Here is a 284,921-nt window from a genome sequence, read left to right as displayed (position 1 = left end):
GGGGATTGCTGAGGCCTCTATAGAGAAGAACCCTGGAGGCGGGGCACTGTTGGGAATGCCTGTTGCATTGCAATTCACACAGATTCTAGAACCTTTTGTTGTGAGGCCCCCACCTGAAGTGGGCGATTTACAAGTAACAGCACAAGTGAGCTTAAAAAACTTTTGTAAATGCAGAATTCACTGCTTCCAGAACCCAAAGAAGTCCTAGAAGATGTTAGGCTTGTTTTAATGCTGTGGATACTGAGAGAGAAGGTAACTATTTTTTGGCAGTGTCCATGATGGAGTGGCCTTAAGTTTACCAAAAGATCTTTAGGAATTTAGCGGAGATTTCAGGGTCAGTGGTGGGGAAGGAGGTACAATGATCTGCTAGAATTGAATCAAGACACGGATTCAGGGCCCCTGGGTGGCTCAGTCGGTTAAGTGCCTGCCTTCCACTCAGGTCATGATCCCAGGGTCCTGGGATCCAGCCCCATGTCAGGCTCCCTGCTCAGCAGGGGTCCTGCTTCTTCCACTCCCTCTGACACTCCCCCTGCTTGTGCTCTGTCTGTCAAATGAATTTAAAAAAATTTTTTAAAAGACACAGGATTCAATCTGGCACACGTGGATAAGTCTGGGCCAAGACCTAAGGAGAGTCCCAATCCCACATTCCTGTCCAAAATGCCAATTATCTAAATTTCCAACTCAGATCAGTTATATCTATAACAGACTCCCAAGCTGGGCTTCAGTTGACTTGAAGGCAGGAAAAGGACACTAACGGATTTTTATGATGGGTTGAAGGTGGGACTGGGGTGAGGTTTCTGTATATAGTTTGAACTTCCCGCCTGCACCGAGGAAGAGAGCACCTGGGCTTTCTCATCAGAAGGAGGGAGAGGTAAATGTCAAAAATGGACTCAGAGGACTTCTTACAATGACAGTACTCCCCAAATGGATCTGCAGATGAAACACCATCCCTATTAAAAACCCACCTGACTTTTTCAGAAAATGACAGGCCAATCCCAAAATTGGTATGAAAATACAAGGGCTCCAGAAGAGCCAAAATAATCTTGAAAAGGAAGAACAAAGTTGAAGTTTCTTGATTTCAAAACAGACTCCAAAGCTAGACTAACAAGACTGTGTGGTCTTGGCCTAGGGATAGATGCATGGATTAATGGAATAGTTTCAGAGTCCCGAAATAAATCTATGCATTTACGGTCAATTGATTTTTTTAAAAAATGACCAGTCAGTGGGAGGAAAAGAGTGTTTTCAACGAATCCTGCTGGAACAGCTAGATATCCACATGCAAAACAAATGAAGCTGGATTCCTACCTCACACCATATGTAGAAATTAACTCAATAGATCAAAGACCTAAATTTAAGTACTAAAACTATAAACTCACAGAAGAAAACATAGCTATAAATATTTGTGACCTTGGATTACGTACTGATTTCTTAGATATGACACCCAAAACACAACCAACCAAAAGAAAAATTGATAAATTGAACTTCACCAAAAGTAAACCTTTTCTGCTTCAGAGAAGCCTGTTAAGGTGAAAAGTCTACCAGAGAAGAGGAGAAAATATTTGCAATTGTATATCTGATAAGAAACTTGTATCCACGGGGCACCTGGGTGGCTCAGCGGGTTAAAGCCTCTGCCTTCGGCTCAGGTCATGATCTCGGGGTCCTGGGATGGAGTCCCACATCAGGCTCTCTGCTCAGCGGGGAGCCTGATTCCCTCTCTCTCTCTCTCTGCCTGCCTCTCTGCCTACTTGTGATCTCTCTCTCTGTCAAATAAATAAATAAAATCTTAAAAAAAAATAAAAAGAAACTTGTATCTGGAATATGTAAAGAACTCTTAACCACCCCATAATAAAAGTGGACAAATAACTCAATTTAAAAGTGAGCAAAAGATGTGAATAGATCTTGCTCCAAAGAACATAGACAAATGACCACTAGCACATCGTGAAAATATGCAATATCATCAGTCATCAGGGAAATGCAAATTTAAGTCACAATGAGAGATACCATTTCACATCCACTGTTATTAAGTAAATAAATTAAGTAAGTAAATAAATAACATGAAAATTGGAAAAATGGAGAAATTAGAACCCTTGTACCTTATTGGTGGGAATGTAAAATGGTGCAGCCACCTTCAGAAAGCATTTTGTCAGTTCCTCAAAAAATTGTAAACAGAGTTACCATATGACCCAGCAATTTTACTCCTAAGTATAAACCTAAGAGAATTGATAGCACATACCCACGCGAAACTGACACACGAATGTTCACAGCAGTGTTATTCACAATAGCCCAAAAGTAGAAACAACCCAAACGCCTATGAGCTGATGAATGGATTAAAAAAACTGTGACATATCCCTACAGTGGAATATTATTCTGCAATAAAAAGGAATGAAGTACTGTTAGATACTATAACATGAATAGACTTTGGAAACATTATGCTAAGTGGAAGAAGCCAGCTACAAAGGATCACATATTGTATGTTTCATTTATATAAAATGTCCAGAATGGGCAAATCTATAGAGACAGAAAGCAGATGAGTGGTTGACTCAGGCTGAGGGTAGGTGTGGGATTAGAGGGAAGCAGGGAGTGACTGCTCATGGGTATGGAGTTTCTTTCTAGGGTAATAAAAATGTTCTCCGATGAGTTGTGATGGTTGCAAAAAGGCTGAATATTTTTTTTAAGATTTTATTTGTTTATTTGACAGACAGATCACAAGTAGGCAGAGAGGCAGGCAGAGAGAGAGGAGGAAGCAGGCTCCCTGCCGAGCAGAGAGCCCGACTCGGGGCTCGATCCCAGAACCCTGGGATCAAGACCTGAGCTGAAGGCAGAGGCTTTAACCCACTGAACCACCCAGGCACCCCAAAAGTCTGAATATTTTAAAAACTACTGAATTGTATACTTTAAAAGTAAGAGTGAATTTTATGGCATGCAAATTATACCTCAAATTTAAAAAGAAAAAAACGAGATTTTGAACCTGAGCAGGTGGTAGATGCCATTTCCTGAGATGAGGGAGGGCAAAACGCAGGTTTGAGAGGGAGAAGAATCAAGAGTTCTGTTTTGAGCATAGATCTGACACATCTACAACGCACTTTTATGGAGCTGTCTAGTGGGCAGTTGGGTTTTGCACGAGGTCAGGTGTGGAGATTAAAATTGGGGTTAAAAACAAGGTCCCATTGGGGAGGGAATGGGCTATGATGAGTGCTGTGCAAGGTGTAAACCTGGTGATTCACAGACCTGTACCCCTGGGGATAAAAATACATGATATGTTTATTAAAATAAATTAATTAATTTAAAAAAAAAAAAAAAACGTGGTCCGCACCCTCTAGGCACTCCCGGTGTGATTACCCAGCCTCTGCTCTTTTTGAGAGTAAATGTAAAGAAACAGAGGTGTGCCCTTTCTTACATGGCTGACAGGCTCCTCACTGTTGGGAACCATCCTCATCCACAAGCCAGTTTACCATATGACCCAACAATTCTACTCCTAAGTATAAACCTAAGAGAATTGATAGCACATACCCACACGAAACTGACACACGAATGTTCACAGCAGTGTTATTCACAATAGCCCAAAAGTAGAAACAACCCAAACGCCTATGAGCTGATGAATGGATTAAAAAACTGTGACATATCCCTACAGTGGAATATTATCCTGCAATAAAAAGGAATGAAGTACTGTTAGATACTATAACATGAATAGACTTTGGAAACATTATGCTAAGTGCACTTATGGATCCTGTTGCGAGTCATATTTAAAAGGATGGAACATGCACAGCCTGTTACAAGACAGACAATTAAACCAATTAAGTCAAATAAGCAAATCGTTGTCTCCAAAAACCCATGGCTGGCCAGTGCGGGGGGAGGGGCATTTCCACATTCAACTGCAAACTGAACCAACCCAACCATTGCCCTTAACCTCAGTGGCTCCTAGAGCAGCAGGTTGACTCTGCCTGGGGTTGGCGTTGGCCAATCCTACAGAAGGGACTTGAGTGTTACAAGGGATTTTAATAGGATAGGGAAGCTGGTCAAGGACAAGGATTATGCAGGTTTGGTTATAGAATTTTGTCCTTAACGGGCTGCTGGCTTCCCATTGTCTTCTCAAGGAAGCACAGGGCAAATTTACCAGGTGGTTTTACCCCTCTCTACAAAGCAGTCCTGCTTTCTGTAGTTGTCAGTGCAAATATTCACAAGTGCATTTTAAAACCCTGTTCAAGCAGAAATAAAACACAGAAGACTGCAGCTTGTGGGTAAATTGACATTTCCTTGTCACTCATCATCATGTACAAGAGAGCACATCCTGAGGGAATAACGCAGTCCTATCCTGGCTTTCTGTGTTTAAGGGAATGGCATTGATCACACTCAAGATTCAGGTCTTGCAAGATATACCACGTCCAGTTTCCTCCAAGGCTATCATGAGACATCCTATTTATAATTTATAACAGACTAGGTGTAATGCATGTGCACAGTTTAAAAATAATCATAAATGAACATTAGTTCAGTTATTAGTTCAGTATTTCTTAAACTCAGTTTAAGAAATACCTGGGGGCACCTGGGTGGCTCAGTCAGTTAACTGATTCTTGATTTCGGCTCGGGTCATGATCTCAGGGTTGTGAGATCGAGCCTTGCATCAGGCTCCATGCTGGGCGTGGAGCCTGCTTAAGATTGTCTCTCTCTCCCCCTGCCCATCCCTTGCTCTCTTAAAAAATTTATTTCTGTTCAGGGTCTACTTTGTGCTGGGTACGATTCTAGACACTTTGTGGACATCAGTGAAGGAAAGACCAAAAAATTCTCCTCTTGTGGATCTAATGTTCCGGAGGGAGGAGTTCGACAATAACTACTATAGGCATGCATAAGCAAATTATATAATTTGTGAGGAGTTGATAAATGCTCTTGGAAAAGGACAGGTAGAGAAAAGTACAATGAATAGAGGCATGTTTGTGGAGCATGGGCTTTGGTTTGTGGAACATGGGGTGGGCTTTATCGATGAGATGATATGGAGCAAAGACTTGGAAGGAGGCAGAAGAACTCAGATCTTTACAGCATGATCGGACCATGGGCCTTTCTGCGATTTGCTTTTTCTTTTTTTTTTTAAGTTAATATGATGCTTTTGCTCTTTCTCCAGGATGGTGTGTGTAGCTGTAATTCTCTAATTTTCACCACTGTGTAGCTTTCTTTAATGTACATACTGCTTCCATCTCTCCGTTCTGCTGATGAACTTTTGGGTAGCGGTTATCTACTAGTGCAACCTGCAGGAATTTTCTCTGGGGCTAGCGCCCAGGAGCACGAAGGCTGGGCTGAAAGATAGGAACAGCTTCACATTGGACCAAGTGTTACGGTTTGAATTGTGTCCTCCTCCCACCAAAAGATGTTGTATGCCCTCACTTGCAGGATCTGGGTGTGTGACCTTATCTGGAAATAGGGTCTTTGCAGATGATCGAGTCGAAATGCGGTCATTAGGATGAGCCCTAATCAAATATGACCTTTTAAAGATTTTATTTATGTATTTGTCAGAGAGAACACAAGAGAGCACAAGCAGGGGGAGTGGCAGACAGAGGGAGAAGCAGGCTCCCCACGGAGCAAGGACCCTGATACAAGACTCGATCCCAGGACCCCAGGATCATGACCTGAGCTGAAGGCAGACACTTAACTGACTGAGCCCTCCAGGCGTCCCATGACTGGTATCCTTATTAAAAGAGGTAATTTGAATGTGGAGACAGACAAGTGTAGAGGGAAGACAATGTGAAGATCCAGAGAATCCCATCAGTAAGCCAGGGAACACCTGAAGCTTCCAGAATCGAGGAGAAAGGCCTGGAACACAACAGCAATCACAAGTCCTACATTGTCAACTGTACTTCTGGCCGATGGGCTGCAATTTGGGGTCCCCATGACATGCTCCCTAGGTTTGGTTATTTGGCAGAATGGCTCCCAGAACTCAAGGAAACATTTACTTACATTTACTGGTTTATTATAAAGGATAGAGTAGAGGATACAGATGAAGAGACACGGGGAAAGACTCTTGAGCTCAGGAGTTTCTGTCCCGTGGGGTTGGGGGTGCACCACCCTCCCACACATCAATGTCTTCACGACCCAGAAGCTCTCCAAACCTCACACTTTGGGGATTTTAATGGAAGCTTCATTACGCAGGCATGGCTAATTATTAATTCCATTTCCAGTCCCTTTCCCCTCTCCGGGGTAGAGGGGATGACATTTCCATGCATCTAATCAGGACTTGGTCTTTCTGTGACCAGCCCCATCCAGGGGCCTCATTAAAACAAAGAATTGCCTCATTAAAACAGAAGATGCTCTATCACCCAGGAAATTGCCAGGGATTTAGGAGCTCAGTGTCAGGAAGTAGGGTCAGAAACATATATACATATATATTTTTAAAAATTATTTCATAATGCCTCACTTAGATTTTTGGACATACAGAACAGAACTTTGGAGACATAGTGAACAGTTATAATAATTGTTTTAATGTCCTTGTCTCTTTATTTTACCATCTATATCACTTCTGAGCTTCCAGGAGCTCTGCCCCTCTGTCCAGGGACAATGGAAGGACTGAGCTGTCTGCCCAAGGAGGCTGGTGGGACTGACTAGGTGGAGCCCTCTGATGTCCTTCCTCAGGGCACATGCTCCATGTGGCCCTACAGCCGCTGCCTTTCCGGAGCTGGCCCCGTGTGGCTGGGATGCCCCTGCAGATGCGTTCTTGCCCATGACCTTCCCCGCAGGGACCCGTCCCCCAGGGCCACTGGGCTGCTGCAGACATAGCCTTTATTGTCCCCAGAGCAACGGGTGTCCCAAGCCAGGGCCTCTGGCAGAGCAGAGAGGAGCGGGGGTCGCTTTGTCCTAAAGCCATGCCAGTCTGCACTGTACTGGAGTGGAGGGATGAGCTCAGGTCTCCCCATGCTGTGGGTGGCAGAGCCCCAGCCGCCTCTCAGTCCTCAGAAAGGAGCTTCCGCCTGGGACCTCTCCTCACAGCCCCACCTCCTGTCCTATTTTAGGAGTCTCCAGTGCAAGAAATAGGGAAATGGAATAAATACATATATTTGCATTCCAGCAGAGAGAGGAGGCAGAGTGTAGATGGCTGCAAGGAGACTCTGCGAACAGCGTCTCCTGAAAACAGACTCCCTGTTTACATGGGGGGTGGGGGGGTACCGAGGCCCCAGCCTCCTAAAAGAGCCAAGACTCGATCCTGGACCTCTTAGTGGTGTATCCCACATGGTTGGTCAGCGCATCTTATTCTCTTAACAATAAGATGGAAACTTTTTTACTCCCTAGAATGTAACTTAAAAATAAATGCAGCTTTTGGCTTACTTGTCAGGTGTGTACATGGACCGGTTAACCTGCGACTGTAGGCGATGGGGACGGCCCCCAGGGAGAGCCCGGGCCCCTTCCCCAGGTTTCTGCAGGAACATTCAGCCCCTCCCTGGCAGGGCAGGGCTCTAGACTCTGCTTTCCTGGCTCTCTCTGCTGAGACATACTTGGCAGCTACTGTCCACGCGCCTGGCACACCCGAGCCCTGACCCAGATTGTGGCTAAGCCCTGAGCATGTCCACGGGGTAGCACGCTGCCACCATCATTCACGGCCGCTCAGCTGGCAACAGCTGGTCAGGGAGGGTCTGGTGCAGAGATGACAGCAGGGCTCGGTGGCTGGGTTCTGGGCTCAGCTGCATTTACCCGTGGCCTTGAATGAGCAACTTCCCTCTCGGGGCTATCTGGAAGGTGGCCCAGAGATCTCGACAATCCTGGAACCCAGCTGGGGTGGGGATGGGGGGTTCTTCACAATATCATGGGGATGTTCCAGGATGTTGGAATTCACTTAAGCCACGTGGCATTCCTGAAAAGGCAGCCAGGTCTGTTACTCCCCTTTCACAGATGAGGAAACAGACTCAAGCAAAAGAAGGGGCTTGCTGATGCAAAAGAGCTCCCCCCAGGATCTGGCCTTGAACCTGTTGTCCCAAGGGCATATTTCACGCAGAGACTCAGGAAATGGGGACAGGAGGTGGGACACGTACCCTTGGGTATTACTGGAGACATCTTAGTGCCCCCACCCCCAGATGTGGGGACAGCCCCCAGCCATCCGCAGGCCCCCAGAACAAAGCCCCACTCCCATATCCTCAGGTCCCTTTTCCTTTCTACCTGGCTCAGGCTCTCTCCTTCTGCAAATATTTGCTATTGCTCCGTGAGGAGCTGCCATGGTTACAGGCATTCCAGGAGCTCAGGGTCCAAGTTGGACTATAAACCTCTTTAAAATTCAAGACCTAGAGCAAACAGCTGCTTCTTGAAAACTCAGTCCCACAGGTGACTGTGTTCCCATCACTCCAGGATGGGAGCCCTTTGCCGGCTGAGGGGTCGAGAACAGTGGAGGAGGGACTCCCAGGTTCCACCAGGCCCCACAGGCCTGGGAGGGGAGGGGAAGAAGAGCTTGAGGCCACACAGTCCTCCCTTAGGGGGACACCCAGGCTTGATTTCTTCTCTGATGAGATGCCTCCTCTGGGCAAGAGGGAACCATCTTCCAGTGACCCCCAGGACTGGGGCCTGGGGTCTGAGTTCCGATCGTACACCCTCCTTCCCAGCTGTGTGAGCCTGGACAAGTCATGGTTCTCTGAGTCTCTGTTTGCTCATCTATAAAATGAAGGCAGTTATCTCCCCGAGGCTTATCTTGAGGAGTACAGCCCTCGGATGAGGACATGCTTTCTGAGTAGGAGTGTGATCGGCAGCGGACAGAAAGCCCGGTGGTCTGCTTGTATCAGAGGTAAACAGCCGAGCTGCCCTGCACCAGCCTCCCCTCTGGGTGACTTGGGCCCGTGACTCCACGTCTCTGAGCGGCCATGTCCTGCCATGGAATGGAAGAACACCGCACAGCCCAGAGTTGTTCCAAGGATTTGGAACTAAGATGGGTGTATCAGTTATCTGTTGCTGTGTAACAAATTCCTCCAAAACTTAATGTCCGAAGCAGGCAATTATTTCTTGTCTCGAAATTTCTGTGGGCTGGGAACCCGAGAATGGCTTAGTTTCGTGGTTCTGGCTCAGGATCTTTCATGAAGTCGTGATTAAGATGCTGGCCAGGGCTGCAGTCTCTGAAGGCTTGACTGGGCTGGAGGGGCCACTGCCAGGATGGCTGTTGGCAGGCCTCAGGTCCTCACCACTTAGGCCTCTCCAAAGGGCTGCTCATGACAGGGTATTTGGCATTGCATAGTGAGTGATCTGATGGCACGTGGTCTCTGATCTCGGGGAGGTGACATGTCATCACCTCTGCTGTGTTCTACGGGGCACACACACCAACTCTGGTGCCATAGGCGGCCAGGTGGGGGTCTACTCAAGGCTGTGCATTCAAGAGGCAGAGATCATGGAGGCCGGAGCATCTTGGATGTAGGCTACCACCGCAGGAAAGGACTCACTCAGTGCCAACACATAGGGCATGGGAGGCAGTACAGTTGTTATGCGGGATGAATTCTCTCTCTCTCTCAAAACAAAACAAAACAGAACAAAAGAAGCCAGGGGGGAAATATATAGCACATAACCTATGTAACATAACAGGGCATGTGAAGCAGAGACATGGTAGATAAAAGCAAAGACCTAGACTTTCCTTCTACAGAGAAGAATCACAGGGTCTGAGATAAACCATGAATTCTATATCTGGTAACTTCGGGAATGAAGGGGGAAACAAAGACATTCTCAGATGCAGGAAAACGAAGAGGTTTTGACATTAGCAGACCTACTGAGAAAGATCGGCAGAAAGAAGTTCTGCAAGCAGGAAGGAAATGATGTGAGGAAGAATATTGGAGCCTCTGGGGGAAGGAGCACTAGGAAGGATGTATGGGTAATACATGGTAGACTGGCCGTGCCTCTCCTCATGAGTTTTCAAATCATGTTTGGTGATTGAGACAAAATTATAACACCATCTGATACACTAGGTAGTGACATCTAAAAGCAGGGAAGGTAAAGGGACCAAAATAGAAGTAAGGTCTTCACACCTCACTCCAAGTGGCAAGCTGTTGGTACCAGAGGACAGTTGTAAATTACACATGTATATTGTTTTGTTTTGTTTTTTAATATTTATTTATTTATTTTAGAGAGAGAAGGAGAGAGTGAGAGAGAGCAGGGGAAGGGCAGAGGGAGACACAGAGAGAGAATCCCAAGCAGATTTCCAACTGAGAACGGAGCCCGACGTGGGGCTCGATCTCACAACGCTGCAGTCATGACCTGGGGTGAAACCAAGAGTCAGGCACTCAACGACTGAGCCACCCAGGCTCCCCAAATTGCGCATGTATATTATAACACCAGAACAACCACTGCAAAAGTTATCCACAGACACTCAGAAGCACTGTGAATAAATCAAGATGGACTGTCATGCAGGTCTTCGAAACAATCTGATGTATCGATATGCAGGCGGGCATGGAAAAGACATGTGATAGTAAAATGAAACAAATTCCACAGTGACATATATCAATGCTTTTGTGTAAAAGTCGCATCTGTGTGTACGTGTTATCTTGGGTCCTCTGAGAAACAACCCCAGCATGGGATTAGACAGGATCCAGGTGCAAGAAATGTATTGGGGACATGACCGTGAGGGAGGACTGGGGTGCTGGCCAACCCCAAGGAAGGGGGCGGGGAGGAAGAGAGGTTAGGTAGGATAGGGGGTTGCATAGTGTCCCCTCAAAAGATACAGCCAAGTCCTAACCGTTGGTACCTGTGAATATGACCTTATTTGGGGGTCATATTCTGGGTCTTTGCAGATGTCAAGAAGTTAAGGACCTGGAATGGAGATCATCCTGGGTTAAGGGTTGGCTGTAAATCTCATGACAGTGTCCTGCAAAGAGAAAGGAGAGAGATTTGACACCCAGGGGGAAGGCCACGAGAACACAAAGGAAGAGGTCAGCGTTACGCCGCCATTGGAAGCTAGGACATAACCATGGAACAGACTCCCGCTGGAGGTCTCCAGAGGGGACCCCACCCACCTGCCCACATCTTGATTCCAGGCTCCTGTCCTCCAGACTAGGAGAAAGCAAATCTCTGTGGTCTTGAGACATGCAATTGGTGACATTTTGTCACTGCAGTCCTAGGAAACTACTACAGGTGGAAGAAATCTTAGAAAAGCAAAATTCCCCCAAAGCGGATGGGGTGTCCGGAAGCCACACAGTAGGCAAGTGGGAGTCCAGCTCCGACTTGCAGAAGATTACTATTGATGTCAGAGAAGCTTTCCAGTATGATGACAATCTGTATGACCCAACTGCATCCTCCCTGCCCCTGCCATTCATGTGTTGAAGCCCTAACCCAAAATGTGGCCATATTTGCAGATATGGAGACTTTAGGAGGTAATTAAGGTTCAATGAGGTCATAAGGAAGGGGCCCTCCTCTGTTAAGATTGGTGTCTTATAAGAGGAGGAAGAGACACCAGAGCTCTCTCTCTGCAATGTGAGAGAGAAGAAAACAGATTCCTGCAAACCAGCAAAAGATGCTTCAGAAAAAAACCTACCTGGCTGCCACCTGGATCTTGGACTTCTTGCCTCCAGAACCATGAGAAATAAATTTCTGCGTGCAAGCCACCCAGTCAGTGGTATTTCATTGTGGCAGCCTGAGCTGAATGAGCTGAATGAGATGGTGATGACTTCAGCTAACATTCTGGGACACTCATTAGGTGACAGGCACTGTTTAGATGCTGAGGATGCAAAAGGAAATAAAATGAGAAATTCCTCCTTTCATGGAATTTATATTCTAGTAAATAGATATTACATGTAGTAAATAGATAGTATATGTACAGAATCTACATGGTGTCTTTCAACTATCTATCGTTTTTCTATCAATAATATATACAGCAAAATATATATAATGATTGTACTTGGCAGGGTTCTCTAGAGAAGCAGAACCAACAAGATACAGAGGCAGAGGGAAGGCAGGTGCATTGACCCTGACGGGAGATGTTCTCAGAGTAACACATGGTAGGTAGGACCCATGTGGCAGAAGAGGAGTGTGGTGAGATACAGTCTCCCCGCCCACAGCCTCTGGGACTTCACCACCCCGGTAAGGACTTTGGCTTTCATTCTGGTATCATGGGAAGCCACTGGAGTATCCAGACCACAACACGGTCCAACTTTGGTTTTAACGGGAGCACCCCAGCTGCTGCAGGAGCAGGTTGTAGGGCCCTGGGGAGAGGGCAAGGAGGATGGAGAGCCTGTCTGGCAATTCAGAACAGAAATGGTGGTAGCTGAGCCCAGCGGGGGGGGGGGGTGCAGTAGAGTGGGTGATAAAGACTTAGCTTCCTGGTTGACTCAGAAGGTCAAGCTGCCAGGGTTTCCCAAAAGGTTGGCAGTGGCTGCGTGAGGAGGGGTGGTGAGGATGACTCGGGTTTGGGCCAAAGCTGGGGCGTGGTGATGCTATGTGCTGATATGGAGAACAGGGGCAGTGGGTTTAGGGACATGGCATGGCTGGTGTGGGCACTGGAGCTGGAGATGTTTGCAGGCATCCGGTGGGAATGTGGGTCTGTGTCTAGAGACCAAGAGTCAGGTTGGGGATAGATAGCAATGTGGTAGCCAAGGCACAGAGATACAACACATCATACCCTTAGGGTTGACTGTCAAATACAGGAAGCCCAGCAAAATCAGATTTCAGATAAGCAACAAGTAATTTTGTAGCATAAGCATATCCCATGCAATAGTTGGGATATACTTATGCTACAAATTCTTTGTTGTTTATCTGAAATTCAGCTTTCATGGGACATTTTGTGTTTTTAATTGCTGAATCTGGCCATCTTTTACTTGCTAAAGCTTGCTTCCCACATCTAGGATTTATGGCCAGGTCTTAGGAAAGAGGCCATCCAACCACCTCTCAGCTAGGCAAACACTGTGTCATCCCCTCACCCACCTCACCTCTCTCCACTCCCACAATTTGGATCCTTGTCTGCCATGTGCAGAACGCTCTTTCCTATTACACCTATGTCCCCAAATATGAGGAATCAATAACAATTTTAGGGAGAAAATACAGTTGTTGTGGGAAAAAAATGGAGTGAATTCAGAGTTCATTAGGCAAGTTAATCAAATTGTCCAGCCATGCCTTGCTGCTTCTTGGAGCCATATGGCCCTCCTGGATCAATGCTGGGCCCAGTGGGAGGTGTTTTGCAATAGAGGAGGGGCCCAGAGATGCCAGCAGGTGACAGGACAGGGGGCCCTGGCAGAGCCCAGGGGCCCGAGGAATGCATCATCCCACGCAGGGCAGGAAAGTTCTAGTCAGAACCTCCCATCAACTCCTATACTCCTTTTTTCTTGAGCTCCATACGCAGAAGAGGATCAAAAGACTGCTCTTGGCCAAACAGCGTCTGCTCTCCCCACCATGTTTCTTGGGCTGATCTAGGACAGCCACCCTCCCAGGCAGTGAGCCAGCCAGACCAGGTTCCTGGCCTCACAGGGCTGATATTCCAGGCCAGCAGAGGTGGTCAGTATTGGAGCAAGGACTTGCAGAATGACCACCTTCTTGAGCTTCAGGGCAGCGATGTCCCCCTCTGAGTCCCCTGGAGGACCCAACCACCCTCATTCAGAGGGGTGAGCCATCTGATGTCTTGGTGGGTGCCAGCACCAGGCAAGTCCATAATCTGCTTCGCTCACATGTCAGACCCCAGGTTCAGAAAGCAGGCTCGCTTGTCCGCCAGAGCTCCCCTGCTCTAGATTCTCAGGAATCCACTCTCCCCCCCTCTTTTCCCTGCAGAGGATACTGTCTGGACTCAGATCCCAAATGGTCACCCAGAAGTGAAGGCTCCTCTGTCACCATCCTATGTTCTCTTCTCTGTCTGTGTCTTAGTTTGCATTCCCCAGAAGCAGCCTCAGAACAAGGACTCAGGTGCAGAGGGTTACTGGGGAGACGCTCCAAGAAGCAGGGATTAAGGAGCAAGGAAACAAGGCAGAAAAGACCAGGAATCCGAGAAGGACGTGTTAATGAGCAGGTTCCCATGGGAACTGGGACTCACGACTGTCCCACTGAGACATGATTTCGCCAGGCTGTTTATCTACCCTGTCCCATTCCCCCACAGCTGATGCTGAGCCCAGGAGTCTTAAGGCCCCAGATGTCTGGGCTTCCCCACCCACAGCCAGCTGCCCACAGGTTCAGATGAAGCCAGGATCAACTTCCCAAAGTGAAATTCTGCCCCCATTAAACACTAACTCCCCTCCCCCAGCCCCTGGCAATTACCATTCTACTTTCTGTCTGAATTTAATGACTCTAGGGCCTTCATAGAAGTGGAGCCATAAAGTACTGAATTTAATGACTGGCTTATTTCACGGAACTGTCATGTCTTCAAGGTTCATCCATGTTGTAGCAGGTGTCAGAATTTTCTTCCTTCATAAGGCTGCATAATATTCCACTGTATAGACAAACCATAAAAGACTCAATCTCAAAAAACAGACTGAGGGTTGCTGGGGGGAGGGGGTACGGGAGAAGGTGGTGGGGAAATGGACATTGGGGAGGGTATGTGCTATGACGAGTGCTGTGAAATGTGTAAACCTGGGATTCACAGACCTGTACCCCTGGGGATAAAAATACATTATATGTTTATTAAAATTTAAAAAAAAATATTCCACTGTATGTATATACCACATTTTGTTTATCCATCGATCTGTCTACACCTGGGTTGCATTTACATTTTAGCTACTATGAATAATGCTGCAATGAACATGGGTGTACTCACCTGGAAATTTTTTGAAGAGACTTTTGAATGAAGGCTGTGTGTACAGACTTAAGGGCAAGGCTGAAGAAGCAATGAAAAGTGGTGATACACCCAGAGACTCCTAAGAGTGGAAAGTCATTACCACCTGCCGGGCTGATGGACAAGTTCAGGGAAAGGTATTACCAGAGTCCAGGGCATGTTTGGGGCTACGCAGCAGGAACCATAGCTTCTAGAACCACAACAAGGCAGAGAGGGAGCAGGACCATTGGTGAAGGGGCAGTGATATCCTGACATCCTTCCCCCAGCTATTGGATGTGGTGGGTCCTTCTGATGGACCCTGGGTGTACTGGTCAGTTCCAGTCATTATCATGCTGGTAACAAACAACCCCAGCCACTCATTATTCAGTGGCCTCAGACAACAATCATTTGTTCTCATGTTCAAGGATATTCAGATCCACTGGGCAGCTCTGCTCCAACTGTCTCACATCTTCTGTGGCCCGGTTGGAAGGGCCACAGCTGCCCAGGGTGGGTCCTTTTCATGGCTGCACAAGCACATTCCAGCCTGTGTTCCTCATGTCCATTAGCCTCCCATTGGCCAAGTCATTGGTTAGGGAAAATCACTCTGCCTGCCACCAAGCCATGGCAAGGGTAGGGAGGTATATTTCTGCTACTGGGGAGTGAGGAATCATGACCAATAACCCATCCACTAGCGAGGCGGGGGTGGTCTTCGGAATCAGGCTCCAGATGCCCAGGAAGAGGAGGAGGTTGAATAAGTAGAGAGTAGCAGGCCCCATCCCTTGGCACGTCATCCCACCTCCTCTCCTGCACCATCCCCCTCCCTGCCACCAGCACACACGTTCCCAGAGGAACTTGGCCCACGATACTCTCAGTTGCCCCTGTCAGAGGCCAGGAAGGGTTAACTGGAGAAGTGCACCAAATCATAGAGAGAGACTTTTTCAAAGACTTGATAAATAAATCACCACTCATGTTTAATTCAAAGGCCCCGCTGCCTACAGAGAACACAGGGAAGAACCGATCTTTCAATTAAAACAACTCTGAGGGGCTTCTCCTGCTCTCCTGGGGCTTCCTGGCCTCCCCCTCTGGCTGGAGGCCCCAGCAGGGAAGGCCAGCATGATCCTGCAGTACTCCCAGGACAGCTTTGAATAGAATGCAGACCCCTCATCCAGGCCGGCCTCACCGGCCACCCTCCTCCCTGATTGAGATCTCACCATTCTGGATTCCCCTTCTCTTCTCCATAGCTTTTGTCCTTACGTGAAGTTTGTGCAGGCTTTGCTGGTTTCTTTATCATCCGTCCCCCAGCTAGAATGTCATCTCTGTGAGAGCAGAATCTGGGTTCATCTCACTCCCTGCTGAATCCCTAGCATCCAGAACAGTGCTTGGCACACAGTAGGTGCTCAATAGTTCTTTGTCTATGTTTGTGCCTTTCCTCTTTGAGGCTCAACACTCTCAGCTCTTCTGGCTTTGAGCACGGGGCGGGAGGCAGAACATCTGCTTGGCCCCTTTTGTTTCTCAGAGCTCAGGTTTCTGAGGAACAGCGAGAAGGCTGGAGGAACGGGCGGGGGGGGGACCCATATTTACAAGGGCCTGCAACAGGCCAGCGTTTTGCTGAGCACTTTGCATGGATGGACCAGCTCATCTTCACCAGAGCCCATTTTACAGATGAGTAAACCTAGGCACATTGAAATAAAGTCACTTTTGTCAGGTGACACCATTAGTGACTGTGGTGGAGATGGGACTTGAACCCAGGCCCAGCTTTTAGAATGGGCCCCCTGAGTCACTCTTCTAGAAGATGAGAGCTTTTTATAACCACCGGGTACTGTGAAGGATGAGTTACCGTACACCTCAGGAGATCCCAGGTGGCAAAAAGTCAGGCTCAGTGACGACAGAAAGACCAGCTATTCTTGTAGGCTGAGCTTAAAATAAACTCTCAATCAATATTTTGGGCTTAAAACCTATTCTTTCATATTTGTCAAAAATATATCCTGTTCCCAGTATAGCACTCTTTTTTAGGAGTAGGTCTAGGTGCCAGCACTCAGCACACCTTGGGTGATTTATCTCAGCGATATCATTCAATTGGTATTTTTTAATCTCCACTTATAAGAAAACCGAGTCCCCAAAAGGCTGAGTAACCCAGTGAACCTGCTAGGGAGTGTTGGGAGTTCTGACCTCAGAATCATGTTCTCTCTACAGTGATCCCACAGCGACCGTGCTGTTCGTTATCAACGTCATCGCCAACATTGAACGGACACTTCCTATGTGTTGGGCCGTGTGTTCAACAACTGAGCCTTGGTAATGCAATGTAATAATAGTAATAAATGAATTATGAACTCATTTGATCCTCATTGCAACCCTAGGAGGCAAATACTAATTTTATCCCCATTTTAAGGATGAGGACATTAAGGTCCAGGTGGTTAAGGAACTGTTTGAAAATGTAGGTTGTATTATCATTCCGGTGTGGTGAGGCCAGGCGATCAGGACATAATTGCCATTGAAGAGATGGTTTGTCATTCGAAGTTCTCAAGAGGCCACGCCACGCCCCCACGCCACACCCCCACGCCACGCCCCAGGCCAAGCCCGACACGCCCGTCACGCCACGTCACGCAGCCGTGCCACGCCCCCCACGCCACACCACGTCCCTCGGGTTACACAGGGAAGTACCCGCATCAGTCAGGACGCAGACAGAGGGGCAGACCACTTGACTGTGGTCTGCGCAGGAAGGCAGGCTTAGGACTGGCTAGTCTGAATAATTGCGGAGGGCCCTGGAATGTAGGGGCTGTCGCTAGCCGTCTGGCAACTAGGGCAGGGGGTAGTGGCCCAGAGGGTGAGAGCCTGATAGAGAAAGGGGTCGAAGTTGGGAACTCCGGATTGGGTGGTCTGCGGGTTAACGACACACTTGCAAGGTGAGCGTTTTATTTACTGGGTCTAGGAATTGGCTAGCCCTGGGGGGAGCCGTCTCTCTGGGGGTCAGGAGGTCCAGATGTCAAAAGGTCAGCAACACGTGGTTCCCCCAGGTCACCTAGAACAAGCCTGGAAACTTAGGGCACCTTGTTCCAGAGCCCTTGCTCCTAGCCACTCTATAAGGAGATTTCCTCTCTGTGTTAAATACTTGCGAATACAGCATGGGAAGAACTCAGGGTAGTTGGGACAAACACCGGTGTTGAATGAGGTGAGCCCAGGCGGAGGCAGCAGGTGGGACCAGGCAGGAGCCAGGAAGGCTGTTGGGGGCTTTCTTCAGCTAGATCTAGGGTCCCTGAGAGGGTGTTATGAGCTGGTATCCCTGTTGATTCTATTGCCATTTCCATTTGGGAGAAAACCAGCGCCACCCGACAGAAACTTGACTCTTACCCCCATTGCAAAGAGCCCAGATTGGATCCAGAGGTCCCCACTGCATGGCTGGGCCACGTCCTGATTGTGTTCTGACACAGGAGTGCCACCACCCTGCATCCAGATTATTGGGATAATACGCCTTATTTGGGTTAGGCAGCTGGAAGGGGAGGCACAGCCTGGACGGAAATAGCAACATCTGTTGGAAACTCCCAGGAGAAAAATTCTCCTTTTGTTGTATATTAAGTCATTAAAACACACAAAGAAGAAAAAGGGACATTAATTTCCCCACCATATGCAGACAGTATTTTAATGCAAAGGTACCAAGGGAAGTACCGCCTGCTTCAGGCTGACAGTCTGTGGGAGGAGAGTCAGTCCTGGAGTTTGGGGGGATGGAGGGGTGACCCTTCACAGGAGCCAATCTGGCCCCTGCAGGGAGGCTCCAAGAAGCCTGGACTGGCTCTGCCCAATCCCATATTCCTGGTTTCTTTCTACTTCCCAGGCCTGAGCTTGGCTTCGAGCCCCAGGGACTACACTGGGGTCTTGGGCTCATGTTTACATCCTCGTCCCAGATCCTTTCAGAGGCCATAGTGGGCACTCATTTCTGCCAAGCTGGACATCTGCCCATTGGGTTCGGATGCCCAGAACAGCTTCGCCAGGCCTTTCCAGGCCAAGGCAGACCTTGGCAAAGTCTATTTGCATCTTGTGCATAGGCCCCCACACAGCCACTGCCTTTCACATGCCTGGGATGGCCCTCATGAGTGGATCAGAACCAACAGGGTTGGCGAGATTGTGGCAACTTCCAGCTTCCCCAGAGTGGGAGAGGGGCAGTGGTGGCAGCAGCCCACCAGGTCACAAACTGAGGTCAGCACAAGACTCCCAGCTCTCCTGCAGAGAGCAGCTTCTCTGCAGAGACTTCAAAATCTTTGACCTCAGTAATGACATGGTTGACCCACCAAGGAAATGGAAATTTCCACCGCTAAAATTATCTGGACGCTCTGGTGGTGTTTTGTGGGTCAGAGTCCTTGGTTTTTGACAAATTGAAGTTCATTCTAATGTTGTTTTCCTGGGCCCAGTCCAAAGCCTCCTTGATGGGCAGCCTCAAAATTTTATAATACCATGGGGTTTGCCGGGGCCAGGTGTCAATTATTCTTGTTTGCTAGTAAGAAATTACAAAACCCAATAAACGGTATATGAAGTAACTAAGAAATGTTTTTGCTTCATGAAGCAAGGATCTGGGAAAGGCAATCCACTAATGTAAACAGAAACCCAGATTATTTCTACCCTCCTACTCTGCCATCCTTGGCATGGGGATTTGACCACGTGGCTACAGGATGGCTGCTCTGCCTCCAGGTATCATACCTGAGCTCCAGACAGAAAAAAGGACAAAAGTTGAATGGCTGAATTTGCCCTAAGAGCTTCTGTCTGGTCCTTTTCGCTTACATGTTGATGGCCAAAACTGGTCGCTTGGCCATTCTAGCTGCAAGGAAGTCTGACAAAATTAGTATTTTATCTTTCTATTTTCTTTAGAAGAGGGAACGCAAGTTAGGAATGGCTTTGGGTTCCGATCCTGTCTGGCTGCGGGAGGCAGGCAGATCTGGTAATATCACTTAGAACGACCTTGCGCAAAGTATTTATGTGAACTTCTGTTTATTCATTTGGAAAATGAGAACACCAACAGCAACCTTCTTCCCAGGGTTGCCATGCTTGGAATACAGTAAGTGTTTAATACATGGCAAATATTGTTATAATTATTATAACGGGAAAGCAATATTTACGTAAAAGGCAGGCGACAGGCCCAGTTAATGTATTTCTGGAAAATTACTGAACTATCCCAAATTACACAGACATATAGTCCAGAAATCCCTGTAGAAGTAGCTTAGAGTTCTGTTTGAAGAGGCCTGAGGGGTGAGGGTGGAAACAGCTAACCTGCTTTCTTTCCTTCCCAGCCTGTAGGGAAACAGAGCCGGGAGGAAGCAGAGGGAGAGTGTGCCCAGCGAGCTCCCCCAGGCACAGCTACCAGCCTGCCTGGCCCATTTGGGACTCAGAACCAGACCACGAGACAGGCAGAGTGACGGAGGTGGGGTAACCCAGCGGTGTGCCCGGCCCGCCCTTCTCCCTGGTAGAGCTGGGATCCTCCCCACCCCCGCTCCCACTTCCCGTGATACATTTTTTGCTCTGAACAAACAGATGAAAGATGAAAACAAGCTGGGGGTGGCTGGTCCTGCCAGTGGGAAGATCTCTGAGCAGGAAGTAGCAGTTGAACTGACTGCCCTTTGGAGCTGTGGGCTGTTGTGCGGGCTGCCCCGGCTTCTGAGGTCCCGTGGGGTGAGAACTAGGGAATGAGAAGGGCAGGTCAGCAGAACTCCGGCCCAGGAGAGCTCTGGCCTTTGCTTATCTGGCCCAGAGAGCCCCCAAGGGGTCAAGAGTGGGAGAGTGGACAGGATCAACTTTTGGGACACCCAAGACCATTCTGGTTGGGGCTGCTCTCCTAGGAGCCCAGGCAGCCCTTGGTCCTGAGAAAGTGATGTGGACATGTCTTCGGGTTGAGTAGAGGCAACAGCCACAGTCCATGTGGGCCGCGGGGTAAGCGCCGTATCTGGGACATAGTAGGCGCTCCAGAAATGGGGGGGGGGGGGAGATGCCAGGAGAGGCCAGCAGCCACACTTGGTTTAGCTGGTCACCTGGCCTGACTCACTGTGAAGAGTGGCTCTGTCTTGCAACCTCCTAGCTGGCCCACCTCCTCCAATGCTCCTTTGCAGCAGCAAGGCCTGGGAGGGACTAAATAGAGCATCCTGACTGGTGAGGTCATTCAGGCATATTGAGCATACATTAAGCACCATCTGTGTGCATGACCCTGGACCAGACAAGGTCACCGCCCAGCACTGGAGGCTGCCAAGTGTCTGTAGGCAGCTCTCGGTTTTCATGTAAAATCTGCTGGTTTTTACCTCCAGCACATTCTGCTTAGAGATGACTCGTGGAGTTAGTCACTCAGAGAGACACAAAAGAAAAATTAAATTAGGAGTATTCGTGTTCTAATGGCAAATCCAAACAGACACCAAGCAGGTGGCTCTCAGGGGAATTAACCTCCCCATGTGGCGTTGGATTTGGGAAAGAAGTCAGAGGCTGTTGCCTGACATACATGTCCTCCTTCTGGGGCCTGTGGGCTAAACTGGGATGGGGAATACCTCATCCCCCAAGCAGCCCCTGCCCACCCCCAGATCCTGACCTATAAGGAGATTTGACTCATTTCTTTGAGCTCCTCATTAACCCCAAAGGTCATTTCTGCCTCAGGGCCTTTGCACTTGCTTTGCTCTCAGCCAGAGAATGGATTCTTCCCCAGATCTTCACCAGGCCCTTTCTCGCTTGAGCAGTCAGTGTAGATTTCACAGTGTCCTAATGAAAGTGGTCACTCAGTCTCTCTCTGGTTTTCTTCTTTACCAGCACTTGCCTTGAAATGTCTCCTTCTTAGCTGCTTACTTGTTTACTATCCTTCTCCCTTCACTAGGGGGCAGGTGCTAGACCTCAGTATGTAGGAAGGAATGCTGCACACAGTAGTGCTCAGTAAACTTTTTATTTTTTTAGATTTTGCTTATTTACTTGAGAGAGAGAACAAGCACAGAGGGAGAGGGAGAAGCAGACCCCTGCCAAGCAGGGATCCCAATGCAGGACTCCATCCCAGGACCCTGGGATCATGACCCGAGATGAAGACAACCACTTAACCAACTGAGCCACCCAGGCACCCTGTGCTCAGTAAACATCAGGCAAATGAAAGGACCCCATTTGGCAGATGACATAATGTTGGCCCAGAGGCTAACAGTTGCCAACATCCACAAAATGGGTCAGCGCCAGGATTCAAATCTAGGTCTTGGATCTCCGTATCTTGTGCTCCTTCCATCTAGACCCACTCTCTCACAGAAGCTTTATGTTTCTTCTTGCTTCTGTCATGACTTACAAAGTCTCCTGCATCCTGCTCCCTTGAGAACAGCAGTGACCTTAAGGCTAAGCATCCCACCTCCCTGAGAGGCATTTGGTGCTCTGACTGGGCCCAGGAGTTGGGCGGACTGGCTGCCGAACACAGCTCTACCACTTACAGCTGCTTGACTTTTACAAATGTCACTCACCGTCTTGTGCCTCAGTTTCTCCTTTTCTACACTGGGGTTGATGGTCATAAATGAAATCACACAGAGAGCCTCGAGTAGCAACAAACAAATGATCTGTCCTCCCAGCCACCTTGCCTGGAAGGCCACGCGGCATCTCCCACCAACTCCCCAGCCCTCGCGTGCCAGTGTTCACCTCGCTGCAGCACCCGGCACAGTCCCTGAAGTCAACCAACAAATGAATCACATCTTCCACACTTCCACACTGCCTCCTCTGAGAAGACTTCCTGCATTCCTACGGAAAGACACCTGTTCCCTTTGAGTCCCAGCACTGAGATAACACTGGCTCGACCACAAGGAGGCCAGATGGCAGGGAACCAACTCACAAGCCCCTTGGAGCCATTGTAGAAGCCGATCATCTGGCCCTGGGCGAGACTTGCCACTGGGAGCTCCCTTGTAACCTCCCAAGATCCTAAGCCTGAACCACCCAGCAGCATCGCTCCCAAGGTCCCGAACCACAGAAAGCAAGATCATTACTGCTCTCGTTTTTAAGATGAGTGTTGAGATGACTTTTTAATGCAGCAATAGATAACTGACAGTGCATCTGAAAACCCCAGCAGGTAGTATTGTGCTCTGATGGCCTAACTGTGAGGTGGTACTCCACACTGGGTTCTGGGGTCTGTCCATGGGATTAATTCCCATATCTCACTTTGCCACCCCATCCTTTTCCCTCCCAAGTAGACCACTTGTCCTACTTGTCCTCAAATTTTTGTCTCTGGGTCGCCTTCTAGAAGCCCCAACCCAAGAGACAGGGAATGTCAGATGCTTTACCACGTAGTCTGGCCTCCCCTCGGGACATTACTGCTCTGGTGAGGGCCTGGTTGTGGCCTCCACATAGGGGAAGTCTGGGCACAGTGCATCTAGCCCCAGGGACCTGCTTCTCCTATGGGTCTCACCCCCCCCCCCCCCCCAGAAAACTCACCTCCTCTGTCCTGGTGGAAAAACTGCCTCCTGAATCCAAGCTGGTGTTGACACTCAAGGCTTGGGGATCTCAAGGGCATTCCAGACCCTTCCCTCTCCCCTCCTGCTCCCAGCATCCTGCCAGGAGTTCCCACCAGGGCTTCTCAAATCTGCCCTCCATCCCCACTCTGCAGCTGGCCCAAATACAATCTCTCCACAGTGGTTTAGGTTTCAAATGTATGGAGGGGCTGTGATAAATCACTTTCAAATCGTTTTTTAAATGCACCTGAATGAATTCAAGTTGCTGTTTGTCCTGTACTGGTGTCTCCCTCTGCAGGCACTCAGAGCACCATGACCATCCTTGGCTATATGGATTTTTCTGATGTGACAAAGGGGTTCTCCCAATGAATAAGGTTGGGACCCCCTAGTGCCACACAGGCCATGAACCCAGGGTAGCAATATGGTGACAGCTTGGGCAGTGCCAGGTCAGGAGGGGAATTGGGAGGTGGGAGAGTCTACCTCACAGGCAATGTCCAGGTTTTCCTGAGACTCCAGATGGGGCTGAGTTTTGTTCTGAAGTTGAGGTCACTGAGGACTTGGTGATAACTGCTTTGGCTGTCCCTGTGTCAGGACCCCCCCACCCCGGTCCTAGTTGCTGGCTTTTCTGCTCATGCTTTGGGGAGCTGCTGCATCTGGAACCCAGTAGGCCGGCCATCTACAGTGGAGTCTGTTATAGACAGTTGGTCCTAGAAGGCTCCATGCACAAGGATGGTTTTGTCCTGTCTTTTGCTATTTTGATGCTTGTTCACTTGCTTGTCTGTGACCCCATCCTGCCAACCCTGAGCCCCATGAGAGCTGAGACCTCATCATCCCGGTACTGAGTGCCTACCTGAGCCCAGGCCATCAACATTGCCACCAGAACCATTGCACACATGCGTGATCCAAATTCTCCAGTAGCCACATTAAAACAGCAAATGCAACAGAGAAGATAAATTTTAACACTATATTTTATTTAATACAAAATACCCAAAATGTTTGTCATTCTGGCATAGGATCAATATAAGATTTGTTAATGAAATGTTTTACATTTACCGCAGAGCCCAACTTTGACCCCTAAATTTTCACCTGAAATACCTGATCTGTATTTAAACTTCATCAAACTTGCCATTGAAAAAGCTGATTCAAATGTCCAAGTTGGTCCAAACGTCCTTGAGAGTTTTCCAAAAATTGTGTCAAGCATCTAACTTTAAAAGGTAAATGAATGGAAAACAAAATGTTTAAATGAAATGTTCAGCCTCCTTGGTCACACTGGCACATTTCAAGTGCTCGGTAACCACAGGGAACCCCTGGCCGTTGTGCTGGACAGCTCAGGTAGAGAACATTCCACTGGGCGGAGACTTGTGTTGCATGGAACAGATCCCAGTCTACGTGTGCTTTTGTGCTGATTAACAATGAATTAGGACCCGTCTAGACACTGCCTCGGACCCTTCCCTCACCCCTGAAGGGCTTGGGGTGGAGGCACACACCCACGTGACCCCGAATGCACCCCCACTCCCGAAACCCATAATACCTTTGCAAAAACCCCAAACATGATTCTGCAAACAACATGGGCCAAAAAGCCCAGAATGAGAAGGCAGATTGATTCACTATTCCCCCTAGACCTTTGTTTTCCAGATGGGGACTTGAAACCAAAAAATTTCAATAAGCTTTTCAGAGACAGATGCTTCCAAGAACATGTGGAAAAGCAAAGTCTGAGACAAGCAAATCTTTAAATATTTCCCCGGGCGGGGCCCATCGAGTTCATTTTTGGTGACACTTAAGGGCGGTGAGGGGCTGTCAGCGCATTAAGCCGGCCACAGGCTGCCGCTTTAATTTATTTTCCGCTATTCCAGGGCCTTCGTCTGCTTGTGCGGATCTCTTCTTAGCCTCAGACAAATAAATAATTCATCCCCAAAGTGGCACATTTGCTGGTATTGCTTAGATTAAAATCCCTAAAATATGTATTTAATTTGGATTTGGTGGGGCCATTATCAGCCTCAGATAGCACCGAAACGAAAATAAAATCTGGAGCTCTTAGAAGATAACCCGCAAGTCAACTCCGGACGTTCTCGGCAACTGGACCCTTCTCACTGTGGTCTCTCCTAATGACCGGTCTGGAGACGGCGAGTGGCAGGATTTTTGTAATTGAGTCTGGTCTTTGGCTGAGTCCGCCTAATTACCGTGTTGGAATGCGTGTAGCACCTGCTTCCTGGGCCCGCAGAACTGAGGAAATGTACTATGTAATATTTATGGTTCCTGTAAAATTCGCGGAATAATTTGTGGTGCTTGGCATTTGGTGTTGCTTTCAAAAGAGGCTCCCCATCTCGGCAGAGACACACCTTCCCTGCCACCTTCCCTGGGGTCAGGCACGCATGCCCTGGGATGGGGCTTTCCTGGCTGTCACGGGCCTGAAAATTGGGGTCGGTGGTGGGAGTCAAACCCCATTTAAGGATGCTCAGAGACATATTAGGGTTCCTGAAGTTCATTTGGAGTCCTCGGAACTGTCCTGTGTTGACCTTTGTCGTGAGTCTGGTAGAAGCCAGATGAAACCAGGGAGGAGGGGAGAGTCTTGAAAATGGTAAAGGTGGAGGGGAGAGGGGTACCCCAGGAGACCCAAGGTTCGGCCCACCTTCCTCCCTCTCTCCTGCCCTCACTCCCTTCCTTCCTGTAATATTTAATGAGAACCTACTATGAGCCAGGCACCAATAAAGACACCAAATACCATGGACAATGGAGCCATGACCTTGCCCTCAGGAAGCGGACAGCCTGGAGGAGGACAGGAACTACCCTCAGGGGTCACACGTGTATGTTCTCAATGGTGCCAAGCTCTACAGGGCCACAACCAAATCACCCTGTTTCTCAAACTTCTCAAAGTTGGGGGAGGCACCGGCTTTGGTCCTCCCTGGCCTGATACCCACGTGAGTGCAGAGTGAGGACTCTGGACTTGGGGCATCTGGCATGGTGACACCAAGCCTACAGACATCTGTGTCATTGGTGGATTCATTCATTCCCTCCACCCACAAGCATTCGTGGGGGCGGGCCCTGTGCTGGGTGCTGGGCGGGCAGATGTGCTCACAGGCGACTCGAACTTGGCAAGAAGACGCCAGTGACAGAGCTGAGCTGTGGAGGGGTGCGACCTTGCACTCACGGAGGAGGGAGGGGGTCAGTGTGGATGTAAGTGAAGGCCACCCAAATGAGGACAAGCCAATGCTATTTATTCAGAGCCTCTGATAACAAGTAAGCCCCTGTCATTTGTACTTGGCAGAGACCCAGAAGCCGGCAGCCGGGGGTCAAAGCTTTATAGTGGGCTGATGGGGGGCTCAGACATGCCCTGTCCGGGGGTTTTGAGGAAGCAGGAGGTGGGCTTCTTAAAAGTGGGACATCCTGTGTGGTTGGTTAAGGGAGCATATTTGGCTTTCTCTGATTTGTCCTAAATTGGAAGCAGGAAGAAAGACTACAGAAGCTGCTGGTCGATAAAGTCCTGGCCGTCTGGGGCTGGTTGCTGCGGGTTGTGGATTCAGGTTCTGTCTCTGTATACAGTCTGGCTTGTGGTTGCCATTTCAGTCTCTCATCCTGAGTGCTCCTGCTCTGTGCCAGCCTTAGGATGAGCTCGTCTTTCCACGTCCTCAGTCTTGTCAGGAAAGCATCACAGATGTGGATACATGAGCTGAGCCTGGAGGGAGAGGAGAGATGAGTCATCCTGGGGAAGGGCACGCAGGGCAGAGGGAGCAGCGTCAGGAAGGGACACAGGATCCAGGGCCTAGGGAGCACCTAGGAGCAGGGGCATTGAAGGGCTTCATGCCCCCCTGACAGAGGTAGGGAGATGGGATGAGGACAGACAGAGCAAGCACCGGGTCATCTGGAGTCTGGAAGTTAGGGAACAATAGGGAGCCACCCAAGGGCTTTGAGCAAGGGCCGGCCACAATCTGAAGTAGGTGCTAGAAAGCCAAATGTGACAGCATGGGGACAATGCACCATTGCGGGGTTAAGGAGGGAGGTGCTCAAGAGGAGATGGGAAGATTTGCTTTCTCACCTGTCTGGCCAAGAGCCTGAGCGAAAACAGGGACAGTCAAAGGAAACAGGGACAGGGAGCCATTCCCGTGGGGGATCCTGGGTGCAGAGGTAACTTGGAACAGCTTCGGGGTCCACATAACAAAGTGAGTGTCCCTAGGATCAATTCTCAAGATGTGTGGTACTATAATCTCCAGCTTCTCCCCATCCACGTTTATGACAACATTTCCCAGATTTAGTTGACAGTAAACTCCCAAAACTCATTTGGCTGAATGCCAAATGCAGGTGAAACCAGCAGACAGGCTGGGATGTTTCTTAATGGAAATGTTACAGTCTGGCACCTCGTTGGCTTGCACCAACGATTAAGGAGACCATGGCCAGTCCCTGTGCATCTCCAATTTGCTATTATAAATGAACGAATGAATGAGGGAGGGAGGGAATGAATGAATGACATAACAAAGCTCCTTCATCCAACCAGTGTGCCTCCTTGCAAAGCAAGAAGCCAGCTTCCTCAATGACTAGGATGTAATTTAGTTGCTAATGAGCCCTTGAGAGTGTATCATAATTAGGAAGCGCTCTGGCAGACCAGGCCTGTCGGCAGAACGAACCACTTCTTTGTTGAGTTGAGCTAGGATGGTGATTTACCAAAGTGAAAACTAATGAGATTCCACAGTCACCAGCTTTTATGTGCAGCCATATAATACCGGTATAATCATATGTGCGTGTCCATAAATTGGACACAAACCTGCAGAGCAGACTTTTGGTATCGGTAGCAAATGCAAAAGAGTAACAGAGCCGTAAAAGACACACAATACCCACGGTGTGCATGTGAAACGCAAGCTGCCATGGTGGGGTGTTTGTTTCCACAGACTTGGTGACCTGGGGTCTCTTTTGTGACCCTGCAATCTTGCTCTTTCTTCCCGAAGTCAGGCCGGATCTCGGTGGCCTCCCCGCATCTCAACAGCAAATGTCGCCGAGGGCTTTGCGCTGGCTCGGAACGTTTCTCGGGCTTTGTGTGGCTTCCAGACGTGCTGTTGGTTAATCACGGAGCTTAAAATGCGATCAGACAGGATCTGACTTTAGCCTTTCTAAGCGGCCAATTTTGCAGAAGGCCCACGGAATGACATTCATTACATTAATTGTAAAACCCTTTAACAACTGGAGGTACCTGTAAGCGGCGAGAGGCTGACCGGGAGGATAGAACAAAAGAACTGCTCTCTCCTCCCAGGCATTCCTTCACCTGTAAGTGAGGGGTTTGGGCCAGGTACCGCCTTGGTAAGACCCCCTAAAATTCAAAAACCCTAATTACTCCCTAGGACATGACGTCCGTAGTTGTCTTAGGCCCACATTATATGAACCAGTCTGGAATTTGGAGGAAAGGTTGAGAAACAGACACCTAGGACTTTTTGGCTGCTTCGTGCTCAGATGACTCTGGGGAGACACTCTTGTAATATGCATTTGCTGAGGGGGGCGCCTCGGTGGCTCCGTTGGTTAAACGTCTGCCTTCGGCTCAGGTCATGATCCCAGGGTCCTGGGATCGAGTCCCGCGTGGGGCTCCCTGCTCAGTGGGGAGCCTGCTCCTCCTGCCCTAATAAATAAATAAAAGCTTTAAAAAAAATATTCATTTGCCAAGTCAGGTTGATTCAGCCTGGCCCTTGAGTAGGCACTTTAAAGCCCTAGAAGGAGAGTCCATTGGTGAGGGTGGTGGCGGGTGGGGGGGGGGGAGATGAGCTGGGATTTGGGAGGCGGTAGCCTTCTGTGCAAAATTCCCAGTGCTTTTGTAGCTGGTCCTACTGTGTCGGCTGCCCTCTTGGGAGGATTTGGGGGAATCGGTGTTGGGGGGGGATCCAGGCTGTGGAAGTTCCCTGAGGCCTTCCAGGAGGAGACCAGCTGGCGGTAACCTCACCAGCTGGGGCAAAATCTGTTGGACAGATAGAGAGAGACAAAGCAGTCTGTGTTTTCATCTGGGTGGTGACCACCTGTATATTTGTGCAAAAATCCATTGAGTCCTTGGAATGTCCTGCCTGGTAAGAGTGTCTTTGTTTACTGGGGCCCTGGGCCATGGCAAACGTTCTAACTATAGGATTTAGGGTGGGGGTCTTGGGTGACACAGGGTCAGCTTGTCTTCCAGACGGGCTGGAGACTGACCTCAGCCACTTGGAGAGTCAACCATGGATCCCCCATAAAGACTCTTGACACCAAGGCTGGGTGGTCTGCCTGCTTGGCAGTGCTCCATGCATATTATCACATGTGGCTGGGAGACATTAGCACAGCCCTTAACTCCACCATTGGGCAACAACTGGAAATTTCCATGGAACTCCATGTTTGGATCTTGTCTAAGCCCTGCCCCATGAGCCTCTTCCCTACACTGGTTTTAACCTGTATCCTTTCACTGTCATAAACCCTGACTTTGTGTGTAACAGCTCTTGGCAAATTCTATGAGTCCCTTCAGTGAATTATCGAACCAGGGGTCTTGCGGACCACTGGTGTCAGAAGGGACGGTGGTCTTGTGGACTGTTCCCCTAACTTTGAAAATTAGATTTTCCACCATGTGCAAAATATACCCTCAAAACACACCCTCAGGGCAGCTTACTCTGGCCACCCACACCTCGAGCACATGAGGAAGAACCAGGAAGGAGTCTCTCCAGGCCGTTTCTAGAAGCTACTCCTCTTCAGAAGAACAGGTCACTGCCATCTGGGTCTTCTCACAAAAAGCCCCACTTCCCTGTTTTGATGCCAACAAACCAACAGACACACTTTTGATCCACAGAGTTACGGACGCTCCTTGGGATGTGACTGGCATCTCCTCCCCAGTCACGTGTCCCGGGAGGGAAGCGAGCATTTCCAAGAACTGCCAACCATGTGACATCGTTTCTTTAGATCCCATTGGATATTCATCGTCTGGTACCCACAGAATCTGAAAAAGCAAATGAGTTCTGGAGATAATTTATTAGAACAGGAGATAGCAAACAATTACGTGTATCTGTTGGTTTGTTTTCCACATCTGGTCACCAGGCCAAAGAAACATAATTAATTTTTTGGTTCCAAAGAGACAATTCCACCAATGATACACATCTTTAATTAGCCCAGCTCAACAATTGTGCTCCGGCACTTTATTTCAGGGAGCTCCACGCTGACACGTTAATGGAAGACGGTGCCAGACTCCGGGGTAGGAATAAAAGTGATTGCGTGGCCTGAGATGAAGGTGGTTGCTTCCATAAGATAAGCCCTGGATTTCATTCTAGAAGTAATCTAATCGGCTGCACATCTAAGAGCGAAATGCAAATGGGTGGAGAGCTGTGTAGAATCCATTAGGAAAAGAGAGGGGGAAGGTAAAGCAGTTTGGGGCCTGCCTGGTAAATCTCTTGAAGGTATATTTTGCAAATGGTGGAAAATCCAATACAAATGAACTTAAGCATAGAGAACTTTTTGTCATCTTACAAAACTAAAGAGGCCACAGGGCATCTGGCTGACTCAGGCAGGTAGGCTTCCGGCTCTTGGTTTTGGTTCAGGTCACAATCTCAGGGTCATGGGATTGAACCCAGCATCTGGCTCTGTGCTCAGCCAGGAGTCTGCTTCTCCCCACAGGAGCCTCTCCCCGCCACCCCCAACCTGGCTCACGCGAAAGAAAGGCAGAAAGAAAGAAAAGAGAAAATAAAGGAAGAAAGGAAGAAAGGGATAGAAAATCTTTAAAAATAGAATAAATAATCCTGTAGGAGGGCTCTGACCCAGTTTCCCTACTGTTCTCTCATCTCCCTCCCTCTCCTTGTTGGCTTCTTCCTCACGTTGGTTTCCCTCATGGTCACAAGAGGGCTGCCAGGGGACATGTGGCTGCAAGCCTCCTCCTTCTTATGGTAGGGGGGCATGAGGAGGAGAGAGGAGGGTGAGCAGGAGAATAGTTTCCCACAAACATCAAAGAATCCCAGAGGAGCTCCGCTCTGAATGGACCAACCTGGCTGGGACCTGATTTGCTTTCGTGGATGACCCACATAGGTACCAAATTACCTAAACTTGAGGAACCACACAAGGAGAAACTGAGTGTGGTTAGAAAGGGGGGATGTGTTGATACCAACGGCATGTAGGAACACCACATGATAGGATGTTTGAAGGGAGCATACTAGAGACTTGTCAGAGGTGTGAGCAGGGGAGAGGAAAACCACCAGGCTGAGGCAGTGCCCTGGGCTCCATGACTGCCCCTAGACCTGTGTGGTGGGGGGACAGGGGGCAAGGGACAGGGATGGCCACTGAGACTGGCATGAGGGGCTCAAGAGGAGAGGAGAGAGCCACCTGATAGGACCTGTGGCGCTTGTCAGCAGAAGCAGCCCAGCTAGTGGTGTCTCTGAGGATAGGCAGCTGAGAAACAAATACCCAGACTCCACTCTCTTCCCTCATTCTTAACCCCTACTGGGCTCCCCATTGCCAAACCTAAAGAGAAGCCAGGGGGCAGAGAGCCTCAGGGTATGGCTGGCACAGGGCAGCCCTGTGAGGAGGCAGCTTGGAAGAGCCTAGAGGAAGGTCTGAAGGCACAGAGGGAATCCTGCATGGGAGAAGCATCCCCCTGGGTGTGGGGTGGCGACACAGTTCCTGGCTGCCTCTCCCTACAGGACTGGGCAGCGACATCAACCAGGGGGCAGACCAGGGTCCCTAGCCAGCCTGTTGGTCCTGATGGGTGGGCCCTCTCAGACCAATAGAGAAGTCTGCTTTCATAATCAAAAAGTTGCACTGTGAGGGGCACCTGGGTGGCTCAGTCGTTAAGTGACTGCCTTCAGGTCAGGTCATGATCCCAGGGTCCTGGGATCCAGCCCCGCATTGAGCTTTCTGCTCAGCGGGAAGCCTGATTCTTCCTCTCCCACTCCCCCTGCTTGTGTTCTCTCTCGCTGTCTCTCTCTCTCTCTGTGTATCAAATAAATAAATAAAATCTTAAAAAAAAAAAAAGTTGCACTGTGAGATGTAAAGGGTCGGATCAGGTTTTAAATTGTGGCTTTGCCATTCACCAGCCTTGTGAATGGAAGTTAACCTCTTTATACTCTAGCGTCTTCATTCATAAGAAGGGGAGGATAACACAACTAGTTGTTAGGGGCATGAAGTTAAATAATGTGTGCCAGCTGCCTGGCATGGAATATGAGCTCAAGAAATGCTGTTGCTTGTTTTTGACTATGATACATTGTGATGTGTTTACATTGTGATAGAATGTGATACATTGCCCATAAACCCTTAAGATGATACTCTACGGGTGGCCCTACACTATGATTTTTTTTTTTTTGACGCATTTCTGAGAGGTGACATCTAAGCTAGCCCAGAACGGACAAGGAATTTTCCAGATGAATGCCACTGTAATGAAGCTCTTTATCTGCTCCTTGATCATATCATTGTGGTGCTGAATCACCTGCTGTGACTCCCTATTTCCGGCCATAACAATTCTGAGCCTATGTGATCTGAGTTCCTCCATCTGTCCATACCATCCCCATCCATGGGAAAGCTGTGCCCAGGCCTATCTGGGTATTTCTAGACAACTGGAAAGCCCCCCCACCACATTCCCTTCTTCTCAAGTCTATAAATCCCTCACTCATACTTCAAGACTCAAGGAACCCTCCCTGACTGGCGCAGCCCTGCTCCCACACCCCTACACCCCACCCCTGTTGGATCGCTGTTCTCTGTGATGGCCCTTACTCTCCAGCTCTGAGTTTCCGGAGATGGGAGCTCAGAGCCCTGGCACATAGCCTTGTACACAGTAGGCACTCCATAAATGCTGGTGGAGCAAATAAATCACTTTTTTATAAATTAACTAATAATTTAACCTTTTATTAGTTGTGGTAAGTGACAATTTTTCTAGAGTCTAATTTTCTCATTTGTAAGAGGGTCAAAGTATCTCTAAGAGATTATAATGAATAATTAAATGATGGGAAATCACACATTTAATACTGAAGACTCCTCACAGGGGCTCAGTAAGCCGTGTTCCCCCTGACTCCCCTAGGAAATGTACATTATCTGAAAGCAGCCCCTCCCCCGCCGTGTTCTCCTCATGCTTCTTAAAAATCCATTTTATTGAGGTATAATTTACATACAATAAAATGCACATATTTTTGTTGAATGAATTTTGACCATATACACACAAAATTACCACCCCAATCGAGATGCAGGACAATTCCTTTAGCACAAAAGGGTCCTTGTCGAGCCTCTTGCCACTAAACACACCCTCACCCCAGGCTACAGCTAATCATTGATCTGCTTTCTATCCCAATGGAATAGATTTCTCCTGCCTAAAGTGTGTGAAAATGGAATTCTACTGGAGGTGGATGGGCTACTTTCACTCACCTCGATGTTTTTAGATTCATCCATGCTGTTGCAATCATTTTTAAGACTCAGATTCCATTCCATGGGTACAGCACAATTTATAATTTGTCAATCTGTTCACTCGTTGATGGACATTTGAACTATCTCTGGTTTGCATTGTTATGAATAAGCTTTCATGGACATTTGTGTACAAGTCTTCGTATGGACATACATTTTCCTTTCTTTTGGCTAAATACCTAGGAGTGGAATCATGAGTTGTATGATAAGTGTATACTTAACTTCATAAGAGACCCCCAAACTGTTTTTTCCAAAGTGGTTGTAGCATTTTACATGAGGACTGACAGCATAGGAGAGGTCCAGTTGCTCCAGACCCTTGTCAACATTTGGTGTTGTCGGTCTTAAATTTTAGCCCTTCGAGTGGATGTAGAGTAGCATCTCCCTGTGGTTTTCATTTGCAATTCCCCGGCAAGTAACAATGTTGACCATCTTTTCATGTGCTTGTTGGCTGTTCCTGCATTTGTTTTTGTGAAGGTTCTGTTCAAATCTCTTGTCCACGCCTATGGTTTTGAAGTGTGCCTTCTACGTAAACAAACAAAAAAACAAAAGCCTGAATGTCATTTCCCAGCTTCTCTCACAACTGGCCTGTGGTCATGAAATCCAGGCTTGACCAGTCCAATGCACAGAGCCCCATCTGTATACTGTGAGTTGCTGACTGGAATGAGTAGGGCCAGTAGAGTCCAGTAGAGGACAAGTTGACATTAGTGGTAACGCTGGCTGCCATGGTACCTGTGACCACACACGTTGGCTGGTGACCTGCATTAAGTGTCGAAATGAAGTCCAACCCACTACATTTTTTAGGGCCCAGCATCAGGGTCCTCACGACTGACTCTGAACCAGCCTCCCCCAGATCCTGCCTGTGATCCTGGAGACACCCAACCTCCTTTTAGTGGCATCCTTTCCTGCTTGCGTCAGCCACATCTGCCGAGTGTGTTTCTAACAGGGCACGGCTTTGAGCATGGTTAGGTTGGTGTGTTGATTTCTGGTGTGCAGGGAATGTCCAAGATTGTGACTTTCTCGGTCAGAATGAGAACCCGTGAATTAGCATGCCTCTCATCACTGCAGCCATTATAGGCTTGGCTTTCTTTCAACTTCTTTGCCAAAGGGCTTGACAATAAAAGACACTGTTGAAAATGAAATCTTGGAAAAAAAAAAAAAAAAGAAAGAAAGAAAATGAAATCTTATAATTGCCTTTTTAAAGGAGGGCTATATTCCAAGGCCTGGATCTCCGCCTGCATTCGCATTTGGATTTGGGAAAGCAACACAGTATGATAAGTATTTATTTTTAATAATCTGAGAGCATGCAAATATATTTCCCATTTCCTGACTTCTTTCCCGTCACTAACCTTTGTGTCCCTGACAAAAATGAGAACAAGCAAAGACTCGACAACTTAGAGAGGCTGCTGTGGTTTCCTCCATCACTGTCCTTTGGGAATTGCAAAAAGTTTCAAAGTTAGGGACTCGGCACCCTGCCGTAAGTATGTTTCGGGACAGCGCTTCCCAGGGGTGGGTCCAGGTTTCGCAGGACCTGAGGCTTATATGACATGGGGTGTGCTCTTCAAGAAGAGAATTCGCAGCTACCACGAAAGCATTAGAAGTAGATGTTGTCACGGCCTTGCAAGGGAGGAGCTTGAAGCCTAAATTTCATTAGCTTCACAGTAGGTCTCTTTCTTGCCACCGTTGCCATCCTTCAAACGGCAACAAATTCTAGAGCTCTTTGCTTCCTGCCGTGTCACTGGTCTACTAGTAGGTTAAACTGCCACCAGAGCTCTGGGCTTCCTCCACTTTCGTCTAATCCCCCAATAACCATATGTTGTCGAGGCCTGGTGAACCCGGGGACACAGATTTCCATGCTCTGTGATCAGGGACAAGAACGAGATGCACACTTGGGCATGTGCACGGGAGTCGCTCCTGCTCGTTCTCAGCCAAGACACCGCCCTCCCACCCTGCCCAATCATGGTTCCCTTTACGGGGACAGGGCTCAGGCAAGTCCTCTCTTAGACTCCTATGTGGTCACCTCTCTGTTTCAGAACACGTTTTGCCTGTGCAGATACCCCAGGGCTGGGAAGATCTAATTCTCCTGTCCCTGAACCTGGGCTGGCCTTATGACTCACTCTTAGCCGACAGAATAGAGAGGAAAGGGATGCCCGTGACTTTGAAACTCTTGAAACTCTTCCTCTCCAGACGGTTCCTCTTGGGACCCTCCTTGTGTGAATTAGCAGCCACGTGGTGAGGAAGCCCAAGCCACACACAAAGTCATGTTTAGGTGTTTCAGGCAACAGTTCCACTTGGACCCAGCCTTCAAGACATCCCAGTCCAGACAGCAGATGTGTGAGTGGAAACCTCTAGATGATTCCAGTCACCTGTCGCTGTTTGCATCTTCCCCTCTGAGACCCCACACACGTGGAACAAAAAATGTGCCCTGCCTGGGGCATCTGAGTGGGTCAGTCAGTTGAGCATCTGACTCTTGGTTTCAGCTCAGGTCATGATCTCAAGGTCATGGGATCGAACCCCACGTCAGATTCTGTGCTCAGGACCTGCTCATGGTCTGTCTTTCCCCCCACCAAATAAATAAACAAGCAAAATCCTGAAAGAAAGAAAGAAAGAAAGAAAGAAAGAAAGAAAGAAAGAAAGAAGAAAAGAAAGAAAGAAGAAAAGAAAGAAAGAAAGAAAGAAAGAAGAAAAGAAAGAAAGAAAGAAAGAAAGAAGAAAAGAAAGAAAGAAAGAAAGAAAGAAAGAAAGAAAGAAAGAAAGAAAAGCAATGCCTGAATTCCAGACCCACAGACACCATAAGTTTACTAAAATAATTGTGTTTCATGTCATTTAGCTTAGGATGGTTTGTTAGGTAGCAACAGATAATAAGATACATAGCTATATATTTGTTCAAGATCATATGAGTAGAGAAGGGATGGGTTGAGACATTTACCAGGCTGTTAACACTGATCAGAGATGAGGGAAGACAGAAGAGGGAAGGAATCGGGGAGAGAGAGAGAGAAGATAAGCAAAACTTTCCATGATTTAACCTGCTTGTACATGACTCCATTTATGAACCTCTGTGTGTTGATGTGTAAATGTGTAGAGATTCATGAAAAGATGGCCTCCAAAATGTCACAAAATGATAGAACTTAGGTGGTTTTTCTTCCATATAATTGTCTGTGTTGTTGCAATTTCCTTGACAATTAATTATCAGGCATTTCAATATAATCAGAAAACAGAACAAACTTTCTTTACTAAAAGAAAAAAAATTTTTAAGCAATCCTGGCTGAGGAAAGCACCATACTGCCATGAGTCAGTCATCCCAAAGCCCGTGGCTAGGTGAAACCTCTCAGTTATGGACCCTTTCCTGGACCACGGCCCCCTGCCTGGTCTTCTGGAGCTCTGTGGTGGCCTCCAGGGATGTGGCCTTCGGGGGTACCCTCCAACCCCTACCCTGCACAGCCCCACCCCTCCCGGGATCCTCTGTGAGTCCCAACGTTTGCCTGACCAGCCAGCATCCTGTGAAGTGTGGCGACCACCGATGTGACACTCACCCTCCAACAGGACCTGCTTTTCCTTTTGTAAACCGTAGACTCGGCCAGAAGAGGTAGGAGTTGAAGGGTTGTCTCTGCATCCACACCGGCTCCCAGATTTTTTATTTTTTTTTTTAAGATTTTATTTATTTAGTTGACAGACAGATTACAAGTAGGCAAGAGAGCCAGGCAGGGAGAGAGAGGAGGAAGCAGGCTCTGCACGGAGCAGAGAGCCCGACGTGGGGCTCAATCCCAGGACCCTGGGATCACGACCTGAGCCGAAAGCAGAGGCTTTAACCCACTGAGCCACCCAGGCGCCCCCGGCTCCCAGATTTTTTAAACAGCTTTATTGAGATATAACTCATACACTTTATAGTACACACACTTAAGGTGGACAAGTCGATGATTTCTAGTATGTTAAAATTCTTAAAATTGCGATAAAATACAGATCACATAAAGTTTGCCATTTTAACCATTTGTGGGTATATCATTCAGGGGCATCGTGTACATTCATAATGTCATACGACCATCGTCACTATTTATGTCCAGAACTTTTTCCTCACTCCAGATAGAAACTTGGTACCCCTTAGCTAACAACTCCCTGCTTGCCTCCTTCCCCCTGTCCCCAGTAACCTTGAAGCTCCTTCCCGTCTCGATGAACTTGCTCGTTCCAGGCATTTCACGTGAGCAGAATCATAGGGTATGTGGTCTCATGTGTCTGGCTCCTTTTACTTGGGGTAACGTCTTCAAGGTCCGTTTATGTTGTAGCTCTGGTCAGCACTCCATTCATTTCTGTGGCCAAATCTCATTTGGTTGTCTGGGTGTACTCCATTGTGTTTGTCCATCCATCCACTGGGGGACACTTGAGTTGTGCCATCTTTTCTGCCCCTGGCCTTGTCGAGGCCAAGGGCGTGTGTTGCTCCTTTCAGACAAAACCCATGTTTACCTTGGTCAGGACTCAAACTCTCTATCCCGGGGACATTTCAGGTCTGGAGTTGGGGGGAGGGTGAGGACAAACAGCTATGGTTAGAGGGGGTGGGTCACGGGCGGCTGGCCCACACCTGTCAGTACGGCCCCTGGTAGCAGCCTGTGGCTAACACAGCTTCTGGATCATTCCCTACACTTCAACCTGGGCTAATTCCTCTCCCTGTCTGGGACTCAATTGCCTCCTAAGTATGTCCGTGTGGGCTGCAGGAACGGGATGCGCAGATACAGCCCTAAACCCAGTGCCTGGTCCAGCATGAGCCCACAGTGCATGATAGCCATGGCCACTAGGCCCTCCCACAGCTGGTCCCTTCCACCTGCATCCTTCCAGCATCCGCGTCCCTCTGCCTGCGGCTTTCCTGGCAGCCAGAGCCTGCTCTGATGGTACCTGTGGCACAGTGGACGAGCAGGGAAATAAAGCCCGCCCCTTCTCCAACACAGTAATAGGGGTAGTAATAAATAGGGCCCTGTTGCAATCCCCACCTCCTCCAGGAAGCCTCCCCTGGCTGCACCCACCACAGGGATCACCCTCTCCTACAAAGTTCCAGCACTTGTGGCTCTAGCCTTCATTTCCCCCTTCCGCACGTCCGCTTTATTTTATCCCCCATCTCATCAGCTGCATGTAGAAAATGCTAATTTCATGGGCTGGCCCAGGGGGCCGACAGCCGCATGCTCTGAATCTACGATGAAGCCATCCTGCCTTTGATGGAGACAGAAGATGAAACGGAGCCGGGGCGCATCCCGGGGAGATGGGGGCCCAGCATGCAATATTTAAACGGCTCTTTCATGAAAGGGAGCTACCCAAGCTCTTAACATCGGTGTTCAAGGAAGTCAGACTCGATTTTTAGCCCCAGACTGATGTTTGGGTGCACTCCATGTTTTAAATACTCATTTCTATGGCCTTGATAGTCCGATTCATTTCCTTTCAAGTTTTACAAGCCCAGAGTGCTATCGTTGGCGCTTTGTGGAGAGGCGGGCTCGAGAGGTGGGGACTCGTCACCGGCGAACAGGGACCGACACGGTCCCTTGGAGTTCAGGAAAGCGGACCCCTTGACATGGAGATAGAATTGTGTGAGCAAAGCCCCAGCTACTTGTTGAAAAGTGTAAAGCTGACTTGGAGCATCATGTCTGCTCTTCCTCTGGCTCATCCCTCTTTGTTCCCGCTTTTTTACTGAGATGGGATTTAAGATAAAAGTGGACAGACCTAAGTGCACAGCTCAATGAATTTGTCTGCATGTGCCCTGGGTAACCACGATCAGATGAGGATCTAGAACATTCCAGCACCCCAGAGGGCCCCGATGTCCCTTCCCATCCAGGACCCCTTATGTAATATCTGTATTCTGCATCCTTATCTGATGGAGGTTATGTGGATACATAATATAATATATATTACATATAATATGTATTACATATTATATATGTGTATAATATGTATATAATTTATTAACTTTACCATTGTCATGAATTCTCCAGGTTGTCAGAAGGCCAGGTGTGTTCTCCTGTGGGGAAAAAAAAAATACCCCCGACTTATTACATGCAATAACTAAATTTTCTCATATACTTATAAATGTTAATATTTTAAATGGCACCAATGATTGATATGTCAGCTGTTTAACTAAAATACCTGAATTAGACATGCATCTTAAAATGAGCTCAAGCCATACATTTAAGATTTTATTTATTTATTTGAGGGAGACAGAGAGAGCGCAAGTTGGGCAAAAGGGCTAGAAGGAGAAGCAAACTCCCCATTGAGCGGGGACCCCGATATGGGGCTCGATCCCAGGACCCCGGGGTCACGACCCAAGCTGAAGGCAGACGCTTAACCAACTGAGCCACCCAGGTGTCCCCCATACATTTACTTTGATGATTAGAATGTTTGGAATTTTTTTTTTCGGGATCATGAAACTTCTCCTGCTTCTCCTTATCATGAGCAGAGAACGAATCCTCTCTGTATATATTGAACAAACTCCCTTTGAATCATTCCCTGTGCCTTTTTTTCTCCTAACCCCCAGAAGCAGAGGAAAAAAATCAAACAAAATTATCAAATGCATGTATGGGTGAAGTTCACACTTGTATTTTTTTAATTAGTTTCAGAGGTAGAATTTAGTGATTCGTCAGTTGCGTGGAACACCCAGTGCCCATGCCATCACGTGCCCTCCTTCATGCCCATCACCCAGTTACCTCATCCTCTCCCCCCGCCTCCCCTCCAAATCCCTGTTTCTTTCCTAGACTTCAGCATCTCAGGTTTTTAAAAATTGTGGTAAAATACACATAATATAAAATGTACCATCTTCGCCACTTTTAAGCGTACAGTTCAATTGTGTTAAGTACGTGCACATTGTTATGCAACCATCTCCCAAACTTTTTTATCTTGCAACACTGAAACTCTATACCCATTTAGAATAACTTTATTAAAGTATAAATCAGATACTCTGTCTCTCAGAGCCCTCTGAAGATTTCCCATTTCTCTTGCAATTAAATCTAGGCTCCTAACGATATAAAGGCCTTGCCACATCATCTGGGGCTCTGGTGTTCTTGTTTCTTGGCCTCTCGTAGCTTCTTGGCCTTGGTCTCTGAATCCTCACGTGGCTAGACCCTTCCTTTTCCATTCTGCTCACCACCGCCATCTGAAGTGATCATGCTCAGCGATTGATGGTGGGGAATGCAGATGACAGGCTGCCTTCTCCATTACTAAGTCCTCGGAGTCTAGCACGGGGCCTGACATTAGTAGGTGCTCAACAAGGGTGGGTGGAGTGAACTTTCAAAGGAACACGGTGAGAGAGGAGAAGACAGACGAGATGCCCTAGAGGAGTGTACAACGCCCCGAGGCCAATGTGTCTCCCCGCCCCCACCCCCGAAACACACACAAAAACACCGAATGGGTGAAAACGGGAAGACACAAAAAAATGGGGCAGTGGCGTATTAGTCAGGCTTAGGTCAGAGCAGCAGAACTTGTAAGAGCTGTACATAAAAGAGAATTCCGGTAGGTGTCATGGGCTGCATTGTGCCCTCCCCCCCCCCCGCTCCCCCCCAACCCATTCACATGTTAAAATCTTGACTCCCAGTACCTCAGAATGTGACTGTATTTGGAAATAGAGTCTTTATTTTTTTTTTTTTAAATTTTATTTATTTATTTGACAGACAGAGATCACAAGTAGGCAGAGAGGCAGGCAGAGAGAGAGGAGGAAGCAGGCTCCCCGCTGAGCAGAAAGTCGGATGTGGGGCTCGATCCCAGGACCCTGAGATCATGACCTGAGCTGAAGGCAGAGGCTTTAACCCACTGAGCCACCCAGGCGCCCCGAAATAGAGTCTTTAAAGAGGTCATTGAAGTTAAATGAGGTCTTGGAGCAGGCTCTGCTCCAGTCTGATTGGTGTCTCTATAAGAAGAGGAGATTGGGACTGTAGGCGTGCAGAGGGAGAGCATGCGAAGACACAGGGAAAGGGAGGCTGTCTACAAGCCAAGGAGAGGTGTCTCAGAAGAAACCAGTACTGCCAGCTTCTAGAACCGTGAGAAAACTAGTTCTGTGATATAGTAGATTTTATCCTTCCACCACTGAGGGTCCAAGAGGGTCGTGGCTCCAGGCTTGGCGGGCAGTAGGTAAGAGCAGGAGGTGAGGTGAGGCAGGCCAGATGAACCACGCCTGCCAGGAGACTGGGACCCAAGGGGACAGGAGGAGCTAGCTGGCGCCTTGTGTTGCAGAACCCAGCATATGGGGGTTTGTGGCTCCAAGGTGGAGATGATGAGGGGCTGTGGCCAGAGCACAAGGGTCGCCCCACCTTCATCAAGCACCCCCAAGGCCTGTGAGCCAGAGTCAGCTGCCTGGGGACACGGAGCCCAATGACCTAAGGGGGAGTGAGACAGCCTCCCGATGGGAGGATTGGCTGCCTGGCCATAGGGTGTGTCCTGTTTCCTGGACTCCTGCAAGTCAGATACAAAGAGAATCCCACAGGTGGTGCTTCTAGTGGCTCGACGGGTGCCCCGGGACCCAGGCGTGCAGATGGCCGAGATGGCGACTGCAGGGCACACAGCCCAGTCCTCAGATCCTCATTCCTCGTGGCATTTGTTTCTTCCACGGGTCATGGCGGGTTGAATCAGTTGCTCACTTGTTAGAGAATTGATCCATGGATTCTGTTTCCATCGTGTGTGCTGGCTACACCCAATGGGAGAGGCCCCATCTGATAGCACCTTACCAACAGGGGTGACCGCATCTTGAAAGAGAAGTCATACATGTAATTTGCCACAGATTGCATGACAGGGAACTACACATGATACAGGAATGTTTAGAAAGATGCTACCATGAGAGTATCACAGCTTTTCCCCGAGTAGGCTTAGCATACGACGAGACATCCACAAGCCAACCTAATTTCAAAGACCAGCCAGGACGCATCTTCTGTTTGGCTGAAGTGTTATGACGGTTACCAAAAAAAAAGATCCACAAACCTTAAGATTTGAGCTTTTCTTTCAAATGTATTTTTTTTAAATCTCAAAACCAAATGATATTTTAAGCAGACAGAGACTAATTTTCACATAATCCAGTAACCATCCATCTCGGTGGCTTACAGACAAGAATTCATTAACTGTTCCATAATATACTGGAGTCAAAACTTATCACTTACATTAAGCATTGCAAATTAAAGGAAAGGCCTGATTTCCTTTTAACGGAATACTCCATATGCCACATCAAAATTACAGAAATAATTGGGTGTCAGAAACACTGTTTAACTTCAGATGTTCTGCCAATGAAACAAATTACTCTTACTGAATTGTATTTTGGGGAATCCAGCCGACCCTTTGACACCTGAAGAAAGGATTTCCCATAAATAAAAGCTTCAAGGCAATTTCACTTTGTGATTAGTGATTTTTCCCCCATGCCACTGGATTATTAATAGTTGGGATTTGTGTTTCATATCAAGGCAGGAAATTAATCACACCATGTACAGGACTTCATGTAAAGAAATACTTCATGAGGTCCCATTTATTTCAAAAAGGAAAATGTAGTTAAGCATTGAAATTAAATAAATGGATCGATGTTATAGCAATTACTAGGGAATGATTTGTCACATGGCAAGGAGAATGCATTAAAGATATGAACAGCTGTTTCTCAGTTTAAGTTTACAGCATTTTGAAATTCAGGAAATGACTTTTGTGTTCTGGTTGGATTCAAATTGCAGCATTCACAGAACCCGCCCATAATACGACATTCCGAATTATAAAGACATTTAGATACTTTTTTTTTGCCAAAGTACAATGTTTTGGCAAAATGATCTAGTTCTAATGCAATTAAAGCAGGTTTCATGTTAGAGTTATATATTATGTTAGTGATGATTTTCACTACAAAGCTATCACTTATACACCAAATCCAAGCACATAGCTTTGTGTGGCAGTTTAAAGAACCAGACATTACTGAATTTAACGCAACAGGGTAATTATAGTATAAAAGGTGAGTTGCTTTATTCTGAGGTTGTTCCAAAACTAAGATCAAGCATCTGAGGCGTAAGAATCTTTGAGCGTTCTCCCTTGAGAGTGCTTAATATGTTGATGACAAGTTAGATCGAACAGATTTTTCTAATATAAAATCCTCATGTGAAGAACAGAACTCTTTTTTTTTAAGATTTTATTTATTTATTTGACAGAGATCACAATTAGGTAGAGAGGCAGGCTCCCTGCTGAGCAGAGAGCCCGACGCGGGGCTCGATCCCAGGACCCCGGGATCATGACCCGAGTCGAAGGCAGAGGCTTTAACCCACTGAGCCACCCAGGTGCCCCAAGAACAGAACTCTTAATCGGGAATTTCTCCACCAAACTCATCCCAGCTGATCTTTTTGGTTTGTGCTTTTTTCCCAAGGTCCCCACTAAATACCTGCTTCCTTAAGATAGGGAATTTTGGGCATCCATAAGAAAAATAATTGCATTGATTAAAATAAGCAATGATTTTGAAAATCGGTTAACAAAAGCAGGGAAAAATATCAAGCATTCATACTGCTCTTTCTGAATAAATGTTCCCTGAGAATAACCAGATGGCTATGGGGCATTTTTTTCTTTGTAGAAGTCTTCCAGCTAGTATGCACAGAAGAACACATAGCTATAGCAAACGAAGCAATGATGTGATCTTAAAAAGATGCCAACTGACATAAAACATGCCCCCGATGGGAGGACACGCTGTCACTCATGAAGTGAACTTGCCAAAAACTCAGCCTGGATCGCCAGGTCTTGGATTTACTTTATTAACTTACATACAGCAGACAGGGGAACAGGTTCCCGGACACCAAGCGGCTGCCATCAGCAAAATCCAGATGGGGGAATCCAATAGAACCAGCAACCGCATTTCTCCAAAAAGTAAATCACAAAGGAGGGGGAGAAATAAAGAGGAAGATCCAGGGAGGGGAAATCCTCCAGAATAAAAGAGGTGTGGGGTGATCTTGTTGCAATATGCAGACCTCATCTGCATCCCGATCCAAACAGCCTGTCGAAGATATATACATTTTTAAAAGAATTGGAGACGTGAAAAATCTGAATGCTTCAATATATTTGATGATATTGGGGACTTAGAGTTAGTTTTTTAGATATGAGAATGCTATTGTGGCTCTGTTTTTTAAAAAGCAAATCCTTATCTGTTAGAAACACATTACTGAAACATTTACTAACAAAAGATGATGGACTAGAGTTCATTTCAAAATAGCCCAGGACGGGGACAGTGGAGCAGAGATGGAACAGGAGCATAAACAAGCCCAAGCTCATTCTGCTCCCAGCACAACAGGCCAATAAGTCAAGAGGCAAGATGTTAGGGTGAGGAAAGCATCTTTATTTGGAAAACCAGCACACTGAGGAGAGGGTGGGCTCTTGTCCCAAAGAACCAACCCCTCTTGCCGTGAAATCCAAGCTTCCTCCATGTCAGGAAACAGGGGCATGAACTGGGGGGTGGGAGTCAAAAGCTGATTGACCTCTGTAGACATCAGAGGAGGGTTCGGTAACTTCCGTGTCCTCGGCCAGTTGATCTTTGGTTTACGGGAATCCAGCTAAGCTGTTTTATCTCCTCTGGTGAGGTAGGTTTTGGGTTAAAAAAAAAAAAAAAAAAAAAAAGTAGTTTTTGTCAATGTGAGCTACAAGCAAAATTCCTTCATGGATAAACATGCCTCTGTGCTGGGCTAATGAGAAGTTCCTAAGCGAGGAGTCATGGCAGAAAGGGAAAGAGGAGGCACAGGAAGTCAGAGGTGCTAAGTTTCTCCACGTTACAGGAGTGACCAGGAGTTGACCACTTACTGAAGCTAAAAGGGGGGTACTTGACCTTCACTTTCTCTGTTATTTGTATTTGAAATTCTCCTTAATAGAAAGTTGTTTTTTGTTTTTTGGTTTTTTTAAATTTAAGATGCAGTGAAGTTCCCCAGCTAGCAATGACTTTTTAACCAAGTTCAGAAGTTAGTTTTTTTAATTGGCTGAAATATACCACCAACAAATAGCTTTTCTTTTTGTGGGAAAAAAAAAAATGTGGTTTCCCCCACCCCAGGAAAAAAAAATCTGCTTAATATTTTATGCTTATTAAATAATAAATTAAGGGGCACCTGCGTGGCTGAGTGGGTTAAGCCTCTGCCTTCGGCTCAGGTCATGATCTCAGGGTCCTGGGATCGAGCCCCACATTGGGCTCTCTGCTCAGCGGGGAGCCTGCTTCCTCCTCTCTCTCTCTCTGCCTGCCTCTCTGCCTACTTGTGATCTCTGTCTCTCTTTCTGTCAAATAAATAAATAAAATCTTTAAAAAAATAGTAAATTAAAAAACTGTATATGGCCGGCTTGAGGACCTCTGTGAACATAATGTCTTACACCCCCTTTCTGTAATGATATCTCTAGAATGCTACTGACCAGCCCCCCACTCCCAGAGTCCCTATGCCTGCCAAGGGGGTTCCCTGGATGCCTCAGCCCTTTTTTTTTTTTTTTTTTTTGGTGCCAGCCTCTCCAAATCTTCTTAGTAGCTGCCAGCTTTCAACTGCCCTGTGCTTCCCTTCAGCCCGTCTGTGGGTCTCTGAGGCCAATTCCATCCCTGGCTATGATGGCTTTGTTAATTAAAATTGTTCATCCTGGTTCTTGAAGGTATGGTTTGTAAATGAATTCTGCATCCACGAAGCTCTGGTCATAAAGAAACTGCTAGTAGGTCAAGATTCGCCATTGCCTTTGCAGTTTCCTCTACAAAAAGATTTGCTTTTTGCTGAAAGGCATGCCCCTCTGGGCTGAGGGGCCAGTGTTCCCATGAGACCTCGTCATCTTCTCAGTTCATCAAAATTCGGGTGATTCAGGTCCCCAGGAGTCAGAAGGTTTGCACTGCATGTATTGAAAAGATTCTCCATAGATGTTCAAAAACAGGCTCTAAAGTGGAGGTCTTATGGCACCAACAGCCTGGTTGATGTCTGGGGGGAGGTCCAAGGTCATGAGCACCTGCCAGGATCTGAGGGATCCTTCACTGCCAGCCTGGCCTGCATGTCTGGGGCAGCTGCTCTGGGAGCAACCTGGACCCAGAAGCACCCTGCAGAGAGCAGGCAGGGAAAGTCAGCCCTGACATAGCATTTCTGAACCTTAGTTTTCTTGTCTGCAAAATGGGCATAATAAGGGTACCTACCTGTATTAGTTGCCTGGGGCTGCTATAACAAATGACCACAACACAGCAGAAATTTAACACAACAGAAATTTATTCTGTCACCATTCTGGAGGCCAGAAGTTAGAATCCATTGCATGGGCTAAAATCAGGGTGCTGGCAGGATTGCACTCCCTCTGGAGGTTCTAGGGGAGGATGAGTTTCTTGCCTCTTCCAGCCGCTGATGACTGCAAACATTCCTTGGCTTGCGGTTGCATCACTCCAGTTTCTGCCTCTGCGATCTTATTGTCTCTTCCTCTTGTGTGCCAAGCCTTCTTCTGAATCTCTCTTATGATGACAATTTGGGGAGCATTTTGGAAAGGCAGACTCCTGATCCTCACCTCCTCAGTCCCACAGGAATCTGCATTTTTGAGGCAGGGCAGGTTGGACATGGAGAAAGGCTGTTCCGGGCTCTCCAGGATCATCTGTCCAGACTTCCTTCGGTTCCCTGGAGAATGTGGCTTCTGCCCCCTGCTGTACGGCTGTGTCCCCAGCCCCGGGGTCAGACTTGTGGGCCTTCAGCCTTCTGGAACACACCCATCAGGACCCATGTGTCCAGCACCCCATGTCTGCTGTCAGAGGCTGGGATCCCCCAGTCGCAGACTCTGAGTCAAAGTTTCCGCAGAGGTGATGTATGTTAGAGCTGTATTCATTGCAGTGACTATTATAACAAATTTAGCACAAGTTTGGTAACTTACAATAGAAATGTATTCTCGTATAGTTCTGGAGAAGTCAAGAATCCGTATCTCTGGGCTGAAACCACCGTGTGGGTAGAGTTGCCCTCCCCCTGAAGGCTGTAAGGGAGAATCGGCTCCTTGCCCTTCCCAGCTCCAGGCAGCTGCTGTTCCCTGGCTAATCTCCGCCTCTGCCTTCATGTCACCTTAGTTTCTGCCTGTCTCAGAGCTCCCTCCACCTCCTACTTCCGCAGACACCTGTGATTATATTCAAGACCCACCGAATATTCAGGATAATCCCCCTGCATCTGACCCTCAGCCTGAGCCCAGAAGCCATGCTCTGATCCTCCCCAAGCACCTTCTTCCATGTGCTTGTCTCGTTATCCCTGGAAGCCTGACCAATGGCCCCAGGGAATCCCCCCTGGGGACAGACAGACCATGTCCCACAAAGACACTCCATCAGCAAGGAGTAAGCGAGCCGTCAAGCAAAGCTTGTGGACCGGAGTTTGTTGGAGTAAACTTGTTCTGAAACCAGAACCTTGCCCTTTTAAATGCCTACTTCTTTAGAGCTTTTATGAAAATGTTTCTGAAATGTGCTGCGTATTCCCCAGGGGTGTCTTGAGATGGGAACTCAGCCTTTTCAGCTAACATGGTGATGGCTGCCACACGATTCTTGCTGTGTCACTGGACCAGTGTGAGGTGACAATGGGGCAAGGTGCCTGCTCCGAGCTGAAAGCACCGGACACTGCTAATGTCTGGGTTCTTAATTTTTCTGTCTCCTTCCTCCTGCGTAGGTAGCTATTTTTTACATCTGTAAGTATCCTCCCTATAGGCAGACAACCCTCTTTCTCTCACTTCCCCTTATTTTGACTCTTCTAGTAACTGTGGGCTGGGAAGTGACGAGGTTTGTTAGCACTTTTTGCAAAAGACGAGTTAACAGTCTCAAGATAAGAGTCTCGAGGAATTCTCTGAGGACAACCATATTTTTTTAAGATTTATTATTTATTTGAGAGAGAGAGAGAGAGAGAGAGCATACAAGTGAAAGGGAGAGAGAATCTCAAACATACTCCACAGTGAGTGTGGAGCCCTATGAGGGGCTCAGTCTCATGACCTTGAGATCACGACCTGAGCCAAAACCAAGAGTCAGATGCTTAACTGACTGCGCCACCCAGGCACCCCAACAATCATTTTTTATTACTATTACTATTATTATTTTCTTATGTACCTTCCTCTACCACCAAAAAGAAACACTATGTAACCTCGCCCCTATTTTTAGCTGACATCAAATTTTTTCATGAATTGACATGGTTGCAAAGGATAGAATGTCTTATGCATTGTGAATATTAACACTGTAAAAATAACACTATGAAATCACTCCTTTCAATGCATCCAATGAAGTCTGAATGCCGTAGCAATTCAATATCCATCATCGTTCATTGAGAAGATACATAACAAGTCTTTTTTAAATAGTCAAAAATGTTGTAACTTCCGTGTCTCCCCTTGAACTTGTATTTCCGTCCCATTTCTCCCACAGAATTGCATCTTAATGTAATATATTTCTATGCTTGAAAGTGTTTTATTAATCATCCTATCATAATTCTCTCAACAAAAAGCACAGAAGTTAAAATTACGTTTTTTAATTACCTGTGACCATAAAGCTCAGGAGTTAAAAAAAATTTTTTTTTCTCCTGGTTTGAGCTAACAGTACAATTGTGAGTATCCAATTTATCAAAATCAATTCAATACACATTTTTATAAATAATTATAAGCATAAAAATAAAATATTGTCAGAACTGCATCTCTTGGGACGCCTGGGTGGCTCAGTTGGTTAAGCGGCTGCCTTCGGCTCAGGTCATGATCCCAGCGTCCTGGGATCGAGTCCCACATCGGGCTCCTTGCTCCGCGGGGAGCCTGCTTCTCCCTCTGCCACTCTGTCTGCCTGTGCTCTCTCTCTCTCTCTCTCTCTCTCCCTCTGACAAGTAAATAAATAAAATCTTCAAAAAAAAAAAAAGAACTGCATCTCTTAATGAGATTGATGAAACTGTTTTTATTTTGTTCATGAAATCCACGGAGGGGTATAGCTCTGGCTACAAAGACTCAGAATTTAGCATTGATTTTTCTTCTTCTTCTTTTTTTAATGTAAACTTAAAAAAATCCATACTGGTTCATAAAATAAGTAGATGGGAACGGAAGGGGTTTTGTGACAGCAGCTCTCCTCAGCAGTGGGAATTCCTTCAGCGTTATGGCCAAAATTCACAGACTGATCTCTCATCAAAGAGATTTCCATCCCAGACAAGTTCAGTCAGGCTCCTTTCAGCTGGACCAAAAGCCCAGTTTTGGAAATACCCTGATTTGCACCAATTCTCTCTCCGTAGTCAATGAGTGTGCCAGAGGCTCCTTGAACTTTGCCTCCAAACACCAACCAGGTGAGCCCTTGGGTTGATAGGGGGCTGCCACAAGCCTGGAGAATGTCAGCTTTGCTCAGTCCCCATCATCTGCCCAGGGCCGTCCACCCGGACTGAGGAAGGGAATGCATGATCCTGACAAGGAGCAGGAGGCTGGGCGGGGAGACCCATACAGCTGAAATGATGGGACACCCAAGCTAATGATCAAGAGTGAGGAAAACTAATATTAGGGCTTTGCTTCCGTGGTGTCAGTCTTCAGCTCGCCCCAGTTTTTGAGGTGCTTCTAATGGAGCGAACCAGAAATCATTACCCATAGAGCGGAAACCCATTTCATTTATCGGATTCTTTTTTTTTTTTTAAGATTTTATTTTATTTATTTATTTGACAGGCAGAGATCACAAGTAGGCAGAGAGTCAGGCAGAGAGAGAGGGGGAAGCAGGCTCCCCGCTGAGCAGGGAGCCTGCCTTGGGGCTCGATCCCAGGACCCTGGGATCATGACCTGAGCTGAAGGCAGAGGCTTAACCCACTGAGCCACCCAGCCGCCCCCATTTATCGAATTCTTATTTGTGTGTTCATTTCTTCATTCACCAAGGGGGTGGAGCCTTCGTTAGCTTTCCACCTTCTGTCTACCTCAATCTGTTCTAAGCACGGGGACACACAGGTGCATTGGGTGGGTCTCTGGTCCTTCAGGGGTCTCACCGTGGGTAGGGGGTGCAGGCGGGTAAACCACAGCCCTTGCCCCAGTCTCTCTGGAGTAGAAATCCAAGCCCTGGATGTGGCAAGCACTCTCCCGCCCTGCTCCCATCTCAGTACGTTGGTGGGGCACGGTGGGGGGCGGGGGGGGGGAGACACTGGATCTCCAAGCCTTCCCCAAACACATACACTCACCTTCCAAACTGTGCCTCCTTGATGTGTGATGTCAGGAAAGTCTTGGGGTGGGGGGAGCCTCAGGGTTCCTGATATCTGATCTCCCGAGGTGGGTGCCTCCCAGCTCCCCACTTAAACCGGAGCCTAATGTCAGGCTTTGTCAAGTCACCATACTTGCCCAACTATCCCTGTCTTCATGTCTCTCTGTTTTTAAAACAGTGATGATTTAGAAAGTTCATTGACTGTTTGCCACCTGAGCACTGGGGGTTGTGATTTTCAATCTTTTTCTTTCTTCTCTCACTTTCCCCCACCCCCTTTGCCATTTCCCTGCTTCCTTTTCTCTTGCCTTTTTTTTTTGGAGATCAGATTTACTAAAGCATGATTTACATACAATAAAATTCACTTCTCTGCTTGGACATTTCTAAGACTTTTCAAAAACCCCTCCAGCCTGTAACTACCACAGTCAAGATAAAGAACATTTCCATTGTGCTACAAAATTCCCTCGCACCCCTTTGGAACTGACCCCTCCCTCTGCCCCACCCCGGCAACCACAGACACGCTCTCCACCCCTAGAGTGCCCTCTCCAGATTGTCGTGTAAACGGAATCATACGGCGGCGTGTTGCCTTTCCGGTCTGCCTTCTTTTCTCAGCCTAATACATAACGCGATTTTACATATGCACCAGTTTGTTTATCCACTCCCCAGTGGAGGGACACTTGGGTCCTTTCCAGGTTTGGGCAATTACGATTAGACTTGCCGTGGAGATCAGAGCCCAGGTCTCTGCGTGGACATAAGTTTTCATTTCTCTTGGATAAATGCCCAGGATTGAGATGGCTGGGTCAAATGCTAAGTACTTTCAACTTAGTGGTTCTCGGCGGGGGATGCTCTTGACCCTCCGGGGACACGTGGCAGTGCGGAGGCTGTCTTTAGTCGTCACACTGGGGGTGCAGATGGCAGGCCCCGAGGCAGAGCACCAGCAGGCCCAAACATCAGCAGGGCTCAGAGTGAGAAAGCCTGGCTTCAACTTTTTTTTTTTTTTAAGATTTTATTTATTTATTTGACAGACAGAGATCACAAGTAGGCAGAGAGGCAGGCAGAGAGAGAGGAGGAAGCAGGCTCCCGGCTGAGCAGAGAGCCTGTTGCAGGGCTCGACCCCAGGACCCTGGGATCATGACCTGAGCTGAAGGCAGAGGCTTTAACCCACTGAGCCACCCAGGCACCCCCTGGCTTCAATTTTTTAAGAAACGGCCAAGCTGTTCTCCAGAGCAGCTGTGCCACAACAAGTGACATTTGCTAGCTTCACATCCTCGCCGGCATTTGGTGCCATCCGTCTCTCCTTTGAAAAATGTTATTTATTTTAGCTATTCTAATAGGTGTGTAATCATGTCACCTTATGGTTTTAATTAGCATTTCCCTGATGATTAACGATGCTGATCATCTTTTCGGTTACTTATTGACCATCTGTGCGTGGCGGACCCTTGTACCAGGCAGGGATATGGGGGGGCCGACCCCAAACCCAACTCCCCCCAAATCTGCTAACAGCCTACTGGGGACCAGAAGCCTTATGGATAACGTAAATAGTCAATGAACACATATTTAGAATGCTGTGTGTATTATATACCCTATTCTTACCATAAAGCTAGGGAAGAGAAAATGTTATTTAAAAAATCATAAGGAAGAAAAAAATACATTTACAGAACTTTACTGTATTTATTGAAGAAAAAATCTGCATATGACTTGACCCGTGCCGTTCAAACCCGTGTTGTTCAAGAGTCAATTGTACTTGCTTTGGGGGGGGGGGTGTGCCCAAATCTTTTCCCGATTTCTTTTTACTGAAATACTTGTTTTCTTTATTATAGACATTTCTTTTTTTTTTTTTTAAAGATTTTTATTTATTTATTCAATAGACAGAGATCACAAGTAGGCAGAGAGGCAGGCAGAGAGAGAGGAGGAAGCAGGCTCCCTGCTGAGCAGAGAGCCCGATGCGGGACTCGATCCCAGGACCCCGGGATCATGACCCGAGCTGAAGGCAGAGGCTTTAACCCACTGAGCCACCCAGGCGCCCCTATTATAGACATTTCTTATCTCTTTCCTATCTTAAGCCCCATAACAATCATGCAAAGCAGGTTTGATAACTCACATTTTATATGTGAGGAAACAGACTCTGAGATGTCATAGAACACATGAGAAGTCCTGGGGTCTCTGACTCTGCTTCCCCCCACCCCCACCCCCACCCCCACCCCCACCCTGGCATGTCTGGTGTCAGAGCCCACGCTCTAAGCCAATTACAGCGTCCGACCACTTCCTCCCTCCTTCCCTCCCTCTCTTCCTCCCTTCCTTTCTTCCCTGTTCTGTCCATCATCCTCTCCTTTCCCTTTGCTTTTGGCAGACACGGACTTTCTTGGAATGAAGAAGGAAGCCAGACCAATTTTTTCAAGGAAACAAATTCTGCATACTTCTTGATGAATGCTGGCCTTCTTAGCTCAGGGGAAGAATTTGAAACCAGAAATTTCTTTCCTTCTCCTGGCCAGAACTCATGCTGAGATAGGGGAGAGGGTCATATTAGGATTTTGACAGAGCCAAGGATTATCTGGACGAAAAACGGATCCCCCCCCACCCTTGAGTGGGAATGCGCTCTCACGGCAAGAACAGAGGGGTGAGTTACCGATGGCCTTGATATACTAGACTCCAAATTAATAGCCTAGCACCCGCTTTCTTGCAAACCTGAGATGCTGGCCATGTTTCCTTGGCTGTGACTTAATAATTACAACCTGTGTTCCAGGGAAGGTTTCGTTCTTCTCTAAATGAGCAATATAAAAAGCCAGTTTCCAAATATGTGCAGCGTGAGACACATTTGGTGGCGTTAGCTTCAGAATCTCATCAACAACAAAAGAAAGAGGGTATCGCATGGGGAGGCTGCTGGTTCGATTGATTCCGTGAAAATCTCCGAACGAAGCGTCAGGGTCTCCAGCTCTGCCATCACGGCCCGCGATGCCACCTTGTGCCAGAGCCCACGAGCCAGGCTTCTGGGGGGGGAGCGGGGAGGACATGGGCAGCCCCTATGCAGGAGTGAGATGGGGTCACTGCACATCAGAAGCCCCCCCCATCTCCAGCTGCCCCCTCATATCCTCTCCCAAATGTCTCTGTTTGTGAGACTGCCTGATGTTTTCTCCCTGACACCAGAAGTGTGGTGTCTTTTCCGACACCATCCAATTCTCTGACTTTCCACACGCAAACCAGGGGTCCTGCCATTCAGTGCTGTTCTGACACTGACCTCCAGAGCTGGCACGGAGCCCACGTGTGTAGGGCTCAGCCCCACAAGACTGGCCCCCCTCCTTCAGACACCCGTCCCAAGTTCCAGGGGCCACCTGTACTTCCCCCGGACCGGCCCATACTTCCTCCTTGGGTTTCATAATTCACTAGAACAACTCACAGAACTCGGTAAACACTTTGCTTCCGTTTACTGGGATGTTGTAAAGGAGACGATTCCAGAACAGCCGTGGAAGAGGCATGTGGGGCAAGGGGTGGGGGAAGGAGTGCAGAATGTCCTTGTCCTCCCCAGGCACACCCCCCTCCCAGCAAGTCAGTGTGTTCACCACCCTGGGAGCTGTTGCATTTTTATACCCCTAACCTCCAGCAGCCCTCCCCTCCCCAGAGGCTGGGGAAGGTGAGGCTGAAGCTTCTCCTAACACCTCATCCCATATTTAGTCTTTCTGGGGACCAGCCCCAACCCTGAAACTACCTAGGGGCCCACCCTGAGTTACCTCGTTAGTATGAGTTCAAGTGTGGTGGAGAATGATTATAGCAATTAGTGATGAGGGTCCTGAGAGCGGGGGCTGGAGGCGCAGGAGTGACTCTGAGTTGGGGTGAGGCCATGAACTGGTGGGGCCCGAAGGTGGATGGCACCAAAAGTAAAAGGGTAGGAAGAGGGAGAGCCAGGCTGGAAAGAGCCTGGAATCACATGGGCCGTGAGCCAGACTAGGAGCTCCAGAATCCACCTTGGCCCCACCAGCCCCTTCCTCTGCTTTTCCTGCTCTGGTTGGGCCAGGAGTTTTGTGCATCTCGGTGGGAGCAGACCCCAGCTTTGCCAAGCCCTGGGGGAGGAGTGCCAGCAGCCCACAACTCCCGGAAAAAGAAACCAAGAGAGCAGAATCACCAAGAGGGTGGGATGGGGTCAGGAGAGTCAATCTGTCCACAATTCTGTCAATCTAGCTGCCATCAGAGGCCACTGGAATTTGATCCAGGCGTCCCCACTATGTAGCTGACCCCAGGGAAGAGACCAAGCATTGGAAATCAGGGCAGAAGGGAAATGTGAGCCCCGCTCCCCCCCCCCCCAAGGCTAACCTGCCCCAGGCTTTGGGACTCACAGTATTCATAGCTGCCAAGTGATCTCCTGCCAGCCCCCTGGGGGAACAAGAAGAACCATGTGGCTCTGCCGGAGTCATAAGGAGCCTGTTCCAAGCCCCCCAACCATTGAGGTTCCCGGCGAACCAGAGCCTGGAGATACCATGACTCATTAGCCATTATTTTTAGTTTTATGCCACAGAAGATGTGCAGCTAGGAGATCAGCTTAAATGTCTTGCTATAAAAAGGATGATGGATGGGGGGCGGTGGGAAAAGAGGGAAAGAAAGCCAGACAGACATGGACAGACAGAGACCAACGGGGAGAAAACAAGAAATACACCAAGATGTTAGCAAGCGTCCCCCCTAAGTGGCAAGATTAGGACTAATCTTAAAATATTTCTATAAAGACTTTGCTGTTTGTATAATAAAAAATACATGTTAAATAAATACACGAGGCACAAGGAAGCCGGGAAACTGCTCTGGAGTCACCTAGTTCCCGGCCCTGCTGCCAGGAAGACCCCCTCTCTCCCAGGGACTTGGAAGAAAGTTCTGGAACCCACATAGGCCACACACGCACTCCTGAAACTGAAATGGCTTTCTCGCCTCCTGGCATTCCCACTGTGTAGTCCCTGCTCCACGGACACAGGGCTGGTCCTTGTCACCAAGAGGATGTTGAAGAAATGAGGGAGCGTGACTTCGGAGGCAGGTCCTAAAGGACATCATAGCTTCGCCGTGTATATCTTAGACCTCCCGCTCCAGCCGAAGCTGGCCGCTGTGTCACAAGGACGCTCCAGCGGCTCTGCGGAGAACTGAGCTCTCCCGCCAGCGGCCGGCACGCACATGGCAGCCACGCAGTGAACCTCACGAATGGTGACTTCCGTCGCGAAGGCCTGGGTCACCAGCCGAGCCCCAGAGCCAGGGCTGTGGGCGCTCCTCCCGAACCACAGGCCTGAGAGGGAGAGAAGGCACGAGGCTATGAGAGCCATGGATCCGAAGGGGCTGGGGTTGGCGGGAGGTGAGTGAGGGCAGTGCAGGCACAGGCAGCGTCGGACCCTGTTTTTATAACTTTGACATCTTGCTCATCGTAGATAATTTTTTGCATCTCTTTTGATTTTTTGAAACATTGCTTACCTTCATTGCTGAGTCTTGGGCACCTCTTTGAACTGGGTGTCGCTTCCCTGACCGCCCCCTCATGCTCCTCTATGGTCAGACCCCATGCCACCTGCCGGCCGGCATGACTCCCCTCTGCCCCTGTGCAGGGGGTGGGGAGGGCAGCGAGTCACCCCCTCTGCTCACTCAGAGCACCTGGTGTGGCTGAAACCCCCTGCCCTGTGTGTCTGGCCTTCCCGTCTGGTCATCAAGAGCTCCGCTGTCAAACACGGTGGCCTCGCCACATGTGGCTACTGAGCACTTGACAGGTGGCGTGTCCAAACTGGTAAGCACTGTAAGCGAGCATCAGATACACCTCGGATTCCAAAATAATGTACAAGTCTCCATGTCTCTCTGTCTGTCTTTCTTTCTTTCTTCTCCCCCACGGCCCCCGATGTGGCCCATATTCTGTTTCTCCTGGTTGGCCCTCTTCTGGAACTTTTTCTCGACTTCTCTCACCAGGATAGTTTCCTGAGTTCCCTCCAGAAGCCGATCCTGGAAACTGAAGCTGAACTTTTCTTGGAAGCTCAGCCTCAACCATCCTAATTCATCCTAATTCATCCTAATTCATGCCCAGCCTGTGCGAACACCCCTGACGTCGTCCAGAAAAGCAAAGCACAAAAGTGAAGGTTGCAAAATATCACCTCCGGTCTCACTTCTGTCCTCATCGCTCCCCTCTGCAGGAATGGGGATGCCGACCATCCTCCAGCACTTTCTCCCTGGTCTCTCTCCTCTTTCTCCCCTTGTGCTCTGCCCTTAGCTGGCGTCTTTCCCCCCTCACCCACTCTAGCGGCTCACACGCGTGTCCTCACACCCCAGAAGCGTGCTGGGAGGAGGAAGAGGGGGAGACCTGGAAGGTGCAGCCAGGACCCCAGCATAGAAGAACGCAGGACACGGGTTTCAGCTCCAAGAGAAAGAAATGCATGCCGTGTCTCTCAAGACAGGCCCCCTTGGGGGGTGGCAAGCCTGTCACCCGCTGTGTCTGTGCAGAGACCGAGTGACCATCACCAGGAATACTGTAGGGCACAGGCTCTGAGACACTCGTCTTCACATGAATCACACAGAAAGTGTGTTCTGAAGGCAGATTCCCAGGAACTCACATCCCTAGAGATTCTGACTCATCAGCCCTGAGGCGGGGCCTTGAAGTCTAGAGGGTTTGGGTTTTTTGGGGTTTTTTGACAGACAGAGATCACAAGTAGGCAGAGAGGCAGGCAGAGAGAGAGAGGGGAATGCAGGCTCCCTGCTGAGCAGAGAGCCCGATGCTTGGCTCGATCCCAGGACCCTGGGATCATGACCTGAGCCGAAGGCAGAGGCTTTAACCCACTGAGCCACCCAGGCGCCCCGTAATCTAGAGTTTTTAAAAGGAGCTTTAAGGACCACATTTCGAGAGAAGAAATCCCTATGCTGGCTGGAGTCTGCTCTCGTAGGCTATGAGGCTAGGTGCTAAATGAGTGTTTGTTGAAAGACTAAATGAACAAATGAATAATGAATGAATTTGAAGCCATATTAATATTCCTCCGGCCTGCCTCCTCCTGTCTTGGGTGAGGGAGGTAACAGCTCTTGGAAGGGAGCTTTATCTCAGCAACAGCCCTCTGGGGTCCTCAGGGGCCTGAAAAACTTGCTGTCTTCAACAATGTTATTTTTTTTTCCTTTGGAAATGTATTCTATTCCAAAAGAAAATATTAGCAAAATTTATAGAGGTTTTTCCTGAGTCCACAAAGAGAAATATTCCCATTTGGAGCTGATTTTTTTTATTATACCTAACATTTTTATGGGACAGACAATATTTAAAGTAATACTTTTTTTTTAAAGATTTTATTTATTTATTTGACAGACAGAGATCACAAGTAGGCAGAGAGGCAGGCAGAGAGAGAGGGGCTTTAACCCACTGAGCCACCCAGGTGCCCCTAAAGTAATACTTTTTTAAAAAATAAAGTAATGCTTTTTTTCAGTGCGCCTGGGTGGCTCAGTGGATTAAGGCCTCTGCCTTCGGCTCAGGTCATGATCTCAGGGTCCTGGGATCGAGCCCCACATCGGGCTCTCTGCTCAGCAGGGAGCCTGCTTCCCCCTCTCTCTCTGCCTGCCTCTCTGCCTATTTGTGATCTCTGTCTGTCAAATAAATAAATAAAATCTTTTAAAAAAATAAATAAAGTAATGCTTTTTAATTAGTATGCATCTAGTTGTTAAATATAGAGATAGCAAGTATTATTTTTTTCAAAAGAATAATATACTTGAAAATTTTTATTTTTTTAAATTTTTAGTACTTAAGATACCTTTTTAAAATTTATTTTTATTTTTATTATTTTTTTCTTTATAAACATTTTAATGGTTTACAATGAGCCACTATACGAGGGTATTATTAATTTTTAAATTTAAATTCAATTAATGAACATAGTGTATTTAGTTTCAGAGGGAGAGTTCAGTGATTCATCAGTCTTTCTTTTTTTAATTTAAATTCAATTAATTAAGATACAGTGTATTATTAGTTTCAGAGGTAGAGCTCAGTGATTCATCAGTACTATGTAACACCCAGTGCCTGTGACATCAGGTGTCCTCCTTAATGCCCATCACCCAGTTACCTCGTCCTCCCCGCCACCTCCCCTCCAGCATCCCTCAGTTTGTCTCCTATGACTAAGAGTCTCTTATGGTTTGTCTCCCTTTCTGATTTCATCTTGTTTTATTTTTCCCTCCCTTCCTGTATGCTCCTCTGATTTATTTTTTAAATTGCACATATGACTGAGATCATATGATAATAGTCTTTCTCCCATTGTCTCATTTCGCTAAGCATTCAACAATGTTATTTTAACAGTCTTGGCTAGTGTGCCTTTCGGACAGAATTCTTCTGGCCTGAGTATCAGCGTTCTCGGATGAGCGCTGGGTCTGAGTTAGTGAGAATGAACAGGCTGTTTTAACGAATGAATCTCCATTGGTCATTTGTGTGTTATTTGCTTGGGCCTCCATAATAGGATACCACGGGATACCACAGACCAAGTGGCTCAAACAACAGAAATTGGTTTTCTCTCCGTCCTGGAGGCTGGAAGTCTGAGATCAAAGTGTCAGTAGGGTTGGGGTCTCCTGAGGCCTCTCTCCTTGGTATGTAGATGACTCGCTTCTCCCTGGTCCTCCATAGTCTTACCTCAGTGTGTATCTGTGTCCTAATCTCTTATAAGGACACCAGTCAGCCTGGATGAGGGCCCACTGTGCCCTCATTTTACCTTAATTTTCTCTTTAAAGACCTCATTTCCAAATACAGTCATATTCTGAGGTCCTAGAAGTTAGGATTTCAACATATGAATTGGGAAGGGGCGACAGTTCAGCTTGTGACCATGTTCAAGCAGAAATTTCTTATTTCTGGGGTGCCTGGGTGGCTTAAATCAGTTAAGTGTCTGCTTTTGGTTAGGTGCCCCTGGTAGGGCTCCCTGCTCAGCTTCTCCCTCTGCTTCTGCCCCTACCCGCTTTTGCCCTTCTGCTGGTGCTCTCTCTCACACTCTCCCTCTCTCAAAGAAATAAACAAAATCTTTAAAAAAGAAAAGAGGGGAGGAAGGAAGGGAGGGAGGAAGAAGGAAGTAAATTTCTGACTTCCATCGAGTTCTGGGTCCCCATTTATTGTAATAGAGACTATACCCCAAAACCTACAGAGGTCAGGGCTCTTGTGGACTCCTAGAGCCCACCAAAAAAAAAAAAAAAAAAAAGGCATGAAACGATGTCATTACCGTATGCTTGCAAATAGCATGATCACGAGGGTCGTGCCAGTTCTGTGGTCTAAGGAGATGTCCCATGGGGTGGTTCCCTTAGTCACCACAAGGAGAAGGCTTGTCTGCCCCACGGAGACCCTTCCAGACAACACCCCCTCCGCACAGCCTCTCCCTCCCTGCACTTTCTCTCCCTTTTATCACATTTGGGCTTGGGGAGGTTGAGTCACTTTGAAGGAGTTTGACAAAATGGCTCACAAAAGTGTTTTTATTTTAATAATTATCAGCCCCAGATGCTTCCCTGGTGAGCCTCCTCACTTGAGCTGTGATAAACACAGCAACCGGAAAGTCACTTTATTAAACCATAAATGTTTGCCACAAATCACAACTAAATTAGCCCTTGGTGGAAGCCGCACAGAAGCTCCGGCCTGCTGCTTTCATTCCGTGAGGCAGGGGAAGGTAACAACATACTTAGAACACTGTCTCCTTCGGCTTTAAAAATCCCCGGCGCCACTCCGTCTTGCGGGTTTGGACGTGCTTGACATAAACGCATATGCACATGCACCGGTGTCGAGCTGTTGCAAGTAGAAGGGGATGGAAGAGAAGTCGCCTTTGCCGTCGGCCCTGGTGCAGGGATCCCCATCACAGCTGTCCATCAGTCTCACTAACAGGGTGGGGAGCCGCCAGCACCGGACTGGCCACGGTGGGGTGGGTGGGGGGAGATGGGGGGTAGGCAGGGGGAAGGGTCCTTCCTCCACCTCTGTAATGCAGCAACCATCTAGAGACCCAATGCTGCAAAAATTAAGCCAGGAGCCCCTCTCCAACATGTTCTTGGGAATCCCTGCTTCTCTCTTGGACTCAGTTCTTTTTTTTCAGCTCTAAAATAGCAAAAATGGAGTAAAACAGTGGTTTTCAAACCACGTGCCATGGAACCCTAACAGAGGCACATCAGAGTTCCCTGGGATGACCCAAGGGAAATCAGAATGGGCAGGTTCCAAGCTCCCCACCTCACTTTCACCGGAACAATTCTGCCTTTACCCGCTTGGTATGATATGGTCCCGGAGGAAATTTTTTTTTTAAGGGGGTCTGAAGCAAAAACTGTTTGAATTACACTTGACTTGATGGCCTCTGGGGAGGTTTCTGGTTCTAGGTTTCAGGGGACTGTGATTCGATCATGTAATTCTGGGACCAGAACACTTTTGGTGGGGAAGGTTCTCTCCACTGAAGAGGATGGTCACCTCCACACTTGTCTGGTGATAAGGTCTTGTGACTCTACCTGATATCATAATTAGGGCTTGCTGCTTGCTTGTTACTATGTCTGATCATTCATATTATGTCCCCCTGGAGAGCCTGCTATGATAAGTCAGAGTAAAAAGGGTGCATCCGTGTCCCCAGTCCCCATTTCTGTGTCTGTGGTAGGTCTCACTAATCAATCACCATGCTTTCCTGCTGAGCCCCAATGCTCCAGATAGCCCCACCAACTGATATGCAAAAGCACGCAAGCTACAACCTATTTGCCATGCTTTTCTCCTTCCCGTCTTGATAGAAAAGTTCCAGAAAACATGGGGATGGGCCTTATTGTGGCTTGCGCATGATGCTCTTCAAAGCATTTCCTTTCATAGGGAGCTGTATCTGTTGTGCTCGAATCCAAGATGGCCCCCGTGGTCCTCACATCCTGGCATGGTCCTCTCCCACACTGAATATAGCTGACCTGTGTAGCCAGTGGGATATTGTGGAAATGACAGCATAACTTCAGACCCTAGATCATGTAAGGCCTCAGGGCTTCTGTCTTGTTCTTCCTTGGATCACTCCCCGCCGGAGGAAACCAGCCGCCATGTTGTGAGGATCCTCAAGCTGCCTTGTGGCAAGTCCACGTGCCACCCACAGCCCACACTTAACTTGCCAGCCATGTGGGTGAGCCCCCGGAGAGCAGGTTTTCCAGTCCCAGTCAAGCCTTCAGATGACAACAGCACCAAAAGACTTCCTGACTGAACCTTGTCAGTGAGCTGAGCTAAGACACGCTCCCATTCTTGACTTGCAGACGTTGTGTGAGCTGATAAATGTTTACTGTTGCTGAGATTTGGGGTGATTTGTTATGCAGCCAGGAGTAGCTGTTACAGTGTCTATATCCACACATGCCGGGCGTCCTCTAGCGCAAAGAGCGGCACCGTGGTGATAACCATAACTGATCATGGATTGCCACAGAGCTCTGAAAATAGAGGATAATTTGGCCCCAGACAAGGTGGGATGTTAGTAAGGAAACGGACTGGGAGTTTCTTTGACGTGGCTGTGACTCACCCAGTGATTCCTCACTCTGGTGTTGCTTCTCCTTCTACCGCTGCCCATACAAGCACGTCTCTGACCATATGTCCTAGTCAAAACCAGAAGTCCTCAGATCTCTCACACCCTCCAAACTTATCATCTGAAATCACACCGGAGAGGCCTAAATAAAGAGAAAGGAGTGGGAAAAAAAGGAAGAAAAACAAACGTTTTGGTTTCCCACTGCCCTTTCTCCTTTTATTAAAATACTTGTCCGTCACAATTATGAATCCTGAACCCTAACAAGTCACCAGTGCTGCCGATGTTTATTGCTTTGAGGGGAGATCTTTTTTTATTGTTTGTTTGGGCTGAAGCTAAGTCAGAGATTTACTGCTTTGCTCATGACCGGTCTTAAAACACGTGATTTAAGCTGTCAGAATGCAAATAACTCCAGATATCCTCATAAATGGAGACACCAAGGAGGGTTTTATTGTGGGAAAGAAAATAGTGGATAAGAAATAATGCTGATAACAGGAAAATGGTCCCTGTACCTACAAAAGAAAAAAAAAAAAAGAAAGAAAAAAGAAACATGGAGGGGTGCCTGGGTGGCTCAGTGGTTAAAGCCTCTGCCTTCGGCTCAGGTCATGATCTCAGGGTCCTGGGATCGAGCCCCGCATCAGGCTCTCTGCTCAGCGGGGAGCCTGCCTCCTCCTCTCTCTCTCTCTCTGCCTGCCTCGCTGCCTACTTGTGATCTGTCTGTCAAATAAATAAATAAAAATCTTAAAAAAAAAAAAAAAAAAGAAAAGAAACGTGGAAAGGAGGAGGGAAAGAGGGGGAGGCAGGCACCCTAACAGCTTAAATTCTGACAAAACTTAATTTTAAACTCTAGAGAACCAGCCTCCACTGGGTCCCTCTTATACTGTAGGGGGTCTGTGAGGTTCAATACCCACTTCCCGGCCTGCCTCTGGACTGTCTTCCCCCAGCTGACCTACAAACACTTTATGTGGAGAAAGAGCGGACCCCGTGGCCTTACAGGGGTCCGATCGATGGATTCTCAGCGCATATCGGCGAGCCTCCATGTCCAGCAACCAGCATGCTGCCCGTCAGGCCCCGGGGGCTCAGCAAATGTTTGTCCGGTGACCCAGTGAATGAAAGCGGCTCCCTGTGCAGTTAACTGGCACTTTCGTTACTATGGTCACACTGGGGGGCCTGCCTGAGCCTGGCAAGGGAGATATTATTCCCATTTCACAGATGAGGTTACTGAGTCTCAGAGACAATGAGTCATTCCCACTTAGCACAGGGCTGGCAGGGAGGGATTAAAAGCCAGTTGTCCCTACTTTAGTCTGTATCACAATGAAGCTGAAAGAGGGACGATGGACTTGAAAATAAGGCAGGCTGAAGTTCGGGGGGGGGGGGGGAGGGTCATGGTGAAAGAGAAACAGGCTCTATCACCCACAACTGGTTCGTATACCCCTCGATGAATAGACATCATAGAGGGACACCTCAGCAATATAATGCCTCTTCTGGACATCTGCTGTCACTTCAGAATATTCTGTCCCCTTCTTCTAATAGCGGCATCTTTGATGTCTGGATGCTGGGGAAGCAGGGAGAAGGCAGCACGACCCTCCTCCAAGGGGTCAGCCCGGCCCCCTACTGCTTCTTGCCTCCGCCCAGTGCCCCTTGGCAGAGTTGTTCTTACCCTGGCCACACACTGGACTTACCCGGGGAGCTTTAAAAAAATACTGCTGCCCTATCCCTGCCCCAGAGAGTCTGTAATTCAAAAGCACACCAGGACTGAGAACAGCTACCCTGGGGAGAGAGGGTCACCTTTAGGAAGAGCGTTCCAGCTTCATAAACCCTGGAAAATCCCACTGCCTTGGTGTTGGAGGTCTTGGACTTCAGTTCTAGAATATGGGCCTCTCCCCCCCACCACCTGGGGATCTGTTTGAAATGACTGACGCTGTCCTCAGTAGCTTGGGTGGACCTGGGAGGCAGTGGCTTTGTTGAGACAGACGTGGCTGGAGAGATCCAAGAACTGGGCTGAGGTCAGACGGGAAAATTGGCTCTTTTCGAACTCTTCCTTCAGTTGTGTCCCCTTTAACCACAAAGGACGAGTGCTAATGGTTGCTATTTGGGATTAAATGAAGCCAGATCACCTGCCGGAAGCCATTACTCTCTGTTAATGGGGGAAAGGCCTCCCGGGAGCTGCTGAGTCCAGGATTACGGATGTATATAGATGTCACTTCCCAGAGTCAGGGCTGTCATCCCCGAGGTTGTGGCGGCCCCCGTGTGGAGCTGACTGCCATTCCAGATCTGCCAGGATTGCTCTCGCCCCCACCAGGTGCATTTGGATAGGACCAAACCAATGAGCCCTGAACCCCACTGGGTACCACCAGGCGGTGCGCCGGGCAAGGGAGACCAGCATGAGGGACTCTGGGCCAGGGGGTCGGCCAACCAGGAGTAAACCATGATCATGCTACATGAGGAACAGATGCTTAAGTGGTCAGGGAGTAGGAGGACTTCTTGTAGGAGGACTTCTTGGGAGATGCAGGCTTGGGGGGTGTGTCTTGGAGAAGGGAAGATTCCTTAGGTCGACCTAAGGGTCACACAGATGGGACAGAGTGACAGGGTTATGGTGACAGGCCTAAAGCCACAGGGGCCTGATTACCAGGGTTGGCCTTGAAGCCAGGGTAGGGGTATAAGCCAAGAGCCTCAGAGCAGCAGGGAGCCTTTGAAGGTGTATAATGGGTGTTTCAGAAAAGGGACTGGCAGGAGGGGCCTTCATCTCCTGCCACTGGACAGACCAGGCTGAGGCATAGGCTCTTGAATCTGAGGGCTAGGGGTAAATCCTGGCTCTGTCACTTCCTGTGGGGACTCTCTGGGCAAGTTCGCTCCTCCTCTTGGTTAGTTCCCATTCCCTCTGTTGGGGAGTGGGGGTGAGGAGGGCACCTGCCCCGTGTAGGAGGGTGAGTATGAAATCTCATAATGCCTGTGAAGCATTCAGCATCACGTCTGCCCCATGACGAGCTCCCAGTAACCATCAGCCCTTATCATTATCCCCCTGGAGCCCCTAACCCAGGCCGAAACACATCCTGATGTTCAGAACGTATGGATGAATGAATGAGTGAAGTCTAACCTCATTTTATAAACATAGGACCTGAGGGGCACCTAGGTGGCTCCATCGGTTAAGTGTCTGACTGTGGCTCAGGTCATGATTCAGGGTCCTGAAATCGAGTCCTGTGTGGAGCCCTGCATCAGGCTGCACGCTCAGTGAGGAGTCTACTTGTCCCTCTGCTCCTCCCCTCTCTTCCTCTCTCTCTCTCTCTCAAATAAATTAACTAATTAAATCTTAAAAACAAAAACATAGGACCTGGGAAGTTCAGGTCAAAACTATGGCCCAGGACAACAAAGGTTATCAAGGAACAATTGGAGACAGATTTGTGCATTAACCATTAAGAGTCAAAAGAATAACCCAAAGCCCTCCTAGATACTGCAGTGCCTTCATCAAAACTCTCTCGGGAGAGTTTTGATCTTCATCAAAACTCTCTCGGGAGAGTTTTGATCACAATAAAGTGATGGTCCAAACTGGACTTGTCTTTGAGTTTTACCATATTTCAGTTATGTTGAAGTTCTTGTATTAGTTAGTATGGGAAAGGCTTTGTGCATCTCATCTTTGTGCAACATCTCAATGACTTAACACAGATTTCTTTCCAGTTTCCCAGTATTTATCTGGCACCTCGATCGAGGCAGGGCCAGGGGAGGGACCACGCATATTTTCTCCATGCAGTCACTCAGGGATCCAGGCTAGTGGAGACCTTCTCAATCATCCAGCCCGGGAAAGAGAGAGACTGGAAGATCGTGTCTGCTTTTCAGTGTCTCAACTGCTTTTCAGGGTCATGTCTGCTTTTCAGAAATGATACATACCACTCCTTGTATATCATCGGCCAGATCTGGACTCACAGCCAGGGTACAGCTGCCTTGAGCTGAAAAGGAAAGGCCAAGAAGAGAGTGATGAACCCGAGTACTATCCACCCCACTTCTTAATCCCCCTTTTTCTTCTACCTAGAACATTTAACCAGTGTGCCCCAATTGAAGGACCTGCTGCAGCTAGGTGGGTCAGATTTAACAGAAACTTTCTGAGCCTCCTCTTTCCTCTAGAGGAGACTGAGCTTGAATGGCCACTCTCTTTCTGTGGTTCATACAGTCGGAAGCAGAAAGCATTACGGATCTACTGTGGGTTTTGCAAAATGCTTTATGCCTTGATTTTATGTCCACACTGATGTCCATTATAAGGCTGCTATCTGTACCCTTCCTTAGCCAATCTTATGGCTACAAATACAAGTTTGGATGGAACTTAAGGGGTTAAATTCATCTGACAACAGTATCTTTGCTTTCTATTATAGTGGAGCTCATAACATCAGTTGGGCTCATCTAACAAAATTTATAATGTATTCTGCAGTTGATGGCTTGAGCCTAATTGAACACAAATTTATAATACCATCCAGTGTTGTAATTAAAATGTGGTAAAATTAGCCCATCAAATATTGTATATACACACACTCTCCCAAAGCCATCAACGGCTTTGTTTTGTATACGGTCAATTACGTTTTCAAAGTGGAACCCTCAGAAGAATCCATCAGACAAATCAAGATGAAAGGAAACCAATTGAGGACTTAAGCTTCTCCAAATTGACAAGGAAACACTTGGAAAATTGTTTTTAGACAATGAGAGAAATTAATTTTCCAACGTGGTGATTTGGGGGCACAATTAGTCTCCCGTGTTATTCGAATGACCACAGGATTATGAGAGCCCCGAGGTGCTCAAATGCACAGAGAGGAGTTTGTCCACGTATCTCTATCTAGAGTCCAGGCCATGCAGAAAAGAGAAAACAAGATGTTCTCCCCACCAGGAAACAATGATAACATTAAAAAGGCAGATCCCACAGCAGGGACGGATCGTTGTGTGGGCTTCATTAACTACAACTGCTCTTTGCTTTGTGACAATTTATTCTACTGTGGGGGCATCTTCAGATCAAAAATTACACTTTGAGTTTAGAAATACTCCTTCCTTAACTATCTTTTTTTAAAAAAATTTTATTTATTTATTTGACAGAGAGATCACAACTAGGCAGAGAGGCAAGCAGAGAGAGAGGGGAAACAGGCTCCCCACTGAGCAGAGAGCCCGATGTGGGACTCGATCCCAGGACCCTGAGACCATGACCTGAGCTGAAGGCAGAGGCTTAACCCTGAGCCACCCAGGCAGCCCCTCCCTTAACTATCTTAAAAGGAGAATGAAAGTAGCACCAGGACACAGTGGTAGTGATGGGGACACGGTTCTCACCATCGGGGACCTGTGTTTACATTTTTATTAAACTGCTGCTGAAGTAGAGAGGAGGGGGTCTTTCTTCAATTCCGAAAAGCAGAGGAAGGGGACAGACTAATAATGAGATGTCTTGGTTGCTGCCCTTATTTGGGGCATAAGTACTGATCTCTTAGCCCTAAGGTAGCCCCACTCTCTCCTCACTGCCCCCTGCTGGCGTTGGGTTGAACCCAGAGTTAGAGGAAGGCAAGGCTAAGACCTCAAGGCCAAGTTCAGGGATTTCCCAAAACCACGTTCAGGTTCAATAATTCACGAGAACTACTCACGGAACTCGGGAAAGCACTATTCTTACTATTGCAGTTTTGTCAGAACAGAAGAATACAAATTAGAACCAACCAAAGGAAGGCTTTGGCTTTTGCACAGGACAAAGTCGGCCAGGAGCCCAAACGTGGAACTCCCCTGGTCCTCTCCCCACGGAGTCCCGGACAATGTTTCCCCCTCACAGTTGTGATGTCTGACAATACTCAATGAGCCTATTGCCAACTGGGGAAGCGCATTTGAGCTTCAGTGTCCACAGTTTCCATTGGGTTTTCATTCTGTAGGCATGATTGAATCCCTAGCCACGTGGCTGAACCCCATCTCCAGCCCCTTCCCGTCCCAGAGGTCAGGCTGATATCACGTGGCTGAATGGCCTAGTGTCCTAATCATGGGGTTGGTCTTTCCCCTGTAGCCGGCTTCCACCGAGTCATCCCCTTGACTTAAACTCTCTGGGGGTCTACCAGAGTCACCTCATTAGCATACACTATGTGTATACACTATGTGTGAGGGGTCCATGAATAGCAAACATCCTTCTGTTACTTGGGAAATTCCCCATGTGTGGAGGTTACCTCCCAGGAGCTGGGACAGAGTCCAGACCTCTCTTTAGGGAAAGCCAAATTTCTTACACATAAGATGACGCTCCTCCTCTGGGAGGAAGAACTAACTGGACCTCATCGGGTTTTACGAGGCAGACCCAGCCAGAGAGGCCCAGAGAGGCCCAGAGAAGCCAAGCTCATCTGCCCAGGCCCCTCAAGTTGCCAAATCATAGATACATCAGATCCTGTCCCTCCACCCTCATACTTGGAGCTGCACCTGCCTCCCACAGCTGCCCTCCTCTTTTTTTTTTTTTTTAAAGATTTTATTTATTGATTTTAGAGTGGGAAGGGGCCGAAGGGGGAGTCTCTAAGTGCAGGGAGCCTGACTCATGATCCCATGATCCTGTGATCATGACCTGAGCCAAAATCAAGAGTTGGATGCTTAACCGACTGAGCCACCCAGGCGCCCCTCACTATGTCTTGTGGGATTAGAGCTCATCCTAATGACTTCACCTTGATTACATCAGCAAAGATCCTATTCACAAATAAGGTCGCATTCACAGGTACCAAGGTTTGGACTTAAACACATCCTTTTGGGGGAATGCAATCCAACTTGTAAGACAAAGGAAGAGTCCAGACATTTCTGTCTTGCTTATATCTTGCATATTCTGTCTTGGTCCCAGGTCAAAGGAGCGAGACTGATACAAAGTGAAGGTCAAGCAAAGCTTTATTTCGCGCCAAGCATCGAGAATCAAACTGACCGGCCAGGGCCGTCTCTTGCAAAGAGGCGACCTCTCTCTGCCTTACAGACTAGCTTTTAAGGGCAAAGGCCATGTGGTTGGGCCTGGCCACGCACAGGTGGCCAATGAGATTGTAACACACAGAGAAAGCTGCACAGTCATGCTAGGTCACACATAAGTGACCAATTGAATTACAATTGAATTACAATTTACCCTATAGTAGATATTTGAACTAGCCTATCACCTTGGTCAGAATTGGCACCCAAAAGGCAGGGCCCACATTCTTGGGTGGTTAGGGAGGTGCTTTCCTGATTGGATGTCTCCACCTGGCTTGACTCATCCTTGCATTCTGGGCTCTGTTACCTCCCCCTGACCTGACACGTCCGGGTATATGGGCTCTGTTATCAGGGGCTGGTCAGCCATATTTTACTGGTTTCCCAGACTTGTTTCTAAGTAAGTTCTTCTTGGCAGGGGGCAGGGTCAATCTAAATTTACTGCATAAACAACAAAATGGCTCGCTCTGGCTAAGTAGGCCCTTACAATATCCTGTCCTGGATCCTGCCCACCCACCATCCCCATACCCACTGGGAAAAGATCCAACGTCATTACTTGCCCCCACCCATAACCAGTGCTCATTCTCACCAGCTAGAACCTGCTCTGTGCCAGCAACGAAAAAAGAGACCCCAGCGCTGCCCCCAGGGGCTCCTGAGCTGCACACACTTCCACGCAAGAGTGCCCCCTCCTGGTGGGCTTGGGGATGAGGCCTCATGTGTGCAATGGGACCTTTCTGTGGGCTTCTGCAGAACCAGGTAGGGCATCGGGGGTCGATGCCCAAGCAGGAAGCCCACTTACACAGCAGCGGGTGTCAGCGTGGTGTGGGGTCGCCCATCTCTTTTGTGGCTGGTACAAGCTCCAAGCCTCCACAGAGTGGGTAAGCGCTCCCACCAGGGGCCATTCACGCAAGGCGCGGGCGGTGCGGTGGGCTGCACTCACCGCCGGCAAGCAGGTGCTCAGGGAGGGAATGTCGTGCCCAGGCTGAGTCTGAGAAGGGCCCGGCTTTCACAGGAAGAACAGCTACACTCCTCTCAGGAAATTGGTTCTTAATGACTTTAATCTTTCCCTCAGTGTTTTGTTTATTTTACACGAAGAAGTCAGCTCCGTTGCTACAGCGCGGAGCCGGTGGGTCAGGAAGTCTGTGCCAGGAGGCTGTCCCTTGCCTCAGCTGGCGGGAGGGCAGGGGACACCCCACCAAAGGCATCATGGATCCCCCCTCCCCTACACCGGGCATGGGAGCGTTGGCTTGAGCTGCTCTCACTATGCAGTGACAAGAGAAGTTATATTGTCTCAGGGTGCCTGGGTGGCTCAGTCGTTAATCGTCTGCCTGCTGCTCAGTTCATGATCCCAGCATCCTGGGATCGAGCCCCGGGTCAGGCTCCCTTCTCAGCGGGAATCCTGCTTCTCCCTCTCCCACTCCCCCTGCTTGTGTTCCCTCTCTCACTCTCTCTGTCAAATAAATAAAATCTTAAAAAAAAGAAAAAAGGAGAAGAAGAATTTTGTTGTCTCACAGTTCTGGAGGCCAGAGCTTGGGTTCTTGGGGCTGTGAGGGACAGTTCTGTTCCAAGCCTCTCTCTAAGCTTCTGGAAGTTCCCTGGCCCATGGCAGCAGAACTCCAGTCTTCACATGGTGTTCTGCATGCGTGTGCACGTGCGTGCATGCACGCGTGTGCGCCCATGTGCCTGGGTCCACATTTCCCCCCTTTTAAGAGGACTCCAGTCATATTGGATTAGGACCTACCCTGCTAACTTCATTTTCACTCTGTAAGACCCTATCTCTAAATAAGGTCATGTTCTGGCCTCCTGGGGTTTAGGATTTCGACATAGGGGTTTGGTGGGGGACACAGTTGAACCCATAACACAGTGGTACCAGCCTGTATCACAGCCTCACTCAAGGGCGGCCACAGCCCCTTTACTGTGACGTTGCTGCTCCTATAGGGACCCGTGTCCTTTTTTTTTTTTTAACTTATTTGACAGAGAGGGAGATCACAAGTAGGCAGAGAGACAAGCAGAGAGAGGCGGGGAAGCAGGCTCCCTGCTGAGCAGAGAGCCCGATGTAGGGCTCGATCCCAGGACCCTGAGATCATGACCTGAGCCCAAGGCAGAGGCTTAACCCACTGAGCCACCCAGGCGCCCCACCCCCCGCCCCATGTCCTTTCAAAGCAGTTCCATTGGACACTGGGGCCGGGGCTTTTATCCGGGATATTGTTACAGATGGTGCTTCTAGAATTTGTGTTTTAATACCTTCTCAGCTGCCACCCCCATGCCCCACGTTCCCCGAGCCGGAAGCCTCATGCAATCATGGGCCCCACCAGCTGTTACGGGCGGTGGGGGGGGGAGGGTGTCTGTAATCATCTGAACTGCTGGGAATGGGGGGCACACTGGCAGAACAGGGGGGAGGTGCCAGGCGGCCAGCCCACAGCTGAGCTCGGTCGTGCCAGGAGAAGCAGCAGCAAGACACGGAGAGTCAACCAGAGATCAGGTCCTTGCCCCTGGCAGTAAGATTCTTCCCTTTCCCGGCCTTTTCTGCCGGTGATTAGAAGCTTCCGGTGGATATACCCTGTGGGCACTTCCCAGGGATGAGTCCCACCCTCAGTTCTTCTCAATATGCAAAATACACACACAGCCGACACCCCCCCTTCCCCGCCCCCGCCCCTGCCCCTGGCAGATGACAGCTTAGTTAGAATGGCCAGGAATCGCACATCTGTTCCCAATACAGCCTTGAAGAGCATTTAATTGTGTTCCTTCAATACCCCGCGTTCATTTATCTCTCCGCAAACTGTGGGCTCACATCTAAGTTAAAATAAACTAGACGCTTTATTTTTCATCCAAAGCAAATGTGTGCACCTTGTGCCTTTGAGTCAGGCTTCTTGGGCTCCATCAAGGTCATGGGGCCTGAGGACTTGCCGTGTGGAGGGAACGCGTCACATAGCACGCCCCACAATGTGACAGGTATGGGGATCAAGCTGAAAAACTCCATCACGGGGGGGGGAAAAAATGAAAAGCAATTGGCAGTGCTAGGTCAAGGGCAGGCTTGGGTCTCAGGGGACCCAGCCTAGCAGCTGTTCTGCATTTGGGTTGGGGGTGGGGCCAGAGGCTGAACAGTTAGCGCAATGGCCGGAAGGGACCCTGTAGTTAACATAGTAATGATCATCATAGCTCTTACTTGCAGTGAGCTCGCACCAGACTGAGAGCTCTGTGCCCAGCATCCTTTGATCTCTTGGGCTTCGTCCTCCTCCAAGATCCCCAACACCAAGGGCTCAAAGTCTCCTAGTGCCCTGTGGAAGGCACGACGCCACCGACCCATTCATTGGAATGTTTCTTGGCGAGAGCAGAGCAGAGCGTAGCATTTGCATCAGACAGACCTGGAATCTGATCCCCGCTCTGCCCGGGCTCACTGGGGCTGAGTGAGCTCTCCTCCCGGACCTTCAGGCTCCTCCCCTGTGAGTGGCCATCCCTTATCCACTCAACTACTTTAAAGGACAAGACGGACAACGGATGGCTCATAACAGGCGTTGGTCCGTGTGGAAGAACCGGAACCTTCCTCACACACGGCTTTGGAAAGCGGTGGCAGCGCCTCAGAGAGTTAGACGTAGGGTTAGCACGTGACCCAGCATGTCCCCTCCTTGGCACATACCCGAAAGAGTGAAAACATACATCCACAGAAAAACTTGCACACGAATGTTTATGGCAGCCTGATTTATAATAGCCAAACGGCAGAAACAAGCTGAAGACCTATCAGTGGATGAATCAATGAACAAATTGCGGTATGTCCACGCAAGGGAATATTATTCCGCAATAACACGGAACATGTGGGTAACACGCGCCACAGCGTGAAGGAACCTGGAAAACATTACGCTGAGGGAAAGAAGCCAGATCCAGAAGGTCACATAATATATGATGTCATTTATATGAAAGGTCCGGAATAAGCAACTTCATAGAGACAAGAAGCAGATCAGCGGTTGCCAGGCACTGGGGAGATGGGGAAGTGGCCGCTAACAACCATAGGGTTTCTTTGACAGGTGATGAAAATGTTCCGGAATAGATCGTGGTGATGTTTGCACAACTTTACAAACATACTGAAAAACCACTGAACTGCACACTTTGAAATAGTGAATTTGGGGGTCTGTAAATTATGTCTCGATTAAAACTTTTCTCAAAAGGAAAGGGACGTAAGACTTCTCAGAAAACTATGAAATTTTATCAGTGAGAAACATTGAAGATCAAATAAGGAGAGAAATACGCTGTGTTTAGATGGGAAGGCTCAATATTGTGAAGATATCACTTGCCACCAAATTGATGTGGAGATTCAGTGCCTCCCCGATCAAAATCTGGTCTCATTATGTCCTCAGTCCTCGCCAAGGGTCCGCAGTGTAGGAGCGCCTGCTCTACGTGGGCCTTTGCCAGCATTCTGGCAAAGGATGAGTGAGACGCTGTGCACAGAAACACTTCGAGGCCTCCCTCTTCATAGCTCCAGCTGGTGCACACAAGGAAGCCAGGCTCTGAAGACCCCCAGTTCCCGCCCGAATGGACCCAACATCACCCGCCTGCAGCGCATCTCTTGCTTTCAGTGCAGCATCCTTGGGGTACACCGTTCCTTTCAGAGCAGGGGATTCCAGGCTTCCTCCCAGCAACCTCTGCATAACTCTATTTCCTAACCAGTCCCCCCAAGTCCTCCAATGCCAGGCAGACCCTGTCGGGCCCAGAGGATAACAATGCAGCCGGAGCCTGTGGGAACCCAATCCAGAAAACTGGTGGAGGGCTAAGCTCAGGAGAAACAGGCAGAACCCAAGGTGCCTGTGCTGTGCCAAACCCTGTGCAAGGGACACAGACCCCAAAGCTGCACCGTGAGTCCAGGAAGGCTTCACGGAGGAGGAGCCTTGAACATTCTGATACTCGCTCCAGGAAGCAGTTGACTCAGTCCTCTCTACCCAGATCTATATCACTGATGTTTGGGATTTGCACCTGGCAGTCATAGCCCTATCCTCTGGTGGCAGTGCCCAGATTGGGGGCGATCCCCTTTGCCCCTGGACATGGTCTGGCAGACCTGTTAATCGGGATCTCCCATCTACCCTGGCCAGAAGTCAGACACATGTCTCCAGTGGACCAGGGCAGCCAGAAGCTAAAGCAGGCAGCACAGAGCCTGAAAACACTTAAGTCCATCTGGCCAAGAAGAGCACTCCAACTCATTGGCTCCTAGCACCAGCTCCCTGGACCAGACATGGTCCTATCATTTCTGGTGCCCCACTCCTCCTCTTGTCCTTGGGTTGGGGAGTCACCGTGTCTTTCTAATACATCCCTATTTTATCAAATTTAGCCAAGAGTTGGAGTCTTGTGGTGGCTTCTCTGATCTCTACCGTACACTCCCCATTGGATGATAGCCATGGTGATTGTGGAGGTTTGGCCCTATCCCTGGGTCTAGGAGTGGAATCTCGTTGGTCTAAACCAAATCACAGCATCCCATTCCTCTTGCCACAGTGATTGGCTTAAAGGCAGACAGAAGGCTCCAATTGGTCCAATAGCCCAGGATTTTTGTTCCGTGTTCGGGAGAAAAGCTCTCGCTGTTTTATTAGATGTGAATGAGGACATGTATAGCAATTCTGCAACCAGCAGGGAGTGCGTGTCCAAGACAAAGCCAGCACTGTGGAAGTAGGAGACAGAAACAGTCTTGCTTGACATTGTTGAGCTACTGGATCAACCCTCACCTGATACCCACATACCTTTATACTTTTCCCACAAGCTAATGAATTTCCTATATTGTTTAAGCCATCTGAATTGGGCTTTCAGATGCAACCAAACCTTCCTAACTAACACAGTTGTTAGTTACACAGTGCCCCTGTTACCAAGAGGAAAATAAAGAGGCTGTCACTGTTCTCATTTTATAGCTGAGAAAACTAAAGCCCCAGGAAATGATGACAATATGCATTTTAACCCAGAAATTCTGATCCTACCCGTAGCTTCCTAGTTCAGCACACTGCTCTGAAGACTCTTGCTTGTATGGAAAGAGAGGGGGCTCTAGGCAGAAAATACTAGAATGACAGCCCGTGTGTGGTGCCTGGGGCTAAGAGGAAGAAGAGTTTGAGGTCCGTGGGACTGGTTCACAGGACCTGATTCAGGAAGGAGGCAGAGAGGAGGCTGGACAGCTCAGTCTGTTGTGATTGCAGTAAGGAGTGTGAACTGAGGAAAGTGTTCTAGAACAATCACTGTGGCCAGATCATGAGGAAGGAGATGGTGATGAGAAGGAACTGAGGGAAGAGCTGCATTCAAGGGTCATGGGGAAGGACTGGTGTTGTGACCTGCTCTCCGTGGTGTGCCCCAGAGGACACCTGCAGGACAAGAAGGCAGCCCAGGGCTGGCTCTGAGGACACACAGGGTGGGGACAGCCAGGCCCTGGGCAAGGTGTGGCCCAGGGACAGCTGAGCCCGGGACTGTAGTTTCCCATCCAGACACTTGTCAGTTCTCCCAGGAGAAGCCAGATTCTGCTTGGGAGCTGGGAATGTACCAGAGACTTGGGGAGACATGGAGCCAATCGGGAGGGCTCTGGTCTAGCCCCAAACCCAGTCCTTCCCAATACTTGGCAAGACTCTGGCCCAGAAGGCCAGAACGGTGGGGAGGGCCCAGGAGTTCATTCTCATTCTCAGAGTTGGTTCTGTTGACCTGGAGCTGTGGCCCATCAGAAGAGAAGATCTCCCTTATGAGGCCTGGTCGCAGATAGAAGTGTGGGTCCAGATGCCGCCAGCATCCCTCCATTCACAGCCAGGCCTGGAACGTGGGTCCTCAGGCCCGTGAGGCTCGTGTGCAGCCCTTGGCTGGGTGGCAGCAGCTCGGGCCCAATTCATTTTTATTAAATCAACACCACCTCCAGGCCTCGCAGCCCTCGGCTCCCTTCTCCCTGCGCTCTGCTCTGCTCAGCTCCCGAAGGACTGCGAGCCGCACCCCGCCTTGGACATTTGCCCATGTGCCTCCTCCCCCAGGATGCCCTTTCGGCCAGGCCCGACTCTTCTCCTTCGCAGGACCCCCGTCACGACTGCAGGTGGGCGGAATCCTGTGAGGTTGTGGGTTTCGTGTGCCTAGACCGACAGCGCTCCAGAGAACCTGCTTCACACGGGCAAGGCCACCCCTGCTACAACTGGCAGCTGTGTCTCACGCTGGATGTGCCCCAGGATTTTGTCCCGTCTCTCTGGACCTTGTCTCCCTGCTTCAGGCCTCCTCGCTGGTGTCTGAGCTTGTCCAGGAGGCTTTCATCCCAACAGCTCCCCTTGGAAGGCTATCTGGTGGCCCTCAGTGGGTAATTTGTTTCCGGGCTTCACTCAGAGGTGGGCAACAGACTACCACGGGCTGGGGGGCTTGAACAGGAACTTTGGGTCTCACGATTCTAGAGGCCCGACATCAAGGTGTCGGCGGTGTTGATTCCTTCTGAGGCCTCCCTCCCTCCATAACTTGCCGTGTCCTCCCCGTGTCCTCCTGTGGTCGCCCCTGGGTGCATGTCTGTGTCCTGATCTCTTCTTAGAAGGACGCTAGTCACGTTGCATGAGGGCCCACCCCTCTGACCTCGTTCAGCTTTAATCACCCTTTAAAGGTCCTGTCTCCCATGACATACAGGGTGTGGGGGATTCAGAACTCCACATAGAAATCCACAGGGGACACAACTCAGCCCAGAACAGCCTCCTCCTCAGAAGGAACTCCTCGGACCAGCCCTGATGCCAGTCTCCTTCCCTGTCACATCCCTTTGGTAGCACTCATCGCCCCTGATAGACCTTGTGCTCTACCCCCAACCCCAGGCCAGCCACGGGGACAGATGTCCCTCAGGAGCAAGGACTATCTGCTGTCTCTGTGCCATCTGCGAGTTGAGGGTGTTGGGTTGGGGAGAGCTACTGCGTGGGCTCTTTTGGCCCCCATTCGGGTTGTTGAAACAGGCCCTCCTGGTCCAGGGAAGGAGGGCAATGGCATTCTCTAAAACCTTCTCCAGCTCATGCCTGTGGTTTGGGAGGAGGAGGGGCTGCCCCATCATTTCTGGAAACAGAATTTAATGGGGTGGGTGAAAAATACCAGCCTGTCAACTCCACAGTGACTGCCTAAAGCCTGGCTGGCGCTGGCAGCTCTGTCCCCTCCCCAACCCCTGTCCCAAACCTGCCAGGGGTGGGCCATCCCAGGAGCCGACCCACCTCCCACCCCTCCACTACCCCCCCTACTGTGCTCCCTGCCTGCACCCAGGGCCCCAGCCTGCCAAGGCCTCTGCTTCAAGGGGCTACGCTCCCCAAACTCACTGCCTAATTAGTTTTCTCCCCAACCCCTGACAGGCGATAACAATGGAGCAGGAGACCCCTTCTGTGGCGGGTGTCACACAGGTCCCCAGCGCATCCCGGGCGGGAACCCTGCACCTGCACGCCTTAATTAAGCAAGCTAATTACTTGCCAATTTACAGGCCCGATCAGGCCTTTTGCACAGAAGGCCTCTGGGCCTGCTTCGCCTCCTTGCAGCCCTGGGGCCTCCCTGACTCCCACACAGGACCCAGCTTGGGCTCTCTGAACATCCCAGAATCCCTGTTCGTGGTTTAGCAAAGAAATGCAGCCACAGACTAATGGGCGGAATGAGCAGGGATATCCGCAAGGCCCAAGGCACAGGGGAGGGAACAAGTATGTCATGAAAAAGTTTTCAGCAACAAGTATGTGTCATTTGCCCGTGGAAAGAGCTCTTCTCATTTGCTTTTGTACCTACTGTGTGCAGGCAGGGGCTGGGGGCAGGGGCCCCGAGGGATCTACATAAAACACAGGCTCTCGCTGACCTGGCGTTGGCTCAGGACCCCAGACAACCCCTTTGCCCATTCTTTAGTCCTCCTCCCACAGCTGGCTCAATCCTGGCTCCCTCTGTCCAGACCCAAGAGGTTCCTTCCATATTAAGGACGTGCGTGGTCCCCACCCACATTGCCACTCAGCACTTCACAATTTACAAACTCTCTTACATACTAGGTTATTGGAACCCTCTCTGAGACATCTTGTGTCCCCTTTACAGGTGAATAAGCTTACGTGTAGAAGGACTAAGTCTATTAGTATTTTTCCAGCAGCAAATAACAGAAATTGTTCAGTTCAATCAGATTATGAAGTGGGGAGGGGGAGAGCAAGTAATCTCTTGGGTCATGCAAGTGAAGATTTAGGAGTAGGGTAAATTGGCTTCAGGTATAGTTGGATCCAGGTGTCAAAATGGGTCTTCAGTAATCTATCTACCCTCAGTTCTGGACTCCAGGCCCGCTGGGCTGGCTTTATTCTCAGGCAGACTCTGTTGTTAAAGTGCAAAAGGACCAGCAGCCACTCCAGTCTTCTGTCCCCTCAGTGTATCACCACACTGAGCAGGTCAAAGCAAGGCAGGTACTAAGACATACCCTTACCCTTGATGCCTTTCTCAAGGATTCACAGAGACCCTCCCACCCCTTCCCTCCTGGCCTGGACTGGCCAAGCTTGCTGGCCCAGGCTCCCTTGAACCACCTTGCCCAATGGGGCAAGACATCAGATTCTGCTTCTCCAGGATCTCTCCCCGCTGCTGCCCACTCTGTCCATACCACCACCACCTTTTCTCCATGGCCCAGCCACTGTGCTCTGCTCAAGTCATGCACAGTTACCGTCCCTGACTTGGCCTGGCCTGCTTCCTTCCCAGCAATGTGAGAACAGCTATCATACAGCCCCACCACCCTATATGCATTGTGTCTTAGCCCTCCCCACCCAGAACCCAGGAACTCTTTAGAACAGGGCTGTTTTCAGCTCAGCTTCTCCACACCCAACAAAGAGCCTGGCACAAAGCTCTGAATGAATGAGCTGATGGTGGACGAGGGTGCCTGAGACAGCCTTCCACGCACACTTGAGGCCATGGGCTCCTGGCATCAGGGGTAGTACCGGCCAGCAGGGGCCCATCCAAGGGGGAGGACTGCCTGGCTAGGGGTGAGCTCCATAAGCACCTCCATCTGTAACAGCTTCCCAAACCCACCAGCCAGGAACCCAAGTGTTGGTCCACAGAATGGCCCCCCAGCATGGAGCTCTAACCACAGTGGAGGGTGAACCAGTGCCTAATTAGCAGTGGGGCATGGAGTCATAGGAGACACTGCGCGCCACACTCAGATGTGGCAACAGTCCTGCCTGCACGCCAATCACAAGTTGAATGAGCTGGGCCCAGCATCAGGACTCCCCACTCCTGGGGGTAGAAGATCTGGCAGACAGCAGCTGACACCACAGCTTTGGGAACTCCACTGCATCTCTCTGTCCCCCAGTACCACGCAGCCAAAAGTCAACAGATATTTGTGGAAGCTAAACTGTCTCTCACCTGTCTGCTTTGCTCTGTCTGTAATACTCACCTCTTCCTCCCTCTTGCAACTTCCTGAGGGAAGCCAAGACTTAGGAAGCATGATCTGCTTGGATGGTCATCTAATTTCAGTTTTTCCACCGATAACTTGGAAATATTCATAGCCCTCATTCCATTGCAAGTGAAAGAAATCCAAGTTCAAGAATTCTTTTTTTTAAAAGATTTTATTTATTTATTTGACAGACAGAGATCACAAGTAGGCAGAGAAGCTGGCAGAGAGAGAGGGGGAAGCAGCCGCCCCGCTGGGCAGAGAGCCCGACACAGAGCTCGATCCCAGGACCCTGAGATCATAACCTGAGCCGAAGGCAGAGGCTTAACCCACTGAGCCACCCAGGCGCCCCAAGTTCAATAATTCTTAAAGAGAAGGAGAAATTTAAGGAATCATGTCACTAAAACATTCGGAGTGAGGACTTTAGGTACTGTTGGATCAAGGGGCACATGCATGGCTCAAAGCTCATTCTCTTGGCTACACTAGCCTCTGAGCTGGTTTCATGTGGATGGGCTCCTTTTGTACCTGTGCTTGGAGTTGCACTCCCCCCATGCAGATCCTGAGATAAATATTTGAGTAAAATCATCTATTTGGGAGATTGAGGAGCTAGGGAGTGCGACAGGGAAGGGAAGCAGCCAAGATAGTGTGCATTTTGAAGCCAATTACCCCGATGGACACCTGAGGCTTAATCCTACAGGGGACGCCCAGGAGACTGTTGAGAACATGCCTCGGGGTTGTTCTGCCTGAAGGGTGAACAAGCGGAATATTTACCCAGCAATGCTTATCCATCCAGCTGGTTCACGACTGGCACCTGCCCAGCTCACTCCCGCAACAAGGGAAAGCTCTTGGGTCGAGTCACAGGGACCAGTAGGAAGCAATATCTGGGGCTTGGTGTGTTTGCACCAATAGGTTCATGGTCTCACCTGACTCCCAGCCAATCACATTCCAGCCAGAGGTGTGAGAGGCACTGATTGGCTGAGAGGGTCACATGGCCCAGTGCCTCTGGAATATGCTAAACGGCTGTGCTTAGGTCACATGCTTACCCCCCCCCCGCCCCCGAACTTGGCACACACTGGCTGAGCCTACATCCCGTGGTCACACCGGCTACTGGTGGTAGCGTCCACCCCCACACACAGACTTTATGGCCAGAAACTGGGAGAGGGATGGTTCTCCTAGGAAAATGGGAGCATTGTGACCAAGAAAGAGGGGACAGAGAGCTGGGTAGGTGGAAACCGCAGCTGTCACCCCCAGAGCCCCATTGGGTCATTTGGGAATTCAGGACAATCAGATGCAGAGGCAAGAAGCTTGGCATCTGATAGGCACCTGGGGCACGTCTATGTGACTCTGCAACCCCACACACCCCACAGCAGCCGGCGGATGGGCCCCCTCAGCTTGCTGCCTCGTCCCTCCCTTTTCCAAGTTTTCATTTTTCTCCATCAGATTTTTGCATTTTTCTGGAATCTTGGGCTTTGTTTTTTTATATCGAAAAGAATTTTTTTTTTTTAATGCTTTAAGTTGGATGCTGTGTTCTGAGGAGCTAGCTACTCCTTGCGTGCCTGCTGCCCTCACCAACCCCGCATCAGCGTGCGCCAGTGCACTTGCTCCCTAGACAGATGAGGCCACCGGGGGGTCAGGGACCAGGCTCAGAAGCGGCAGGCGGCTGGGATGGGGAAGGGCCCACGGCCCCATTAACTCAGTGAAACCCGCCCGGGTGGCGGCGGGGTGGGGGGGGTGCGGGGTGGGGGAAGCAGGGGGCAACAGAGTCCTCCGATTTGGCCCTTGTCAAGGGAACTGTCAAGCAGCCAAGTAAATTCTACAGCCTCTGACTCAAAGCCTCCCCATGAGTTCTCCTAAAGTCTAGCCAAGACTTCATGGCATTATTTTTTCACCCAGTGCGTGCTTAATTGAGCACCTACTGTCTGCCGGGCACTGTCCTAGGCATGAGGGATACAGCAGTGAACAGAGAAACAAAATCCCTGGGCTTCTTGGGACTTCCGCTGTAGCGGGGATAACTAATAAATAGTAAACAATGGTTAGGTAAGTTGCATAATGTATTAGAGGAGAATAAATGCTATTAAGAGCCAGGTGAAGGTAGCAGGGGTATGGAGTATGGGAATGAGGCTGAGGGTTTGTTTGTTTGTTTGTTTGTTTGTTTGTTTGTTTTTGAGGGGGGAGGGGCAGAGACAGAAAATCCCAAGCAGGCTCCACGATCAGCATGGAGGGGATCGATCTCACCACCCTGAGATCATGACCTGAGCTGAAATCAAGAGTTGGACACTTAACCGACTGAACCATTCAGGCACCCTGGGAGCGGGGTTGAATTTTAAGTGGGCCAGCCAGAATGAGCCTCCTTCAGAAGGTGACAGATGAGCAGAGATTTGAAGGAGAAATGAACCAAAGGTATCCTGAGACTGGTGTCCACCAGTGAGGACAGCCAGTGCAAGGGCTCTGGGGTCAAGCATGCCTCTTGTGTTCCAGTAGCAGGCAGACCAGTCGCAGAAGGGGCTTAAGGAAAAAGGACAGAGATTGGAAATGGGTCCTGCCGGCCCCTATAAGGACTTTGCTCTGTGACAGGGAGGTGTTGACACAGAGTTTGTATTCTATACAAGGACACACCTTGTGCTGTCCCTCCAGCCACCTGCTGAGATTAGACTTTGGGTCAGCAGCAGACGCAGGAAATACTCATGGAGCCCACCTAGGATACTTAAGAGGGCAGCTGGGACCAGGGAGGGAGCAGAGTGGGGCGGATTCTGGATCCGCTTGGCAGAAGGAGGACCCAGGGATGCATTAGGCAGGGGATGTGAAAGGAAAGGAGGTGGCCAGGGATTGGGCCTGAGCAGCAGAGAGACTGGAGCAGAGACATCCTTCGGCGGGGTTTGGGGGAGTGTGGGGAGGTACTGGGAACTCAGTGGGAGGCGGGGGGACTGATAAGTTTCAGGCATCCAAGTGAAAAAGTCAAAAAGGCAATTGTGCATGTGAGTCTGCAGTGTGAGAGGGATACACTCAGAGGTCTTTGACCAATGGTGGGTTTGAAGCTCACCAGGAGAGGGATTGTAGTCAGAGGGAGAGGTCCAAAATCCGAGGCTTGGGGCCAGGGAAGCGACAAAGAAACCTGCCTATGAGGCGGGAAGCAAGCCAGGATGTGTGGTCCAGGAAGCCAGGGAAAGAAAGTTCTCCCAGGGGACAGGACTGAGCCCACGGAGCCTCGGGAGCATCCCAAGGAGTGACGTGGGCGAGTTTGCGAGAGGCTGGGAGGAGAGGCGAGAGCCAGGGAGGGTCGTGTTGCAAATGGAAGCAGGGGGTGGGTGGGGAGAGCTGTCTCAGCTGCAGCAGTCCCCGCACCTCCCTGCATCCACACCTTGGAGTAAAAAGAAAGGGCGCATTCCTGATGCGAAGTCGTGCCTTCACCGCTCACATCCCCGGGGGCTTTTACCAAATTCAGAAGGAATCCAGGCGGCCCACAAGCTACCAACGGCCACCCCCAGACAGATGTCACCACTTTCCCGCCCGTGACTCCTTCAGGTTGATGCAAGGCCTGGCAACCCGTTCCTGCCCCCTCCCTCCCCCTCCCTGGCTGAATAATTTAAGCACTATTCTAAGTTCAAACTAAATAAAGCAATTTAGAGTGACTAATTTCTTGTGAGTTTCATGTTCCCCAAGCGTCTTTGCTGGTACCAATGCTGGGGACCATTTATCCCCCTAATTTCAGCTGCTGCGTGGATTCTTGAAAGAGCTCCCAGGCTGAGGTGGCCTCGTTTCCAGCAGCAGGAACCACACCCGAGCCTCCCCCTCAGTGTTCTCCCCACCTGGGACAGGGCTTCAGCAGGAACTCTAGGATCACAGTTTACAGGGGAGAGTTTGTGAGAGAGGCCGTCACCCAACTGGCCATTCACAAGGCCACTTAACGACTTCACAGTTAGAGAAGAGGGAGGGAAGGTGCTGGACTGGGCTAAAGACATCTTCTCAGGGAAGAGGGGACCTGAGCAGGACCCCGAGGACCAGGGGCTTCAGAAAGGTAATGAGAAGCTGTGGGCCCACCTGCGAAGGACTTGGTAGGAGGGGCTAGGAGAACATGAGTGGGACAGGAAGAGGAGGGGAGGACGCTTCTCCACCCAGATCCCAACGCGGACTGTTCAAACCTACCCCTGCTCCCCAGAGAGAGCCCTCTCCCCCTCTGGGTTCCCAGCCCCTCGTCCTTCCCTGATCCCAGCCCTGTCCCCACTGGGCTGGAAACGCCTGTCTCAGACTGGCCCTCCCCGAGACTGGACACTCCTTGCTGTTTTGGAGTCTGGGAAAAGGAGCATCCAAGAGAGGGAACAACCAGCGCAAAGGCCCTGAGTTCCAGCCTGCTTCCGTGTGCTCACACAGCAAGGAGAACAGTACCCAGAGTAGCAGCATCCATAAGGTCTGATCCATAAGCTGGCACAGAGTAGGAAACTTAAGGATGACAGGTGAATGAGTGAGGGGGTGGGAAGGATAGAGAGATATACAGGTGTGGGGTGGACACCCTCTGCCCAGGTTTTACTGTGGCTATATTAGGCTCTGGGCCTGAAATGTGCCTGCTGTGGGGTGCCATGAGTGTGGGGGTGGCTGTGGAGCCCTGCCCTCATCTTGTTGGGTCCCATGCAAAGCTGTTGGGAGCTGGCTATCAGGACCCCAGGCTGGTTGCACCTGCCTACCTTGCACACAGGCACCCTCACACCCACAGCGGGAGCCCATCTTCCGTGTAAGACGGGGAGGCTGGCTGGGGTGTCCGAAGTGGAGACAGGAGGACAGGTCTCATAGAACCTCGCTCTTACAGCACTGTGGGGGCAGCTGGGTTTCCTTCTGGATGCAGCTGGGGATGGCAGGAATGTCCTTGGAGACCCCAGGAAGTCCTGGGAAGGCACTAGAGGCAGGGACAGGGACCAGGGAGCCCTGCAATCCTCAGCATCAGGCTCTGAGTTGAGGCAAAAAGCTGAACATGGACCCTCCTCCATCCTGTGCGAGGAGTGAGGGCTGCAGGTGTGGACTCAGCAGACTTCCACTCCACTGAGGTACAACGCGGCTTTATTTCCTCCAGAAGGAACCAAGTCCTAGGGCCAGAGGCCTTGATTGCTGAGGAACCATCTCAGTAAACGCACATGTGTTAAGCACTTATTATGTGCTCAGTATACGCCCACGGGCCTGTTCATGAACTCCCACAACCTTGGAGGCAGCAATCCATTTTTATCTTAAAAGTGGGGAAGAGACCCGGACAAGTTGTGTGACTAGCCAAAGGTCACACAGCATGTGAGGGACTAAGGTGGGATTCAAACCAAGATTTATCTGGCTCCTGGGGGATTCTATGAACCCACTGCTTGATATCAGCTCCCAAATCCCGATCTCAAGGAATGGAAGTTTTGAGGTTGGAGAAAGCATTCGATTTTCACCTTGAAGGGATGATTCTCTCCTCCCCGGAGTTTAAAGGGACTCCAGTTACTCTTCCAACCGTCAGATTTCCCAGAATGAATCAAAGGCACTAAATTTATCGTGTCTAATGCGACTTTTCAAGCATCCCAATAACGGCTCTGATTTATAACCAACGCGTTGTTTTAACCACATTACACATGATAAAAATCAGTCCTGCAAATACACCTCAAGAGAAACCGTATTAAAGGAAGAAAAGAGGTGGTGAGATTAGATGTTGCATTAAAAGATAGAGTGATGGATTAAGGCCCAAAGCGTAAATTTAGTGAGACTCGCCAGAAAAAGTTGGAGGGGCAGTAAATCCAAAGTGACAGTCTGTGTACGGTGTGCCAGTATTTGTCACTTTTATTATAGTTTGTTCAGAAGTTGTAGATGGGTCATTATTTTTTTTTTAAAAAAAGCACAACAAAGTCCAATAAAGCTTAGAAATGAAAGCTTTTTTGGCTAAAGATACAGGCTAGAACCTCAAAGCCAGCCCACTGTGTCAGATCAGAGTATTACATACTGGAAGATTCTTCCTGTCGTGTTCGGAAAATATTCCAAACCCCAAAAATGTGGGGAAGGCTCTCGGAGGATCCCAGATCATGCCCCAGAAGGCAGGGAAAGGTAGGGCCCACGTTTCTGAAGTGGCAGAGCCCCACCCCCACCTGTGTGGGCCTTCATTAATACCAATGACAATATCAGTGTCTGACATTCCTTCTGGGCATTCATTCAAGCGACATCTGAGAGCATAGGTGGCTAGACCCCAAGGTCCTCTGCCTCTACTCTGCCTTCAGAAGTCACAGGTCCCTGTCTCGATCAGAGATCCTGGAGTAGATTGGATCACCATTCCCAATTTTTCCCTCCCTGTGATGGGATGACGCAGCTATCTCTCTGCTCTGTGATGTGTAGAAGAACTTCCTGCTGTCATACACGTTCCTGCCCATCCACGTTGGTCTTGGCCTTGCGATATTTTTCAACAGATGCGATATGAGCAAAGGCTTGAGACGTGCCTGTGTTTCCAGAGCAGTGAAGGCATGGGGAACCCAGCCCAAGGTGTGGAACCAGGCCTGGCTGAGCCCAGCCGAGCCCAGACGTGATCCAGCTGACCTGCAAACCCATGCACAGGGAAATAAACACTTTTTGCTGTAAGTCACTAGGATTTTTTTTTTTAGACAGTTTGTTACACAGCATTATTATAGTAAAAGCCGACTGACAGACCTCAACGAGGCCTAATGGGCTGGTGAATCCACCTGTCCTCCATGATGTTCGTAAGTTTCCTGCCCCATCTTTTTGTTCTTCCTGGTCCAAGCTGACCCACCCATCAACCAAAGTGGGTAAGATCAGTCCTCGAAGCTCCACGTGGCTTTCTAGATGCCTGTGGGAGATTCTTGCTCAAAGCCTATATTCTAGCTGCTTCCTCTACCTGCTTCGACTTTCCCCCAGACGTCTGCTTCACGTCTTTCCCCATCTCCCGTCCCTTTTTAGAAACCTCCCTGTCTTAATGAGGTCGACTCTGACCACCATTCTTTAAATGCTCAGTTTGTTGAGGTGTAATCCGCATGTGGTAAAAAGCACAGAATTTAAGTGTATAGGTCAGTGAGTTTTGGACAGGGGCCACCTCGTTTGGAATCAGCAGGGTGTCCCTCTTACAGGACCCTCACCACCTCCCAGCCAGTCCTGTCTTCTTCACTACCCATCAGTGTGAGCTGGCTCTGCCTGGCATTGGGGAGGTGGTGAGGGACACCCTCCCACATACACACAGATGGGAGGCAAGAGCTGCCCCCCTCCCCCCACCTGACAGCAGAGTGTGCAGGACGTAGGTGGCCCCACTCTGATGGGCAGGACCCTGACCCTCTTCTACCCCAGCCCCTCCCCAGCCCCCTCCCCCCACCACCATGATTTCACCCTCCCTCCTATCCCCAGCCCCACTGGCAGAATCAGCTTTGAGTAACTGTACAGTTTTTCTCGCTGTTGGAGAAGACTTACTTGTTGGAGTTTCACTTGTTTAATGGTCTGGGCTTATTTTGGGGAAAAAAAAAAAAAAAAACAAGAAACCAAAAAAAGTCCAGAGTAAACACCACCCACAAACCCAGATCTAGAACACTGACCATCCTTCTTTAAATTCATGGTGATGTGAACTATTTTGATGCCCCCACCACCACCACCACTGCCCCACTCATTCTGGGGTTTAACAGGAGTTATCAGAGGACCCTTGTGGCTATTTTCATAAGGGAGACCTGTGGTCTCTCCCTGGAAGGATGTTCTCCCAGGGTATCTCACTAAGGAAAAGGATCTCTTGTGCAAGAACCAGAGGCCTGTTTGACTCCCACCTTTTCTGGAGCCCCTCAACCTGCCCCCTTACAAGCAGAAAACATCTTGCAGACAAATTCATGTTCATCTGTCCGCTTTCTGTCCCTTCCTTTGATGGATTTTCCTGTTGGCAGAGGGATGCCATCGGGACGTCACAGAGTGAGGCTCTATGTAGATCTGCCCGTTAGGATCTCCCCTCACCCCAGTCAGGGACTTTCATACATTCCTGGTGGGAGTACAAAAGAGTACAATCCTCCCATGGAGGGAAAATTGGTCATAGCTGACAAAATATCATGTGTTTTTCCCCAACCCAGCAATCCTACTTTCTGGAATCAACCCTGAAGATACACTTCCAATGATACTACATAGATACACTGGCAAGTTACTGCAGCATTATCTGTAATAAACACTCATACATCAGAGAGTGGCTGAAAAGCCTGTGGTGCATTCACATAATGGATACTATGCACTTGCTTAAAAAAAACAAAGATCTCCATATCCTGATATGGAGTGGTTTCCAGGATACATTGTTAAGTGGAAAAAGCAAAGTATGAAAAAGTACTTACTATGGGGTTGTTTTCCGTATTAGAAAGAAAGGGGAAAATACATATACATACATATTGGCTAATTTTTGCAAACAGAAACATTGCACAGTAACCTCAAAATTAATGAGATTGGCTACCCCCAGGGGGTGAGGTGGTTGGAGTACTTCTCTCACTACACCTTCTTTTTTAAATTTTTTAAAAAGACTTTATCTATTTATTTGACAGAGAGAGAGATCACAAGTAGGCAGAGAGGCAGGCAGAGAGGGGGGGGAAGCAGGTTCCCCACTGAGCAGAGATTCCCAATGCGGGCCTTGATCCCAGGACCCTGAGATCATGACCTGAGCTGAAGGCAGAGGCTTAACCCACTCACTACCCAGGCATCCCTCTCACTACACCTTTTTTATACAGTTTTCACTTCAGCATCAAAAATTAACTCTATAGGGGTGGGGTTGGGGGGATGTCCCCAAATGAATAAGAACATAAATAAATGAACCATCCTGATCAAACTGATGATGTAACCATGTAGAGGAGAACTTTAAAAAAAAAGTGAATCCAAGTTTTTACTAATAATCCCCTCAAGCTTCCTTAATTACAAACCTAGTCCACCATAGGCATTCAACAAATGCTTTGTGAAGTGAGCAAGAAAATGAATGAGTAGATACATGAATCAAGGACAAAGACGGGAAGCTCAGGGTCCTGAGGCTCGGAGAGGAAAGTTGACCTTGCCCAGGCTGCTCAGAGGTCTGCCCAGAACCGCCTAGGAGGAGGGCTAGGGGAGGAGGGTCCCCTCTTAGCACCCAAACCACATAGACTTGTGGCTGCTTTTATTTTATTTTTTAAAAAGATTTTATTTATTCATTTGACAGAGAGAGAGAGAGAGAGATATCACAAGTAGGCAGAGAGGCAGGCGGGGTGGCGGGGGTGGGGGTGGAGGCAGGCTCCCTGCTGAGCAGAGAGCCCTACGCGGGGCTCGATCCCAGGACCCTGAGATCATGACCTGAGCCAAAAGCAGAGGCTTGACCCCCTGAGCCAGCCAGGTGCCCCTCATGGCTGCTTTTATAGGGAATTCAGGCTGGTGTCTGTCTGGGTCTGCCCAGAGCTGTGTGCCCTCGCTCCACAATACCCTCAGGGTTTGAGAATCTAGACTACCCCTCCTCTTCCCGCTCATCAAATATTAAGCAATTATGTCAAAGGGAGGCTGAACCAGGAGGCTGCCCTTGGGGAGTTGTGGGGAGACTTGGGGGGAGGTGGGGTGGCAGCTCTCAGCTTAGTTCAAGGTACCGGGTCCCATGTGCCGCCAGATGACAGAACGCATTTGTGCGTGGAAAGAGAAGCCTCGGAACAAAAGGCAGAGAACAACACATGTCCCACTCTTGGCCTTGGTGATGCTTGACATTTCTGGGAAATGAATTTAGCGCAAAAACCAACAATTCAAAACCTTGTGCCAAACAACCCGATGCGAATAGAACCAGTGGGGGGAGAAAACAACGTGAAGCTGAAGCAGGACCGAAAATAGCCCTCGTTTGCTGCTGTGTCCACGCGAGCGGAGGGAGGCAGGTTGTCAAGGGAGCTTTCTGAAAGCAGGAAAAGAGGTGGGAGCGAGGGCCTGACTATTGAGAGAGAGTGTGTTCGTGTATGGGTGGTGGGGCTGGGCACACAGCGGGGTGGGGATGTTCTCCTTTATTCAGATTCTTGGTCTGTAAACTCCCAGGGAATTGTCCAAACCCAACTTCCGATTCCCCCGAGGGTCTGGCCACTCACCAACCCTTGCCCGTGGTGTCCCAAGGCCCCTCCTCCTCAACATGTCCCAAATGGATGTGTTCTTGAACTCTCTCTCCAACACACCTCAAACTCACTCCCCCTTCCACCATTCCCCATCTCAGGGTGGGGCTGGAAGGGTGGTCTCCCCCTTGCCTTGGCCCCATCCAACTGGCCCCTTTGTATGTTCCACGTGGAGGCAGCCTTGGGCCGTGTGAATGCGTATAGGCTTGGGAGGCAGACAGCCATGGTTCTGGGTTCAAATCCCACTCTCCCACTTACTAGCTACATGACCTTGAGCAGGTTCGTTTCTCTGAGCCTCAGTGCCCTCTTCTGTACAATGGGAGTGATGGCAGAACCTGTGTCCAACAGCAGAGAGCAGAATTCAGTGACTTAAACTTGTAACAGCAAAAAGTTGTGCCTGGTCCATGTGAAATACTCCAAAACTGCTGACAATTATTATTGCTGGCTTCAGGATTCCCTCACAGTCAAATACGCCCCGTGTCCCCAGCGTCCCTTCTGCACATCTGCTCAGCCCGTCTGCATTCATTCTTCACCCCTCTTTCCCTCTCCCTCCTGGCAGCCAGGGTGGGGGTCGGCCAGAAGGGCTGGCTCTTGGGCAGGACCAACCCTACTCCCCATCTCGGAGGTTCAAAGAAGACCCCCTTCCCCTCCATCCCCTTAAGACCACTCCCGTCCTTCCTGGCCCCCAGCTACGCTTACCTTGGAGACTGTTGGATAGCGTGCCCCCCAAATTCACATCCACCCAGAACCTCAGGCCATGTGATCTTATATCTGGAAATAGGGTCCTTACAGATGTCATCGAGTTAAGTTGAGGTCACACTAGATTCGTGTGCACCCTCAGTCCAATGACCGGGGTCCTTATCAGAAGAGGATGTGACACACACGCAAAATACCCACAGCAGGCAGCCCCGCAACACACAGGCAGAAATCAACAGGAGCGGAGCAGCGAACAGCCAGACAGGCCCGGGATGCAGGCAACCACCAGAAAGTGGAAAAGGCAAGGAAGGAGGGCACCTCCCCTGGGGACTGCAGGGAGGGCAACATACCGACATCCTGACTTTGCAACTCTGACCTCTGGAACCGCGAGAGAACACATTTCTATTGTTTTAAACCACCTGGTTTGTGGTGATTTGTGACTTTGTGACGGTGGCCCCGGGGAAACTAAGACAGAATCCCTTCCGCCTCGCAGTCAGCACCTTCAAGTGCCCCTGGGCTCCTCCTTAAAGGCCACTTACAACCAACGACACAGGAGTCAAACCGCCTCCCTGCGGACCTGCGGCCACGAAATGACATTGTGTAGATGTCGGTGGCAGCTCTCTCCCTGCAGGTCTCTTGTGAGCCCGAGCTGACGCCTGTCCCTCCCCCCCCCACCTGGAGGGTGCCTTCTGCCTTTCGTGCCACCCCATGCTGACCTGGTTCAAGAGATTCTTACGATACCTCAAGCCACATCCGTCCCCAAGCCTCAGTTTCTTCGTGCGACCAACAGAAGGGCTTCCTCCAGCCAGGGTGCTTGTGAGAACTGGAGCAGGTGCGTGTCTCACCCATCCCTGGGCGGCCATGCCATGCCGCAGGACTGAGTAGAACACACGTGCGGCCAAGGTTAAAGGCAGTAAGTGCCTCCCAGGGAAGACACCCGCGCATGATCAAGATAAGAACAGCGGAGAACAGAGGACACACATGCCGGGCTCAAGTGGTTCAGGATTGACTTGCAGACGAGGTCGGAGAGGACAGAAGGCACGAGCGCCAGCCCCTGGCAGAGTACCTGCACCCCGTGGGTCTGCCCCACAGCCGACTCGGGCCATGTGGGTGCACGCACCCCACTTCCTGCTGCAGCGGAAGGGACCTGACCTGTCCCGAGTCCCTGCAAATGTAGACCGCTGCAGGCATGCCTGACGGCCACTGGCCCGCCCACATGCTTCAGTGCAACAAAGGAGCACACACTGGGTCTGATATAGCTAAACATCCTCCCATGCGAGGCAATAAGGCCTGCACGGGCTGTGTGGGCTCCCTACGTCCTGGAAAAGAAGTGTTCCAGGCCAGGGTCTGTCCTTATGTGACCAAGCAGGGACCAAATGCCTGCCTTTCCCAGCAGAGCTTGATAAATCACACCTAGAGTTACTGGTACTTTACATCCAGGCTTTCTCCCCGTTCCCTCCTGGGGCCACACCTCCACTAAACATTATTCCGCAGCCCATGCCTCCTGGACACGCCCCAACAACCCACACACTAAGGGGGTAGGGTGTCCTATAGACCAGAGCTCGGCGCAAGGAGTCCCCCAGGGGGACCACCTGGGTTTGCCTTTCCCACATTTGGCTGCTCTCTTCTTTTCCTTGTGTCTGATCAGTTCTCACATCCTTCCCGGCTTCCTCCTTCTTTGTGCATCAAATTGGCCTTCTCCGTAGGTCCTGGAGCCTTCCCGACCACCCCCAACGTACCTGGCAAGGGACAGAGCTAAGGGAGACCTGTCTGTCAGTGAGCAGGGGCTCATGAGTCCTGCAGATGTAATGAACGGGGTGGGTCTCCGCAGGATGGGGGCAAAGGGAATGCACATCGAGGAGTTCAGTTTGCTTTCTTCATTGCTGACGTGAAGACACTGCTGGTGATGTGTCTTGTGTGCTGGGGAGGCACAGGACCCCAGTTCCACACCCCCCACTTCAGAACACGTAACCTTCTAGCGTTTCAGGGCATCCATCTGTAAAGGGGACCACTGCACGGCCAACTCAGTCCCTGCCGTATTTGTGGCCGGTGGGCTCACTCTTTCCATCATGGCTGCCCCCGCCCCCCACAGCCTGTACCATTTTATCGGATCATTACATGTAGAAATGGAGACATGTGGCAGGGAGAGCACCCAGTCTCTACAGCTCTGGCCGTCACGAAGCTCCAAGATCTTAATGTCTACGTCGTATAACTTTTAACTTCTTTTTAACTAAGAATTAGCTCAGAGGTAATTGCTTAAATCACACTGATGAAAATCAATACAGAGTAAATTAAATGTAAAGCAAAATTTATCCTGAACGTGTTCCTTGTCGCCTTTGAATAATGCGATGACAAAGCAACTATTATACCTCCCAGGCTTAGAGTTTTTGTTGTTGGACATCTCGAAAGGAGACGTAATTATAGGCCCTATTTATCAAAAAGATTAAGGGAACTGGGGAATGGGAATTGGTTTGCAACAGTTGCGGAAATGAGATCAACGTGACTCTTAGGTTTGCATTTTTCACGCTGTGTCCGGAAAGTTTCTCGAATCGTGCCATTGGCTTGGCCTCCCTCCCAGCCCCACTAATCAACAGCCACACTCGAGGTTGATCCAGAGGGAGGGTGGGAGCAGGAGGCCGAAGCGAGACCCCGCGTCCTGCCCCAAGATGGAAGCCTGGGCCTCTCCACACTGGCAGGGGAAGGACTTGTTTTTCTCGAACTACGTTACCAAGGATACGGCATCCAGTCCTCCGGATCTGAATGAAAGAGCCTGGTTTCCGGGGTTTTTTGTGCATTTCATAATTTAGAATGTGTTTGCCTTTCATTTGCAACCTGGCCTGCCAGCCCATCCTCCCCACAGCTCTGCAGAGCTAACCTGTAATGAACACGAATAAATCAAACCTTCTATGCTCTAGCTGCCTCATGGGGAAGAATTTGGGGGTGTTGGGAGGATCAGAGGGTTCTCCTGGTTGGGGGTTCTCAAGACTCACCCTGGGAGCATCACCGAGGGAACTTGTACCAAATGCACGCTTAAGGATCCCCGCTCACAGGGCGAGGCCTGGGTGGGTTTTGCATAAATACACTGATTGTTTTGACATGGGTTTTGCTTAAGAACCTGGATTCCAGCACCCTCCCTTCTGGTGAAGCAACTGAGGCCCAGGGTAGGGGAAGGAAGGTCTCCAGGAGCAGCCCCGAAATTCATTAGCGACAGCTCCAGGCCTAACACCCCTGATAGTGCTATGGAGAGAGGAGCAGAGGTCCTATTCCTGGCTCTGCCTCTAGCTGGCTGTGTGACCTTGGGCGAATTGCTTGATGTCTCTGTGGCCAACTTCCTTAGCTATAGAACGGGGACAGTGATAGTGGATCCTCTTGTTGGGTTATGGGGAGGCTTACAGGAGATCATGCACGTACACACTGGCATATGGTGGGACCCCAGCAGGGTCCAGTATTAACTTCATCACGTGTGTTTGTTGGTCCTGCCTTAGAATGAAGAAAGTGGGGAAGTGGGGTCTTGGAGATGCCTTCCTGCCTCTGCTGGTAACCCCAGACATTTCCAGGGACAGTCATTTCCTAGCCCAACTCTCGCCCAGGCTGCCCTCAAGGGAGCAGTGAGCCATGCAGGGTACCCCAAGGGCCTTGGGCACATAGGCCTCCCTACTGGTTTCTGAGCCTGGACATGTGCACCCAGCTCCCCCTCTTTGGCTGTGTCATCCATGCACCCAGAGCCCTAGAAAGCCTCTGGAAATCCTGGGAAATTGTTCCCCATCTTGGAGGTGGTACGAGTTTCCTGTAGCTGCTGTAACAATTTGTCACAAGCTGGGTGGCTTATAAAAACAGAAATTTATCCTCTCATAGTTCTAGAGATTACAAGGCCAAAGTCAAGGTGTCAGCAGGATAGGTTCTTTCTGGCAGCTCTGAGGGAGAATCCATTCCATGGCTCTCTCTCTCTCTCCTGGCTTCTAGAAGTTGCTGGCAATCCTTGGTGTTCCTTGGCTGGTGAGAGCATCATTTCAATCTCTGCCTCTTTCCCCCCATGGACCTATGTCTTCTCTTCTGTTTCTTATAAGGACACCTGTCACCGCCTTTAGGGCTCGCTCTGTTGATCCAGGATGATCTCATCCCAAGATCCTTTAATTAATTAGCTTTTGCAAAGATCCATTTTCCAAATAAGGTTATATTCCCAGGTTATAGGGGGTTAAAACGTGGATATATCTTTGGGGAGGGCCAAAATTTACCCCACCACTGAGGGGACTTCAATCTCTGTGTTTCCTCAATTCTAAGATTCCATTTCCTCCCACATTTTAATGGTCCTGAAATCTGCATGTATCTCACAACCCATGACCGTCTTCAGTGCAGTATTTCTGCCTCCCCCAAGCTCTTATTAAATCAGGAGTGGTTGTGTCTTCTTATCTGTGATGACTTGACAAGGAGGTGGGTACCTCAAGGCTCTGGTCAAAGGAACCCCACGGGGCCTCCAGGCTGGAGACTCTTCTTGCTGGAGGCCAGCCCTGTCCCTCTTCCTCTGCCACCTGCCAGCTAACATGGGGCACCCCGGTTGCATCTCAAAGGGCTCTGGACCAGATCTCCCCTGTAGGCAGGCCCAGCCTAGCTCATTCTCACCACCCCTGGAGGGCTCTTGGTTCTGTGGCCTACACCCCATCAACTGTAGCTCTCCAGGCCCAGAGAGGAGAGGATCAGCCTCTCCTTTGTTCATATCCCCCCTCCTCATCCTCTGGTGCTCGCTCCTGGTCCTTCGAATGTCAACTATAAATGTTACCTCTTCAGAGAGGACCACCCTGTCCCAGGCAGCATCCCTCCCCTCTCCCCTTCTCATCCCACCATGCACACACACACACCTAGTCCCTCTCGATCATGCCAGTGGTATTCATTTTGTTCTTTTTTTTGCTTTGTTTTTGTTACTCTTCCCACTGGACTTTGGCTCCATGATGGGCAGTGCCCAAAACCCACTCATTCACTCCAATTTCCACATTTCCAGTTGGCCACGGAAAGTGCCCAGCAAGTGAGTGAATGAGCAAAAGAACACGTGAATGAAGAGTGAACAAGTCAGTGAGTGACTTCGATCCACACGACACCCTGGAGAGACTCTAACAGCCAAAGACACTGAGCTCAGTAAGTCATGCCCGACATGGGGACTGCGCAGACAATAAGTGGGGCTCCCAAGTCCTTTTTTAGCAACAGACAAGTGCCATCAGATACAGCTCATGGTGGAGTCGGAGCTGGTCCCTGGCCCACAGAGGGTCCCTGTCAGGAGACCCTGTCAGGGCCCTGACACTCAGTCCAGCATCAGAGTGCAGCCTGGGGGATCCCGAGCAGCAAGGGCTGAGACCCCCAGTCTGAGAGTCTCCTTGCAGACCTCTCCTTGCAGGGAGCAGGACTGACCCAGCCCCCCCTCCCCCATGGCTGTGCCCTGAGACCCACTGCTCCCAGCTGGTGATGGAGGGTGACAGGGTGGAAGGTGGGGGCTCCACGCCTCCCCAGGAGCCTTGCCGAGCCTCCCTTAGATTACATAGCATCTAGGATGCTCCACCCCACACACTCTCCCCCACCCTTGCCTTCCCTCGGTCCACCTTGCACGTGGGCGGACCGGCCCACCCCAACTTTTCCTGACTTCCTCCCCATTTTTTTCCACAAGCGTTTATCCTAATAAAATTTAAACATGGGTCATAGCCTCCATTCTTGGGGGTGCAGAGGAAGTCCTGTCTGCTTGTGAGGGAACCTACAGGGCTGAAGGTCCAAAACAGTCGCTCTCCGGGGGAGAGAGGACAAAGATGGGGGCCCCCGGGGAGGCCCACGAGCCTGGCAATGTGCTGGCAACTGGGCCCGATAGGTTGGGAGTGCCGACAGGCAGAAGCTTGCAAACTAGAGCATTTTCCATTGCCAGCATTCCAACTCAAACCGGCAGATGTGAAAAACGAAGGGCTCATGTAGTAACCACAAAGTCCAGGGAGGCCTCCCTCCCGACCCAGGAGGGTCCAGGGCTCCAGCCTGGGATTCGACTGTGCTGCGGGCTGGCCATCTTCAGGGAGTCTTGCCACACGCCAACTTCCGGCACAGCCAGTCTGCGGAAAAGCCGGCACGGAATGCTGTTTCTGATTGGCTTGGCTTGGGGGGGGGGTGGTCACGTGCCCACCGCTGACCAATCACTTTGGCCAGGGAGATCAAGTGTTCTGATTGGCCAGGCCTGGACCACGTGGCAGTTCCATGTGGGAAAGTCTGGGTGTTTGCGCCTCAGGGGGGAAGCTGGAGGGTGACAGCCGGAGGCGACCTTTCTCTCCCTGGCAGGGGGCGCCCCACCTTCAGGTAACAGGGCAGAGGGGAGCCCAAGGCCTGTGGGGGCATCCGTTATGCAGAGTCTGAGCTCAGACAGGGACAGGACCTGAGACGTGCCGATACACCCCCAGAAATTTCCAGAACCCTATCTGCCTTCTCTCCGAGGTCAGTGGGAACCCTGTGAATGTGAGGAGGGTCAGGTGGGACTTGGTCTTGAGGAAACGGCACAGATGTGTGGGGGCAGGTTTAGGAAGGAAAGGGAAGAGGCCGAGTCCAGGGCTGGGAGAGCACGGCGGGAGTGGGGGGGTGGGGGGGACGGCCAGGAGCTTGAGCCCAGAAGCCCCCGAGTGCATACTTTGTGCATAAATGTCCACCGAAGACACGACCCTGTGAAGCAAGTAAATAACAAGGAACAGAAATCTGACCAGCCAGGTTAATCTTGATAAATAGGTCTATGCCCGTGGCCCCTCATCCTCCCAGAACCCACAGCCACCTTTGATGCCTTTCACAGCTGGGCCCCAATATTTCCTGGTTTGGGACAATAGGGCATTTGGATTTTTTTTTTAATGGCAGAATCTGGAAGCTAATTAGGCCATTATTCTTCAAAGATTTAATTTGCTTTGATGGGCCCATCTATAATCATATTTCCAAACAGCTTCTATTTAATTACTGCACAAAATGAATGAGGTCCTTGAGCAATTTGTGTCTGATAAACTCACCTCCTGTTTTAGTTCCTGAGACAAAGAAAGATAAGGGGTGGGGGGTGGGGGGACACCAGATGGAGGAGGTGGGGGTAGGGGCTGACCCACCAGGTGGCCCTTGTCCCACCAGGAGAAGTGTTGTAGGGATCTCGTCTCTGAGCACTGAAACTCCAGCAGGAAAGACCCCGGTGGGAAAGGTGAGGCTCCACTTCCCTCTGGAAGGGGATCATCAGAGGTTTGGAGGTGAAAGCCCCATGAGGGCAGGGAGTTCATCTGGCTTCTCTACTGCTATAGCCCAAGTGCCTGAACAGAGCTGGACAGAAATCTAGGTACTCAGTAAATGCCTGCTAAGTAGGTGTCCCGGGTGAACTTGACTGTGTTCTTACACCCTAAGATATGGGAGAAAGGTGTTGATTGACACCATGGCCCTCCGCCATCTGATCACCTGATCGGCTAGGGAATCTCTTGTACAAGCGCAGCATTCATGTGAGCCCTGCCATACTCCACCAGCTGGGTGATTTTCCTGTGGGGAACCCCCTTCCTGCTTCCCCCTCAACTCTGAGCTACCTCAAGCCTCCTAGTAAGGAGGGGGGCTTACTGTATTCAGAATTGTCTTCTTTTGCTGGCCATCAGATGTTCCTGACCAACCCCAGAACTAGAGAGCTACCCCCTCTAAGGCAGGTCCCCAGGCAGAGAGGGGACATGAGGGTTGCTCTGCGTGGAATCATCTGCTCCTTCCTGCCCCGACCACACACATTATTCAGCTAATTTAGATCATCTGCTTGGTTCAGGGATGCTGCAGTGAATAAGGCAGCAGGAAGAGAGATGATTAAAGAAGCAATTTCAGTACAGCGGGGTGGGCGTTAGGATGGGAAGAATGAGGCCATGTGGGTGCACAGATGAGGGGCACCCAAGTTGTTGTGGGTAGGGTGGCTGGTCATTAATGAGGAAGGAGCAAAGCTGCCAAGGGCAGGAGAGAAGGAAGCTAGGGTGACCAGCTGTCCCGGGTTGCAGGGACTGTCCCAGTTTTAGCACTGAAAGTCCCAAGTCCTGGGAAGCCCCATGGCGCCAGGTACCTGGAGGTTCTCTCCGAGACGCGGCAAAGAGTGTAGGGCAAAGGGTACAGAGAAATTGAGAAGGGGCAGGATCCTCAGGAGCCTTGCTGTCCGTGGAGGAAAATACGGATTTTAGCTAAGAGAAAGGGAAGAGTTGGGGGTGTCTCATGGTGGAGTGGGGCATGCTCTGAGCTCTGTGACTTTTCCAAGGGCTTCTCTGGCTGCTATGTGAGGAATGGAGGATGGGGGCACGGGGGGGCAGGCAGACCCCTCACACAGGTGCACTGCAGGCGAGGCCCCAGGTGGCCGTGGAGGTGATTCAGGCAGTGATTCTGAGCCTTGGGGAGAGTGGTAGCGACAGACCAGCTCTGACAACCTGATGAGGGCCATGGTTACGCTCCTCCCATTGAGGCACAAGGCTGCACGCTTTCGTAGGCTCTTTCTTGTGCCCCTGTTGCTCCATTGCATGCCATTTCAGGAGTTTTCCAGACCTCCAAGATCCACCATGGAGCCAAGATTCTGAACCCTCCATTAGAGCTCTGGGCAGCCACATACTGTGTTGGCATTTGCCATTTCTTTGTCAGTCCTGCATCACGCCTCCCCTGCCTATCCCTGCCTCCCACCATGACGGCCAAGGCACTAGACCCCCCAGCTCTGCTCCCCAGCTCAGCGGGGGCAGAGGAAGACCACCAGGCTCACCCATCTGGCTCTGACTCTGGGGTCTCGTCACCCTCAGGTGGTGGTACAGTGCCTTATCTCGGGCCTGAGTCACGACCAATCCTCTCCCAGGCTGTCACAATGGTCCCTGCCTCCCATGCATTTCCAACCTGGTCTCCTCCAGTCACCTGTCACCTGTCCCTCCATTAAATCTTCCACTTAGGCTAATTGTCAGGTCAGTTTTGTTCAAGTCAGGTTATGCATATAACAAGTAGCTGGTGGGCCCCGGGTTCAAACTTGGCTAGATCTGATGCCCTGCACATCCCTTTTTTTAAAACCTCAACACCTGCAGTGTGTGTGTGTGTGTGTGTGTGAGAGAGAGAGAGAGAGAGAGAGAGAGAGAGAGGGATGTCCAAGAGTCTCCTTTCTATTTGAAGACGATATTACAGATGAAGGAACAGCCTGCACTTGACTGAAATACAAATGTGTAAGCAATTCTGTTCCATTCCAAACTCCGCAGAGGAAATTGTGCCTGATGTGTTATGACGGCTTCTTGGGGCAACACAGTGGATATGCTCTCTCTTCTCCAAGGGGAAGTCACAGTCTTTAACTTTACCACCCAGCATCCAGGCCCAGGAAAGAAATCACCTATCCAATATGCACACGATGATGCTGTCTCCAGGAATCAGAGGCAAAGCAACCAGGCAAACAAATAATAAGATAACATGACCCAAGAAGAGAAGGGAGTTCCCTGCCTTCTCTCGAATGCATGGAGACACTGATTACTGATGAGGTTTTAGGGTTTCTGGAAAGAAAACACAATGTTTGGAGCTCCTGGGAGGTAGTTATCATGGGATGTTGACACAAGCTGCATGTGTCTGTCGGGGTGACCCCTGGGGGTCCAGAAACGAATGTGAACTGTAAATTCCACCCGTAGAGACTTCCTAAAGTAGGACTTGAAAGCACTTGGAATTTTCACAGCAGGCATCTAGAGGTCTGGCCTTTCTCAGCAGGGCTCAGCATGGACCTCAGATGGGCCCTAGCTGGGCTGTAACCACACCACCACCTCCAGTGGGTGCAGATCCCCCCACACTGAGATGAGACATGGCTTTTCTGGCCCCATCCCCTAGCCTTTGAGCCATGCCACTGGCTTCCATCAAGTGCCCAGGATTCTCCAGGGACCCTCTGACTGGTGCTTCCCAAGACCTAAGCAGTATTTGGGCTCGACCCTGGCCTGGCTGTCCTGCTGTCCTGCTGTCCTTCTTGCTGCCTGTGGTTCACGAATCAGGAAGCAGCAAAGGCGGTGATCTGGCCCAAATGGTCACTGAGGACACAGACAGTGCTTTGGGGCATAGCAGGAGGAGACACAACTTCAGCCACAGGTCAAGTTGGAGGGAGACGCCAGTCAGTCCACCTGCCACCTGTCCAGCCTGGAAAAATCCCAGGAAACAAGCCAACTCAGCTGGAGCCTGCAAGTTGGAGGCAGCACCCACTGGCTTCTGTCGCACTGCCCGGCCATCTTGGGCAGGAGTCTGACCTCACCAAAGCTCTTCTTCCCACCTCCCCGGGCTCTCCTGGTGGCAAAAAGATGTATTCTTTCTTCTAACAAAGTACCACAGACTGAGAGGCTCGAACAACTGAAGTGTGTTCTCTGACAGCCTGGAGACTGGAAGCCCAAGATCAAGACGTCAGCAGAATTGATTCCTTCAGAAGCCTCTCTCTGTGGCTTCTCCCGTGTCCTCATGTGGTCTCTGTGCGTGTGTCTGAATTCTAATCTCTTCTTACAAAGACACCAATCGTAATGGATCACAGCCCACCCTAATGACTCCATTGTAACCTAACCACCTCTTTAAAGACTCTGTCTTTGGGGCTCCTGGGTGAATCAGTCGGTTGGGCATCTGACTCTTGATCTCAGTTCAGGTCTTGATCACAGGATTGTGAGTTCAGCCCTGTGCTGGGCTCCACACTGGACGAGGAGCCTAGTAGACAAAAAAACAAATAAATAGATAGATGGATGGTTGGATAGGTAGATAGACAGAAGATAGATAGAGACCTTGTCTTCAAATACAGTCACATTCTGAGATCCTGGGGTTAGGACTTTGACATCTGAATTTGGGGGTTATGTAATTCAGTCCATATCAAATGAAATGCTGCATAGAGACCCCCAGACACGTTGAAGGTGGTTGGGAAGCAGTAGTGAGTATGATTCCTTTATTTAGGGCAGCTGAGAAGGTAAGCAGAGACCGAGTATATGAAACACTGCAGAATTCTGGCATCTTTTCCCAGTCAACCCTTCTCTCCACCAGGAAGTCATCCTGGACTTCATGGTTGATTGTTCCAGAGAGAAAGTAATTCAGTTTATAGCCTTGTGCAAGCCTGGATCTCCCTAGAGTTTCCAGTGATGGGCTAATGGGGCCTTGAGGCGGGAATCCCAGGGCTGCTGTCCCACAGCTCTAGCCAATGGCCGGTGTGGATCATGGAATGTTAGTAGAACCTCCAGCCCACGTTGGGATCGCGCTGTCACTGCCCTTTATCTGTGCTCCTCCCATGTTGGCGTCCACAGAGTCACCGGGCAGGGAGGCAATCAGTTTGCCCCTCTGACTTTCTTTTTCTGACCTGAACCTGTTGGCAAAGATTTCTTCCCAGAGGACTGTTTACCCAGGAAGGGCACTGCCCCCAAAGCAGGAAGCAGGCTCCTGGGCTCCCTTCGGGACCCAGCACCTTGAGAAGGATCAGAAGAGAGAGGTTTCTTGGTGCACCAGACTGATTGCAAAGCAAGATTTCAGAGCAGCTCCTGGCCATTTTTCTGGTGGTCTCCCATCTTCCCCACAGATTTTTAAATCTGCCCAAACCCAAGACAGGCTTTTCTATGCTGGTTATGTCCAAAGTGGAATCTTCTTGGGCTTCACTAGCCTTCCTTCCCATCAGACATGATTGTCCTTGTCTTCCCTGAAACTTAATGCGGTGTATCGATTGGAAGATATTTTCCAAAACCGTCAGCAAATTGGTTATAATTTTCTGCCCCCAAAACACAACTAAGACCTTTTTTTAAACATTTAAAAATTGGATTGCAGGGCCACACATCCCACCGCACCCCCCGCTGCCCCAGAGGCCTGTGTCTATGAAAACAGTTATTTTGAGTCCAGACAGTTTGACTCGATGCATTAACAGCGACGATGCCCCGGCCATCACCACTTGTGTTCGTTATGCACAGAAGTGTGTTCTTGCCCCCACTAAGCCACACTTTGAATAACGGGATTGCTGCTTCTTCCCATCCTGCCTGATGGATCTCAAAAGCCGCAAACAAGCATTTGGGGTGAGGCTTCAGGACCTGGATTGTACAAGAATGGAGGAAAGGCAACCCCCGCTCCCAACTCTCTCCTTCCCCAAATCATGAGCTATCTCCAGAGGAGGCTTTGTGTCATGCTGCCCACCCATCAAAGACCTCCTTTTCTTCTTTCCCTTGGAAATTTGATGAGATCAAAGTGTCAGCTTTCACCAGCAAAGCCTGAAGAAAGTGAGAAGGCAGATGGGCCTCGCCCACCTCCACGGCCCCGTGCCATGCTGCCAACGCCTTTTGAAGGAAATGCTAGACTCTTCCCGCATGCACCTGGTTCCCCTGAAAATTCATAAATGGCAACGCATGGAAGAAGTGGGTGAGTTCCTCAAAAAATTAAAAATAGAACTGCCATATGATCCAGTAACTCCACTTCTGGGTATTTACCCAAAACACTTGAAAGCAGGGTCTCAGAGAGATGTTTGCGTACCCGTGTTCCTAGCAACATTATTCACAAGAGCCAAAAGGTGGAAGCAACCCACATGTCCATCGGCAGATGAGTGGGTAAACAAAATGTGGTCCATCCCCACAATGGAATATTATTCAGCCTTAAAAAGGAAAGTAATCCTGTCACATGCCACAATATAGATGAACTTTGAGGACATTATGCTAAGTGAAATAAGCTAGTAGTCAGTTTATAGCCTTGTGCAAGCCTGGATCTCAGGCAAATTCTGTACTACTCCACTTACATGAGGTTTCTAGAGTAGTCAGACAGAGAAAGTAGACAGAAGTCAGCAGGCTCTCCTCCAGCTCCCAAATGTCATTGGCCACAGGGCTCTTCCCTTGGCCCCCAGCACATGTGAATCTGTCCTGCCCATGTGTGGATCAAGAGCATGCCCACGGCAAAGTTGGAGGGGCTTGTCCAGGCTGCCCCGTGCATGACACGTGCCACGTGGCATGAAGATTCAAGGGGCCCAGACTACTGCACTGGCTCCCACCTCGGGCCCGTGTACATTCAATGTTACATATGCCGTGAAGATTCTGATGTAGCAAGTGTGGGATGGTCAGAGGTCAGAGGGGACAGGAGCCCTGTGAAGGTTGAAGTCGCCCAGTCATGGCTGAGTGTGAAAGGGGGATCAGTAGAAGTAAATAGAAAAGCGTGGGCCTTGAAACCAGCAAGCCTGGGTTCACATCCTGCAGGACTAGGATGCATCGGGGCATAGCCTGGAGCCTTATCTCAAGATAATAAATCCTACACAAGGGCGCCTGGGTGGCTCAGTGGGTTAAAGCCTCTGCCTTCGGCTTAGGTCATGATCCCAGAGCCCCGCATCGGGCTCTCCGCTCAGCAGGGAGCCTGCTTCCCCCTCTCTCTCTGCCTGCCTCTCTGCCTACTTGTGATCTCTGTCAAATAAACAAAATCTTAAAAAATAAAATAAGTCCTACGTGATGGGGAGAGTGGTGTGTAGCCTCTGAGGCTTCACCCTTGTGAAATCCCCTCTGCTTGTATGTGGGCTGGACCTGGTGACTCACTTCTTTAAAAAAAAAAAAAAAAAAAAAGAATATGGCAAAAGTTATGAGCTGTCGCTCCCAAGGTTAGGATACGAAAAGACTGTGACTTCCACCTTCCTTGTCAACTTTTGTCCCTCCCTTGCTCCAAGGGAGTTAAGCTGCCATCTTGTAAACCGTCCTTTGGAGGGACCACATGGCACAGAAGAGAGGGCAGCTTCTGGTCAACAGCCAGGAAGGAACTGAGACCCTCAAAGAACGGAATCCTGCCAACAGCCTAGTGACTGAATGTGAAAGTGGACCCGCCCCAGTTGAATCTTTGGATGGGACCACAGTCCACACCTTGCTCACAGTGAGAGGCTGTGAGCTGAACATCCCAGCTAGGCTGTGCTCAGATCCCTGACCCACAGAAAAATATGAGATAATAGACATGTGTTGTCTCAAATTACTGCTTTTGGGGTAATTTGTTACGAAGCAAAGGACCTCTGATAGAGGGGGGTGCACAATTTGGCACACGGTAATTTCCTCACACTTGTTCTTTTCTTTTTCCTTCCTGCCATTATCCTCCGTCTCGTAGCTCTACCAGCCTTTAGAGCTCCTGCACCCAGAGAAGACCAGCCCCACCCCATCAGAAACGTTACCAATCTGAGCAACCCTGAGTCATCGGAGCTGGTCACACTGTGCCAGCCCGTAGAAAGCTGGGTGAGTCATTCCATTGTGAAAGTTCACCTTGAAAAAAATGAAGTATCCTGAACATAATAATCATTAAAAGTCAAGTCATTTAGTCAAAGAGAAAGAGCTAGGATCCATCACAGAGAACTGGAGTTTCCCTCTTCACCTTACAAGTAGGGAAACTGAGGCCAGAGAGCGGGAAGGACTTGTGTGAATAGCAGAATGAGTTCGCAGAACCAGGCAGTTAATCGTGGCAAAGCAACACTTTGCACCCCCCAAAATGGTCATAACAGCAAATTTTGTCTGTATTTTGACACCAAAAAAAAAAAATGAATAAATCAACTTTTTAGTGGTTAGGGGCTTTGCTCTCTCCAGAATGAGCACCCTCTTCATGTCTGAGCAAACCCAGAACCCGTGGTCACAGTGTCCTTGCGCTGGGGCAGCCCACCCTGGGGTCTGCAAGAAAAATCCCAGTCTGTCTCAGTAACCACCAGGCAGAGGGAGCCCGGGGGCACCGGTCGCAGAGACTATCTTTCGAGCTAAGTGCTCTACCGAGGCATCAAGACCAATGCCACACAAGAAGCCCACATTGCTGCCTTTGTTCTTTGTGTCCAGCTGTGTCAGAGGCTGGTGGAGGGTGTGAGCAGTATACAGACCCGTCAGTGCACATGTAGGGACAGAGGGGGGCAGGGCAGGGGGCACTGGGTCTAGACTGAGGACCGTGAGGGAGGGACAGGCAGCTCTGTGTCCATGGAGCCTTTTTAAGACCATGAACTGTGGCTCAAGCCTGTCCTTCCCTGTCCCTGGTCCTCAGTTTTCTCTGCACAATGAGGGTGGGATGGTCCTTAAGAGCTGTCCCAGGACAGCGACAGTCTGCTGTTCTATTTGAGGGATGAGCATGTCCTAAAGGTGTGGAACATTTCAGCCAGTGTAGTGTAGCAGACCCCTGTGCTGTCACCTGGCCAGTGGTTCCGAGTGACCTGGAGAACTTACCAAATTAGAAGTACCCCACACTGCCCCCCGAGAGCCAGCTTTGGGGACCCTTGTGGTGGGGCCTGCGCCCATCTTCATACAAAGGCTCCTTGATGATTGAGATATACCATCTCAATGCTTCTGAGCCTGGGGTGGCCCCCAGAACTCACTTTGCTGATGAGACCCAGGAAAGGTGAATATGGTATCCAGAAAGATCTTCTGAAAATAATCTGGAGGAGGCAGGTCCCATTCCTTTCATTTCTTGGGATCCAGCTGGGTAGGGCCAGGCAGGAGGTGGGGGAGGGGAGCATGGCGGGGACCAGGTCTGGGAGCCATCTCTGTCCCCAAAGCATCTTTATTGCCATGACAGCAGTAGCCATGCTCTCTGGAGTGTTTTAGGCGCTGATGCTTTACGTGGGATTTCTAATCCCTCAAGACCATCTTTCAAAGTAACTGCTACTGTCCCCACTTTATGGATGAAAAAATCAAGGTTCATAGTGGTTGGGAGACTGGCTCAGGGTCACACAACAGAGAAGAGGTAGGGCAAGGATTTGAACGTGTACTAATCACCCCCCTGCCCCATCGTGCAGTCCCTGAAGTCCAGAACACAAGGGACACCCTGAGCAGGGTGGATGACAGGAGCTGAGGAGCACCTCCATCCCCCGTGAGTGTGACGGGTCCGCTGGGCAGATTCTTAGCCCTGGGCTCAGCGGATGCTGCTGGCCCAAAAGCCCAGGAGCTGGTCCAGCCCCAGAAGCAGGCTACCGGGCAGCACACCCACCAGCATCCCGGAGTGGCGCTGTCTAGATAGCGGACTCCAGCAGCAGCTCCTGAGGGCCTGAACAGTGGGCGCGGTCCCTCCACTGTCCTGCACATCTGCGCCCCCTGTTCCCGGCCAGCTGTGACCTGCCCAACCCCCGAGAGGCTCGGCTCTACCCACAAGTGTTGGCCCAGTTTCCAGCCCTCTCAGGGAGGTGCTGAAAGCTCTCAGCACGCACAGGCTCGGTTTGAATTAGGTTGCTGTTGATGTTATTATTTGGGGAGGAATGTTCATTTCCAGCCCCCACGCTGCACACACAGACCGGGGCTCATATCCAGGACTGAATGCCAACTGATTCCAGGGAGGTGGCGGAGTGAACTCCGTTCCTGTGCTGGAGTCCAGGGTCAGGCTCGAGCCCGACGGGAAACTCCAGAAACTTTGGTGTGTGGAGCAGGCTGGTGAGACCAGTATGGGCTGCAGGGAAGGAAGTGGACAGGCAGGCTTGTCCAGGGCTTGGAAATGGCAGCATCTGGTCTGGGGTTTGCCTCCCCGAGCCACCAAGCCCAGTGTGTGAGTCCCACAGGGCAGCAGGCTAGGCCTTGCCAAGCCTGGAAGGGAAGCCCGGTGTGCAAATTCAGCTTGCTCTGAGCACCAGCCACAGGCTCCAGGGCCGAGGGCCTGTGGTGAGAGAGGGCATGGTCTTATGTCTCCTGCAAGGATGGCTTCTCCCCTCCAGCTCTCTCTGGGACTCACCCTTTGGCCCTGTCCTCCAGGTCTGTCCACATCTCTGCTTTGGCGTGCAGAAATCTGTGTGCATCAGAGCAGAGACGCTCTAGCGTGTGCCTCTTGGACACACAGCTGATCTACATTTCCCAGCCTGCGAGTCCGGCCCATCAAATCCTCCTCCACCCTCCCTCCTTTCCCGGATCCCAGGGCTCCAGGGGAGATTGGAGCCGCTCGATGGGAGGAGCCGGTGGCCCCCACGTGACCGTGTGGAGCCGAGCACCCATCCAGCCCACGTCAGGCTCAGACATGAGAGAGAAGTTGACCTCTACAGTGTGGGAAGTCACTGAGACGTACTGTGGGTTTTTGGCTTGCTGGAGCCCCCAGGGCCCACAGGAGGCTGAGGGAATGAGGGCCACCCGAGGCAGTGGCGGCTTCCTGCAGCTTCACAAGCAGCAGGAGGAGAGGAAGAAGAGAGCAGATGCCTCCTTACAGGGGCATCTGAGGACCTCGGGGACTTCAGGGTCCTTAGTGGGTAGGGGGATGGGTCCCATGATACAGGTGAGTCACAGGGCCTGCACAGAGCAGCAGCAGTGGCCAAGGCTCTCTGTGAGCCCGCAGCTACAGCCCTGAGAGCCCGGAATGCCAAGGAGACCCAAAGCCACACACCCAGTGACAATCCACCCCATCATCCCCAACTTTGCCCTTTCCTCTGAACGCTACAAGAAATACTGCCACTGGCTGCCCCAAAGTTCTTGAAGATATGGCAGAGTCTTGTGTTGGGAACCTGGGCAAGCTGGAGTTGCAGCCCCGTTGCACAACCAGCTTGCTCCAGACGTTAGCTTTTGAACTCTGTCAAGCCTATGTGCGAGCGCGTGCCTCTGGGTCTCTTCTAAGGACACTGCTCATTGAACCAAGATTTAAATCACATAAGCTACCTGCACCCCGTTCTCCTATCCATGGATGGGGGCAACGGGGCAGGCTTCTAAGTTGGCGCTGGTGAACCACGGCCTCCTGGCGTTCACACCCTCATGCAGTCCTTCCCCCTTGGAGCCAATCCCATGATTTGACTGTGGCAGAGACATGCCAGTTCCAGGTCTGGCCTCTCAGAGGGCTGCCGGCTTCAGCTGTTTCCTCCTGGATCCTGCACCTTGGGGAACTCTGTGCCCCATCCCCAAAATCCAGGTCCCCTCCAGGGAGATGACCCAAGAGGCACTCTTGGACTGCATGGAACAGAGAGAAGCCCAGCTGTCTCAAGGTCCAGTCAAGCCCACAGGTGACAGCAGCCCAGCCGCTCTCTGGAGGTTTGCAGTGGGATCAGAAGAACTGGCCTGCTGAGCCCAGCCAGCCCAGCATAATGGGCTGGCGATATCGTCGATAATAGGGGGGCTGTTTGGGGCAGTCTGTTAATTGGCAGTGGAGAAATGAAATTGTAGGATTCACCCTCCACCTCCCTGGGGGCTGAAATCTGCAGAAAACCACTTGTGAAACGTCAGTGGGAGAGGACCCTAAGAAGCACCGCAAGCAAGGCACTGGGTAGGATGCTCTTTGGGGAGGCTCTCTTTTCCAGCCTCCTCTAATCTGCTGTCCTTTCTTCAATATTTGGAATGAAGAATTGTGGAATTGTCAGAAACAGCAGGACCCCAAGAGACTGCAAACTTGGGCACTACAGGTACGCTGGGCTGTGTCAGGACAATAAGCCTGCTCCTCTGTCCTGTCCCCATCCGGGACTCCTTCTAAGCCCTCGCATCGCTGCTGAGGTTGTCCAGGCCAGAGGAGTGGCCTTCTGGGGCTCGGTGCTCCAGGCTGAACCCTGGCTGGGCAGAGAGAGGGGCAGGAGAGCCGCCCCCCACTCAGCATCCTGTCCCCTCTGGCTGCAAGCACAGCTGGACGAGGGCTGATGGGCTGTCACGATTGTCATCTGCCCTGGCAACAAGCCAAGGCTGTTACCGAGAGTGCCATTGCCATGGAAACCATGAGTCAGGGCTGCGCTTAGCGGAGCCACACTTGCCAGGGGCTCTCAGGGCCTCTCATCTGCCAACGCGAAATGCAACCCCAGCACACAGCATCTCCTTGGGACTCATTAACAGGGCAGAGTGGGGGTTACAAGGAGGGGGCAGGTAGAGTGGAAGGGAGGGGGAGAGAGCTTGGGGGGAGGTAGAGAAACCGCATAGCCCTGGGACCTGCATAAGGGCCGCCAAGCCCAGACCACAAAGACCAAGGGGTCTCTCCCCAGCAGCCAAATCTGCCACTTACGAAACCCAAGAGGCCAAACTCCCAGAGACCAGAGCTCAGGGCTGGGCCCCACAGATGCAGCCGTTCAGCAGCGATGGAGAATCGGGTTGCCTCTGGATCCCGCAGTTCGGCCAGAGGAGGCCACCCAGCACAGCTGCTCGTTTCCAGGGGTGCAGGGAAGCTTGAGGACTTGCCCAGGGTCATGCAGCGGGTCCATGTGGGGCCAGGAAGGCAAGAAGAGGAGACGAGCCCATCCCCATCCACACCAGTCTCTTCCAGCTCCCCATGGTCCAGTGGTCAGGTGGGTGCAAGCCTGCCGCTTCGGAGAAGGCTAGGTCCACACGGGAGTCCCCAGCGTGGCCTGGCCCCGGCAGGAAACAGCCCCAGCCCCAGATCTGCCCTGGGCACCCAAGTTGTGTTGGTGAGTCAGCTGCCAGGTTCCCAGGCTAGCTCACACAAACCGCATTGCCACACCCCTTCAGCCCCACGGTCCTGAGTATGGCCCCTGCAGAGACGCAGGGAGACCGCAGCCCAAGGGGGCCCTAACCGTCTGCAGAGGGACACACCCACAGGTGTGCAACAGGGGAGGACTGCCCTTACCTGCCCTCCCTGGGTGACTCTTCTCTCACACCTTTACTGACAACGGCCAGTGAGGTGGCTCACCACAGGCCACGGAGCCCGCAAGAGGGAGAGCTGCACTTGGACTTGAGGACGGCACGGTGGCCGCTCTGCCCCCAAGCGCAGGCAACAGAAAGTTAGATGAAACCTTCCAGTTGCTGGGAAAGAAAGTCAAGTCTCGTGTGCTGTCTCCCTGGGGACAGTCATTACCTCTGGTCCTCTGGCAGCAGAAACAAGAACTACAGGACACTGGAAAGCCATCTGGAGGAGGAACAACGTGGAACCCGTCCCCTCTTGTTGGCACAAGGCTGCGGGCTTCGGCAGGAATGAACAGATCAGGGGGCAGGAGGGGGCATCTCTCAGGTTCCCCGTGGCCCTTCGGATCTGCAAACATGGGGGCTCCTGAGCTGAGACACCCACCCATTCCCATGCCGGGGAGGCCTGGGTCCGAAAGCCCCTTCCTCCTTTTCTGTAACAGACACCTCGTCGCACAGATCCTGGCCCCAGCCCCAGCTCCTCTCTCCAGTCAGGTAAGTGTGATCCGTGCGGAGCTATGAATGGGCACGGATGTGAGCTGGTATCACACAGTCTCCCTCAAGTCCAGCGTTTCTCACCTTTTTTTTTTTTTTCCATTATCACCTATCTGAGGAGCCTTTTTAGACGTTTTTTAAATAATCGTCCCAGCCCCCATGAAACTAAATACAAGGGAATATGATTTTGTCTGGTAGCAGGTAGCGTTGAGCTTTGTGATAGACACAAGCAACCACGATAGCTAAGACATCTTTGTGCCCTCCTCCCAGAGCTAATTTTAGCCCCTTGGGGGTGCTGTCGCCCCACTGAGAATGTCAGATCTGGTCAGCGCGTTGGTGGTGCACGTTGGGGGATGGCCACCATTCACTTGCCCGTGTGACGTTCTGTGGCAGGCCCTTGGACCCCGAATCTCCTTCTGTCCAGTCCTTGCCCTGAGGTCCTCATTGTAGTGGGGGCGACACACAGGGGAGGGGTGACTCACAGAGGGGGTGCTCGAGGCAGCCAGGCTGCTCCTGCTGGAAGGGGGTGGGCAGAGAAGCATCTCTCAGGAGCAGGCAGCCTGGTCCCCAGAGCGCGACGCAACACTGGCTAGTGTCAGGGTGCAGAGGGGACCCTGTGTCTCGGAAGCAGACTCGAGGGACGACAACTAAGAAATCCTTCCCAGATTGTTCATTGATGACACACTCCTGTTGGCCACCCAAGACCCTTGCCCAGGGCAGCCTCTAGACCGGAGGCAGTGGGAGCCAGCACTGGGAGGGAAGGGTGCGTCGTCCCGGCCGGCGTGCTGGACCAGCCTCTCTGCAGGGAACGGTTTTCTGGTCACCAAGACACAGGACAGGACCGGACATGTGCCCCCAGCTTCTGTCTCCTGAAGTCCCAGCTCTGTGACTGCACACTTCTCCTGCCTGCAGACAGGACTTCCTGCGAGGCTCGGGGGCAGGTGCAGCACCCGCATCCCCTCTGGCCTCCCGGCTTTCAGCTGCCAGCCTCCATGTCCGGTGGCCCGAGGACTTTCTCTTGGACACGCAGCTGGCCAGAAGTCCCTAGGGCCGATCCCCAACAAGTGACTGCTGAGGACAATGGTGCATCAGTTCCCTGCCAGCCCCCAGCAGGGTGGGTAACCCCAAAGCGTGTGCTCCACACAGTCCCCCAAGACTTTCCAGAAGCTTCCAGCTTGTTTCCTGTGGTGTGAGCTCGCTTGATACTTCCCCTTTCTTTTTATTTTATTTTATTTTATTTATTTATTTTGACAGCGAGAGATCACCAGTAGGCAGAGAGGCAGGCAGAGAGAGAAGGGGAAGCAGGCTCCCCGCTGAGCAGAGAGCCCGACTCGGGGCCTGATCCCAGGACCCTGAGACCATGACCTAAGCTGAAGGCAGAGGCTTTAACCCACTGAGCCACCCAGGCGCCCCAGATATTTCCCCTTTCATTGGCTACCTCACAAATGCCCCCTGGACACTTCCCAATGAACGGGCATTCGACTCCTCGTCACCGGGTCTGGTATTGGAGGAGCCTGGACTGAGACGGGCTCCCGTCCTGCCTCGTTCTACGACCTTCATTTGAGGTCCCGGGTTGCGGGCTGCTCCGTGGATCACACTCTGCGAGCCAGGGCTAATTATGGGTCCCTCTCTGCAGAGGGCCGGGCGAAGCTCAGGGGCGGCAGAGAATAGAGTTAGGGGAGGCTTGGCAGAGGAGGGCCCACTTGAGTGAGGTCCCGAAGGGTAAATAAGAGTTCGCCTGTGAAGGAAAAATGCGCAGGAAGGCGTCCATCTCCCCTATCTTAGCTCTGAGCTGTTTGCAGAATGTGCCTGGACAGTGGCACCCATCTCTTACACGAGGGATTCCAGAATGGGAACCTGCATAGCTCTGACTGGTCACTCAGCTCTGAAACCTGCAGTGGCTCCCCATGGCTTGCAGCAGGTCCAAGCTCTTTGGCTCTAGAGTTGGAAGCCATGTGCAAACGGGCTTCACTCGGCTCTCGTGCCATTGCGGCTGCCGACCACCCTCCCCAGTGAGCCCAGACTGGCCAAATCCAGTCTGTCCTTCTGGGCCATCCAAACACCCTCTCCCCCAGGGAGCCTTCAGTGATGACCTCACAATAACAGCTCAGTTTTGTGCCCTTGGAGCCCCGTTGCCAGACTCCAGGGCGCCTCCCAGCTCCAGACCAGGGAGAGTCACCGATCTGGGTCAAACGGAAACTCTGCAAGGTCAAGACCCATTGCACGGGCTTCCCTGTATCCCCGCCCCATCCCGGCAGTAACAACAATGACGCAATGCTTCTGGAACATTTCAAACCTCCATTCCATCTCCCCTTTGACCTTGCATGGAGAACTTTGCTCCACCAACAAAAGCTGGTCCAGATGGCCTATAGGGGGCGCCCATGCAGCCCTCCCACCCCCACCCCCTCCGTCGGTCCCCCACCCTCTCCGTCTGTCCCACACCCCATCGGTCCTCCACCCCACGGCTGGATTTACTGTTTGATTCATGGTTTATAAGGGGAGGGATGGAACTCGTCAGGAAGGCCACAGCCATGGCAAGTGCTTTTTTTTTTTTTTTTTAAGATTTTATTTGTGTATTTGACAGAGATCACAAGCAGGTAGAGAGAGAAGAAGGGAAGCAGGCTCCCTGCCGAGCAGAGAGCCCGATGCAGGGCTCGATCCCAGGACCCTGAGATCATGACCTGAACCAAAGGCAGAGGCTTTAACCGACTGAACCACCCAGGCGTCCCTGGCAAGTGCTTTTTAATTGAAACATGAGGGTCCCACTCTCTTAAGAGAGGAACCCCTCCTTCCCTCTTTGCCCCAGTGTCCCAATGTCAGAGGCAAGGGTGGGCGAAGGAGACATTCCAAGTGGGCACAATTTAGGGGACTCCGGATTGAACCGATGCCCCTTGTTGATGAGCCCGAGGCCCAAATCAGAAGTTTGAACGGACTCCTTAATTAGAGCTCGACTTTGTTCATGGCGGCCCACCTGAGCGGGACCCCAATAAGACCAGGCAGCATTGTTGTCTTCATGCTTACGAGGTGGATTCCCTGGAAGAGCACATTCTAAATGAGATTACATCTTATACATGTTTAATGTACTGTTCTCACCATTTAAAATGCAGCTCTATTAAAATAGCAGGGAGGGAAAATTGACTCTCGGAGCTGGGTGTGGAGAGAATAGATCACTAGTGAAATGAATAATATATTAACAGAATAATGATGTTGCTTCTCATATTAATCGTATAAATCACAAGATTCTCAAGCTGTCAGCAGAAGTTTTTAAAAAAAAAAAGCCAACTTCCAGCTTTCCAGGCAGAGAATACTGAGATCTGGGGAGGGGGAGGGGGAATGAGGGAGCTGGCTGCCCCCCTGCACGGGGTGGGGGGGGCGGGGATCACACGGGTTATGAAATGGAGGTTTTCCGGGCAGGCTGGTGAGGCTACCAAGGACCTGGGACTTGCGTTGGAGGCGGCCGCAATGTTGCAGGAAAGCCGCAACTTGGTTCCAGCCTGCACCCCTTCCTGGGGCCAACCGTTGGCCTGGGATGTGAGAAACATGAATGAGACATGGTCCCCCACCCCCAGGCCAGGCCAGAGGGTCAGTAATGCGTCTGGAAGGCTCCAACCACATGACACCAGCTGGGACCCAGGCAGCCAGGGTCAAGCAGCCAGTCCTGCTCATAGGTCTGCAACTGCGGTCATATGTTGAATGAGCAAGGGGGACATGGTCCGGACATCCCAGTGCTCTTGAGAAAAGGAAGGTGCTGTAGAAATGTAGGAGCCTGGGTGTGGGTTTGCACCAGGGATCCTGAGGATTGAGTACAGTGGTTGCAGTCAGTGGACGCCGCCAAGGCTTGTGGATATCCGCACACCATTTGCACTGAGCTCTGCCGCAGAGGTGGGGGATGGAGGGGTAAATAAAGGCAAGGAACTGCCCTCGGAGTGGGGGGTGATAAACCAGAAACGGGCTGGGAGCTTCCTAGAAAAATTCCTCCCATCCCCTGGGGAATGCTTGTAGTCAGGACTCAGCCCCTCGTGGCCCCTTTGCAGTCCCGTGTGCCAGCCTTCTCCTAGGTCTCCCACTGCCGTAAGGAGCGCTTCCCCCAGGGAGCTGTGGGCCCATCAGCCCCAAGTCCCAGAATGAACTCACGGGGCAGAACTAAGCCCCATCTTCTTCACGGAGCAGAGGTGCCCAGCAGAGCCCAGTCGGGTTCGGGGCCCACAGTAGATCTACAGGTCCACAAGCACGAGGGTAAGTGCTTACAACTGTGAGCCACTGCGTTCTGGGCTGGTTTATGACACGCCGTTGCTGTGGCCATTTCTGGCTGACCCAGAGGCAGAGCCAGGTTCGCCAATGTTCTAAACCACCTCCCACGGATGCTCACACAGGCCCACCAACTCTTTCCAGCTTGGATCCCATTGACAAATCTGAGGAATTCTTTCTGTACAAACAAACACCCCTCCTGCCATGGCCACAGCCAGTGCACTTCTCACCGTGGACGTCGGAGTCAGGTCTCAGGTCTAGGCCCCCTTCCCCACGGGACCCTTGGGGCCCGGGCCACCGTGTGCACCCACCAAGGCAGGAGTATTAATAATTTTCAGAACCAACATTTCTGAGCTCTGATAGCGTCTATCCCTTTGCTGCACCATCTCTCGCCATCCTCATTATCCATGAAGTGAGCTCAGTTTTTAGAGGAGGAAAGTGAGGCTCAGAGCAGTCAAGCAACTTGCCCAGTATTGCACAGCTAATAAATACTGGAGCCATTTCTCCAACATAACTCGCTACAAAGTGTTCCCACGCCCTGTACCGGGGGTTCAGTCCAACATCCACTCCTCCACTCTGGGTCCTGGAGGGGCACCCCTAGGTCCCACCGAGCAGTCCACCTCGTTCCTCCCACCTGGGAGGTCAGCCCAAGTTCATGGCAGAAGAGGGCGGGTATGTTGAGTCCAGCCTGGCCAGCCGGCCCACAGGTAAGACTGGACCAGGCAGACAGGTGAGCAGGCTAGGGCCTCACCGGGTCAAGGGCACCGAAATGTCTGTGGAAAAGGCCCCACCTCTGATCACCTTCACTGCCCTCTGCCGCACGTTCAGAGGCGGGCAAACCCCACCCTCCGTTTTCCCACACACCCATTCTAACCACCAGGAGGTCTGCCTCTCACCTGAGAAATCATTGGCAGGACATCCCTATGGGATTACTGAACATGCTCAGAGACAGTGTCCCCCGGATGTCCACAGTGGTGGCTCGCCCAGGCCTGTGGCCACAGGCTGGCCCTCCAAGGGCACCCATCTGCCCAGATGGAAAGGGGAGCTCATGGAGCCCTCAGCATCTTGGGCTCGCCACAACTGTGGCCACCGGTGCAAAGCTGGGCTCTCTCTGGCGCTGTGTGGCCTACCCTGTTTCCCTGGCTGGGACCACCTCTGAGCAGGAAACTCTGCCCAGCAGGGCCAGCCTGGGCAGATGCGGCAGGGGCAGAAATGGGGCTCAGCTGGCTGAGAGGCAAAAGGTCTCCATGACAACCAAACCTGCCCCCCCACCACCACCCAAGAGGGGGTCAGTGGCTTCGGTTTTCCAGGCCACGGGAGGGCAGCCAAAACCCACAAGCTGGAGAAACTGGGGCACAGACCAAAGGCTCTCCCTGCCCAGGATCACAAGCTCCCCAGGCCTCTGGGCAGCCGCGGAGCCCGAGCAATCTGGGAAAGTAGGCCAAAGCCCGGAAGTTCCATCTCCCCCTTCCCCACGCGCGGGCAGGGCCCTTGAAGACTGGAACCCTGAGGACATCTCGGGCTTTGGTGGAGGCGGCCCTGAGCTATGACAGGGAAGGGAAGCTAGCGTCAGGCCACCAGACAGGAGAGCAGCAAGGGCTCCCCTGGGTCTGTCGGGGAGGAAGGAGAGAAACCCTTGCCTCCTTGCTGCCCACTTCCAGCCAGGGATGACTAACTAGCAGGACCTTGGATGACAAAGACCAGGTCACTGTGTACGTCGTTCTGCCTCCATGTAGGGAAATCTAGGGAACACCAGTAAGGACGCCAGCTGGCCTCAGCGTCCCCCAGTGACCCCAGCTGTCCTGACTTCCAGACCAACCAGTGAAATCACCTTGGGAGGTTTTTAAAATCTGGGTGCCCAGGCCCATGAAACCGGAGTCTCTTGGCAGCCGCGACACTGGGATTTTTGTCAGCGTCCAAGTCCTACCCCTGGGGTGCCATACTGCTGCTCATCACCTCCCTGCTCCCCAGGGGGCCTCATCTATCGGCTTCAAAGTCCTCCACGGGGCTTGAAACACTCTTTCTAAAGCAGCTTGTGAACCTTCTCCCGGCGGTCTTGTCTACGTCCTTCACTCGCCTGGCGGATCACCAAGGTCAAATTTAAATGATCAGAAGTTCTCTTGGGGATTCTGGGCAGTTCAGTTGGTTGAGGGACCGACTCTCAATTTTGGCTCATGTCATGATCTCAGGGTGGTGAGATCGAGCCCCACGTTGGGCTCTGCACTCAGTGTGGAGTCTGCTTGAGATTCTGTCTCTCTCTCTCCCTTTGCCCCTGCCCCCACTCGAGCTCTCGAGCGTGCTCTCTCTCTCTAAATAAATAAAATATTTTAAAATAAATAATCAGGGGCGCCTGGGTGGCCTAGTGGGTTAAAGCCTCTGCCTTCGGCTTAGGTCACGATCCCAGGGTCCTGGGATCAAGCCCTGCATCGGGCTCTCTGCTCAGCAGGGAGTCTGCTTCCCCCTCTCTCTCTGCCTGCCTCTTTGCCTACTTGTGATCTCTGTCTTCCAAATAAATAAAATCTTAAAAATAAATGAATAAAATTAAATCATCAGAAGTTCTCAACCAGTGGAGAACATTCAACTTCCCTTTCCTTCCTCCACCCAGCCTCTGTGGAGTTACCGCCTGCTCACACCCACACCCCTTCCTGGGGGTTCAGTCTCTCTCCTCGGCACCACCCTCTGGGGGCTCCTCCTGGCTGTCCTTCCCATCCTGGTCACAGAGCACCTGCAGCCACATCATCTCCTCCTGCCCCCACTCTTGGCGTGGACTCCGTGTCTAACTCACACCCCTGGTCCCCGGCACCGTTCCTGGCCAAACAAGTGAATATCGAGGTGTACCCGTCATGATGATGACCCTCGGGTGAACTTACAAACATGAGATGCTGGGACATCCCCATTCACGGCTTTGTTCCATCCCGGCCTGCCCATCTTGAGGTCCTTGTCTCAGAAAGTGGCTCCTTTGGAGAGGTGAAGCCCTGTGAACGTTGTACTCTGCAAAGTTGCGTGTAGCTCCCTTTTGGTTATTTTAAGGAAAATCTCCACTTTCCTTCATCCTAATTTACACGACATGGGCTTTATAGGTACTACAGACGGAACGTTTGGGTCCTCACCCTCCAAATTCATAAGTTGAAATCCGAATGCCCAATGTGATGGTATTTGGGGGATGAGGGGGGCCTTTGGGAGGTGATTAGGTCATGAGGACGGGGCCCTCTGAATGGGATTAACGTTCTTGTAAAAGAGGCCCCAGTGGGCTCCATCACCCCTCTGGCTGGCGAAGACACAGGGAAGAGATGTAGTCCGTGAACCAGGATGCAGGTTCTCACCAGACACCAGATCTGTGGATGCCTTGCTCTTGGATTTCCAATTTCAGAATTGTGAGCAATAATTTTCTGTTGTTTATAAGCCTCCCCCCCCCACCCCATCTGTGGTAGTTTGTTCTAGAAGCCCAGCTGGATGAAGACTCTGGGTCAAGCACTCCATGGATGCATAAGCCATATTTAGCGGCCAAGGATCCAGTGATCCAAGGAAGCCAGCAAGGTGAGCAGCGGTGAGGTCTGGTGGGAGAGCCGACAGGTTGGGGTCCTGATTCTGGCTGGGCAGCTTCCCAGCCCCAGGGGCGTGGGCACTGCCTCTGCGCACTCACAGAGGCACCCACTCATCCAGGGGCCATCTGGGGTTGGGGGCCTGGGTCTCCAAGCACAGTGGCTCCACGCAGACCGGCAGCCCCCAAAGGCGAGCTCCACGGCAGTGCGTGAGGTTCTACTGGCCAGAACACTTGCAAGCACCATGAGCCGTGCACAGGAACCCGGACCTGCTTCCCGTGGAAGAAAGAGGAGGAAGGAGGAGGAAGAGTCCAGCATCAGGACCCCAGGCTGTAATTTGGAATGCCCAGCGGGGATCCAGGCTGCAATGGAGAGTGGTCTGAAGATGGACAGCGTCCTCCATAGTCACGCCTGTGGGGGAGGGGTGCTGCTTCCTGCACCTGCCCAGAGCCGACGTCAGCCACCTCTCTGTGCCCGTGAGGCCTGCATGTTCCTCTCTGGGACAGTTTCTCCAGGTGCCCATCAGGGAGCATGTGGCCCAGCCGGGGCCACGGTGGAGACTCAGAACAAGTCTGTGAAACAGAATCGGCTCTCACAGATGCAGACTTGATTTCCTCTTCACTCGGTGGACCCCCACGCCCCTCGCTTCTAGCTTGGGCATCAGCAAAGGAGGCTGTGAGTACAGAGCCAGATCGCTGTTCAACCCAGGATGGATAAATCAAGGGCCAACTGAGAATATCTATGGTCTCTCGGCTCCTGTGGGCAAAAGGAGATGGAAGATCAGAGGATTGGAACAGGTTAATGGAATATTCTGGGTCTCAGCTATGAGAACCTTTGCTCCAGGGTAGAATTGAAGGAATGAAGGAGGAGGGGGGATTTTATCCCAGTCTCATAAAAAGGCAGTGTGAACGAGCCTCAGCTGCTACTGGACCCATTAAAGGCCTAATTTCCATTCACCTATAACTTTATTAGGCTCATCCGAGCTATTCATCAGACAAGGCTGTCTTGAAAAGGGTGGATAGTGGCTTTTATTAAAATGTCTTCCCGGTGGCAAATGCATTAGGTTTTACAGCCCTACACACTACATCTGCCTTCACAGTGGGAAAGAGCTGCCTCACCACTGCTGGGGCCGACAGAGGTTATAGGTGAGACCTAGGAGACCCGATGTCCCAGACACCCATCCCCTGTGCATGGCCCCTTGGAGTCTGGAGTGGGTCCTCGCCTCACCTCGGGAAGTCTGGGTAAAATTTTCATCTCAGAGAGCTACCAGATGACTCTGGCACCGCCCGGCCCCCAATTCCCAGCTGTCCTGCCCTTCCTCCATGTTCTGGAGCAACTGCGTATTTTTGGAAACTGGTCCCAGAGCAGAGCCTGGAGAGTCTGGATAAGGGGTGGCCATCCTGCTTAGAAAACTCTTACAGGCAGCCTTGGGGGGGGGGGGGGTCCTAGGGCTTGGCAGGTTTCGAAAAACGTGGAGGGAAAGTGGGCGGACGGGCAGATCGCCGCTCAGTGGTGCAGAATCAGGGAGAAGAGCCCCCCCCCCCCCAGCGCTGGGAGAGGGAGGGCCTTGCCTGATTCACCTGTGAGCCTGCAGGTCTCCTCCTGCCTGGGATACAAATTCCTCATGGAGACAAGTAGGAAGATCAGAGTGACTCCCCCGGGATCAGGGCAAGCTTGGCAGCTTTGCCACCGAGTGGCCGGGAGTGAGTGACTTAGCCTCTCGGAGCCTTGCTCTCCTCATCTGTAAAATGGAGCTCGCGCGCCCCACGACGCTGAAGTGCTGGCAGGATTGAAGCAGACAGATCTCACAAAGCGTTTAGCAGGGGGCCTGGCGCAGGGCGAGCCCAGAACTCACACGAGCTGTTAGTGTTAGAGTCGCAAGGGTGCCCCCATGACGAGCAAGTGTTGAGGGTGGCAAAGTTGCCAGTTTTTCCGTCCCACACTCAGCTGGAGTCGGGGGGGATGGGATATGAACTCTTCTGGTTTATTACAAGGCCAAATGGCTACTGAGCCCCAGCTGACCGCACGAAGGGAGGGTTGTGCTCTAGCCCAGCTGAGTAGGGCTTCCCGTTTGCCTGCCTGCCCCAGGGAAGAATTTCTAAATAATTAGTCGTTGTTGACAATACTTGCAATACTACTAAAGAGAATGTCATGAAAACCAGCACATCTGGAGATAATAGTACTAACCTGTCTCGTGGGCTGTTGCGTGGATTAAATGAATCCAGTCACAGAAAGAACTTGGAGCCAAGGGCTGTGTACGTGCCCGTGTGCATGTGTATATGCATATTAGGAAGTCTTCTGTGGGAGTCCGGCTGCCATCATGAAACAAAATGGCGGCCAGCATATTTCCCAAGGGGTGATCTCTGCTTATTCGGGGGTATTTCCTGCATTGGTAGAAGTTGTAGAGAGAGGGGAAGACCCCAGATGGAGCCAGCTCACCTCTTGACCCTAGGTCCTACTCTAGTGACTTGTTATAGGATGAGTATCTCCAGCATGAGAGAACCTGAGTGTTTCTTCCCATTCCCTTGACCCCCTGGCACCCACGATGTCCCCTCGCCGCAGTATAGAGTCCAGAGGGAGTAGGTCAGGGACCCTGAGGGAGACTGGGAGACTCTTGGTGGGGGGGGGGGGTTGCGCCTTAGGGCAGGGGTGAGGCATGGTCCGCCTAGGTTTTAACGGCTGAGACCAGATCATGGGGGGGTGGGGACAGAAAGTAACAGCAATAATCCAGGCAAGAGAGGGTGATGCCTCTTGGACCCAGCTAGGAGCTGTAGAAGTGGAAAGAAATGGGTGGATTCTGGAAAAGTTGTGAAGGTTGCCAGTGGGATTTTTCAACAAATAAATGAACTCGTTGAAGAAAAGAGAGAGAGAGAGAGATCCAGACCAAAGCCAGGCATTGGGCTGAGACACAGGAAGGGTGCAGTTGCCGTCAATTGAAGGGGGAGGTTGTGAGCAGCAGGATGGAGGTAGCCCAGAGCTGGGAAGAGACCGAGGGTTCCCCTCACACCCACTGGGAGCCCGTTTCAGGAGACAGGAAGAGGAGGGAAGGGCAGAGGAGTGGGAAATCCAAGGAACCCAGCAGCCATCTGCTTTCTGCGTGTTCGTCTTCAAGAGAGCTGTCCAGAGGAGCCCTCACCAGAGAGCCGGTTCTCCCACTCCTGCAAAGGCTCATGCCTGACTCGAGGGAGAGATGAAAAACACCTTCAGGGAGGTGATCAGGGCAACTCCTCATTGCCAACAGATGACACAGCCCGGAGCTTCCAACAGAGCAGAGTCCCCTAAAAGGAACGGCCCTGCCGCCCCCTCTGTGACGGGCTCAGTTTCCAGGCTCAGCGCCGCTCAGCCCAGAGCCTGCGTGGACATCCCGCACAAAGGTGCCACTCTCCTGGTAGAGATCCAGAATTCCTCTCGCTTCAGAAATAAAACATATGCGTCTGCCGGTGGTCTTACATCTCTTCCTCTCCGTTCGCAGCATGAGGCTTGGGCTCTTTATAATTCATCAAAAAGCCCACACATAATGAGCTCCGCTCTCGCTTTGCAGTCAGGGCTGTCAGCTCACCTTTGAAGAGCCCCCACACGCTGGCTGGGGACCTCAGATCTTGTTGTCCCGAGGCTGGGGATGAATCACTTGTGAGTCAGGCAGCAGGCCTGGCCAGCACTGCCCTCTACCCGAGGGCCAGCTGTGTTACAGGGGACGCCGGGCTGGGGGCTTTCAGAGATGCTGCCTCGAAGCATCCTCCTGACAACGCTGGACGGAAGGTACCTGCGTACCCATCTTAGAGATGTGAAAACTGAGGCACCATGAGGTTTAACATCTTATTCGAGGTCCCTTGGCAGGTGTCTAGTAAAGAATCAGCCCGATCCAAAAAGAGATCTGGCCTTTGCCCATAGCTCCTGGGCGGTGATCTCTTAGCCCTTAGAACATCCTGCCTGATTAGAGGGTTTTTGTTAACCGGGGGGCTTTGGGCCGTGCCAGACAGCGAACGATGTGATTTAGGGCGGGGGCTTTGGGTCATCCAGGGTGAACTTGACCTCCGGAGGGGCTGGACACTGAAGTCAGCCACACCGCAAGTCAACCATGTCTATAGGCCTGAACCCTAATAAAGATTTTGGATGGACACCAAGACTCAGGTGAGGCCCCCTGGTGGGCAGTGCTCTGTGCCTGCTGTCGCATGTTGTCGCTGGACAATGTAACCACCGTTCTTGACTCCACCGGAAGGGGGGTCACTGGAAGCTCTTCGTTTGCAGAAGATGGCCTCCTGGATGGACCCTGCCCCACGAGTCTCTTCCCTCCGCTGATCTTCGTCTCTTCTTTGCGGTAATAAACCATCGCCATGAGAGCTCTCGGTGAGTTCTGTGGGTCCTTCCGGTAAAGGACAGGTGGTCTGGAGACCCCACAAATTGGCAAATGGTATCAGAAATGGGAATGGTCTTGGAGATCCCTGAACTCTGCCACTGGGGTCAGAAGTGAAGACTTTGTGCCCTGTCCCCTAACTGGTCTCCTGGTCCAGGAGAGGACAACTTGTTGTTCTAAGCCAACGGAAGCTCTGGTCAAGGAGCTCGGCTCCTCTGCAACCAGCCAGCTGTGATCTGTGGTAATTTTATGGTGGCCCCAGGCAACAAATGCAGGCCCCCCCCCCCCCTAGAGGTTTCTGTTACAGCAGCATCTCCAGCTTCAGCGGCTCCAACAGGATCTTTCTCAGGCCAACAGCAACTTGCCTTCGTGGTCCATTCATTGCTTCCACCGTGGTGGTGGCCACGTGGGCACGTGCCACAGCTGCCTCAGCCCCAAGGCCACCCTTCTTCACGACCAGGGGGCATGAACAACAGAAATGTCTTTTCTTATAGTTTATGAGACCAGACCAAGTTATCAGCAGGATTGGTTCCCGCGGGAGAGACCACTGTCCCAGCTTGCCATGGCTGGCAGCAACCCTTGGGATCCATCATTCCAATCTCTCCTCTACCGTCACGTAGCCTCGTTCCCTGTGTGTCTCTGTGTACCCCGACCCCTTCTTGTAAAGACCCTCGCTCGTTGGATTTTAAATAACCCCTAAATCCAGGGTGATTTCTTCTTGAGATCCTTAACTAATTATGTCTACAAAGACCCAGTTCCAAATAAGGTCACATGCTGAGGTCTGGCGGGGGGACCAGGCCCCTGGCCTCACAGGACATAAGGCTTGGGAACGGGAACAGGTGGGGGAGGGTTAGGTCGGGGATGGAGTTGCCTCATGCACGGGGACACCCACCTCCACCGGGGTTCCCTGCCTCCCGGGGGGTAGGGAGAAGGGAGTCACCATTCGTGCTCAGGGGAAGAAAGACCCAGTTCTAGAGCCAGGCCCCGGCTCCCAGGGTGTACGTGCTCGGGAGGCTGTTGCGTTGATGAAAATACCACAGAGCCGTCTGCAGGGCTCTTCCTCTCACTGCCTCTCCCGCGCCAGAAATAAATGAAAAAGAGATGTTCCTGGCAGAGTCTGTGGAGGAACTCCATGGCAGGAATGAAAATTGGCTGCAGCATCCAAGAAATCCTTGAATGGAAAGGGATTTCTAGGACAACACACCTCTAGGAACGGAAAGTGTCAGTGGTAAAGCCTGGGGGAGGGAGGGAGGGAGGCCTGCAGGGAGTGTGTCCGGGCACGTCCGTGGGCTCAGCCACGAGGGACACACCTACGCAGGTGCACAGACCTACTGGCCGCACGTGAGCTGGTGGGCGGGTGCGGGGGGCGCAGCCCAAATCACGGCATGGGCGTTCTGCTACTGTTGGGCCATCTGTCCGCCTCTCCCATCGCCCCCATGCCCGCCAGCCAGCTGGGGTCACCTTGTCCTGTTACATTTGCACAAAATTGGCCTTGGCCCCGGCCCAGAGCCTGGGAGGGACGCCAGCCTCCTGCCGGTCCCAGGGGATCTGCTGAGGCTGACGCGGCTCCAGAGTTCCGACTTTTGCTGGATCCCCCATCTGCCTTGCACTGTGCGGGCGGCTGTAGCAGCCGGCCCTTTCCTCCGGGGCTCGCATCCGCAGAGCTGCGGGGACTTGCTCCCATTGGCAGCTCTCTCCTGGCTCTGTCACAGCCTCCGACATCCTGCAACCTTTAAAACAAGGCAATCCTGTGGCCAGTCCTGCTCTGGGAACTGTCCTGGCCAGAGAGCCCTCACCTACCCCTCTCCAGGTCTCCCTAAGTCTCCTCTTCCCATCAGAATGGCCCATCGGGGGTTTGCTAAACAAACTGTCCTTTCCCCAGCCCCTTGTCCCCCCAGTGCCCCATCCCTGCCTCAAATGGAATTGTCCTGATTTACAAGCTTGTTGCTCCACTTGGGCCAGGAACGTGCCTCCTCCCAGTGCTGCTCTGGGGGGGGGGTCTTCCCAGCCTCCCTGAAGGCAGACGATCCCTTGGTCCTTCGACAAACACATCCTGGAGAGGACCTGCTGGGGTTTGCCCCATCGTCAAGCTGCGATAGTGAGAATCCAGGAATGTGTGTGCTAGGCAACCTGATCTTGAAAACCTTTTCTTACGGAGGGGAAACTGAGGCCAGAGAGAGAATCAGCTTGCCCAAGTCATGCCATGAGTAAATGGTCACAGGCAACACAGAGCCCAGGTCTCCTGACTCGGCCTGAGGTCCTTATCCCAGTCCATGAGGCCAGCAGGCACTCCTAGGCACAGAGCTGTGTGGGGGTGTTCCTTGGACACCCCAAAATCCTCGAAGGCCAGCTCTCTGAATGAGTGTCTTTTCCTGGCTGTTAACAGCTGAGATCTCTGAGACAGCCAAAATTCAGTTGCAGGCAGGGCCTAGAGGGCTCTTGGGAACTCCTTTCCCTTCTCCAGGTTCAGGGGTGCTAGACTGATGTGGGGAGAATTTAACACCTTCCTCTCTTGTCCCCTCCACTCCAGTCCCCAAAGTACTCAGTGTCCCCATCCTCGTCTCCCTTGGAGGAGGACATTTTCGCCAAAACCATTATTGAACTGTTACAGACTGAAAGCTTGTGTCCTCTCCACCCCCACCACCAAATTCATACGCTGAAGCTCTGATCCCTCAATGTGTATTAGGATATAGGGCCTATTAGGCTATAGGGCCTATGTAAATAAGGTCAAATGAGGTCACAGGGAAGCACCCTGACCCAACAGGCTTAGTGTTCTTATAAGACAAAACGTCACCGAGCTCTGTGCATGAATGCACACTGAAGGAAGGCCCGGTGAGGACAGCGCGGGACGGTGGGCATCTACAGGCCAAGCACAGAGCTCTCACCGGAAACTGAATCAGCCAGAGTCTTGACCTTGGACTTGCAGCCTCCAGAACGGTGAGAAAATAAATGTTGTTGAAGCGGTCCTGTCTGTGGTATCCTGTTAGGGCAGCTCTGACCAATTAATTGCTGAGCTGTGGTGTTTACACACTGGATGACATCAAGTCTGAGAGATGCCTCAAAGCAAGGCAGAAGAGGAACCCAGCAGAGGTGACTCGGGATCGGCCCCGGGCTGATAACTGCTGGCGTTGGTGACAGGTTCGTGTGGAGGGGGGCTCATAATTTTCCCCCTCTACTTTTGTGTTAGAAATGTTCCGTAATAAAATGTTGGTCAAAACAGTAGAGTGGAGGGGCGCCTGGGTGGCTCAGTGGGTTAAGCCTCTGCCTTCTGCTCAGGTCATGATCCCGGGGTCCTGGGATCGAGCTCCGCATCGGGCTCTCTGCTCAGCAGGGAGCCTGCTTCCACCGCCCACCCCCCCCCCCCCCCGCCTCTCTGCCTACTGGTGATCTCTCTGTCAAATAAATAATAAATAAAATCTAAAAAAAAATAGTAGAGCGGAGTGGGTCATGAAATCAATTCAGTGGGTCACACCAGCACTTTTTTTTTCTTATGAGAAAGAATAAAATAGAAGATACCAGAAAGTATCATATACAACAATGTAGTATTTTTTTTTTTCAGGGATGTGTGTGAGTGTGTGTGTGTGTGTGTGTGAGAGAGAGAGAGAGAGAGAGAGAGAGGTATGTCCTGGGTCTGAATGTAAAATGTACTTCTTACTGTGTTCATGGTCAAAAGAGCTGGAAAGTTATTTCTCATAGCTAATTTGACCGCGGCCTCTACAGTCAGTTTGCCTGGGTTCTGGTTCTGCCACTTACTGGCTGTGTGGCCTTGAGCAAGTTACTGAACTTCTCTGTGCCTTGGCGTAGCTCATAATCCCAGCCCCACCATAGGACTGCTGTGAGGATCAAGTGAGCTGGTAAATGGAAAGTGCTTCCAGCTTTTCTCCAAACACATTGCAAGGGCTCAGGAGGTAGTAACTATCACTCCAGGGGCCGTAATATACATAAGGGTGATTACTCTAGAGTCAGGAATTTGTTGGCCTGCAGTGGGAGGGTGTGTGTCTCCTAAGAAAAGAAAGGCAATGCTTCACCATTGTTGTGTGTTTTTTTTTTTAAGATTTTATTTATTTATTTGACCGAGATCACAAGTAGGCTGAGAGACAGGCAGAGAGAGAGGAGGAAGCAGATTCCCTGCTGAGCAGAGGGCCCATGCGGGGCTCGATCCCAGGACCCTGAGATCATGACCTGAGCCGAAGGCAGAGGCTTTAACCCACTGAGCCACCCAGGCACCCCAAGATTTTATTCTTTTTTATTTGACAGAAAGATCACAAGTAGGCAGAGCAGCAGGCAGAGAGAGAGGGGGGATCTCTGCTGAGCAGAGAGCTCTCTGGGCTCCATCCCAGGACCGTGAGATCCAGAACCCTGAGATCATGACCTGAGCCAAAGGCAGAGGCTTAACCCACTGGGCCACCCAGGAGCCCCACCGCTTCACCATTGTTAAAGAACAAAAACTCAACTGAGTAAATTTGAACATCTAATCTGCTTTATTCAACCATTCACTCATCGCATGGCATGGGGCGAAGTCCCTTCCAGTAAACAAGTAAGTCCCAGAAGCTGTAGGAAATGGAAGGCTTTGATAAGCAGAGGGAAAGGACTAGGAGATGAGATTCTTAGCAAAAGAAAGGAAAGGATTATTTCAGGCAAGGTTATCCTCCCTTAGGGGAAGAGATGTGGTCTTCTCTTCCAGATGACCTCACTGACCAGGAAATTCCAGACCGATTGCTTTCATCTTCCACTGCGGAGAGGCTGAGAGCTCAGCAGTCTGAGAGGCTTGCTGACCTGGGGGCGAGTGACACTACTTTGGGTCCGTTCTCTCTTTTAAAACACGGTGGGGCGCCTGGGTGGCTCAGTCGGTTAGGCATCTACCAGCAGATCAGGTCATGATCCCAGTGTCCTGGGATCAAGCTCACCGCCCAGCAGGAAGCCTGCTTCTCCCTCTCCCACTCCCCCGCTAACGTTCCCTCTCTCGCTGTATCTCTCTCGGTCAAATAAATAAAATCTTAAAAAAAAAAAAAAGATAAAAATAAACACCATGAAGTGAATAATGCTGGACTCTCAGATTCATCCTTTACGAATATTACCTGTTTGACTCAGTGTTACCGAATGCCTGCTGTGTGCTCGTCCCAAGACACTGGCCACAGAGAAATGAACAAGCCAGACACGGCCCGGCTCATGGAGCTCACTCCCCCTACCTAGGAAGAAAAAGCAAACAATTAATTGTGATAAAAATGTCAGTATTGGGACAGGGAACAAAACAAGGTGATGGGGAATGGCCCAGAAGGGAGGCAGTAACCTGACAAGGAATTGCATTGACAAGACTCAGCCAAGGGGTGCCTGCCTCCTTCAGTCGGTGGAGCATGTGACTCTTGGTCTGGGCGTTGTGGGTTTGAGCCCCACGGTGGGTGTAGAGATGACTTAATAAAATCTTTAAGGGGTGCCTGGGTGGCTCAGTCTGTTCAGATCTGCCTTCGGCTCAGGTCATGATCCCAGTGATGAAGTTCTAGAACCTAGGTCAGGTTCGGTGGGGTGAGGTTCGGAGCTGAGGGCTAAGAAAGAATTCTTTAGACGTCTCCGGTGCAAAAAGGTGGTTTATTAAAGCACGGGGACAGGATCCGTGGGCAGGGTTGTAAGGGATGGCAGGTTATGTACCCTGCGGTTGGGGGAAGGTGAGGGAAAGGTAGGTTTGAATGGAGTTTTCATATGCTAAAGGAGGTCTACAAGGTTGGGGGAAGGCAGGGAAATGAAGGTTTGAACGGAGTTTTCATATGCTAAAGGAGGCCTACAAGGTGCTGGAAGATGCTGGATCGGGATACCGGAGGTCTCCCAGCTTGATTAATGTTGCCTTTCAGCAAGCCATTAACATCAAGACAGTTGGGAGATTCCTGTCTTGCAGGATTGTGATCTCTGCAAGTTAACTGTTTGTTTCTCGTCTATGGCGGTCACGGGTGCCTGAGGAATGCCACACACATCACCGAGGGGAGCGGATGGAGAGGGGGTGCAAGGTGCCAGCTTTTGCTTTGTCCTCAGCCGGCCTCCTGCTCCCTCATCACCAGGGTCCTGGGATCGAGTCCTGCATCGGGCTCGCTGCTCAGCAGGGAGCCTGCTTCCCCCTCTCTGCCTGCTTGTGATCTCTGTCTGTCAAATAAATAAATAAAATCTTTAAAAATAAATAAATAAATAAAATCTTTAAAAATAAATAAATAAAATAAAATCTTTAAAACAAAAGACTCAGCCAAGAGGAAGACAGGAGGCCAAGTCTGGGACGTCACAGGTCGGCAAGAGGTCCGCGAGAGGTCTGGGGAATGACAGCAGCATCCCAGTAGGGTACCCACTGGCCACATGTGGCCTTTACGTTTAAATTCGTGAAAAGGAAACAGAACTAAAAATTCGGTTCCTTGGTGCTCAAAAGTGTCAGACAGCGCATGAACAAGCGTGGAGAGCATTCTCATCATCTTGGAAAGTCTGCCGGCCGGTGCCGGTGGGGACCCCAAGCTGCTCTGTCCACCGTGGCAGCCACTGACCACAGACAGCTCTGGAAAGGTGGTTAGGGCCACTCAGGAAAGGAATTTCAACTTTTAATTTTAATTCGTTAAAATTAAAATTGAGAAAAATGGATCTTTAATTCTGTCACTGGAAGGCTTTTAACTCTGTTTGGAACAAGTCGGGTATGTGAATCCACTTTTCCAACTGTACATTTTATGAAATCTAAACACAGAGCAAGCTGAAATACGCTCTAAGAGGAAAATACACACACCAGACGGTGAAGATGTAGTATGAAGAAACAAAGGTAAACCATCCCATTAATAAACTTTATATTGATTATATGTCGGGATGATAATATTTTGAATGGATTGCACTAAGAGAAGATATTATTAAAATAATCTGGCCTGTTTCTTTTCATTTTTCACTGTGGCCATCAGAAAATTGTTGATCACTTTTTTTTTTTGAAGATTTTATTTATTTATTTGACAGACACAGAGCGAGCACAAGTAGGGGGAGCAGCAGGCAGAGGGAGAGGGAGAAGCAGGCTCCCCGCTGAGCAGAGAGCCCGATGCGGGGCTCGATCCCAGGACCCTGGGATCATGACCTGAGCCGATGGCAGAGGTTTAACCAACTGAGCCACCCAAGTGCCCCCAGAAAATTGTCAATTACTTACGTGGCTCAAATGTATTTCTATAGGGCAATGTGGGACTAGGGTTTAGAGAGCTGGGCAGTGAGCTGAGAGGTCTGTAGTGGGTTTGGAGATCCTGGTGGCTCAACATAGAGTTCAAACTTCTTTCTGGGTAATGGGGATCCACAGAAGGTGTTCGAATAGAACAGTGATGCCTGTGGAGGATCGGTCTGGCAGCTTGGGGGAGAGTAGGGGAGCAGGACACCAGTTGGAAAGCCATCGTCATCAACATCATCAGACAGGATAGTGGCTTGGATCAGAACGGAGAGGTGCTGCCTGTGTCCCTTTTAAGGGTCCTTTCCACATGTTTCAACCCAAACTTCTGCTTTTCTCTTATCAGCCACCCCCAGCTGTAGGGGGACTGGAAAATGTAGGCATTTGGATTCATGAACGTCCAGAAAAAATGGGGAGCCCCCTTCCCATTATAGAAAATGAAAAAAACCAGAGGCTGGGTGGACAAATAGCCACTTCCCCTGGGAGAAAGTCAAGAGAAGAAAGAGACCAAAGGCCCAGCCAGCAGGGTGGGAGGGAACCAAGGAGAGCCCAGGGTCTGTAGATTTCCGGGAGGTGGGCCTGAAAAAGGATGTCTCCCACCTTCATTTTGGCCTCAGACTTTCTAACTGACAAGTGTTTCTTTCTAGTTTATCTCTTAATTCAGGCAAAAGACCCTGTGGGCCAAGCAAGCCGGCGAGACCCCACTGTCTGACCCCAAGACGAGGATTGACCTGACCGTGGCTGCCCACCTGCACATACCCACCGACCGTCCACATTTTGCTTCTATAAACCGGGAAGCATTTTCAGCCCTCCCGCACTGTCTTTGAGACACTAGTCTGCTGTCGTCCCGGTGTTGGCCTCGCCAAAAAAAACCCCTTTCTCATTCGGCTGCCACTTGTCTCTCTGCTTTGGATTTTGTCAGCCGAACTTGGTCTGTTTGGGACCCCCAGAGCCGGTTCTTGGACCCCTGCCCCCCAGTTCCGGGCTGCCGCCCAGGACCCCACGCCTCTGAGCGCCCAGCAAGATGAGGGCGCCTGGCGGACACGAGGTATTGTCCGCTAACGTCCATTCAGCCACGTGAGCATCACTGATAACCTTGGGAAGAGCAGGTCAGAGGAAATGCGGGCAGAGGAAAGAGAAGAAGGTGAGACTTGAGTGGGTGTGATTCTTTCCAGAAGTTTGGCTGGGAGGGGAGGGCGGGCAGAGCCGCAGAGGGAGGCAAGTGGAATGAGGTGGGATGGACAGAGGGACCGTGCGTGCGTGGCCTGGTCCGCTCCGAATCCCAGGACCTGATATTTTTATTATTTTTACCTCCATGCAGATGAGCCAGCTAAGCCTCCAAGAGGTTGGGGCTGCTGCCCCAGGTGTCCAGAGGGGACTGAGACTTGGGTCCCTCCTGATGCGGCCGGCCACTCCCCCACACCCCACCCCCACCCCCACCCTGACCCGTGCCACCCCTGCCCTCTCCCACTCCTTCCCAGCATCCCATTTTTCTTTAATGAGCTGGCTCTTTGATAATCGCTGTGGGCCTTTTATGAACTAAACAAACCGAAGCTGCAGGGTATTTTTTTTTTTTTTTAACAAAAGAGCTCATTGAATAAGCAATGGGTTTCTGTGCAACTATTTTTAAAGAAGGAGCTGCAGGCGAGGCTGTGAGGAAAATCACAGAAAGCGATCTTCTGAAGGTCACCTGGCACTTAGGGAAAAATCCAGAGCTGGGGGTGCACCTCACGGCACGCCCCCGCGCTAGGCCTTAGAGGAGGGGAGGTCCTGAGTGAGAATCCTAAAACCTAGCTTCATGCGGGGCCCCAGGGGCAGCCAGGGAGGCACTGGCCCAGCGTGGCCCTCCATCATCCACAGTGTCCCCAGCTCACTCCCTTGAACCAAAGGATTCTGCTTTTTTTTTTTTTTTAAGATTTTATTTATTTATTTGACAGAGAGAGAGATCACAAGTAGCTAGAGAGGCAGGCGGAGAGAGAGGAGGAAGCAGACTCCCTGCCGAGCAGAGAGCCCGATGCGGGGCTCGATTCCAGGACCCTGGGATCATGACCTGAGCCGAAGGCAGAGGTTTAACCCACTGAGCCACCCAGGCGCCCCCCCCTTTTTAAAAAATAGTTTATTTATTTATTTGAGAGAGCGCACACAAGGGGAGGAGCAGACGGAGAGGGACAAGCGGATTCTGCGCTGAGAGCAGAGCCCAACGTGGGCCTCGATCCCATGACCCTGAGATCACAACCTGAGTGGAAATCAAATCAATACTTAACCCACTGATCTACCCAGGTGCCCCAGATTCCGTTTTCCAAAACGAGATGCCACAACTGCCCTCCCCCCAACCAGCGCCTCCACAGTTCCTTCCCCCTCCGGTTCCTGCCTCTGGCACCCACAGGGGCCTATTGTAGCAATCCCCTCCACCCCCTGTGCCCCGAGTGTAGACACGGCTCCCTGTATTTAGGGCATAGTCACTGCCTACACTCACGAACTGCTTCCTGGGAACCAAGTCCTCAGACCTGGACCCTGCCCTCCAGGGAGCTTCAAGGTGGGACTCACGTTTCTGGGGATAAAGCCTTCACACGCATCCCCACACCTAATCCCAACCACTTCCAAGACATCCTGTCAGAGACACTGAGGCACAGAGAAGTCAGTGGCTGCCGTGGCCCAGCTGGGGCTCCATCCTGCGGCCGTTTCTGAGTCCACGGTTCCAGCCTTCCTTATACACTGTAGGGAGCAGCCTGTCCCATTATAAGCTCAGGTTCAGGGGACTTGGAATGTTCTGGAACTTTGTGAGGGCCAGACCGGGAGGTGCTGCCAACCAGAATTTTTAGTCAGCGCTGGGTGGGGCAGGTTCGCTCTGGCTTATGTGCCAGTACCCTTGACTCTCTGGGCCTCAGTTTCCTCTGCTTTCCATCCGGGCTGATAACAGTACCTGAACTAGTAGTGGCAGCGAGATGTCACCAGTCCTCACTGTGGGGCACATGGCACAGAGTCCCCAAGGCCTGCACCCTTATTTCCCCCAACGGAGACATGGAAAGTGAGACTCAGAAGAATAAAATGACTTGTCCAAGGTCACACAGCTTGCAAGCATTTGAGCCCAGACAGCCCTGCCCCGGCTCACTCCTCCTGCTGTCGGGAGGATGCCAGGACGTGGGAGACAGGGCCTTCCTGTGCCCCTCCTCCGAGCCCGGGCGCCCCCTGGTGGTCAGAGCCGCCCCTGCGCCTCACCTTCTGCGCCCGTCCCTCCCAGGACAGGTGGCCCCCCTGCAGGCCTGAGGAGCAGCAGCCTGGGAGCCCAGCAGGGCGGGGCTTGCAAGCCCGGCGAGCCACGAGGTCAAATCCCAGCTGCGCCACCCCTCCCCCAGCTCCGAGACCTTGGGCGAACTACTCAGGTAGGAGAAAACCCCGAACAATTAATTCGTGTTTTGTTCTCGTTGCATTTTCCCCATCCGGGTTCCGGGTTCTGAGAAGAGAGCTGGCCTCGGTGTCCCTTTGCCTCCGATGACAGCTTCCTGGCGTATGTGGTGAATGCTGAACTGGAGGAGGTTTGCCCCCGGGGGGGGGGGGCTTTGGGAGATGGGGTGCTGAGTCCAGAGGGAAGCATCCATTCCTCAGTAAGAATGACTGAGCTCAGCTGTGTTCCTAGGAATCCTAGTGTTGGCTTGTTTGGACACGAAAGCACTTTCCCCAACATCCCGTGAGCCCCTGTGCAAAAGCCAAGGCAGGTGGGTATCGGCTGCTCCGCCCCTGCGACTTGCTGACAAGCCATCAGGGACCATCTTCGTGTTGCTCCTTCTAGAGTGTCAAATAAAAACAAATCCAGACTTGGTAAGAGTGACTTTACCCAAAAGGATTCTCACAAGCGGTTGGGGTGGGGAGAGAAAGTCTTGCGACAGGGAGAGGGCTGTGACCATCGGGTCTGCGGGCGTCGGAAGAGAGGCCAAGAGGTGCTCAGCTTCAGAAAGGAGCAAACGAAGGCGGAAGGAATCCGGTATGGGGAAGCAGGATAGAAGATTGGAGAATGTCTAACCCTGTTCTGGAGCCCTTCCAGGAGGGGCTGTTGGCTGGCTCAGGCTGAGGACTGACGTTCAAGGGCCCGGAGGAAGGAAAGACGTTTAACCAAAACCTGGCTGACAAGCACGTTGCTCCCCTTGACCAGTGAAACAAGCAATTCAGGTAATCATTTATGGGTCCATGAAGGGGATTTTGAGAGTCTGTGTCTGTCCTTGTGAGAAGTGAACAAGGTCACGGTCAGGGGCAGGGAGCATCCGTGAGTCTCGTCTAAATCGTGTGTTGGAGGCTGATTCTTTGCAACAAGTCATTTTCCAGACACAAAGGGTGGGGTGGGGGGTTCCTGTAAGCCCTGCTGTGTTCTGGGAGCACGGGGCTGAGGGAAAAATCAACATGGCCAAGAGTGAGAACCCTGTTCTCATTGGCCGATTGAATCTGAAGATAGCGAGAATGTTCTTTGTGTCCATAGTGAACTATAGGAATAAAGAGATCTCGGGCAATAATCTTTGTCCTGGTTGTTAAAATCTGGGAGAAGTGGGTATGTGGCCCTGGGAGTAGCTGGTGGGGATGCTTGTGATCAGGTGCCTGCTGGACCAAGTGTACGGTCTCTGCCCCCTTGAGCTCAGAGTCCTAGAGCATCTCCCTGGGAGACCTGGGCGGGGGTGGGGAAGCCTCGTGGTTTTCTGCGGAAGAGCCGCAGGCCGTCACCAGAACTCTCGTCCCCGTGTTCTGGGCTGGAGTCGGGAAGCTCAGCCTCTTGTGGACCAGTCCCAATGCTGGGCACCGGACAGATTTCGGGCATGCCTCCCAGGCGGGTGTGAAAGAGAGGCATGGGGACAGCAGGAACCACAGCCCCTGCCATTCAGTGGCTGTTTCTGCGGTTCGTGGCGTGGTGTTGGTCATCCCAGGGATAGGAAGCCCCAGGAGGCCGGGCCTTGCTGACTCGTGGCTGCGTTCCCAGCACTTGGCACAGTGCACGCTTGCCGAGTGAATGAGGGGCGAGCCCTGACAGCAGGAGGGGTGCCGGGGGTGGGGGGAGGGTTAGACCACATGCATCCTGGTGAAAGGGGGAATGTTATCATGAATAAGGCAGGAAGCTAGGCATGAGGAGCGTGAATGCCAAACGAAGAGTTTGGATTTGGTACTAAAGGTGATGGGGGGCCTTTGAGGGTTTTGAGCTGGAGAGTGAGCGGACCCAACCGGAGTTTGGGGCCCAAAGTTGTGGTTTCTCTTTGAAAGAAGATGCCGTATCCCCTCCCGTCTCCTCCTGGACCAGGCTAGGGGTGGCCTGGCGCCCACACAGTCTTGGGGAACCGAAGGGGGAGGGGCTGGGGGGCAGAAACTACAACCAGAGTGGGGCATTACTACCCCCCCAGGCCTGGCCTTCCCTTTCGGGCTCTGCGACTGGCTCCCTCTCAGAAGAGCTTCTAGCACCCCCTGCTGCCCGTTCCTAGACGCACACGGGGGCTTTGGAGAACCAGAATTAAAAGGAAAGCAAGGCCCACATCCCCGCCCAATGCTCCAAGGCGATTTGCGGAGCACAGGCTCCAAAATGCGACACCAGACTCTCATGGCTTTGTAATGTGCCCAGGATGCTTTCCATCACGGGCTCCTGAAGCGGGTGTGAGTCTTCACGTTCCTGCTCCTGGGGGTCCGCTGAGCTCCTCTTGCACTCTGGAGTGAAGGGCGCACACCTGCCTTGGCGCGTGCAGTTTACAGAAAAGGAGAGACACGAGCATCACAGAGGCAGGAGAACTCGATGTGGAGGGAGCCTGAGGTCACAGTGGTGGAAATCAGGCCTTAGCGGGGAACAGCAGCGCCCAGCACTGAGGAAGAGGGGCGGCACCCAGTGCTTAGCAGCGCCCCCGGACCCCTAAAGACCTCCATGTTCTCCTCAGGGCCCGTGGGCAGGGATTCAGCCTGTGGCCCCTGCTCCCCTTCCTTCCCCCGCCCCAGCTCTGTTTCCCCCTGGCTGCTCTTCCTCACCTGGTGGTGGGGTTGAAGGTCCCGTGAGCCGATGAGAGACGCTGCCGGCGAGGCAGAGATGGCTTTTCCACCTCTGGGCCTCGGTGTCCCCAACAGAAAGATACTCACCGAGTGAGGAGTTAGCTTAGGACCCCAGCGAGGGGTGTGTGCATCTGCCACCGGGATCTAGTCGGAAACTGGAAAAGATGGTGGTGGAGGGGCCCCCAGGAGGGTCCTGTAGCTCCCTTCAGTCTCCCCTCATGCTTGTTTCTCCAGAATCTTCCATCTTCAGTCTCCACAACAGCCCTTTGCCGTGAGGCAGCAGGCTGGGAGAGAGCCTGGACCCACTGGGTCCCTGGTACAAGGTTCATCGATGGTGCCAGAACATTCTCTGAATAAATGCCCAGAAAATATACCCATTCTCTCTCTCTCTCTCTTTAAAGATTTTATTTATTTATTTGACAGAGAGAGATCAGTGAGGGAACACAAGCAGGGGGAGTGGGAGAGGGAGAAGCAGGCTTCCCATTGGGCAGGGATCCCGATGTGGGGCTCGATCCCGGGACCCTGGGATCAAGACCTGAGCCGAAGGCAGACGCTTAATGACTGAGCCACCCGGGTGCCCCTCTTTTTCTCTTTTTAATTGAAAAAGAGTTGATGAAATTCACATGACATGCATTTGACCATCTTAAAGCAAACAGTTTAGCAGCTCATTCCGCATGTTGTACAAACTCCACCTCTCTCTCATTTCAAAATGTTTTCATTGGCTCAGAAGAATACCCCCTACTGACTAAATTATCACTTCCTGTTCCTCCCTCCCAGCCTCCTGGCAACCACTCGTCCACTCGCTGTCCAAAGATGTGTCTGTTCTGGACATTCCCTATAAATGGAAACATACATGTCGTCTTTGGTGTCTGGCTTCTTTCACGGAGTCTCATGCTTTCAGGGTTGACCCAACATTGTAGCAGGTGTCGGTACATTATTCTTAAGCCTGAATAATATTCTAATGTGGGCATAGACCACAATTTCTTTATTCCTCTGGTCATGGACGCTTGGCCCGTTTCTACCTTTCGGCTGTTGCGAATTGTGTTGCTGCTGTGAACATTGGCCATGAGCGAGTTCTTTGAGCATCTGTTTCCCTTTCTTTCAGGTGTAGACCTAGGAGTGGAATCACTGTGTCACACGCTAATTCTGCGTTTCGCTTTTTGAGGGATCGCCAAACCATTTTCCATTCTCACCAGCACAGCCCAGCCAATACTTGTTATTTGGTTTCTGTTGTGTTGTGTTTGGGCTGGTTTATCATAGCCATCCTAGTAGGCATAAAGTGGTATTTCATTGTGGTTTGATTTGTATTTCCCTGATGACTAATGATGGTGAGCGTCTTTTCATGGGCTTATTGGCCATTTGTAGCTCTTCGTTGGAGAAATGCCTGTTCAAGTCCTCTGCTCATTTTTTCACTGGGTTGTTTGTCTTCTTGTTGTTGGGTTGAAAGAGTTCACTCTTTGTACAAATCCTGCAAAACAAAGAAACTAGAGCTCAGACTGTCACTTGCCCACGGCCTCAGAGCCAGACAGAACTCAGATGTCCACTTCTGCTGCCCGCTCTTGGCCCCAGCTGCAATTAGGTTTTTGAGGCTGGAGTTGGCTCTTGCTGACCTGTGCACACCTCAGAAAGACCATTAGGGAAGGTAGAGATGATGCAGAACTCTTCCAGAGTCCCAGGAGTGCCTTTTGTCTTGTGCAATGCTCTGGAAACTGATTCTCAGGTAGGCTGTTCTAGTTGTGTGAGCGTGAGCATACCTGTGCATGTGCGTATGTTCATGCATGTGCACAGGTGTGTGCGTGTCTGCGGGTGCCAGAGCTGCCTGGTCCCGCACCATCTGTGTTCCCTGTGTCCCCTCTGTGGCACCTGAGAGCCACCCCTGCAAGAAGGAAACTGCGCAAGGATGGCTGGGTGGGGCTGCCACCTGCTGGTCATACTGGGTACTGCAGGCAGACAGCCTGCTGGTGGGGGTGCCCCCCCCACACCCCCCCCCCCCCCGGTGTCCTGGGTCGGATGCCCAGGGTAGGAGCCTTTAGGGTCCCCGGAAGGATCCTTTCATCTGCCCCAAAGCAAACAGAGTCCCCCCACTGTTTCCCCCATGCCCTTTGAGCCTCTTTAAGGAACAGCTACAGAGGTCAGATAGCCTTCTGGTACCATGAGCTCCCCTCCGGTTTAATCAAGCCCTTAGAATAGTTTTTAAAAGCATATAGGATTACAAAGGAAACCAATTATACTGAAATACAGTTATCAAAATAGTATTGTAACATATGTGCTTAGTGAAATAAGATCCAGCAGCAGGTCTAACAGCAGCTGTAGTTTTGAAGACATGATCAGCATAGCTGATGTTTTGAGAGACCCACAACAACTGGAATGTGATGTGAACACATTTATGATTTCTATGGCCCGCGAAGTCAGCCACGGCAGCTGCTAAAAGCACTGCCTACATTTACAGCCGACGGAACCACCACAATCTGATCAAAGGTTTATAATGTTGAAGATGCAATTTCTTCCTCTGCCCTGAGTTTGCGAATTCTCTCCATGGATCCCTTGGGGGTTGGGCACCGCAGGTTAAGAGCCCAAGGCCCCAACCCTGCCTGGTGGCCCCAAGCCTGTCTGGTGGCCCCAGCTCCTCCTCAGCCCCTTGGCCAGATGCCAAGCAGGTCCCAGCCAAGCTTGCCCCTTCAGCCCCGTAGCCTGGCTGCCGCCCTGCTTCTACCCTCAAATCCTCCTCCTCAGTCCCAAATGAGGCATCACCGTCAGAGCCAGCCTGACGGTGGACAAATAGCAGAACCGGTTTCTGACGTGCCATCACAGGAGGCAGCTCCAGGTCCCCAGCAGGAAGGAACCCCCATCAGACAATGGTCTCTCCCTCCAGGATCCAGGCAGGGAGGCCTCCACATCCTGTCCCCTGGACATCATCCCTTTGCCCAAAATCAGGGCTATCCAGGCCACTTTTGTCCTTCTGGACAATCTGGGGAGACACTGAGTCCTTTCCTTAGGATCTTCTCTTTCATAAACTCCAGACATTGTGAAGCCAGAAATGGGGGAAGTGGTATTTCCCCCCTCCCTTTCTGGATGATATTTAATGAGCACCTATTATGTGCTGGGCACTGTCCTAGGTGCTGGAACTGTAAATAGTGAACACAGTAGTCAAAGCCTCTTCCTTCTTGGAGTTCTTGGAGTTTTTATTCTATGGGGGAAGGCAGAAGGCAGATGAAAGCAATACATTAGTAAAATTAATAGTATGCTCCAGGGTGATCATTGCTATTGGGGGTAGGGGATACAAGGTACGGGAGGCAGGGGGTGTTGGAATCATCTCACTGAGCAGGTGGCACTTGAGAGTAGAGGAGCAGAGGGGGAAGCAGAGTGTGTGGGTGGGCGGGGGGAGTTGTGTGTAGGGAAGAGTGTGGCAGGGGAACAGCTGAAGCAAAGCCCGAGGAAGGCAGATTTGGAGGGATGAGCCGCAGGGAATGAGGGCAGTGAAGTTAAAGGGGCCAGGTCATGCCAGCCTTGGGGCCACTGGAAGGGCTCTGAGCTGGGAGACATCAAGGGGTTTGCATGGAAGAGGACGTGGTCCTGGTGCACACACGTGGGACAGGGTGTGGAGGAGACCAGTGGAGTGGCGAAGGTTCCAGGATGGGGAGAAGTGGTCAGATGCTAGATCTGCTGGCTGGATGGGTGGGTGCAGAGTGTGAGACCAACTGTCACAAGGACACGGAAGTACATTCATTTCCTGTGGCTGCAGAAGCAAACACCACAAACCGGTGGCTTCGAATGACAGAAATCTATTTGCTCCCAGTTCTGGAGACTAGAAGTCTGAAATCAAGGTGTGGTGGGTTGAACTGTGTCCATCCCGATTTCCTGTGTTGACCCGCAGCACCTAATTAGGTGACCCTCTTTGGAAATGGAGCATTTAAAAATATTTATTTATTTATTTATTTATTTATTAGAGAGAGTGAAAGCACTGGCAGGGGGAGTGGCAGGCAGAGGGAGAAGTAGGCTCCCTGCTGAGCAAGGAGCCCAATACGGGGCTCCATCCCAGGACCCTGGGATCGTGACCTGAGCCGAAGGCAGAGGCTGAACCAACTGAGCCACCCAGGCGTCTGGAAATGGGACCTTTAAAGAGGTCATTGGGTGGGTCCTAATCAAATCTGTGTCCTTCAAAGAAGAGAGTAGGACACAGACATGCTCAGAGGAAAGGGAGACGGGGGACAGACATCTACAGGCCAAGAAGAGGGCCCTTGGGAGACACCACACCTTGATCTCTGAATTTCAGCCTCCAGGACTATGAGAAAATAAATGTGTGTTGAAGCCCCCCAGCCGTGGGGCTTTGTTATGGTGGCCCATGCAGGCTAACCTGGGCGAATCCATTCTGTGCCTTCCAGCTTCTGGTGGCACCAGTGACCCTTGGGGCTCTCATCACCCTGTCCCTGCCCCCCCACCGCATGCCCATCTTCCCTGTGTATCTGTCTGCGTCTCTTCTCTTTTTATAAGGATGCTGGTCATTGGGTTTAGGGTACACCTCATTCCAGTAAGATCTCATCTTAATTTGACTACATCTGCGAAGACCCTATTTCCATATCAGTTCATGGGTGTGGGTGGACGTGAATTTGGGGGGCAGTCGCTATTCAACTCAGTATCAGTGTGTTCATCTACATTTCCTTGGAAACCCTCTTTAATCCCATCAGGCTCAACTGCTCAGAATCCTTCCAAAAAACACCCCACTCTGTCCAAGGTGACTGGACCAGGCTTCTCAAAGGGAAAAAAAAAGAGCTCTTCCCAAGTCCAGGTAAAAATACATTCTACTGGGGCGCCTGGGTGGCTCAGTGAGTTAAAGCCTCTGCCTTCGGCGTCATGATCTCAGGGTCCTGGGATCGAGCCCCGCATCGGGCTCTCTGCTCAGCGGGGACCCTGCTTCCCCCCTCTCTCTCTCTGCCTGCCTCTCTGCCTACTTGTGATCTCTCTCTGCCAAATAAATAAATAAAATCTTAAAAAAATTTACATTCAACTGATTCTACCCTTGACTCCCTGTGGTCATAGGAACCCACAGCCTCTCATCGGCGATATTTGGGTCCCTTCTAGAAGGGCAGGCTGTGAGAATACCTCCCCCAGCCCCTCTTGCCAGCAGGGGCTGCGGGGAGTGGTGGGGGTATGTGTGTGGGGAGGGCTAGTATAGAATTGTGACACCGCTGATGAAGACACCAGGGGCTGGTGGGTGAGTATACAGTTAGCTCCCCACAAGTCCCCCCACCTGGGCTGCAGTCACCTGTATCCCTGCCACCCCCAGCTGAGACAGCATAGCAACGTGGGAGCACCTCGAAGACCTGCCTTGCTCAGAGTCAGTGCTCAGAGCTCTGCGGCTCAACCCAGCCTCTGTCCTCGACAGCCTGCGTACCCCCAAATTTTGCGGGTCTGATGTTTTCCGCTCTTTTATGGTGGTTAACAATTTGGTTTCTTAATTGTTTTAACTTCTGTAAGAGAAACACCTGAGTACCGCGGTTTTTAGAGCTAGATCTCCTTTTGTAACGTTCACAACCACTTCTAAATTCCCCGGCGGGGGCGGGGAGGGGGTTAGATGTTTGAATCCCAGGTTCTCTTGAAGGCACGTGCAGAGATGGGGAGCCGTGTCCTATTCCAGCAGGGAGTGGTTCGAAACCACGTGTCGCCCTCATCTATTAGAAACACAGTAAAATGATTCACGGCAAGGACAGTCCCCTCCCCCCACCCCATCCACATTCTCCAAGGTCTCGTTTGATCCTCTAACCAGTTATCGGAGGCATAAGGGTCCCCTGTAGCACTCAGGTGCCTGACACTCTCACCCCTGGCTGGGGGGAGGTCAGTGGAAAGGTGTGTGTGGCAGCATTTGCCCCCCATGCTCGTGCTGAAGTCTGAGAAACTTCCCCAACTGACTTGGCTCATGGAAAAGTGGGGCTTCCCAGAGGGGTACGGCTAGGGTGGGGGTGGGGTTCACGCCCACCCATGTTCCAGCTTGAGGATTGGGGCACACTGGCTCGCTGGGTTGGGTCGTGAGGATGGCAAGAGAGCACAGGCATTTAGAAAAAACTCCAGATCTCTTATGGAAGAAAGGGAGCTTAGGATGGAAGGCGACTCAAGGCGGGCAACTGTCAATGCCGTCCTCAGACCTGGCCCGTCCCACGCATCTGGGATCTTGTTAGAAAACCAGATTCCCAGGCCCCACTCCCGACGTCCTGAGTGAAAGTATGTGGCGTGCAGAGACCTGTGGTGCCACCCGGGCACGTCCAAGTTCAAGTGCGACCAGAGGCGCCCATCCTTGATGGTGCACCAGCACTCCTGCTGGCCTGTGGGGAGGGGACCGGGCTGGCGGCCCCCTCAGCAGGTGTGGATTTGGGTGTGCGCAGGGCCGCAGGATCGGCATTTCCAAGTTCGCTCAGTGTAGCCCTCCTCTGGGCTCTGATCCTTCGCCAAAGCTGCAGGCTTGGCTGCAGGTTGGAGTCACGGGGTGGGGGGACCTGGACCCACCTCCGAGAGACCATCCCCCCCCCTCCCTGGGCTCTGAGTCTGGTCAGTCGGCCATGCAGCCTGAGCAGAGGTTTAAGGAGGGCTGGTCCCAACGAGCGACCCAACGCCCCAGACAGCAGCTCCATCCACGCTTGCCCGAGAACACAGCAGGGGCGCCCGTTGTGCAAGGCCCAAACCCCCGTGCCCATTAAAGAACGAGACTCCGGGCTCTCTGGCGTCTGCTCGGCTATTCTGAGAGCACACAAGCTTTATTCAGCACTAATGGCAGTGTTTCATGAGAATGAGCGGCACGACAGCGGGAATGCTCTTGTCTTCACAAAGTCCGAGAGCAAAGATTACGGCAACAGAGCTTCGCCCCCACGGCCCTGCCCCCTCCCGTCCCAAGAGGCCCCCCTCTTTGCTCCCCAGGCTCCTGCGCAGCTATGCCAGGCATGGGGCGGGGGGGGGGGCCCTCACTGTGGTCTCTCTCCACAGGCACCTGGACCCGCCATCTCCCCCAGCTCTAGGCTCCCCCGAGGGATCCCTCCAGACCTGCCTCCTCCTCCCCCAGGCCATGCAGGGGGCCAAGGACACCACCCCCCCCGCAGCGAATCCATGTCCCCGCTGGCTGCCTTCTCTTTTCCCTCCATGGAAGTTAACAGGCTCAGGAACAGAAGGTACCGTTTATAAAGCCTCCGCACTCATGAAGCGTTAGCCCCGCCCCCACCCCACCCCCAGCAAGCAGGCAGGAAAGGGGGTGTCCTTAGAGTGGGCCCCAGGAGCCACGGGGACCAGTGCACGAAGGGAAGGGCCGGGCCCGGAAGCTGCGCGTGGCCAAGTGCAGAAAGTCCGATGTCATTTTGGTCCTAATTCAGGACACAGCAACTAACGTCACTGATACAGAGGACACTGTCGGAGATGCCTGTGTGACATGTGTGACGTGTGTATCTGTGTGTGTGTGTGAGTGTGAGTGTGCGCACGCATGCGCTTGTTTCTGTGTGTATAACCTTTTGTGTTGTAGCCTCAACCCTTGGTGATCTTTCTGCCAGTTCTCTGACCTGGGCAGGGCCACCCCGGGGAGGAAGCTCAGACCCCAGACGGACAGCAGAAGGGCCAACACGGGGGGGTGGGGAGGGATGGGTGAGGGGCAGCCAGGCACCCTTGGGAGAGGGGAGGGACCCCACTGCGCGTCGGGGCCCCACTTGGGGCTCTTCAAAGGCAAGGGGTTGGGAAGGGCAGACTGAGAGGGGCTCACAGCAGAGGCTGGACTGTACAGATGGACGGATGGCAGGGGTGTGGGGCTGCGGGGGGCTCGTGGCGGCAGCTGAAGACACAGATGGATGGCCAGCAGGGAGGACAGCCCCGCACCTGGAGCCCCGCCTGCTCGGCGGCGCACACCGCCCTGTCCGCAGAGCCCCGCTGGCCGTAGTTAATGCCGCGACGGGACCAGGGGGCGCTCACACGGTGTACGTTTTGACGGATTTGTAGAGGGGCGGCAGCAGCCCGTGGTTCTCGCGGACAACTTCCAGGTACTCCGAGGGAGTCTCCAGCAAGAAGGGCCCACAGCACATCTGGCAGCAGCAGCGGACCCCAGCGGGAGGCTCCGGGTTCTTGTCAGACATGGGGGAAAAGTCAAAATCAGCCACCTATGGTGAACAAAACCCCACGGGTCAATCACCCGCCTGCCGGGTCTCTGACCTGGGCCTTACGAGCTCAGCTGCCCGGAGGCTCGTAGTGCTGCCCTGTGCCCTTGGCTTTTCTGCTCCTGTCTCCTCCCTCTCCCAGTTGCCCTCCCCGGGGGGCCCAGCTGCTCGGCAAGGGCTGAGCACAGCAGTCAGGCAGATGGGAAGGGCCCAACTCAGTGTGGTCCGTCTATGGATGTGTCTCGGGCACATCGTGCCCAGCCCTAGGACCTCGCTGTGACATCCACGCCCCCTTCTCTGGTCAGGGCCCAGGGGTCCGGCCCCTACCCTCGTGAGCACCCACCTCTACCATGTCCTTCTGGTGAGCGGCATTCCGTAGGGTCATGTACATGATGAAGGCAAGCATCATGGTGATCAGCGTGGCGCACGGGAAGGCAAAGACGGCCGGCTGGATGCCTGGGAGCGAGACATGGTGAAGTCACGGGTCTGGGGAGTTGGTGGGCAGGGCCAGCTCTCAGACCGCAGTGGAGGGACAGAACAGTCAAACCCCACAAGAGCTATTTTTAACTTAGGCACGTGGATCCCAACGAGGCAGTCCCCAACGGGCCTATCTAGGAGTCTACAAAAACCAAGTAGGGGTGCGTTAGGGTTTTAAAATATGTCCACATGTTCCTGGATGGTCACTTTCAAGAGGGGCAGCTAAGTCCCCCACCCCCTGAGAGTGGGCCAGACTTAATGACTTGCCCTCATGAATAGTAGCACAGGATGGGAGCCAAGACCAGGCCATCCAAGAATCACTGTTGCTTCGCCACTCTCACTCGGGTGACTTGCCCTGGACACGTGAAGGTGTGTTGTGAGGACATGTCGGAGCCTTGTGACATGCTGTGGCTGTCTGCCCTCCACCAGCTCTAAGCTCCATCCCCTGACCCCCAAGTCAGGAAGGGGAATGGGGAAACAGGGAGAACCCATGGTCTGCAGTAAGGCGGTCCTGGGTTCGAACCCCGGCTCTGACCACACTCCCCGATGCTAATGCTGACCCATGAGGCTGCCTCAGGGATGCCACGAGGGGAGGTGTGTGGCAGGTGATGGGCAAGTGCAGTCCCCCTCCCTCTTCCTCGCTCCTCCACCCCGAGGCACTCAGCGCCCAGGAGGGGTTGGGGGAGGCAGGGCCCCAGACCCTCAGGGAGGTCCACAAGGCCAGCCAGGGCCCAGAATGGAGCACAGCATCTGCCCAATGGCTCAGACAGGGACTGGGGAGACCACAGGGGACAGTGGTGCACTTGTGGGTCCGACCCGGGGGGACGAGGGCAGCTGGCGAGGTTGCCGTGTGTACCCTAAGGGCTGTGACCTGACTGGGCCCCTGAAACAACATCCCTTAGGGTTCTGGGATCCCACTTTCTCCTCTATGGAAGGAAGTGCTTTTCTGGGGGTCACAGAAGAGCTCCCCCACCCCTGGAAAAGAAGGGTAGAACTTCAGCCATTATCAGCTAATCCTGTGACTAGCCAGCGGCCGGGCCTGACGGAGACTCGGGGAAGGACATTCCTGGGGTGGCCAGGGGTCCTGACAGATAACAGGGACCCCACTTCACTGCTGAGTGGCACGCACTCCCTGGGGGCTGGTTTTAGTGGTGACCGCAGTGCCAGGATCAGGGTGATGGCGGAGGAGGGAGCCTTGTGATCGTGGGGGAGTGCTTATGATTGGGACAGCGTGGCATTGGTAATATGTGGGAAGGACACCGGGGACCGTGACAGTGGCAGCAAGCGAGAGTTAAAGCTGTTGGCTGCTGGGCAGCATGGGATCTAGGGCCTGGGTGCAGATGGCAGGGGCGGGGCTGGTGGGAGGAGTGGGGATGGTGGTGTCTCCTGGGTCTGGAAGGTGCCAGGAGGGCCATCGGGAGTGTGTGTGGTAATGGCAACAGAGCTGTGTGGTCAAGCTGGGTGTCGGTATGGCCCACGGGGCTGGTGTTGGTAGAACCGAGGGGTATTGGGCTGGCTGGTGACAGCACGGGTGGGCTGGGGGAGGTCTGGGCATAGAGTCAACGGTGTTGGTTGGGCCAGTAGGTTTGGTGAGGATTCTCGAGTTGGTGGGCCGGCTCTCACGTTGGCGGTGGCGGCCAGGAGGGTCACTTACTGGAGGGCCACACCTGGACCCTGTGGTACTGGTGTGTCTTGCTGATGACGTTCTCAGCCCGGATGCTGAAGCAGTAGTCCCCGGGGTCCCTGAAGGTGTGGGTCAGGTTGTAGGCCGTGCTGGCCACCGACACGGGGTGGCATTCCCCTTCCTCCAGCGGCAGGCACTCGGGCTTGAGACGCCAGCACACGGTCAGAGGGGGGCTGCAGGGAAACGGGGGTGGGTTTCCGGCAACGGCTCAGCAAGCAGTGTGAGCACAGACCAAGGCTGAGAAAGGCCAGACAGCCGTGAACTTCAGTGTCCTTTTCAGGACAAAACACCTAGCTGTCCTGGCCTCTGCTTCACCCCTTCCAGACCCAGAAAACACAATGGTAAATAAAAGATGCCCCCCGCCGCCCCGTACCCCCAAGGGAGTTCCAGGCTAGTAAGGCAAACAGGGATAGGCACAGAGTGCTGGATGAGGCAGGAAGATTGCTCCAGGGACCCACGGGGTGTGCTGTGGAGGCACAGGGGACAGGTGGGCACATTCTTAATGGGGAAGTCAGGGAAGGCTTCCTGGAGGAGGTGGCATTTGAATAGGATCTGAAAGGGTCATCCACCTGCCACAGCCCAGGCTCAGGCGTTGGAAAGCATAGGTCCATCTCAGGCATGTGGAGCAGGCCACCCCAGGCCCAGGTAAAACACACTCCTGCCGCCTCAGCCATTGGATCTGCCAAACCCGAGGGGCTTCCCACTCCACTCTTCAAGTCCCAAGCACCTGCCCGCAAAGCTCCCCACAAACTTTAGAAATCTCCCCCCAGCCCCACGGCTCATCTTTCTCTTTTCTCGGCTGCGTGGTCTGCTCCCCATCAAGCCTTGCTTCCCTCTGTCATGGCCCTGAGTGGAGGAGTGGGGCTGGTCCCCCCAACCAGAGTTCCTAGAGGGCTGAGCCCTGACCACTGACCTCTGCGGCTCCACCCACCCTCGTGCAAAGAACGTGCCCGGCTTCTACATCCTCAGCTTAATGCTGTTCTTGCCAAGAGCTGGGCTGGTTCCCACCCAAGACAGCTTTCTGGGGGCTGGAGGCAGGCCTGAGCCACACACAGAGGGCTTTTCACCTGGTTCCTCGCCTGCCTTTGCCTTGATGCCTACACTGCAGACAGCTCCAAAGGGCCTGTGCCCTGTCCCCTGGGTCTTGAGTATGGAGCCGTGCCCGCAACTCTCCCACGGCTGCCGGGCAAGACGGCAGAAGCTTCCACTGGCCCCCAAATCTGGGGCCTTTCAGGGGATGGAGCTCTCAGGCTCATCCACGGGAGAGCGTGTGGGCAGGGCAACGAATCTCCCTCTGTCGTCTCTGGGGTTCACTCACCTCCCCAGGAAGTTCAAGGTCACTGTCATCTTTTGGAAGGTCTGGATTAGGGTGGGCCCCAAGACCTGGATGCCTCGAAGGGTTTCTGAAAGGCAGAGAGGGCGCCATTAGACCTGGTGGCTGAGGACAGTGGTCTCAACGCTCCCAGGGCCGTGTGACCACCGCCCTGGGAGGGTCTCTGCCAAGGTGAGGGTCGCAGGTCTGTCTAGGGCATGCCCGAGTCCCACTCTGCCCCCCAACCCCCCTCCCCCCGCTAGCAGCAGGTGCCGGAGCTGCTCAGAGTGAGGATGCTGGAGGAAGCTGGCGGGGCTCTGGTAACCAGGACAGAGGGCTAGCTCCACCACCCCCAGCTGTGCAATGTGGGGAAAACAGCACCCCGTTCACTCCCACTGCGGCACAGCTCAGAAAGCGGCCGCAGCTGCCCAAGCACCCCCTCTTGCCAAAGTCAGGGAAAGGTGGGTTTGGGCGTCTCCTCTCTTCAGGAGACCAAGGCTGTCGCAGCCCCAACGGGACAGTCCCTGGCAGGACACCAGTGTGGCCCGAGAACAAAGAGCCACGTGGACCCATTGGCTCACAGCACAGTGTCTGGCCACAGGCTCGGGCCCTGGGAGCAGGCGGGCCTGGGTTCAAATCCAGCTCTGCCCCTTGGTGGCCATGTGACATCCTCCGTGGCCTCCAGTGCCTCCTCCGACGTGGGGATAGTGGCCAGCTGCTCAGAGGGCTGCCCCGGGGACACGAAGAGAGGACGGGCATCCAAGCTCAGCCCCGTGCCCCGCTGGAGCCACTCTGAACTTCATGGGCTCCAATCCTGGAAAGAGTGCTGCCCAGAAACCCACCCTGCAGCTTCAGCGAGGCAGAGAAGTCGCCTGTCTTCTGCATGATGCCCTTCCCGGCATTCTGCGTTGCCTGTTCCCACTCAGCCACCACCTTGAGCTTCACAGTGAAGGTTCCGATGATGGAATAGTTGTAATAGACCATAGCGTCTTTAGTCACCATCTGGGTGCTGTAAGGTGACAGGAGGGAGATGACAGACGTGACTCACATGGCCTCTTAGAGTCAGGGGTGTCTGTGGAGTGACAAGCTCGGCTACCAATGACTTTTGAGCAAACCAGACATCATCACAGCAGCACCCCCCAGAGCCAGCCAGGACTCAAGGTCAGTCACGCTTGGGTGAAGTGGCTGCAGGTCATCTTTGTGCTTTTAAGTGACAGGTGGGAGAACTCCCAGCAACAAGGGCCTGTCACCTGCCAGGAAGTGCTCTGCCCCGTTCCACCAGAAATCTAAAAGAGCCCCTGCATTAGAGACAAGAACAATCCTGATAGGGAAAAAAGTATATACTTTGGAGTTATGACATACTTGGCTTTGAATCTCAGTTCTAGATTTCCTATCTGTATAACTCTCAGTCTTACTTTTCTCATCTGTAACACAAAATCATATCTCCATCATAGGTTACGATATGACATGTAAAGTATATAATATCATGCTTTTTCCTGCAATTACCTGAATTATTTCAAAAGGAAGTCTAATAATAAAGAAAATCTTTGTTGATTTCTTAATGCTCTTTATATATGAAGCTTAGCCCATTAAATATCTTCCAAATATTTTCTAAACCCAGTTTAACCCAGTTTAACTTTGCCTTGTGGTTTGATTTACTTCTTTCATACTCAGATTTTAAATCTAGTGAGCCAAATCTAGCATTTTCTTTTCCTTCCTAGTTTCTGCCTCTGTTTCTCTATTCTTAAAAATGCTTTCCCCACTGCCAAATTATCCAATTGCAGGGGATCGTTTACATTTCAATCTATCCCTGGTTCATTATATTTGATTTTTCAGTCTATCTGGAATTGCTTTTGTTAAGGATAAGATTGTTTTTCTTCTAAATAGTTAACCAACTGCCTGAATGCCATTTATTAAATAATCTATCTTTACTCACTTGCTAGAAAATACCACTGTTACCATATAATAGATGTGTGAATAAACTCAGGTTTGTGTCTGCCTTTTCTAGTCTGTTCTCTTGAGCAGCCTTCGGTTGCTACAAATTATTTGTGACTTTTTTTTTAAATTTTACTTTTAAGTAATCTCTACACCTAACATGGAGCTCGAACTCACAACCCAGAGATCAAGAGTTGCAAGCTCTACTGATGGAGCCAGCCAGGTGCCCCTATTTGTAGCTTTGAAAATACATTTATGTATGCATTTCTACTTCTCCCCATCCTCCCTCATCAGCTTTCTGCTTTTCTTTTTTTTTTTTTTTAAGATTTTATTTATTTTTTTGACAGAGAGAGATCACGAGTAGGCAGAGAGGCAGGCAGAGAGAGAGTGGGAAGCAGGCTCCCTGGTGAGCAGAGAACCCCAAGCGGGGCTCGATCCCAGGACCCTGAGACCATGACCTGAGCCAAAGGCAGGGGCTTAACCCACTGAGCCACCCAGACACGCTGATCATTCTGCTTTTCTGATCTTTTTTCCTTCTGACAATATTGAGGCATTCTCTCTTCATTTTTTTAAGGTTCTGGGTACAATCTGGAGTTTTATTTACATAAACCCTAACATTTTGGGCTAAGTTTATTCTTAGTTGTCCTGTTTTATAACTATTGCAAAAGTTTTTTTTTCCTATTGCCATCATATGGAAAGGCTATGAATCTTTGTTTTCTAACCAGCCGTATCATGAAAATCTCCTTTTAGTTCTAAGATTTTTCAGTTAAGTCTTTTGTGTTTCCCAGATCATCTATGTGTGTGATGATTTTTATCTCCTCCCTTACAGTATTTGTATTTCTTTTTCTTGTCTTGTTTCATTGGCTAGTCAAAGAATGTCCCATTATAGTAAAAAAAAAGTGAATAAAATATTTAATGTGAAAAGAAATGCTCCTAGTTAGTATAGAGCCTGTCCCCTGGTTTGTGACAGATGTTCCAGATGTTCTTTAGGTTATGAAACCACATGTATGTTTGTAATGACATACATTTTTATACATGTCTATATGTATATATACATTCATGCATATGTATATATGGGTGTATATATGTGCATACTTAAACACCGAGTTTAGATGAACTGTAGAATCTTTGTCACATTCCAAAATTATACTTAATGGAGTATTTATTGGACTTGCATCAATCTTGCAGGATAACTAGAGGGAAATGGACATCTTTGCAATATTAAGTCTCCATCCTGGACATGGTGTACATAACTCAAATCGTTAAGACCTCTTAGTTGGGGCACCTGGGTGGCTTAGTCTGTTAAGTGTCTGCCTTCAGCTCAGGTCATGAGCTCAAGGTCCTGGGACTGACCACGTGTTACGTCCAGCTCTCTGCCCAGCAGAGTCTGCTTCTCCCTCTTACTTTCACTCTGGGGTCTCCCCCCCGCCAAATAAATAAATAAAATCTTAAAAAAAAAATCTTTGATACGTCTTAATAGCTCCAGTTTTCTTCACGCAGGGTCTTGTCCATTTCCAAAAGTGTAATCCTATGTTTATGTACTATTTTTGCTATAATTAGGAGTCCCCACTTTGTTTTCTAACTTATTACTGTACGTAAGAAAGCACGTTGAGCCAGTAAGTCCCATGGGGGTGCGGAGTGATGCATGAGAAGGATTACTAAGCCTTCGACGAACTTGAAAGATTGGTCTGTGTTTCTCTGCAAGCCTGAGAAGTGTCATTTTTTTTTTTTAAGATTTTATTTATTTATTTGACAGACAGAACACAAGTAGGCAGAGAGGCAGGCAGAGGGGGAGGGAGAAACAGGCTCCCTGCTGAGCAGAGAGCCCAACGTGGGGCTCGATCCCAGGACCCTGGGATCATGACCTGAGCCGAAGGCAGAGGATTAACCAACCGAGCCACCCAGGCGCCCCTACCTGAGAAGTGTCTTAAGGAAGCCACGGAAGGTGGAAACAAATGGGATACAGTAGGAAGGACCATCAGCCAGGGACTCGAGGGGACCGAAATGGACTGAGAAGTCTCAGCAGAGCACTACCCCCAGAGGCGATCAGAGTGTCTGTGGGCTGCCTGGGCTCCGTGCCTGAGCCCCACTCCCTGACCTGCCTCCTCTAGCCAGACTTGTTCGGAGAAGAGAAGTCAGGAGAAATGAAGCCAGAACACCAGAGCTCTGCCACACGTGTATAACCGCAGGTTCCATCGGCCAAATAGGTCCTTCCAGAGTCAAATGGAGAAAAATCCTACTTTGACCTTTCTTAAAGGGATGTTTGGGGCACCAGTGACCTCCTCTACCAGGTTGTAGGCACCTCGGACGCAGGTCTTGTGACCGGCTCATGCTGGTCCCTACGTACCCCACGCTTGACACAGAGCAGTTGTGGAAGGAATGTCTAGAGTGAGGAGGAGTGAGGAGGTAAGGGTGGGGAAGTACAGAGCACTTTGCGTGGGACTATGGGGCCACCAACCACAGGCCAGAGCTTTGGGGCATCAATAGGGAAGCACATACCCGTCTCCGAAGTCCCAGTTGTAGAGAAATGAGGCCGTCTTGAAGAAGTTGCTCGGGTCGTGGAGAAGGAAGGAAACTTTAAGGACTGTCTTGGTGAGGTAAGAGCTGGGCCAGGGCAGGGAGGTGTTCTGGGTGACAACGAGGTTCCCCACAAGGAGCTCTGGGAGAGATCATAAGCAGGTGAGTCCCCCAAGGGGGTGGGAAGGTGGGGCCAAGGGGAGACCTCACGGGCCAACTGGCAGGACAGCCTGTCCCCACCGGTACTTTCTGGCTGTCAGAGCTGAGTGGAGGCAGGAGGGGACCCTGCAGGTCACTGAACACAGAGACGCACAGCCCCCACACCACTGCCCCTGCTGCTTGGGACCCTGGGACACTGGTAAGACTCACAGCACACGCCACACGCACTGCCACGCTCCCACGCCACTTTCACCAGGATCCCGAACTTTCTGGCGTAAAAGATGCCCAGGACCAGGAGAAAATGCATAGGCTTTGAAAGAAATTCTCAAGAGAGATTTCAGATCATTAGATGTGTCTAGAAAAAAATTAGCACTTCTACTGATCACAGCTGTACACCCAATGTGCTGGACTGGGTAAGGATCACTGTTCTGTGTCTCCTTTTCTACCCCCCCCATAAATAAATAAATAAATAAATAAATAATTAGAAGCTGATTTTTTTTTCACCCCAAATGCAGAAAGTAAGGTGTGCTCAATAAAGCTCATTTGGAAAAATGCTGAAATGTAGGATGAAAAGAAACCGTCAGTCATTCAAACACAACTTTTGTTGATGTTTTGAAGAGCTGCAAAGCATTTACATGTACATATTTAATAAAAGATGCACATTACATGTACATATATATGTTAAACACAGTTAAGCAAATTGGTTATAGAAGTTTGTGTTTTGCTTTTTAAAATTTTTATAAGCAGGAGTGTTCCCCCCACGACATTACAAAGTCTTTGTAAATGTCATTGTTATTCATTATACAAATTATATCCACGTACTTAACCAGTCCCTTTATGGTTGCAAACTTAGCTTGGCTAATATTTTCTTCTGTTGTTATAAACACCACTGCAATGAACATACTTGTGCATAAAACATTACCCAAATGGAAATGTACTTCCTGAAGACAAATTCTTTGACAGATTGTAAACTCAGAGAGAGAGGGGACTTCCTGGAAGGAGAGAGGAGTGTTAGGGTGGGAGGCTGGAGGGACGAGAATGAATAGACCAGAGACTGAAATAGTGCATAACCATTGAAATGTATCAATCAGCTGCTCTCCAAAGGGTTGTGTTAATTTATAGCCCCAGTAGCAACATGTGCTCTGAGCGTCCATTCCAACACAGATAATGGAGAAAGGACCATGAGTCCGATTCCTGGTCATACCATTACTAACCAGACTGGATGGTTTCTGAAGGCCAGTTAGCAAACAGAAAAGTTCCTCACCTGTGATGGGGAGGACGAGGAGGCTCCTGGCCACAGGCGGGCATGTCCAGCAGTTGGCAGTGGTGACCCAGACGGAGACCGGGAAGTCCCCGGGCACGGTCCCCACGGCACGGATGGTGGAGCTGAAAGCCTCATCCGTCTTCCCTGTGAGCAGCAGCGGGGTATGGATCCAGTGGAAGTGGTAGAGGCGGGTTTTGGTGGGCAGGACCAGGCTGCCATTGTCGCTGGCCACCAGGCTAGCTGTGATCGTCACCTCTGCCCCTGTGGTGGCAGGGCCATCGGTGGTGAGGTGCAGTTCATACAGCCCTAAAAGTCCAGAGACAAAGACTGTGTTTCAGGACAGGTGTGGCAAGGAACCCACTCACCCTCTGGGCTGGCTTCTCTTATTCTGTTTTATAAGTGGAGAAACCGAGGCTCAGCCTGCACAAGTGACTTGCCCAAGGGTCATGTGGCTGGTTCAGTGTAAGCTGGGATTCCAACCTGGGCCCAGGTGAGTCCAGAGATTTTCTTTTTATGCCAGCCAAGCAGGGCCCCCCAGAGCCCAGGCCTGACCTGGCCAGACTTATTTCTTAGCTATGAAAATGACTGCCAACGTATGTCACGGGAAGGACCCCCTTGGGCGCTGCCAAAAAAAAAAAATGCCCTCTATTACCCACTCCTTCGGACTAGTGTTTCCATGTCAAACAAAATTCCGATCTGAATCACAAAGTCTGGAGCCTCTTAGAGGCCAAATGCCTATGACAGTGATAGACCAACCCTGGGACAAAGGTCTACTGTGATTCAAGCCAACCCTTCTTCTTCTTCTTCTTTTTTAAAAGATTTTATTTATTTATTTGACAGAGATCACAAGTAGGCAGACAGGCAGGCAGAGAGAGAGGAAGGGAGAGAGGAAGGGAAGCAGGCTCCCCGCTGAGCAGAGAGCCCGATGCGGGGCTCGATCTCAGGGATCCCAGGACCCTGAGATCATGACCTGAGCGGAAGGCGGAGGCTTAACCCACTGAGCCACCCAGGCGCCCCAACCCAAGCGTTCTTCTGAACGTAAAGGAAAACATTCTAGATCTTCACTGCCCAGCACAGCAGCCACTGGCCATGCGTGGCTGCATAGGTTTCTGTTACAATGAAACAAAATTTAGAACCCACTTTCTTAGCCACAGTAGCTGCATTTCTTTTTTTTTTTTTTTAAGATTTTATTTATTTATTTGAGAGAGAGAGAGTGCGCTGGCTAGAGCATGGGCGGGGAGGGGCACAGGGAGAGGGGGAACCTGACTCCCCACAAAGCAGGGAGACCAACTCCATCCCAGGACCAGGGATCATGACCTGAACTGAAGGCAGACACTTAACAGACTGAGCCACCCAGGCCGCCCCCCCCGCCCCCCCCACCCCCGTAGCTGCATTTCAAGTACTTGATAGCAAAGATATGGAATATCTTCATTGTCACCTATCTTCATTGTCACTGGACCCCAATGCTCACTGCTCTTAAATGACCTCCGGGATTCCCACTGGGGCCAACACTGCACCTGTAAGGCTGCTCGACTCCTCAGGGAACTTGAACTAAAATGTGGGGGATGCAGCTCTTACAGGGAACCTAGGAATCAAGTCTTGGAGGATCCTAACAGAGAACAGGGCCTTGAGCATATGGGTTGGAGGCCGGGTCACGGCCCTTTACAAATACCACCCCCCTCCCGACTGACTACGCATGGAAAGTAAAACTAATTGTAACCTGAAAATAGAGAAAATAGAAAATTAAAACTTAATTCTGTTAAAAACAAAAATAATCAGTAACTACCCAGTGTTACCGTATGTAGGCATATCCTACTTGAAAACAAAAATTGTGCTCATAATTTGGAATTCTGTATTCTATCGTTGTTTTCAATTCCATATCGCGGGTCCTTTCCTAAGTCGTTATTCTTCAACTGCTTCACTTTGTGCATAACATTTTATTATTTAAACAAAATAAGATTTATAAAATAAGCTTTCTTTCCATCATGAAAGTAATACATACATCTGTGTAAGGAATATTAGAAATGTCCCATTATCCTACTTCCACAAAACAGCTGCAACCATACTCTTTTCTTCATGTCTCTTTTTCATGCATAGAAGTTTTTAATGTGACATAATCCCTCTCTGCACACAGTTTTGAATTATTTTATTTTCACAGGACAACACATCTAAAGCATGTCCATGGTCACACTAATGTGAATTTCACTCTGGGTATGATAATCCCTCGAGCAGGAATGTCTTTTTTTTTCTCATTTTTAAATTTTTTTTAAAATTTATTTATTTGACAGACAGAGATCACAAGTAGGCTGAGAGTCAGGCAGAGAGAGAGAGGGAAGCAGGATCCCTGCTGAGCAGAGAGCCCGATGCGGGGCTCAATCCCAGGACCCTGAGATCATGACCCGAGCCGAAGGCAGAGGCTTTAACCCACTGAGCCACCCAGGTGCCCCTTCTCATTTTTTTAAAGATTTTGTTTTTCAGCCATCTCTACATCCAACGCAGGCTCAAACTCACTACCTGAGATCAAGAGTCGCATGCTCTACTGACTGAGCCAGCCAGGCACCCCAAGTAGGTAGATCTTGATTCCCAGAACCCCTCACTCTTGCCAATCGCGCTCTTGCACGTCTTGGTGAAGATTTGGTTATAATTTGTAAATTTCCTCTGCAGGTGAGGTTTCTGAAGGGCTACAGGTTTGAGAGTGTCCAGCCTGTACAAACATATACCTCACCAGAAGAGGGGACACAAATGGAACGCTGGAGGGGCCCCAAGCCCCTCTCCGCTCATTTCCCTCACTCCCACCCACCTTCCTGGCCACTCGCACCTGCTCTCCTGGTTTGGGACGCCTCCTAAACGCTGGCAGAACCAAGTAACCTAGGCCTACTTTCTGGGCTCCAAATCTGCACTGAGCAAAACAGGAGCTGCTAACCACATGTAATTACGCTTAAATTAATCAAAGTTAATTACTTAAATTGAACCAACACTGGAAATTCAGTTCTTCAATTGCACTAGCCACAATTTCAAGTGTTTCAGAGCCAGATGGGGTTAGTAACTACCCTTCAGGGCAGATGTAGACTTTTTCCTTCATCGCCCCATATTCTCCTGGGCAGTGCTGGTCTAGGGCTCTCCCCTCCCCACACCTATCATTTTCAGCCCTCGCTCTCCATTGGGGTCAGGGGGAGCAGCTGTCCCAGGAACCAGTCAATCCTGAGTCCTTTGCCACTACTCCTCCCATCTGAGCACGTAAACGCTTCCTCTCCATCATGACTAGCCAGCATTCAGCCATAGTTACTGCTTCATCCTTGGCTCTGGCGCTCGGCCTCCAGTCCTCCCTTCTCTCAGCACCATCCACCCCCCAACCCCCACCAACAAGGAGCTTCCACCACACCTAATGTGTTCATGGACCATGTGGAGTACGAACTCACATCCTGGCACATCCATGCTAGGGCTGGCCACTTTAACTCTTGCAGCTCTCCCAACATGTTCTGTCCTTCCTAACCTCAGGGCCTTTGTACATGCTGTCCCCACTGGCCCTCTCTACTACATGTCGGTGGATATAACCTCTTCCAGGAAAGCTTCCCTGAACCCCTTTCCTGCTAGTGCTCTCCAAGCAGCCTGGGCACACAGTGGTCCCAACCCCACATTGGCATTAAGGTTTCTTTGTCTCCCTTGCCGCACTGCAAGCTCCTTGAGGGCAGGGGTCATTGTCATTTCCCCATGCACCCAGCAAAGTGCTTGGCACATAGTACGTGTTTAATACTGCTGTTGCCCAAGGCTCCTGGAGAGAAGAGTGTGACAGAGGGACCAGCCCTCCTAGTACTGTCCCAAGAGACTGTTCAGTCAGGTGGTACTGACTGAGCCCCTTCCTTGTCCCCCACCCCACAAGTGGTGGGGGAACCCAGAAGTGTAGGACATGCCTCTTGCCCTCAGGGAGCTCACTAGAGACTTGGTAGACTCAGCAAAGCTGGGACAGCAAAGCTGCGTCCCCTTCACCCTTAGGCAGTGTTGTCTGTCCCTGCTGGGGACTCCTGCTCTAGCCTTTCCCTTCGTCACACATTCCCTGTTCTGAATCCCCTGCCCCAGAGCTGTATTTTGGATTGTGAAGTCGTCTGGACTGGCACTGACAAAGGGACCTGCAGTGTCTTAATCCCAAAGAGAGATTCTGTTATGGCAGAAATTTCTGCAAGAAAATACAGTGTGTATTTTACACTGAGGGACATTGAGTCCCCTGAGGGCCCCATGTGACAGCCTGGAGTCACCAAGCAAATCTGTACCCACCCCCCTCCCCTGGGCTGAGTTCTCTTCTCCCTCCCTTTGGCTGTGAGGCAGCACTTGGCCAGGCTTCATAGAAAGAGGAGCCATCTCCTCCCTTCTCCCTGTTGCTCCCTCCTGTCCCCCCAGGCGAGGAGCGTGGGCCAGAGCGAGGCTGGCAGGTGGCAGGGACATTCGGCTGCATGCTAATGGCCATCCAGCATCTGCAGCGGACTGGAGACAGGCGCGTGTCAGCGCTACGCAGATCCGTTGCCAGGGGGACGGACTGGCTGGGAGGAGGGGTGAGGTGGAGGGCCGGGTGGAGAGGGGCTGTGGCTAGAGTTCCCTTGCTGCAGAGGCTGGCCCAGCTCCTAGGAGCCTCCACACCTGTCCAGACACTGGGAGGCTCCGAGGGCACTTTTTCTCAAGCTTTTATTTTTATTTTTCAAGCATACGTTTCACAGCCCCTGGTTAATGCCACTCCTCTCTTCCTTGGGGCTCTAAGAAGTGTCCACGGCATCCAAGCTGAAATGGACCATGAAGGCTTTGCCACTTGTGGCTAAAGGAACCAAGCCCAGATCCTGCTGCCCTACCCATGCAAACCTATCTTTCCAAGTTTGGGAGCCCAGGTGACATGGCCTTGGAGTACAGAGCAGCAGCTAAGGGAGGGTCGTAGGGGGCTCCATGGGGTGCACTGAGTGACCCAGAGCTGAAAGGGCCAAAGCAAAAAGCGAAGTGGCAACTGCCACGAAGCCTGACCCATGGGAGCCACACTCACTCACTAACAGGTGCCGTGGGCTTCCCCTTGGAGCACACCTTCCCACACATGTGGGACCCTGAACATTCTAGAAAATGGCCGCAAAGGCTCTTTCACACTGCACGTGTGCATAGCCCCAAACACCTCCCAAGGGACCTTGGAAGTCTGAACAACATAACCTGGAATTAATGAATGGTCCAGTCCTTGGACTCTGACTTTGACTTCTAGTGTGGGAAATGTCCAGTGCAGGCTGACCCAGACCCCAGGAAGAATGGAAAGGGCTTCCAAGTCTCTGTTTTGAACCTGTGTGTGAGGGAGAAGATATGCTCCCCAGCCTCATTCCCAGCTTATTTCGATCATATCATGAATAGACCGGGCTGGGAACTACACATGACTTCCAAAGAATTAATGTACTTTTTTTTTTTTTTCTGGTTTGCAGTTCAAGCCATGGTGATCATTTATTTCCAGATACATGTAAACCCAATGGACAAGAGACCCCCATCTCTACATGAAAATTCCAGGAGGGAAGCAGGTAATCCTGACCAAGCACAATTCCCACAAAATTCTCCTACTTCATCCCTAAAATGCAGGGTTTTATTTTTTACCTTTTCCATTGTCTTACACGATTTGGCATTAGATCGCTTCCTCTTTCTACCGTTCCTGGGGGGGGCGGGGCGGGGGAAGGGACGTAATGAAAAATGTTGTCAATTTAACACACGCGCATCACCAGAGCTGCCCACATCCCACCTGTCCCCCAACAACTCTCCAATCCGGGTCCTTTTGTGGTCGCCAAAATGTGGCAGAAAGGTTGGTGCTGGCCTTTCCGCGGTGGGGAAGTAGAGAGCATCGAAGCACGGCCCGGCGGAGCGGGGGGCGGGGGGAGCACCCAGCAGAACCTGTCAGCTCGGGGTCCATTTTGGAAACCATTCCAAAGACGAAATGGCAGCCTCCCTGAAGCCAACACAGGGTGGAAAACCTCTCCAGATAAGACGACATATAAAGGCAAAGACGCTGCTCGGCGGACAACCTGTCCACGATCCCTGGGAGGCTGTGGCTGTCCCGCACATTCCCGGTCTCCCCGCATCGTCCTCCCAGCCCCACCTCCCAGCGGCTGCGCGGCCCCCCGGGCACCCGCATGGGTGCACTGGCCACCGCGCGCGGTTCCCAGGACAGGGCCGATCTGGAGGTGGCAGCAGGAACCGAGGAGCGCGGGAGCCCCCTCGAGTGCCGGGCCGACTTCTGGGAAGAAGGATGGAGGGAGAGAAGAGAGGGCTTCGAGGGGCAGGCTGGCCACGCTGCCCTCCGCTGCGCGCTGCAGAGGCTGCCCGGGAGGAGGGAGGTGCGCTCAGGGCGCACGGCTGGACCGCCCCGAGGCCCCGGGCGCGCTACGGCTGCAGGGGGGCGGCCGGCCGGCCCGCGCAGCGCCTTACCTGCGGCCACCGTAGCCGGGGCCAAGGGCAGGAGGCAGGCGAGCCAAAGGACGCGGCTGAGGATCGGCCAGAAGGCCGGGGCCATGGCTGCGCCGGGAGCGGCAGGAGCGCGGAGGGGACGTGGCTGACTCGGAGGCTGCGGCCGCTCCTCCGGGCGCGCGGCGCGGGCTATGCGGGGAGGTGCGGGAGCGGCGCTCGCTCGTCCTCGCCTCGCGACGCTGTGTCGCTGCGCGCCGCCGCCGCCCACAGCCCGCCGCGCCGACCCCGGCCCACGTCAGCCGCGCCGCGCCGCGCCCCCTCCCCGCGTCCCTCCCTCCCCTCGCCTTAGCCCTCCTTTCCCCACGAACCCCCGCCTTCCCGAGTGCGCGCCGCCTCCCGCGCCCCCTCCCCTCCTCTCTTCTCTCCTCCCTTTACCCCTCTTCTCCCCACCATCCTCCCCTCCCCGGGTCTGCGCTCCTCCTGTCTGCGCCGCCTCCCCGCGTCCGCGCCCGCCGCCTCTGACTCAGCGTCCCCAGAGGCGCGCGCCCCGCTGCAAAGCCGTGCGCAGGCCCCTTTGGGTTCTTCTCCGGTTGCCATTTCCCCTTTTGACACACACGATTTGGAGAGCGACTCGTTCCCGTGGAGCCCCCATTGCGTGCCAGGCGCTGGGCAGAGGGACTGCAAGCACCCCATATCCCTCCTGAGGGAGGGAGTCAAGCGCCTCCGCCGAGTCTCAGGTCATTCCTCAGTTTACCCTCTCTGTCCCTGCTGTCAAACTGCTCGTGCCCACAACTGCGGCTAGGGTGTCACTGAGGGCCTTGTGAGACTCAGACAGCCGCAGTGAGGGGCTCTTTGGCCTGTGCTGGCGCTTCCACCTGCCATAATAGAGTGAAGCACGTCTTTCCTTCTAGAAGGTGTCTGTTCCTGTCTTGTCTTCCAGGACTGGAAGCTGGGGGCTGGGATCCTTGTCGCACCTCTGCCTTTGCTTAAGCCTGTACTTGGGTAAGGGAGGGAGGTTGGATGAACCCCTCCTGCCTGGTGGGCTCGGATGGACCACGACTTGAATCGCAGCATGGGAATGAAGACACTTGCGGGTATGGCCTCTGTCTCTGGGACAGCGGTGGCCTCCACAGAGGATGGGCTCAGTGGCCACACTGCCATCGCACCCTAAGGGAGGGGGAACTGATCTGAGTGAGCCCCCCCAGGAGAGTTGAAAGTGCTAGACAGGCGTCATCCCCCTACCCACCTTGGTAGCATCAATCAACATCGTGGGGACAATACCAGGCCTAGGAAGCAGGAGACTTTGGATTCCTTCTGAGAGTTATGTGACCTTGGGAAAGTCATTTTCCTCTGAGTCCCTCATTTTCCTTTCCTTTAAAATGGAAATAGTTCCTACTCTGTGAGACTGTAGCAAGGATCAAATGAGTTAACACATACAACAGTGCTTGGGACAGTGCACGTGATCAGTATTTGCTGTCGTCATTGGAATTGCTTACAGACCTGGGAGAGTGTCGCTAGTCCATCACGAACTGAGGAGAAAATTGTGGTGCAGGAAAAAAATGTTAAGGTTATAAACCGAGTTTCAAATATTTACCTATTTAACATTTTTTTTTATTTTTAAAAATATTTTATTTATTTATTTGACAGAGATCACAAGTAGGCAGAGAGGCAGGCAGAGAGAGAGAGGAGGAAGCAGGCTCCCCGCAGAGCAGAGAGCCCGATGTGGGCCTCCATCCCAGGACCCTGAGATCATGACCTGAGCCGAAGGCAAAGGATTTAACCTACTGAGCCACCCAGGTGCCCCACACTTTAACATTATTCAAAGGTCTGGTTATTAGTGCCTTTTAAAACAAACTAAATGCAGGGGCACTGACTAGCTCAGTGAGTGGAATATGTGACTCGGCCTCCCGTTAAGTTAGAGCCCCATGTTGGGCATAGCAATCACTTAAAAATAAAATCTTAAAAAAAAGTTTTTTAGGGGCACCTGGGTGGCTCAGTGGGTTAAACATCTGCCTTTGGCTCAGGCCATGATCTCAGAGTCCTGAGTTGGGGTTTCCTGCCCAGTGCAGGTGTCTGCTTCTTCCTTGGACCCTCCCCCCAACTCGTGCGCACGCACGAACTCTCTCTCAAATAAAATCTTTTAAAAAATTATTAAAAACAAACTAAATGCAGAAAAGATAATAATAAGATTAGTTTTTTATGTGTAACTTGATTGCATTGAATAATAATTTTATAGTAGTCACAGATAGTGTTGTGACTACTATATGTAGTAGTACTATGTCACAGAAGCTACTGCAAAGGCCACCCTAAAACTGATGTTCAGATTACGAGGTTATTGAGGGGAAATACAGTATTTTGAGTATTTCTCCTGGTGAAATTATTACAGTATTATAGTATTATGAGATAGTGAATGGGGGTGGTAGTAGAAGGAGCAGTGGTTTTCTTACATTGGGCCTTAAGAAATTTGTCTCTGAGGAGGTAATATTTGAGCTCATCAAGGATGACAAGGAGTCAGCTGTGTGCCTCTGAGGAAAGAACATTCCAGAGGTCCTAGGTTGGCCTGATGCACAGCAAGGCCACTGCAGCTAGAACCATAAGAGTGAGGTTGGGAGGTACATAGGGCCAGGGAATGAGGATCAGCTAAGTCTTTGGAGGGTTTTAAGCAGAGGAACGGTGTGATCTAATTTACCTGATAGGGATGGAGTTGACACTGTCTCTGACAAGAAAGCAGACAAAAATCAAACAGCATGTTGGGTACTTTGTTAGGAGAAGCTAGGGCCATGGGAAGTGCAGGAATTTAGCCAACATTAGAGCTAGGCTTAACTATAGGTCTTTAGCATGTGCAATGAATCTGAAACTTATCAAAAGATTTGTCTACTTTCTGCTTTTTTTCTCCACCCCCTTTCCACGGAATAATATGAAAGAACTGTACACTGATTTCAGCTCTCAGATTATTAAACCTTCCCCAGCTTTGGAGCTATTACTTTGGGGGGGGGGGCAGTGCTTAGGAGCAGAGAGGATTCTGCTTGAAAGAACTTTTTCCATGGGCTGGGGAAGTTATTCTGACCCATTTTATTTCTCCCAGGGAAGAAACAGGTGACACTAAATACATCCATGTAAAATCCCAGCAGTTCAACAGAAGGTTGTTCTTGAGTGGCAACATTTTTAAACAAGTAAGGAGCATGCTTCTGAATCGGGCGCCTTTCTTCCGAGATACATTGCAGCTGTTGCAAGCTGCATTTATTGCAAAGTGTGAAATGTATCTTTCTGTGAAGGGAACACAAAGTCTTTGGTAACTTAGTGATGATGGGGGGAGGGTAAGATATTGTTGGGAAAGGGTAGGTGGTGGAACTAGGTAATGGAGATGGTGGAGACAGGCCATCACTTTAATGCTCCGTCCATCTAACATGGTAACCATGGGTTACCAGGAGCCGCTCACTATTCAGCCACTCTTCTAGATGGAGTCGTAGGTAAGGCTCAACAGTACTTTTCCCTTCTAAGGTGTCTTGGTCTGGCCCACGCCATCTCACGTAGGCATCAGGGCCTTCTGCCCCACTCCCCTTTCTTCTCATCACTGGTCTGTCCTGGCCAGAGACATCTGCCCGCCAGGTAAGGAGCTGACAGAGATCGTCTGCGGTCCACCCTCTGGGTGCTGCAACTGCAGAACAAATGATCAGGCCGGCCACCTCGGAGCAGAACACCAGGGCCTTCCTTTGCTCACAGGGTCTCTCCTCTGTCTCCAGCCTTCGCCCTCCCAAGAAGCCTGCTTGCCTCCTCCCCTTTTCGACTGGTTAAAAACGAGCCCAGGAAGGGAGGAAACCTGCCCGGACTGCCACATTCAGTCCAGGGATGGACTCTGCCTGGGCCCGACCGCCGCCTGCTAAGGGAGCCCCTCGGGTGCCCACCGCCCTGCCGCAGCCCCCGCTGTCCCTTCCCTACCCTTCCCAGACCTGGCTCCTGTGCGCCTATTTAGGGCAGAAGGAGCCCCAAGACTGCCGGCACCTGCGGCCTCTCCAACCACGCGGGCGGCCCCGCCCACCAGGCGGAGGTTTAAAGGGCCGAGCGGGACCGACCCGGCGCAACGCCCCTCCCCGCTCCCGCCGCTCGCCCAGGCCGCACCCACTTGGGGGCGGCGCGCCCGGACCTATTTCTCCCGCGGCGGGCGCGGCCGCTTTAAGCGGGGGCGGGACTGCACGGCGGCGGTGGCTGCGGCGGCGAGGGCTTCGCTGGGGGTCGCGGGCTGGGTCTGCAGGAGGCCCGCCGCCGAGCTTAGGGTAAGCGCGGGCCGGTGCGAGAGGGCGGCGGAACGGCCCCGGGAGGCGCGCGCGGAGGCCCGGGCCGGTGCGGCGGGTCTCCAGCGTGGGGAGGCCTCTGCGGCGCGGCGGCTCCGCGCAGCGACAGAGGTAGGCTCCTTGCGCCCGGTCCACCCGGCCATCCCCTCCCGGTACCCACCGGTGCCCAGCCCGGCAGGCCGAAGCCGGCGGCCGCCCTGTAGCCTCCCGCTGCTTGGCCGTGCTGAGGAGCTCTGGGAGGCGGAGGGCTAGCGGCGCGAGAATTGGCCCTCGGCGCTCGCCGTACCGCGGCCTGGAGGGCGGACGCTGGGTGTCCGGAGACGGCGACAAAAGGAGGGAAACGGCGAGCCGTTTGAGACCTGGGAGAGAGAGTGTGGGTTTGGGGCCCCGTTCCCCCAGAATCGCCCCCAGGCCAGCCTGGCACCCCCGGCCTCCACGCAGGCCCCTGGCTCGTCCGGCCCGGCGCGGAGAGCGAAGGTAGCGGCCAAGACAGCGCCCCCTCTGGCGCGGCGGCGCTGCCTCAGGCTCGGCGCGGTGGGGCGGGGCGGCGGGGCCGTTTGTCCGTCCGTGCGCGGGCGCGGCGCCGGCCTTCCCACCTGGGCCAGGACGAGGGGGCCCGACGGAGGCCAGGCCCTCGGCCCCCGGCGTCTTCGAGCCGCTCTCCCACGGACAGGCGCGATGGGCCGTTTTCCCTTCTCAGGCCCACGCCTCCTCCCCCCACGGCCCGGCAGGAACGCGGGGCCTGGCCTTTTGGGGCCCCGGGAAATAGAAGAGTGAACCGACTTGGGTGAAAGAGGGGGTTCAAGTTTTAAGGAGTTCGGGCACGACCACAAGTTTCGTAGGCACGGACAGGCCCTGACCCTGCTCTTGGGTCCCTGGGGATGGGGATGCGGGGGGAGGGGGGCGGCATTCGTGTTTGGCGGAGGGCGTGCGTCCTCAAAGAGGAAGCAGTCGTCAGGTCATCCAGCGGGGCTGACAGGGTGCCTCTCTTCAGTCCCGGAGAGTTTTCCTGCTCTGAGTCGGAGGAGGGCGAGAGAGCAGCAGTCGGCGTCTTCTCTGCATGGGAGAAGTGCTTTTGGTGTCTCGAAGAGAGTGGCCCCAAGAGGCTGTGTGGAGTCAGGGTGTCCCCGTCACTTGGGAGCAGAAGTGAGAGCAGCTAAGGGAGGGCTTCCGGTAGGGAGGGCTTTTGAAAGGCCTGCAGAAAGGAGGAGAAAATTAAGTCATGAAGCTGCCTCCTGATGCAGAGTGGAATTAGACGGTTATATATACAAGGAGGATGCGTAAAAGCAAATTCCCCAGGTTCTCAAGATACTTTTGTGAGCTCTTAAAACAGAAACCAGGTCTCCCTCTGTGTAGGTGTCAGCCTGGAGAGGTAGTTCTTCAAGTGTGGTCCTCAGCAACTTGAAGCATGCATGCATTCATTCATTCATTCATTCAGGCAGCATTTCCTGAGTGCCTGCTTTGTGCTAGCTGCAGGCAAAATCTACAGCTTCCCGGGCCCCTCACTGACCCACAGTCTCTGGGTAGTGCTGGGAGGTTCACCTTTGGCACCTGGTGATCTTAGTGCACACTGAAGTGTGAAAACCAGTCACCTAGGGTGGAGGTTGCCCAATCCAGTCAGCTGCCTTTTTTTTAATTGTCGTTTTAAGATATTTGTTTTTATTTTTAAAAGATTTTATTATTTGACAGAGAGAGATCACAAGTAGGCAGAGAGGCTGGTGGGGGGGTGGAGCAGGATCCCTGCTGAGCAGAGAGCCCGATGCAGGGGCTCGATCCCAGGACCCTGAGATCATGACCTGAGCCAAAGGTAGAGGCTTAACCCACTGAGCCACCCAGGCGCCCCAAGATTTTTATTTTTAAGCAATCTCTGCACCCAACGTGGGGCTCGAGCTTACAACCCCAAGACCAAGAGTTGCATGTTCTACAGATTGAGCCTGTTAGGTGCCCCTCAGCTACCTCTTTTTACTTGGCCCACGAACTAAGAATTTTTACGTTTTTAAATGGTTGAGGAAAGTTGAAAAAAGAGTAATGTTTCATGGCATTTAAGAATTATATGACATTGAAATTTCAGTGTCCGTAAATACAGTTTTATGGATCACAGCCATGCTCTTCCATTTATGTGGTCCACGGCTGTTTTCTGGCTGTAACAGAGCTGAGTAGTTTTGATAGAGACCCCAAAGTCTGAAATATTTACTGTCTGGCTTACAGAGAGGTTGTCCACCCCTGGCCTAGGGAAAGAAGGATAAAGAGTAAGGGAGGGAAAAGCCTTTGTTTATAAAAATCGTGTTTAGAAATTAATAGGAAAAATGGGTGCAAGTAAATTTTACTTTCAATAAAGCAGAGGGAATAGTATTGTGGGTTAATTAAAAAGTATTTAGCTTAATACAGCCATTTAGATATGATTTTCATAACGACGGTGAGCCTGTGCCTTCAATAAGTTGGCTTCTTTTCATAGGCTTCATATGCTTCTTTTCATAGGCTGGGTGAACTCATGGGCCTGATACTTTTCTCTTGAGAAACACACCAACTCAAAAGAAAAATGGCATTTGTTGCAACGCAGGGGGCCACGGTGGTTGACCAAACCACCCTCATGAAAAAATACCTTCAGTTTGTGGCAGCTCTCACGGATGTAAATACACGTGAGTTAATCCTTCTTGTCATTAAGAAATGCGTTATGGTGACTCATTCATCTCGGTTCAGATGATTTGTACATTGAGATGAACAGATATTCTTACCCTAAATTTCCCATTCTCTGCCTTGTGGAGAAGCAAAGTGATGAACATTACTACCTGGAGCCCCAAAGAGGCACGTGTGTGTGTGTATGTGTGTGTGTGTGTTTATCCTTGTCTGTGCATGCACACGTACGTCTGAGAGTGTGAATGTGTGTGAGTGGTTGTAGGGAAACTAGTTATGTGCCTTCTGTTGGACTGTGACAGTGAAACTGATAAGATCTGATTGCTTCTCTTAAGTTGTTAAATCCATTAGTTTTGTGAAGATCCTTAATGTAATTTCGATTACCTGACGACTTGTTTTGTCATTCACAGCTGATGAAACAAAATTAAAAATGATGCAAGAAGTTAGTGAAAATTTTGAGGTATGAGTTTAATGTATATTTTTCTTATTACGAGGTAAATATTTACGTGAACTTGGCCAGTCGCTTCTGTGTCAATCTTACGAGTGAGTCAAAAATCGTTCTGTTAATGTGATTTATGTTATTTCAGAACTGAAATTTGATGTGTGCATAGTGTTGTCCAGCTTCTTCACACTGGTGACTGTGAACTTCAAATGATGTTGAGGGATGTTGCTTTGGTTTTGGTGGTTAAACTTTTTTCTATCTTGAGAGGCATAAACTTGCAGGATGCCCTCAGACTTACACTGTAGAGTCATTACTTTCAGGTGTGTTATTGTGGACTGAGAGCACTTGGGTGACCTTGACCAGTTCCTCTTTCCGAGCCTCAAGTTCCACGATTTCCCAGCGGACCGTGGGTCCTCGGGCTCTGTTCACTTTTCTTCAGTCTTCCTTTGTTCTCTGGATCGGATGATTTCCATTATCTGCCCTCAGGTTTGCTGTTTCTGTGTCTTCTCCAGTGGGCTGAGAGGTTGTAAGGTTTCAATTTTTTTTTTTTTTTTTTGGTAAGGTTTCAATTTATTTTTTATATTTTTTTGTTTCAGTTCTTGTACTTTCAGTTTTAGAGTTTCCATTTGGTTCTTTCAGATTTCCTTTCTTTAAGAGATTATCATCATGTACCAACATCGTCTTGTTGTTGTTCTTTTTGGACTGCTTTATAATGACTGCGTTAAAGTCTTTAATAAATCCAACATTTGGGCTAGATGAGGGTTAGTTTCTACTGACTATGGGTCACATTATCCTGTTTCTTGCATTGTCTAGTAGTTTTTGATAATATGGCAAATACTATATGTGAAGTATAGGGACTCTGGATTCTGCTACCTTCCTCTGAAGAGTACTGATATTTTGATTGTGATAGGCAGTTCAGTTCCTATCTGATCTCCTCGAACATGTGTAGGCTTGGTTTTATGCTGTGGCGTAAGAGGATCTGTGGAAAGCTAAGGTGTTCACCAGATCTCTCTAACTTGGTGGGATTCAACCTCCAAACTCCAGCTCCCCATGGATACCATCAGAGGTTGATTTTAGGCTTGGCTTGTTTTAGAGGTCTAGAATAGGTCTTCCTCTAGGGCATGGTTCTTCCTCGGCTGAATGTCTGGGTGGATTTTTGGGGGGGGGGGTGTTGTTTTTTTGTTTTTGTTTTTCTTAAAGATTTTATTTGAGGGACGCCTGGGTGGCTCAGTTGGTTAAGCCGCTGCCTTCGGCTCAGGTCATGATCCCAGGATCCTGGGATCGAGTCCCGCATCGGGCTCCTTGTCCAGCAGGGAGCTTGCTTCTCTCTCGACCTCTGCCTGCCACTCTGCCTGCTTGTGCTCTCTTTATGACAAATAAATAAAGAAAATCTTAAAAAAAAGAAAATCTTAAAAAAAATTTTTATTTGATAGAGAGCTCAAGTAGGCAGAGCATCAGGGAGAGGGAGAAGCGGGTTCCCCACTGAGCAGAGAGCCCAATGCGGGGCTTGATCCCAGGACCCTGGGATCATGACCTGAGCCGAAGGCAGCCCCTTAACTGACTGAACCACCCAGGTACCCCTGGATGTCTGGGGTGTTAAAGAGGTGTTAGGAACATGTTTGCACTGTGTCCAGGCTGGAACTCCACCATCCTACAACATTGCTGGGCCTCTCGTACCTCTTCAGATCTCTCAGTCCCAAAGCTGTCAACTGTCTGGTGACAGTTCAGGTGGTCTTGCCTCATCTTACTTATATGTGCAGTCCAGTCCTCAGTCAAGGTCTCAGAGAAGACCATTGCCCGTAGTTCTGTTTCTCTGGGGCTCTGCTTTGCAGATTCCGGCCACCTGGACTGCTTGGAACTCTTGTTAGCTCCTCATGTTGGCAGGGCCCGCCTGCTGAGCCCCAGTCAGGACGTCTGGAGGGACTCAGGCGGAGAGCCACGGTGGCCACATAAGCTCCCCTTCTCCTGGAGACTGTGGTCTGGCCCTGCCACTTGTTCAGCATCTGAAAACCATTCTCTGTTTTGTTTTTTGTTTTTTGTTTTTGCCCAACTTTATGGTTAGTTGTGTGCTGTTAGTTTCATAGGCAGGAGAAAAAGTCACATTTCTTATTTTTAATGTGGGGATAATAAAACATTTCTCAGTTAATGTGATTAAGAACAGCAGATAAAATGTTTTTAGCTTTTGGCATGGTCATTTGAATTACAAAGGATCAAATAAATCCTAGTGGGAATGAATCAGGGCCCTACTCTGTAGCACTGGATAGTATTTCAGTTCAGTGGGAGGTTTTTTTGGTGGTTTTATTTTAAGTAGACAGTTTTTAAGGACTTGTTGCCTTGAACTGAGCTGGGGAGAAAAAAAATCCTGAGATATTTCAAGTTGGAGCTAAAGAGCTTTCTCTTCTTCCCAAGCTGCTAACGCAAGCTGTTAAAAAAAAAAACAAACACACACACACACACACACACACACACACCAAAAAACAAAAAAAGCTAAAAAAAAGAGGTGGAGGGAGGACGTGATAGGCGTGCATTCTGCATTTTTGGAAGAACTGCTAAGTGAGAACCATAGCCTCAGCAGCTTTGAGAGGATGAAGTCATGGGGAGCTGGTGAACCCACAGAAAGGAGCGCTTGTTTCAGGCCTCTGCGTGTGGGCCTGGGGCTGTCCGCCATAAGTGTCCCACCCCTTTCTCTCCTGTCTGGCAGTTAGCAAGTTAATTTCTGACTTTGGTCACAGACACATTGATTAAATTCACAGAACCAAAAGGCAATGAAGCAGTCCGTGTACTTGGGGCTTTCGAAAATTGTGACTTTGGAAATCTGTTTGATAGAAACATTGGCCTTCCATGAAATTCAGGTGACTAAGCCCTTCAAAGAATTAAATACTAGAGTGACCCGCAGTAGGTAATTCTAAATTACCACCACTACCGCCCCAGAAGAATGTTAGAATGAGGTGAGCAAAATTAACAAAAGAAAGATCCCAATGCCTTCGGGAGTCTTAAATACATTTCACGGAGCACTTAGGAAAAAAATTGTGGGCTAAGTAAATGTTCTATGGGCCATCTTTCAGGACTGGAAATAAAGGAACCTTCAGGTTAGAACTGCCACGAAAAGTTCATTTGGGTCAGAAAGCTGGGGGCTGAGTTGAAATCCTGGCAGAATAACCAGGCAGCTTGCGGAATGAATCTTTTTAATCAGAGGAACTTGAAACTATGTTGAAACCTATGGGAGCAGCGGTCGGTATGGGCTCATGTGCCAAGGAGCTTGATTTTTTGGTAACCGTGATAACGTTCCAGTGGGAATCTTCTGGTTCCTTAAGCCCTTGAATGTGGGTATTTTGTAAAAAGCCTTAAGCTTTCGGGGTTCAGGTTTCTGCCCCCCAGTGAATTCCCAGCCTGCTTGGGGAGAGGCTAGGCTGGGAGGTACCTGAGGGCTTTTCCCACTGGTGTTCAGTGTGAGTGGAGCCCTGGGTTTGGGCCTGGGAGCCTGGTGCTCAGGCCTACCTTCCAAGAATCCCACTACTATCTTTCTTGGCTCCTGTGGCAACACTTTTCTGGTTTTCATCTGTTCTTTCTCTTCCTTCATAGACTCCTCTTCCAAGATTACTTTATAATGGTAGAAAACCCCACATCTTTATCTGCAGCCCAGATCTATGTCTGGAGTTTCAGACACTTGTATTTAATTAACTGCCCAGATGCCTCCCTCAAGGGCCTGTCAGGCTCATGATAGTAACACCTGAACCTCTTGCTCTCGTGCTCCCACCTCCTGCGGGGCTCAGCTAGTTCATAATTTTGTGCCTTTGTGTAGGCTTTTCTTAGAACTTTCTTTTCCACTTTTTCACACGGTTAACCCCTGCTCGCCTTTTAGGCTTTAGTGTAAACATTGCCTCTTGAGGACGGCATTCTCTGCTCTTGGTTCCATCTAGCACTTAGTGTTCCCTTAGTTGCCAGTATTTCCTCCATCATAATTCTGTATTGTTCTTTTTCTTATCTGTTTTCCCAGTACATGACTGCCTCTCCCATCTCAGAGGGCATAAATTGTATCAACTCTTTCTCTCTCTCTCTTTTTTTTTTTTTTAAAGATTGATTGATTTTTAGAGAGCGTGCACATGGGCAAGCACGAGTTGGGGGAGGGACAGAGGGAGAGAAGAGATTCCTAAGCAGACTCCCCGCTGAGTGCAGAGCCTGACATGGGGCTCGATCTCACGATCCGGAGATCATGAATGGAGCCAAAGCCAAGAGTTAGACCCTCAACCAACCGAGCCACCCGGGTGCCCTCTGTTTTCTTCATCGTATCCTCACTGAGCACATGATAGAGCCTCAGTGACTGTTGAGTGGGCAGGTGAGGTCTTAAAAGGCGAAAGGACTTGGCTGTTAAAGACACTCAATTTCCAACCACTTCTAAAGCCAATGGACTGACACTCAGCAAGTTTTATGACCTCTCTGAGCCTCTTTATCCGTGATACGGAGATAATACTTCACCTTGGGCTCACGAGGACTGAGTGAGAAAGAGTGAGAAAACACAGCTCAGTATTTAGCACACGGGGGCTCTGGTAATAACACCGGATGATATCAATGACCATTTACTGTAGAGCATTTACTGCGTCCTCAATTAACTCACGTAATCTCCACGTCATTCCGTAAGGCGGGAAATGATACACAGTCAACAGATGGGGGCACGTTGGCACAGAGGCTGGGTGACCGCCCCAGGTTCCCACTTCCTAAGCAGGATCCAGAAAGTGCTTAGGACGCGTTTTACTGCGCCGTCTCCAGGCTGGATGTTCATTTCCAATTCTCCTCTTAAAGTCAGTGCTGGGATTGATAAGAGATGAGGTTAGATTATTATCTAATTAATACGGATCTGACCAATAAATTTGCTTTTCAGAGTAGAAAAAGGTGCCAGTTTGTTTAAGCTCTTCATTTTCCACTTGAAGATGCTAAGATCTAGAAGGCAAAAGATCTTTCGGAGGGCTCAGACTTAGGTCGTGGCAGAGCTGGTCTCTAGGACAGGTGCCGGATTCCACCTTTTCCCCAGCATCAGTATGTGTACTTTGAACAGTAAATTTTAACATTCACTTCCTATCTTAAATTGTACTTCAGAAGCAGTGATCATTTTACTTAAAACTGTTATCACTGAAGCATCTAAAAGCATTAAAAATTACTGTTGGCTTCGCTAACATGTTTTATGTTTTCTTGAGATTCCAATACATGAATTTGAAAGGAAGGTATGTCCACAAACTTAATGGGTTTTCTTTTATTTTTGCATAATTAGAATGTGACATCATCTCCTCAGTATTCCACGTTCCTGGAACATATCATCCCTCGATTTCTCACATTTCTTCAAGATGGAGAAGTTCAGTTTCTCCAGGAGAAACCAGCCCAGGTAATCTGTTCAGAAATGTCGGGGAGCAGGGGTATGTCATGCTGTAAGATCACAGGCATTTATGGATTAAAACACCTGAGAAAATTTAGGGTTCCACTTTATTTTTTTTTTAACTTTTTAATTTTTTAAAGATTTTATTTATTATTTATTTGACAGACAGAGATCACAAGTAGGCAGAGAGGCAGGCAGAGAGAGAGGAAGGGAAGCAGGCTCCCCGCTGAGCAGAGAGCCTGATGCGGGGCTGGATCCCAGGACCCTGGGATCATGACCTGAGCCGAAGGCAGAGGCTTTAACCCACTGAGCCACCCAGGCGCCCCAAGGGTTCTGCTTTAAAATAAGGTTTTGTCATGTGAGGATAACTCTATCCCCAACCATGCCCCATCGGTTAAGGTTTTTAATTTAAGTCATTCATATTTGCCAGGTGGTGATGTGTGTACACTGAGTTCAAATATCCACAAAAAGAAGGAATGATCCTTTAGTGACGCTCTCCATACCTAGTGCCTGCCTCTGCTCTTCTAGTTACAGTTCTCTTGACTTCTGACCAGTTTTTTGTTTTTTGTTTTTTTTTAAGGATTTTATTTATTTATTTGACAGAGATCACAAGTAGGCAGAGAGGCAGGCAGAGAGAGAGGAGGAAGCAGGCTCCCCGCTGACCAGAGAGCCCAACTTGGGGCTCAATTCCAGGACCCTGGGATCATGACCTGAGCCGAAGGCAGAGGCTTTAACCCACTGAGCCACCCAGGCGCCCCTGACCAGTTTTTATCTGTATCCTCGCCCACTCTTTGCACCCCCTTCCCCACCTTGATTATTTGAAGTCTCATACCAATTTTTTCTATGAATATATATATAATATAAAAATGTATATTATATATAAATATAAATAAGTCTTTAAAAATTGCCATAATGCCAGTGAAAGTTATGGCCTAATAAAGTTACTGGCACATTTTTATGTCGTACCAGTTAAAGGCCTACACCTTTGACCTACCTTTCAGTTGTCGGCTCCATCGCCCGAATCCTGAAAGCTTAGTCGGGTTGTGTAATCAATCATCGGGCCCAAGGGGGATCCGGAGAGAGGACTGTAGGAAGCAAACCCTGTTGGCGGGAGACCCCAAACCAAGTTCCGTTTGTGCCAGGCTCTTTCGTGTGAAACCCTCCAGACGTTCACACACTGGGGCCCTTCCTAACTAGGGAATAATGGTTAGTTGTGGAAGAGGAAAAGTTGGACTTGGTTCATTTGGTGCACAGCAGTAGAAATCTTGAAAACAGTGGTTTGTGGTACATACCTGGGATAACATTTTAGTAATTCACAGCATTATTTTTGAACTGGGGTCTGTCTTATAGTTTGGCATTTCCCAGTGCTGGCTGCAGATAGCCGTGTACCTTACAGAGAGTGAAAGAATGACTTGGGGCTCTTGGGAGGATTTGATACTGACCTTTTTTTATTTTCCCTTGCCAGCAACTACGGAAGCTAGTACTTGAAATAATTCACAGAATACCAACCAATGAACATCTTCGTCCTCATACAAAAAATGTTCTGTCTGTGATGTTTCGCTTTTTAGAGGTAATCTTTGAGAATTTTTTGTTACTTAGCCATATCTTGATTGTCACTGGTTTTCTTATTGTGGAATCTAGTATTACACAACTATTTCCCCTTTCACTAAAGTTCTGATTCACATGAGTAAAAATTTTCTTAATGTCTGTTTTCCCCCCATTTTGCTGACCAAATTACTAAGAAGTAGTATTAATTGAAGATGGTTTGTTTTGAGTCGGCAGGGAATTGACTACATATGGTGGAAATCTTTGGAAAGGGCTGGACTGGTAAACTCAGAGTTGCAAGGCTCTTTGACTTCGTGCTACTTTAGGCACAGTAGATGCTTATAAAGAGTTTCTCTGATTCTTCTGGTGAATCCTTCTGGCACCTGCCTATTACGTTAGCCTCGAAAATTGTTTTCTTGCTGTTCTTAATCACGATATGTTTAGAATTCTGTTGTGTTTCTGGGCCCCTTGGAAGGATGAGCTTTGGAGGGGATAGAGTTGGCTTCAGATCCGGCTCTAACTCATGTTGGCTGTATCATGTTAGCCATGTGGCTTACCTTCTCTGAGCACTAGCTTCCCGTGGGTAAGATGGGGAAGACACCCCATTCCAAGAGTGTTAAGTGTTTAGCCAGTGGTCCAATAAAAACCTACTGGGTTTTTCTGACAACATTTTCAAGCAATGAAGAAGTGTCATTTGGACCACTAAGACCTTCGCTCATAGTGTGACCTGCCTTAAGTGCCGTTTTTCATCTGTGGGAGTATTACTTTCCAAAGCTTACTGGTGGGATGCCCTTCATGTGGTCCACCAAAGACCTCAAAAGCTTCTTATTTGAGATAATTATGTTCTGTGTTCCACAGATTGAATCTGAGTTGGCTAATGTAGGGTGTGTATGCAGAAAAATGTTTGGAAGATTGTCTGTAATCTTTAGATTAAGATAACCTCAGAAGTATAACTCTTTTTTAAATGCTTTTTTTTTAAGACGGAAAATGAAGAGAATGTTCTTATTTGTCTAAGAATAATCATTGAGCTACACAAACAGTTCAGGCCGCCCATCACACAAGAAGTAAGTGTTTATCCGGATGGCATTTATAAAAGTGTGTCAACAGGTTTTTTTTCCTACCGTGTGGTTTATTTGCTCTCTTAGAATTGACAGGAGATGTGCTGCATTCAAGAAAAGGATACCTTGGGGCGCCTGGGTGGCTCAGTGGGTTGGAGCCTCTGCCTTCGGCTCAGGTCATGATCCCAGGGTCCTGGGATCGAGCCCCACGTCGGGCTCTCTGCCCGGCGGGGAGCCTGCTTCCTTTCCTCTCTCTCTCTGTCTGCCTCTCTGCCTACTTGTGATCTCTGTCTGTCAAATAAATAAAATCTTAAAAAAAAAAAAAAAAAAAAAAAAAAAAAAAAAAGAAAAGGATACCTTAAGTTTGGGGGAAATTCTTTACAGGTTTCACAGTGACTTTTTTCTTGATAATGTTTACATGACTATTTGGCTGAATTTGTACATTTCTTTGAAATGTGGTAAACTACCAGACTGGCAGGGCTGTTTGGGTAATTCTGGTATTTACACATCTGGTGTACTAAAAGGCTCCAGTCATTTTATGCCCTGCAGTGGTTTAAGATGTGGGTTCTGAAGTCAGAACTGGGTTGGAATCTCAGCCTTGTAATTAGTAGGTAATAACATTGTAAGTGTCTAGCCTTTTGGAGCCTTTATTGTAAAATGAGGATTCTCACAGGACATATCCTCAAAAGGTTGCTTGAAGAATTAAAAAAAATTTTTTTGGAAACACATACAATTACAATCTGTATATCCTGGGCAAACATACTCTCCCACAAAGTGCCTGTTTTTTATACTCATTCTTTATTGATTCAAGTTGGATGTGGAAGAGTTCCTAGTGGGCAGTAACCATGTTCATATAACGAGAGTGGAGAATGGGTCAAAAATCAGGTCTTCTTTAAGGAAGTCATATAGGAGTAAAATATAAATGTAGCGAGTGTGGGAAAACCTTTGATTCTGGGTCCTGTTTTCTGTGACACCAGAGAACTCGTACCCAGTTAAATATCTGGGTATTTATATTTGGGTATTTATAATATTTATATTGCATATAAATATGCAATAAATAGGGAAATGTGCAGATTTAGCAGAATGGAAGACTTCCCATCTGGAGTCAGGATCCTTTAGCAGACTTTTAGCATATCAAATAAACCCCCTGCTTTTCTAACTGCATTTTGATTTTGCCTATCGAAACGCCACTCAGTGGTTGTTGGTTGAAGTCTTGAAGATGGTTGAGAAGCTTCTTATCACCCTGAAGTATTTAAAGAATTAAACCAATTTAAAGTATTTAAAGAATTAAAGTATTTAAAGAATTAAAGAAGTATTTAAAGAATTAAATAACAAAAGTTAAAGTTCTTAAGAGTGATTGGTACCTGCATAGTAGGCACTAAACAGGCTGTGTTAGCCCTAATTACGATACTTTTCTCTGCTGGGAACCTTAGTAGCTTGTTGTAGATTATTGTGAAAATAAAAGAAGATGAAGTAGAATTCTTGTCATCTGAAGAAAACAAATGTCTTTATTTCTGTTCTTTTTACTATGTATATTTTCTGTATAAATGTGATAGTGTTGCATGTGGCGTTTTTTTTCGTTTCCCTTCACCTCATACAAGAGTGTTTTCCAATCAAGAAAAGTCTTTTATAAAGGTAGTTTTTAACGGATGTGTAATAAATTGTCGTTCTTACGATGCCCTTGTGTTTGGATATTTAAGGTATTTCAAAATTTTTATTTTAGGACTGTTGGTGAGTATCTTGTTGGCCGTTCAGGTTATTTCCTAGACTGGGTTTGTAAGAGCTGGGTTATCAAGTCAAAGGTGTAAATGCTTTAATGCTTCTGATAGATACTGTCAGGTCGATTTCTGGAAAGATCTGAGCAGTTGATGCTTTTCCTGGTAGTACAGGAGAGTCTCCCTCTCATTGGACTCTGTCTTGCGTGGTTTAACAGTACTTTTAGAAAGGCAAAAAGTGGCGTTTATTTTAATTTTCATTCCTTTGCCCTTCCTGAATTAGAAACTTACCCTTTTTTTGTCTGTTCACGTCCATGTCCTGTTTGTACTTTGAGTCTGACATTTTTCCTGCCTGGTTTATTAGTTCTTATATAGTGAGACTATTAACATTTTTGTTACTTACTATCAGTGTTTTCTGTTGATAAATATCTTCCTCATACTGTCTTTTTTAAATTTTATTTTTAGATTCATCATTTTTTGGATTTCGTGAAACAGATTTACAAGGAGCTTCCAAAAGTAGTGGTATGTTTTTAATATTGTTTGACTCTATTATTTATATTCATTTATTACTTCCTCATTCTGAAGGGAATTCGGAATAGTTGGGTTGAAGGAATAATGGGGGGGAGGCTGGATGCTGATTTTAGAATGAGGAGTGGTTGATTGTCGGAATGTAGGTTGATAAATCAGCCATTCGGGTTGAGAATAAGCCCGAAGAATTCTCGCGGTGCCTGGGTGGCTCAGTCGTTAAGGATCTGCCTTCGGCTCAGGTCATGATCCCAGGGTCCCGGGATCAAGCCCCACATCAGGCTCCCTGCTTGGTGGGAGGCCTGCTTCTTCCTCTCCCTCTCCCTCTGCTTCTGCTTCTGTTCCCTCTCTCACTATCTCTCTCTCTGTCAAATAAATAAATAAAATCTTTAAAAAATAGATAAATAAAAGAAGAATTCTCTTTCACAGTTTAAATATGTTATTTTTGACATAAAAGCAATAATTTTATTTTAGGAATTTGTTTAAAAAATAAATAAACAACAACAAAACCCAAGGCAAATCATCGATAATTTTCTCACTTGTAAGAAACCATTGATGTTGAGGTGTGGGGGTTTGTGTTTGTTTGTTTGCCTCTACATTTTTCCTGCCTTTTTTTTTTAAATTTATTTTTATTTTTTTATTTGAGAGAGATCACAAGTAGGCAGAGAGGCAGGCAGAGAGAGGGGAGGGGGAGAAGCAGGCTCCCCGCTGAGCAGAGAGCCCGATGTGGGGCTTGATCCCAGGATCCTGGGATCATGACCTGAGCCGAAGGCAGAGGCTTAACCCACTGAGCCACCCAGGCGCCCCTTTTCCTGTTTTTTAAAGATGGTTGTACTCCTGTTGTGAGGGCTTTTTGGGGAAGGGGCGTACACTTTTCAGCCTCCTTTTCAGTATCACTAGAATTCTTTCTGTATTGAAAGAAGTCTGTCTTAGTGGTGTCAGCAGTGAACAGTTCGTGGAAGTGTGTGGTGTGCATGGGGGCGGGATCCTCCCTGCCTTAGTCTCACCTGGTTGACGGCGCCCCTGGGACCAGTTTGGAATGTCCTCTAAATCACTTCTGCCGGCAGTCATAGTTCTTTTTTTTTTTTTTTTTAAGATTTTTATTTATTTGACAGAGAGAGGGAATAGAAGCAAGGGGAGAGGAAGAGGAAGAAGCAGGCTCCCCACCGAGCAGGGAGCGTGGTACGGGACTCCCATCCCAGGACCCTGGGATCTCAACCCCAGCCGAAGGCAGACACTCAACGACTGAGCCACCCAGGCACCCTCTAAAGATTTTTTTTAAAGCTTTAAGAACAGTTTGTAAAAATTATCAAAGTAAAATGGACCCCTTTTGGTATTTTGAGGATCTTAACCTTCGAATATGTAAAACCTAATTACAACTTAAGGGGCACCTGGGTGGCTCAGTCAGTTAAGCGTCTGCCTTCAGCTCAGGTCATGATCCCAGGGTCCTAGGATTGAGCCCCACATCAGGCTCCCTGCTTGGTGGGAGGCCTGCTTCTCCCTCTCCCTCTGCCTGCTGCTCCCCCTGCTGTGCGTGCATGCTCGCACTCACTCACTCTCTGTGAAATAAAATCTAAAAAACAAACAAAAACAAAACACCTTGAGTTCTGGTTACCAATTTCTGTCGCCCATCACTTCAGTCAGAGAAGCTGCTTTTTGTAAGAAGTGGTCTTATTTCATGTGAAGCCCAAATTGCATTGAGAACTAAGGGTGGCAGTGAGGCCTTGGCTTTTAAAAATGTTGTCTGTCCTTTGCTTCGGTCCCTGCCTTTGAACTCTGTGGGGGAGACTGTTTGCAAGGTGGGTTCAGTGGGGACTAGCTCCTAAGTTCCTACCACCAGAGAGATGGGCCACTTCTCCCCTGCCTGCTGAGGTAGTAACGTAGTATGTCACACATTTCATCTTCTACCAGCTTCTACCAGCCAGGAAAAAAGGTGGAAAATACTTTGGGCAGGTTTTTTCCCTCCACTGTTGGAGGTAGAGAATGTTGTCACTGTTGTGTTATCTTCGTCCATAGAGAGGACCCCAGGTCGTACGGAATCAGTGCGACAAGAGACGTGGACGACATTAGGTTTCTGCCACCACAGGTCAGGTGTGTTTTGCTAAGGAATATTGTGTCTGACTTTAGGAAGAATGATTTGTGCTCTCTTTATGCAGAACCGCTACTTCGAGAACCCTCAGGTGATCCCCGAGAACACAGTCCCTCCCCCGGAAATGGTTGGAATGATCACAACAATTGCTGTGAAAGTCAATCCAGAACGTGAGGACAGTGAGACGAGAACAGTAAGTTTTTTTCAGTTGTTTTGTTTTGTTTTTATCCTTGTCTTCCTGTACTAGGCAGAGGAAAAGTATGAGAGACTGACTTTCTATGCATATCTTTAGTGTATTTTGGGGGTTTCTTCTCCAAGTACCAGAGGCATTTAAGATAACACATGTGTGCATCACTGATTATCTGTGCAGCCTTGAGGTGCTGAATGGGACTGCTGCTCACCTTGGATGCAGAAATTAAATGGTAAAACTGTAGTGGAAATCCAGAATCACTTGTTGGAAAGACTGCTGCCCAGGCGGAGAGGCCTCCCCTCCACCCTTAGCTTTGACATTAACAAGGTCTCTTTAAGCTACACAGAAATTTCTAGTTCAGTACCTGAGAGCGTGGGCTCTGGGGGTAGAAGCTTGGGGATGATGTTCCAGCCCCACCACTTGGGCTTTCTGACTGCAGCAAAGCACATAAGTTTTGTTCTGGCCTTAATTTTCCCTCTCATTATCTGAAGAACCTGTCTTGCGGAGTTTTGAAGAGAATGCTGGTATTGTCTGCAGGTAATAGGTCGTATTTGAACTATCTGGGACACAGATAGCCTGTAGGGAGCAGTTACGACAACTGTGTTTCCAGGATTGAATTAAGAATTTCATCCGGGGGCGCCTGGGCGGCTCAGTCGTTAAGTGGTTGCCTTTAGCTCAGGTCATGATCCCAAGGTGCTGGGATCGAGCCCCCCATTGGGCTCCCTGCTCGGTGGGAAGCCTGCTTCTCCCTCTCTCCCTCCCACTCCTCTCTTGCTGTGTCTGTCTCTTTCAAATAAATAAATAAAATCTTAAAAAAAAAAAAAAGAATTTCATCTGTATTTGTTTTACTGCAGTCATTTTGCAGAACGCTTCACTTTGGGCTGGAATAAACGGGAATCTACATTTTGAATGAAGCCTTCATTCCTTTTCTCCTCTTGACTCAGAAACTTGTCTTCAGTTTCAGTTTTTGTATTTCTTTTCTGGCGTGTCTGCTCCTGTCCACTGTCCTTTGGTATCCAAGTCTCACATTTTCCTTACCTGCCCTGGGAGTATATATTTAGACCATTCAACTTTTTCTTACTTATCGTAAACATTCTTTCTTTACAAGTGTTTTTAAGTAAAACTGGGTAAATTTGTACTTTTTGCCGTTGTTCTTTTGAGTTGGTTAATAGATACTAATTTAAAATCTCCTCAAGTGATTTGAATGTCTAAGTTTTGACAAATTTTCCTGATGTTTTAACTGTAGGTGTTGGCGTTGGAAAATATAAAAACCCTTATATTGTTAAGTGATAGTTCTTTGTGCTTTGTTTTTAAAATGTTTGGGCTCTTTGACCACAGATATGTACAAAGCTGTGGCAATACTTTCTCTTTATTTCACAATGCTTAGTGGTGGGCTGTGTTATGTGCCTTGGTGATAATCGTGGCCCTGCTTGCTTCTCTCTTCCAGCATTCCATCATTCCAAGAGGATCTCTTTCTCTGAAAGTGTTGGCAGAATTGCCCATTATTGTTGTTTTGATGTATCAGGTATGTGTGTTGTTCACGAGTGTCTTGGGTTTGGGGCCTCTTGTATTATGACAAAGTTCACATCCAATTTTCTGTGGCAAGTGGAAGATGCATGGGGTGCACACATGCTAACTAATGTGATGAATCATGGAGGTTTTTTACTGGGCCAACTTCTTTTGCCATAGCAGAGTGTAAGAGCATGAAAATCTGGTATGTTTGCTTTTAGCTCTACAAACTGAACATCCACAATGTTGTTGCTGAGTTTGTGCCCTTGATCATGAATACCATTGCAATTCAGGTATCTGCACAAGCCAGGTGAGATTTCTTCGGACAGAGACATGGCCGACTGCCACAGTTCTAGAATTCCAAGTAAAAATACCCTTGTTGTCGTCTTCTGTAAGACGTAAATATTTTGAGTGATAAAATTATGGTAAAGGGATAAGCAGTTCGGACTTCTTGAACTTGTATTTCCACAATGATGTGAGTAGTTATTATCAGTTCCTTATTTTGAAAAGATGAGCTAGTACCTCAGGTTTGGGGGGCTTGTGAGTTTAGAACTGTTGTTAGGTGTTACTGTGCTCACTCCCAGCTGCGGGATATGTGAGACTTCCCACCTTCAAGCCCCATTCCTGCTGTGCCTTTCAGCATGAGTGCTACAAGGTTCTCTATCCCTCTTCCCTGTCACCCGTCACCCCTTGTCACTGACCCTGTGAACCGTGCATATTCGTCTTTGAAGCCCCACTGAAGCTTTTTCTTCCAACTTACAGCATTCTCTTAAGACCTCTCTCACTCACTCCACTGACCGCAGCCCCTCTGGCTCTGAGTCATTGGAGGGCAAGACCTGAGGGTGAATCAGCCGTAACACTCTGCGTGGCCCTGACCCGGTCTTTCACGGAATAGACAGTCCCCTGGTAGCATCTCCTGGCTGCGTGGGTCAGTCTGGCGTGGGCCCTGTGGGACGCCCATCACAGCTGCTCTGCAGTGAGTGGCTTGGAGACCTGCTTGCTTCCTGCCTTTAAACCCTTTGTGTTATTGGCACCTGCACACGAATGTAGAGTAGTTACGGTCGGTGCTGTGTTCCGGTCTATGTCGAAATCACACTTTCAGGGCTTAGTAATTACTGTAGGCTTTGATTAATACTGACATCACCTAAAGAGTTAAGAGCTAACGTTGTAAATTCTTTTCACTTCTCATCCAGGCAACATAAGCTTTACAACAAGGAGTTGTATGCTGACTTTATTGCTGCTCAGATTAAAACATTGTCATTTTTAGCTTATATCATCAGGATTTATCAGGTGAGTTCATCGACAAAATTAAGTCAAGTTTATTGAGATATAATGTACATCCAATAAAATTCATCTTTTATAGGTGTTCAGTTCTACGAATTGGCCGATGCATACAGTTAGTAACCACCAACACACCAAAATCAAGGGCATTTCGAAATTCCTTTTATACATTTACAGTCCCATTTTCTCCCCAGTCCCTGGCAAACACAGACTTGTTTTTTGGCACCTCGTTTTTGCCTTTTCCAGAATGTCAGACAGATGAATCCCAGAGCTGATAGTGCATGTAACCTTGGGAGTGTGAATTCTTCCACTTAGCAGTAATGCTGAGAGTCAGTCTTGATGCCTTATGTTTATTGGTGGTTAGCTGTCTTCGTCTGCTTAGGCTCCCTCACAATACCATAGACTGGATGGCTCAAACAACAAAAGTTTATTTTCTCACCGTTCTGGAAGTTGGGAAGGCCAAGATCGTGGTTTTAGCAGGGTTTGGTTTCTGGCAGGGACTCTCCTGTGCTGTAGGTGGTTGCCTTCGGGCTGTATGCTTGCATGGGGAGGGGGAATGAGAGGGCGAGATGGCGGCTTCTCTTCTAAGGCCACAGTCCCATTGGATTAAGGCCCTATAGGTAAGACCTCATTTAAGCTTAATTACTTCCTGAAGACTCTGGTTTCCAGGTACAGTCACAATGGGGGTGAGAGCGTCAATGTGAATTTGGGGGGCGGGGGACACACTGTGTGCAGTCCCGCCCTGTATGGGTGCTCTGCGCTGTGTTTATCCATTCACCAGGTGCTGAACATTTGGCTTGTTTCTAATTTTTCTTTTAAGGAACTTTATCAGGATATAATTCACATATCAGCTGTACTGTTAGTTTATTCATAGCTTTGTACAACTGTCACCACCGTCCAGTTTTAGAACTGTGTCTTCACCCTGAAAAGAATCCCTGTCCTGATTATTGGCAACATTCCTCTTCCTACCGTCCCCAGCCCCTGGCAACCACTGCTGTCCTCTCTGTCAGTAGATATGCCATTGTATTTCTGGTCATTGTTAATAGGTCTGTTATAAGTAAACCCTGGCACACAGGCTTTCATGTGGGCTGACTTCTGTTGTTGGAAGTTGTGTGTTATAGCAAGTTTTGAGGAGAGATTAGAACTTTAAAAAATGGCATTATTCATAAGCCAGGGATAGAGGAGTTTGGGATGTGCTTTTGAGGAGTCTGAAGGGTGATTCTGTTTCTGGGTTTCCCCACTTGTAGTTGTATTCTGTCCAGATTTCAGTCCAGAGAAAAACTTGGGAGAAAGAAGTGACACCTTATTTCTTATTAGTCAGATAACCTTTTTGAGTAAGGTTCTGGTGTAATTGTAGTTATGTGTAACAATGGAATTGTATTACAGATTATTTTTTTAAGGAAGAAACTTTATCTTCAGGAAAATAAAAACACATTACCAAATTGCTTAGGGTAAAAACTATCTTTTAAAACATTTGTGGGCGCCTGGGTGGTTCAGTGGGTTGAGCCTCTGTCTTTGGCTTAGGTTGTGGTCCCAGGGTCCTGGGATCAAGCTCCACATCGGGCTCTCTGTTCTGTGGGGAGCCTGCTTCTCCCTCTCTTTCTGCCTGCCTCTCTGCCTCCTTGTGATCTCTGTCAAATAAGTAAATAAAATCTTTTTAAAAAAATAAAATAAAACATTTGTTACTCTAGGGGCGTCTGGGGGGCTCAGTGGGTTAAGCCTCTGCCTTCGGCTCAGGTCATCGTCTCAGGGTCCTGGGATTGAGCCCCACATTGGGTTACCTGCTCTGCAGGGAGCCTGCTTCCCCCTCTCTCTCTGCCTGCCTCTCTGCCTCCTTGTGATCTCTCTCGCTGTCAAATAAATAAATAAATAAATCTTTAAAAAAAATTCGTAACTTTTTGTCCCTTTTTAAGGGCATTTGTCTAGATAATGGTAATAAGAGAATGGAACGTTTGGCTTTAAAAATCTGAATTAGGTACACTGTATATTTTAGTTAGCTTACGCTATCGTGGTGAATTGCCTTCTTTACACTCCTCAAAAGGAAACTGGTGAGAGCTTGTTCTGAGTTGAGGAAAGGTGTTTCTGGTGTCATTTGCAACTACATTAATGGGAGGACTGAGTAGATTACGTTCTATGAAAATTTTCAGTATTCTCCCTCCTTCCCACCAATAATGAAGTGATTGATGTTTATTGTTAAAAGCTGGGAAAATGCAGAAAAGTCCAAAGAATTCCATAATCCCATTGTGTAAAAGGAACTGCTACTTAACATTGCTATACATCCTTCCACCGTGGCAGCGAGCACACGGACTATGAAAACTTTCTGGATGATCCTTACCAGGATGATTACTCTATGAGGGTCCTTCGAACCACACTTTTAGTCTTACTGAAATTTTTTGAAGTTTATAAAATTGGGGTTTGTCTTATCCACCCCCCCCCCATCTATATCAGTGTAACTGTTGTTTTCCTCTTGTTTGTACAGGAGTTGGTGACCAAGTACTCCCAGCAGATGGTGAAAGGAATGTTACAGTTACTTTCAAATTGCCCTGCAGAGACTGCACATCTCAGAAAGGAGCTTCTGATCGCTGCAAAGCATATCCTCACCACGGAGCTAAGAAACCGTATGTCCACCGTATCTTGCGATGCTTGCGTGGGCCTGTCTGCCTGTGGGACTGCAGACATCCCATTGTTGGGCGGAGTCTTGAGTTTGCTGGGGTGTTTCAGGCTCCGTGTGTGCTTTCTGTGCTGCTGTCTTGGGTTTGCTCTTTCCCCTTCTTTCTTGGCCTCATTACCTCTGCGCTCTTGGTTTGCCTCTCTCCTTTGCCTGCTGCGTCCAGGGTTCCCCCTGTATCTTCCCAACCATCTCATAATTCATGTGATGATTTCCCTAGCATAGTGCATGTCCTTAGCATCTCATGGTACTTCCCTGCCTTTTGGCTGCATATCTTTTGAAATTGCAAGGGGCTGTTTGCTTATTAACTCACAGCTAACAGTCTTTAAAAGGTGAGAAGAAAAGTGTTTTCTTTCTCCAGAGTGTGAAATGGTGGGTGGGTCCTCTTTTTATGCACAAGATTATTACGTGCTTTTTGCTAATCTGACAGTACACTTTTTTAAATCAATTATTGATACATATATAATTTAAAAATATTTTTTTATTTGCTATGTCCAAATCGTTATGTCAAAGTTACATCCTAATTGTTTTGAGGTGGTAGTCCTTTCCCCCCAGTAAGGATTCAGTATTCAATGTTTTATTTGCCTGGCTTGTAAATTGGAGTGTATGTAAAACTAAGATTGGGCTTTCTTACATAGTTCTTTAACATGAAAGAAAAGGAATAGTTTGAATGCTAACTCTTGAGTTAACACCATAAAGCTCAGATATTTCTATGCTGTTAAAATACAGATTATAGTGATACTGCATATGGATATAATAAGTGGAACACAGACATTTGTAAAACCTCTTTTTAAAAAAATTAACACAGCAGAGTGCACAAAAGAAATGTATGATTTTGCCAAAAATTACAGAACAAATGCGGGTGCACATCCCCCAGGGCTAGAAATCCAGCGTACCCGGCACGCAAATACCCCACGTGCCTCCAGGGCCGAGGGCCGTTGGAGTTGCTCCAGCCCTGGCTCCCTTGGCTGTGTGTGGCTTTTCTACATGTTCATCTCTGAACAGTATCAACATGGGAGAATTTTTAGTGGAACAGTTTAAAATCTAATCACTGCGGTTCTCAGATGAACTATAGGCATTCCTGCCGTTCGAGTCACGAGGCTCTGGGAGGTCCTGCTGGGGAGCTGTGTAGCAGGAGGTTTCTACTTGTAAAATGTGGACAGATTAAAAAAACCTTTCCTGTGCTTATCAGATAATCGTGTTCCATCACCCATGGCCTGGCCCCGTAAGCCGCACAGCTCCGTTTCGGTCTTCTGGCTGTTCTACAAAGATCAGTGTGTTTCCACGATGCTGCTCTCAGGGTTTGATCACGTCAGGATTGTTGAATTCAGCTTTTAGAGTCCCCCTCCCCCTCTTAAGCCTTTTCTACTGATTGGTTTGATTTTTTTTTTTTTTTAAATATAAGATTTTATTTATTTGACAGAGAAAAAGAGACAGCCAGAGAGGAAACACAGGCGGGGGAGTCAGAGAGGGAGAAGCAGGCTCTCCAGTGAGCAGGGAGCCCGATGTAGGGCTCAATCGCAGGATCCTGGGATCATAACCTGAGCCCACGCAGATGCCTAACAACTGAGCCACCTGGGCGCCTCTGACTTTTTGTTCTTTTTAATCAGGATATTCTAGGATACTTTGTTTTGAAGGCCATAGTAGTTCTTGGACTAAGTGGGTAACAACATCACATCTCCAAAAAGGTTTTTATTGGGGTGCCTGGGTGGCTCAGTGGGTTAAAGCCTCTGCGTTCGGCTCAGGTGGTAACCCATTTGTACTAATACTAAAGAGCAGTGGTTTGAGAAAACCTAGCTGTTCAGCAGCTTTACCCATTTTTCTGGAATTCTGATTCTAGGTCACGGAGGGAATCTGGGAACTAGTGCCGCACAGCTTAATTTCTTAATCACTTCCTCCTTGCTCGCTTGGCTGGTCCCTAGCCAGCCCGCCAGCAGGTGGTGCCTGAGTCCTTGTCATCTTTCCTCCTGTGCCTCCTTCCTCTGGGCCACCCACTGGGGACATCCCAAGCATGTTCCCTTCTCTGATTTCAGAGGGATCGCTGATTGCTTCTTGCATTTGGCACTTCTCCCTGTGCTGCCTCGCTTTGAGAATTACCTGGAGATGTGCATTAGGTCTCTCCAGTGCCCACACTTCTTTTGACCCATAATAGCTATTAGCTGGTGGAGGAGGTACTGTATTCAATTGATTGAAGCTGGCCACGATGTCAGGCTTGTCCCAGAATCGAAACATCCTTTGAATATTTGTGGCCAGAGTTCCCTGGGGGAGTGTGGAGGAGAGGCCTAAAAAATGCAGCTTGCGGGTTGCCTGGGTGGCTCAGTGGGTTAAAGCCTCTGCCTTAGGCTCAGGTCATGATCCCAGGGTCCTGGAATCGAGCCCCACATCGGGCTCTCTGCTCAGCAGGGAGCCTGCTTCCTCCTCTCTCTCTCTGCCTGCCTCTCTGCCTACTTGTAATCTCTGTCAAATAAAATAAATAAAATCTTTAAAAAAAAAAAAATGCAGGTTGCTGCCCTGTCTGCACATCCTTGGAGTTGTGATTTGTCCCTGAGTGGAGACCAGCTGTTTCTACCCCTCTGAAATCTACAGGCCTGGTGGGGGTGTGGCCAGGAGGTTTGGCTATGATTCCATCCGCAGGATTAGACAGAACCCCCGTGAGTTCCTTGTTCGCATCACCGAGGAGTGGGGACTCCTGACCTGGGACCCACGTCTAGGAGAACCCTGTAAAATTTTTAGATTTTTGTAATTTATTTAGAGAAATACCCTTAACTGTTCCATAATGAGTAACTATAATATGTTTAAGAAGGAGGACTTCGGGGCAATGAATAAAGGGGCGTTTAGAAGATGCTACCCCTCTTCTCCAGACAGACCTGGGTGGATGGTGGCAGTTTTTTTTGTTTGTTTGTTCTTTCCAAATAAGACTTTGTTGCTTTTGTTTTTTGTTTGTTTTTTAATTTTTGTGTCATCTCTGCACCCAGTGTGGGGCTCGAACTCAAAACCCTAAGACCAAGTGTCGCATGCTCTTCCACCTGAGCCAGCCAGGCACCCTGCTGGTGACAGGTTTTAAGGATGGTGGGATGGGCCTCCAGTGAAGTACTAGGAGCATGTTCTCTGCCAAGGAACAGGAAGCTCACTTTTTTTATTCATTCTCTGATACTGAATGTGATCCCAACTGCACCTTTGTGAGCAGATGGCATGTATGGCCCGGCAGAGCCCGTGTCTCGGACTGAAATATAGCATGTGTGTTTTTCTCCTTCCCATGCATTCCCAAATCTAGATTGCCAATTGCCTGTAGGCTCCTGTGTTGTTGGTGTAAGTGGTGACATGTGCAATGGATATTTGTGTTCTAGAGTTCATTCCTTGCATGGACAAGCTGTTCGATGAGTCCATACTCATTGGATCAGGATATACTGCTCGAGAGACTCTCAGGTATAGTATTAAATGTACACATCTATTGACAAAATGCAGGGGGTGGGGCAGTGAGCTGTGGCACTTGGTGTTATGAGTATTTTAACAGACGGAGGCTTGACTTTTCCTTTGGATTTAGAATTGCAGGAAATTTGAAATGCCTTAGGTTGGTTTTTGTGCCTTAGCTTAGAGGGAGAAGTCAGAATAATTATCTTGATTTAAATTGTAGGTAAAACCATATCCAACTTGTGTAAGTTTTTCCGTTATTATTGTTGTTTTGTTTTGTTGTGCTTTTTTGCTTTTTATGTAACAAGTGTGTCTCTTTATTATAAAAGAATATTTAATAACTGGACAAGAAGCAAGAAGGAAAGGAAATCTTTCAGTTCTACCCAAGGAATTCAAGTAACATGGATAATATTTTGGTGTATTTCCTTCTAACTTTGTTTTTTATATATTCTATAGAATAAATATAGTTGTGATCCCATTTATTGTTTCTAAAGGAGAAAGTTAATATTTTACCATGTTTTACAACATAAAATGAAGCAATGTTAGTAATTTTTTGGTTTTAACATGGGAGGTGTGATAGATTTTTTGAAAAATACGCAGAACACTTTGAATATGATGTGGACTATTTACTGCGTTTTTCATATAAAATAGTTACAAATATAAAGACACTGGCTTCCGTGGAACCGTGGCACTTGGCACTCAGGGCCTTTGTCTTTCCAGTTTCCTCCTTCTGGAAATTTCCCTGGCTCTTTGCCCTGTGGCCGTTTTGTCCTTAAGGTTTCAGCATCAGTGTGAGCTTTTCAGAGGGGCTTTGCCTGCCCCCCGCGAGTGGCTCCCCCTCTGGTCTCTGTCCCAGGGCGTTCTCACATCTCCCACAGCACTTACCGTGCAGTTCATCCCGGTGTGTTTCCCCTCCTATGAAGAAGCCTCCTGAGGGCAGGGGCTTGGTTCACTTTGGTCTCTGGTATCCTGGTGTCTAGCTCGTGGCTGGCACGTGGCTGGTGTCTAGACCTTGAGTCAGAGAAAGTGCTCAGTAGCCCAGATGTTCCTTGTTCTGTCTCTATAAAATGGTCACAGTATGTAAGGTGTTAGTTGACACACACTGTTTATCTTTGAATAACAAAACCCGCTTAGTGTGTGATCGAGCTGGTGGTTATTTCTGCCCGTGTACTGTATGTGCTCTTGTGAGCACGACATGCAAGAACTTGGAAGTAAAGATTTAGGCAGTGAGACCAGACTTGAGCCTTGTGGTCGTGTAGCTGGGAAGCTGGAACCATAGAACGCGTGCCCAGGTGTATGGCCCCCGTGGGCCTACACATGTGGCCCTGTGCGTGGGCCTGTGACCCGCCTACTAGCAGAGTCTCCGCCCACAGGCCCCTCGCCTACAGCACGTTGGCTGATCTCGTACACCACGTCCGTCAGCACCTGCCCCTCAGCGACCTCTCCCTCGCCGTCCAGCTCTTTGCCAAGAACATAGATGACGAGTCTCTGCCCAGCAGCATCCAGACCATGTCGTGCAAGCTGCTGCTGAACCTGGTGGATTGTATCCGCTCCAAGAGCGAGCAGGAGAGCGGCAACGGGAGAGATGTCCTAATGCGGATGCTGGAGGTACCGGTTTTCCCGAGGGGCGGTGGCATCCTGCGCTTGCGTCCCACCCGTGGCTTAACTTGTTCCAGGGCTTTGCTGACAAGTTTATGCTGCCGGCAGATTGCCCAGCTGGATGCCTGGGGTCAGACCACCCGGGTTGTCCTTGGGCAAGATGCTTAACTTCTCTGTGCCTGCCTACTCATGTGACCAGGGATAATCACAGGGTCTGGCTCCCAGGATTTTGTCATGAGAGATAAGAAAATAATACATGGTTGCTCTCAGCACGCCTCCTGGCAAGTACATAGAAGTGGTATTTCTGGGACACTGCGTAGCCAAGGGCTGGGTTCGCTGCAGACACTGGCAAGGCACCCAGTTGGAGGTGTGGGTGCGGAGGAGAGCGTAATTGCCAAGGCCAGTGGGCGATAGCGTGGGTTTTGGAGTAGTCTGGACCACGTCCAGGCTTACCAACAAGTTCCCCAGCTTTTCTGAGCCAGATCCTTCGTGGCGACAGTGGCCGTAGTGATGCCGCTGCGGTTACCGTTAGGGAAAAGAGCAGGCTTCTCTTCCCTTCGTATGAAGCAGAGTGATTTCAGCAAGTGGTTTCACAGTTCTTCTGTCTTCTAAAAGGGTTGTTGGCCTGTCAGAGAGGAATGATTTTTGTCTTTCTCGCCACTTTCTCTTCCTGATAGGTCTTTGTTCTGAAATTCCACACCATCGCCCGGTACCAGCTCTCTGCCATTTTTAAGAAGTGCAAGCCCCAGTCAGAACTCGGAGCCGTGGAGGCAGCTCTGCCTGGGGTGCCCACCGCCCCTGCAGCCCCTGGCCCTGCCCCCTCCCCTGCACCTGTTCCTGCCCCCGCCCCGCCTCCGCCCCCCACCCCTGCCACCCCTGTGACCCCAGCCCCCGTGCCTCCCTTTGAAAAACAAGGAGAAAAGGATAAGGAGGACAAGCAGACATTCCAGGTCACAGATTGTCGAAGTTTGGTAAAAACCCTGGTCTGTGGCGTCAAGACAATCACTTGGGGCATAACGTCATGTAAAGCACCTGGTGGTAATTCCGCTCTTGAATTATTTAGACATGATGCTTTCCACAGAGTGGGTTTATTCCCGGTAACTGATTGTGCTCTCTCTCTTCCAGAAGCTCAGTTCATTCCCAACAAGCAGTTACAGCCCAAAGAGACCCAAATTTACATAAAACTTGTGAAATATGCAATGCAGGCTCTGGATATTTATCAGGTAAGGCAGTGCCTTCCAGCCAGACTCCCAGGTGTGGAGGAGAGTGGCCAGTGATGGAAGGGGTCTTCAGAGTCTCATCTGTCAATAGTTTGGCTGGCCGACAGTATTTGAATGCCTAGGTTTGCTTTTGTTCAGTAGCACAGCACTGGGTTAAGTGGGGAGAATTCTGACTTGTGTCAATGTGTGCGCTCTGTGGGCCGGTGGTTGGTGTAAATGGACGGCAATAGAAACAAGATTGAAGTTTACTCAGTTTGTTTCTGTTTGGAACCCTTAAACAAAGCTTTTTTGATTATTTTAAATATTTTCCAAAATTAAGAGGAAAATAGTGAATTAAAAGATGGGATGGGTCATTGATTATCTAATTGAAATGTTCTCTTTTAAATACGTAGCTAATCTATTTATGGAATACATTCAGAGATGCCTGGTTTTAATGTCCATGGGTTTTCTCCCTGTGCTAGGTCCAGATAGCAGGAAATGGACAAACATACATTCGAGTAGCTAACTGCCAGACCGTCAGAATGAAGGAAGAGAAGGAGGTGTTGGAACACTTCGCTGGCGTGTTCACGATGATGAATCCCCTAACATTTAAGGAGATCTTTCAAACAACGGTCCCTTATATGGTGGAAAGAATCTCGAAAAATTATGCTCTTCAGGTATAAAACTCCTTTCTCATATGTTTTAAACATTAACTTTAAAGTAATCTATGTGGTGAGTACTTGGCATTCTTTTTATTTTGAGGGTTTTCTAAATGTGCCTAAGGATGTGCTCATAGAACAAAAAATTTAGTTTTTGAGAGACAGTGCATGTGCGCATGTGTGAACGGGGGTTGGGGGGGTAGGTATGGTGCAGAGGGAAAGGGACAATCTCAAACGGACTTGCAGAGCGCAGTGCAGGGGCTCCATCTCAGGACACTGAGGTCATGATCTGAGCTGAAATCAAGACTTGGACAGCTAACCAACTAGAGAGAGATTGGGGTACAGTATTAAAGTTATTTTGGGGGGTGCCTAGGTGGCTCTGTAGGTTGATTTTCTGCCTTCGGCTCAGGTTGTGATCCCAGGGTCCTGGGATCGAGCCTTGCGTTGGGCTCCCTGATCAGTGGGGAGCCTGCTTCTCCCTCCCCCTCTACCGTTCTCACCTCTCATGCTCAGTCTCTGTCTCTCTCTCTCAAATAAATAAAATCTTTTTTTTTTTTTTAATTTTTAAATTTTTATTTGACAGAGACACAGCAAGAGAGGGAACACAAGAAGGGGGAGTGAGGGAGGGAGAAGCAGGCTTCCTTGATCCCAGGATCGTAGGATCATGACCTGGGCTGAAGGCAGACGCCTAACGACTGAGCCACCCAGGCGCCCCTCAAATAAATAAAATCTTAAAAAAAAAATCTTTTTTGAAATAACAAGCTATTTTGAATCAGTTTCTTTCATTGGTAGAAATTAAGTATATGTTAGATGGCATCTCGGTATTTGTTGGTGAGGATAAAATAAGGGACTTAAGTATTTGAAGTGATGTAATCCATTCAATTCTCTGCAGATTTATTAATTTCTTTCCCTTTGGGGTGAATCAGTAATTTCTTGGAGTGTCTGATCACAGGTTTGATTTTATATTTTTGAACAGTTCATTACTTTGTGCTCAAGCTACTTGGAGGAGGGGATTATTTTTGTCACATGTATGTCTTGTTTGGACAGATTGTTGCCAATTCCTTCTTGGCAAACCCTACTACCTCGGCTCTGTTTGCTACAATTCTGGTGGAGTACCTCCTGGACCGCCTGCCGGAAATGGGCTCCCACGTGGAGCTCTCCAACCTGTACCTCAAGCTGTTCAAGTTGGTCTTCGGCTCTGTCTCCCTCTTTGCAGCTGAAAACGAACAAATGCTGAAGGTAAAGCTCACTTAGATCCCCGTGTACTGTTGGTGTTGTTGTTTTAATTCCCGTTTTCACTTTTGCACAGATTGGAGTTACTCTTTTTCTATTTGTAAAGTGCTCTTTGAGTTAATAAATACTTAAAACCAGTAAGGGCCAGACGTAAAAAAGATTTCATGTGTTTGAGCAGAGCTTGATGTGTATCTGTGATTTAGAGTGAGACCTTCAGGATGCTTGTGGTCGGCAGTGGGTTGCCAGGAGTTTCGGCCACCACGTAAATTTCTTTGGATTGATTAACCAAATTAGGAGCACATCGTTCCTATTTTATTTTTATTTATTTATTTATTTATTTTAAAGATTTTGTTTATTTATTTGACAGACAGAGATCACAAGTAGGCAGAGAGGCAGGCAGAGAGAGAGGAAGGGAAGCAGGCTCCCCGCTGAGCAGAGAGCCCGATGCGGGGCTCTATCCCAGGACCCTGGGATCATGACCTGAGCCTAAGGCAGAGGCTTTAACCCACTGAGCCACCCAGGCGCCCCCATCGTTCCTATTTTAAAAATTGAGCGGTGGAAAGGAAAGAGGGGAAAAAATGTCTTTGCTAACTTCTGTCCAAGGACAAACAGCTGGTTTTGTCACCGTTTTGATGACATCAGGCATCCTCCACTTTAAGTCTGTTTCTTCTCTATGTTTTATTTTGTTTTATGTTATATTTTCTGTGGCAATATATGAATATCTCAGTTTGGGACCATTTGTTTGTTCCCCCCCTTTATATCAAGAATTCTTACCAATTTGTATTCCTTATTAAGACTGTCTTGGAGCGATGTGTCTCCTGACATTTTTGTGGATGACTAATGCAGTATAATTTGATCTCATCAGTTATTTGATTTTAGCAAATGGCTAAAAAACTTACCCGTGGTTCCATCTACCACTGAAAAAGGAGCAGATGGTATAACAGAAAACTTAATAAAAATTCACTTCTGCCAAAGGCAGAATATTTTAATTCCTGCAGAAAGTCAAATATTATCACCAGTTGTCTCTGAAGAGTGTTGTCTTCCTGTAGGGAAATTCTGGAAGTAAACAAGCCCCCCCCACCCCTGCCCCCACCCCGCATAATAAATGTACGAATGGTGACAAAGAGCACCGGTCATCTCTGCTCTTATGTGACTGTTTTTAAGGGAGTTTTTCAGTTCTGTAGTAATCACTTGTCAACACCCTTGACATTGCTTTCATATTCATATGAAAGAAACATCCTTGAATTTTTCCAAAGAAGAAATATTTGATTGCAGTCTATGTCCACATGATTTGGTATTGTCAAAAAATACAAATTTTGCTAACATTAGATACAGGACAACAAAAACAGAACAAACCCTAATGGTAGGGTGTTGGAATATTGTTCCAGAAAAACATTCAAAGAACAAATAAGTTTTTGTCAAAATAATACATGTAGTTGATTTAGTCGGTAAAATCAATCTGTCGTGCCGCCTGTGACAGCAAATTGGGAACCATGTCATTGACCTTGTCACTGCCCATACAGCACTTCTCAGCTCATGTTCAGTATGCATGTAAAGCATTTCATGCGCAGCCTAACCTGTCACATGTTAAAACCAGGACCTGAAGTACAAAATAAAAAGTTAATCTGGCTTAAAATGTTAATTTAAGTTACTATAATAAAGTGCTTTTTTTAATTTAAGAAATACCCATTTTTTTCAACTGAGTTGTCCAACACGTTGTAATCTGTTTTTTTCCCCCCTCAGTTTTTTTTTTTTTTTTTTTTAAAGATTTTGTTTATTTATTTGACAGACAGAGATCACAAGTAGGCAGAGAGGCAGGCAGAGAGAGAGGAAGGGAAGCAGGCTCCCTGCTGAGCAGAGAGCCCGATGCGGGGCTCGATCCCAGGACTCTGGGATCATGACCTGAGCCAAAGGCAGAGGCTTTAACCCACTGAGCCACCCAGGCGCCCCTTGTTTTTTTTTTTTTTTTTTTTTAACGATTTTATGTATTCATTTGAGTGAGTGAGAGAGAGCGTGCACTACATGGGCAAGCGAGCAGGGGGAGGGGCAGAGGGAGAGGGACAAGCAGACTCTGCGCTGAGTGCGAGCCATACCTGGGGCTCAGTCTCACCACCTGGAGATCGTGTCCTGAGCCGAAATCGAGGGTTACACGCCCCCTTATAATCTCAATTTTTGCAGCTCTTCCAAAACTCTGTGTGTATCATATTTGATAGTGAAGTTTCACTTCCCTTAGGGGATTTCTTGCATTTAGATTGTTATAGGAAATGGGCATCTTCATCTTGTTTGATGATTTAGTCTTGTAAAGGAAGTGACTGTATTCACAGGACTTGCAGGGCCGACAGACCCTCTGGTTCCTGTTCCAGAGCGTCCTTTTTTCAACATCAGGTACCTGCGCGGTAACAAAAGAACCTATTAAACGCTTCTTCCGCAGCCACCCCTGTGGAAACCAGCATGTATTTTAAGAGAAATTAATTTGAGCCAAATAAAGGTCGGAAAGGTCTTGTTTTTCCTTTCGGGGTAAAGTCATCAGAATTACCTTCCATTCCTGTTTGCGGTGAACCTTCGGCTTGCCTTGGGCGGGCGGGGCCCCTCCTCTCTGAGAGCCTGTTAACCTGCCTTTTCTCCACCCTGCAGCCCCACCTGCACAAGATCGTGAACAGCTCCATGGAGCTTGCACAGACTGCCAAAGAGCCCTACAACTACTTCCTGCTGCTTCGGGCCCTCTTCCGCTCCATTGGGGGAGGCAGCCATGACCTCCTGTATCAGGAATTTTTGCCTCTCCTCCCAAACCTCCTGCAAGGTCAGAGCGGTGCCTTGGGTTGCCTTTTAATCTTGGGTGCGCGTAGGAGTTTGGCTGCCTGTGTTTGTGGGGTTCATTCTCTGCACCCAGTGAGGGTCACGGTGAGGGGGTGGATGTGCATGTCACCTGCCAGCGGGGATGTGTGTGTGTCCACCCATCCCTGTGCCCCACTCTCTTGAAAGGCGATGGGACTTTGAAGGGAGCCCTCCTGCTCAGGGATGGACCTTCCTCTCCCTGCTCAGAGTGGTACAGAGTTGGAAGGTTTTCATCACACTGGTCTGGCTTTGTATTTTTGTAGCATTTGGTAAGCAGGCCTGGAAAATGGTTTCTGGGGCTGCTTCGTAATAATACCAGGGCTCCTGAGATTGAAAGAGAATCTGAGTAAGACAGGGAAAAAGCAATTATAAAGCTGACTTACAAGTTTATATTTTTCTTTTGTTGCACATTTGCATAAGCGGAACCCTCTAATTGCACGTAGGCAGGAATGCTTTCAAGATAGGGAGCTAAAAAGGGGCTCCTTGAAGAGAAGCCATTTACAACATATGGTACTTAGGAGGCAGTGGGAAATGGTTGACCGTGTTGCCTGTAACATGGCCAGAAGTCCACTGTCCATAATCCAGCTGCACTCGCCGTATTTAAGCCCGTCTCCTGTCCTTCCCCAGCCTGAGCCCTCTGCTCTGAGTCTGACTTCCTCTTCCTGCACTCCCTACCTCGATGTGTTCAAGTGGGTCCCCTTCTGGGGACCTGGTCTTTCCCTCTCCTCTTCCTCCTTCTCCTCCGGACTCTGAATCCGGTGCTGCTGCTGTGTGATGCCTTCACCAGCGCCTCTTTTCTCTGGGCTCTCTCCATCCTTTCTGCCTTGTCTTTGAGCACGTGGGGCACGTGCTGATCGGACATGTTTCAGTTAGGAAGGAGCTCAGGGGACCCTCATGAAGCGTGGAGAATTGACGTTGTGAAAAGGAAGATCCTCTCTATTGATAGGAAACAAGTGGATTTTTTTTTTTTTAAAGATTTTATTTATTTGACAGAGATCACAAGTAGGCAGAGAGGCAGGCAGAGAGAGGAAGGGAAGCAGACTCCCTGCTGAGCAGAGAGCCCGATGTGGGGCTCGATCCCAGGACCCTGCGATCATGACCTGAGCCAAAGGCAGAGGCTTAACCCACTGAGCTACCCAGGCTCCCCAAAAGTGGATTTTTTTTTTAAAGAAAATGTTTATTTTATAGCAATAGACCTCAGCTGTTGTCGGTTGAAAGCCTGGTAACAGATGTAAGGTTGTAAACCTCAGGCTTGAGGGGAATGGGTCTTACTGGTCTGTATCTTTGGATTGGGCTTGTTAAAAACATAACATCATTCTTACTTATTTATTTTTTGAGGGGTGGGAGGGGCAGAGGGAGAGAGTCCCAAGCCGGCTCCACACTGACCACGGAGCCCAGCGTGGGGCTCTATCTCATGACCCTGAGCCGAAATCAAGAGTCAGACGCTCAACCAACTGAGCCACCCAGACGCCCCAACATAACACAGTTTTAATTTAATTTTTTTTTTGAAGATTTTATTTATTTGACAGAGATCACAGGGAGGCAGAGAAAGAGGGAGGGAAGCAGGCTCCCTGCTGACCAGAGAGCCTGACTCGGGGCTCGATTCCAGGATCCTGAGATCATGACCTGAGCAGAAGGCAGAGGCTTAACCCACTGAGTCACCCAGGAGGCCCCATAACACGTTCCTAAAAGATTTACGTATAATGTTAACCATTTCATGAAGATTGACGTTAAATAACTATAAGTTAAATTATAATGTATAATTGCACGCAGCCTGCTGTTATTACCGTGAACGTGGCCGACAGAAGGGGTCACGGTTATGGGATGGATTTAGCTAACGTGTAGATCATGGGAACAGGAGATGCTGTCCTCCTGTCGTCACGTTCGTGGTGATAGGGAAAGGCAAGGCAGAACCGTTACTTTGCACAGTCAGCTGCGGCGGGTCTGGGCGTAACTTTGCTCTTGGTCATCCTCCAACCCTGTGTTTAGGGCTGAACATGCTGCAGAGCGGCCTGCACAAGCAGCACATGAAGGACCTCTTCGTGGAGCTGTGTCTCACGGTGCCCGTGCGGCTGAGCTCGCTCTTGCCCTACCTGCCCATGCTCATGGACCCCTTGGTGTCCGCCCTCAATGGGTCGCAGACGTTGGTCAGCCAAGGCCTGAGGACCCTGGAGCTGTGTGTGGACAACCTGCAGCCCGATTTCCTCTACGACCACATCCAGCCGGTGCGCGCGGAGCTCATGCAGGTAGGCCCGAGGTCTCGCCGGGGCCAGCATGGGGCAGGGCCGGACGGTGGGTGCTCGCGTGTCTGGTTTCTACTGGGAATTTTAGGCTGGTTTAGGTGGTTTCCAGAAGTGACGGGCCTGCACTGTGCCCCATGTTGGGCGCTCTTTGCAAGAAGGAGTGCTGTCGCTTTCAACTTCATGAGTCTTCCGGCTTAGGAGGAGATGTGCAGAAATTCCCTGCATTTCGGGCGGACGCTCGTTTGTAGTATTTCCCTCTTTCGGAGGGCTTTCCCAGGTGGCACGTCCTTGTTCAGTGGATGAGCTGTGAAGGCGGGTGTTAACATTGCCTCTGTGCTGCCAGTCCTTTACCCACAGAAGATCTTGAGATACCACAGTAAAGAGAAGCAGACTCCTGTGGAAAGCACAGGTGTCCACTTTGGGGTCAAGGGAAATGAAGCAGATAATCAAGGAGATTGTTTTGTTGTTGTTGTTGTTTTGTTTTTAAAGATTTTATTTATTTGACAGAGACAGCAAGAGAGGGAACACAAGCGGGGGAGTGGGAGAGGGAGAAGCAGGCTTCCCGCTGAGCAGGGAGGCCGATGCGGGCTCAATCCCAGGACCCTGGGATCAGGACCTGAGATGAAGGCAGATGTTTAACTGACTTGAGCCACCCAGGCGCCCCAAGGAGATTGTTTTGAAAACATTTTATATTTTCTCTTCGTGAGAGTTTGTATAATAAATATCAGGTTTCTCCTCCATGTTTCGCGGTTGTATTGATTCATAATATAGTTGGTAATTGTTAGAGGCTTAGGCTGCCTGTTACTTACTCATCTACCCCTTTGGTAGAGAGTATTTGGACCCAGGCAGGGGTCAGAATGCCAGCTTTGTATGATGGAGACACCCTAACGCCTAAAAGACAGGAGTCCAGATTGGACACGTCAGTGTGCACTTGAGGCAGGGTTGGGAGACTTACCCACCAGTCCTGAAATGCACACCCTGGGCTCTATCTAGGTGGGAGGGAATGGTCCTGGAGGGTCAGGTCAGGGCCTCAAGTCCACTCTCTCAGCTGTCGTATGGAGAACTTGAGAATTTGAGAGCATTCCTTGAGAACAGCACTGTTGGTTCTGGAAGGCAGACTCTGGGTCTGACCCAGGTGTGGTTGAGCACCATGCGGGAGGCAGACAGCCCTAAGGAGAGACCAGGGCGAGGCTACTTCCTGCTTTTAGAGATGCAGTAAACTTCCCCTCCCCCCCTCCATCCCGGACAAGGGTCATCTCTCTCTGGTCCCATCAACCAGCATTCATTCCCAATGCCACCCCTTCCTGGGGAGTAAAACAGAATCTCCCTGTCCTGAGGATATGTGAGGAGTGGTTGGGCTGGGTCCGGGAGTGGAGATAGGGATGATTAGCATCTCTCAACAGGTGTTCATTCAAGACAAGCCTTTTCGGACCTTTGGGGATGTAAAAGAATTGAAATTTTGCTTTAAAGAAAAGTTCCAAGATTTTATGTTGGCTATTGCTAGGTACTAGTATCTGGCATTGTTCTGGAAGATGACTTAAGAAAATTGACTTAATTAGACAGACATAGTAATTTTTAGGACTTAAGATAGTTCAGGTAAAAGAATGTGAGAACAGCAACAAGTTCTTTGAAACTGTTGAGTACATGTGGTCCTTACACTAATTTTAAGTATGAGGTACATGTCCTTGCTATGTGTTCCCGTAACGCGGGTCCTGTCACATGACCCACGTTTCCCCTCTTCACCATCCTTTCTTTCTTTTTTTTTTTTTTTTAAGATTTTATTTATTTATTTGACAGACAGAGATCACAAGTAGGCAGAGAGGCAGGCAGAGAGAGAGAGAGGAGGAAGCAGGCTCCCTGCCTAGCAGAGAGCCTGATGCGGGGCTCGATCCCAGGACCCTGGGATCATGACCTGAGCCGAAGGCAGAGGCTTTAACCCACTGAGCCAGGCGCCCCTTCACCATCCTTTCTAATGTGAGGTTTTAAATGTGTAAGATAGGTTAGCTGTCCTATTTTTAGGAATTTATCACATTCATACATTATCAAGCTTAAAAAAGGGACTAAAAACCTGAGAACTCATCATCAGACCCCAGGACAAGAACTTCACCAGTAATTAGCATTTCCCTCCATGCTTCTCATCCCCACATTTTGCTTATGCTTAAACTATATGGGGCTTAGTTTCCTTGCTCCCGAGCTCTCTGACGCTTATCACACTCTACCATTTGTATTTCAGGGGCATAGAAGGACATTTATGTTTATGTGTGCATTTTCTTTAAAGGCAAAATGTTCCTGAAAGGATACATAAGACTACTAACAGTGGTTTCTCCCAAGAAGGGGAAGTGCATGTTTAGGGGATAGAGATGGGAGGGAGAATTTTTGCCATATAGTCTTTCATAACTTTCGGATTTTATTTATGAACCACGAGAATGCATGACCTTGGGAAGATTTTAACGGAAGTGTGTTGGGTTGTAGGCTTTATGGCGCACCCTGCGTAATCCTGCCGATAGCATTTCTCACGTGGCCTACCGTGTACTTGGCAAATTTGGTGGCAGTAACAGGAAAATGTTGAAGGAATCTCAGAAGCTGCACTATGTTGTGACTGAGGTTCAAGGCCCAAGCATCACAGTGGAGTTTTCTGATTGTAAAGCATCTCTTCAGCTCCCGATGGAGAAGGTAAATTTGGAACTGTCGGAAGTTTTGAGGAACTTCTTAAAGTTACTATGCGTTTCATTTTAAGAACGCTGATTTCTGTTTGAAAATATATGAATAAAACATGTACTTTCTTGGGAGGGGATATCTATCTTTTTTTTTCTTTAAAATTTTATTTATTTATTTTAAAATTTTATTTATTTGACAGAGATCACAAGTAGGCAGAGAGGCAGGCAGAGAGAAAGGGGGAAGCAGGCTCCCTGCTGAGCAGAGAGCCCGATGCGGGGCTTGATCCCAGAACCCTGGGATCATGACGTGAGCCAAAGGCAGAGGCTTTAACCCACTGAGCCACCCAGGCGCCCCAAGATTTTATTTTTAAGTAATCTGTATTCGTGGGGCTCGAACTCACAACCCTGAGATCAAGAGTCGAATGCTCTATCAACTCAGCCAGCCAGGTGCCACTTGGGAGGGAATTTCTAACTCAAAGTATATAATGTATTTGCGGACCAGCTTGGTTGGCAAGGGGCCTTCCATAACCCCAGGAGGCCGGTGGAGGTGTGCTGCATGAGAATTTTGGACGCTTGAGCATTTTTGTCTTTCCTGATAGAGCAAGAAGTGATGTTACCCCAGCCCACCCTACCCTTGAACTTCATCTGTTCCGATGCCTGGCAAGCTTTACTTCAAGTGTCATTTAGAACCCAAGTTATTCTAAACTTGTCACTCCTGAGCACCTGCGTCTCTCCCATTCTCTACCCAGACCTGGCACCTGCTGTCTGTCCTGGCTCCTGAGCCCTCTGCAGACGGCTCTGCACTCGCTCTCCATCTGCCATTTACGACTTCTGTTTCACTGGGTAAAAAGTGGACAAACTATGTCCCCAGCATCTTGACAGAGTGTCCCACTCTACTACTTTCACTTTATTGGAAGCTGTTTCCCCCTCACTGACTGAGTCCTTTGACAAGTGCATATTGTTCCACTTGATTCTGATCTATATTGCAAAGGTCAGCTCTCCCCCTTATCACAGAGCCAACCTTCTTCCACCTGTCTTACAGCTTTTGTTACCGTTATCGAGCCATTACACACCGGGTATTTTTTTTAAAGGGTGTTAGAGTAGCCTTTTGTGTGCACCTTTGTGACTCAACTGTTTGTAAGCTGGGGGCCAGCCGGGATTCCTGAGCTCCTTGCAGATCTGGTCTTAAACCAGCATTCTGTGGCCTGGAGAGACTCGAAGCTCTCCCTCTGTCCTGTCACGTCGTAGCATAGAGCTCGGCCTGTTCACCTGTCTCTGGACAAAGTTTACCCACGTGGTGGGTTCTGTGATTTTTTAAATTTATTTCCTTATTTATTTTTTAAAAGATTTATTTATTTGACAGAGACAGAGACAGCGAGAGAGGGAATACAAGCAGGGGGAGTGGGAGAGGGAGAAGCAGGCTTCTGCTGAGTAGAGAGCCTGATGCGGGGCTCCATCCCAGGACCCTGGGATCATGACCTGAGCCGAAGGCAGAGATTTTAACCCACTGAGCCACCCAGGCACCCCACCCAGGCACTGCACCACCCAGGGGCTCCCCCCGCTTTTTTCTTTAAACAAGACTTTCGTAACATCTGGGAGGAATGATCTCCATCATGGATAAATGTCCCCCTAGAGTTATTTTCCATCATCCCCTCAGTCATCCTGTCCCCACGCTTCCTGAAGCCCATGCGTTGTCCCTAGCCCTCCCCCTGCCTCTCCCACAGCCCCATCCCATTGATGGGGGTCCTCTCCAGACCTCAGGGGGAGGTGCAACCCCGGTTTCTCACCCAAGCCTTTCTCAAAAATACCTGCCAGAAAAACACTAGTTTTCTTCTAAGAGACTACAGTGAAAAATCCGTCTTTACGTTGAAAGTCGCTGTAGTGAACTTTCTGTGTCAGGAGCCCCTTTCCCCATTTTAGGGAATTTCCTTAATACAGGGTTCTGTTTGCTTCAGCCCTGTCAGTGGCAAGGTGGGTATTAGTAGTGAAAACTAAGGTACCTGACAAGAGCCAGAAAATGTCTTTAGAAGTGGTTTTCCCCAAAAGAAGAAACCACGTTTTGAAGATAGGCTTCCCAGTCCTCCTGCACGCCCACACGGACTTCAGGTGTGCGAGGGGCTGGTTTGCCGGCAGCCGGCGGCGGCCGAGGGCACGCAGCACCCTGCTACGGCTGGAGGGGCTGCGGAGGCAAAGGGAAGAAGCAGCTTGCCACGCTGAGTGCCAGTAAATCCCCATTAAGATAATCCTGCTTTTGGCACACTTCACAATCCTTTGTTCTTTTGGCAGGTAATTGGCTCAACCTTAGCCCTTTCTGAAATGATCCCCGCAACCGGGGGGGGGGGGGGTGACTCAGCGGGGAGCTGTGGCCATACTCCGTGTGGCCATGTGGGAGTCTCTAGGGCAGGGCTGCTGTCCCTGTTAGCCCCGCTCTGCTTCCTCACACACAGTCTGGGTAAATCTTGCCTCTGTCACACAGACCAGTTTTTTGGTTGATAGGTATGTAATTGTCATGACGGGTGACTGGTCTCTTACTATTAAAGGCGTCATAGGATTTTGTGTGTGATTTTTGCCTCCCCCCCCCCCCCAAACCCTAACTGAATAGGATAAAATGTGTGTGTGGCCCCAGTGGGTTTTCTGAAAAAGTAAAACCCTCTTATCTTCTAAAGAGAGAATTGAGTGACCATGTAATTTCTGCATCAGCTGCAGCTTCGGTGTTTCTTTGCTGTTATAGGCCATCGAAACCGCTCTGGACTGCCTGAAGAGTGCCAACACTGAGCCCTACTACCGGAGGCAGGCGTGGGAGGTGATCAAGTGCTTCCTGGTGGCCATGATGAGTCTGGAGGACAACAAACACGCCCTCTACCAGCTTCTCGCACACCCTAAGTATGTTGGGAATGTGGTTCCCGGAATCGGTGCCTCTTAGGACGTAGGGGTGCAGAAGACCTCCCAGATTTCCTCGTGCTAAGTGCATGCTCTTGCGAGTCAGGAAGTCCCCATGGTACCTGCCTAGCGGTGCTTTCCTGGGCTTTTAGAGGAAATGAAGAGAAGGGACCCGCTGCTGGAGAATTAGAGTTAGTCATCGTGTCCCTGATGGTTGCCTCTCCCTGAGGTTGTCAGCTTCAGGAGGCAAGGGCCCTGCCCTTTTCTCTCCTGTAGCTTGCTGGTGTATCCGTAGTGCCTGGCACGTGGCGGGTGTTCAGTGGGTCTTTGGCTCTTCTGGTCCACCGTGATCCTTTCATTCCCCAAACATTTGTCTTGTGATACTTGTATTTTGCTCTTACCATTTAGGGCTGTGACCATAGGTGATGGTCTTGTGTGATCGTGTGTGTTTGTTTTCTTGCTGTGTTCCCCACATTTTCTTGCTGTGTCCCCCATACACATTTCACAAATGTGGAAATGTGTATTTTCACATTTCTCACGGCATCAATGGTGGGTGGTACGTGTGCCATCAGTGAGCTCTTTGACCTCGTCTGATTCTGTTCCCGTGGGGTGATTTTTCAGCACATAACGCACGAATAGCTGCCATTAATAGCTTTTTCTCATTTCTGTTTCCTCATTGATGGGGGTTTACTTCTTCGAATTTGGTTTAGTTAGTCATAAAAGATCAAAGTAAGACATCACCTTACTTTAAAAACTGTAAAATTCCTGAATCTGCTGCCGTGTCATAAAATGGGTCTGATTCATCCCCTGTGCTCGTATGAGCTAGGACATCCTGGATGTCTCCAGAACCATCGTGATGAAATTCATCACGTAAGTCCTGATGGTGGAATCATCAGCTCAGGACTTCAGTGTTGTGAGGACGGACTGGATTTTTATCTTTCAGCTTTACAGAAAAGACCATACCCAATGTCATCATATCTCATCGTTACAAAGCACAAGACACTCCAGCTCGGAAGACGTTTGAGCAGGCCCTGACCGGGGCGTTCATGTCAGCTGTCATTAAAGATCTCCGGCCCAGCGCCCTGCCCTTTGTCGCCAGCTTGATCCGCCACTACACGATGGTGGCCGTTGCCCAGCAGTGCGGTGAGTGGGGCGGAGGAAGTGCTTATGGGACTCCTTGCGGTGCTTCAGAAACGCAATCAGGATGTTGTGGTGTTCAGAGGAGTGATTTGGCTCGTTGGTTTTTGGCCTTTGTTTTCTGATTTCCCGCTTACTGCACGATAATTGCTATTTCGGTGGTGGTTCCAACAGTAACTTGAAAACCATGACCAAGTGTCTCTGTACAGTACACCCAGTGGAAGATTTTCACCCTTTGTTGTTCACGGAAACGGGTGGAATCCTGTGGACACTGCATATGAGACACTGCATATGGTCTCCCTCATTTCTGGTCTTCCCTCCCTCCCTGTGTTGCTTTCTAAGGCCCAGCCTCCCTCCCCGCCCTTCGGCCTGGTCCTCCCTGCGGTGCTCCTCGCTGCTGTTCCTGACCTCTGCTTTGGGGTCCTCAGGCTCCAGATGGGGAGGGACCACTTTTTATTCATCTCCTTGTTTCTTTTTCTAATCCATCGCAGACGAGTGTTCTTGCAAAAGATGGTAAAAGTGTCCGGACACTGCCCGTTGCTATAGAAGTTTTAAAAGTTTCTGGACACTCACTCCCGGGTTTTTTTTTTTTTTTAAGATTTTATTTATTTATTTATTATTTATTTTGGCAGACAGAGATCACAAGTAGGCAGAGGGGCAGGTAGAGAGAGAGAGTAAGAAGCAGGCTCTCCATGGAACAGAGAGCCCGATGTGGGACTCGATCCCAGGACCCTGGGATCATGACCTGAGCCGAAGGCAGAGGCTTTAACCCACTGAGCCACCCAGGCGCCCCTCACTCCCGGTTTTGTAGCTCCCCCAACCAGCGCTGGTCAGTGGACACACTCGAGCAACGCTGCAGCCGTTTGTGTCCCTGAGGCCCCCCATCCTCCAGATGGACAAAGCCGCTTTCTCTGAACGCTGCAGAACACTGAGAACATTCCCCCTTGTAGTTCTTCTTGCCCCGAATAGTCATCGATCTTAGATCGTTTCTCAGTGTCTGTTAACATCTTTCCAGCAGGCTTGTAAGCTTCTTGATAACAAACTCCCATCTTGCCAGGTACCTGCAAGGCTTTAATTAATAGCAGATTGTTCTCTCTGAGCTGGGCATCATAGCCGGGTTGCTTTTTAATTATTATTTGTATATCAGGAATGTCCAGAGTGTAGCCCATACTCATTTCTGTGCAGTGCCCCTTGGCCTGTTTAATGATTTTTTTGTTTGTTTGTTTTAAGGAAAAGATACATGGTTCTCATTATCATAGAGGAAATCTGAAAAAGCCTACTTTATAATAGGAAACATTCAGAAAAATAACCTTAGGCCACTTAGTTTACAAGTAGTTGCAGTTTAACGGAAGTTGGCTGAAAGTACCGGTGCTGGCTTTTGTTGAGCTCCTAAGCTCAAGCTAAAAAATGAGATAGTTTTGGGGCGCCTGGCCTGCTCGGTTGGTGCAGCATGCAACTCTTGATCTTGGGTTGTGAGTTCGAGCCTTGTGTTGGGTGTAGAGATTACTAAAACTTAAACTTAAGAAAAACTTCTTAATGAGGTGGTTTTGCTGTTTGGGGGCACCTGGGTGGCTCAGTAGGTTAAGCCTCTGCCTTTCACTCAGGTCATGATCTCAGGGTCCTGGGATTGAGCCCCACATCGGGCTCTCTGCTCAGCAGGGGGCCTGCTTCCTCCTCTCTCTCTGCCTGCCTCTCTGCCTACTTGTGATCTCTCTCTCTGTCAAATAAATAAATAAAATCTATTTAAAGGATAAGAACACGCATGTGAATAATTAGCTCTTCTTTGTCCCATTCCCGCTGCCTCTCCTCCAGGTCCTTTCCTGCTACCTTGCTACCAGGTGGGCAGCCAGCCCAGCACAGCCATGTTTCACAGCGAAGAAAATGGGTCAAAAGGAATGGATCCATTGGTCCTTATTGATGCAATCGCTATTTGTATGGCATATGAGGAAAAGGAGCTTTGCAAGATTGGGGAGGTGGCCCTCGCTGTGATATTTGATGTTGCAAGTATCATCCTGGGCTCAAAGGAGAGGGTAAGGAAGGGCTGAGAAGTAGTTGGGCTTGTTGGTGCCTGTGGGTAGTCCTTCTAGAAACTCGTTCCATGGGGGGTAACGGCACGGTGTCTCTGTGTGTTTCTCCCCAGGCGTGCCAGCTGCCCCTGTTCTCGTACATCGTGGAGCGCTTGTGCGCATGTTGCTATGAGCAGGCCTGGTATGCGAAGCTGGGGGGTGTGGTGTCCATTAAGTTTCTCATGGAGCGGCTGCCTCTCACTTGGGTTCTCCAGAACCAGCAGACATTCCTCAAGGCACTTCTCTTTGTCATGATGGACTTGACTGGAGAGGTAGGTGATGGGTGGCCCCAGACCTATCCAAGCGGTTCCAGAAGCTGATTTGCCAAGAGCATGGTTAGCATGAAGCCCTTCTGCCAGCATGCTCTCCTAGAGGCTTAGGTTTCATTACCGCTTCTTTCATACGAAGACAGATCAGGACCCCTGTAGGCTTTCCCTGGTTACCTGAATATCTTCGTCAATAAAGATCCGTCCCAGACCGGAGCATGTAACACGGTGCCTCTGTAGAGGGAAGTCGTCCTCCTCGCTCTTGCCATAGGGCTAAATAGTGCATGTGCTGCAGGAGTTTCTCTGGAAGTTGCATTTCCGTGAAGCTGTGCGCAGGTGTAACGCACATAGTACGTTGTGGGCGTTTCCAGCTTCTCCATTTGGGAAATGCAGGAGTTTGTCTATGTCGCCCTTTTCTGTCCGGAGTGACGTACAGCAGGCTGAAGTGCCGTAGCCGCTGAAGTACCATGTGCAGGTTACGAGGCCGTCTTGGTGAACCAGCGGGGGTGGGGGTGGATCCTCAGCGACAGTCCCTTTCATTCCGAGTCCCTGGCCCGCAGGTTTCCAACGGGGCCGTCGCCATGGCAAAGACCACCCTGGAGCAGCTTCTGATGAGGTGCGCGACACCGTTGAAGGACGAGGAGCGAGCCGAAGAGATCGTGGCCGCCCAGGAGAAGTCCTTTCACCACGTGACCCACGACTTGGTTCGAGAAGTCACCTCTCCCAATTCCACTGTGCGAAAGCAGGCCATGCACTCACTGCAGGTCTTGGCCCAGGTCACTGGAAAGAGTGTCACTGTGATCATGGAGCCCCACAAAGAGGTGAGATTTCTGTCCCCGGAACAAGGATAATTGGAGCAGAGCTTCTGAGACCTCTTTTTCCCTCACATCTGACTTGAAGAGGATACGTAATCTGTAATTTCGTGTCCGCTTCACCAGGTGCTACTGTATGTGCTCTCTTTGACCTCGAGGACACAGAAAGCAGTGCGCTGATGTTGACGGCTGTATCCGTAGTCGTCAGCATCCAGAGAACAGAAGGCTGGTTTCCTGGGTCTCTAGCAAAATCCGGTCGCTCTTTTCTTTTTTAAGAGCCGTTACCGGGGGGGGGGGGGGGGGGAGCCTGGGTGGCTCAGTGGGTTAAGCTTCTGCCTTCGGCTCAGGTCATGATCTCGGGGTCCTGGGATCGAGCCTACATTGGGCTCTCTGCTCAGCCGGGAGCCTGCTTCCTCCTCTCTCTGTCTGCCTCTCTGCCTACTTGTGCTATCTCTCTCTCTGTCAAATAAATAAAAATAAAAATCTTTAAAGAGCAGTTACTCGGGAGACTTAGGAGTTCAGTGTACCTGACACATAACTATCCACCGGCCAGTTTTAGCTCATGGAACGTACCTTCCCTTCCCCAACTAAAGGGCATCCTAACCTTTCATGTCACAGCTTTCAGACTGATAGTCGCTTTAGAATATGGTGATGAGCAGAATTTGCTCTTCAAGGGACAGCTGGTTAGTGGTGCTTCCCCCTTGCCACCCCAGGTCCTCCAGGATATGGTCCCGCCGAAGAAGCATTTGCTCAGACACCAGCCTGCCAATGCGCAGATCGGCCTGATGGAGGGGAACACGTTCTGCACCACACTGCAGCCCAGGCTCTTCACAATGGACCTCAACGTGGTGGAGCATAAGGTGTTCTACACAGAGGTAGGGGGGTGGTGGTGCGGCGTGGTGTGGATGGTGATGACGTGTGTCTGGTAACCTGTCTCTGTGCGCGAAGACTGATCAGGCAGCACTCAGAGAAGGCATGGGTGGTGACCCCAGGGGACCGGCCCTAACCTGGCACAGCGCCCTGCGCAGGTACGTGACAGGAGGTAGGCCTGCTGACGGGAGCGGTCCCACCCAACGCGGCTGTGTTCTGAGGCCTTCTCCAGGGCACCTCGCTCTGCAGAGCCTTAAGGACGTAATCTAGAGGAAGACGGACTCTCGCTTTGACCACTCTCATCGGCTGGTGCCCAGAGTAAGACGGGCTCAGAGCGAGCGCCAGGGCATTGAATGTATTCGTCCCCTGAGACTGTGCCGTGTGCTGTTGAGAACTTAATTCACATGAGGGCTATCATTCAGCTCTGACAGCTCTCTGTGAACTGTAGATTCCGATTATTCTCGTTTGGGGCAGTGGCAGATGGCATTCTGCAAGTGTTTCTCTCTCTGAACGTTCTAGTATGGGGAGGTATTAGAAACAAATCGAACTATAGGTACGGTCAAGTTCTAGCTGTTAATTCATAGAATACAGTAATGATCTGGTGATCAATCCCAATGTGAGATTTTTTTTTAAGACCCGAATTTTTTTAAGACCTAAGGCATTGTCAGGGTAGACGGAGGCAAAAGTCATAAGGAAGCAACTTCTTTCTGATCCACACTAAGTTTGAATTTCCAGTTATGAAAAGTTTACCTCTTGAGTTTTTAAGTCCTGTGTATTTACTTGGACATGGAATCTATGATCGCATGGTCTAGCTTTGATCTTTTATACCGTGTTGCATCCCTCGTGAGGGAGTCATAGTTCATGTGACCTGACAGAGGTCCTAGGAGAGCCACCAGAGAATGGGGGGAAGTTTCCCTTTGCTTGTTCCAGAGGCAGACGTATTTTAACCTATGTGAAAAATTGCTCCCTAAGCTTAAGACCAGAACCTGGCGGTGTTGAGCAATCAATCCCAGGGGATGTAACTGGTTTCCCAAGTGTTGATCAGAGCACCAGCTGTATCAGAACACGTGAGGGTCTTTTTAAAAAACAAAGACTCTCCTGAGTTCTCAGGTCAGACCTACAGATGGACTGACTGCAAGCTTCCCAGCTGATTCTGGTGCATGCCTGCTCTGTCTGGATAGAGCTGCTGACACAGGTGTCTGTCTGCACATGTGTGCATACACACATGTGTTGATACAGGAGGAGAGTTTTAGTGATGGAGTGGAGTAAGGTGGTGACTGGAAGTACTTTTGGTATATATCCTTTTTTGCTGTTTGAAATCTTTTACTAGGTAGGAATCTTTAAGGGAAAAAAGGTAACAGTAAAGTTTGTACTATTTCCCCAGGATGTATGTAAAAAGGGAAAACAGTAGCAGAACAACACACATGATATTCCGTGTTTTAGATCTATCAGTATATACTGGGGTATCATAAAATGTCCAGAAAGACAGCCACAGGAATCTCTGAGTTATGATATTCTCCCTGACTTTCAGCGTTTTTCTTTGTACTTTCCTGTACTTTGTGGGGGGAGAAAAAAAAAGTGTTAAGCACTCCAGGATTGAATCACAGCACACGTTTGTCGGGCACCAGCCCACGGCTCTGGAAAGCAGCTCTGAATACAGAGGGAGACGTACCTGCCATCATGTTTGCAGTTCAGGTGATCCCCGGGGTTGGGAAACCATGTTACAGTATCAGAGTGGGGGAGAAAATGTCTAAGAATTTATTTCACTAACGAGGCTGACAGTTTGCTTGAGAGGGAAGCTCTGTCACGTTCGATATTAAATTCCCCAGGGTCTGAGTTTAGTTTGTCAGTTAATTGTGTTGCATGTAAGATTGCTGTGTTCTGTTATTTTCAAGGTTACTGTGTCTTCACAGAAAGAGCTGGCTAAATTAAGTCGTTTTATCTTTCACAGCTGTTAAATCTGTGTGAGGCTGAAGACTCAGCCTTGACAAAGCTGCCCTGTTACAAAAGCCTTCCGTCACTCGTTCCTTTGCGAATTGCGGCATTAAGTAAGTTCATGTGAATTAAGTCTGAAACAAGTCATGGGTACGAAGGTCAAGGAGGCAGTGGCCTTTAGGGGGGTTTTATTTTTTATGTTCTTTCTAAGTGGGACAGTTACATTTGTTTCTTAAACGACATGATGAGGTGTCAACGGGTTGTATAGATAGTTAGGATTTAAACAGTTGTTTACTCTTACAAACTATGTATTTTACTTTATGGTGATTAACTCAGTGCTATAGTTCACTGGTGAATCCAACACTGTAGTCGAAGAGCATAGTCCTAGTGTTCGTATATTGCCAGTTCACCCAATCGGAGGACACGGGAAGATGCGCTACAACCTTCAAAGGCTTTTCAGTAGTTCCATGGCATTTGAGAATCCTGCTCTCTTTAGGTTTTCATGACCAGCGTCAGCTGCATTGTTGAATTTTTACTGACTTGAATTCTTCTCATTTAGAAGCACCATTCCCCCCACTATTTTTTTGTTTGTTTGTTTGCTGAATAAATATGCGGTAAAGTTTTTTTAGTTGACTTGGTCTTTTGCCTTGTTGATTTCTATACTCTATGTGAAATTTCAGAATTCTCCTTGAGTTAGAGGTTGACAAATTGAGAGGCAGACCATAATACCTGTGCTCAGGCGCAGGGCTGGGGTGTGGACGACAGCAGGGGGTGGGGGGAGCCTCTCTGCAGTCAAGTTTGGCAGCTTCGTTCTTTGGTGGGGATTCCTTTCTTCGGCACCTCTCATGCAGTCCTGTTGGCTAACAGGGGCATTGCTCTAGAGGATTGAGGGGTGTCGCCTTTTCCAAGAGCATTTGTGTTTTCAAAGCCTTGAACTCCCTACGATGGGAGGAGGCTGCCTGATGAGACACGGATAGTGGAAGAGAAGTCAGGCTGTGTGTGTGTGTGTTCCCTCCCTCAGCGCTAGAGTTCAAGGCCAGCCTTCTCTGTCACTTCATTGTGCATCTGCCCGCAGCTCAGCCATCCTCTCACCCTGTGTGGGGATGTCTTGGGGAAGGGGTGTCAGTGGGTGCCCCCTTTTTTCTCCCTCCAGCCCTTTTTATATCTGGACGGGGTTGTATGTGTCACAGCCTTTCTGACAGGCTGTTGACTTGCCTCTTAGATAACACTGAACACGTGTTCTTTGGTCTTTCTCATGGCCAGACACTTGGCAAGTGCTTCAGTGATTCAAACTTGGTGTTGGTTGGGAAGAGCCTTTAGATGAGGACATTGTTCATATATGGTTTTCTGGTTAATAATGAAATTGTATTGATCTCTCTTCCTAAAGATGCGCTTGCTGCCTGCAATTACCTTCCTCAGTCCAGGGAGAAAATCATCGCTGCACTCTTCAAGGCCCTGAATTCCACAAACAGTGAGCTGCAGGAGGCCGGAGAAGCCTGCATGAGAAAGGTGAGCGAGTGGCGTGTGAGTGCAAATGCGTGTGTGTTCTGTCACCGGGCTTCTTCCCGATCATGTACACCTGGTTTGTACGCCTGGAAGTCTGCCTCGCGTGAATACACACGGGAGTCCAGTAATGTCTCTGCTTGTTTCCTAGTCACACTTGATTAAAATATTCAACAGTAATGACGAGTCTCTGTTTCATGATAAGTTTTTGGAATGTACGTGGTTAATATTCCACAAATTGGCTGCTGGAGCCAAATGAGTTTATTCTGTTATAAAGTGTATTCTCTTGGCTATTTTCCTTTGTAACTTTTCTTTTTTTAAATAGTTTCTGGAAGGTGCTACCATAGAAGTAGATCAAATTCATACGCACATGCGGCCTTTGTTGATGATGTTGGGGGATTATCGAAGCTTGACGCTGAATGTCGTGAATCGTCTCACTTCCGTCACCAGGCTCTTCCCAAACTCCTTCAATGATAAATTTTGTGATCAGATGATGGTAAGCCAAATGCATTTAAACGTAGTTAGTAATCAACCTGATATTTTAACTTATTTTTTTTAGGTAAGTAATAGATACGTGTGTATATATACGTGGCTTAGATACATGTGTGTATATATACGTGGTTTAAAATTTAGGAAGTGTGAAAGGAGTACTGTGAAAGCCTCCTCCCGTCCCTGTCCTCCAGCTGCCCACCTCTCCTGCCCGGGGACAGCCAGTGGTAACGGTTTCCTGAATGTCGGTCTAGAGATGTTTTGTATTTGTAGTAGGACATACATATATTCTTTTTTGTTTCCCTCAAAAGGAAGCACCATATACACAAGAGTTCTTACTTTTTCTATTTGCCACTCATCATTTCAGATCAGAACAGAAGTGCTTCTTTCTGTCTCGTGGCCGCGTACTATTTCAGTGCGTGGACATGCCAGGGTTCATGGCACCGTTCCCCCACTGACGGCGTCTAGATTATGCCCAGCCTTTTGCTATTATAGACAGTGATGTAGTAAAAAAAACGTACAGGAACTTTAGAAGTCTTTAGGGTTTTTAAAATTACCACGTAATTATGCAAATAAAATACTTGACAGTGTTTAAATTTGAAGCATAAGCAGATGAAGGAGATTGAACTATTAACTGTCTTATGCATTCAGTTTTGCTTCTGGTAAGTAGAAGTTTGTAAATAACTGAGGATTTCATGCTACATGACTGCAGACGTGCATGTACTTTTCATGCTTATGTTTCTCAAGTGGCCTTTGGCCATTTAGACGTCTCGGGGGAAGAAAGGCTTCTGTCTCGGTAGCTGTGGTGCATGTAGTGTGTGCGGAGTGCAGCTCCCTGGCTGCGCGAGGACCACACGGCTTTGTACCTCACATAGGGTTTCTTCATACCTGCAGACGCCCGAGAAAGGAACAGTGACCAAAACACCTTGACTGGGAGTTGGTAGTATTGTGGTTGGCCCTTAGAATTGTAGCTGACGTCCCGTTAGGGTGTTACCGGGAAGCAGTATACCATGGAATTAAGTTTTCCGAACTGGAAGCCTCCTTCCTCTTTAGCTTCCAAATGTGTGTAACCCACACGCCCTTCCAGTGTCCGCGCACACACACCCTCGCAGGCGTGGGCACGGTCCCTTCCCGACGCCAGCACGTTGGATCCGTGCCGCATCTGCCGTCACGTTGCAGCTTTCGGTGCCTGTGGCGTGTGACCCTTGCGTGCCTTCCAGGTGGCCCAGCGTTGCTGTTGGCATCTCTGCCCTCCCCGCTGCCATTTCTTGCTGCCTCTGCCTGCCTGCCGGAGGCGACGTGTTTGTGGCTAGTTCAGTGGCAAACCGCCGGGCTCACCCTTCATGTCTGCCGTGAGCCAGGACCTCGTTCAGTGCACGTCGTTTCCCCAGCGGTTGAGAGCGGCCTGAAGAGACCGCTGTCCCACCTCGCAGTCTGCGGTTGCTGACGTAGGCCGGGGGCTGTGTGTCTGGATTGTTGCGGGGACTTTCCCCCTTTCCTGGCAGGAGAGCTGTTTTCAGAAGGGTTAGGATTTCTCTGAAAGCAGATAGCGTTGACGTACTTGGATAAAAAAGGACTGAGTTGCTTTGCCGTTTGTCCGGCCATTTTCCTCCGGCCCCCACCTTGCCCAGGTCCAGCCTGGGTCTGTGCCGACGGCACGTTTGCAGCGGGGTCTTCTGATGTGTCCTGTTCGCGCCGCGCTGGGGCGGGGGCAGCACAGCAGTCTTTGTTTTCCCGAGTATGATACGCTTTTGAGATTAACAGGTGAAGCCTTCAGCGCAATTTTAAGAACTGAGACACTCTGCTGCGTAGAATGGGCATTCATGAAAACAACCCCCAAAATTGCCTTTTGAAAAATTCAAACTTCTTGTTACTTGACCTTGAAGTCTCTCGTGTGGGGATGTGCTGTGGATAGCTCCCTGCTGAGCTAGAAGTGAATTTATGTACAATGAGTGTTATTTTTTTCCTTTGTGGCATCTGAAAGCAGAGTGCCTAGGTGAAGCCGCTGGCTGCTTCCTTCGCCTTTGGTTTTGTTCCTCTCTTATTTTTAGTAAAACAGCTGTTGTGGTAAGATAGACTTTCATGAACCTAGATCTTGGTGATTATTAATCTCTTTAAGTTTCTTTGGAAGCATGTATATTTTAGTGTCTCTCAATGGGTGTTCTTTGGAACAGTGGCCCCGTAAGTGTTTAGGTGGACTTAAGTCACCTGTCCCCAAGCCACCTTGACCACGGAATCCTTTTTAAAGCAACTAACTTCCTGTAGGGCTTCAGTGTGTGAAGAACAGGTTTTGGACAGTGTGGGACAGTGAAGATAGTTCTGTTATTTAGATAGTCTTGTGGTTTTACCTGTAGGCTCTGAGTGCTTATCTGCCAGGCTGTGCTGGACACCATGGCTGGAAGGCTGGCTGCCGCGTGCCTGGGCAGGCCAGAGTTGCTCTGGGCTCAGGGATCTCTCTTCTTGTACTCTTGCCATAGAATACAGGGTCTTACCACATAATGATTGTCCTGGTTCTGCACAGGAGGGAATTGCTTCCTGTTCACGCTCGTTTGTGCAACCTCTAACGAGATGGGATCCGTGCTTGCCCCATCCCCCAAACCCCTCCTTGTTCCCACTGCTCTTTCGCCACATACAGCGGCCAGGCCTGCCTATTGGTGGCTTCAGGGCCTTTGCATCTCCTTTTCTCTGCCAGGTGTGCTCTCCCCTTGTGCTTCTGGAATGTCTTCCTCAGCAGGGTCCTCCGTGACCTTGACCGCCTTCTCCAGCTGATTCCTATTCCTCTTCTACAACCCTTACCGTGACTGTGCCACAGCCGGCGCCCCGGGTATTTCACCTTGCTCTCCCCGCTAGAACCCGAGCTGGAACGAGGATAGGGATGATGTCTGCCTGTTCACTTCTCCACCCCGGGGAGCCCTAGCCTGGTGCCTGGCTCCTCAAGGCTCTGCATGAACAGGTGCAGCGCAAAGTAACGTGGTCATAGGAGCGCAGTGGTAAAATGCCGTATCGGAATGGCCAGCTTTCAGGACGTTTCCTGTTCCATCAGGGCAAATTCAGCCTTCTGCTCATAGAACATGATGCAAATGCCGGTTACTCCCTCCAGTTCAATGTTCGGGCTGTTTCAGATTTGAACACTGCCATCCTCACATGGAATACGGTGGAAGTTAGTGATTACATATGAATTTTCATCTAAGGACAGCATGGAATTGAACTGATCACGTGTGAGAGAAGAATGTCTAAGGATGTTGTTTTTTCCAACAGCAACATCTACGAAAGTGGATGGAGGTGGTGGTCCTCACCCACAAAGGGGGCCAGAGGAGCGACGGAAACGTGAGTGACTTGTTTGCTTCTGGGAAGGGCACCCGTGCCACTGCTGTTGACAATGTTAATATCGAAGCAGGGCTTTTAATTAAAATCCCGGTCAGAAGCCCAGTTTATGTGATTATAGTCATGTAAATTGTTGAACATCTTCTACTAGCAATTACATTTTGCCTTTGTTTTTCTTAATGATTGGAACATTCCTTTTTGTGTTTCTTTAAAATCTCTTTTTGTTTACGTTAATGCATTTTCGTTGATAAGAATTCTGGGATGCTTGTAATGTTAGTATTTTTAATTTTACTGGTTTTGCCGTAAAGTGTATAAAGTGTATTTTCTAGACTGTTCTTGGCAGCTGCTGTTTGCATGGGGTGCATTTCTCAGCCGTGGTTTCCCATTGCTTCCCATCATCACTGCCTCATGAAACTAAGTGTAGGTTTCAGGGCTTCAGACACTGAGAATGTAGCAAAGCATGACATAGATACTGACATGTATGTTGACAGGTCTGAATCCCCACCCCAACTGTTTGCCAAAAATCAAACGGCCAGTACTTGAAAACCCATTTTTATGGCTTTCAGGGAAAACTACTTTAGGTAAATTTTTTTATGTGTCTGATGTTGGTCATTTTAAGACTTCACTCTTAAAAATAATGGTTCTTGCTGTTTTGAATCTAATCTCTGTATGTTAATATTCATTTAAAATACTTTCCAAGTTGATGACTGTCCAATCGGTAGGATCGTGTTTTCCCTAAGGTCCTGTTACACCTGGTGAAATTGTACGGCAGTGTCCTAACGAGGGAACGCTATAGCTCCTCAGAGGCATAATCAACGTGGCTTTTTGTCTTCCTCTGCGCATTTGTCGGATGCTATGTTTCATCCCAACTTGGAATTTTTTTTTTCTTTGGCTTTATTATGCTTTGTTTTGGCCATTCTGTGTCAAGGTGTTTTGTTTATGTAAGTCTCAATTCCTGCTGCTTTTAAAAACAGCCAACTAAAGCAAAACTAAACCAGGATTTTACACTTTTTTTAGGAGTGTTATACCACCATCACCTCTTGGGAGGTTTGTTATTTATACACAAAGGGAAAAATCAGGAACTCTTCGTGGGGGAGAGCAGAGTGTATATTCAAAGCCTAAACTCTTGGGAGTAGGTACAGGTGCCTCTGTGCCTTTCCTCCCCATCTCTCATCCGCTAGGTATTTTTGCTCTAAATTTTATATTTGTTTTATAATCTGTTAATTTTCTGAAACACACAGTTCTAGAATAAACATCAAACAACCTCTAGGGGGCAAGTGAATGATTTCCATTAGATCAGAAAGATTCCATCAACTTTTACAGCACGTTACTCGGAGGGCTTCTTGGATGGAGCAGAGGCAGTGGGCAGGAGACGGAGCTGTGGGTACTGGAAAGTCTTCCAGCTCCTACAGAAACGTGTTGTGACCATCCTAGGAGTCCACTTCCTGACCGGCCTGGGAGCACCCAGCTCTGCGGGGGTGGCCTCGGGCCGTGGTGTTTGGGGTTCATGAGCAGCGTGCCCAGTTTCATTGCCTCCGCTCGAGGCCAAGCCGCCTTTCTGTCCTTGAGCTCTGATCGTTTTTTATGAATGTTGTTCAGGGTTGGGGTTGGATCTTAGATCGTAGTCTGTCCCCATTTGGTTGACTCCCCAAATAATATTACATGACTGGTGAACCTACAACTGAAGACATGTTAAGTAGTTGACTATTTATAATAAAACAAATCCGAGCTTTTCTGTGATGCTGTGTACCCTGAAGATCAGAGCTCCGCATGAGCACCGTTTTTAGGAAGGTTTGCTGCTTAGCGTTAAGCTCCCGGGGGAGAGCTCCCGACCCCTTGCCGTGCGGTGTCTGTGTGTGCGTACACAGCTTCCCAGAATAACCCAGCTCTCTGTGGGCGGCATCCTGGCCTGCGGGTTCCCCGGGGGTGGGGGCCTCACACGTGCCCCATTTCGGGGGCTAACCCACCTGGTACTCTCCTGACTTCCGCTGGAAAAGAGGAAGAGCATTTCGTTAACGTCCGTGCTGCACCTAAGATCGTAACTTACTCGAAACAGAAACAGAGTTTTAAATGTATTTGCTTACAATAGTTTCTCCCCCTGGGCCAGAATTCCGAAATTCCTGCTTTTTAAATTTGATCTAGGGAAGGGACATGCACTGTTCACACTCTCTGAAGGGCTCTGTTTTGACGTCTGAAGGGTGGAAGGTGTACTTTTTTGCTGCTGAGCATTTGCCAATTACTGTGTGCTTTTTGATAATTGTCTTTACTGTCTTGTTTCCCCCCCCAATAATCCTTACTGTGTATGAGTATATGGGAAGTTTTTATGTAAATAACATAAATAGAAAAAAAAAAAGATGATTTTCCTCCCCATCCTCAGGAAAGCATTTCCGAGTGCGGGAGATGTTCCTTGTCTCCATTCTGTCAGTTTGAGGTGAGAACAACCCTATTAAAGTCAGTTTATGACTTGCACTGTGAAGAACAGTTTATATTTTCTTTTCTTTTCTTTTCCTTTTTACCTTTTTGTTGCCTTTTTTCATGCTGTAATTTTTGCTTTGGTTCAGCCTGCCATGGAAGGGGTAGAGGTGAGAATCCCAGTGGAGGCGCAGGAGGGGGTGTTGTCGTATTTGGTTTTGCTGTGACTTGTGGTTCTGTGGTGGACAGAGTGCGTTGTGCCTTGGAGTGCAGTGAGCCGTATCGTCTGTCTGTGGCAGAGTCGTATTAGTACCATTGCTGTGAACTGTCCGGATGCCACGCATGTTTCCTATTAGGACGTTTTAAGCAAGATTCTAAGTTCTTTGGTTTTTCTACATGTTCGAATGGCAGTATGTCAACACCGTTTAAGATTCGACTGGGTTTCGCTCTCAGAATGTTCGTATGAGCTCATACATCTAGCAGCCTCTTGGGAGGAAACCACACAGAGAGTGTCATACCTGCTAGGAGTTGGGAGGAGCTCTACTTTCTTTCACACTCCCAAGTGCCTGCCTGCCTGGAGTTTAAGACCTCCTTGCCTCTCCGCACCCAGTCCCCCCGCATCTCTCGCTCACGCACACCACACCGATGTTGTCCCGACACTGGGACCTCGGACATTCAGACCCCGAGCTTTCCCTCTGCTGTAAAATGGGGATGATAACATCCGTCAGTCCTATCTTCCGGTGGTGTTGTGGAGACCAAAATAAGTGATTGTTTGCACTTTGAAAACGAAAACCCATAATGCAAAAGTGCCATTATGAGCAGGCTGTGATTTCAGAACAGAGCTTGCTCTGTGTGAAGACCTGGCAATTCTGTAGAAGAGAGCTCTACAGGAGAGGTGGGGTGACCCTGAGCCACCTTTTGTCATTTCTTCCCCAGCTCACTGTTTGGCCTTTCCCTTGGTAGAGGCTTTCGGGGAAGTATCTCAGACGCCCTGGGGTGTGGTCCCTCCTGACAAGTGTTTATCATCCCCGTTTTACTGTGCTTAGTGTGACGGGCCACCTGTTGCACACGAGGCAGGGCGGTACATCAGGGAGTCTTCCCTTGTCTGGCCAGGGCTCTGGTCACGTGGGGTCTCTTTGAATTGCGGATTCCAAACCATGGGGACTGCCACTGAGAGCAGAACGTTGGAACAAGAGCCATTGACCATGGAGCTCTTAGCACCTTAAAAGGTGCAGAAATCTTGGCATTTCACATTTTTCGTATGCTTCAGTAGGAGTTTGTCAGCCTCATAGGCCTGGTTGACAAATACTTAGTACCATGGTCACTTTATTTACATTAATGTCTAATTTTCAGGATAAATACTTGACGATGTTTTGAAGACTTTCTTTGTGCTAAGTTTTGAGGGCAGAAGGAGTCTGTGCCCTCAGACCTTAGTATATCGGGAAGACCCCATGATGTCACAGCAAAGCGGGGGAATCGTAACACTGTCACGGCCACAGGCATGCTCGTCCCCTCCTCCAGGAGGGGCTGGCACAGGCAACCCAGCAGCTCACTTCCAACCCCCGGCCCTGTTCTTGAAAACAGACACAGCACAATCACGTCAGGTGTACACAGCTCCATCTCCCCTCCGTTGACAGATAAAATCTCAAGGCCAAGGGCAGTTACTTTCCTTGAGCCACAGCAGTAACCTGACGTCGGTAACTTGTGGCTTTTTACATGTTAATTCTCTGCTTCTGGTGGCTAGCTTTGCGAATGGAGCTAGACCATAGTAGGGTCTGTAGTAATGTTGGTATCTCTAGCTGGCGACGTTAATTGGCCTATTTTGTAATTTCTGGTTTTCTTCACTAGGAGATGAAAATTTGTTCAGCAATTATAAACCTTTTTCATCTGATCCCAGCTGCACCTCAAACTCTGGTCAAGCCTTTGTTAGAGGTGGTGATGAAAACAGAACGGGCTATGTTGATTGAGGTAATGGTCAAACTCGGGGTTACTTCTGATCCTTTCTCTGTCTGCTGGCTTGTGATGTTTTCACTTTGTTATATTTTAGATGCATTAATCTAACAGCATGAAGATGTCTGATGTTAATATTTGCTTATGGCTGTAGCGCACACCAGTCACAAGGGGGAGACGTGCCGCCTCCTGCCATGGTAGGTCGGTCGACCAACGAAGCCGCAAGCCCTGAGAAGATGCCGTTTCCCCCCATGTTTTCTAGGCCGGCAGTCCCTTCAGAGAGCCTCTGATCAAGTTCTTGACACGGCACCCCTCACAGACGGTAGAGCTGTTCATGATGGAAGCGACGCTGAATGATCCCCAGTGGAGCAGAATGTTCATGGTAGGCGCACGAGGAGTTGGAGTCAGGGGTCCCTGCAGACTTGTGTCAGCCAGTGTGCTCTGAAATCTGAAATTCATAGTTCACTGCTCAGTGCTTCAACTTTACTTTTCTGTCATGTGTCCGAGTGCTAGAAACATCATTGTTGTTGCAGAAAGTTGGAGTGGAGGAATCCTTTAGGATTTTGATGGTGGTAACAAGTGAATGAGCTGCTGAGGTTATGAGACCCCTATAATCACAAAGTATTATTACTGCTGAGGAGCACTTTTTTTTTTTTTTAAAGGGTACTTACGGAGACTTTTTAGCCTGCCTGGAAATATTTAGAAAGAACCTTAGAATTCAGAATATCTAAATCTTTTGTGAGTTTGGCCTAGCTTAAAATGGCTTGTTTTGTTTCATTTTCAGAGTTTCTTAAAACACAAAGATGCCAGACCTCTGCGAGACGTGCTGGCAGCTAACCCCAACAGGTTCATCACTCTGTTGGTGCCCGGCGGCACGCAGACTGCTGTGCGCCCCGGCTCGCCCAGCACCAGCACCATGCGCCTGGACCTCCAGTTCCAGGCCATCAAGGTAGCCTCTCTTCCCTGAGCACCTGAAATCCTGAAAGTTTAGGCAAGACACACACAGAACCCTGTCAGTTCCCTAACCCTGTCACTTCTTTGACAGATCATAAGTATTATAGTTAAGAATGACGACTCCTGGCTGGCCAATCAGCATTCTCTGGTGAGCCAGTTGAGGCGCGTGTGGGTCAGTGAAACCTTCCAAGAAAGACACCGGAAGGAGAACATGGCTGCCACCAACTGGAAGGAGCCCAAGCTGCTGGCCTACTGTCTGCTGAATTACTGCAAGTGGGTGCATCTGTTTGCCTGCCCGTCGAGTGACTTCTTCTGTCCTGCAGGCGAAGCCAGAGCCTGCCTGGGAGTTTGGGCTGAGCTGTGGTTCACTGGCCACGTGTAGTCACGTTTGTTACAGAGAGCAAACGGGGACTTTGAGCTGTTGAAAGTCAGCCCAGGGGCGCCTGGGTGGCCTAGTGGGTTAAAGCCTCTGCCTTTGGCTCAGGTCATGGTCTCAGGGTCCTGGGATCCAGCCCCGCATCGGGCTCTCTGCTCAGCAGGGAGCCTGCTTTCTCCTCTCTCTCTGCCTGCCTCTCTGCCTACTTGTGATCTCTGTCTGTCAAATAAATAAATAAAATCTTTTTAAAAAAAAAACAAAAATAGATGAATGAAAGAAAGGCAGCTCAAAGATGCTGCCTAGTCCTGAAGTGGGCCGGGACTTCATCTGTGCTCTCGCTTGACCCCGCAGACGGAATTACGGCGACATAGAATTGCTGTTCCAGCTGCTCCGGGCCTTTACCGGTCGTTTTCTCTGCAACATGACGTTTTTGAAAGAGTATATGGAGGAAGAGATTCCCAAAAATTACAACATTTCTCAGAAACGTGCCCTGTTTTTTCGCTTTGTGGACTTCAATGACCCCAACTTTGGAGACGAGCTGAAGGCCAAGGTGAGTCCCACCGTTAGACGATGGGAGCTGCGGGCATCGGGGCGCGTTTCCTAGGGAAGCGAGGGCCTGTTCATCTGCTGTGCCTCTAGTGACACTTACACAGCATGGGGACTGCTGTGAGGAAAGTGCCCTTGTTGAGAAGCATGCGGCAGGTCCTAGAGAACCAGTGCTGAGTAGTAGTTTGTTAGTGTCCTTGTTTTTAGAAAATGACTTGTCGGACACGAGGAGAGCAGACAGACTGATGTCACGTTTCCTCCTGTTTTACTCTCCCTTTCCAGCTGATTGCTTGAGTAAAAGTCGGGATGATGAGTCATAACCCGTGACTGAGCTCTAGCTTCCCGGGTGCAAAAGTGACCCCCTGGTGGTCCCGCCCACCTTCATAAAGAAACAAAGAGCATGGCTTTGCTTTCCTCCTCCTTCATTTTTAAATTTTTTTGTAGGTTCTGCAGCATATCTTGAATCCTGCTTTCTTATACAGCTTTGAGAAGGGGGAAGGAGAGCAGCTCTTGGGACCTCCCAACCCAGAAGGCGATAACCCGGAAAGCATCACCAGTGTGTTTATAACCAAGGTGGCATCACTAATAATACGTTGGCATGAAAAGTAACTTAGCAGATGCGTGAGTGAGACAGAGAGAATGTGTGCGTGTGCGTGTGTGCGCATGTGTGGTGGGTTCGTTGAAATAAGCATATTTCCCTAAGGTTCTTTTTTTCCATGATTTCGTTCATTTCTAGCAGAGCATTGTAATTCTTACTGGTGCAGTTTTAAAGGCATCTTCGCTTTAGAATGGACTGACTTTCCACACTAATAAGAGCCCAGTGAGAAGTAGAACATATGTCAGTAAAAACTCAGATTATCAGAGTTAATTTGGAAAAACCCCTCTTGCTGGTCAACGTTTTTGAAGTACAGTTTTCATCTTTAGCTCTGCAAAAGAATCTACCAAAACCCAGTGGGAACATCAGACCGGATCTGGTTCCCCCTTCCTTCTCCCCCGCCCCCCAGGACCTTTTGTTGTCAAGTTCGCAAAACCGTTGCCGTGGCAGCCGTGATGTCTAAAGTTACCTTAGGTGTTACAGTTTCTTACGGCTGCGTTTCCTGTTTGCAGCAGAGGGGGCGTGTGTTTCCTGGAGAAATGCCTGCCCAGTGTTTCTCGCCGGGTCAGGGGTGGGGGCGGGGTGTGGGCTATTCTGTGCAGGTCAGGCCTTCGAACTTCACTGGCAGGCGCTATGTTGGCTTTAGGTCGTGGAGCGTGTGGTTTACACGTTCGCTGGGGTGCTGTGAGCCCCAGGCTATGCCTCGCAGCACACCACAGCTGCCTGAACGCCCTTGGGAAGGACTCAGTTTCTCACCCCTCTGTCACTCTTCTGTCCTAGGATCCAGGTGGAGGGGACTGTTCCCATGGGCAGTTATTGGTCCTTCCATAGTCTTTGTTGCATAAGACAGGCCTCTTTTCTGCAGTTTTCATCCCACCTCTACCTTCTCTAGGAATTCGAGCTGAGCCCAGGGGATCTTTTCGAGTCCCCGTGGTGATATTTGCCTTTTTCTGGGCAGCTGTACTATCCTCTCTGGACTGTCTTTGGGGTTGGATGCTGCTGACGCGGCACAAGTGAGGAGCTAGGATTTGAGTGTTGGAGGAGGACAGATGGCAGCAGGCAGGTGGGGGCCCCAGGGTGGGGCCGTCCAGGGAGAGTGGGGGCAGGGGTCTAAAGGGACCCTGACGAAAGCACAGTTGTGGGGGAAGACTTCAGCCTTTCAGAGCTTTCTGGTAGACGGAAGGGGGTCAGGAAGCCCCCTTGAAGGATGATGCCAGCGGTGCACCAGATTCAGTAGAGACATGTGGGGTGTTCCTTGAGGTGTACTTTTGTTTTTGTATTCATAAAATGTAGGAATCTGATACTTGATTACGTAGAAAACTGTAACCGTTTCTGTAGAGATTTGTTTTCTGGGTAGCATTTTCTGATCACAGTACTCAAAAATCAGGACAAGATCATTAATAACTGACTAGGAAAAAATCCCAATTACTTGGAATTAAAATCCACCCTGAATCAGTTACCTCGTATCAAAGAGGAGGCCCTCCTTGTCCCCTCAGGTACCTTCACCCCCTGCAGGGGGCGCCTGCCCTTCGGCATTGGCATAAATGCAGTGAGTTTCTAATCCATGCACGTGAGAGGAAAATTGATGTGACGTCATTGCTTCCCTTGTCCTAAAACGATGTTATATATGCACGTATAGTGTGTGTGTGTGTGTGTGCGTGCTGTAAAAGCATAAGCTTGTTGTAGAACCCTTCATAGGTCTCAGTGTACACGGCCAGAAGTGAGTTCTTTCCTTGCGTGCCCCTCAGGTGCTGGACCCCGAGAAGCAGGCGGACATGCTGGACTCCCTGAGGATTTACCTCCTGCAGTTCGCCACGCTGCTGGTGGAGCACGCCCCGCACCACATCCACGACAACAACAAGAACCGCAACAGCAAGCTGCGCCGCCTCATGACCTTCGCGTGGCCGTGCCTGCTCTCCAAGGCCTGCGTGGACCCGGCCTGCAAATACAGTGGCCACCTGCTGCTGGCGCACATCATTGCCAAGTTTGCCATACACAAGAAAATCGTCCTTCAGGTGCCGCGAGGCTCCCTCCTGGGCCCCCTGCCCCCCCCCCCCAGCTCCTCCCGACACTCTGTGGGCTTGTGCACATGTGCACGCCACCCCCTCCCACCATCGGGGCCTCCTTTCCTGTTGTCTTTCCCGAAACCATTAAAAATGCTCCTTTCTGCCATCTTTAAGCTCTCTGAGCTCTCCCGTGACTGTGCATTCTCTCCTCCCTCCCCAGTTCCTGCTCTGCTCTCTCGTTCCTCGGCAGCCTTGCTGTTGAAACAACAAAATGTCCCCTTTGTCCACCTCATGCTCCTCTACACAGTGCATTCTGGCTTCCATTCTCTGGTCTGCTGAAACTCTACTGGAAGGCTCAGTCCACTCCTTAGCTAAAGACATGAGGCGCTTCAGAACCCTCATGCTGTCTTGATCCTCTGCTGACGACAAGAGATCTTCCCTGAGTCCCTCAGTGGTTTAGGCCTTGGTGCCAGACGGCTCTGGGTTTGAGTTTGTTTTTTGCTTTCACAAATTCTGATGACCCTGAGTGTGTAAATTACTGTCTCTTAAGAGTTAAAGGTGGTAATACACTTCAGCACTCAGTGTGTCCCGTTAACCTTTTATAAGTGATCGCCCTTGTCCTCTTCTGTGAGGTCACTTCTAAATGTTTTCCTCTGACTCCTTGTCTTGTGAGCTTCTGTGGTGGTAAATCCAAGACCTCGACAGAGCCCATGGCCTCAGACATCACCTCCCATAGGCACGCCTCTGTGGTGCTGTCCGCCCAGCCAGAGACCCAGGGACCAGCCCTGACACTCTGTAGCTCCCCCAGTGTCTGGGCTTGGGTGAATCTTACTGATTTCCAACACCTGTCCTGTCCCCTTAACCCTCAGCACCTGTCAGGTAGTCTTTGTGTCCTGTGACATTACTGACGTCAGGACGTCACCTCTCACTTGCACTAGCCTAAGACTGCCTCCCATGGCAGCTCCTTTCGCTCCCTTTGCCACATGGTGGCGGGAAAGAAAGGGTCTCTGCTTCAGCTGACTTGCCGTGGGTTACATGAGAGCAAGTCCCTGCGGGGAACTAGGTCTCACTCATCTTTATGCACTGTACACTAGCCCGACATTGGCCCATAGTGAGTGCTCGGTAAGAAGAGAATGAATGTGTTCATCACTCAAAACTTAATGAAGGAGGAAGCAACTGTGTTCTTTCCCAATAAGATAGCCCAGAGGAATTTTGTAAAAATCATTTTGCAGAAATACCCTGCCTTGGTTCAGTGATTGGGTTTTTTCTTGTTTCTCTGAGTCTTCGTTCTCATCCCACGTAAGAATCTCTTCCCTGCATTAAGGTATTTCACAGTCTGCTCAAGGCCCACGCGATGGAAGCCCGAGCAATCGTCAGACAAGCGATGGCCATACTGACCCCAGCGGTGCCTGCCAGGATGGAGGATGGGCACCAGATGCTGACCCACTGGACGAGGAAGATCATTGTGGAGGAGGGCCACACGGTCCCTCAGTTGGTTCACATTCTGCATCTGATCGTGCAGCATTTCAAGGTGTGTAGAAAGCAGTGTAGACGGGGCTGTGTGGCATGTTCAGGCATATGCTTTGACCTTTTGCTTCTGTTTAATTTCTGGGGTAATAAGGTGGCTATTCACCTTTTAGAAAAGTTACTTCTGGTCCATTGATGCGTGTGTGTGTGTGTACGCGCGTGTGTCTGCATGTGTGTGTCTGGTTTTGTCAACATGGAAATGGTTCTGGTGTAGAGACTGCGTCCCAGGTGTCTGCTTCTGTCTAGGACTGTGTTTTTCTTGTAAGGACACAGGTAATCGTGAGTACTGATGACTTACTGCTTTGGGAGGTAGTCATCGTTAGCTCTCGGTTTTGGTAACTTGGCTTAAAGAGTTGTTTTGTGGCGTTGGCACCTCCTTCTCTAGAGCCAAATGCCCCACTTTGTTAGATTGATTCAAATGTAAATATTTCCTGTAGATTTCTGATAGAGGAGAAATTTCTTTACAGCCAGCTCTTTTAGAATCAGTGATTTGTCTCTTGGTATGGCTGAATGTCTGTAACATCAAGTCTGAAGTTTGGTACATGTTAGTAGTCTTGCCTACCTAAAGAGAATTCAATGTTTCAACACTTTTTTTTCTCCTTTTTTTTCCCCCTCCTTTTTTTTTTTAATGATTTTTTTATTCATTTGTGAGAGCGTGCCTGCATGTGAGCAGGGGGGAGGGACAGAGGGAAAGGGAGAAGCAGACTCCCCAAAGGGGGATCGTGACCTGAGCAGAAGATGACACTTAACCAGCTGAGCCACCCAGGTGCCCCTGTGTTTGACCATTCTTTGGAGATGGTACTAAAGGGCTGAAATACAGTGTTCTCTGGTGACTCAGCAAGGGGCTGGGGTGGGGGTGGGGTGGTAAACGCCCACACACGTCCTCGGGGGGGATGAGAATTTCCTCGCTCGGCCGTGGGTCAGTGGTCTTGAGCAGGAGTCCGCATTAAGCACGTGTGTTTGTGCGTGTGTGTGTTTCGGGTTCTGGAGGCGTGACGCGACCCTGTGCCCACAGGTGTACTACCCGGTGCGACACCACTTGGTGCAGCACATGGTCAGCGCCATGCAGAGGCTGGGCTTCACGCCCAGCGTCACCATCGAGCAGAGGAGGCTGGCCGTTGACCTGTCGGAGGTCGTCATCAAGTGGGAACTGCAGAGGATCAAGGACCAGCAGGTATGGCTCCCAGACCTGTGTTGTCCCAGACGGCATTGCTTCTGCTTCTCCTTAGAAATCAGTCGGTGAGGTCGTGTGTGTGTGTGTGTTTTTTTTAAAGCCGGATTCGGACATGGACCCGAATTCCAGTGGAGAAGGTGTCAACTCTGTCTCCTCCATTAAGAGAGGCCTATCGGTGGATTCCGCCCAGGAGGTGAAACGCTTCAGGACGGCCACGGGAGCCATCAGCGCGGTGAGCATGTGGGCACGTGCCCTGTGTGCTTGCTTTTATGGGGTCTTCCTCGAGGGAGTTTGTTCATTTACTCCACAAATTCTCAGTGTGCCTCGGTCGGTACCCAGCACCATGCCTGAGACACAGCTGGGAAAGGCTGCGCTCAACGGGGGGACCCCAGTGACACCAGCTTACCTGCTATGTTTCCCAAGTCACCAGACGGCGTTTTCTTTTCTTTCTTTCTTTTTTTTTTTTTAATATTTTATTTATTTATTGGACACACAGAGATCACAAGTAGGCAGAGAGGCAGGCGGGGGGCGGGGAGCAGGCTCCCCACTGAGCAGAGAGCCCGATGTGGGGCTCGATCCCAGGACCCTGGGATCATGACCCAAGCCGAAGGCAGAGGCTTAACCCACTGAGCCACCCAGGCACCCCCAGATGGCGTTTTCTTGATATACGTTTAATACCCTTAGGGTTCAGACGAGAATGGTTCATTCCTTGCAGTAAGACACTGAGAGAAACACTGTAGGGTAAGAAGATTGACATTGAGAACGTGCACCCGTGTTGTGTTGTTTTTTAAGCGATTGTCCCATTTTGTTGGAGGGCAGCCACTGAGAGAGCCCTGAGGTTGCTCGCTCTCCTCGCCCCTTATTGAGGTGATGACTGTGTCCCTCGCTGTCCCGGTGGAACTGCCCCTCCCCTCCCCATTCTTCCTGAGCACGGTCTCTGCAACCACCTGTGTCTGGCTTGGCGTCCCAGAACCACATGAGGTTTTGTCTGTTTACGTGTCCGCCCATGGCGGTGGCAAGCCGCTCTTCCTGGCGTGAGCCCTGCCCGGCCGGCTCACCACGGAGCCTCCCAGCTCCTCTCCCTTCTCTTGCGCTTCCCTCTTCCACATGCAGTTCACAGAGCAGAGCACCCACGGCTCTCTTACCAGATCGAAGTCAGGGGAGCGCCCAGAACAGCGTCTGCCCCATGAGGACGGCGTTCTGTGAGCTGGCTGCGTGGGTCCGTAGCCTGTGTTGGGAATGCGTCGTTAAATATGTTCTTCCTGCCTCTCGTAGGTGTTCGGGAGGAGCCAGTCACTGCCGGGAGCAGACTCCCTTCTTGCCAAGCCTATCGATAAGCAGCACACAGACACCGTGGTGAACTTCCTCATCCGTGTGGCTTGCCAGGTACGGCTTTCTGGATGTCTAATGCTCAGGCTTCTTGAAAACAAAGACTTCTTAGTAGATTCCAGACTGTTGTGTCTGATAGAAATAGACAAACCAAGGTCTGAGGCTCTTTTGTACCAGATTCCATTGATTTCATGACATGCTAATATTTCTGAAACCTGCCTGTGTTTTATGAGTGATAAGATATTTTAAAACCGTTTTTTTTTCTTTCCGTGGTGATAATGGCATATTTTGAAACTGGCCAGGTTATTTAACCTCCAAGGTACCTGTCTCATAAAGGTGCTGCTAGGATGATCCAACGTACATAAATTATATACGACATTTAGTAATTTAAGTGCCTTTAAAAGTTGTGTTTGTTATTCACGTCAGTATGTATTTTCATGGATTTGTTGGAAATCTATTTCTGAAACTTTATCTTTCCTTTTCAAAAAACATCACGAGTGAAATTTTCCTAAGTAGTTTTTTTTTTTTTTTTTTAAGAATCTGGGAATCTTTGGTTTGTGTAATTATTAAACGGAATATTAGGTCTCACCATACCGGTGAGGATTTCAGAGTACTGAGAAGAATCTGCTCAGTGATCGAACCAGTCCCTTCTTGGTGCTCTGGCGTGCTAGGCACAGCCCAGGAGGTCCATGGCGGGGAGCTCAGGCCCTGTTCTGGGGAGCTGCCCGACACTGATCCATATACCACGCAAATGAGTACACATCACCACTGACCTGACGCCCCAGCCAGGGAGCAGGAGGGCCCCATCCGAGAGGGTCCCCGAAGCATAGGAGGCCCCGTTGAGTCAGGCGGGAGAGGAGGTGGCTGGGGGTGGGAGGGGGAGGGGAAGCTGTGCTGCGCGGGCGAGAGGCAGTGTCAGGACACGGAAGACGAACACAGTGAGACGGGGCCTTGAATCTGAGTGCATTTCCAGGTCAACGACAACACCAACACCGCCGGGTCTCCTGGAGAGGTGCTGTCTCGCCGGTGCGTGACTCTCCTGAAGACCGCCCTGCGACCAGACATGTGGTCCAAGTCTGAGCTCAAACTGCAGTGGTTCGACAAGCTGCTGATGAGTGTGGTGGGTGCCTGTGTCTGTCCCTCGCTCCTGGGCCACCAAACCTCCAACCCTCTGGTCCCTCAGCCAATCATGGCTGCTAAGGAGGAGGAGGGAGTTTCACTCCCTGGAAAAGATTTTAAAACATCAGTTTGAGCCCCAGCCCCAAGGGAGGAGCTTTGGAGACATCATAGTTCTCTTGCCTCTTGAGATCTCATTTCTTAAACTGACCTCCTGACTGGATTGGGATAAACTGTTTCAGCTGATTTATGTGACAACTTCTAAAACAAATGTGAGTTTTTAAAGGGGACATGTAGTTTGTTGTTGAGCACTGTAAAGTCAGGTAGCAAAGAAATTAGCGCCCAGAACTAATTTGGTGGGTTTTTTATTTAGTTTATTTCTGTAAAAACCATGATCCTGTAATTTCTGGCAGCTGCAGACCCATTTTAAACATTTGTTACTTTACATTGCCAAGACTGACCTAATTGCCTCAGTTTTTTTGAAAGGTTGTAAAGATTCCCTGTGCTATGAAAACCGTGTGTTCACAGGCTGCCTTTGTGCAGTACATGCTTTGATTCTAACTTATGTAGCACTTCTGGATTTTCTGCCAATTTCTTTTGTCTTTTTCAAAGGTCAAATTACTTTCCTCTCATGCAGTCACGGTTGAGTCAAGTTCAGCCATTAGTGGACGGCTCTGCCACGTGATAGGCTAACATTTTCATGACGTGGTGTGCCGAGCTCATAGCAGCTTTCCACGTTGTTCCCGTAGTGCGTGGAAGATTTTATCTCAGCCCACCGTGTATGCATCTGTATGTGCAGACCACAGAAACAGAAGTTGGAAGGAACAACCGTGCACTCAGTTTTCTGTTGTTATTAATGCTAGCGTCATCTGTTAGATTGATTTCGTGATCCGCCATCTCAAAGATACTTCCTTTTGGAAGGATATTTGTATTTTAAGTAAAAAAGTTGAGAGAAGTGAAATTCGGTGATTGCTTTTTTAGACCAATTTTAGGGATTTTCCCTTTTTTTTCAAGATTTTATTTTTAAGTAACCACTATACCCGGCGTGGGGCTTGAACTCACAACCCTTGAGAGTCACATGCTGTACAGACTGAGCCAGCCAGGCGCCCCTGATTCTCACCCTTTAATATCGAGTATTAGTATTTTTCATGAGCTTTTAAAAGGATGTTTAATTTTCAGTTTTGCCTGATTTGTGTTTCTGTAACGGACTGGACCAGAGGAGTGATGCCGTCTGTGTGTGACCTGTGTTCTCCATTCCAGGAGCAGCCTAATCAAGTCAACTACGGGAATATTTGCACGGGGCTGGAAGTGCTGAGTTTCTTGCTCACCGTCCTCCAGTCTCCGGCCATCCTCAGTAGCTTCAAACCGCTGCAGCGGGGCGTCGCCGCGTGCATGACGTGCGGGAACACCAAGGTCCTGCGAGCGGTCCACAGCCTCCTCTCCCGCCTAATGAGCATTTTTCCGACAGAGCCAAGTAGGTGACCCCTGCCCTGCTGCCGGAGTGGACGGGAGGGCACGGAGCCTGACACTTGAGAGTCTCATCCTCTGGTTCCTGTAGAGAGCGTTTTATTGTCCCTCTTTGTGCTTTCAGCGTTTCTTTCTTTCTTTTTTTTGGTAGAGTTTATCTATTTGAAAGTGAGAGATCACAAGTAGGCAGAGAGAGAGAGAGAGAAGCAGGCTCCCCACTGAGCAGAGAGCCCCATGCAGGGCTCGATCCCAGGACCCTGAGATCATGACCTGAGCCCGAGGCAGAGGCTTAACCCACTGAGCCACCCAGTCGCCCTTCAACGTTCCTTTAAAAAAAAAATGGACATAAGCAGTCATGACGTGGTATTTTTTTGTCTTGCTTTGGAAATGCTGTTTCTCGTCAGCGGAACATGACATTTCCTTAAGGCAGTAAAGGGGAGCTGGGTTATAGTGTTCGGTCAGATGTCGAGCAGCTGCCAGGGTCCGGTTTTGGAGTATTATAAATAAGCGTCTCTTGAGCGTGTTCCCGTAAGGCTTGGGGAGAGAAGATGTCACTTACCTTGGTCGAGTCGGAAGCAGCCCAGAGAAGCATGTGTCCTGCAGCAGGAGAGACCGGCCCAGGCCAGTTGCTCCCGTTCCTAAGATAACTAAAGCTCAGTGTCTAGTGTGAGGAAGGTCTACCTCCTGGAGCCCGGACGGGCCCAAGAACCCAAACCATAGGACCCACATTCTCGCTTCTGTTTCAGGCACTTCCAGTGTGGCCTCCAAGTATGAAGAGTTGGAGTGCCTGTACGCGGCCGTCGGGAAGGTCATCTACGAGGGACTCACCAACTATGAGAAGGCCACCAACGCGAACCCCTCCCAGCTCTTCGGTGAGTGTGCGTCTGCCCTGGTGTTTCTGGCAGCCGTTCCATTTGGCATGATGTCTCTGTACTCTCTGTCCGAGCTTTCCTTCTGGGAAAGGCTCGGGATGTCGGGAGGAGCTATGAGCTGACGTGTGCTGAGGGTGTCTGTGTGTGGCCTGGTACACACGAGGCCCCCGACCCTGTGGTCTGAGAGCACCCTGCACCCGACCAGTGTCTGTGCTTAGTCCCTTCATCTCAGCCTTAGCTGCGGCATTGGGCTGGGGGGAATAGTCCCATGTCACGTGGATCCTGCTGACGCCTGGTTCTACCTCGAACACAAGATGCTGCCAAAGCCGCGTGCACATGTGGACAACTGCTACCTTTCATAGTGTGCTCATCGTTAGTAAACCACTCACAAGACGAGAACTGTCCCTGTCTGTTTGGTGAGGCTCTGGCTGCCCCAGGTGAAATGAAAATTGGTTTCTTGGGTAATCGGGGCAGCTGGACGACTTTGGTCTCCAGAGAGACCCAGAAGTCTAATTTTTGTGAAACTCACATCTGTGAGAAGGATTAGACTTTGGGGGTAGCAATTGAAAAAAATTTTTAAGCTTATTCATTATATAAAATTTTTTAAGTACAAAGGAAGGGGAACTAAAAGTTGTCTCTCTACTTGGTAACATTTACTCTTAACCTCTGGACACGTATGTCTTTTTTCTATATACAGGGATGTAAGTATAGGTATAGGTAACCTTTGTTATGCAAACACTTATATTTGAATTTGCAAAGTGAATACATTAGCTCTCTAAACTCTTACTATTTGCTATCTGAAATTCAGGAGCCAGATAAATTTAGTTGAAATTGATTCCTTAACTGTCAAAGCTTGCTGTCCCTATTTTAGAACCAGATGGTTGAATACTTTTGTGACTTTGTTAAAAGTGGGATCATACGGTAGGTCCCACTCTGCAGCCTGCCTTCCAGAGCATAAAGGTTTTATTAGTTCTCCAGAGGACTCTCTTGGAGCAGAGCTGACGACCATTGGCCCTGTCTCCCTCCTTTGAGGAGGTGACAGCAGGCCAAGGGCAGCACTGGGGCTGGTGCCTGGAGCGTTGATCACACCATTCCCCTCCCTGTCCTCAACCCAGGGCTCAGTTATGGACCTGTCGTCACAAGTGTCAGAGGTTACCTGTTGTAGAATCAGACGGATCATACATTCACTCTTTATTGAGAAATTGTCCAGATCTGTGGTGATGGTTCCTATAAATGGCAAATAAGTACCCTTTTATTGGTGTATAATGGGAGCCTTGACTATAAACTTAAAATTTAAGGTGTAGATCAGGGTCAGGGTGTTCATAAAAATGTCAGCTAGAAAAGGTAACCTTTTTTTTTTCCACATAACTCCATGTTCATGCTCTGATGCAATTTTGCTCATTTTTATTGATCTTAGTTTTACAGAATGGGTACAAATTGAATTCTGTAATATTTATCACATCCAGGTAGTCAGATTTTTTTTTTTTTTCAAGAATTTTCTTTCTTCCTTCCCCGCCCCCCCCAAGCATGTCATGGGACTAAAAACTTAGGATACTTCGCCATAACCTAAGGATAAAATCCAGGGCTGTAGGTATGAATGTTGTTGCCACCAAAGCATGGAAGTTGGCTCTCATGCCCGGTGTCGATCCTTAATTAAGAATTTACAAAAGCTTAGAATGTTGACATTTGGGGGCTCATCCATACTTTTGTCAGAAAGAGCACATTTTTGTTTAGTGCATTTTAAAATGTTTTAAGTAGCACATTTTTGTTGTTCCTTTTTAAAAAAACTTCTCTCAAAAAAAAAAAAAAGCCAACCAGCAGATTTCTGCCTTTTAGGGACCCTTATGATCCTCAAGTCCGCTTGCAGCAACAACCCAAGCTACATAGACAGGCTCATCTCGGTCTTCATGCGCTCCCTGCAGAAGATGGTCCGCGAGCACCTGAGCCCTCAGGCGGCGTCGGGCAGCACAGACGCAACCTCAGGTGACAGCCAGCGTCCCTAGGGGTTTTCTCAGACTTGGTGTAACACCCCAGCTGAACTCTGACCCGAACACGCATTCCTGTTGCGTTTCCACAGTCCCTTGTCTATTTGCTCTTGACAGAGAGGGTCTGAGCATTTCATGTAAAACCCAAGTGAGACTCGTTTTCAAAACAAATTACTTTCCAAATCTGTGAGTGTGAGGATAAAGGGATTTTACGTGGTTGCACATTCACGGGAAACATTCACCACTTAATAAGGACGGTCTCGGGATTTTTGCTATGAAACTGCGTGACCAGAGCTGTCATGCCTGACGCAGAATGAAGTCGCAGGTTCCGGGCCTGAGCACTGGGCCCCAGGAACCCAGGTGATACGTCGGCATGGGCAGGAGCTGTGCTAGGCTCCGCTGTTAGAGGCAGCTCGGGACGGAAGTGCTGGGAATGGCGGCTTCAGGACTGGCTGGGTCTGGGTCGCCCGTGCTGGTCCGTCCGCTCCATTGTCCCCTTGCCTGTGCAGAGGCTCTTACGAGGCCACCCTCACGGGGCAGAGTAGCGGGGATGTGGTGAGGCAGCACCTTAAATCCCAGAGCTCTCACTGGAGAAAATACGGGGGGGGGGAGGGGAGATGGGCAGACCCCGATGTGCCACGTAATGCAGAGTGGTCGCCTGTGGGCGCACACGTGTGGATTGTTGGGGTGATTCTCTCTCTCTGCGTGAACAGGAACTGGTGAGCTGGTGATGCTGAGTCTGGAGCTGGTGAAGACACGCTTGGCCGTCATGAGCATGGAGATGAGGAAGAACTTCATTCAGGCCATCCTGACCTCCCTAATTGAAAAATCCCCGGATGCCAAGATCCTACGGGCTGTGGTGAAAATCGTGGAAGAGTGGGTTAAAAACAATTCCCCGATGGCAGCCAATCAGGTGAGCAGCCAGAGGGCTGTGCCCTGGCCAGGCCCCCCCCCTCAGACAGAGAGAGAGAGAGAGAGGGGCAGGCTGTGTGTGTGTGTGTGTGTGTGTGTGTGTGTGTGTGTGTTTCAAGCACAGGTTTCTCAGCTCTTTTCCAGAAAGTTCTCTAGCAAACGTTTTCTCCCCTGTGTTGGCCTTGGCAGTATTTTTCCTTAAGATGAATTTTTCTCACTGTGCTTAGTAGATTTTAACTAGAAGCTTGAAATAAGTAGTCACATCTCTTAATGTAGTTTTATTTGTATTAAAATGTTAAGTGAACCTTACTTCTTAGTCTTTGTATTGGTAAAGTTAAGGCCCCAAAAATTAATAGTGAGGGACTGTTATTGAATTTAGAAGGATGCTTGCAAATGTCTAATTTGTTTAATTCAGTTGCTTTCTCTTCAAAGTGAGCTGTAGCCTCTAGGAAAGTTAGATCCGCAGTTGTCTTGATTTTAAGTATTTGCAGATAGACCCAGGATCTTTCTGTTTAAAAACAAAGATTTACTGATGGAGTTGTAGGAGCTTAAAAGAGAATAGAGCAGATGGCTGGAATACTTCTGAATGTTTTTTCTCAAGCAGAAGTAATTGACCATTTCTTTGAAAAAAAAAAAAAAAAACCCAATTCATACAGACACCTACGCTCCGGGAGAAGTCTATTTTGCTTGTGAAAATGATGGCCTACATAGAAAAGCGCTTTCCAGAAGACCTCGAGTTAAACGCCCAGTTTTTAGACCTCGTGAACTATGTCTACAGGTAATGACCGCGATGAACCAAATACTGCACGTGTGTGTCCACAGTGTGTCCTTTGACTAACTGATGTGGCATGTAATCTTCTCATGATGGCTAAAGCTTGATTGTGCATGTAAATACTAAATCTGTCACACATTAGATGTGCCATTAGCACACCCTCTGCTCAAGTGCTTCATGGGCCTTCGGGGCCTCGTGATCTGCCCTTGGCTCTGGTGTGGGGTTGCGGAACGTCGGCGCCTGCTGGTTCTCTGCCTCTTTGCTTGTGGCCTGCGGGGGCTCCCTCTGCTGCGGCTCTTCACCCCGTTTTCCTCCTTCCGTTTCAGGGACGAGACGCTGTCGGGCAGTGAGCTGACCGCAAAACTCGAGCCGGCTTTCCTCTCTGGGCTGCGCTGTGCCCAGCCTCTGATCAGGGCAAAGTTTTTTGAGGTTTTTGACAACTCCATGAAACGTCGGGTGTACGAGCGCCTGCTTTACGTGACCTGTTCGCAGAATTGGGAAGCCATGGGGAACCACTTTTGGATTAAGCAGTGCATTGAGGTAGGACGGGCTTAGCTCAGCGTCTGTGGCCCGGGCACCAAAACCGGGGTGGGGGAGGGTTAGCACTGTCTGAGAGGAGCTGGAAACCTCCCCCTTAACCTGCTCTCATCTCTTCTAGGAAGAAAAAAGACTTAAAGCTGTGTTTTCAGCTCAAGGGGCTTTTTAGGGGTAATTTTAAGTTCTTAGAAAGTTAAATAGTTTTCCTTAGTTTATAGCTAAAAGATTCATTTTTCCTCATCTATAAAATTGTAAAGTCTGTCTACGTGTCCTTCAGGATGTAACGTACTGTGATTGGTGCCGTCGTTCTTAGAGCGGGAAGTTAGGGCAGCCTGACAGAGCCACGGGCTTTGCGCCCTCTATGATGAGTCGGGGTGCCGGTGACAAGGGCCTGTGTAAGCCTGTCAGGCCGTTCCAGTGGCTGGTCAGATGTCCACGGCAGTGCTGACAGGATAGTGAGCCCTCCTGGGTTTTTGTTTGTGATTGAAATCCACGGTCTTTCCTTGGCACCGGGCCGTCTAGTTTCCCGTGTGTTATCGGTGCTGGTGGATGGTCCTGGTCTCCCGGTGCAGGACGGGTGGAACCTGCAGGTTACTGTGTTACTCTGTCCAGTGGGACTGAAGCTTGTGAAGTTCTCTTCAGGGAAAGGGGCCTTGTGTACCAGGCAAAAGGGAGGACTTGCTAACGTGTTTGTGTTGGTGCCGTGTGTGCGTTCCATAGTGCTGTGTGCAGCACGTGCTGGGAACTTGGCAAAGGGCCACACAGTGAGCGGTTCCTGATTGATGCATCATTGGTTCAAGAGAACTTTTGGTTGCTGTTAGGTGCCAGGCCCTGGGTCAGGTCGTAGAGACATAGATGGAAACGATCTTGACCGCGGTAGGTATGCTGGAGCGGACGGAGAAAGGACTGGTCATAGGGCACCAGCAGGGGATCTGCCATTCCTTCCCTCGTTTGTTCTGCGTGTCTGGTCTGTCACTGCGTGTTACCAGTCAGGGCCACCTGCCTGCTTCTCACCCTTTTTTCTTCCTCCTCCTTCATGTGGCCACCATCACTGCTCACAAGGGTGACAGGAACAATTGGCTCAGTGTCCCCACTTTCCTGCCTACCCACCAGTCTTGTTATTGTGGCAAAATTGTCCTCAGTAAAGCAGATCATGTCCCTCCTTGCCTTGGTACCAGCACAAACTCCAGCTTGTAGGATACGGTCTTTCTGGCCCCCACATGACCAGACCCTTGCGCCTCTGTCCAGCCCTGTGTTGGCCTCCCTCCCTCCCTCCTTAGTCTCCAGCCCTGCTGGCCTCTTGTGTTCCCAGACGTCCCACGTTCCTGACACCCAGGCTAACGCTGGGCGCCCTTGATGCTGTCTGTCTTCTGGGTGTGTTACCACAGTGAGTATGTGTCGTCTTGGTTTGGTTTGGTTCGGGGCCTGTTTTGTTTTGTACTCTGTGTCCGTCGTTGTGTTGGTGTTGGTCTTGTCCTTCCCTCTGACCCTTCAGCTCCACCAGGGCAGGGACACCTTCCTGCGAAGTTGACATACGAATCCAGGGCCTCACAGAGCACCAGGGGGTGCTCAGTAAATATCTGTCCCCAGAATGCACGAGTGCCAGGCCGAGGGGCAAAGGTCAGGTGCTGAAGCATGTTGGGACGTGGGGCAGAGTCATGAAAGTGCTGGCTAGGGGTGGCAGGGGGACTGTTACGTTACAGAAGAGCTCATGAGCCCTGCTCAGGAGCCCGCACTGTCCCCTCGGGGCCATGGGAAGCCACCAAGGGGCACAGGGAGAAGAGCACTCGGGTCGCCTGTGTGTGAGGAGGGAGGTTTGAGAAGAGGAGGTTGATGCGTCAGGAACTTAGTCCAGGCAGGAGGAAGCCCGTCTGGTAGGGGAGAAAGATCCTGAGCTTACGTTTTGAGTCAGAGGTCCTGAGTACGGGTGTCTGGAGGAGAGCTTCAGGCTCCATCTAAGCTGGGAAGAAGCACACAGCCGAGCTGTGGGCTAGGAGTCCTCCGCACGTGCGCTCCAGTCGAGAGGACTAGGCCTTAACTCCGGGTCCCTGCACCCCAAATGCCAGGCGAACGTCCTAGGTTTGTCTTTTTCTCTCTAAACCCTCTTCAGCTGCTCCTGGCGGTGTGCGAGAAGGGCACTCCCATTGGCACCAGCTGCCAGGGAGCGATGCTCCCGTCCATCACCAACGTCATCAACCTGGCCGACAGCCACGACCGAGCGGCCTTCGCCATGGTCACGCATGTCAAGCAGGAGCCTCGGGAGCGAGAGAACAGCGAGTCCAAAGAGGAGGTAATGTCGCGGATAGCGTGGGGCCTCCTTTTCACAGCAGAATCCCCGTTTCTGTTGGCGAATTTTGTATCAGCCTTAGATTTTGGAGTTAGATTCGGTCTCTAACCTCGGAGTTCAGTCAGATTTTTCTTTCTTTTTTATCGAGGTACAGTTGACATAAATTACGTTAGACTCAGGTGTCCAACGTAATGATTCTCTGTTTATTCGTATATATTACTAAACAGTCACCACGATAAGTCTAGTTAACACCTGTTATCACACAGTTACAGAAATTTTTTTTATACTGAGAACGTCTACCATCTCTCTCAGCAACTTACAGATGTGCAGGACAGTGTTACTAAGTGTAGTCACCGTGCTGGACATGGCATCCCCAGGACTGACTGATTTTATAACTGGAAGTTGGTATCCATTTTGCTCATTCCTGACCTCTCTGGCAAGCACGGGTCTGCTCTATAGGAGATTTTTGTGCCTATAAGGTTCCACATATGAGTAAGATCATACGGTATTTGTGTTTGTCTCACTTCACTCAGCAAAATGGCCTCAAGATCAATTCACGTTGTTGGAAATGGCAAGATTTCATTCTTTTTTCTGGAATTGTACTCCATCGTATGTAGCCACACCACGTCCTCATTGTCCATCCATCCGTTGAGGGACACTTAGGTTGAATTGATAAGCATCTCGTGTTGCCGTTTGATTTTTGACTTTGTCATGAGCTAGTGCTGCTTAGTATTGGATGTTCTGGTGTTGGTGATGTTTCTCGCCAAGTGAAGGGTAGCCCATGTTGTATTAGCACTACCTTGAGGAGGAATGCCCACGGTGGCACTAGCAGGTTCCACTGACAGCCTGCTGCCGACCTCCCGAATCTCTACCTGGTCCTGGCAGGGGCAGCCCTGGAGCCCAGAGCTGGCCAGCAGGGCTCATGTCCCCATCTTGATGGCCCTTGGCACTCCGAGAGGAGTGGCTGCCACTACTCCAGGCATAGATCTTTAAACTCTGTCTCTTTTAGGTGGTTGGCTCTTAGAAGCTCAGTCTCTTCCTGGAGTGTTGGGTTTTAGAAGCAGCTGCCCTGGGGCACCTGGAGGGCCCAGTTGGTCAAGCGTCTGACTCCTGGTCTCAGCTCAGGTCCTGATCTCAGGGTCGTAAGACTGACCTGCGTCAGGCCCCACACTCGACAGGGAGTCTCCTCCCCCACCCTTTGTGCACCCCACCCCTACTGGGCAGGTGCACATGCGCAAGCTCTCTCTCTTTCTCTCTAAAAGAAATAAAATCTTAAAAAGCAGAGCAGCTAGTTTTGAAGGAGGAGGCACCCTCTTTGCTTTAAAAGAAATAGTTTGATCCCTCTCCTGGTTGTGGGATATCTATTCATTTTATTAATAAATAAGAATTAGAATTTTCTTCTCCGTTGCTAAACACTAGATCGTGTAGTGATATGATCGTTTCCTTCTGTCATTCTGTGTGAACTAAATTACCAACTTGGAAGTGATTCCTCTGCTTTTTCATGGGCACATCCCAGACGGTCAATAATTTGGCTTGGAGGCTGGTTCAGTGATGGGATTTTGGCTGTGACTTCTCAGAAGCTTCCCACAGAAATAAGGTTTATTACTTACTGGGAATGAGTCCTATAAACCACTGTGCCAGCAGGTTCCGCACCGCGGCCCCGACAGTATTCTTACTGTGGACGAGCCAGGCAGCCGGGCAGCCCTCCTGCACAGAGGAATGGCAGGCTCTGATTCCTTAGAATCTTTTACAGTCTTTCTTATTATTGCTGCTTGAAGTTCGTGCTTTCATTCTGCTTTCCACAATCCGAACAGGAGAACAAAACAGTGACCTTTTCATAGTGTTTTTGTTTTGTTTTTTTTTCCTTTTCCATAGCGTCACTTAAAGAGAGATCTGGTCCAGTTAATCTGCTTGTTGTTTTTTCTGGAACTCCAGATTATTTAAATAATTACAGACTTCCAGGAAACGGACTAAAATTTGACTTGCAAAAACATAACAAGTTTGTAAGAGTTGTGTTTGTTGGATTTCCTGTAATCATTTGACCTTTTGGTTTTACCCGTTTGTGTTTTGTCTTGCAGGATGTAGAGATTGATATCGAGCTGGCTCCTGGAGACCAGACCAGCACGCCCAAAACCAAAGAGCTTTCTGAGAAGGACATTGGGAACCAGCTGCACATGTTAACCAACAGACATGACAAATTCCTCGATACTCTCCGGGAAGTGAAGGTCTGTGTGCGGGTTCGGGGGGATGGTGCTTCTTCTTTCTCCGGAATCTGTTGACTCCTCAGGCAAGGCTACTCCCCAGCAGTGTGAAATCGTCTTCTACAAATTACAGTTAACTTTCTTTCATTTCTCAATTGGTGCCATTGTAGTTGTGTGAGACTCTAGAGAGGTTATTCTGTGCAAAGATTTGAGAAAGAATTTACAGTATCTCACAGGAGAAAAATAAGAAAAAGTTAATTTTCCCACTGCTACCATTGAAAGAAATGGTAAAATGGTTTACCAAATTCATGATGAGACATGGCTGGATTATTTTTCAAATGCAATAAAAAAGGAGATGAGAATAGGGTAACATGGTAAGTGAAGTCCACCCCTCTTTGCAGGGAGAAGTTCTCCAGATGCATCTATTTTGAGATTTAGCCAGGTAGAAACTCTCGCTTCTACAAAGTCTAAGATTAATTGTAGGTATGCTCGTTTTTAAAGACTAAGAATCTAGGGGTGCCTAGGTGGCTCAGTTGTTAAGCATCTGCCTTCAGCCCAGGTCATGATCTTAGGGTCCTGGGATCGAGCTCTGCCTTGGGCTTCCTGCCTGCTTCACCCTCTGGCCCTAACCCCCATTTATACTCTCTCTCTCAAATAAAATCTTTAAAAAGTTAAGGCTCCATATACCAAGTTGCTTTTGATGTGTATTACAAAGAAACAGTGATGATTCTGTTCATACCTTGAGCTAGGTGAAAAAAAATTAGAGGGAAACTACCTATTACAGATAGTTTCTGCATTTAAACTTCTCTGGTGATCTATGCTGAGTCTATGCATTAAATCAACCTTTGAACTTCTTTTTTTTTTTTAAGATTTTATTTATTTATTTGACAGACAGAGATCACAAGTAGGCAGAGAGGCAGGCAGAGAGAGAGGAGGAAGCAGGCTCCCTGTTGAGCAGAGAGCCCGATGCGGGCCTCGATCCCACGACCCCCGGATCATGACCTGAGCCGAAGGCAGAGGCTTTAACCCACTGAGCCACCCAGGCGCCCCTCAACCTTTGAACTTCTGAGTGATAGTTGTGGTATTTGTGTGTGGAGAAACATTCAAAACTCAGTCTCCTGGTGCACGGAGCAGGAAGCAGAGCGTTCTTACACGACCATGTAAGGGTCTCTTGTTCACAAACTGAAGACCTTACTACGCCCCTGTCCCCTGCTATCATCACTGCCAGAAGGTGGGCTGGTTGATCAGTGTCCTCAAACCTGAAGGCCTTTCTTGGCTAACAGTCATCAGGATACGTTGCCATGTAGATCCTGACTTACTGGGAGCCTTGGCATAAGCTTGATGATCAGCTCGTTGCGCAAGATCAGTCAGAGTACATTTTAGCAGTGCTAGACAATCGAAGGAAACAGACAAGAGTAGCCAGCCCTCGCGAGGCTTGGGTTCTAGTGGGGGCAAGCAGTAAACAGAAAGAAGTAAAATCAGTATGTACTGTGTCAGGTGGTGAGCGCTCTGGGGAACAGGGAAGCAGCCGGGAGGCTTAGGGACTTAGAGGGCGTGGCGGTGGTCTTCATATTTTTTTTTCCTGTTTGATGGTCCAATCCCATTTAAACATTTTTTAAATTAAAATTCAGTTAATTAACATATACTATATTACTGGTTTCAGAGGAACAGACCTGTGATTTATGCCTTATCCTGTAACACCCAGTGCTTATTACATCACATGCCCTCCTTACTGTCCATCACCCAGTGACCCCATACCTCCCCCTCCCTCCCCTCCAGCTAGCCTCAGTTTGTTTCCTGTGATTGAGTCTCTCATGGTTTGCCTCCCTCTCTGGTTTCATCTGATTTTTTCCTCTCTTCCTCTATGATCCTTTGTTTTATTTCTTAAATTCCACATATCAGTGAGATTATATATGATAATTCTCTTTCTCTGATTGACTTATTTCTCTCAGCATAATACCCTCGGGTTCATCCACATCGTCACAGGTGGCAGGAGTGTTCCTGTTATTATATCATGTGTGTATGGAAGCTGTTTTTTGCAGAGCAAAGTAGGGTTACAAGTCCCTGCATTTGTAAGTTCCACCCTGACATTTTCATTGCTGAAGCTCCTCTACCTGTGAAGTGGTCAGGGGCCAGTGGGCGCCTCCAGGCTCTTTGTTTCTAAGTTTGGAGGGACTAGGGCGCATCTGAACAGGTCTTTCCTGAAACCAGGCAAGCCTGATCTCGTCTCTGCCGTGGGTCTCTGGTCCCAGAACTGACCGTCTTACTCGCGGTGGGAAATCTCTTGAAGCCAGTGTCCCCTCCCTATCTCCCTGGCGCTGAGGGCTGCCACAGAACCCACACCCTTCTTCACCCCTCCCTGTGGTCGCGTGAGAATGAGGACAAGCCAGGAGCCTGTAGAGTCCCCCACCTGCACTCGAGCATTTTTTTAAAATTTAATTTATTTATTTGACAGAGAGCGGGAGATCACAAGTAGGCAGAGAGGCAGGCAGAGACAGAAGGGGAAGCAGGCTCCCTGCCAAGCAGAAAGCCCAATGTGGGGCTCGATCCCAGGACCCTGAGACCATGACCTGAGCCAAAGGCAGTGGTTTAACCCACTGAGCCACCCAGGCACCCCGAGATGAGCATTTTAATCGGCCGGTCTGTGACTGTTTGTGGCTCTTCAGTGCTTTGGCCTCTGCTAAATGACCCGGGGCCGGGAGGCTGCCGACACACTGGCCGGGGAGGACGGAGCCGCCACATGGGGTCATCCAGGTTCACGTGGCGGCCTGAGTACCAGCCAGGAGCATCCTTCACTGAAGCATTTTCCCTGAAATATTTCTGTCTTTGCTTTTTGCATTTTTGGTAGACATGAATGTGAGGGTGATTTCCTTTCTTGGGTTTGCTGTCGGAGAAAGGAAAACATAATCGTGAATCCTCCGTCATTGAACCCCCGTCTCCATGGGGAGGTGGGCCTTATGGGCCCAGTGGCTTCAAGCTGGCTAGAAATCTGCCTGTTCATAAGGAATCCTGGCAGCTAATTCAGACTTTCAGACACAGCAAAGCTGCGGACAAAGTCAGAGGCACCTGTGGATTTGGTTCCCTTTTGGGGCCCTTCATTTCCAACCCTGGCCCCTTTCGCGGGGCGTCCCATTCCAGGCCAGGCCACTCGCTCCCTGTCCACCTCTCCCCCGCCGTCAGCTGCCGAGACTTCTCATTCTTGATCTGATCTTCAGAACTGTCCTTCTTGGCCAGTGACTCACCTCCTGTGCGTGTGCTCCTCCCCTTTCCTCTTCCACGTTGCCGGCGGCCTCGTTTTGCTGGCATCCCTGTGCCTCCCGTCCTCACTCCACATCAGTGCTGCACTCGTACCTCACAGACGCGGTTAGAAAATGCCCTCGAACGTTAAAAAATGTGGGCAGGCCGCTGGCTGCTAAGCACACCGTGGGTGCTCCGAATCTGTGTTTTTGCTCTGACCTGACACTTGCTCAGTCTCCGAAAGTGTGGAAGTGGAGGAGCATCCGCCGAAGCACGAGACGGGAGTGTCCTGCGCGCGGACACGTGGGCTCCTGCGTGGCTCCACGATTCTCTGTTCTTTCTGTAGACGGGAGCCCTGCTCAGCGCCTTTGTCCAGCTGTGCCACATCTCCACAACACTGGCAGAGAAGACGTGGGTCCAGCTTTTCCCCAGGTTGTGGAAAATTCTGTCAGACAGACAGCAGCACGTGAGTATATGTTTTAAATCCCGTTTTGGAAGACGTAGTTTTAGCTGTTGATAAATACCTGTGAATCACCTTGTTAAGTTTCACAGGGCGAGGAGACCGCTGGCCTTTATCTGACGGTGAGTTCTCCAGAGCGCTGTCAGATGCTGCATGGGCGTGAGGCCGTGTTTTGAGTGGAGACATGACGTGCTCTTGGGTTTCAGGCTCTGGCCGGTGAGATCAGCCCGTTCCTGTGCAGCGGCAGCCACCAGGTGCAGCGGGACTGTCAGCCCAGCGCCCTCAACTGCTTCGTGGAGGCCATGTCCCAGTGCGTCCCCCCGATTCCCATCCGACCCTGCGTGCTGAAGTACTTGGGGAAGACGCACAACCTTTGGTTCCGCTCCACGTTGATGCTCGAGCACCAGGCTTTTGAGAAAGGTCTGAGCCTGCAGATTAAGCCGAAGCAAACAACGGAATTTTATGAGCAGGAGAGCATAACTCCGCCTCAGCAGGTGAGGCCCGCTTCCTCTTCCGGGTCCCCTCGTCTCTGCCAGGGACCTCCCTGCCTCGGGAATCCTCTCCCCAGTGATTTTATTTTATTTTATTTTTTAAGATTATTTATTTATTAACAGACAGAAATCACAAGTAGGCAGAGAGATGGGCAGAGAGAGAGGAAGGGAAGCAGACTCCCCGCTGAGCAGAGAACCCAATGCAGGTCTCGATCCCAGGACCCTGGGATCATGACCTGAGCTGAAGGCAGAGGCTTTAACCCACTGAGCCACCCAGGCGCCCCTCCCCAGTGATTTTAAATGGCAGCACAGTGAAGTTGCCTTATTGGGAAGAAAATGTTTTTGTCCCGAGCACTCAAGAATCCACGCTGTGTTTTCAGGAGATACTGGATTCCCTGGCTGAACTGTACTCTCTGTTACAAGAGGAGGACATGTGGGCTGGTCTGTGGCAGAAGCGTTGCAAGTATTCGGAGACGGCGACGGCCATTGCTTACGAGCAGCACGGATTCTTCGAGCAGGTAGCCGCCGTCCCATGTCCAGTGACGTGGCCAGGCCGCATGGCTAAGAAGCTGTTTCTAAGGATCTCAAGTCAGAGTTCACACTAGATAACTTCACTGGTTTATTTCAAGTGTTTATCCTACATAGAAAGGCTCTTTGGTTGAAGTCTCTAGTGTAAGAGAAACCTACGTTACATGACACGAACATTTTTGAAACTCAGTTGTGAAGTCTTTACCATTAGTTGCTAATGTGGATGCTTTTTATCTGCACTCAGTGGTCCTGTCGGAAATGGCAGATTGTAGTTTGTGTTTAAACTGAAATTCTCACGTCTACCCTTTCATTGAAGTGTGGCCCCTGTCCCAGGATATGGTTCTCAGCCCCCAAACTCTAGAAGCACAGGCATGAGCTGTGGCCTCTTCTGTTCTCTTGCTGAAGGATGGAGAGCTGCATCCCAGGGCTAGGCAGTCTCCACTCTGTCCGTTCTGTGGGGGGGGTTATGTGGCACTCTGTTCCCTGTGCGAGTGGAGCCTCAGGGGCCAGTGATCTAGAGAAGAGGGTGGGGCAGCCCCAGACCTGAGTTCCCGCTTGCCCTAAATAACCAAGAGCATTATTGACTTCTTCAGGCCCAAGAATCCTACGAAAAGGCAATGGACAAAGCCAAGAAGGAGCATGAGAGGAGTAACGCCTCCCCTGCCATTTTCCCGGAGTACCAGCTGTGGGAGGACCACTGGATCCGGTGCGCCACAGTGCTCGACTGTTCAGGACTCTGTTAAGGGAACTGGTGGGGAAAGAAAAAGAAGTCTCTGAAATTGTCTTGTAATGGGTGCTTTTAAAGGGGGACTTTGCTCTTTTCTTTATGGCCTTACAAAGAAAAGAAGCACCTCAGAAGAGCGTTTAATCCATGAGTAATTCAAAGCATCCATTGGAGAAAGAACAGATGATCTCTGCCTCCCCATGGGCCCTGGTGCTCAGGGCTCCTGCCATGTGGTGGGCGGCCCTCGGTGTCCTGGGGAGCCGTTTCCTTCAAGGATCAGGGGGGCTCACTGCAATGGGGCACCTTGGGACCTCACCTTTTGCCCTGTGGGGGGAAAATTTTTTTTTGCAACCCACAACTGAAAATCTTGTCCCTTGCCCTGTCTGAATCTGTGAGTGTGTTGGTGAGTGAACGTCTGTCCTTGAATCCCTCGTCTTCCAGATGCTCTAAGGAGTTGAACCAGTGGGAAGCCTTGACGGAATATGGCCAGTCCAAAGGTCACATAAACCCTTACCTGGTCCTGGAGTGTGCTTGGCGGGTGTCCAACTGGACCGCCATGAAGGAGGCATTGGTGCAGGTGAGGCCACCCTCCCCCCACCAGTGGTTCTCCCGGGCTCGGGTGGTGTGGATCTCCACCCTTCGCTCGGAGCAAGCTGGGCGTTTTGGCAGATGAAAGACAGCCGTTGGGAAGCAAGTATGATTTTCAGTTCTCCAACACCTTTCCCACATTTGTTCAGTTTGGGAGCTGGAGGAAGAATTAGTTTAGCGTGATGGGTCTGGTGCAGAAACGCCGCTGGAGGTGAGCACGGCGAGGGTGAATCACGCGTCGGGCCCGGTGCGTTAGTCGTTGCTGTCGGCAGCCGTGTGCTGAGTGAAGCGGTGTTCTCTTCCACGCATGTCTGTTGTGGAACTGAAGGAACCCAGTATCACTAAGCTGAGTCAGGAACTTGGTTGAGCGCCACATTCTTTTTTTTTTTTTTAATTAAACTCCATCCAGAGGATTCAGTGCACAGCGGGAGAGTGGGCACAGAGGCCCTATTCCCTTATTCCCGCTGTGGGGACCAGAAAGCCACAGCTCTGTGTCATCTGAGCCTCACAACACATTATTTTTGCCTTTGATGGTCTTCCGATGCGGCCGTTCTTGGTGCCCTTCATCATTTCCTGCATTTCCTCGTACTCGCCCTCGGCCCCTTTCCCTGCTTCTGCTCCTCATCTCCACCTTCTCCATGTGGGGTTCGTGGCTGGGGCGGAGGTGGAGGAAGTGCTGCCATCTTGTTCTCACCTGCCCCTCTACCCAGCCGGGCTTCGTTGACGCTCACACCAGGGATGCTCCTCTCCTCTTGTAATTCGGAGATGACTTCAAGAGCACACTGAGATTGTAGAGCGACTGTCTTTGAAACGATGAACATGAAATTTTAACCTATATTCTGGCTACCATGTTTATGTTGTTACTAGTGTCGCTTTTTAACGAACATGTGGAAGATGGTGGAACTGAGATGACGAACCACACAGGGCGGAGACAGCTCAGGGCTTGACTTTGGGGTTGGCATCTGGAAAGTGCCTGTCCGATGCAGGGAGTTTACTCCAGAGATAACCCATCACTTGTATTATTTCTGACAAAACGCATTTGTAGTGGGTTATTCTCTTCCTTGATCTGGTAGATTTTCTGCTGAGTAAATATTTGTAGCTCACTCTGCTCTTTTCCTTTCTTCTCCCTTCGTGGGGTTTTACTTAGCTGTATGCGGGCAGCGTCATGCGTCATGCATGTCAGCTATAAGTCTGAGAAGTGAGTTTTTTCTTTCAGAAACCCTTAATCGTTTTCTAAAAATTGTGCTTACTAATTAGAAAAATGCTCATTGTATATGAATAAACATTCTGGGTAGTCTGTAGTACATTCAGAGAGTGTTGGTCCAAGTAGATGGTCCAAAATTATTTACTCACTTACTGATAATTCAAGAAAAAAAATTACTTGTTTTTGTTAGTGTGCATTATGGTTTCAGGGCTGCTTGGTTCGATGTAATCGATGGGGTAGCTTGTTTCAGGGGGTGGGAAATGAGAGATGCCTTTGTTCTCAGTGTTACAGGGATGGATGTGGTGATTGACAAAGGCCTATCTTGAATAGTGCTGAAGCCAGAAAATGTGCGATTGGTGTCATTTTAGCAAATCGTGTTAGAAGCAGATGTTTTGACAAGTTTGTCTTCCTAAATTTCTTCATCGTTGGATTCTTGAGATCTGAGAGAGGCCATGAATGTGAATGTGCTTTAGAGAAGTAAGATGTCAAAAAAACAAGCCAGAGGGTCACATAATGCAGGATGGGCCCATCATCATCCTGGTCCTTGTGTCACTTGGTATTTTGGCACAAAAGTGTGGATGGTTTTTATTACTGCCCAGAGGTCCTTCAGAGTGAATAGCCTTTCTTCTCCTACACAGAAATGATTTTTGAAAAGACCTTAATTTTTATCATTTATGTTTTTAAATGCTCTGGACGGAATTGATAAAGTGAGACCAGTTTTAATGCTTCCTTTAGAGGGTGGTGGGCAGACAGAGCTTTCGAGAGCCGAAGGGGGAGCACGGGGAGCCTTTATGTGGAGGCACACGTTGTCGGGGAAAAGGGGCAGGGGTTAGAGCCGAGGAGAGAGAATGTGACAGCTCCGGGCTCAGTGTAGTTCATGAGAGAGCTGACAGGCGGGATGTGAGAGACCTGGGGGGAATTTTATAGTAGACGGCAGAATGCGGCTTTTGAAGAACAGTCAAGTTTATGTTTTCTCGTGTTCTTTTTTTTTTCTTAATAATTACTTATTTTACTTATGTATGTATGTATGTATGTATTTGACAGAGAGAGATCACAAGTAGGCCGAGAGGCAGGCAGAGAGAGATCACAAGTAGGCCGAGAGGCAGGCAGAGAGAGGAAGGGAATCAGGCTCCCTGCCAAGCAGGGAGCCTGACACAGGGCTCAATCCCAGGACCCTGAGATCATGACCTGAGCCGAAGGCAGAGGCTTTAACCCACTGAGCTATCTAGGCGCCCCTGTTTTCTCATATTCTTATCAACTGGAATCATTGCCTTTTGCTTCCTTGTCTAATGTGGAACAAGTTAGATTGATTTCCTAGGATAACAATATGAATTGGAAGCAACTCAAAATTATATTTATCAGAGTGGAGACAAACATATATTGAATGCTTTGGAAATTCGCTGGCTGACTTTGTAGCCAATGGATGATTGTTAATCTGGTCTGTCACATCAGTGTTGATCCGTTTCTCTCCTTTCTGGAACTACTGATGACTCAAAGCAAAGAACCTGTAGAGACTGGCTACTCCCTAGAATTTAGAAAAGGAGAGTGTCCAGAAAATGCGATCTAAATTCATGACTTCTCCAAAGAAAATAAGTATCTGTTCGTAGCTTAATTTTTGTTTATCGCTTTGCATGATTGGCTACAAAAAAAATTGGCTTGCATTTTTGACCCTTTGTACGGACAAGTTTGCCCGTTACTTCCCATGTAATGTTCTTTCCCCACCAGGTGGAAGTAAGTTGTCCCAAAGAGATGGCGTGGAAAGTCAACATGTACCGCGGGTACCTGGCCATCTGCCACCCCGAAGAGCAGCAGCTCAGCTTCATCGAGCGCCTGGTGGAAATGGCCAGCAGTCTGGCCATCCGCGAGTGGCGGCGGCTGCCCCACGTCGTGTCCCACGTGCACACGCCTCTTCTCCAGGTGGGTGTGGTGTGCGCACCGAGCTGGACGGCAGGGAGGAAAGTCCTTCTGCTTGTCTCATCCTCAGTAAAAGGAAGGCAGAGTCAAAATATAGAGTAATGTTCTCATTTCTGGAGCTTCCATGGGATTTGAATGACAGGTGACCTGTCAGGAGCGATTTTGTTTCTCGTTTTTGCTCTAGGCGTTTTCGTTAACGGCCACCATAGCCCATCAGTGTGATGCTGCTGCATCACACTCTTATGGGTGCCTCCAACAACCTGTGCCTGAGCCTCTTTCTTGCTGGGCCATCTGCACGGTTTCTGACAGTTCGTTCCTGCCACACAGGCCATCATGCACTTGCTTGGCTCTGACGCAGTCTCTCGCACAGCCCCTCGCGGTGCTGCTCTTCTCCACAGAATGTACTTCTTCCCACCCTCCTGCCTGACCTTGAGGCTCCCTACGAGCTGGAAGTGAAGGCTGCGGCGGACCTGTCAAACGCAGGCCGCAGCAGGCGCACAGCCCTCAGCAAAGGCTGAGCGGCTTCGTGGTTCTGGTCTTTAGGGGCATCTCGGGCTAACTGGTTGACCACTAAGCCCCCCCGGCAGAGACTTCAGTGGTCACATTCCGTAAATAATAGAGACCTGATGGAATCAGTACCAACATACTTACCATGGGGGTCCCAGAGGGAGTGGAGCCAGAAAAGGGGCAAAAGGAATATTGGAAAAATAATGGCTGAAAACTGCCCAAATTTGGTAAACCAATTTCATTTACAAAGCAGATCTACAAAGGAGCGTATGAGCGTGGGAAAAATTGCTCACCAGCATTCGTCAGCAAGGAAATGCAGATCAAAACCATGGTGAACTACTACCTCACTCCCACTACCCTTCTAGAATAAAAAAGACTATCATGAGCATGGATGAGGATGTGGGAAAATTGGAACCCATGTATATTGCTGGTGGGATTGTAAGATAGACTGGAAACAAGTCTGACAGTTCCTCAAAATACTAAGTACGGTTTCCATCCTACACACACACATTTGCACACCCATGTTCACGGCAGCTATATCCATAATGGCCAAAGTGTGGAAACTGCCCAAATGACCGTCAGCTGATGATTAAATAAAAAGTGGCGGATCCGGGCAGCGCACTGTTGTGCAGCAATAAAAAGGGACGGATACTGAGTCTTATTGTGGCGTGGTGAGCCTTAGCAACGTGCTGAGTGGAGAAGCCAGCAGAGGGCCGTGGTCTGTGTCATTCCCTCTCCGCAGAGTGTCTGGGAGGGGGAGATGCACGGATGGATCTCAGATCAGTGGTTGCCTCCTGCTGCGGAGAGGGAGCATGGGGAGAGGGAGGTTTCAGAAAGCTGAAGGTAATGAACTGAACTTGAGGTGCGGCCGGAAAGCTGTGGTCCTTGCAGGCTGTATCTTTAGTTAAGGTCGGTCAACAAGATGGCAAGTGGGGGGGTCTAGGTGCTGTGTTTGGGAGAGTCTGACGAGCTCAGAACAAAGATTTGCCCCAGAGGAGCATCTAGCTGGAGAGAGGACAGCCAGGAGAAGCACAGCTTCACACCAGAGGGAGACTGGATAGAGAGGAAATGCGGGATTTAGAAAAGGGAGGATTCCCCGTGGGAGGGAATGGAACCTCGCAGGTTCTTGGATAGGCTCGGCATCGTGGCCAGTGCGTTTGGAGCCAACAGTGCATCTGGGGTGTCGAAGGTGGTGAACTAGACAGTCTCATGAGGGACGCGCTGGAAGACGGATGCGCCAGCCCAAAGGGAGCACCCAAACCACGTTTTGAGATGCTTAGTATGGCCACGGGGTTTGAGTGTTGGTGGAAAGAGAGCCTGAGGGCAGGCGGACCTGACTGTTCTGATCTGAGCCCTTGGAGGGAGAGCCCGACTTAGGTGGTGGCAAAAGGAATGAGAAAGAGTTTGGGTGTGCTGCCTGCACCACTGTCCTCCCTCTCCTACTGTGCAGTAGCCACAGAGCTGAACCTTGAGAAGTAGGGGGAGCACAAGAGCAGAGTTTGGGGCAAAGAGTAAACGGATGCAAGAAGCGAGAGTGCTTCCTCGGGGAAGTGAGTCGGGAGGCCTTTATAGTTAGTCTTCCGGTTGCCGATGGGCTCCGGTTGGCTCTCCTCATGTGCACTCACCGTGGGGTCCCTGGTCCCGGTCCCGTTCAGGCAGCCCAGCAGATCATCGAACTTCAGGAAGCGGCGCAGATTAACGCCGGCCTCCAGCCGACCAACCTGGGCAGGAACAACAGCCTGCACGACATGAAGACGGTGGTGAAGACGTGGAGGAACAGGCTGCCCATCGTGTCTGACGACTTGTCGCACTGGAGCAGCGTCTTCATGTGGAGGCAGCATCATTACCAGGGTAAACCTACCTGGTCCGGCATGCATTCATCATGTAATTTCCCAGACGCCCCACTGTTCTGGTTTCATGTCTCGGTTTTGTTGTGTTTTTTTTCCCCCCCTTTATCAGATGTTCTATTTTCTGGTAGATTTGGTCAGTGGTGGTTGGTCTGGGAAGGGTTGGGGGGAGGCAGTGAAAGATGGGGAGAGCCCCCCAACCCGTTAACACTCGTCCAGCTAGAACAGAGTCGGTGCTGGGGGCGCGGGCCGGTAGGATCTGAGCTCTGGGGTTTGGTGCTCGTTGTGAAGGGCCCCCCAAGGACGAGCTGCTTGGAGGTGGCCTTGTGGAGCCTTCGGCGGTTTTCCAGCTCCTCTTTGTTCATCCCCACAAGCTGCCGGGCATCTGTTAGAGCCACCGTCCTAATTCAGTTAGCCATGATGGTAACGCTCAGCTCCACAGTCCGTGCTGTTTACCTCTTCCTTTCGTATCACGTGTCTTCCGTGTGTAAAACCCAAGGGAAATTAATGGGGGTTTATCACCGAGCTTCCTGTTTTCATAAGCCCATGTGTACGTGTTTTTCATTTTTTATTTCAGCCTTGTTGTGGAACGCTTTGAGAAATGTTTGGCATGGACTGATTGCTCTTTTCTTTGCTCTCTAGCTATTGTAACTGCCTATGAAAACAGTTCTCAGCATGACCCAAGTTCAAACAATGCCATGCTTGGGGTTCACGCGTCTGCCTCAGCAATCATCCAGTATGGGAAGATCGCCCGCAAACAGGGACTGGTCAATGTAGCTCTGGACATCCTAAGTCGCATTCATACGATCCCAACTGTGCCTATCGTGGATTGCTTCCAGAAGATCCGACAGCAAGTCAAATGCTACCTCCAGCTGGCTGGAGTCATGGGGAAAAACGAGTGTATGCAGGTACAGTGATGAGGGGAGCCATCGGCCACCCCTCTTCTAAGGAGGGCCGGCAGAGCGCAGGTGCCCGTGAGGACTCCTGGTGCAGAGAGTAGGAAAGGAGGGTGAGAATTTGCCATAAACACGACGTCATTTGTGGGAAACCGTCCCTTCACCACCAGAAAGGGAAAGGAAACCACTTGAACGTTTGACGTACATTTTACAGTCTACATTTTACACTGTCTTTGGTTGACATATTTCAGGAAAGAAAATGAAAAGGTGTAGGAGTATGAGGATATAAAGTAGATTTTGATGAAGTTCAGAGAAATATTAATAAAAACAATGGAATGGACTAGACATAGAAAGCTTTGGAAAAAATAGTACCTTTAAGGTATCCAGGACTGAACGTGACACTTAGCGATTCAGTTTACGTATGCTTGTCAAAGTCCGTGATGAGGTTTTTTGTTTTTTTTTTTTTTAAAGATATATTTATTTATTTGACAGAGCAAGAGAGATCACAAGTAGGCAGAGAGGCAGGCAGAGAGAGGGGGAAGCAGGCTCCCTGCCGAGCAGAGAGCCCAACACGGGGCTCGATCCCAGGACTCTGAGATCATGAGCTGAGCTGAAGGCAGAGTTTTAACCCACCGAGCCACCCAGGCACCCCACGCTTGTCAGTCAAGAACTGTTAGCGGAAGGCAAGGTCGACGTCAACTTCAAGTGCACTTATCAGTGACCTTAGGACTTAGTGCCTAGATAAGTATTTTAATGCAGTTTTGACACCATTGTCTAGAAATTTTAAGAAAATTTTTCCTATTTTTGTTTTTTTAAACAGGGTCTTGAAGTGATTGAATCTACAAACTTGAAATACTTTACAAAAGAGATGACAGCTGAGTTTTATGCACTGAAGGGAATGTTCTTGGCTCAGATCAACAAGTATGTATGTTATACAGGAGGGAAAAAATTCGTCAGATTATTTAAATAGTTATTTATAACTTGGAAGTCTGTGATTGGGTGACAGTTGTCAGGGGTGATAGTTGAGATGTTCTGTCTCTGTGAAGATAGTAACTTACGGTGGACGGATAAGCCAGTTTGATGGGTGGTACCTAAAAATGCTTTTTTAAAAAAATGAGTTGCTTGAACACAGGACTGCTGATGACATAGATTCATTCCCCCATTTTCGCAGCATGACATTTTGGACCAGAGCTGATATGATTCCTTTTATGGAGACAATTCCTGTTTTAGAGCAGGGGTCAGTCCACTGTGGCCTGCACACCAAACCCAGCCAGCGTCTGGTTTCTGTAAATGAGGTCTGGGAGCTCACCCACCCCCGCGGATGGGGTGTATGTCTGCTTTCCCACGACAGAATTGAGTAGTTGTGCCAGAAACTGTGCAGCTCCCAGAGCCTAAACCCATTTACTGTCTGGCCCGTTCAGAAAAATGGGCCTGTTTTAGAGAAATGAACATTAGATAAAACTTTGTAAAAAGAAGGCAAATGAGATAGGCTTAAAAGATGCTGCTCTTTGCCATAGGTGGGGCTGTAGAGCCCACTTTTCATAATTTCAGTAAAAGGGGTTGCATTTTTAGCTTATTTTAAGTTATTGATTATTGTCGAGATAAGAAGGCTTTTTAAAATATTTTTTTAATGTTTTAAACTCACATGATCTAAGGTACACCATTTGGAAGTGTCAGTGGGCTTCAGGCATCCATGGTGTACAGCCATCACCGCCTGCTTGTTCTGAAACATTTCCATCATCCCCAAGAGAAACCACGTGCCTGTTAGCGGTCACTCCGTTTTCCCCTTCCTTTGTCCCCTGACAACTGCTAATCTACTTTCTGTCTCTGTGATGGGCTGCTTCTGCCCATTTCAAGCGGAATTCTGTAGTCTGTGGCCCTCTGTGCCTGGCTGCTTTCCCTCGGCATCATGCTCTCAGGGGTCGTCTGTGCTGTGTCAGGGCAAAGTACTCCCCAGCGTGTCTGTAGGTTTCAGTCCAGTCAACAATCAGTGAACATTTGGACTGTTGCCACGTGTGACTCCTGTGAGTAACGTTGCTGTGAATGTTCACATACAGGCTTTTGGGGGAGCCTTGGGCATATACTTAGGGGTGAAATTGCTGGGTCCTGCGGGACGTTTTTCTCTGGTCAAAAAACCGCCAGATGGTTTTCTACAGTGGCTGCGCCATTGTGCATTCCCGCCAGCACTGTCTGTGGTTTCCAGCTTCTCCGCGTCCTTGCCGGCCTGGGTCACCTTCCATTTCTTGGACCGCAGCCGTGCTTGTGAGGATGAAGGGGGCCTCGCTGGTTTTGACTGCCGTCTTCCTGATGACCGGCGATGTTGAGCGTCTTTCCTGTGCCGTGTGCGGGTCTTCTCCATGGCAGCGTGTGTTCGGTTATTTTGCCCATTTCTTAGTTGGGTTATCTGGCTTTTTATCATCTGGCTCTAGTTGCCAGATGTTTGGCTGCGTCTCTGAGGTGTATGATTGTGGAGTTTTCACGCTGTCTGCAGGCTGAGTCCTCATGTTCTTGGCCATGCCCTTAACGCACAAAGCTTCTCACTTAGAAGTCAGGTGTATCTGTTTTCTTGGGTAGCTCATGCTTTTGGTGTCGTAGCTGAGACACCCTCACCTAACCCAAGGCCACAAGATTTACTCCTACGATCTCTTTGAAGAAGTTTAATTCTTAGAGTCAGGTCTTTAACCATTTTGAGTTAATTTTTTTTTTTTAAGATTTTATTTATTTATTTGACAGACAGAGATCACAAGTAGGCAGAGAGGCAGGCAGAGAGAGAGGGAGGAAGCAGGCTCCCTGCTGAGCAGAGAGCCCGACGCGGGGCCTGATCCCAGGAACCTGGGATCATGACCCGAGCCGAAGGCAGAGGCTTAACCCACTGAGCCACCCAGGCGCCCCTTGAGTTAATTTTTATATGTGGCAGGAGATGGTGGTCCAGATACTTTGTTTCGCACATGTGTAGACTCTGTCCCGGCATCAGTCCTCAAAAAGACTTCTTTCTCCAGAGAACAGCTGTGGCCTCCTTTTGGAAAGTTAGCTGACCAGAAAAATAAAGGTTTATTTCTGGACACTCAGCTCTATTCCTCTGATGTACATCCATCCTCGTGCTGGGGCCACACTGTGTCACTCGCTCTTCTTTGCAGCAAGGTTTGAAATCGGGAAGCGTTCTTCGTCCTTTTTCAGGATTGGCTTGGCTATTTGGAAGCCCTGACATTCTATGTGAATTTTAGGATATTCATTTCTGCAAAAGAGGCAGTTAGAGTTCGAGTGATGATTGCATTGAATCGTGGAGGTTAATTTGGGGCGTTTCCCGTCACAACAATACTAAACCTTCAGTTCATAGACATGAGATGTTTATCTTTGTTTCATTTAACAACGTTTTACAGTTTCTAGTGTACAAGTCTTGCATTTCTTATGCTGAATGTATTCTTAATTTTGATGTTATTATACGTTGTTTTCGTAATTTTATTTCCAGATTCTCCATTGCTAACGTAAAGAAATACAACTGAATTCTGTATATTGCTCTTACATTTTCAACTTCGCCAACTGTTTATTTGCTCTGTTTTGCATGTCTGTATTCTGTAGGGTTTTCTGTGTATAAAGTTAAGTCATCTGTGAGTAGAGATCGTTCTGTACATCTTCTTTCCAGTCTGGATGCTTTTACCTTTTTTCTTGCCTAATTGCTCCTGCCTAGGACTTCTTCCTTTTTTTTTTTTAAGATTTTATTTATTTAGGGGCACCTGGGCGGCTCAGTGGGTTAAAGCCTCTGCCTTCGGCTCAGGTCATGATCCCAGCGTCCTGGGATCGAGCCCCGCATCAGGCTCTCTGCTCAACAGGGGAGCCTGCTTCCCTTCCTCTCTCTCTGCCTGCCTCTCTACCTACTTGTGATCTGTCTGTCAAATAAATAAATAAAATCTTTAAAAAAAAAAAGAGTTTATTTATTTATTTGAGAGAGAAACAGTGAGAAAGAGCATGAGAGGTGAGGTCAGAGGGAGAAGCAGACACCCCATGGAGCTGGGAGCCTCATGCGGGACTCGATCCTGGGACTGCGGGATCGTGACCTGAGCTGAAGGCAGTTGCTTAACCAACTGAGCCACCCAGGCGCCACTGTGTAGGACTTCTAATGGTTAGTTCAGTAGAAGTGGTGAAAAGTTCTGGCCTTGTTCCTGATTGGAGAGGAAACCTTTTACTCCTTCACCATTGAATAAGATGTTACTTATGGGTTTTTCCTGTCTGACCTTTATTACGTTGAGGTAGTTTCCTTCTATACCCACCCGTAGTTGGGTGTGTTTATCATGAAATGGTGTTGGATTTCATCAGACGCTTTTCCTGCACCCACTGAGAGGATCATGTTTTTCTTTTTAATTCTGCTGACGTGCTGCCCATGGATTGATTTGTGTGTGTGTGTTGACCCACCACCTTGCATTGTTGTGGTAAATCCCACTTGGTCATGGTGTATAATACTTTTCACATGCAGTTGGCTTTGGTTTGCGTTTATAATCACGAGCGATAGGAGTATCTAGTTGTTTTTTGTCTTGCGCATTGTTGGAAGATGTAAAACCATCATTTGCAGATAGTAACGAGGTGTAGCCACTGTGGAAAATAGTTTGTGAGTTCCTCAAAAAATTGAACAGAATTATCCTGTGACCCAGGAATTCCGCTCTTACGTGCCCAGAAGAATTGAAAACAGGTGCTCAAGCGGGTTCTTGGTCATGAATGTTTGTAGCAGCACCGTCCCCAGTAGCCAAAATGTCCAAACAACCCAAATGAATGGATAAGCAAAACCTGGTGTAGACCCACAAGGGAACAGTATGAGACCCAAAAAGGAGTGACATGCTGACACCTGCTGCAGCGTGGGTGGACCTTAAAAACCGGCCACATAGTACATGATCCCATTCTGTGAGGTACGCCGATGAGGTCAGTCTGTGGAGCCAGAAGGCAGGTTGCTGGTCCCCAGGGGCGGGGGAGGTTCAGGGAGACAGAGAGTGACTGCTCTGTGGTACGGGGTTTTCTTTGGGGATGACAACAGCATTTTGGCACCTGACAGAGTGGCAGTTGTATGACATTTTGAACGTACCTAAATGCCACTGAATTATTCATTTTAAAAATGATTGATTTTATGTTATGTGAAGCTCACCAAAAAAAAAAATAATGTTTTGCTTTTGTCTCCTCACAGATCTGAGGAAGCAAACAAAGCCTTTTCTGCAGCCGTACAAATGCATGATGTGTTGGTGAAAGCCTGGGCCATGTGGGGCGATTATCTGGAGAACATCTTCGTGAAGGAGCGGCAGCTCCATCTGGGCGTGTCTGCCATTACCTGTTACCTGCACGCGTGCCGGCATCAGAATGAGAGCAAGTCAAGGAAGTACTTAGCCAAGGTGAGACAAGAAGAACCCATTTTCACCAAAGGCTGTTTGGTAGCCTTCAGGTTTGCACGAGAAGCCAGCTCTTTGCTCATCCGTGCTGGGGGTGAGGCATTATTTCCCGCCTGCCTGGCCTGTTCCCGGCAGCCTTCGCGGCATCTGTCCCAGTTCCATTTGAAAGCTAAGAAAACAGAGACCTGACTTACTTGGGGTCCCAAGACTTTTTAAGCAGCAAAGCCGTGCCTGGAGTCAGTCCTGGGACTCGGTCCAGCGTTCTCTCTGGGACCTCACCCTGGACAGAGATTGCTGCAGACCGATGAGGAGGCTGCCAAGAGAACTTTCCGCCACACACCTGGTGATTCTCCCCCCTCACCTAAAGGGGAGGTGCCCACAGTCCCAGAGCTGCACAGCGCTAGTCGCAGGTGTCCGGCATGCCGGGATTTCTGCACGCGCTGCAGGGTGTAGTCACACTCGCTGGAGTTCTTGGCCCCAGGTTACCCCAGCGCAGCACGGGGGGTGGGACTGGTGGCTGATAGGCACCTGCCCAGAGGTGACCGCTTAACACTGAGTGTTCTTCTTAAGTGTTGCTCCCTCTATCTTGTCTCTGGAAACACATACATAAAACGCAGAATTCATCCTTGCAGAAAACTTAGGAATAAGTTGTTTTGCTTTTCTGGTTTGTCTCATTTTAATGGATTTGGATTTCTTAAAATCCCTTAATGTCCAGATGTGCAACGAACATAAGCACCTAGTGTTCGCAGCCGACTCCAGAAACACACGCCATCTGTGGTAACACAGGGCCGCCCCCTGAGTATTTGACTCTGAATTTGCTTCTTTCTCGATGTTGTTGTTTCAAACATCCGTGAACACCCAGCCTCCAACTTGTGGCCCCCTCATTCCAGGGTAGTGGTCATCAGAGGTTTTTAACAAGTCCATTTTGTTGTGGGGAGGTCATGAGTGTGAACTGGCAGGTTGGCGGAGCCTTGAGTTGCTAAGTTGGTCGCTGGTGACTGGCGGTGTTGCCTCCGCCACGCGAGAGGCGTATTCACATTTGCGGTCTCATCTACGGTTTTTACAGTGCGTTTAGCAATATTGGTGGCCCTTTTGTACATCTTTCCCCACATTGCCAGCAAGGCTATGTGCTGTTTTAATGTTGGGGAAAAGTCATTGAGGAATGGCCTCAGAGTTTCTCTTCAGCTCTGGGATTTTCCTTCTGTCTTAGGTGCTGTGGCTTCTGAGCTTTGATGACGACAAGAACACTCTGGCCGACGCCGTGGACAAGTACTGCATCGGCGTGCCGCCCATCCAGTGGCTGGCCTGGATCCCGCAGCTGCTCACCTGCCTGGTCGGCTCCGAGGGGAAGCTGCTTCTGAACCTCATTAGCCAGGTGGGAGCAACAGGGTCTCTTTGTTCACGAGAAAATTAGGTCTTCATTTCACATGTAGGAAGGTCATTAAATGTCACTTGATCTAAAGCGCAATTAAAAGTGATTGGGACAAAATGATCCAGGATCGGAACAAAATGATCCGCTACATCATTAGAGTATTAAAATGCCAATTTTTTTTCTTGCTTACATTGCCACATAAAGATGCAAGTAAAACAGGTATTCTCTTAAAATTACTAGTGAATCAGTGAAACAAATACCCAATTGATACTTTGTAGCTGCCCTTCAGACTGAAGTCCTTGCAATCATAGTGGCTGTCACCCCTTTCCCCTGGTGCCATTGTTGGGGGTGAAAGTTGTGTGCCCTGGGGATGGGGCCGGGGTTGGGGGAGTGCACACACCAGGGTCCTGGAGGAAGGCTTTCGTGACCATGATTCGAGATGGTTTCAGGTTGTCCCTCTGTGTGAGCAGCCCAGGGGTAGAGGAAGGACCCCAGTGGTGGGAATTTGGAGACAGTTCTGTGTCGCTGCCTGTGAGCGCATTTCTTCTTACAAAGTTAGAGAGTCCTGTGACGGACTTCTCATGAATGAAGAGCGTCCTGACCAAGTACTTAAGATCGTGCCATTCCGTGTTCTGTCTGTGCAGCTTACTTGTACTCAGAAATGGTTTTTGTTTTTCCCCGTGAGAGGCTGCAGCGATGTCCCTGGGTACTGGCATTTTGCCTGGAGTTTATCTGCCGGGACGTGGAATTGGTCTTTGCGGGAGAATCGTTGTTCATCAGACATCTCTCCCTGTACGTTCGCCGGCTGCCCAGCAGCCCATGGCTGAGCTCGATCCCACTCCTGTCGTCTTTTTATAGATGCACTTGAAAGGGTCTGAGGGACATCAGAGTAGCTGTTTAGACCTTTTGAAGAAGCCATAAAACCCCAGTTTGGTAAGACTGGTGTTTCTTAAACAGAAAATCTTCAGCATCCTCCTTGCTACAGTTACGTGAAGTTACTGGCGAACCTATTTGTCAGTTAGAGTCGGTTTCCAGATCCCAGTGAGTGGTGCCCAATATGAAGACTGACCAGTGTCGTTTTGAGTTTTCCGTTACTTGCCCGAGTAAGATCTGGGGACCAGTGCGTTTTGTCCCCCTCACGTTTACCCAATCCAAGGTGTGGTTTCTCTGTCATTAACAGTCCCCGGGCAGAACTGAAGGAGTGCACCGTGTTGATCTTTCTCAGATCTTTCAGAGGTAAACTAGGTATTTGACCTGCTGTTCAATCCGGGCTCGTGGATTCCCCCTGTGGTGCACTCTGTGCCTCCTTGGTCTGGATGGAGGCCCCAGCCCATTTGCAAGTGGCAGCAGTTACTTTCCACGCAGATCGCCGTCCTCCAGAAGCCAGGTGGTGAGCAGTGCTCTTTACGCCCTGTGTCTCTAAGCAGGTTGGACGCGTGTATCCCCAGGCGGTCTACTTTCCCATCCGGACCCTGTACCTGACCCTGAAAATCGAGCAGCGGGAACGCTACAAGAGCGGTATGTCTTGGGCGGGGCTGGCTGGCCAGACCGTGAAGGGCTCAGTCCGTGGGGGCGCTCCATGTCCGGATGGCTGTGGACACTCTCCTGCCCTCTGTCTGTCTTTAGCCCGTGGGAAGACACTGTGGGGCTGGGAGGTTAGGGTTAGGTTTCTGAAGGAAGTCAGTGGTTCTCCATGGTTGTAATTTAATAGGGTGCTGGTTTACCTGAGTGATTTGGTCCATAAGTAGGAAAAATACATGAAATTTTTAGGTCTGAAGAATTATAAAGTTTAAATAATGCATCCTGGTAAGGAGTCTAAACATTGCTTACCGTGTATGTCATTTAGTTTATAATATCTTCAGCTGTCGAAGAATCAGCATAGAAATCAGTTTTACCAGAGTCACTCAAACAGAAGAGTTTTGATCTGTACTGAATCCTCCTATATAAGTAGTAACTTTTAATGGTTTCCTTTGTTGCCCGCTACACATGGTACCTTGTAAACCATTAAAGCACCATCTGCTTCAGGCCATTTTTAACACCCAGGTGTTCATGGTGTGAGGCCAAAGACTCTGTAGGAAGGTGACCTGATCCCCTGGGTGTGGTCACACTGCCGCTGATGAGCTGGGCTGGTCGGGAGACCTCGAGGCACCAGCTCTGGCCTCATGGGTCTACCTAGATGTGTGTTTGGGTCCTTTGAAAATTAAGGTGTTTTTATTCTGAGTGAGCCAAAGCTAGAGAATTGGGCACTTGGTTCTATAGTATATTTTTCACTTCGCAAAGGACTGTATTTTTCAAAAATACTATTTTAAAAGACATGATTTGGCTTTCTTAGATGAAAAAAATGTAGACCTGCTCATTAATTACTTCTAGATTTTCTGAGCCATCTGCAAGGAATGTATCATGAAATAGTTTTTCCAAACATTTAAAAAATGCTTGACTTTACAGTGAAGCTAGAAAGAGGACAGTGAACACTTAGCACATGGCCCTGTTTGTGTGCACACATGCTCACACACGCTCTCTCTCTCTTTCTCTCTCTCTCGACGTGACCCTTTCTGCTTTTCATGGAAACATCCAAGGCCAGGTTGTAGGCAGTCGCTCTCCACATGCCCAGCCCCTCAGCGCACTTGTCCTTAGATCCAGCCGGAGCAGCTCCCAGGGTCCCTGGGGAACCAGTCTCGTGCTGTGTTAACACGCCCGCAGGAACCAGCGTTCTTTGGCCGATGGGTCCTCTAGAGCACTGAGCTCTCGCATCCGGCCAGTTTTGCGCTGACATTGGCGTTGTGTGTGTTACTCTCAGATTCTGGACAGCAGCAGCCAAGTTCAGTGGGTAACCAGTCCCATTCTGCATCAGATCCAGGGCCCATAAGAGCAACAGCCCCAATGTGGCGCTGCAGCCGAATCATGCACATGCAGCGAGAGCTCCACCCAACCCTTCTGTCTTCCCTGGAAGGCATCGTCGATCAGATGGTCTGGTTCAGAGAGAACTGGCACGAAGAGGTACGTGCGGGGAACTGTCGTCCGCATGCTGTGGGCTGTCGTCCTTCAGATTCGCTGCCTGGTCATGTCTGGGTTCTGTGTTGTCAGACTGGACAGTGGAGTGGGCGGGCAGCAGATGTCTGCATACGAACACAGCCTCAAACACCTGACGCAGGATATGCCCAAAGAAGATGATGGGATCGGGAAAGCCAGTCCTGGCCTTACCGTGCTTACTATGCTCATGTCTGAGACCCGTTAGCCAGCAGCGGCCAGGGGCGGGTGGGTGGCAGCCAGGGGGGCAGGCGGTTGTGGCATAGGTAACTCTAGAAGGGAAGTCAGTTTTTCAGTGCACTTTCAGCAGCCAGACCTTCTCCTGAATGGTGTTCATATAAGTTGATGACTAGTATCTCAGTGTTTGTCTTGTTGGCCAAGAGGCCCCCTTGTTACTACTGTTACCGTGTGTGTGTGTGCAGACACGCAGCAGTAACTTCAAAGCTGTCTGCATAGAAGGTTTTTCCTGTGGTTAATCATCAGGGTAGGTGCATGCCCAAGAACGTGGAGGGTATTTTTGTTTGTTTTAATATTCAGGACACTTGGTCCTTATGGTTAAAAACACCGCTGACGGAGCAGCGCGCACAGGAGGTGGGCACAGGTTTGCTCTGTGCCGTTCTCGCTGATTTGACACCTCCTGTGCGCCGGGAGGCAGGGGAGGGGACGTGCTGGGTGGATGCTTGGCGGTCAGTTAGCTGCTGGCCTCGAGAGCTGCTGTGCGACGTATCTGGGTTTCTCTCCACCAGGTTCTCAGGCAGCTCCAGCAGGGCCTGGCGAAATGTTACTCCGTTGCGTTTGAGAAAAGCGGAGCTGTGTCAGATGCCAAAATTACCCCCCATACTCTAAATTTCGTCAAGAAGTTGGTGAGCACGTTCGGGGTGGGCCTGGAGAACGTGTCCAATGTTTCGACCATGTTCTCCAGCGCGGCCTCTGAGTCTCTAGCCAGGCGGGCACAGGCCACTGCCCAGGACCCCGTCTTCCAGAAGCTGAAGGGCCAGTTCACGACCGGTGAGTCCCTCCCTGTACCCAGAGAAGGCTCCACTTGTCATTCTTCCTCTGTCTTTAATAATCAGCTAGTTGTCACTTCTTGGTTTTCATGAGCACGGACATGGCTGAGCTTACTGGGCTGTTTAAAATGTGGACTCCGATCATGAGGTCGCTGTAACTCTCCGCGGCCCGAGGCCGCACAGCCTTCTCTCCAGTGACAGGTGGAGGTGGGAGCCAGGCTCTGCATGAGGGGACGGAGGGTGTTCAGAAGAGGAGGGTTTCAGGCTGAACCCACCCTCTCCTGTCCCCCTCTCTCTGTCCCCTTGGTTTTTGTGGGAAAACTGAATGGCGGGAGGTGAGTCGGGCACATAGGTACAGGGCTTAAGGTGATAAGTAGAGTTCAAACCAGTGGTGGATTCAGGTGACAGAAAGACAAGGAAATTGTATCATCACTACTGGCCCCTGGTTTGGGTTCGTGCATTTTTCGAAACGCCCAGGAGTGGGAACCTCGGCCTCAAGGTTCGTCTGATCGGTGGCAGACGAATCCGGTCCCCTTTGGCCTCAGTCTTCACCTGCCAGACGGGCCCTGGCACCCCACCGACCTGCTCATCCTCTGACATGGGAGCTTAGCGAGCCCCAGGCCTCAGAGCGTCTCTCTGGCTGCTGGGACGACTTCTGCAGGCCTTTGTCTTGAGTGTCAACACCTGAGTGATCACCATGGGAAACAAGATGTGTCTGCTCAGTGTTCCAGCAGATAGAATAGAAACATCTTCGTTTAATTACTGTTTTTATAACTGTCTCCAAAACATTCTTTCTTCACAGAGACACTAAACCATAGAATAATGGTTCACACTGCTAGTTATTTAAAATATCTTTTAAGAACTTATATCACAGAGAACACAGCTAGGATCTGTGCTGTGTAGATGAGGTTGAAGTCCTGTAAAAGGTAATATTTATCCCACTAATTGCAAAGGATGCTTTGCAGCTACAGCCGTGACTTTTTTGATCCATGTGAGATCAGGCGTGTCCTGCCGTCCTTCCAGGCAGCCCCAGGGCCCTGCATTTTCTCCCCTTGTGCTGTGAGTGGGTTGTTAAAGGTGATGCTGGACTCCCTTTAAGGTCGGGGGCTTCCCCCAGTGCCTCCCACCTTGAAGAAGATGCTCTTAGAACAATAAAATATGAGCCCCTCGCACCTTTTCCACTGAAGCACTTCCGTCTTCTTCAATTTTTTTCTTTGTGATGCTCCCACGATGTGGTCGGTCGTATTCCCTGACAAAGGAAGAGTCTAAGATGAATTTTACGGAAACTATCCTATTTTACTCAAGGGAAATGATACTCAGTGTGTTTTTATCTTAAAACGTCCACTCATTAAATCAAATGAAGTCTGAAATAGAGAATTCAGAGTGAGACAAGTTGTTCGGATTTTGATATAAAAAAATACAAAACCTGAAACTCGGAGGAAGACCGCTCTGAGGCTCTGACCTTCCAAGCATGGGCATTTTGCACGCAACTCAGAGCTCCGCAGCCCCTCTGGTCCTCCTCTCCCAGGAAGAACCAGCTCTGTGTTTCAGTGCCACGTTCTTATCCACACAGCAGAGGAGAGTTACCCCACCTCCGTCCTTGGGCCCCATCGCCTGTGTTGGCTACTAATGCCCACCCCAGTAAGGAGGTGGAGGAAAGTTCAAAGACAGTACATCACCGTGACCGCAGGGAATGAGGACTGACTTACATGCAGGAACTTGTACACGAACGCGGCAGCCCTTTGATTTGCGGAAGTGCCAAACTGAGAGAATGAATGAGCAGAGCGAGCCACACCCGTACTCACAGGAGAGAAATAAAGTGGAGCTAGCCACTGGCGCGGCAACTTGGACGATCCTCACATTGTGCTGAGTGCAAAAAGCCGGCCTCGAGAGGACACCTAGTGCATGGCCCGCACTCAGGAAACGTTTGTAAACTAACCTCAGGATGGAGGCAGAGAATGGGTCAGTGGTGGCCAAGAGTTAGGGATTCAGGGCAGAAGCGGTGTGGCCAAGAGGGCTCACATGGGGTGTCTGCGCTGATGGACACGGGAGCGCCTTGCTGGCCGGGCGGCGCTTCTGGGCGTTCAGATGGCCACGGCCCCCCGGGGTCCCCCGTGTAGGTGTTGATGGGCCTCCTCCGGGCCTTGGCTCCACAGGCACGTTGCTGACCCCACTCACTTTCTCTGCACTTGGCCCCAGTCCAGCCTGCTGCGGCCCCGGAGCGGGTGGTGGGGAGAAGGCAGTGAGGATGGTGGAGGGGGAGGGAGTCCGCACCAGGCTCCCCCACACACCCTGACTCTGCGGAGGAGCGTCCGCACGAGGCCCCTGGGAGCCCATCTGCTTGCATGCGAAGGGCCCCTGCCGAGTCCCAGATCCCGGTCCTTGTCAGCAGAGTACGGCTCCCATTGTGACTGAGACGGTTTGGCTTATCCTGATCTTCGGGCTCTGGCAAGTTCAAGTCCTCAGAGCCCCTTCTACCCCTGGTGCTTGTCTGTGTGGAATTGGTACTTTTTTTAAGAAGGGTTTTTCGGTTTAATTGATCTTTTAATGCCGTTTTAGGAAAATCTGAGATATACAGCAATCAGGGGTATTTTAATTGCGTAAATGAAAAGTACATGTTTTCCATTTTTGTCATTTCAGTTTCTTGCCTTAAGTTCTTCTGATGAGCTTACTTATAATTTAGTATTTGCCTGGACTGGTTTTTTTCTCCTTTAGCCTCAGGTTATTTGCAGTGTTGTCTTTTGGCACAGGGCTGTGGTTCCGCAGTGTGACACTTGCTGTCAGGCGGGGCTGCGGGTGGGCGGAGGGCAGTGACCTTCAGGGCTGGCCAGTGGGCTTCTGTGCCCCTCGGAGGGCCACGCGGGACCTGAAGTGACGGGCGGGGGGATTGGCGGTGAGGCTTCCTCTTGGCACTTCCTCCCTTCCCTCTCGCCCCGGGGTCGGCAGGGAAGTCGCTCAGGCTGCGACTCACACTTAAGAGCGAGGGGGACTGAAGATGTTCTTGGCTCTGGGTTAGACGTACAATAAAACATGCCTGTTTCCCGCCTGGGAGGCTTTTGAGCGTTGATTTTGTAGTGAATTCCAGATAGCTCAGATGATTAAAACTTTTTAAAATTGTTTTATTTTGAAGATTTTGACTTCAGTGTTCCAGGATCCATGAAGCTTCATAATCTTATTTCCAAGTTGAAGAAGTGGATCAAAATCCTGGAGGCTAAAACCAAGCAGCTTCCGAAGTTCTTCCTCATAGAAGAAAAGTGCCGGTTTTTGAGCAATTTCTCGGCACAGACAGCTGAAGTAGAAATTCCAGGGGAGTTTTTGATGCCCAAGCCGACCCATTATTACATCAAGATTGCTCGGTGAGTGTGCCCGGCGTGGCAGTTGTCACTGACGCACGGGACCCCGGGCAGCCCCACCGCGGGACGGGCCTCAGGGCAGACCTCGTGCAGTGATCTGGGCTTGTTCCCTCCCTTGTGCTCTCCTTACCCCTGTAAGGGGAGAATGTGAGATTGTTCTGGGATTTCAGGAATCAGGCACTTAAAGGGTCTAGCCTCGCCGATGGGTGAAATGTCTTGTTTGAGTCAAGTGTGTGTTACTCTTGGTTTTAAAAGAAGCTTTTCTGAATCCCCACGGAACTGAACAGAATGGAAAGCCACCCAGTCTGTAGAACTCCTAAAGCTTGATATTCAGAACGGTTGGACAATTGTAAAATTTATTAGAGTAGACGTTCTGTCTTATGGTAAATGTCAGAAGTTCTGTAACAAATGGTCACACGCAGACCCAGAAGTCTGCTTTCTCGTGCATCCAGAATCGGGTTTCCTGGCCTCCAGATGGGACTCCCCTTCTGGCCAGACCTCCCTGCTCCCTGGTCCACGGGAGGGAGGTGGCGGCGAGGGCGAGCAGTCCTCACGCTTACTCCTGCTTATTCCCAGGGTACCGCTCCCCATAACCCCCGTGCCTGACTGTCCTAGGCCTGCCTGTCCTGCTCCCCACATTCAGGACCCCCCCACCCCCAGCTCTGCAGCTGGGTGCTCAGAGCCAATCAGCAGCTCACCCTGAGCTCCTGAGCGGGACCCCGTGGCTGATTGTTTTAAAGCTACTGTGTCCTCCTCTCTTCTTGCGTTTTCCCTCTGCCGAGGGGTCTTCCCTTCATGTCACAAGTGTGTCGCACCGTTTATACCTTACCGGAGTGACAGCTGTGCCTGCGGGAGTCTGTCTCCAGATGTCATTCGTGTAAAGTTCCCTTTTCTTCTCAAAGGGACTGGCATTTGGGGCTCGGGGAGCTGGGGTTTCACCGTGTGCCCGCTTGGGTAGGTTTATGCCCAGGGTGGAGATTGTGCAGAAGCACAACACCGCGGCCCGGAGACTCTACATCCGTGGCCACAACGGCAAGATCTACCCGTACCTCGTCATGAACGACGCCTGCCTGACCGAGTCGCGGCGGGAGGAGCGCGTGCTGCAGCTGCTCCGCCTGCTGAACCCCTGTCTGGAGAAGAGGAAGGAAACCACGAAGAGGCACCTGTTTTTCACAGGTATGAGAGGTGCACTTTGGGGGCGTGGCCACTCCCCTTGGCCTTTGCGGGTTTGCACGTGTGCCCTCCCTTGGGAGTGGAGAATGCCATGAAGCGTACCCCGCACGGAAGGTTCTGGAAGGAGGGCCCCGCTCCCAGGAGAAGCAGGTCCCCGGCGTTTAGGCTTCTCAGTGCAAGATGAGTGTCTGATGAGTATTGGTTTAGAGAAGGGGGTGTCATGTCTGTGCCCACTGCTGCGCCTCCCTGCCCGGGAATCCAGCTGTGCACTGGCAAAACGTGGGCCGAGCGCAGACTGTGTTCTGAGCGTGTTTGTGGGCGGTCTCCGAGCGACTCCTGGAGCTCACACGGCACCGAGTGGCCACGGCCAGAACGTGCCTTTCTGGTGGGAAATGCAGCACAAGGGGGTCGAGAAGCCCTGAGAAGGCCTCAGAAATCTTGGTCATGTGGCGACCGGCAACCTCTGAGTAAGGTCTTTCCATACCAACTTGTGGGTCATTCATGAGTGACCCATTTCTGTCTCTAATGGGGGCAGAGGTGAGCTGTCATCCCAGAGAAGAGAACCAGTGAGAACCTCGCAGCGTCTCATCCCTCAGGCTAAGGAGCCCGTTGCAGTGCATGTTACCTGGTCCCTGACAGAGCTTCCTTCTGACCACTAAGAACCCAACCCATTTTGACCCAAAATCCCTTACCCTTAAGTTCAGTATCCCTGAAATAAGAAGTAGATTGCAGAAGCGAGTCTGTAGAAAATCGTATGCATGTTAACATGTATGTAACGTGCTCTATAGTGTGGGTCTCATCTGGGGGTAAAATACATGGTTCTTTGCTTTCTCCAAAGAAACAGACTCTGTCCGCGTCAAACGACAGTTCAAATAGGGGCCTTGGAGTCACAGTGGAACTTTTCTTTTTCTTCAAGTTTTTTTTTGTTTTTTTTTTAAATTTATTCATTGAGAGAGATATAGAGAGTACAAGCAGGGGGAGAGGCAGAAGCAGGCCCCCCACTGAGCAGGGAGCCCGATGTGGGGCTCGACCCCAGGACCCTGGGATCATGACCTGAGCTGAAGGCAGACGCTTAACCGACTGAGCCGCCCAGGCGCCCCTCATGGGAATCTCTTGATGGATTGAAGCCTTGGCAGCGGCCATTCGTGCTTTCATTGATGTTAGGCTGGGTTCACACTGAGCTGAAGTGTGTGTGTGTGTGTGTGTGTGTGTGTACACACCACACTGAAACCTGATGCGGGTGCAGGCAGTCACAGGGTCCTAGGGACAGGCTGGTGCCGGCACAGGGTCATGGCCTCCTCTGGACTGTTCAGCAACACCCGCGCAGCGGCTGCTGTGACCCCACACTGGACAAGCTTGATTCTGAGGCCTTTTTTGCTATCTTCTGGAAATTTCTCCGCTCTCTACAAAATATTTCCCAAAAAATGTCTTAAGGGACGCCTGGCTGGCTTAGTCGGTAGAGCACGTGACTCTTTTAGAGTCAGGAGTTCAAGCCCCATGTTGGGCATAGAGCTTACTTAAAAAAAAAAAAAAAAGATTCTTAGTAATATTTCCTTGATCTAGTATCTTTAAGGTATTATTTAATGTGCCAGCGGCCCTATGGGGTAGGTACTATACTCTCATGTATGGATGAAGAAACTGAAGTTCACAGAAGTCCAGTGACCGCTCCCGAGATCGCATCAATGGGAAGACAGACTTGGGGAGTGAGTGCGGCTGTCCGGCTCTGGGGCGGGCATGTCCGGCACTTTCTGGTTGGGGGCGGCCCTGGTGGAGGTTGTCCCCACGTGAGGTGAACTGCTTCATCAGCGGCCTCTCCCGTGCGAGAGTGGTCGTCGGGGTCCCGGGTGCTCCCCACTCTCAGTGCAGCTCCACGGAGCAACCGGGTGGAGTGAGCAGACTCGCTCCGAGAGCTTCCCGTAGCTGAACCCCAGAACACAGAGCAGGGCTGGAGTGTCCTCCTAGCTGGGGCCAGCCCTCCCGACCCCGGAGCACCGGTGAACGAAGCCGCACTGGATGGGTGCCTGGGGGTGAGTGGGAAGATGGAACTCTCCCGATAGAAGCCGGTGAGGGAGGGCCTCGGAAGAGTGAATTATTGGTAGAGTCTCTGGTTTGTATTTTTGAGGATTGCTTCCTAAAGAATTTCTGTTCACCTGTGTCTTCATCACAAGGGGATGGCAGCTCGGGCTCCGTCAGGGCACCGGGCTTCGTGCCAGGCGCGGAGTTAGGACACAGTGTGTGATTTCCGGTCTGACCCCCTTCCTCTGCTCACCAAGGGGCTGAGTGAGCTGCTCCCGGGACGTCCCCGGAAGCGGAGTCGAGCGCTGGCCGGGCGTGTTCTCGGTCCGCTCCCATTTCCTTCTCCTTTCTCCCCAGTTCCACGAGTGGTGGCGGTGTCCCCACAGATGCGCCTCGTGGAGGACAACCCCTCTTCTCTTTCCCTCGTGGAGATCTACAAGCAGCGTTGTGCCAAGAAGGGCATCGAGCACGACAACCCCATCTCCCGGTACTATGACAGGCTGGCCACGGTGCAGGCCCGCGGGACCCAAGCCAGCCACCAGGTACCGAATTGGGACGGTCGGGAGCACAGGGTCCGCCTGCGGCCTCGTGGGCAGCCGAGAGGTACCTTTCCCCTCCTTGGCTGTGTGAGGTGGTAGAAGTGAGAGGACCGGGGACCCTAATGAAATGACATTTGCCGCAGAGTAACTTCATGGCAAAGTCACTTGGCAGCCAAACTTGATCTAAGGGACGTGAGGCTGTTTATCCCCTTCATATTCACGTTCCTCTGGTTTGTTGCTGGGGCATTAGGTGACATACAGTCTCCGTACTGTAAATACTTCCTAAAATACAGAAAGGAGCGAGTGCTGAAACACGTCAGCCCAGCTGTGTCGGGAGGGAGCATAGTGCCGACCGCAGGAGCCTGGACGGCTCTGGCCTCACCGGGTGGACGAAGGGCCCTCCTCGCCTGCAGGTTCCTGCCCGTGGTGGAAAGCGGGAGAGGCATGGGGTCTGGATGAGGAGGTCTTGCACGGGACTGGGTGCATCACCAAGAGGCCGCTTTCCTGGCCTGTTCCCCAGATGCCACCGTGGTCCTTCCTGTGCCTCCTGAGAGGGCCTCCCAGCTTCTAGGAGCAATACCAAGGAGCCGGAAGCTATGAGCTGGCCTCTGTCTGTCCAGGTCTAGCGGGCCCAGCAGGACTCCATAGGGTCTCTACGTGGATCACCTGTCACCCTCGTTAGTCACACGGCTGTTGATAAAACACCAGGGAACCCTCATGTCGGCACTTTGGTTAGTCGGGGGTGTGGGAGACTTTGTTTTTAGCAAGATGGAGCCCACAGGGTGCTCGTCTCAGCCACCCTGGCAGTGCTCAGGGCACCGAGGGTCTGCAGGGTCTGGTGCAGCCTCCTGCCTCCATGCAGAATCCATCTGTGCTGACTGACCTCCATGGACAGAGTTTGCGGCCTCCCTTGGGAATTGGCGTCTGGGCTTCATCAGGTCACAGGCCACTGCCTGGTCACTCTGTGGACCAGGGACAGTCCTGGGGTGTTTGTTGGAGAAGAATGGATTGTATCCTTAAGGCTGCATTTGCCTTTGGTGTGGAAACTGATGACCTCCATTTGCAAATATTTGCTGACATGAGGGTCCCCTAGTGTTTTATAACCAGCCGTGTGACTGATGAGGGTGGCAGTCGGTTCAGCTTAGAGACGGAGTGGGATCCTGCTGGCCAGCTCGAGGTGCTGGCAACGGTACAAAACAGTCCAGTGTCATGGCCCCTTCTTACTCTTTGCACCTGGCTTGTTGCCTTACTAACTCTGCTTCATCCTTTGGTTTTTAAAATACCTTTATTAAGGTATCATTTACTTGCCAGAAAATTCACCCTTTAAAATGTACGGTTCAGGGGTTCCTGGATGGCTCAGTTGGTTAAATATCCAACTCTTGATTTTTGGCTCAGGTCCTGACCTCAGTGTTGAGAGATCGAGCCCCCCGCCCTATCCTGAGTGTGGAGCCTGCATAGGATTCTCTCCCCTTACCCACCCCTTAAATACAATAAAATAAAGTGTACAGTTTAGCATTTTCAACATATTCAGAGTTGTGCAGTCATCACTACTATTCGTCTATAAAACATTTCATCAACCCAGGGGCACGTGGCTGGCTCAGTCAGTAGAGCGTGTGACTCTTGATCTCAGAGTCAGGAGTTCAAGCCCCACATTGGGCATGGAGCTTCCTTTTCAAGAAAAAAAAAAAAGAAAACAGTTCATCACCCACAAAAGAAGCCTAATACCCATTACTATCACTCCTATTCCTCTCTGCCCCGGACACTGGGAACCACGAATCTTTCAGTCTCACGCATATCGTGAATATGCTAGTTCTTCTCAATCATATGAAGGGAATCCTACAATATGTGCTTTTTTGTGGCGTGTATCAGTAGCTTGTTCCTTTTTATTCCTTAATATTCCCTTGTGTGACTAATACCATGTTTAATTTATCTCTTTGTCAGTTGGCAGACTTTTGGATTATTTATACTTTTTTTTTTAAAGATTTTATTTGACACAGAGAAAGGTCACAAGTAGGCAGAGAGGCAGGCAGGGAGAGAGGAGGAAGCAGGCTCCCTGCTGAGCAGAGAACCCAATGTGGGGCTCGATCCCAGTACCCTGAGATCATGACCTGAGCCTAAGACAGAGGATTAACCCACTGAGCTACCCAGGCGCCCCTGATATTTATACTTTTTGACTTACAGCCTGTGCTAAGGACTGTGAACATTCGTGTATGTTTCTGTGTGGATGTATGTTTTCATTTCTCTTCGGCATACACCTTGGAGTAGAATGGATGGGTCAGGTCACCTGGTCAGTTTTGTTCAACATTACATGAACTGCCAAACTATTCTTCCCAGGTGATTACAGTGTATAAAGGTTATCTTTTCTCTGCATTCTTGCCAGTAGTTATTATTCTGTTTTTTTGGTTAGAGTCATCCTCATTCATTTTGGTTGATAACAGGTGATGTTGAGCGGCTTAGTTTTTCATGTGATAATTGCCTATTTGCATATTTTGTTTGGAGAACTGTCTATTCAACTTCTTTGCTCATTTTTAAATTATATGATTTGTCTTACTACTGTAAGAATTCTTCTTATGTTCTGGATACAAGGACTTCACTTTATTTGCTGTGTATTGGCCGTGTTTTCCTGTTCTTTCACTTTCCTCATGATTTTTTGTTGAAAAACTGGTATTTCTAATAATAGGTGACAACTCTAGAAATCAGATCCTTTTCCCAAGGCTTGTTATTATTGCTGTTTGTTTAGTAACTTTCCTGGACTACTTTGTAAAAGTGTTTTTGTCATGTGCAGTCATGGAAATCTCTGCTCAGCTAGCTAATGATTTGACAGAGATTTTCTCACATGCCTTTAAGCAATAAGTCTTCTCTGTTTCTGAGGGCCTCTTTGTGTTGAGGAAAGGGGAGAGATGCCTTCAACATGTCTGAGTAATTTACATCTTTGCCTTAGCTTGCACTTCTGTTTATGTAGTCTCAGGGCCAACCACATGTGAGAGCATAGGACTTTCTGAGGTTTCTCAGGAATATACCGAAGCTTTTCAAAGTCTCGCGTGGTCTTCTCATTCCCTAGCTCTTCCTCTTGTTTGCCGTAGTCTTTTGCTGCCGCTGGTATCACGCCTCGGGCATCTGCGGTGTTAAACAGTTGTCACGGATTGCTTTCAGCAAATGACCTTCAGTTGAAATGGATGCTCCTCACTGACTGGGCTTGTCTGACTCAATTCAGAGTTTAATGAATGGGGCTTTTTTCAGGAAGCCACCAGACAAGATGAATAGTGATAATTCTCTGGAAATGAGGTTTTGGGGGCTCACTGAACCCATTCACCCACTGCAGTGGCTGTTTAGGCTGCTGGTTTCTACAGCTGCCATGGGTGCAAAGCTGTTGGTTTTCAAGGCCAACGTGAAGGTGGAGAAAAGGGGATGGGAATAGTATAATTAAACTGTTACAAAGCTCGCTGTCACTAGGATTCACCCTCTCTTTCTTGAGTAAAAGCTACTCAGATGGTTGTAAGTCTTTAATTTCCAGAATTTAAAAAATTTTCCAAGGTTTGTATAAAAGTGTGGGGTTTTGTTTGTTTTTTAGTTTGTTTTTTATGATTTATGCTAGTGTTCTTGATGGTCTGTGTGGTTCTTGGTTGCTTAGGGCCTGCATTCTAGTAGCTACTGAAAGCCCGTGGGTAGAACTTACCCCAGAACAGACGTTGTGCCCTTACCACTTGGTGTAACAAGAACTAAATTAACTCTAGTAAACTTTTTTATCGAGACCGTCTCTGAATTCGTGGTGTCCACAGAATTCAGTGTGAAGTGTTGTGAAACATCTGCTCTGCCTTGAGAAACTGGCTCCTGCAGTTTAGGGCACTTCCGTCTTTAGTAGTCTCAGGTGTGAAGTGTCAGTATCCAATTATTCATTTGTTCTTTTTGTTAACTGTTCCAGCATATTCTGTAGTTAACAAGGTGCAGTATTCGGGTTTTACCTAAATTTTTGGTGAGACAGGCGTCACACATCGTGCCGCTAACGCTTTTACTCAGGTGGCTCTGTTGTTGCTCTAAGCTTACGACATGAGCCCGAGAGGGAAATTGACATCCCCGTGTTTAGTCGAATGACATCATATATGTATGTGTGTCAACAGAAGTCACACTGTTGGTGCCAAGTAAGTACGAAAATACAATTTGAGAGTTTTCCTTTAGAAAAAACAAGTCGAGGGAAGCTCTGGTGGAGTGATCTCCCCATTTCAGGTCCTTCGAGACATCCTCAAAGAAGTTCAGAGTAACATGGTCCCACGCAGCATGCTCAAAGAGTGGGCTTTGCACACGTTCCCCAACGCCACGGACTACTGGACCTTCCGGAAGATGTTCACCATCCAGCTCGCACTGATCGGCTTTGCAGAATTCGTCTTGCATTTAAATCGACTCAACCCCGAGATGTTACAGATCGCTCAGGTAATTGGGTGTTGCCGGGCAGGGCCTATCCTTCCACGTGAGCGCTGTGCTGTGGGAGTTCTGAGACTGTTTCCTTCTGGGATTTAGGACACCGGCAAGCTGAATGTGGCCTACTTCCGATTTGATATAAACGATGCCACTGGAGACTTAGATGCCAACCGGCCCGTCCCTTTCCGCCTCACCCCCAACATTTCCGAATTTCTGACCACCATCGGCGTCTCCGGTCCGTTAACAGCCTCTATGATCGCTGTCGCCCGCTGCTTCGCCCAGCCCAACTTCAAGGTAGGCCACACAGCACACACAGGGCCACTGGGCCACTGGAGGACTTTGTCAACTGTTAGTGTTGCTCGGCGGCTTTGTTTACTTGGTTTCATAGCTGTCTTCCGTTCTACCTTTTTCTAAAGCTTTCTGCTACAAAAGGGCGAAAGAGGGGTGCCTGACTGGCTCAGTGAGCAGAGTGTGGACCCTTGATCTCTAGTGGCGAGTTCGAGGTGTAGAGATCACCTAAAAATAAAAGGGCGGAATTGTTGTCGGCAGGATGGCCCCTGTCTGACTTGGGCCGTGGTTATAGGGCCTAAAGGACTGTGACAGGCAAGGCACACCCTGAGACCCAGTGGTGGGAGACGTGGTGGACGGTGTCAGCCACGGGAGACGGTGGGGCGGCTCTGTCACAGTGACATGGTGACAGGACCCCGGCCCCTCTGGCGACCGCAGCAGCTTCTCAGCAGCTGCTCTGGGCGGCCGTAGGGACAGGGAGCAAGGGCCGGGAAGGGGGGCGACTGTCAGAGCTCACACCACTGGGGAGGGCAGGCCGCGGTTCAAATCCAATTCTCATATTCAGATCCCAGCTTGTCTTGACCACTGGAGTAATTCTCTCCCTGCAACTGGAGACTGAACGCAGGTTATTTTTCTTCTCACTGGAACCATTTGTACCTTTTTCTTTTGTACTGATGAGCAGTTTGTGTCTCGAGAGGCTTTCAGGTACCAGTTGCTTTCCAAAAGCGCAGACTCAGAACAGTTTTAAAATTATTAGCTAAATGCTTAACTGTGATCACAGACTTTACATTATACACGTGTTCTGGTTTTCCGTTCTCGGTTGCACGTGTCCATCAGTGGCGAGTGCTTTTTTGGGGAGAGCATGAGTATGAGCAGGAGTAAAAATAGCCCTGGGATTTCTCCGTGAGGCACCATCTGTGCTCTGATGCAGCGAGTTCACAGTCACGTACCTGTGGCGTAAGGCTTGAAGTAGGAAGTCCTCAGGTAGATAGAAATGTTACACTTCTGGAAACAGTGATTGGGCAAGTCTTAGAATAGCATCTATTTCAAAACTTTAAGAACAAAGAAGGCTCCCCATATCTCAGAGGCCTGTTACAGCTTGGATAACACCATGCGCTACATTTTGTGTAGACAGTGCAGTGTAGATGGGAAGGGCTCAGGGCTGTTTCCAAACTTTGGACTCAGATTTCCTAATAGCCTAAGTGTAGAGAATGCCTTTAAGTTGGCTAAAATGTAGACCATTCTGTATGGGAATCTTCTAAAAACCACGTTTGGGAGGCTCTGTTACTATGCCTTGTACGTAAATGGGGAAACTGAGGCGCAGAGGGCTAAGTAACTTCCAGAGTCACCCAGGCGAGGAGTGGTGGAGCTGGGGCTGGAACCCCGAGTCTGCGCTGGGGTCGTGTGACAGCCACATGCTTCTCGTCCTTCATTCCTTCCTCTCTCAGCCCAAATGTGACTTCATCACCGGCCCCTCCCCCGCCAAGAACCCTCTCTGAGGCTGCCTCACCTCCTGTTCCCTGCACATGCCCATCACCACAGGGCATGCCGGGCATTTCTTTGTTAGGACCAAAGCCCCCTAAGGGCAAGGGGCTGTTGGTGTTTCTGTCCTGTTCACTCTTGGCTGCAGTGCTGGGAACAGGCCCCGAAGGGTCGTGTGGAGTGACACAGACGTTTGGCTCCAGGAAGTGGTGTGTCACCAACAGGTGCCATGGAACACGTGTGCCCTGCTCAGACCAGATCAAAATGCTGGGCCTCTTGGCCACCGCTCGACCCCAGGCGGCTTCCCTGGCACATTGGTGAGGCCCCGGGCACCGTGGCTCCTGCCGCGGTCGGGCCCAGCCGTGTTAGGAAGCCGCCCCTCCGTGTTGCTCTCGGTTAAACCAGCGCCGTTTCCTTCTCTCTCGGCGCAGGTGGATGGCATCCTGAAAACGGTGCTTCGGGACGAGATCATCGCTTGGCACAAAAAAACGCAGGAGGACACCTCCTCTCCGCTCTCGGCTGCGGGGCAGCCCGAGAACATGGACAGCCAGCAGCTGGTCTCCCTGGTGCAGAAGGCGGTCACCGCCATCATGACCCGCCTGCACAACCTGGCCCAGTTTGAAGGCGGGGAGAGCAAAGTAAACACGCTGGTGGCCGCCGCCAATAGCCTGGACAACCTGTGTCGCATGGACCCCGCCTGGCACCCGTGGCTGTGAGCTCGCCCGGATCGTGACGCGACTCTCTGCCCCGCGCCCGCCAGCCACTCGCTCCCGTCCGCCTGTCCCCGCACCAGCTGCGAGGTCCCCGGCATCGCCGGGCTGCTGCCCCCGTCCCCCACCCCTCCCGACAGCTCGAGTGCGGGAGCGGGACATGGAGCTGGGGGGGCGCCACCCGCCCGGGACGGGGGCCAGGCCTCCAGCCAGAGCAGAGCGGAAATGTCCGAGCTTCTGCCGCTCCTTTTACGAAACCAGGCTCCCCCGGTCTGGAATTTGTGAATTCTTTCTTTTTTACTGTGTTCCTCCCTCTGTGTGAATGTACAGCTTGAGCCGCGGAAGACAGTTCCGTATTGTCCATTTTTAACTCAGAAGTGACACCTCCCAGGAGCCTTGTCCTTTTGTACAGACCTTTGTAACAAGTGTACAGAAAACGCGCTTTGTTAGAGAAACAGGAAATTATGAACACATTGTGCTGGCTTTTCTCGAAGCACAAACTTTTCTGCTGTATGGAACCGGCTCGGGGGCCTCCCGGAGCGGCCGACGCGGCTCAGCAGGGCCTCCTGCGGCCCGTGGGCGGCCTTGCCCGCACGGGTGGGAGCGACTTCTGCCGGGAGAGCGCGCTCGGGAAGCGGCCCGGGGACCGATCCGCCTCTCACCGGCCGCCTGTCAGGCGCCTGCGAGACGTCCGCTATCACGTACCTGGAAAAACACTTTTCCTTCCTAATTTAAAAAGAAAACAGCCACAAAGTTTGTCTGTTCACTCCAGTCTGTTCTGTTCAGATTTTTATAAATACGAGCATTGAGAATGTTCTATCTAAATTTGTACAGTGTGATTTTTTAGAATAAATATTTTATAAAAGGCTGTGTCCTCCCCTGTGTGTGTGGAAATGCTTGTTTCTGTGAGGTGTGCCCTCGGCCCCTTGGGGACCGAGCCCCCGGGCCAGCAGGGGCCACGCTCAGGGTGGCTCTCTGGTGACGAGCTGATGACTCCTGGGAGGGGTCTCAGCTTGGAACTCTGGAGTTGGAACCCACACGCAGTGGCTTCTGTGATGGTGGCGGAGAAGGCTGGTCCTGACTCTGATGGTACGAACCATGCCTGGGGTCTGTTCCCTTTGGCTTAGTCTCCCCACCTCAGGGCTGCTGCCGGTGGCCTCTGTGCACGGAGGCCTTGCCCAGCCCCCAGCTTGGCCTGCAGGGGGGTGGGGGGGGTTTGCGGTTCCTGAGCCCATGGTGTACGGGATTAGGATTCTGAATTTAAATGGGCTCAGTCCAGTGGGAAGCTCTGTCTGCTCCGAGGAGGACAGCCTTCCCACAACCCAGGGTCTGCCCCGCAGGACCCCTTTCAGGGCCGGGACTCGGAGCCCTTCCCAGGCCTTGCCTTTACCAGCCTTACTGTCCCCTGATGCCCCAGGCCAGCACGGGGGAAGCCTGTGGCCGATCGCATGCAGTGTCCCCACAAAGTCCAGTCCAAGAGGCATAACCAGATGTGCAGAAGACACAGAGGTGACCGTGGAGGGGCCCGTCTGCACCTGGGAGGCAGGGTGGATGGCAGCTGGTGGCCCCAAGGTGGGGCCGCTGCACGGGTCACCGGTCCTGGGAGGTAGAGGGTCCCTGCACCCAGAGGGGACGGCCCTCCACTTCACGGAGAAGGGCTTCCCAGCTCAGAGGGGCGTCAGCTGTGGAGCCACAGTGGTGGCAGACACGTGTGGTCGGTGTTTGGAGGAGGGAGGCCGGTGTACCGAGGGTCCGGGTTTTGGGCCAGGCTCGCCCACACCATGCCTTCAGCGCTGCCCCCGCTTTCTAGGAGAACCAGCCTTGGAGCAGCGAGGGCAGAAGAGTGTTCCCCAGGGCAGCTCCAGCACCTTCTACGCGCCATCGGTACGCGGGAAACCTGGGGACCTGGAACGGGGGAGCCGGAGAGCCGGTCTGCTTGTGGGAACCACACACGGCTTGTGCCCCTGATTCTCCAAGCACCGCTGCAAGGTAAGGACTGTTACTAGACTCTTACCGTTTGAGTTTTTGTTCGTATTTTTCTAAGATTTTGTTTATTAGAAAGCAAAGCGAGAAAGAGAATGAGTAGGGGTCAGGGTGTAGAGGGAGAGGGAGAAGCAGGCAACACTTTTATGATGGGAAAATATACACAAGATTCACCATTTGAACCATTTCTAAGCGTCCGGCTCAGTGACATTAAGCGCGTACATGGTTGTGTCACCCCACCCCACCCCCACCGTCCTTCTCCAGAACTTTCTTCATCTTCCCAAATGGAAGCTTTGCCTCCCTTAAACACGAGCCCCTGGCCCCTGGCAGTTTCTTCTTCTGCTTTCTGTCCCGTGGGTGTGTCTACTCCAGGCATTTCCGGCAAATAGAGCCATACGTATCTGTCTTTCTGTGCTTGGCTTCCTTCCCTCGGCATCCGTCCTCCAGGTGCGTCTGTGTTAGAGCACGTGGACACGGTTCCTTCTGGAAGCTGAGCTTTCCCGCGTTTTGTCTACATACCACATCCTGGTTATCTGCATCCCTCGAGCGGTTGCTTTCGGTTATTGCGACGAACGCCGCGTGAGCATGGGTGTGCAAATTCCGCTTGGGGCCCCAGCGCTCAGTCCTTTGGGACTTTACGCACAGTCCTTTACGCACAGAAGCGGAGTTGCTGTGTCCTAGGGTGATTCTCTTTGGAATTGTTCAAAGGACTGCCGTGCGGTTTCCCTCAGCCACTGAACCTTCTACGCCCCGCCCACTGGTGCGTACGTGGCTTTGTTTCTCCACATCCTTGTCAGCGTTTGTTTCCTTTCTTGTAGCAACCACCCGAGGGGGTGTAGAGTGGCACCTGTCTCACCGGGGTTTGGGTTTGCATCTCCCTTGTGATTAGTGGTTTCGAGCATCTTTCATGAGCTTACGGACCACTTGTGTATCTTCTTTGGAGAAACAGTGATTCACATCCTTTATCCATTTCTTAACCAGGTTGTTGGCTTTTTTTTTTTTTTAAGTTGTAGGAGTTCTTCATATATTCTGGATACTAATCTCTTGCAGGTATAGGATTTACACCTACTTTCTCCCATTGTGTGGGCTGCCCTCGCATTCTGGTGATAGTACTTCATGGCTACGTTTTGAATTTGGATGGAGCCGTTTATCTAGTTTTCTGTCGTTGCCTGTGTGCTTTGTTGCTGTATCCAAGGAATCATTGCCAAACCGGATGTCACGAAGTTTTCCCCCCATGTGTTTTCTACGACTTTTATAGTTTTGGGGTCTTTTTGGGGGGGCAGGGGTTTTGGTTTTTTTACAAAAAGAAATCACAAGCAGAGCAGCAGGCAGAGAGAGGGGCGGAAGCAGGCTCCCCGCTGAGCAGAGAGCCCGATGTGGGGCTCGATCCCAGGACCCCGAGATCATGACCTGAGCTGAAGGCAGAGGCTCAACCCGCTGAGCCACCCAGGCGCCCCAGACTTTTATACTTTTGTTCCTACATTTAAATCTTGGATCCATAAGGTAGAGAGGTTCAACCTCATTCTTTTGCATGTGGATACGAGTTTTTCAAGGGCCGTTTGTTCCCAAGTGCCATCCTCCATGGAATGGTCAACTTGACCAGATATGAGGGGGTTTATTTATGGGTTCTCTATTCTATTCCATTGGTCTATATGTATGTCTGTCTTATTTTTTAAAATATTCACTCGTTCATTCATTCATTCTTTTAGTAATCTCTGCACCCAGTGTGGGGCTCGAACTTAAGACCCTGAGATCAAGAGTCACATGCTTTTCCAACTGAGCCAGACAGGCGCCCCTTACGTATGTCTGTCTGTATGTCAGTGCCAAGCTATGTTTATGACTGTAGCTTTGTTGTGTGTTTTGAAATCAGGAAGTGTGAGGCCGCCAACGTTGTTCTTTTCAAGACTGTTTTGGCTCGTTGGGGGTCCCTGAGATTCCCTATGAATTCTAGGGAGGATTTTTCTGATTTTGCAAAAGTGTTGTTAGATTTTTGTAGGGGTTGCATAGAATCTGTAGATCCTTTTGGACAGTAGGGACATCTTAGCAATATTAAGTCTCCCAATCCGTGAACCCAGAATGTCTTTCCATTTATATTGTGTCTTCTTTAATTTTTCATTTTATAATTTTATAGTTTTGAGTGGTACAAGTGTTTCATTTTCCTGGTAAAGTTTATTTCTGTTCTTCTTGATAGTACTACAAGTGGAGTCATTTCTTAACTTCATCTTTGGGTTGTTCGTTGTTCACCTACAGAAACAACTGATTTCTGTTTGTTTATTCCCTTTCCTGCCATATCACTGAATTCGTCTTCAAGTTCAGACAGTTTTTTTGTTTTTTTCAGGAAGAAAAGACATTTCTTTCAAGATAGTGCTGGCACAAATTTTCTTCAGGGGAAAACCATTTTAGTTGTTGGACGAACATGGTGAAAAAAAGTCTGAAAATCTAGGAGGCTTTAGTTTCGTTTCTTGAAAATCAGAACTGACTAAAGGTTCTCTGTAGGGCTTCGCTTCAAAAAAGATCTTGGGACCTAAAAGATGTGAGTTGAGTCTCAAGGAAATGGTGGCTCTCTGGAAGTGTGGAGAAAGACGGGGGAGGAAGTGTAGAGGAAGACAGCTTGCAAAGGTGGTGGGGCGTCCCGCAGGAGGGGAAATGAGGATTTGATGGACACGTGGGCCACCCCTGGTTAATGAATGGACCCAGTGGGGGCGGAAATGGGGAGAATAGGGGGAAAACCAAGGGTAGCAAACACTGGATTATGAACCCTCTTTGAGCTGGTGCAGAAAGTTTTGCCCATCAGTAGAAAGAGGAGAAAAATCGATGCACCAAAGTGAGGTTCGTAAAGATCAATGACAGTCTTTTATCATGAAAAGTTTTGCTATTAAAATGTCCTTATTGGGGCCCGTGGGTGGCTCAGAGGGTTAAAGCCTCTGCCTTCGGCTCAGGTCATGATCCCAAGGTCCTGGGATTAAGCCCCGCATCGGGCTGTCTCCTTGGCGGGGAGCCTGCTTCCTCCTCTCTCTCTCTGCCTGCCTCTCTGCCTACTTGTGACCTCTCTCTGTTGAAAAAATAAATAAAATCTTTAAAAAAAAAAGTCCTTATTAAATGAAATGCTAGTAATATGGGTGATTGTTACTAATTTTTTCAATGTTATCTTTGACAGACTGAAAAATTAATTACTATATACCAGTCTACTGCTTCTGGTCAAATGTATTTTCCTGGTCTGAAAGACAGAAAAGTTTGGGAAATACTAAACAAGTCATAATTATATAAGATTCTGTATAGTAGTGTAAGATAGTTCTTATCTTTAGCTTATTTTTAATTCCAAAATTTAATGAGGAGTTCAAAAAGAAAAAAAAAGTGGACCTACGTTGTGCATAGATAATAGATGAAAAATCTTAAAATACCACCAAATATAATTCAGGACTATTTGACTCCTACACCTCATGAATCTAGAGGGATAAAATTTTTTTATGTATTTCTGGATAGTATGCATTGTTTTTAGTGAATTTGCGAGAGTTACTGTATTCTTCTTGAACGTATAACTGTCTACGTTCAAATGTGATTATACCCCAACACCTGTGTCAGAATCCCCAATAGTAACTTCCATTTCACCCCTCATCCTCAGTGCTGTTGATGTTACACATTTTACTTCTATACACGTTAACCTCTTGACACAGTGTTATTTTTACACTAGACCGTATTTTCTTTCTTATGTACATATGTAAGTTAAGTGAGTCATCTCTGTACCCAACACGGGGCTCGAACTCCTGACCCCAAGATCAAGAGTTGCACACTCCATCACTGAACCAGCCAGGCGCCCCTGGACCACACGTTCTTTTTTTTTTTTTTTTTTTAATAAACATATAATGTATTTTTATCCCCAGGGGTACAGGTCTGTGAATCGCCAGGTTTACACATTTCACAGCACTCATCATAGCACATACCCTCCCCAATGTCCATATCCCCACCACCCTCTCCGTCCCCCCTCCCCCCCAGCAACCCTCAGTCTGTTTTTTGAGATTTGAGTCTTTTATGGTTTCCCTCCCGATCCCATCTTCTTTCATTTTTTCTTTTCCTACCCCCCTAACGCCCCCACATCGCATCTCTACTTCCTCATATCAGGGAGATCATATGATAGTTGTCCTTCTCCAATTGACTTATTTCACTAAGCATAATACCCTCTAGTTCCATCCACATCATCGCAAATGGCAAGATTTCATTTCTTTTGATGGCTGCATAGTATTCCATTGTGTATATATACCACATCTTCTTTATCCATTCATCCGTTGATGGACATCTAGGTTCTTTCCATAGTTTGGCTGTTGTGGACATTGCTGCTATAAACATTCGAGTGCACGTGCCCCTTCAGAGCACCACATTAGTATCTTTAGGGTATATACCCAGTAGTGCAATCGCTGGGTCATAGGGTAGCTCTATTTTCAGTTTTTTGAGGAACCTCCACGCTGTTTTCCAGAGTGGTTGCACCAGCTTGCATTCCCACCAACAGTGTAGGAGGGTTCCCCTCTCTCCGCATCCTCGTCAGCATCTGTCATTTCTTGTTAATTTTAGCCATAATGACTGGTGTGAGGTGGTATCTCATTGTGGTTTTAATTTGTATTTCCCTGATGCCGAGTGATGTGGAGCATTTTTTCATGTGTCTGTTGGCCATCTGGATGTCTTCTTTGCAGAAATGTCTGTTCATGTCCTCTGCCCATTTCTTGACTGGATTATTTGTTCTTTGGGTGTTGAGTTTGATAAGCTCTTTATAGATTTTGGATACTAGCCCTTTATCTGATAGGTCGTTTGCAAATATCTTCTCCCATTCTGTCAGTTGTCTTTTGGTTTTGTTAACTGTTTCCTTTGCTGTGCAAAAGCTTTTGATCTTGATGAAATCCCAATAGTTCATTTTTGCCCTTGCTTCTGTTGCCTTTGGCGATGTTTCTAGGAAGAAGGTGCTGCGGTTGAGGTCAGAGAGGTTGCTGCCTGCGTTTTCCTCAAGGATTTTGATGGATTCCTTTCTCACATTGAGGTCCTTCATCCATTTTGAGTGTATTTTCATGTGTGGTATAAGGGAATAGTCCAATTTCATTTTTCTGCATGTGGCTGTCCAATTTTCCTAACACCAT

General features: G+C 49.8%; 2 protein-coding genes across 4 annotated transcripts; one reads left to right on the top strand and one right to left on the bottom strand.

The window, feature by feature from the left end:
- Window positions 1-143,270: 143,270 nt before the first annotated feature.
- TMEM130 (transmembrane protein 130) lies at window positions 143,271-159,351 on the bottom strand (the record flags this gene model as incomplete). 3 transcript variants are annotated; one of them, XM_080830642.1, is made up of 8 exons in its annotated part: window positions 143,271-143,459; window positions 143,800-143,912; window positions 145,588-145,790; window positions 146,936-147,020; window positions 147,772-147,938; window positions 151,364-151,523; window positions 152,805-153,110; window positions 159,237-159,351. In XM_080830642.1, 8 exons carry the CDS (start codon window positions 159,319-159,321, stop codon window positions 143,271-143,273), a joined length of 1,308 nt encoding a protein of 435 aa, XP_080686768.1. The 3 variants fall into 3 exon arrangements, with proteins under 3 accessions (XP_080686768.1, XP_080686766.1, XP_080686767.1); XM_080830640.1 differs by having other exon boundaries at window positions 143,271-143,423; window positions 159,237-159,321; XM_080830641.1 differs by lacking the exon at window positions 152,805-153,110 and having other exon boundaries at window positions 143,271-143,423; window positions 159,237-159,321.
- Window positions 159,352-163,454: 4,103 nt separating this feature from the next.
- On the top strand, window positions 163,455-278,693 carry TRRAP (transformation/transcription domain associated protein). The gene is made up of 71 exons (XM_080829791.1): window positions 163,455-163,489; window positions 165,986-166,146; window positions 166,552-166,601; window positions 171,850-171,960; window positions 173,417-173,521; window positions 174,477-174,560; window positions 176,735-176,791; window positions 178,951-179,076; window positions 180,521-180,598; window positions 180,804-180,892; window positions 181,776-181,872; window positions 184,343-184,481; window positions 187,879-187,957; window positions 189,316-189,550; window positions 190,219-190,579; window positions 190,667-190,764; window positions 191,223-191,417; window positions 192,447-192,638; window positions 195,267-195,432; window positions 197,457-197,713; window positions 200,183-200,383; window positions 203,099-203,250; window positions 204,191-204,390; window positions 206,197-206,414; window positions 206,525-206,722; window positions 207,277-207,537; window positions 208,242-208,403; window positions 210,350-210,446; window positions 211,721-211,842; window positions 212,162-212,332; window positions 215,584-215,652; window positions 219,910-220,029; window positions 220,274-220,393; window positions 220,796-220,960; window positions 221,057-221,238; window positions 221,693-221,891; window positions 222,332-222,460; window positions 224,231-224,497; window positions 225,813-226,019; window positions 227,031-227,189; window positions 227,290-227,421; window positions 228,465-228,575; window positions 229,492-229,638; window positions 230,895-231,108; window positions 231,848-231,973; window positions 233,810-233,956; window positions 234,672-234,871; window positions 235,527-235,648; window positions 235,969-236,182; window positions 238,290-238,469; window positions 240,545-240,691; window positions 244,251-244,370; window positions 244,571-244,858; window positions 245,236-245,373; window positions 245,977-246,089; window positions 246,549-246,684; window positions 249,625-249,816; window positions 251,976-252,171; window positions 252,810-253,075; window positions 253,884-253,984; window positions 258,234-258,435; window positions 259,643-259,807; window positions 261,232-261,322; window positions 262,602-262,801; window positions 263,578-263,839; window positions 266,969-267,194; window positions 268,150-268,367; window positions 270,738-270,922; window positions 275,144-275,347; window positions 275,435-275,629; window positions 277,537-278,693. Exons 2-71 carry the CDS (start codon window positions 166,047-166,049, stop codon window positions 277,819-277,821), a joined length of 11,541 nt encoding a protein of 3,846 aa, XP_080685917.1. The 5' UTR covers window positions 163,455-163,489; window positions 165,986-166,046; the 3' UTR covers window positions 277,822-278,693.
- Window positions 278,694-284,921: the final 6,228 nt, after the last annotated feature.

This window comes from Martes martes (genome assembly GCF_963455335.1).
Source record: "Martes martes genome assembly, chromosome: 18".
Taxonomy (NCBI): Eukaryota; Metazoa; Chordata; class Mammalia; order Carnivora; family Mustelidae; genus Martes; species Martes martes.
Note: the sequence above shows the minus strand (reverse complement) of the source record. Positions and strands in the feature narration are given on the sequence as shown.

Bases quoted from the DNA above. Each gene is read 5' to 3' on its own strand.
- TRRAP (XM_080829791.1), top strand. From the start codon at position 166,047: ATGGCATTTGTTGCAACGCAGGGGGCCACGGTGGTTGACCAAACCACC. The intron at 166,602-171,849 runs GTATGAGTTTAA...TTGCATAATTAG, and splicing joins AAGTTAGTGAAAATTTTGAG to AATGTGACATCATCTCCTCA. The intron at 180,893-181,775 runs GTGAGATTTCTT...CTTCTCATCCAG, and splicing joins CAGGTATCTGCACAAGCCAG to GCAACATAAGCTTTACAACA.